Source organism: Salmo trutta, unplaced genomic scaffold (assembly GCF_901001165.1).
Source record: "Salmo trutta unplaced genomic scaffold, fSalTru1.1, whole genome shotgun sequence".
Lineage (NCBI taxonomy): Eukaryota > Metazoa > Chordata > Actinopteri > Salmoniformes > Salmonidae > Salmo > Salmo trutta.
The window spans coordinates 1-227,500 of NW_021823073.1; the positions used below are offsets into that span (position 1 = coordinate 1).

At 45.5% G+C, this 227,500-nt stretch overlaps 13 protein-coding genes, 1 long non-coding RNA gene and 1 pseudogene across 27 annotated transcripts in view; 5 read left to right on the forward strand and 10 right to left on the reverse strand.

Moving 5' to 3' along the window:
* Positions 1–115: 115 nt before the first annotated feature.
* Positions 116–13,865, reverse strand: LOC115188697 (integral membrane protein GPR155-like; annotated as a pseudogene).
* Positions 462–1,075, reverse strand: LOC115188772 (uncharacterized). Its single transcript, XR_003876596.1, has 2 exons — positions 1,002–1,075; positions 462–874 (listed from the first exon to the last, which is right to left on the reverse strand). It is a non-coding gene; the product is annotated as an uncharacterized LOC115188772 (long non-coding RNA).
* Positions 13,866–13,924: 59 nt separating the features above from the next.
* Positions 13,925–54,511, reverse strand: LOC115188771 (WAS/WASL-interacting protein family member 1-like). The gene is given in 9 exon segments (XM_029747612.1): positions 13,925–15,569; positions 15,808–15,921; positions 16,121–16,330; positions 16,593–17,111; positions 17,114–17,377; positions 20,405–20,566; positions 20,750–20,879; positions 21,297–21,393; positions 54,089–54,511. Coding segments are annotated over 8 exon segments (1,506 nt in total). The 5' UTR covers positions 21,351–21,393; positions 54,089–54,511; the 3' UTR covers positions 13,925–15,516.
* A 5,287-nt stretch (positions 54,512–59,798) lies between these two features.
* LOC115188773 (acetylcholine receptor subunit alpha) lies at positions 59,799–73,818 on the reverse strand. 4 transcript variants are annotated; one of them, XR_003876599.1, is made up of 10 exons: positions 73,445–73,818; positions 72,089–72,231; positions 71,946–71,990; positions 71,039–71,148; positions 68,566–68,761; positions 67,679–67,916; positions 65,789–66,012; positions 62,655–62,894; positions 60,241–61,310; positions 59,799–60,095 (listed from the first exon to the last, which is right to left on the reverse strand). XR_003876599.1 is itself a non-coding variant. In XM_029747614.1 (9 exons), the coding sequence occupies exons 1-9, from the start codon at positions 73,497–73,499 to the stop codon at positions 61,179–61,181; spliced, it is 1,383 nt and encodes a 460-aa protein (XP_029603474.1). In that variant the 5' UTR covers positions 73,500–73,818; the 3' UTR covers positions 59,799–61,178. The 4 variants fall into 4 exon arrangements, 1 of the variants encoding a protein (XP_029603474.1); XR_003876598.1 differs by having other exon boundaries at positions 60,183–61,310; XR_003876597.1 differs by having other exon boundaries at positions 60,154–61,310.
* A 3,224-nt stretch (positions 73,819–77,042) lies between these two features.
* On the reverse strand, positions 77,043–86,044 carry LOC115188749 (kelch-like protein 23). Its single transcript, XM_029747562.1, has 5 exons — positions 85,530–86,044; positions 81,755–81,961; positions 80,836–81,577; positions 80,479–80,631; positions 77,043–77,400 (listed from the first exon to the last, which is right to left on the reverse strand). Exons 1-5 carry the CDS (start codon positions 85,917–85,919, stop codon positions 77,090–77,092), a joined length of 1,803 nt encoding a protein of 600 aa, XP_029603422.1. The 5' UTR covers positions 85,920–86,044; the 3' UTR covers positions 77,043–77,089.
* A 791-nt stretch (positions 86,045–86,835) lies between these two features.
* Positions 86,836–90,656, reverse strand: LOC115188756 (pyridoxal phosphate phosphatase PHOSPHO2-like). 2 transcript variants are annotated; one of them, XM_029747574.1, is made up of 2 exons: positions 90,470–90,656; positions 86,836–87,985 (listed from the first exon to the last, which is right to left on the reverse strand). In XM_029747574.1, exons 1-2 carry the CDS (start codon positions 90,614–90,616, stop codon positions 87,239–87,241), a joined length of 894 nt encoding a protein of 297 aa, XP_029603434.1. In that variant the 5' UTR covers positions 90,617–90,656; the 3' UTR covers positions 86,836–87,238. The 2 variants fall into 2 exon arrangements, with proteins under 2 accessions (XP_029603434.1, XP_029603435.1); XM_029747575.1 differs by lacking the exon at positions 90,470–90,656 and adding an exon at positions 89,261–89,764.
* A 128-nt stretch (positions 90,657–90,784) lies between these two features.
* LOC115188757 (synapse-associated protein 1-like) lies at positions 90,785–97,881 on the forward strand. Its single transcript, XM_029747576.1, has 9 exons — positions 90,785–91,030; positions 91,208–91,328; positions 91,491–91,558; positions 95,560–95,633; positions 95,793–95,932; positions 96,192–96,343; positions 96,513–96,574; positions 96,720–96,873; positions 97,281–97,881. Exons 1-9 carry the CDS (start codon positions 90,823–90,825, stop codon positions 97,406–97,408), a joined length of 1,107 nt encoding a protein of 368 aa, XP_029603436.1. The 5' UTR covers positions 90,785–90,822; the 3' UTR covers positions 97,409–97,881.
* A 124-nt stretch (positions 97,882–98,005) lies between these two features.
* Positions 98,006–114,218, forward strand: txlng (taxilin gamma). The gene is made up of 10 exons (XM_029747573.1): positions 98,006–98,083; positions 99,613–99,883; positions 100,047–100,138; positions 100,504–100,674; positions 101,137–101,331; positions 103,376–103,495; positions 103,765–103,839; positions 109,002–109,094; positions 110,695–110,790; positions 110,961–114,218. Exons 2-10 carry the CDS (start codon positions 99,628–99,630, stop codon positions 111,243–111,245), a joined length of 1,383 nt encoding a protein of 460 aa, XP_029603433.1. The 5' UTR covers positions 98,006–98,083; positions 99,613–99,627; the 3' UTR covers positions 111,246–114,218.
* Positions 114,219–114,628: 410 nt separating this feature from the next.
* Positions 114,629–119,817, reverse strand: rbbp7 (RB binding protein 7, chromatin remodeling factor). 2 transcript variants are annotated; one of them, XM_029747626.1, is made up of 12 exons: positions 119,637–119,817; positions 119,115–119,259; positions 118,559–118,707; positions 118,138–118,311; positions 117,801–117,916; positions 117,444–117,604; positions 116,625–116,751; positions 116,329–116,406; positions 116,030–116,109; positions 115,817–115,874; positions 115,407–115,517; positions 114,629–115,211 (listed from the first exon to the last, which is right to left on the reverse strand). In XM_029747626.1, the coding sequence occupies exons 1-12, from the start codon at positions 119,650–119,652 to the stop codon at positions 115,143–115,145; spliced, it is 1,284 nt and encodes a 427-aa protein (XP_029603486.1). In that variant the 5' UTR covers positions 119,653–119,817; the 3' UTR covers positions 114,629–115,142. The 2 variants fall into 2 exon arrangements, with proteins under 2 accessions (XP_029603486.1, XP_029603487.1); XM_029747627.1 differs by having other exon boundaries at positions 116,030–116,106; positions 119,637–119,816.
* A 30-nt stretch (positions 119,818–119,847) lies between these two features.
* zrsr2 (zinc finger (CCCH type), RNA-binding motif and serine/arginine rich 2) lies at positions 119,848–124,896 on the forward strand. 5 transcript variants are annotated; one of them, XM_029747619.1, is made up of 12 exons: positions 119,848–120,127; positions 120,346–120,434; positions 120,586–120,652; positions 121,199–121,307; positions 121,455–121,541; positions 122,038–122,076; positions 122,244–122,356; positions 122,654–122,867; positions 122,982–123,037; positions 123,172–123,281; positions 123,410–124,378; positions 124,409–124,896. In XM_029747619.1, the coding sequence occupies exons 1-12, from the start codon at positions 120,084–120,086 to the stop codon at positions 124,717–124,719; spliced, it is 2,208 nt and encodes a 735-aa protein (XP_029603479.1). In that variant the 5' UTR covers positions 119,848–120,083; the 3' UTR covers positions 124,720–124,896. The 5 variants fall into 5 exon arrangements, with proteins under 5 accessions (XP_029603479.1, XP_029603481.1, XP_029603478.1 ...); XM_029747621.1 differs by having other exon boundaries at positions 123,410–123,929; positions 124,056–124,896; XM_029747618.1 differs by having other exon boundaries at positions 123,410–124,896.
* A 120-nt stretch (positions 124,897–125,016) lies between these two features.
* ap1s2 (adaptor related protein complex 1 subunit sigma 2) lies at positions 125,017–135,292 on the reverse strand. 2 transcript variants are annotated; one of them, XM_029747628.1, is made up of 6 exons: positions 135,207–135,292; positions 134,068–134,246; positions 131,625–131,733; positions 130,673–130,810; positions 127,006–127,014; positions 125,017–126,810 (listed from the first exon to the last, which is right to left on the reverse strand). In XM_029747628.1, exons 2-6 carry the CDS (start codon positions 134,244–134,246, stop codon positions 126,763–126,765), a joined length of 483 nt encoding a protein of 160 aa, XP_029603488.1. In that variant the 5' UTR covers positions 135,207–135,292; the 3' UTR covers positions 125,017–126,762. The 2 variants fall into 2 exon arrangements, with proteins under 2 accessions (XP_029603488.1, XP_029603489.1); XM_029747629.1 differs by lacking the exon at positions 127,006–127,014 and having other exon boundaries at positions 135,207–135,291.
* A 395-nt stretch (positions 135,293–135,687) lies between these two features.
* phka2 (phosphorylase kinase, alpha 2 (liver)) lies at positions 135,688–169,370 on the forward strand. Of its 2 annotated transcripts, XM_029747616.1 has the most exons (31): positions 135,688–135,929; positions 136,091–136,182; positions 138,373–138,531; positions 140,737–140,784; positions 140,957–141,125; positions 141,229–141,311; positions 142,488–142,568; positions 142,745–142,843; positions 143,261–143,407; positions 144,044–144,097; positions 147,008–147,130; positions 147,375–147,470; positions 147,680–147,787; positions 147,906–147,984; positions 148,291–148,425; positions 148,511–148,620; positions 149,756–149,900; positions 150,462–150,540; positions 150,706–150,839; positions 150,986–151,156; positions 152,123–152,259; positions 152,361–152,499; positions 152,863–153,176; positions 153,349–153,478; positions 155,200–155,301; positions 155,585–155,703; positions 160,291–160,317; positions 160,662–160,715; positions 161,637–161,870; positions 166,434–166,634; positions 167,838–169,370. In XM_029747616.1, exons 2-31 carry the CDS (start codon positions 136,105–136,107, stop codon positions 168,009–168,011), a joined length of 3,729 nt encoding a protein of 1,242 aa, XP_029603476.1. In that variant the 5' UTR covers positions 135,688–135,929; positions 136,091–136,104; the 3' UTR covers positions 168,012–169,370. The 2 variants fall into 2 exon arrangements, with proteins under 2 accessions (XP_029603476.1, XP_029603477.1); XM_029747617.1 differs by lacking the exon at positions 160,291–160,317 and having other exon boundaries at positions 135,689–135,929.
* Positions 169,371–169,447: 77 nt separating this feature from the next.
* Positions 169,448–188,998, reverse strand: LOC115188777 (uncharacterized). 2 transcript variants are annotated; one of them, XM_029747625.1, is made up of 8 exons: positions 188,874–188,998; positions 188,551–188,724; positions 181,965–182,129; positions 179,986–181,149; positions 176,301–176,423; positions 172,638–172,844; positions 169,932–170,069; positions 169,448–169,781 (listed from the first exon to the last, which is right to left on the reverse strand). In XM_029747625.1, exons 1-8 carry the CDS (start codon positions 188,932–188,934, stop codon positions 169,627–169,629), a joined length of 2,187 nt encoding a protein of 728 aa, XP_029603485.1. In that variant the 5' UTR covers positions 188,935–188,998; the 3' UTR covers positions 169,448–169,626. The 2 variants fall into 2 exon arrangements, with proteins under 2 accessions (XP_029603485.1, XP_029603484.1); XM_029747624.1 differs by lacking the exon at positions 188,874–188,998 and having other exon boundaries at positions 188,551–188,853.
* Positions 188,999–193,235: 4,237 nt separating this feature from the next.
* Positions 193,236–224,872, reverse strand: ppef1 (protein phosphatase, EF-hand calcium binding domain 1). Its single transcript, XM_029747565.1, is given in 19 exon segments — positions 193,236–193,804; positions 193,940–194,024; positions 194,141–194,304; positions 195,602–195,708; positions 199,041–199,183; positions 199,328–199,513; positions 199,740–199,811; positions 199,883–200,014; positions 202,656–202,772; positions 207,111–207,260; positions 207,979–208,015; positions 209,353–209,519; positions 209,626–209,672; positions 214,090–214,204; positions 215,951–216,120; positions 218,913–218,973; positions 219,103–219,230; positions 222,756–222,939; positions 224,789–224,872. Coding segments are annotated over 18 exon segments (2,154 nt in total). The 5' UTR covers positions 222,811–222,939; positions 224,789–224,872; the 3' UTR covers positions 193,236–193,586.
* Positions 224,873–226,165: 1,293 nt separating this feature from the next.
* Positions 226,166–227,500, forward strand: part of LOC115188750 (retinoschisin) — a 7,574-nt gene continuing 6,239 nt past the window's right edge. The window contains exons 1-2 of one of the 2 annotated variants that reach the window (XM_029747563.1): positions 226,167–226,483; positions 227,263–227,288. In XM_029747563.1, the coding sequence (XP_029603423.1) occupies positions 226,426–226,483; positions 227,263–227,288 (84 nt within the window). In that variant the 5' untranslated portion in view covers positions 226,167–226,425. Of the gene's footprint in view, positions 226,484–227,262; positions 227,289–227,500 lie in introns of both variants that reach the window. The other variant, XM_029747564.1, reaches the window with a different exon arrangement.

A 227,500-nucleotide genomic window follows, 5' to 3' on the forward strand; every position in this document is an offset into this window, starting at 1 on the left:
CAATATGTTTAGGTTGGCATTTAAGGTTTTAAATACTGTTGGTAACAAAATCCCCAGTAAACCAATGCACCCCAAGTTTACAGAACTAGAACAAACAATGTGTGTAGCTAGCTACCACTGTTGTTGCTGGTCTCTGGTGCTGAGGGCTCCAGTGGGGGGGTCTGGTCCTCCTGGTGTCCAGGGGCCTCAGGTCCTCTATAGTACCCGTGTTGGAGGCTCTCTCTAGGGCTTGGTAGTTCTGGTTCTCCTTGTCCCCAGGGGGCCTCAGGTCCTCTATAGTACCCGTGTTGGAGGCTCTCCCAGGGCTTGGTAGTTCTGGTTCTCCTTGGTGCCCTGGCTGAGACCCATCAGAGAGAAACCACCTACCAAGATGCTGCAGGAGACTACTACTGCAGTACTGATGATCTGAGAGAGGGGAAAGAGAGAGCGAGGTAAAGCCTTTAGGACTGGCTCCAGATCTATGTGATGTGTAAAACCTTTAGGACTGGCTCCAGATCTATGTGATGTGTAAAACCTTTAGGACTGGCTCCAGATCTATGTGATGTGTAAAGTGTAAAACCTTTAGGACTGGCTCCAGATCTATGTGATGTGTAAAGTGTAAAACCTTTAGGACTGGCTCCAGATCTATGTGATGTGTAAAGTGTAAAACCTTTAGGACTGGCTCCAGATCCATGTGATGTGTAAAGCGTAAAACCTTTAGGACTGGCTCCAGATCTATGTGATGTGTAAAGTGTAAAACCTTTAGGACTGGCTCCAGATCTATGTGATGTGTAAAGTGTAAAACCTTTAGGACTGGCTCCAGATCTATGTGATGTGTAAAGTGTAAAACCTTTAGGACTGGCTCCAGATCTATGTGATGTGTAAAGTGTAAAACCTTTAGGACTGGCTCCAGATCTATATGATGTGTAAAGTGTAAAACCTTTAGGACTGGCTCCAGATCTATGTGATGTGTAAAGTGTAAACCTTTAGGACTGGCTCCAGATCTATGTGATGTGTAAAACCTTTAGGACTGGCTCCAGATCTATGTGATGTGTAAAGTGTAAAACCTTTAGGACTGGCTCCAGATCTATATGATGTGTAAAGTGTAAAACCTTTAGGACTGGCTCCAGATCTATGTGATGTGTAAAGTGTAAAACCTTTAGGACTGGCTCCAGATCTATGTGATGTGTAAAACCTTTAGGACTGGCTCCAGATCTATGTGATGTGTAAAGTGTAAAACCTTTAGGACTGGCTCCAGATCTATGTGATGTGTAAAGTGTAAACCTTTAGGACTGGCTCCAGATCTATGTGATGTGTAAAACCTTTAGGACTGGCTCCAGATCTATGTGATGTGTAAAGTGTAAAACCTTTAGGACTGGCTCCAGATCTATGTGATGTGTAAAGTGTAAAACCTTTAGGACTGGCTCCAGATCTATGTGATGTGTAAAGTGTAGTCAACTCAGGGAGAACTATACAGTGGATCTGTATTCCAGTAAACTAAAACCACAGGTGGCCCCTCTCCTGAGCCCTGCCATAGAAGAAGGCAGAGTCTATAGGATCAGGCATCGTCTCTCCTGAGCCCTGCCATAGAAGAAGGCAGAGTCTATAGGATCAGGCATCCTCTCTCCTGAGCCCTTCCATAGAAGAAGGCAGAGTCTATAGGATCAGGCATCCTCTCACCTGAGCCCTGCCATAGAAGGCAGAGTCTATAGGATCAGGCATCCTCTCTCCTGAGCCCTGCCATAGAAGGCAGAGTCTATAGTATCAGGCATCCTCTCACCTGAGCCCTGCCATAGAAGGCAGAGTCTATAGTATCAGGCATCCTCTCTCCTGAGCCCTGCCATAGAAGAAGGCAGAGTCTATAGTATCAGGCATCCTCTCTCCTGAGCCCTGCCATAGAAGGCAGAGTCTATAGTATCAGGCATCCTCTCTCCTGAGCCCTGCCATAGAAGAAGGCAGAGTCTATGGGATCAGGCATCCTCTCACCTGAGCCCTGCCATAGAAGAAGGCAGAGTCTATAGTATCAGGCATCCTCTCACCTGAGCCCTGCCATAGAAGAAGGCAGAGTCTATAGTATCAGGCATCCTCTCTCCTGAGCCCTGCCATAGAAGGCAGAGTCTATAGTATCAGGCATCCTCTCACCTGAGCCCTGCCATAGAAGAAGGCAGAGTCTATAGTATCAGGCATCCTCTCTCCTGAGCCATGCCATAGAAGGCAGAGTCTATAGTATCAGGCATCCTCTCTCCTGAGCCCTGCCATAGAAGGCAGAGTCTATAGTATCAGGCATCCTCTCACCTGAGCCCTGCCATAGAGGAAGGCAGAGTCTATAGTATCAGGCATCCTCTCACCTGAGCCCTGCCATAGAAGAAGGCAGAGTCTATAGTATCAGGCATCCTCTCACCTGAGCCATGCCATAGAAGAAGGCAGAGTCTATAGTATCAGGCATCCTCTCACCTGAGCCCTGCCATAGAAGAAGGCAGAGTCTACAGTATCAGGCATCCTCTCTCCTGCCAGGAGCAGACCTCCAAGGATGAGGAACGGTATGCTGTGGAAGAGAACAACACTGTAAGGTTAAGTTTGAGGAACACAAACATACAACACTGTTTCACACACACACACACAGGACGTACCCCCAGCCAAAGACCATGAAGACCCCAGGTGGAATCCTCAGCAAATTGTCCTTCTTGGTCAGAACCAAACAGAGAGGAATGAGACCTATAGTCAGACAGACAGAACCAACTCAGGGTTATTCCACAGATACTGTACAACATACCAGTCCAGACTCACGCGGTACATACCAGTCCAGACTGGCGCGGTACATACCAGTCCAGACTGGCGCGGTACATACCAGTCCAGACTGGCGCGGTACATACCAGTCCAGACTGGCGCGGTACATACCAGTCCAGACTCGCACGGTACATACCAGTCCAGACTCGCACGGTACATACCAGTCCAGACTCGCACGGTACATACCAGTCCAGACTCGCACGGTACATACCAGTCCAGACTCGCACGGTACATACCAGTCCAGACTCGCACGGTACATACCAGTCCAGACTCGCACGGTACATACCAGTCCAGACTCGCACGGTACATACCAGTCCAGACTCACATGGTACATACCAGTCCAGACTCACACGGTACATACCAGTCCAGACTCACACGGTACATACCAGTCCAGACACACGGTACATACCAGTCCAGACACACGGTACATACCAGTCTAGACACACGGTACATACCAGTCCAGACATATGTGCTGTAGAGTGACCCATAGAGCAGTGTGAATGTCAACACCTGTCCCAAGATGTCCTCCTGCTTCAGTACGAAGTTCCACAGGATCATACTGAAACACACTAGGAACTACAGGGACAAGGAGACACATTACTGTACATCACTTATATACATGATATAAAATACATTATGTACAGTGCCTTCGGAAAGTATTCAGACCCCTTGACTTTTTCCACATTTTGTTAAGTTACAGACTTATTCTAAAATTGATTAAATTCAAATATTTCCTTATAAAACCTACACACAATACCCTATAATGACAAAGCGAAAAACAGGTTTTTAGAAATGTTTGCAAATGTATTAAAAATAAAAAAACAAATACCTTATTTACATAAGTGCTCAAACCTTTTGCTATGAGACTGTAAATTGATCTCAGGTGCATCCTGTTTACATTGATCATCCTTGAGATGTTTCTACAACTTGATTGGAGTCCACCTGTGGTAAATTCAATTGATTGGACATGATTTGGAAAGGCACACACCTGTCTATATAAGGTCCCACAGTTGACAGTTCATGTCAGAGCAAAAACCAAGCCATGAGGTCAAAGGAATTGTTCGTAGAGCTCCAAGACAGGATTGTGTTGAGGCACAGATCTGGGGAAGTTAACCAAAACATTTCTGCAGCATTGAAGGTCCCCAAGAACACAGTGGCCTTTATCATTCATTTAATGGAAGAAGTTTGGAACCACCAAGACTATTCCTAGAGCTGGCCGCCCGGCCAAAGTGAGCAATCGGGGGAGAAGGGCCTTGGTCAGGGAGGTGACCAAGAACCCGATGGTCACTCTGACAGAGCTCCAGAGTTCCTCTGTGGAAGTGGGAGAACTTTCCAGAAAGACAACGATCTCTGCAACACTCCACCAATCAGGCCTTTATGGTAGAGCGGCCAGACAGAAGCCACTCCTCAGTAAAAGGCACATGACAGCCCGCTTGGAGTTCGCCAAAAGGTACCTAAAGATTCTCAGACCATGAGAAACAACATTCTCTGGTCTAATGAAACCAGATTGAACTCTTTGGCCTGAATGCTAAGCGTCACATCTGGAGGAAACCTGGCACCATCCCTACGGTGAAGCATGGTGGTGGTAGCGTCATGCTGTGGGGATGCTTTTCAGCGGCAGGGACTGAGAGACTAGTCAGGATCGAAGGAAAGATGAACGGAGTAAAGTACAGAGATCCTGCTTCAGAGCGCTCAGGACCTCAGACTGGGGCGAAGGTTCCCCTTCCAACAGGACAACGACCCTAAGCACAGAGTGAAGACAATGCAGGAGTGGCTTCGGGACAAGTCTCAGATGTCCTTGAGTCCTTGAACCCGATCGAACATCTCTGGGGAATCCTGAAAATAGCTGTGATGCGATGCTCCCCATCCAACCTGACAGAGCTTGAGAGGATCTGCAGAGAAGAATGTGAGAAACTTACCAAATACAGGTGTGCCAAGCTTGTAGAGTTATACCCAAGAAGACTCAAGGCTGTAATTGCTGCCAAAGGTGCTTCAACAAAGTACTGAGTAAAGAGTCGGAATACTTATGGAAATGTGTTTTTTTTTTTTTTATTTTATTCATCATTTTTTGCTTTGTCATTAAGGGGTATTGTGTGTAGATTGATATGAGGCAAAAACGTTGTTTTATCCATTTTAAAATAAGGCTATAACGTATCAAAATGTGGAAAAAGTCAAGGGGTCTGAATACTTTCAGAATGTACTGTATCTGAAGGATATATGTAATAACTCTTTCAGAATGTACTGTATATGAAGGATATATGTAATAACCCTTTCAGAATGTACTGTATCTGAAGGATATATGTAATAACCCTTTCAGAATGTACTGTATCTGAAGGATATATGTAATAACCCTTTCAGAATGTACTGTATCTGAAGGATATATGTAATAACCCTTTCAGAATGTACTGTATATGAAGGATATATGTAATAACTCTTTCAGAATGTACTGTATATGAAGGATATATGTAATAACCCTTATTAGAATGTACTGTATTATGAAGGATATATGTAATAACCCTTTCAGAATGTACTGTATCTGAAGGATATATGTAATAACTCTTTCAGAATGTACTGTATATGAAGGATATATGTAATAACCCTTTCAGAATGTACTGTATCTGAAGGATATATGTAATAACCCTTTCAGAATGTACTGTATATGAAGGATATATGTAATAACTATTTCAGAATGTACTGTATATGAAGGATATATGTAATAACCCTTTCAGAATGTACTGTATATGAAGGATATATGTAATAACCCTTTCAGAATGTACTGTATATGAAGGATATATGTAATAACCCTTTCAGAATGTACTGTATATGAAGGATATATGTAATAACCTGTGCCAGGAAGAGGTTCATAGAAAACATGTGTGGGAGCCTCTTGAACTTCTTACTGAGGAGAATGACAGCGACGGTCCACACCTACAACACAAACACTATGTGTTTCAGTGTATCCAGTGTTTAAACACAGCTTGAACACACTCAAGTTCTCAAAAGTCTTTGCAGAGTAGATTAGAATTTTAAAAAGCCATTGGTATAAATCCTCTTTAATTAAAGCTGCATTCTTCACCAAGGAGTCAGTAAGCCCTGACCAACACCAAGGATTCAGTAAGCCCTGACCAACACCAAGGAGTCAGTAAGCCCTGACCAACAGTAAGCCCGGACCAACACCAAGGAGTCAGTAAGCCCTGAGCAACACCAAGGAGTCAGTAAGCCCTGACCAACACCAAGGAGTCAGTAAGCCCTGACCAACACCAAGGAGTCAGTAAGCCCTGACCAACACCAAGGAGTCAGTAAGCCCTGACCAACACCAAGGATTCAGTAAGCCCTGACCAACACCAAGGAGTCAGTAAGCCCTGATCAACACCAAGGAGTCAGTAAGCCCTGACCAACAGTAAGCCCTGATTAACACCAAGGAGTCAGTAAGCCCTGACCAACACCAAGGAGTCAGTAAGCCCTGACCAACACCAAGGAGTCAGTAAGCCCTGACCAACACCAAGGAGTCAGTAAGCCCTGACCAACACCAAGGAGTCAGTAAGCCCTGATCAACACCAAGGAGTCAGTAAGCCCTGATCAACACCAAGGAGTCAGTAAGCCCTGACCAACACCAAGGAGTCAGTAAGCCCTGACCAACACCAAGGAGTCAGTAAGCCCTGACCAACAGTAAGCCCTGATTAACACCAAGGAGTCAGTAAGCCCTGACCAACACCAAGGAGTCAGTAAGCCCTGACCAACACCAAGGAGTCAGTAAGCCCTGACCAACACCATGGAGTCAGTAAGCCCTGACCAACACCATGGAGTCAGTAAGCCCTGACCAACACCAAGGAGTCAGTAAGCCCTGACCAACACCAAGGAGTCAGTAAGCCCTGACCAACACCAAGGATTCAGTAAGCCCTGACCAACACCATGGAGTCAGTAAGCCCTGACCAACACCAAGGAGTCAGTAAGCCCTGACCAACACCTTGCTTCAATCAGCTGAAGTCAGACAGGACCAACACATGGAGGACGACCACAAAGGCCACAGATAATAAAATGTACTGTGAAGTGAGACCTTTACACTAAATGACAAACCTATTGAAAACAGTATCAAAGTCTGTCTTCTTCATTGGCCTTTCATGTAGAGAGAGAGAGAAACAGAGAGAGAGAGAAACAGAGAGAGAGAGAGAGAAACAGAGAGAGAGAGAGAAACAGAGAGAGAGAGAGAGAAACAGAGAGAGAGAGAGAGAAACAGAGAGAGAGAGAGAGAAACAGAGAGAGAGAGAGAGAAACAAAGAGAGAGAGAAACAGAGAGAGAGAGAGAGAAACAGAGAGAGAGAGAAACAAAGAGAGAGAGAAACAAAGAGAGAGAGAAACAGAGAGAGAGAGAGAAACAGAGAGAGAGAGAAACAGAGAGAGAGAAAACAGAGAGAGAGAGAAAACATAGAGAGAGAGAGAAACAGAGAGAGAAACAAAGAGAGAGAGAAACAGAGAGAAAACAGAGAGAGAGAGAGAAACAAGAGAGAGAGAGAAACAGAAGAGAGAGAGAGAGAGAGAGAGAGAAACAGAGAGAGAGAGAAAACAGAGAGAGAGAGAGAAACAGAGAGAGAGAGAGAAACAACAACAGAGAGAGAGAGAAACAGAGAGAGAGAGAACAGAGATAGAGAGAACAGAGAAGAAACAGAGAGAGAGAGAAACAGAGAGAGAGAGAAACAGAGAGAGAGATGGAACAGAGAGAGAGAGAGAAACAGAGAGAGAGAGAAACAGAGAGAGAGAGAAACAGAGAGAGAGAGATAGAGAAACAGAGAGAGAAACAGAGAGAGAGAGAGAGAGAGAGAAACAGAGAGAGAGAGAGAAACAGAGAGAGAGAAACAGAGAGAGAGAGAGAGAGAAACAGAGAGAGAGAGAGAAACAGAGAGAGAGAAAGAGAGAGAAACAGAGAGAAACAGATAGAGAAACGAAGAGAAACAGAGAGAGATAGAGAGAAACAGAGAGATAGAGAGAGAACATAGAGATATATAGAGAAAACAGAGATAGAGAGAGAGAGAGAGAAGATAACAGATAAAGAACATAATAGGAAGAACTCACCAGTGCGACCAGGCTGACGATGCTGATGTTGAAGCTAACATTCTGCAGCTCAGTGACCAGTGGCTTGGGTCCATCAGGGGATGGTCAGGAGCCAGGCTGACACGTACATGATGGGGCAGACAGGAACGTGCTGATCACCATCCCTGACGTCACCTACAGGAGGACAGACAGAGAGGTAGAGAGAGGGATGTGATGTGGAAATATAAACCTTGGCTGTCTAGAAAGGTGGTTATTAGCTAAGAAATTAAATATGAATTGATAATGTAATACTCACCACTTCCAGCTCCATGTTGTACTGTGATGTGTGTGTGTGTGTGTGTGTGTGTGTGTGTGTGTTGTGTGTGTGTGTGTGTGTGTGTGTTACCAACTCACCACTTCCAGCTCCATGTTGTACTGTGATGTGTGTGTGTGTGTGTGTGTGTGTGTGTGACCAACTCACCACTTCCAGCTCCATGTTGTACTGTGGTGTGTGTGTGTGTTACCAACTCACCACTTCCAGCTCCATGTTGTACTGTGGTGTGTGTGTGTGTGTTACCAACTCACCACTTCCAGCTCCATGTTGTACTGTGGTGTGTGTGTGTGTTACCAACTCACCACTTCCAGCTCCATGTTGTACTGTGTGTGTGTGTATGTGTGTGTGTGTGTGTTACCAACTCACCACTTCCAGCTCCATGTTGTACTGTGGTGTGTGTGTGTGTATGTTACCAACTCACCACTTCCAGCTCCATGTTGTACTGTGTGTGTGTGTGTGTGTGTGTGTGTGTGTGTGTGTGTGTGTGTGTGTGTGTTGTGTGTGTGTGTGTGACCAACTCACCACTTCCAGCTCCATGTTGTACTGTGGTGTGTGTGTGTGTTACCAACTCACCACTTCCAGCTCCATGTTGTACTGTGGTGTGTGTGTGTGTTACCAACTCACCACTTCCAGCTCCATGTTGTACTGTGGTGTGTGTTGTGTGTTACCAACTCACCACTTCCAGCTCCATGTTGTACTGTGTGTGTGTGTGTGTGTGTGTGTGTGTGTGTGTGTGTGTGTGTGTTGTGTGTGTGTGTGTGTGTGTGTGTGTGTGTGTTACCAACTCACCACGTCCAGCTCCATGTTGTACTGTGATGCGTAGATGGCTACACTGGGAGCGGTGGGGAACACCCCGTAGAGAAAGGCATAGTTAGACAGGCTGGAGTGGTTCAGACTGCTGCTGTTGTAACCTGTAGAGTCCAGCAGGTCTACCATGTCCTTACAGATAAGAGGCATCACCAGCCTACATACGAGAGACAAACATAACACTGTGTTAGGACACTAGGACAGTACCACTAGGACAGTACCACTAGGACAGTACCACTAGGACAGTACCACTAGGACAGGACAGTACCACAAGGACAGGACAGTACCACTAGGACAGTACCACTAGGACAGTACCACTAGGACAGGACCACTAGGACAGGACCACTAGGACAGGACCACACCACTAGGACAGGACAGTACCACTAGGACAGGACAGTACCACTAGGACAGTACAGTACCACTAGGACAGGACAGGACCACTAGGACAGTACAGGACCACTAGGACAGTACCACTAGGACAGTACAGTACCACTAGGACAATACCACACCACTAGGACAGTACCACTAGGACAGTACCACTAGGACAGTACAGTACCACTAGGACAGGATAGTACCACTAGGACAGTACCACTAGGACAATACCACACCACTAGGACAGTACCACTAGGACAGTACCACTAGGACAGTACAGTACCACTAGGGCAATACCACACCACTAGGACAGTACCACTAGGACAGTACAGTACCACTAGGACAGGATAGTACCACTAGGACAGTACCACTAGGACAGTACAGTACCACTAGGACAGTACCACTAGGACAGTACAGTACCACTAGGACAATACCACTAGGACAATACCTATGAAGGACAGTACAGTACCACTAGGACAGTACAGTACCACTAGAACAGTACCACTAGGACAGTACAGTACCCTATTTACAACTGCAGTTCTTGACATTTCTGTAACTCACAGTTTGGCAGTGATGAGCAGGATAAGGGCTACTCCAGTAGACCTGGTGAGTTTGTCCACCTGTCCCACCATAGAGAGTCCCAGGTAGAAGAGAGCTGCTCCTCCGAAGGAGTTGGCCAGGCCGTCCACAAACTCCTCCATCACAGCAGGGATCCTCTGGCCCAGGACAAAGTGGGACACGATCCCGACCACCACCATGAACACGATCGGGTTCTTCAGTACCTAGAAAATAGATTTGAATAAAAGTGGGACACGATGACCACCACCGTATAGAACAATACTTTACTGTCCACTTTCCTTACAGTCCACAAAAATGGGTCTTATTGCTGTTAACCCAACCCCCTAAGACACCCCCTGACTCCATGTTTTAACCCAACCCCCTAAGACACACCCTGACTCCATGTTTTAACCCAACCCCCTAAGACACCCCCTGAAGCCATGTTTTAACCCAACCCCCTAAGACACCCCCTGACTCCATGTTTTAACCCAACCCCCTAAGACACCCCCTGACTCCATGTTTTAACCCAACCCCCTAAGACACCCCCTGACTCCATGTTTTAACCCAACCCCCTAAGACACACCCTGACTCCATGTTTTAACCCAACCCCCTAAGACACACCCTGACTCCATGTTTTAACCCAACCCCCTAAGACACACCCTGACTCCATGTTTAACCCAACCCCCTAAGACACCCCCTGACTCCATGTTTAACCCAACCCCCTAAGACACACCCTGACTCCATGTTTTAACCCAACCCCCTAAGACACACCCTGACTCCATGTTTTAACCCAACCCCCTAAGACACACCCTGACTCCATGTTTTAACCCAACCCCCTAAGACACACCCTGACACCATGTTTTAACCCAACCCCCTAAGACCCACCCTGACTCCATGTTAACCCAACCCCCTAAGACCCACCCTGACTCCATGTTTTCTAGCCTTTATTATTCACTGTGATATTAAGATGTTTTTCCATTCTTATCACAGCTAGCTAACAGATACACAGATCCTTTCACTCTAATTTATTTGTTACAAAATCCTACGTATTTACAACTTTTATTGAATGTAAAATATGTTCCTTGTCCAATAAAGAATAAAGTACCATTTCATGTAATTTGCAAAACAAAAAAACTATTGATCACAGAAGAAAGCAAGATGAAATGACCTGCAGCAGCACCACTCTGATGATCTGCAACTTGCCCTGCTGTCTCTCTGGGTGGTCCTTCCACTTCTGGACCTCACAGAAGGCAAATCCTATGGGATTGAGGAGCATCAGGGAGACAGGAGCCACCAGGTAGATGTACTGCAGGTACTCTGGATGTGTGTTCCTGTACAGGGCGTCCACTGCAGGGAGCAGGGACGGGGGGTGGGGGACGGGGAAAAGGCAGATGTTATTGTATGGTTTCCAAACCATTCCTCAGGGACCCCCAGATGTTCCAACAAATACAGTGTATTCGGAAAGTATTCAGACCCCTTCACTTTTTCCACTTTGTTATATTCTACAATAGATTAACATTAAATATTTTCCTCATCAATCTACACACAATAGCCCATAATGACAAAGCGAAAAAAGGTTGAGAAATGTTTGCAAATTTATAAAACAGAAAAAACAGAAATAACTTATTTACATAAGTATTCAGACCCTTTGCTATGAGACTGTAAATTGAGCTCAGGTACATCCTGTTTCCATTGATCATCTTTGAGCTGTTTCTACAACTTGGAAAGGCACACACCTGTCTATATAAAGGTCCCAGTTGACAGTGCATGTCAGAGCAAAAACCAAGCGTCACGTCTGGAGGAAACCTGGTACCATCCCTACGGTGAAGCATGGTGGTGGCAGCATCATGCTGTGGGGATGTTTTCAGCAGCAGGGACTGGGAGATTAGTCAGGATTGAGGGAAAGATGAACGGAACAAAGCACTGAGAGATCCTTGATGAAAACCTGCTCCAGAGCACTCATGACCTCAGACTGGGGCGAAGGTTCCCTTTCCAACAGGATAACAACCCTAACCACACAGCCAAGACAACACAGGTGTGGCTTAGGGACAAGTCTCTGAATGTCCCTAATGTTGTAGTGTCATACCCAAGAAGACTGTAATCACTGCCAAAGGTGCTTCAATAAAGAACTGAGTAAAGAGTCTGAATACTTATGGAAATGTGATATATTTTTTTATATACATTTGCAAAAATGTCTCAACCCGTTTTTGCTTTGTCATTTTGGGGTATTGTGTGTAGATTGATGACGGAAAAAAACTATGTAATCCATTTTAGAATAAGGCTGTAAAGTAACAATGTGGGAAGGGGTCTGAATACTTTCAGAATGCACTGTGTGTGGAACGGCTGCGACTGTTTTGAGAAAGAGGTTGAACTTTCCAAAGGAAAATAAACTAGCCCTATTGTACTACGATCACATTCCAAAACACAACCATCCTCACCAATGGGATACCCCAGGGCGAAGTCGTTGCTCTGCGTAGCGAAGATGGAGTAGAGTCCTGCCTTGCTGTACCTGCTCTCCGGACTGGCCACGGCCAGCGTCAGAACACACACCAGGACGAACACCGACACCTTGGCTATCAGGATACTCCACAGGAACGACCAGATCACATTTTTAAAGTCCAACACAACCATGTTCTTGAAGAGCAGCGCCGGGAGGGCGAACTTAGACACAAAGTTCCCTAATCCTTTAGCTTGACAGGAGGTGATGACGTCTGTCCTACCGGCGATGTATCCACACAGGATGATCCCAAAACACTCCAGGAGAGCCGGGAAGAGCTTGTCGATAGACATGGCTTGGCTGGAGGAGAGGGGGTTGTGGGATATGTTCTTGCCATTGATGGCTACGTAGGTATCCATAGTTGTATGAGGACTAAATTACTTTACGGATGGGAATATCTTTCGATATCGGAGTACAGAACAGTGACGCTGGGCACCAGTTCAGGGTGATACATCCGCAATACCCTTGTTGAAACAATAATAATCAGTGAGTAGTAGGGTAGGCCATACACTTTTATGGTTGTCACAAAACACATGTAATACCAAGGACCAATAGCGTTTCCTGACCAAATGACAGGAAAAACTCCTGGCCCTACCAATACCCTATACAGGAGAGGGAGAATGCGGTGAATCTGTTGTCAAAAATAACCAATACAAAGCTATTTACGAGGAGTGCAGTGCTGACGACATGCACACCACAGATAATATTGCATTTTAGCCTACTCCCAACTGTGCATTGAAACTGCTTTCAAAAATAGTCATGGGGGATTTCAGCATGTGAGGATTGACAGAGTAACCTTTTATACGTGTAACTCGTGATGTCTTGAACGATGCCAATTATTGGATTTGGAGCTAGGTACTGTAGCTAGCTAAAGTTAGCATGCTATTCGGTGCTAGTAACGTTTACATCTAACGTTAGCTAACTCGCGTGCTAAAAACATATTGCGAAAATACAACAAGATAAAAGCGTCATACCTTGCACATCTGGTGACGAGATATTGCATATTTAACACGCGCGTGTCGTTAGACGTTAGTCTAATTCGTCCTATCTATTGCTGTTGACAGCTAGCTAACCGTAGTACAAATGCATGCTGTTCGGAATCCTTGGGAATTTGCCCTGTTGAAGTTGAAATGTAAAATGGTAAGGGTTAAGGTTAGAGTAAAGGTTATGTCCCAAGGATCCCACATAGCAATAACAATTCTCATTTGTGTCCTTTGGTGCAATTGTTCAACAACGCCCTAAATTATGAGTGACAAGCCAGGCATCCAATTGTCGCCAAAGTGTGTTGTTGTGAGGAGCTATACTCGGCTTTGATTGGGTGGGAAAGCGACCGCAAGTTGGTAAGGGTCTCATAAGAGGTCTGTATAATGCGAGTTAAGACCGGTCAATAAATCAATGAATTAGCTAAGACTAGACATCTTTAAAATAGATACAAACCTAGAATACTCCACTAGCTGCATATCCCCCTAAAAATTTGATTAGATTCTAAATAGTGTAGCTTGAGAGTGTTGGTGAAGCAACTCACTTCCTTTTATATTGTACGAGAAGACAAGAAGTCTCAATTCCAACTTTATTTGCTTTATTTAGAAAATCCATTTGGAAATAGTTTTTGTTTTACATTGAAAAGCATCAGGAAGAAAATACACTCAAAAAGGCAGAAACAAAAGCAGTTGAATGCTTCTAAAAAATATATATAAGTTCCCTTGAAGCCAAAGTACATAAAGCACTCTGCAGTACCATTGTAAATGTCATAGGGAACTAATCTCCCGTGGGCAGTTTCTGCATGTAGCTGACCAAACTACGCTATATTTTACTTTTGGGTTAACAGAGATAACTAGGGAACAAGAGACAGAATAAATTCTGAAAGAAGACTGACAGAAAAATGTCCCCATGAGGAACGTCATTCATTATGTCTGTCACCTGAGGAGGAACTAACACAACTTTAATGGTCCTCTTTTTGAAACGTTCCATTTCTGCTGGATGTTTCTGGCTGTTTGGTCCTAGGTAGTCTCGAATGCAAGTTGTATCTGAGACACTGCCTCTGTGGGATGAGACTACGTCCTAGTGCAGCCCATTGTCTTTGGTCAAACACACATGCTCATGCCATTCCCCCCATTCTCTATTGCATATTATGCATATTATCGTCTTTACAGAACAGAGAAAACACTGAGGCCAAACATAGCACTTTCTCTCACACATCAGCATACAGCATATTTTGATCCATATTCATATCCTCCTTGCATACATTAAACACTTGCAAATTCTATGAGAAAAGCTCATTCATATCATAACTTCAGGATCATGTATAACATTTTAATACATTTTAATGGTTTTCTTTCATAGGTCAAATATTGGATTGTCACTCTGCAAGTGGTTCTGAGACAAGCTTGATGTTAATATCAAGTAGCGGAGACATCCCAGAGCAGTAGTACAGAAGCAGAAGATAATACTGTAACTGTATAATAAAAAATTGTCAAAGACATAACTTAGAAAAAAAAAAAAAAATTAGTACTTCCCAACAACTCAAATCATACAAAATTAAACTGTCATGAGTGACGTTTTTCTTTCTTTCAAGGCAAAAAGAAAACATTCAATTTTCACCTAAAGTTCAATCAACGCATACTGTAACACACAAGCGTCCATTTTGTCTCTACCGTGTAAAAAAGTTCACGACATGCTATGAACTGCACACGAATTGTATGTAAAAGTACCCTTTGATGGTTAGAATAATGTAACTGATATGCTATAGTTGGGTTGCCCTTTGGCGAAGACAGGCACAGCATCTGACACGACGGTTTCCCTTAAATCTCAGAAAGATCCTTCATAACAATCCGGAATTGAAAAAAAAGACAGTGAAAAATGATAACAAAAGTATACAGTTTCAACACTACATAGTGGAGTAATACCAAATGCATAGCCTATAAAACAAGCCTCTGTTGAGACTTTGGTTGGTTTGGGGTGCTGTTCGTTAAATGAGAATATTTTGTCAACTCCAGGCAGAAACACATGGTTGTGTGAGTCCCACTGCAAATATGGTCCATCCATGAGGTGCTATAAGCCTCGTAGACAGAGGCAGTGGGAGTGACATACTTACATCCATGTACTCTGAGGGAGGGAGAGAGGGAGGGAGGGAGACATCCCAAAAACGACCCCTTCACCTGGGGATAGGGGGTAGTGGGGGTGCACCCCTGGACTTTTTATCCGAACCTGGACAGGAAAGAAGAGGAAAATAAGTTGGACATGTCAAGCAGGCTGTTAAGGACAGGAAGATACTCTGAAGGCAGGCTGGAAACTTTCAGGAGGAAACAGATTTGGGACAAATCAATACATATATAAAACACTTGATTTAGCTGGGAGTTTGCTATTTTTGAAGCACAGCGCAAGAATTCCGAAGTATTTGAGGTGCATTTGACCCAGGTCTGGGAGGAAAGCCCTTGGTTCCTACCTCTGCCGTCAGTCTTGGACAACTTGCTGGGGTATGTCTTCTGACAGGACACGTAAGGCTCTGGGACAGGGAGGTCTGAGACAGGGTGGAACTGGAACCGGGCCTCCCACTCATCTGACACAGAGAGAAACACAACTCTCAGCTGGGTCAGTTAAAGACCTATATGGGTTCAAACACGGGTCTTCTCTGCACCACAAATCTGTTAGCCCACTGAGCTGAAGCCAAGTCATTAGCAATGGGAGCTAAGGGCACATTAGGGAGTAAGGTCTCAAGCAGGTTTACTCATCTTATGAATTCCTTCCGTTACACTCACCAACGGGTTGGTGATGGGAGTTCTGGAAGCCGTTGCCCATGGGGGGAGGTGGGGGAGGAGGGCCTCCTATTCCCGGTCGGTCTGGGGGGAGCGGGGGCCGGTGTCCCCCACGGGAGGGCTCTGCTCCCGGGCGGTTAGGAGGTGAGGGGACTGGAGATGACCTTATACTGCCTCCACGTGGACCTGAGGAGGGAGGGGGAGGGAGCGGGCCTGGGGGAGAAGAGGTTACACCACAGAGTTCAATACAACACTAGTTCTATATAATAGCATCATGTATATCATTGCTATAGGTCACATCATAGCTACAAACTACATTCCATCCAGTCTCAAAACACCTACACGGTGTACTGATGTCTGACCAAACTGACCACAGAAAGGTTAGCTATGTTTGTAGTTGCTAAGCTAACCCAAAAAGAGACAGTGGTCATCATTATATGACCTGAGGGGAGACTGAAGGAAGCAGCATCCTTACCCGTCCGTCCTGAGGGGTTTTTACCCAGAGGGGGCGGCCTCTCACTGGGAGGGGGTGGCAGTGGCCCTGAACGGCCAGGTGGGGGCGCCGGCGAGTTGAGTGAAAGGTTCCTCTGTGGTAGTCTGGGGGTGTGTTCGTCTCCTCCCGCAGGCGTTGGGGGCAGCAGTGGAGGGCCCGGTCTGCCAGGAGGGAGAGGGGGAGCTCCACCACCGCCGATGGAGGGCCGAGAGGAAGACGCGCTGGGGGGCTTGGAGTTGAAAGATGGTGGCGGTGGGGGTCCATCTCTGGATATGGAGGACCGGTGGCCCCCCAGGGGTGGGGGTGGGGGCCAGGGGTCCTCCGAGGGTCTGCCAGGGTGGGGGGCTGGGGGTAGAGGGGGACGTCCACTACTGGGAACCGGAGGGGCCCCAAAGGAGGGTTTTGGCCCAGACGAGGCCCCTATAGGGCCAGGGGGAGGGGGCAGGCCTTGGTGTCTGCCTGCAATGTTGGGTGGTGGAGGGGCCGGCGCTGAGCTGGGATCCGGGCTCCTCCTGGAACAGGCGGGGTCCCTCGGTTCTGGATGCTCTGGTTTGGCCGTGGGGTGTTGGGGATGGGGGGAGGGGGTCCGCCAGGGGTCTCTGGTCGCGGGGGGCCTGCCCGTCCCCTGGGGAGGTCGGGGGCGCTGCTCCGGGGAAAGGCTGGGGCCCCTGAGAACCGTGGAGGGCCAGAGGAGGGGCCCCCACCACCAAACGGTCTGGGTCCTGAGGAACGGCCTCCTGGAGGTACCATGGGGGGCCTAGGGCCTCCTGTGGAAGCATAAGGGTTTCAAACATCACACACTTTGTCTATCATCATTTTGTCCTACATGGAGCTATGGTTAAAAACAACCAAATAACTAGTGTCCTCTATGCATTACAGAAATACACGTAGCCCGTGTCACATAGTGGCTGGTGTGAATGTGAGACCAGGTGAGAATTGGGGTATAAGTTAGCGAGCCGGAACTCTCGGTTAGCAAGCCAGTGTTCCTGCCATGGACGACACCCATGGGCTATGCTTGCGACAAGTTGTCAAACGTTTGGTCAGCAACTTTTGTTTCTTTTTCTGTAAATGTTTTACCGCTTACTCAACTAAACGACAGCTATGTAAAACAATGATTCGTATTGCAGTAAGGTCTTCAATGCTGTTGGGGGAAAAGCGGCTGGGAAGCCGGTTGTCAGCACAGGAACTATGAAACATATTCGCTTTTAACAATGTAATATGAATTGTGTCTTTTTAATAATGTTGTGTATTTAATAAAGTATTGTAGTTTTAATATTGCTATTTTATAAAGGAGCAAGGGTTATAATTATTGTTTATATTTTTCAAAGAATTGTGTGTCCCTTATTATGTAGTTTTTTGGTTTGTCTAGTCCGCCCGGGAAAATGAGCTGGTATTGCCCTAGCAAGCGGACTAGTTTAATATTCTTTGTTATATGTTTGTTTATATGTTTTGTCACCCTTTCTGCAGAGTCCTCCAGGGCTGGCTGGTTTTAGAAGGGAACTATTTGGTTAGAGAGCAGAGGCAAGTCGTATGAATTTACATGCGTGCTTTCGCATGCTAATATCACCAGTGTGTGATGGTGGCGGTGGGGGTTTCTTCAAAGAGTGTCTAATCTTTCAAAGAGTGTTTAATCACCAGTGTGTTATCATCTTACAAAGAGTGTTTAGTCACCAGTGTTATCTTACAAAGAGTGTTTAATCACCAGTGTGTTATCATCTTACAAAGAGTGTTTAGTCACCAGTGTTATCTTACAAAGAGTGTTTAATCACCAGTGTTATCTTACAAAGAGTGCTTAATCACCAGTGTTACATGCTGACCAGACTGGACACGTCGCGTGCGCCGCAAAATAAATTTTGAAATCCATGTTATTCAATTATTGCACCCACGCTGCTCGTGCGCGCCAACGAGCGTCTGCGATGCCAAGGGCTAAAATTGAACTCCTTTCTATTTCTGATGCAGATCGCGCTGAAAGTACTGCCTCTCCCATCTCCTCATTGGTTTATAGAAGCAGGTACCCACGTGCCGTCTCCTCATTGGTTATACCCACGTGGGGGATTGAAAGACGAACTGTTTTGCCGGTAGTCGTGGTAATACTATGAAAGTTTAGATGCCAATCACCATATAAGTTCAAAGATGAAAAAGCCTGGAAGGAGGAGAGATGACTAGAAACGATTCGGTTGACCGTTTTATGTTTGGATTAATTGGCGGAGTAGAGGAGCTTGTGCATTTCAGGTAAAATAACAACTCAATGTTTATATCCCAGGACAAATTAGCTAGCAAGTGCAAGCTAACTAGCTAAATTGCCATACATGTTTAATGCTTTTCGACCTGTCCCCAAATTAATGTCATTGGCTCAGAGTTTGTTTTGATATTTTAACCTGCGTGTCGTGATCGCGTTTGGTGTAGAGGGACAAAATAAATGTATGCGCGATAGCGCACGATAGCGCACGCGCACAGCCGGTTTAATCACCAGTGTGTTATCATCTTACAAAGAGTGTTTAGTCATCAGTGTGTTATCATCTTACAAAGAGTGTTTAGTCACCAGTGTGTTATCATCTTACAAAGAGTGTTTAGTCATCAGTGTGTTATCATCTTACAAAGAGTGTTTAGTCACCAGTGTGTTATCATCTTACAAAGAGTGTTTAGTCACCAGTGTGTTATCATCTTACAAAGAGTGTTTAGTCATCAGTGTGTTATCATCTTACAAAGAGTGTTTAGTCACCAGTGTGTTATCATCTTACAAAGAGTGTTTAGTCATCAGTGTGTTATCATCTTACAAAGAGTGTTTAGTTACCAGTGTGTTATCATCTTACAAAGAGTGTTTAGTCACCAGTGTGTTATCATCTTACAAAGAGTGTTTAGTCACCAGTGTGTTATCATCTTACAAAGAGTGTTTAGTCACCAGTGTGTTATCATCTTACAAAGAGTGTTTAGTCACCAGTGTGCTATCATCTTACAAAGAGTGTTTAGTCACCAGTGTGTTATCATCTTACAAAGAGTGTTTAGTCACCAGTGTGTTATCATCTTACAAAGAGTGTTTAGTCACCAGTGTTATCTTACAAAGAGTGTTTAGTCACCAGTGTGTTATCATCTTACAAAGAGTGTTTAGTCACCAGTGTGTTATCATCTTACAAAGAGTGTTTAGTCACCAGTGTGTTATCATCTTACAAAGAGTGTTTAGTCACCAGTGTTATCTTACAAAGAGTGTGAATATACTTTATGTAAAGTGTTTTACATGCAAGTCTTGGCATTATTTATTGCCCTGCTGCTCTCCATAATGTATGTCTTCTATACCAGGGGGTCCCAAACTCTTTCACTCGGGGCCCTTCCAGCACTGGGGAACTTCACTCCCTAAGGTCTGCAATACTAAGATGATGAGGGCAACTGATGATGCACTACCCAATTTTGAAATTGTGCCTTGCGCATTCCACGATTACAACTTTCAAGAGTACGTTTAAAGTTGGACTGAGTTACTTTTATTGGGGGGGAGGACCCCTGCCGACCCCCTCCGAGCCAGTGTGTCTCTGGGGTCATGAATTTTATTATTGTTTTGTTATGTAATAAACCTTGGCACTTTGGTCAACTCTGACAGACCTGTAATTGACTTGTCCCGAGGACCTCCCCTCGTGTATAAAAAGGTGGCGCAGTACAGTTTACATATAGCAACACATTACACTTGTTCAAGATAGTTATCATGGCTTATCTCAAACACGGCTACAAACCATATTAATACAACCTCAAGAGGCTGCTGCAGTACATTATAGTTTCTTATTATACACATGATGAATTATTACCGTTGCTGTTCCCTCCTGAGGACCGAAGCTTGGGCATGCCTCCTGCAAAGAGACCTCCTAGTACTGGACCTCCTCCTCCTCCTCCTCCTCCTCCACCTCCACCTCCTCCTCCTCCTCCACCACCACCTCCTCCTCCACCACCTCCTCCGCCACCTTTGGGTTCTGTGAAGAAAGGTATTCAATCTCTTTTCCACCGGCACAAGACCATAACCTTTGAAATCATTATCTGCAGAAGGCCTTTGTAGGTTTCAAGTAGCTTCCATATTTCCTAATTGTTAAACTGAGGATGAGTACATTCTGAGTAAAGCCTTTAGAATACACACCATCAGAGAAATGTTTACTCACTGTCAATGATGGGTTGACTCCTGTCATTGGTGACAGCCTTCTTCAGACGAGCACCTTTGCCGATATCAGACAGTAAGGCGTTTCTTCCTTGCGCTTCATTCTTGCTGAGTGATGGCTTCTGTGTATTTGCCTGCGAATGTTGACAACATAAACACAAACAAAGAAGTTAGTTAAGTAATATAGGAAATTATATAGTATTACCTAGGACTACAACATGCACAATCACATTGCCATGCTGGAAACGCTTCCTTCCACTACCACAAGGTGTCCCTATTGAACAAGGTCAAAACTGTACTGACCTAAGAAATTTCCCTTCAATTACTCATGACAGAAGGTTCAATCACTCATGACAGAAGGTTCAATCACTCATGACAGAAGGTTCAATCACTCATGACAGAAGGTGATGAGAAGTTATGACAGAAGGTGATGCTGTCTTCAGCTAAGATTACATCTAAATTGAATGTTATTATTTAGTCAGAATGTTCCATTGTCATGTTAACTCATATTAGTAGTTTCAATATAACTAGGACGTCTTTGGCGTGCTTACCACAGCGAAGGTTGGGGGTGGGGGAGGGGCAGGGGGTGGTGGGGGAGGAGGCATCTTCTCTCTCTCTCTCTTCAGCTATTCTTCTACAGCTTCACCCCTGATGGAGAGAATACACAAAATCCATTAAATTAAATACTTCCTAAATATCCACACAAACAGTAGGCTTACAGATGCTATACACATAACCAGGCTGGACCGCAACAAACCTTCAGAGACATGGGAAAAAACACACACACACACACACACACACACACATCTCTCCAACTGGGCACAGACGTCTTTTTTCAAATCCAAACAGTTTTCCACTTTGATTCAATGTCATCACAATACTTTTTTCTTTTTTTTTAAATGACGTGGAAACCATGTTGATTCAACCAGTTTTTACCCAGCGGGCTTTCACCACAGTCCTTAGAGCAAGCCGTGTGACTGCAGACACATAATATTGTCCTTGCACAGAAATAACAGGATGTATTGAAATAACTTGCAAAGTACATGAGCTATAAAACCACAAGGGAAACAATCACATTGATCAAGAAACACTTCCTGGTACAGCAGACAGATGACAACCATCATCCAATCTAGGGATGTCCCCGACTAAACAAAATCTTGGTCGACTGAGAGTCGTCTGTACTTTTGATTGGTCAAAAATTTTAAAACGTCTATTTTCCCATATATACAGTTGAAGTCTGAAGTTTACATACACTTAGGTTGGAGTCATTAAAACTTGTTCTTCAACCACTCCACAAATTTCTTGTTAACAAACTATAGTTTTGGCAAGTCGGTTAGGACATCTACTTTGTGCATGGCACAAGTAATTTTTTCAACAATTGTTTACAGACAGATTATTTCACTTATAATTCACTGTATCACAATTCCAGTGGGTCACAATTTTACATACACTAAGTTGACTGTGCCTTTAAACAGCTAGGAAAATTCCAGAAAATGATGTCATGGCTTTAGAAGCTTCTGATTGGCTAATTGACATTATTTGAGTCAATTGGAGGTGTACCTGTGGATGTATGTCAAGGCCTACCTTCAAACTCAGTGCCTCTTTGCTTGACATCATGGGAAAATCTAAAGAAATCAGCCAAGACCTCAGAAAAAAATTGTAGACCTCTGGTTCATCCTTGGGAGCAATTTCCAAACGCCTGAAGGTACCACGTTCATCTGTACAAACAATAGTACGCAAGTATAAACACCATAGGACCACGCAGCCATCATACCGCTCTAGGAAGGAGACGCGTTCTGTCTCCTGAGACGAACGTACTTTGGTGCGAAAAGTGCAAATCAATCCCAGAACAACAGCAAAGGACATTGTGAAGATGCTGGAGGAAACAGGTACAAAAAGTATCTAGTTCCACAGTAAAACGAGTCCCATATTGTCATAACCTGAAAGGCCGCTCAGCAAGGAAGAAGCCACTGCTCCAAAACCACCATAAAAAAGCCAGACTACAGTTTGAAACTGCACATGGGGACAGAGATCGTACTTTTTGGAGAAATGTCCTCTGGTCTGATGAAACAACAATAGAACTGTTTGGCCATAATGATCATCGTTATGTTTGGAGGAAAAAGGGGGAAGCTTGCAAGCCGAAGAACACCATCCCAAATGTGAAGCACGGGGGTGGCAGCATCATGTTGTGGGGGTGCTTTGCTGCAGGTGGGACTGGTGCACTTCACAAAATAGATGGCATCATGAGGAAAGAAAATTATGTGAATATATTGAAGCAACATCAAGACATCAGTCAGGAAGTTAAAGCTTGGTCGCAAATGGGTCTTCCAAATGGACAATGACACAAAGCATACTTCCAAAGTTGTGGAAAAATGGCTTAAGGACAACAAAGTCAAGGTATTGGAGTGGCCATCACAAAGCCCTGACCTCAATCCCATAGAAAATGTGTAGGCAGAACTGAAAAAGCGTGTGCGAGCAAGGAGGCCTACAAACCTGACTCAGTTACACCAGTTCTGTCAGGAGGAATGGGCCAAAATTCACCCAACTTATTGTGAGAAGCTTGTGGAAGGCTACCCGAAACGTTTGACCCAAGTTAAACAATTTCAAGGCAATGCTACCAAATACTAATTGAGTGTATGTACACTTCCGACCCCCTGGGAATGTGATGAAAGAAATGAAAGCTGAAATAAATCACTCTACTATTATTCTGACATTTCACATTCTTAAAATAAAGTGATGATCCTAACTGACCTAAGACAGGGAATTGTTACTAGTATTAAATGTAAGGAATTGTGAAAAACTGAGTTTAAGTGTATTTGGCTAAGGTGTATGTAAACTTCTGACTTCAACTGTAGATACACCCTATGTTTGAATAAAATCAACTATATGTAGGCCACAGAGCTTGTCTGATGCTTTAAGCACTGTGATTAAAAATGAAGTCACACAAATTACTCAAGAGGGAGTTAGAGATCAATATAGCCTAACCAGAAGAAGAAACAAAACTGTTCCTGATCCTCCTCTTCCTGCTGCTGCTGCTGCTGGCCTTCTCAGATTCTGCCGTTAATCTCCTGTAGTTACTGGTTAGAGGCTACACCAGCGGCCGGTAACCTTTTCCATTTGGAGTGCCAAGTTATCGTACCATTTCTACTGATCCGTTCTGATTTTCATATGCACATTTTTCGTGGAACAGTTTCATTTAAATTATAATAAAGTCTTCATATCTCAAAATAAATGCAGTGGTTAATCAAAATGATATCTAAATGAAAATGATACCATTTTAAATGTAACTTCTATTGCCATTGGTAATATGTAAAAACAGGCTACATAAAGCCAACAACCACACTACAGCCTGCAGGTAGAACATATCCTGATGAAAACAGATATCCTATCAATCACATTGGCTCTGCATGGACTGTCTGTAACAAACATTGTATAACTATCAACTGGGTCCAGCCCAAAGCTTGTGCTAGCAAACTTGCAACATTGTATAAAATATTCTGGGCTGTCAGAGTTTCCGCACCAGTGAGCTCCAGACAAACACAGCTGTAGGCTATTTGTGCAAGGGATAAGCAGTAATCAGTTAGGCCTATTTTATGACGTTTCCACTGGATCAGAGCATTACAGTTTTTCCCCTTTTATGCTGAGTGGTTATCGAAAGAGAGCTGGGAATATTTTTCAAACAGGCTAGGTGCATGTCCTTACTCAACATTGACAGGAGCACTCCAAACAAAAGACAATTAATAAATTGACAACTCATAAATGGAATGAAATAAACCAAAACGTTTTTTATCAAAAGTGTAGCCTAGGTTGTTGCTCTGCAAACAACGTGTCCACTCTTACAATGACAATGGTAAGACTGTAATAATAGTATAATGAATGCATTACCGTAACCAAACAAACATTGTAGATTAGAAATGATGGGAATTAACGGTAGGCTAAATGTACTACTGGTGATAGTGGTGTGCCATCCCATCCGCAATGGACTAGTCCACTCAGACAGACTAGTCCACTCAGACAGGCAACGGACTAGTCCACTCAGACAGGCGACGGACTAGTCCACTCAGACAGGCGACGCACTAGTCCACTCAGACAGGCGACAGACTAGTCCACTCAGAGAGACTAGTCCACTCAGACAGGCGACAGACTAGTCCACTCAGACAGGCGACAGACTAGTCCACTCAGACAGACTAGTCCACTCAGGCGTTTATATTTTAGTTCAGTATATATACTGAACTAAAATATAAAACGCAGCATGTAATGTGTTGGTCCCATGTTTCATGAGGTGAAATAATAAAATCCCAGAAATGTTCTTTATGCACAAAAAGCTTATTTCTCTCAAACTTTGTGTGCAAATTTGTTTACATCCCTGTTAGTGAGCATTTATCCTTTACGAAGATAATCCATCCACCTGAAAGGTGTGGCATATCAAGAAGCTGATTAAACAGCATGATGATTACACAGGTGCACCTTGTGCTGGGGACAATAGAAAGTAACTTTAAATTGTGCAGTTTTCGGGTCTGAGGAATATTGCTGTCTGTAATAAAGCTACATTTTTGGGGAAAACTCATTCTGATTGGCTGGGCCTGGCTCCCCAGTGGAGGGGCCTATGCCCTCCAAGGCCCACCCATGGCTGCACCCCTGCCCAGTCATGTGAAATCCATAGATGAGGGCCTAATGAATTAACTTCAATTGACTGTGTCCGAGGGCCTTCAAAAGGGGGGGCCCCGCCAGTTCCCCATCCCTGTTATAGATTAGCCCAGTCCATATGTGATTTACATTAGTTATAGACTAGCCCAGTATGCATGTGATTTACATTAGTTAAAGACTAGCCCAGTCCATATACATGTGATTTACATTAGTTATAGACTAGCCCAGTATGCATGTGATTTACATTAGTAATAGACTAGCCCAGTATGCATGTGATTGGCAATAGTAATAGACTAGCCCAGTCCATATACATGTGATTTGCATTAGTTACCAGTCAACGAGAGAGAGGTGACAGTTTCAGCTGCAGAGGCCTCTATCTTCCTGTCAATGTGGTCAACAGGAAGACCTGACACGTAAGACACCCAACCCACCCTGTCTCTACATCCCCTCTCTCTCCATCTCTCTAAAGCAGCACCCTTCTGTCTCACAAAATCTCTCTACATCCCCTCTCTCTACTAAAGTACATTGCTCTCTTTCTAAGGCAGCACCTCGCAATCGCTCTCTCTAAGGCAGCACCTCGCTATCTCTCTCTAAGACAGCACCTTGCTCTCTTTCTATGGCAGCAGGGCACTTCCACGATAACAGAATTAGCTTTGACTTTAACATTGATTTCGAAGGACTAGTTTGAATAATTAACTAGAGAGAGAGAGAGAGAGAGAGAGAGAGAGAGAGAGAGAGAGAGAGAGAGAGAGAGAGAGAGAGAGAGAGAGAGAGAGAGAGAGAGAGAGAGAGAGAGAGAGAGAGAGAGAGAGAGAGAGAGAGAGAGAGAGAGAGAGAGAGAGAGAGAGAGAGAGAGAGAGAGAGAGAGAGAGAGAGAGAGAGAGAGAGAGAGAGAGAGAGAGAGAGAGAGAGAGAGAGGAGAGAGAGAGAGAGAGAGAGAGAGAGAGAGAGGAGAGAGAGAGAGAGAGAGAGAGAGAGAGAGAGAGGAGAGAGAGAGAGAGATTGCCCAAATTACAATATGACATTAGTTTCCTTGTAAGCGGTCTATATGTACATGGTATGACATGAACATGCTAATATTGGTAACAATGACTTGCATTGGATTTGGGCCAAAGTTAGCATTTCAAACAGCGGCCAACAAAACCAAAGCATAAAATGCTGTCATACCTTGTCAATAGTCTGCTTACAGGGTAAGGAAACCAATGCAATTACTAATCTCTCTGAACAGGGGGAAAAAACATCACCAAATTCCCTGAGAATACATTACATAGGATGAATAAACAAATAGAGCCACAGTCATACTACTTATCAAACGTACTGATATTGTATACTAGTTGTTGGGTTGGGATTGGCATGGGAGGTGTGTGAGTGTGTGTGTGAGTGTGTGTGTGGGGGGGGTGTCTTTGACCATTTCTTTGGATTCCTCATGTCTTACTTATTGTTAGAAAAAAAGGTTTGGTCCAAATCGGATGTTAGGTACTACATTTAAAAAATGGCCAATTTGGATGCAATCAATTAGCTTAATTTCTCAGAGATCAAATTATATTTCAATAATATAATGTTTCTGGAATGCTAGTCTTATCTGTTTCTAACAGATTTCAGAACAATCTGAGATGATGGGGGTTGAAATCCTCTCTCTTGTGCTTTTTGAGGTGGAACGTCCCCCCCTAATCTCTCAGCCCACCTCTTGATGACTTCAACACCCTCTGATAGGAACAGAGAGCAGTAGTGGAGGCCCATCTCTCCTCTCCAGCTCTCTGTAAGCCAGCGGGACACTGCGGTAGCCAGAACAGCTGACCCTGTCCTTGAGATGACAACATGATACCAACACCTGTCCTCTAAACCACTGCATTCCTGTGTTCCATTCCAGTGTTCCATTCCAGTGTTCCATTCCAGTGTTCCATTCCAGTGTTCCATTCCAGTGATGGTTGGGATGCTGAAACTGTCCTGCCCAGAGACACTTGACCCTCAGCTGGATCAGTATGACATTGTTGTTTCAGGGTTGAGGGGAGATTCCATCTATAACAATGTTCAGTCAATAAAGGAAGGATATGAGATGTCTGAAAAGTATTTCATGAACTGAAAATGACCCATATTAGTTTCAGTGCCGATTTTGAAACTGCCGACATGGCTTTATGGAGAAGTGTTCAACAACATCTAAAGGCCTCTGCAGACTTTACATTGGATTCAGTCTTTTACAATGATCACGTGCGATGTTACCGAATTCAAATCTTAATGTCAACCTGGCCAGATTGATTTGCTTCTGTTGTCACATTGTGTGATTGGCTTGAGAGGCGACATCAGCAGACCTCGGCTCCATTAACCACAGCGGTGTGGTTGATCTGACATGTGACAGCACCAGCAGGGTGGTTAATCTGACCTGTCGTCACATTGTGCGATTGGCTTGAGAGGCGACATCAGCAGACCTAGGCTCCATTAACCACAGCGGGGTGGTTAATCTGATCTGTGACAGCACCAGCGGTGTGGTTAATCTGACCTGTGACAGCACCAGCAGTGTGGTTAATCTGACCTGTGACAGCACCAGCGGTGTGGTTAATCTGACCTGTGACAGCACCAGCGGTGTGGTTAATCTGACCTGTGCCAGCACCAGCAGTGTGGTTAATCTGACCTGTCGTCACATTGTGTGATTGGCTTGAGAGGTGACATCAGCAGACCTAGGCTCCATTAACCACAGCGGGGTGGTTAATCTGACCTGTGACAGCACCAGCGGGGTGGTTAATCTGACCTGTGACAGCACCAGCAGTGTGGTTAATCTGACCTGTGCCAGCACCAGCGGTGTGGTTAATCTGACCTGTCGTCACATTGTGCGATTGGCTTGAGAGGCGACATCAGCAGACCTAGGCTCCATTAACCACAGCGGGGTGGTTAATCTGACCTGTGACAGCACCAGCGGTGTGGTTAATCTGACCTGTGACAGCACCAGCAGTGCCAGCCTCTCTCTATGCTTATGAGCAAATAAAGTGAGTTCGGAAAAACTGAAAGTATGCATCTTAAAATAGGTCACATATATATATATATATATTTTATTTAACCTTTATTTAACTAGGCAAGTCAGTTAAGAACACATTCTTATTTACAATGATGGCCTACCGGGGCCTCTCAAGCCAATCTGCCCTGTTCATTTTTACCTTGTCAGCTCGGGGATTCGATCTAGCAACCTTTTGGTTAATGGCACAACGCTCTAACCACTAGGCTACCTGCCGCCCCAAAATATACATATTCAAATATGTATATGCAAATAGGCTTCCCCAAAATAACGTTTATTAGAACGTTTATTTGGACTGGCGATTTTGTGCATTTATCAAAATCCCATCAGGTAGCCTGATTTCAGATGAATGTAGCCTAAACAAGGTTATTAGGGAAATTGTTCTTGCACAGCATGTATGCGTTTAAATAGAACCCATTATATTAATCTGGCTATTCACAATAATGTGCAAACTCATTGCAGCCTGTGTTGCTATTGGTCAATCACCGGGACCGTCTCGTAACACAAGCCGCACTACACGATAAAAGCCCAAAAAATCTGACACAACTTTGTTGGAGCCTACAACTGCACATAGTGGTACTGAACCAGCAGACCTAGACCCTGTTACACTGAACCAGCTAAAACGTAGTGGTACTGAACCAGCAGACCTCGACCCTGTTACACTGAACCAGCAGACCTAGACCCTGTTACACTGAACCAGCAGACCTAGACCCTGTTACACTGAACCAGCAGACCTAGACCCTGTTACACTGAACCAGCAGAACTAGACCCTGTTACACTGAACCAGCAGACCTAGACCCGGTTACACTGAACCAGCCAAGACGTAGTGGTACTGGACCAGCAGACCTAGACCCTGTTACACTGAACCAGCCAAGACGTAGTGGTACTGGACCAGCAGACCTAGACCCGGTTACACTGAACCAGCAGACCTAGACCCTGTTACACTGAACCAGCTGACCTCGACCCTGTTACACTGAACCAGCAGACCTATACCCGGTTACACTGAACCAGCAGACCTAGACCCTGTTACACTGAACCAGCAGACCTAGACCCGGTTACACTGAACCAGCAGACCTAGACCCTGTTACACTGAACCAGCAGACCTAGACCCTGTTACACTGAACCAGCCAAGACGTAGTGGTACTGAACCAGCAGACCTAGACCCTGTTAGACTGAACCAGCAGACCTAGACCCTGTTACACTGAACCAGCCAAGACGTAGTGGTACTGGACCAGCAGACCTAGACCCGGTTACACTGAACCAGCAGACCTAGACCCTGTTACACTGAACCAGCTGACCTCGACCCTGTTACACTGAACCAGCAGACCTATACCCGGTTACACTGAACCAGCAGACCTAGACCCTGTTACACTGAACCAGCAGACCTAGACCCGGTTACACTGAACCAGCAGACCTAGACCCTGTTACACTGAACCAGCAGACCTAGACCCTGTTACACTGAACCAGCCAAGACGTAGTGGTACTGAACCAGCAGACCTAGACCCTGTTAGACTGAACCAGCAGACCTAGACCCTGTTACACTGAACCAGCCAAGACGTAGTGGTACTGGACCAGCAAACCTAGACCCTGTTACACTGAACCAGCAGACCTAGACCCTTTTACACTGAACCAGCAGACCTAGACCCGGTTACACTGAACCAGCAGACCTAGACCCTGTTACACTGAACCAGCAGACCTAGACCCGGTTACACTGAACCAGCAGACCTAGACCCTGTTACACTGAACCAGCAGACCTAGACCCTGTTACACTGAACCAGCAGACCTAGACCCGGTTACACTGAACCAGCAGACCTAGACCCTGTTACACTGAACCGGCAGACCTAGACCCTGTTACACTGAACCAGCCAAGACGTAGTGGTACTGAACCAGCAGACCTAGACCCTGTTACACTGAACCAGCAGACCTAGACCCTGTTACACTGAACCAGCCAAGACGTAGTCGTACTGGACCAGCAGACCTAGACCCTGTTACACTGAACCAGCAGACCTAGACCCGGATACACTGAACCAGCAGACCTAGACCCTGTTACACTGAACCAGCAGACCTAGACCCGGTTACACTGAACCAGCAGACCTAGACCCGGTTACACTGAACCAGCAGACCTAGACCCTGTTACACTGAACCAGCAGACCTAGACCCTGTTACACTGAACCAGCAGACCTAGACCCGGTTACACTGAACCAGCAGACCAAGACCCTGTTACACTGAACCAGCAGACCTAGACCCTGTTACACTGAACCAGCAGACCTAGACCCGGTTACACTGAACCAGCAGACCTCGACCCTGTTACACTGAACCAGCAGACCTCGATCCTGTTACACTGAACCAGCCAAGACGTAGTGGTACTGAACCAGCAGACCTAGACCCTGTTACACTGAACCAGCAGACCTAGACCCTGTTACACTGAACCAGCAGACCTAGACCCGGATACACTGAACCAGCAGACCTAGACCCTGTTACACTGAACCAGCAGACCTAGACCCGGTTACACTGAACCAGCAGACCTAGACCCTGTTACACTGAACCAGCAGACCTAGACCCGGTTACACTGAACCAGCAGACCTAGACCCTATTACACTGAACCAGCAGACCTAGACCCTGTTACACTGAACCAGCCAAGACGTAGTGGTACTGAACCAGCAGACCTAGAACCTGTTACACTGAACCAGCAGACCTAGACCCTGTTACACTGTAGTGGTACTGGACCAGCAAACCTAGACCCTGTTAAACTGAACCAGCAGACCTAGACCCTGTTACACTGAACCAGCAGACCTAGACCCGGTTACACTGAACCAGCAGACCTAGACCCTGTTACACTGAACCAGCAGACCTAGACCCGGTTACACTGAACCAGCAGACCTCGACCCTGTTACACTGAACCAGCAGACCTCGATCCTGTTACACTGAACCAGCCAAGACGTAGTGGTACTGAACCAGCAGACCTAGACCCTGTTACACTGAACCAGCAGACCTAGACCCTGTTACACTGAACCAGCAGACCTAGACCCGGATACACTGAACCAGCAGACGTAGACCCTGTTACACTGAACCAGCAGACCTAGACCCTGTTACACTGAACCAGCCAAGACGTAGTGGTACTGAACCAGCAGACCTAGACCCTGTTACACTGAACCAGCAGACCTAGACCCTGTTACACTGAACCAGCAGACCTAGACCGGTTACACTGAACCAGCAGACCTAGACCCTGTTACACTGAACCAGCAGACCTAGACCCTGTTACACTGAACCAGCAGACCTAGACCCGGTTACACTGAACCAGCAGACCTCGACCCGGTTACACTGAACCAGCAGACCTAGACCCTGTTACACTGAACCAGCAGACCTAGACCCTGTTACACTGAACCAGCCAAGACGTAGTGGTACTGAACCAGCAGACCTAGACCCTGTTACACTGAACCAGCAGACCTAGACCCTGTTACACTGAACCAGCAGACCTCGACCCGGTTACACTGAACCAGCAGACCTTGACCCGGTTACACTGAACCAGCAGACCTAGACCCTGTTACACTGAACCAGCCAAGACGTAGTGGTACTGAACTAGCAGACCTAGACCCTGTTACACTGAACCAGCAGACCTAAACCCGGTTACACTGAACCAGCAGACCACGACCCTGTTACACTAAACCAGCAGACCTAGACCCTGTTACACTGAACCAGCAGACCTAGACCCTGTTACATTGAACCAGCAGACCTCGACCCTGTTACACTGAACCAGCCAAGACGTAGTGGTACTGAACAAGCAGACCTAGACCCGGTTACACTGAACCAGCCAAGACGTAGTGGTACTGGACCAGCAGACCTAGACCCTGTTACACTGAACCACCAGACCTAGACCCTGTTACACTGAACCAGCAGACCTAGACCCGGTTACACTGAACCAGCAGACCTAGACCCTGTTACACTGAACCAGCAGACCTCGACCTTGTTACACTGAACCAGCAGACCTAGACCCGGTTACACTGAACCAGCAGACCTAGACCCTGTTACACTGAACCAGCAGACCTCGACCTTGTTACACTGAACCAGCAGACCTAGACCCTGTTACACTGAACCAGCAGACCTAGACCCTGTTACACTGAACCAGCAGACCTAGACCCTGTTACACTGAACCAGCAGACCTAGACCCTGTTACACTGAACTAGCAGACCTCGACCCTGTTACACTGAACCAGCAGACCTAGACCCTGTTACACTGATCCAGCCAAGACGTAGTGGTACTTGACCAGCAGACCTAGACCCTGTTACACTGAACCAGCAGACCTAGATCCAGTTACACTGAACCAGCAGACCTAGACCCGGTTACACTGAACCAGCAGACCTCGACCCTGTTACACTGAACCAGCCAAGACGTAGTGGTACTGGACCAGCAGACCTAGACCCTGTTACACTGAACCAGCAGACCACGACCCTGTTACACTGAACCAGCAGACCTAGACCCTGTTACACTGAACCAGCAGACCTAGACCCTGTTACACTGAACCAGCAGACCTAGACCCGGTTACACTGAACCAGCAGACCTCGACCCGGTTACACTGAACCAGCAGACCTAGACCCTGTTACACTGAACCAGCAGACCTAGACCCGGTTACACTGAACCAGCAGACCTAGACCCGGTTACACTGAACCAGCCAAGACGTAGTGGTACTGAACCAGCAGACCTAGACCCGGTTACACTGAACCAGCCAAGACGTAGTGGTACTGAACCAGCAGACCTCGACCCTGTTACACTGAACCGGCCAAGACGTAGTGGTACTGAACCAGCAGACCTAGACCCTGTTACACTGAACCAGCAGACCTAGACCCTGTTACAATGAACCGGCCAAGACGTAGTGGTACTGAACCAGCAGACCTCGACCCTGTTACACTGAACCGGCCAAGATGTAGTGGTACTGAACCAGCAGACCTAGACCCGGTTACACTGAACCAGCAGACCTAGACCCTGTTACACTGAACCAGCAGACCTAGACCCTGTTACACTGAACCAGCAGACCTAGACCCGGTTACACTGAACCAGCAGACCAAGACCCTGTTACACTGAACCAGCAGACCTAGACCCTGTTACACTGAACCAGCAGACCTAGACCCGGTTACACTGAACCAGCAGACCTCGACCCTGTTACACTGAACCAGCAGACCTCGATCCTGTTACACTGAACCAGCCAAGACGTAGTGGTACTGAACCAGCAGACCTAGACCCTGTTACACTGAACCAGCAGACCTAGACCCTGTTACACTGAACCAGCAGACCTAGACCCGGATACACTGAACCAGCAGACCTAGACCCTGTTACACTGAACCAGCAGACCTAGACCCGGTTACACTGAACCAGCAGACCTAGACCCTGTTACACTGAACCAGCAGACCTAGACCCGGTTACACTGAACCAGCAGACCTAGACCCTGTTACACTGAACCAGCAGACCTAGACCCTGTTACACTGAACCAGCCAAGACGTAGTGGTACTGAACCAGCAGACCTAGAACCTGTTACACTGAACCAGCAGACCTAGACCCTGTTACACTGAACCAGCCAAGACGTAGTGGTACTGGACCAGCAAACCTAGACCCTGTTAAACTGAACCAGCAGACCTAGACCCTGTTACACTGAACCAGCAGACCTAGACCCGGTTACACTGAACCAGCAGACCTAGACCCTGTTACACTGAACCAGCAGACCTAGACCCGGTTACACTGAACCAGCAGACCTCGACCCTGTTACACTGAACCAGCAGACCTCGATCCTGTTACACTGAACCAGCCAAGACGTAGTGGTACTGAACCAGCAGACCTAGACCCTGTTACACTGAACCAGCAGACCTAGACCCTGTTACACTGAACCAGCAGACCTAGACCCGGATACACTGAACCAGCAGACGTAGACCCTGTTACACTGAACCAGCCAAGACGTAGTGGTACTGAACCAGCAGACCTAGACCCTGTTACACTGAACCAGCAGACCTAGACCCTGTTACACTGAACCAGCAGACCTAGACCGGTTACACTGAACCAGCAGACCTAGACCCTGTTACACTGAACCAGCAGACCTAGACCCTGTTACACTGAACCAGCAGACCTAGACCCGGTTACACTGAACCAGCAGACCTCGACCCGGTTACACTGAACCAGCAGACCTAGACCCTGTTACACTGAACCAGCAGACCTAGACCCTGTTACACTGAACCAGCCAAGACGTAGTGGTACTGAACCAGCAGACCTAGACCCTGTTACACTGAACCAGCAGACCTAGACCCTGTTACACTGAACCAGCAGACCTCGACCCGGTTACACTGAACCAGCAGACCTTGACCCGGTTACACTGAACCAGCAGACCTAGACCCTGTTACACTGAACCAGCCAAGACGTAGTGGTACTGAACTAGCAGACCTAGACCCTGTTACACTGAACCAGCAGACCTAAACCCGGTTACACTGAACCAGCAGACCACGACCCTGTTACACTGAACCAGCAGACCTAGAACCTGTTACATTGAACCAGCAGACCTCGACCCTGTTACACTGAACCAGCCAAGACGTAGTGGTACTGAACAAGCAGACCTAGACCCGGTTACACTGAACCAGCCAAGACGTAGTGGTACTGGACCAGCAGACCTAGACCCTGTTACACTGAACCACCAGACCTAGACCCTGTTACACTGAACCAGCAGACCTAGACCCGGTTACACTGAACCAGCAGACCTAGACCCTGTTACACTGAACCAGCAGACCTCGACCTTGTTACACTGAACCAGCAGACCTAGACCCGGTTACACTGAACCAGCAGACCTAGACCCTGTTACACTGAACCAGCAGACCTCGACCTTGTTACACTGAACCAGCAGACCTAGACCCTGTTACACTGAACCAGCAGACCTAGACCCTGTTACACTGAACCAGCAGACCTAGACCCTGTTACACTGAACCAGCAGACCTAGACCCTGTTACACTGAACCAGCAGACCTAGACCCTGTTACACTGAACTAGCAGACCTCGACCCTGTTACACTGAACCAGCAGACCTAGACCCTGTTACACTGATCCAGCCAAGACGTAGTGGTACTTGACCAGCAGACCTAGACCCTGTTACACTGAACCAGCAGACCTAGATCCAGTTACACTGAACCAGCAGACCTAGACCCGGTTACACTGAACCAGCAGACCTCGACCCTGTTACACTGAACCGGCCAAGACGTAGTGGTACTGGACCAGCAGACCTAGACCCTGTTACACTGAACCAGCAGACCACGACCCTGTTACACTGAACCAGCAGACCTAGACCCTGTTACACTGAACCAGCAGACCTAGACCCTGTTACACTGAACCAGCAGACCTAGACCCGGTTACACTGAACCAGCAGACCTCGACCCGGTTACACTGAACCAGCAGACCTAGACCCTGTTACACTGAACCAGCAGACCTAGACCCGGTTACACTGAACCAGCAGACCTAGACCCGGTTACACTGAACCAGCCAAGACGTAGTGGTACTGAACCAGCAGACCTAGACCCGGTTACACTGAACCAGCCAAGACGTAGTGGTACTGAACCAGCAGACCTCGACCCTGTTACACTGAACCGGCCAAGACGTAGTGGTACTGAACCAGCAGACCTAGACCCTGTTACACTGAACCAGCAGACCTAGACCCTGTTACAATGAACCGGCCAAGACGTAGTGGTACTGAACCAGCAGACCTCGACCCTGTTACACTGAACCAGCCAAGATGTAGTGGTACTGAACCAGCAGACCTCGACCCGGTTACACTGAACCAGCCAAGACGTAGTGGTACTGAACCAAGAGACCTCGACCCTGTTACACTGAACCGGCCAAGACGTAGTGGTACTGAACCAGCAGACCTCGACCCGGTTACACTGAACTAGCCAAGACGTAGTGGTACTGGACCAGCAGACCTAGACCCTGTTACACTGAACCAGCAGACCTCGACCCGGTTACACTGAACCAGCCAAGACGTAGTGGTACTGAACCAACAGACCTAGACCCGGTTACACTGAACCAGCAGACCTCAACCCTGTTACACTGAACCAGCAGACCTAGACCCTGTTACACTGAACCAGCCAAGATTTAGTGGTACTGGACCAGCAGACCTAGACCCTGTTACACTGAACCAGCAGACCTAGACCTTGTTACACTGAACCAGCAGACCTAGACCCTGTTACACTGAACCAGCAGACCTAGACCCGGTTACACTGAACCAGCAGACCTAGACCCTGTTACACTGAACCAGCAGACCTAGACCCTGTTACACTGAACCAGCAGACCTAGACCCTGTTACACTGAACCAGCAGACCTAGAAACTGTTACGCTGAACCAGCAGACCTAGACCCTGTTACACTGAACCAGCAGACCTAGACCCGGTTACACTGAACCAGCCAAGACGTAGTGGTACTGAACCAGCAGACCTAGACCCTGTTACACTGAACCAGCAGACCTCGACCCTGTTACACTGAACCAGCTGACCTAGACCCTGTTACACTGAACCAGCAGACCTAGACCCTGTTACACTGAACCAGCCAAGACGTAGTGGTACTGAACCAGCAGACCTAGACCCTGTTACACTGAACCAGCCAAGACGTAGTGGTACTGAACCAGCAGACCTCGACCCTGTTACACTGAACCAGCAGACCTAGACCCGGTTACACTGAACCAGCCAAGACGTAGTGGTACTGAACCAGCAGACCTAGACCCTGTTACACTGAACCAGCTAAAACGTAGTGGTACTGAACCAGCAGACCTCGACCCTGTTACACTGAACCAGCAGACCTCGACCCTGTTACACTGAACCAGCAGACCTAGACCCTGTTACACTGAACCAGCAGACCTCGACCCGGTTACACTGAACCAGCCAAGACGTAGTGGTACTGAACCAGCAGACCTAGACCATGTTACACTGAACCAGCAGACCTAGACCCTGTTACACTGAACCAGCAGACCTAGACCCTGTTACACTGAACCAGCAGACCTAGACCTTGTTACACTGAACCAGCCAAGACGTAGTGGTACTGAACCAGCAGACCTAGACCCGGTTACACTAAACCAGCAGACCTAGACCCTGTTACACTGAACCAGCAGACCTAGACCCTGTTACACTGAACCAGCAGACCTAGACCCGGTTACACTGAACCAGCAGACATAGAACCGGTTACGCTGAACCAGCAGACCTCGACCCTGTTTCACTGAACCAGCAGACCTAGACCCTGTTACACTGAACCAGCAGACCTAGACCCGGTTACACTGAACCAGCAGACCTAGACCCGGTTACACTGAACCAGCAGACCTAGACCCGGTTACACTGAACCAGCAGACCTAGACCCTGTTACACTGAACCAGCAGACCTAGACCCTGTTACACTGAACCAGCAGACCTAGACCCGGTTACACTGAACCAGCCAAGACGTAGTGGTACTGGACCAGTAGACCTAGACCCTGTTACACTGAACCAGCCAAGACGTAGTGGTTCTGAACCAGCAGACCTAGACCCTGTTACACTGAACCAGCAGACCTCGACCCTGTTACACTGAACCAGCCAAGACGTAGTGGTACTGAACCAGCAGACCTAGACCCTGTTACACTGAACCAGCCAAGACGTAGTGGTACTGGACCAGCAGACCTAGACCCTGTTACACTGAACCAGCAGACTTCGACCCTGTTACACTGAACCAGCCAAGACGTAGTGGTACTGAACCAGCAGACCTAGACCCGGTTACACTGAACCAGCAGACCTAGACCCTGTTACACTGAACCAGCAGACCTCGACCCTGTTACACTGAACCAGCAGACCTAGACCCTGTTACACTGAACCAGCAGACCTAGACCCGGTTACACTGAACCAGCCAAGACGTAGTGGTACTGGACCAGCAGACCTAGACCCTGTTACACAGAACCAGCAGACCTCGACCCTGTTACACTGAACCAGCCAAGACGTAGTGGTACTGAACCAGCAGACCTCGACCCTGTTACACTGAACCAGCCAAGACGTAGTGGTACTGAACCAGCAGACCTAGACCCTGTTACACTGAACCAGCAGACCTAGACCCTGTTACACTGAACCAGCAGACCTCGACCCTGTTACACTGAACCAGCCAAGACGTAGTGGTACTGAACCAGCAGACCTAGACCCTGTTACACTGAACCAGCAGACCTCGACCCTGTTACACTGAACCAGCAGACCTAGACCCTGTTACACTGAACCAGCAGACCTAGACCCGGTTACACTGAACCAGCCAAGACGTAGTGGTACTGGACCAGCAGACCTAGACCCTGTTACACTGAACCAGCCAAGACGTAGTGGTACTGAACCAGCAGACCTCGACCCTGTTACACTGAACCAGCCAAGACGTAGTGGTACTGAACCAGCAGACCTAGACCCTGTTACACTGAACCAGCAGACCTAGACCCTGTTACACTGAACAAGCAGACCTAGACCCTGTTACACTGAACCAGCAGACCTAGACCCTGTTACACTGAACCAGCAGACCTAGACCCTGTTACACTGAACCAGCAGACCTAGACCCTGTTACACTGAACCAGCAGACCTAGACCCTGTTACACTGAACCAGCCAAGACGTAGTGGTACTGGACCAGCAGACCTAGACCCTGTTACACTGAACCAGCCAAGACGTAGTGGTACTGAACCAGCAGACCTCGACCCTGTTACACTGAACCAGCCAAGACGTAGTGGTACTGAACCAGCAGACCTAGACCCTGTTACACTGAACCAGCAGACCTAGACCCTGTTACACTGAACAAGCAGACCTAGACCCGGTTACACTGAACCAGCAGACCTAGACCCTGTTACACTGAACCAGCAGACCTCGACCTTGTTACACTGAACCAGCAGACCTAGACCCTGTTACACTGAACCAGCAGACCTAGACCCTGTTACACTGAACCAGCAGACCTAGACCCTGTTACACTGAACCAGCAGACCTAGACCCTGTTACACTGAACCAGCAGACCTAGACCCTGTTACACTGAACTAGCAGACCTCGACCCTGTTACACTGAACCAGCAGACCTAGACCCTGTTACACTGATCCAGCCAAGACGTAGTGGTACTTGACCAGCAGACCTAGACCCTGTTACACTGAACCAGCAGACCTAGATCCAGTTACACTGAACCAGCAGACCTAGACCCGGTTACACTGAACCAGCAGACCTCGACCCTGTTACACTGAACCGGCCAAGACGTAGTGGTACTGGACCAGCAGACCTAGACCCTGTTACACTGAACCAGCAGACCACGACCCTGTTACACTGAACCAGCAGACCTAGACCCTGTTACACTGAACCAGCAGACCTAGACCCTGTTACACTGAACCAGCAGACCTAGACCCGGTTACACTGAACCAGCAGACCTCGACCCGGTTACACTGAACCAGCAGACCTAGACCCTGTTACACTGAACCAGCAGACCTAGACCCGGTTACACTGAACCAGCAGACCTAGACCCGGTTACACTGAACCAGCCAAGACGTAGTGGTACTGAACCAGCAGACCTAGACCCGGTTACACTGAACCAGCCAAGACGTAGTGGTACTGAACCAGCAGACCTCGACCCTGTTACACTGAACCGGCCAAGACGTAGTGGTACTGAACCAGCAGACCTAGACCCTGTTACACTGAACCAGCAGACCTAGACCCTGTTACAATGAACCGGCCAAGACGTAGTGGTACTGAACCAGCAGACCTCGACCCTGTTACACTGAACCAGCCAAGATGTAGTGGTACTGAACCAGCAGACCTCGACCCGGTTACACTGAACCAGCCAAGACGTAGTGGTACTGAACCAAGAGACCTCGACCCTGTTACACTGAACCGGCCAAGACGTAGTGGTACTGAACCAGCAGACCTCGACCCGGTTACACTGAACTAGCCAAGACGTAGTGGTACTGGACCAGCAGACCTAGACCCTGTTACACTGAACCAGCAGACCTCGACCCGGTTACACTGAACCAGCCAAGACGTAGTGGTACTGAACCAACAGACCTAGACCCGGTTACACTGAACCAGCAGACCTCAACCCTGTTACACTGAACCAGCAGACCTAGACCCTGTTACACTGAACCAGCCAAGATTTAGTGGTACTGGACCAGCAGACCTAGACCCTGTTACACTGAACCAGCAGACCTAGACCTTGTTACACTGAACCAGCAGACCTAGACCCTGTTACACTGAACCAGCAGACCTAGACCCGGTTACACTGAACCAGCAGACCTAGACCCTGTTACACTGAACCAGCAGACCTAGACCCTGTTACACTGAACCAGCAGACCTAGACCCTGTTACACTGAACCAGCAGACCTAGAAACTGTTACGCTGAACCAGCAGACCTAGACCCTGTTACACTGAACCAGCAGACCTAGACCCGGTTACACTGAACCAGCCAAGACGTAGTGGTACTGAACCAGCAGACCTAGACCCTGTTACACTGAACCAGCAGACCTCGACCCTGTTACACTGAACCAGCTGACCTAGACCCTGTTACACTGAACCAGCAGACCTAGACCCTGTTACACTGAACCAGCCAAGACGTAGTGGTACTGAACCAGCAGACCTAGACCCTGTTACACTGAACCAGCCAAGACGTAGTGGTACTGAACCAGCAGACCTCGACCCTGTTACACTGAACCAGCAGACCTAGACCCGGTTACACTGAACCAGCCAAGACGTAGTGGTACTGAACCAGCAGACCTAGACCCTGTTACACTGAACCAGCTAAAACGTAGTGGTACTGAACCAGCAGACCTCGACCCTGTTACACTGAACCAGCAGACCTCGACCCTGTTACACTGAACCAGCAGACCTAGACCCTGTTACACTGAACCAGCAGACCTCGACCCGGTTACACTGAACCAGCCAAGACGTAGTGGTACTGAACCAGCAGACCTAGACCATGTTACACTGAACCAGCAGACCTAGACCCTGTTACACTGAACCAGCAGACCTAGACCCTGTTACACTGAACCAGCAGACCTAGACCTTGTTACACTGAACCAGCCAAGACGTAGTGGTACTGAACCAGCAGACCTAGACCCGGTTACACTAAACCAGCAGACCTAGACCCTGTTACACTGAACCAGCAGACCTAGACCCTGTTACACTGAACCAGCAGACCTAGACCCGGTTACACTGAACCAGCAGACATAGAACCGGTTACGCTGAACCAGCAGACCTCGACCCTGTTTCACTGAACCAGCAGACCTAGACCCTGTTACACTGAACCAGCAGACCTAGACCCGGTTACACTGAACCAGCAGACCTAGACCCGGTTACACTGAACCAGCAGACCTAGACCCGGTTACACTGAACCAGCAGACCTAGACCCTGTTACACTGAACCAGCAGACCTAGACCCTGTTACACTGAACCAGCAGACCTAGACCCGGTTACACTGAACCAGCCAAGACGTAGTGGTACTGGACCAGTAGACCTAGACCCTGTTACACTGAACCAGCCAAGACGTAGTGGTTCTGAACCAGCAGACCTAGACCCTGTTACACTGAACCAGCAGACCTCGACCCTGTTACACTGAACCAGCCAAGACGTAGTGGTACTGAACCAGCAGACCTAGACCCTGTTACACTGAACCAGCCAAGACGTAGTGGTACTGGACCAGCAGACCTAGACCCTGTTACACTGAACCAGCAGACTTCGACCCTGTTACACTGAACCAGCCAAGACGTAGTGGTACTGAACCAGCAGACCTAGACCCGGTTACACTGAACCAGCAGACCTAGACCCTGTTACACTGAACCAGCAGACCTCGACCCTGTTACACTGAACCAGCAGACCTAGACCCTGTTACACTGAACCAGCAGACCTAGACCCGGTTACACTGAACCAGCCAAGACGTAGTGGTACTGGACCAGCAGACCTAGACCCTGTTACACAGAACCAGCAGACCTCGACCCTGTTACACTGAACCAGCCAAGACGTAGTGGTACTGAACCAGCAGACCTCGACCCTGTTACACTGAACCAGCCAAGACGTAGTGGTACTGAACCAGCAGACCTAGACCCTGTTACACTGAACCAGCAGACCTAGACCCTGTTACACTGAACCAGCAGACCTCGACCCTGTTACACTGAACCAGCCAAGACGTAGTGGTACTGAACCAGCAGACCTAGACCCTGTTACACTGAACCAGCAGACCTCGACCCTGTTACACTGAACCAGCAGACCTAGACCCTGTTACACTGAACCAGCAGACCTAGACCCGGTTACACTGAACCAGCCAAGACGTAGTGGTACTGGACCAGCAGACCTAGACCCTGTTACACTGAACCAGCCAAGACGTAGTGGTACTGAACCAGCAGACCTCGACCCTGTTACACTGAACCAGCCAAGACGTAGTGGTACTGAACCAGCAGACCTAGACCCTGTTACACTGAACCAGCAGACCTAGACCCTGTTACACTGAACAAGCAGACCTAGACCCTGTTACACTGAACCAGCAGACCTAGACCCTGTTACACTGAACCAGCAGACCTAGACCCTGTTACACTGAACCAGCAGACCTAGACCCTGTTACACTGAACCAGCAGACCTAGACCCTGTTACACTGAACCAGCCAAGACTTAGTGGTACTGAACCAGCAGACCTCGACCCTGTTACACTGAACCAGCCAAGACGTAGTGGTACTGAACCAGCAGACCTAGACCCTGTTACACTGAACCAGCAGACCTAGACCCTGTTACACTGAACAAGCAGACCTAGACCCTGTTACACTGAACCAGCAGACCTAGACCCTGTTACACTGAACCAGCAGACCTAGACCCTGTTACACTGAACCAGCAGACCTAGACCCTGTTACACTGAACCAGCCAAGACGTAGTGGTACTGAACCAGCAGACCTAGACCCTGTTACACTGAACCAGCCAAGACGTAGTGGTACTGAACCAGCAGACCTAGACCCGGTTACACTGAACCAGCAGACCTCGACCCTGTTACACTGAACCAGCAGACCTCGACCCGGTTACACTGAACCAGCAGACCTCGACCCGGTTACACTGAACCAGAAGACCTAGACCCGGTTACACTGAACCAGCAGACCTAGACCCGGTTACACTGAACCAGCAGACCTAGACCCGGTTACAGTGAAAATAGCTTCCTACAATGGAGACATTGATATCAGTGCCACAAGCAGAGAGCCATGAGACTGGAAGAAGATACGTGGCCTGAGACCATGGATGACGCACCACGTCATCCCTAGTGGGCCTGGCCTGCTCTTAAAAGGGCATCACCAGGCATTTACAGGAATGAAGCAGAGATCACACACACAGAGAGAGAGAGAGAGAGAGAGAGAGAGAGAGAGAGAGAGAGAGAGAGAGAGAGAGAGAGAGAAAAAAACCCAGAGAATCTGCTCCAGGCAAAAGGAAAGGCAGATGATTCAGCTGTACAGAGAACCACATGGCTACTGCTGGCTACTCAGCCGTTCTCACAGTCACAACCCCATGTTTGTTTACATGTTGTTTCTCTGGAACAACTACTGGACCGGACTACTCTGTTTTCATTCTGGTGGACTCTACCCTGCAGCCCTGGTTTCTGCTAGCCTGGAAAACTGCCAACCCCTCTTTATGCTACTGCTACTCTCTGTTCATCATATATGCAGTCACTTTAACCATATCTACATGTGTAAGGTTTCTCCTGCTGAGACATCTTCAGAGGGGATTCCAGGCTAAGGTTTCTCCTGCTGAGACATCTTCAGAGGGAATCCAGGCTAAGATTTCTCCTGCTGAGAGATCGTCAGAGGGAATCCAGGCTAAGATTTCTCCTGCTGAGAGATCGTCAGAGGGAATCCAGGCTAAGGTTTCTCCTGCTGAGAGATCGTCAGAGGGAATCCAGGCTAAGGTTTCTCCTGCTGAAGGGGTTGACCCAGAGAGACATAAACTGTCTGGAGAGTAAACATTGCGTCCAGGGTTGGGGTTGGGCCGGATCCTGGTCAGGGTTGGGGTTGGACTAGAGCCTGGTCAGGGTTGGGTTTGGACTGGAGCCTGGTCAGGGTTGGGTTGGACTGGAGCCTGGTCAGGGTTGGGTTGGGTTGGACTGGAGCCTGGTCAGGGTTGGGTTGGACTGGAGCCTGGTCAGGGTTGGGGTTGGACTGGAGCCTGGTCAGGGTTGGGTTGGGACTGGAGCCTGGTCAGGGTTGGGGTTGGGGTTGGACTGGAGCCTGGTCAGGGTTGGGTTGGGGTTGGACTGGAGCCTGGTCAGGGTTGGGTTGGGGTTGGACTGGAGCCTGGTCAGGGTTGGGTTGGGGTTGGACTGGAGCCTGGTCAGGGTTGGGGTTGGACTGGAGCCTGGTCAGGGTTGGGTTGGGGTTGGACTGGAGCCTGGTCAGGGTTGGGGTTGGACTGGAGCCTGGTCAGGGTTGGGTTGGGGTTGGACTGGAGCCTGGTCAGGGTTGGGGTTGGACTGGAGCCTGGTCAGGGTTGGGTTGGGGTTGGACTGGAGCCTGGTCAGGGTTGGGTTGGGGTTGGACTGGAGCCTGGTCAGGGTTGGGTTGGGGTTGGACTGGAGCCTGGTCAGGGTTGGGGTTGGACTGGAGCCTGGTCAGGGTTGGGTTGGGGTTGGACTGGAGCCTGGTCAGGGTTGGGTTGGGGTTGGACTGGAGCCTGGTCAGGATTGGGTTGGACTGGAGCCTGGTCAGGGTTGGGTTGGACTGGAGCCTGGTCAGGGTTGGGGTTGGACTGGAGCCTGGTCAGGGTTGGGTTGGGGTTGGACTGGAGCCTGGTCAGGGTTGGGTTGGGGTTGGACTGGAGCCTGGTCAGGGTTGGGGTTGGGGTTGGACTGGAGCCTGGTCAGGGTTGGGGTTGGACTGAAGCCTGGTCAGGGTTGGGTTGGGGTTGGACTGGAGCCTGGTCAGGGTTGGGTTGGGGTTGTACTGGAGCCTGGTCAGGGTTGGGTTGGGGTTGGACTGGAGCCTGGTCAGGATTGGGTTGGACTGGAGCCTGGTCAGGATTGGGTTGGACTGGAGCCTGGTCAGGGTTGGGTTGGACTGGAGCCTGGTCAGGGTTGGGTTGGACTGGAGCCTGGTCAGGGTTGGGTTGGACTGGAGCCTGGTCAGGGTTGGGTTGGGGTTGGACTGGAGCCTGGTCAGGGTTGGGTTGGACTGGAGCCTGGTCAGGGTTGGGTTGGGGTTGGGCTGGAGCCTGGTCAGGGTTGGGTTGGACTGGAGCCTGGTCAGGGTTGGGTTGGGGTTGGACTGGAGCCTGGTCAGGGTTGGGTTGGACTGGAGCCTGGTCAGGGTTGGGTTGGACTGGAGCCTGGTCAGGGTTGGGTTGGGTTGGACTGGAGCCTGGTCAGGGTTGGGGTTGGGGTTGGGCTGGAGCCTGGTCAGGGTTGGGGTTGGGGTTGGGCTGGAGCCTGGTCAGGGTTGGGTTGGGGTTGGGCTGGAGCCTGGTCAGGGTTGGGTTGGGGTTGGGCTGGAGCCTGGTCAGGGTTGGGTTGGACTGGAGCCTGGTCAGGGTTGGGTTGGGGTTGGGCTGGAGCCTGGTCAGGGTTGGGTTGGACTGGAGCCTGGTCAGGGTTGGGTTGGGGTTGGACTGGAGCCTGGTCAGGGTTGGGTTGGACTGGAGCCTGGTCAGGGTTGGGTTGGACTGGAGCCTGGTCAGGGTTGGGTTGGACTGGAGCCTGGTCAGGGTTGGGTTGGGTTGGACTGGAGCCTGGTCAGGGTTGGGTTGGGTTGGGCTGGAGCCTGGTCAGGGTTGGGTTGGGGTTGGGCTGGAGCCTGGTCAGGGTTGGGTTGGGGTTGGACTGGAGCCTGGTCAGGGTTGGGGTTGGACTGGAGCCTGGTCAGGGTTGGGTTGGGGTTGGACTGGAGCCTGGTCAGGGTTGGGTTGGGGTTGGACTGGAGCCTGGTCAGGGTTGGGGTTGGACTGAAGCCTGGTCAGGGTTGGGTTGGACTGGAGCCTGGTCAGGGTTGGGGTTGAACTGGAGCCTGGTCAGGGTTGGGTTGGACTGAAGCCTGGTCAGGGTTGGGTTGGACTGGAGCCTGGTCAGGGTTGGGTTGGACTGGAGCCTGGTCAGGGTTGGGTTGGGTTGGACTGGAGCCTGGTCAGGGTTGGGGTTGGGCTGGAGCCTGGTCAGGGTTGGGGTTGGGGTTGGACTGGAGCCTGGTCAGGGTTGGGTTGGACTGGAGCCTGGTCAGGGTTGGGTTGGGGTTGGACTGGAGCCTGGTCAGGGTTGGGTTGGGGTTGGACTGGAGCCTGGTCAGGGTTGGGGTTGGACTGGAGCCTGGTCAGGGTTGGGTTGGGGTTGGACTGGAGCCTGGTCAGGGTTGGGTTGGGGTTGGACTGGAGCCTGGTCAGGGTTGGGTGGGGTTGGACTGGAGCCTGGTCAGGGTTGGGGTTGGACTGGAGCCTGGTCAGGGTTGGGGTTGGACTGAAGCCTGGTCAGGGTTGGGTTGGGGTTGGACTGGAGCCTGGTCAGGGTTGGGTTGGGGTTGGACTGGAGCCTGGTCAGGGTTGGGGTTGGACTGGAGCCTGGTCAGGTTGGGTTGGGGTTGGACTGGAGCCTGGTCAGGGTTGGGGTTGGACTGGAGCCTGGTCAGGGGTTGGGTTGGACTGGAGCCTGGTCAGGGTTGGGGTTGGACTGGAGCCTGGTCAGGGTTGGGTTGGGGTTGGACTGGAGCCTGGTCAGGGTTGGGTTGGGGTTGGACTGGAGCCTGGTCAGGGTTGGGTTGGTTGGACTGGAGCCTGGTCAGGGTTGGGGTTGGACTGGAGCCTGGTCAGGGTTGGGGTTGGACTGAAGCCTGGTCAGGGTTGGGTTGGGGTTGGACTGGAGCCTGGTCAGGGTTGGGTTGGGGTTGGACTGGAGCCTGGTCAGGGTTGGGGTTGGACTGGAGCCTGGTCAGGGTTGGGTTGGGGTTGGACTGGAGCCTGGTCAGGGTTGGGTTGGGGTTGGACTGGAGCCTGGTCAGGGTTGGGGTTGGACTGGAGCCTGGTCAGGGTTGGGTTGGGGTTGGACTGGAGCCTGGTCAGGGTTGGGTTGGGGTTGGACTGGAGCCTGGTCAGGGTTGGGTTGGGGTTGGACTGGAGCCTGGTCAGGGTTGGGGTTGGACTGGAGCCTGGTCAGGGTTGGGTTGGGGTTGGACTGGAGCCTGGTCAGGGTTGGGTTGGGGTTGGACTGGAGCCTGGTCAGGGTTGGGTTGGGGTTGGACTGGAGCCTGGTCAGGGTTGGGGTTGGACTGGAGCCTGGTCAGGGTTGGGTTGGGGTTGGACTGGAGCCTGGTCAGGGTTGGGTTGGGGTTGGACTGGAGCCTGGTCAGGGTTGGGTTGGGGTTGGACTGGAGCCTGGTCAGGGTTGGGTTGGGGTTGGACTGGAGCCTGGTCAGGGTTGGGTTGGGGTTGGACTGGAGCCTGGTCAGGGTTGGGGTTGGACTGAAGCCTGGTCAGGGTTGGGTTGGGGTTGGACTGGAGCCTGGTCAGGGTTGGGTTGGGGTTGGACTGGAGCCTGGTCAGGGTTGGGGTTGGACTGGAGCCTGGTCAGGGTTGGGTTGGGGTTGGACTGGAGCCTGGTCAGGGTTGGGTTGGGGTTGGACTGGAGCCTGGTCAGGGTTGGGGTTGGACTGGAGCCTGGTCAGGGTTGGGTTGGGGTTGGACTGGAGCCTGGTCAGGGTTGGGTTGGGGTTGGGCTGGAGCCTGGTCAGGGTTGGGGTTGGGCTGGAGCCTGGTCAGGGTTGGGTTGGGGTTGGACTGGAGCCTGGTCAGGGTTGGGGTTGGGCTGGAGCCTGGTCAGGGTTGGGGTGGGCTGCTGCTAGCGACACATTACTCCTCCTGTGGGACTGTGGACACTTTGAAGTAGCACAAGTAGGACACACATGCTTCAGTTTAGACACTGTTAAAATGGCTGCTGCTCTTTGATCCTCCCGACAACCCCCCGCGCCGAGGTACCTCATCAGGGTTAGCAGCAGAGACACTTAGTAAAAACACACCACGCTAGCAGTTATAGAGGCAAATAAACTGACTGGAGACAACACCACGCTAGCAGTTATAGAGGCAAATAAACTGACTGGAGACAACACCACGCTAGCAGTTATAGAGGCGAATAAACTGACTGGAGACAACACCACGCTAGCAGTTATAGAGGTGAATAAACTGACTGGAGACAACACCACGCTAGCAGTTATAGAGGCGAATAAACTGACTGGAGACAACACCACGCTAGCAGTTATAGAGGTGAATAAACTGACTGGAGACAACACCACGCTAGCAGTTATAGAGGTGAATAAACTGACTGGAGACAACACCACGCTAGCAGTTATAGAGGTGAATAAACTGACTGGAGACAACACCACGCTAGCAGTTATAGAGGTGAATAAACTGACTGGAGACAACACCACGCTAGCAGTTATAGAGGTGAATAAACTGACTGGAGACAACACCACTGTTCACACATGCCATTATGGTTCTACTTCAATTCAGCAAAAGTATTCTCAAAACTTTTATGACAACAGTTGTTAAAGGAACAGCAATACTTGAGAGAGAGACCATAGTGGCGGTGCAGAGTAGAGGACATCCGGTGGCATTGCCAAAAACATCCCAAACCCCTGACCCCCCCCCACCCCCGGGCCCTGTTGTACCTAAAAGGGATGTGGGTGGGATTAGGTAGAATGCTGGATGCTTCTCTCACAGAACTGGACAGTATAATACAGGAGTGTGTGTGTTCCAGTGTGTGCATGTGTTTCGAGTGTGTGCGTGTGTTCGAGTGTGTGCGTGTGTTCGAGTGTGTGCGTGTGTTCCAGTGTGTGTGTGTGTTCGAGTGTGTGCATGTCTGTGTGCGAGTGTGCGTGTTTGTGCATGCGTGTGTGCATTTGGCATGTGTATGTGTGTGTCTGGGCAGAGAGAAACCGTGCTGAGTAGCTAAGCTAACATCCTGTATGGGACGTTAGCTAGAGTAGAGTTATGTGGCAATACTGACCCACACAGGGGAGACTTTAAATAAAACCCTCCAGTACATTACCAGACGTTCCTAGAATAAGGGAAGAGGAAGTCCACTTCCCACAACTTCCACACTGAGGTAATTAGTCTAAGGTAGAGGTCATCAACCTCAAGATCACTTTGAGTCATAATGCAAGCCGAGATCTACCGCTCAGAGATCTACCGCTCAGGGATCTACCGCTCAGGGATCTACCGCTCAGAGATCTACCGCTCAGGGATCTACCGCTCAGGGATCTACCGCTCAGGGATCTACCGCTCAGAGATCTACCGCTCAGAGATCTACCGCCCAGGGATCTACCGCTCAGAGATCTACCGCTCAGAGATCTACCGCTCAGGGATCTACCGCTCAGAGATCTACCGCTCAGGGATCTACCGCTCAGGGATCTACCGCTCAGGGATCTACCGCTTAGGGATCTACCGCTCAGGGATCTACCGCTCAGGGATCTACCGCTCAGGGATCTACCGCTCAGGGATCTACCGCTCAGGGATCTACCGCTCAGAGATCTACCGCTCAGGGATCTACCGCTCAGGGATCTACCGCTCAGAGATCTACCGCTCAGAGATCTACCGCTCAGGGATCTACCGCTCAGGGATCTACCGCTCAGGGATCTACCGCTGAGAGATCTACCGCTCAGGGATCTACCGCTCAGAGATCTACCGCTCAGAGATCTACCGCTGAGAGATCTACCGCTGAGAGATCTACCGCTCAGGGATCTACCGCTCAGAGATCTACCGCTCAGAGATCTACCGCTCAGAGATCTACCGCTGAGAGATCTACCGCTCAGAGATCTACCGCTGAGAGATCTACCGCTGAGAGATCTACCGCTCAGGGATCTACCGCTCAGAGATCTACCGCTGAGAGATCTACCGCTGAGAGATCTACCGCTCAGAGATCTACCGCTGAGAGATCTACCGCTCAGGGATCTACCGCTCAGAGATCTACCGCTCAGAGATCTACCGCTCAGGGATCTACCGCTCAGGGATCTACCGCTCAGAGATCTACCGCGCAGGGATCTACCGCTCAGGGATCTACCGCTCAGAGATCTACCGCTCAGGGATCTACCGCTCAGGGATCTACCGCTCAGAGATCTACCGCTCAGAGATCTACCGCTCAGGGATCTACCGCTCAGAGATCTACCGCTGAGAGATCTACCGCTGAGAGATCTACCGCTCAGGGATCTACCGCTCAGGGATCTACCGCTCAGAGATCTACCGCTCAGAGATCTACCGCTCAGAGATCTACCGCTCAGGGATCTACCGCTCAGAGATCTACCGCTCAGGGATCTACCGCTCAGGGATCTACCGCGCAGGGATCTACCGCTCAGGGATCTACCGCTCAGAGATCTACCGCTCAGAGATCTACCGCTCAGGGATCTACCGCTCAGAGATCTACCGCTCAGGGATCTACCGCTCAGGGATCTACCGCTCAGGGATCTACCGCTCAGGGATCTACCGCTCAGAGATCTACCGCTCAGAGATCTACCGCTCAGGGATCTACCGCTCAGGGATCTACCGCTCAGGGATCTACCGCTCAGGGATCTACCGCTCAGGGATCTACCGCTCAGAGATCTACCGCTCAGAGATCTACCGCGCAGGGATCTACCGCTCAGGGATCTACCGCTCAGGGATCTACCGCTCAGGGATCTACCGCTCAGGGATCTACCGGTCAGGGATCTACCGCTCAGGGATCTACCGCCCAGGGATCTACCGCTGAGAGATCTACCGCTGAGAGATCTACCGCTCAGAGATCTACCGCGCAGGGATCTACCGCTCAGGGATCTACCGCGCAGGGATCTACCGCTCAGGGATCTACCGCTCTGATTTTTTCTTAAACATAACTTCTAAAACATAAGCCTGTGCAACATGAAGCAGTTAAAAACAGTTCTGTAGCAATGAGGTTTGTTCAGTAGGCTATAGGCCCAATACATTATCACTGCATATTGGCTATGCTTGATTTGCCCTACCAATGTTGTTGTTCCATTTAGAAATTCTATTTCAACATTTGAGGTACTGTATACGACCACACTGGTAATAGATCATGTGTTGTATTACTTGTGAGGCACAGCTGAGTGAGCGTAATCATTTACTTCCTTTTTTTTACTGGACTGATGGCCTGCATCTGATGGTCAGTCTGAGGGAGCTGCAGTAAGGCTGCCTCTCACCTGACTCACCCTCTCTCCTCTGAGAAAAGGCAGGCTTCCTGCGGATGATGAAACTTAAAGATGCACTATGCAGAAATCACGCTGCCATTTCCTGGTTGTTAAAATTCTAATAGTTCTTTCAGTTTGTGACAAAACAAGCAAGTATAGTGTAGAGAATCATTGTACCATCTAAACCGCTGTGAAATATATTTTCAATAAACAAAAATATTGTATTGTCAGCTGTTTGAAGCTGGTGTACAAAACCGAAAGTAAAAGACGCAAAAAAACTAAACTTAAGAATGGGAAGTATAGAAATAGAGCACATAGAATAGATCTACCGCTTCTTAGACTTGCTTTCAATGAGAATTACAGATCTATATAAACACATTTCTATGTGAATTTGGTCAGGTCACCTAAAAGGTGACATATTGCAGCTCTGAGTCTCATTATTTCTGCCTCCTGCACCAGTTCCTGTTGTTACTCCAACGACCAGAGAAAGTAAAATATCCCTTGATATGAAAAGATAGACAAGCCACTAATAATAACGCAGCTTATGGAAACACTTTGCTATACTCATTCATTGCAGCTTCAGTGCTGGTTGTAGCTTGAGTGGAAGTAGGGAGAAGACGCATTTTATGGCTTATAAAAGTGTTGAACAAAGTGTCTATGGCTCGAGGAAACTGTTTAGACACGGTGATCTGAGCTATCTGATTGGCCAGCGGTAGGCCAAAAGGTGCACTTGATTTTCTCTCTGGGCCTGCCAGGTAGGCAGAGTTCTACCTTCAGACACATGAAATGGTTCAAAATGGGGAGGCAATCAAGGTGCACTTGATTCATCATCCTGGTGCTAGGGCTGATGAATCAAGTGCACCTAATGACAACAGCGCAAAACGAATACAAACAAAAATAGGAACGCAGGGCTTCATCGTTGTTGATTGTTTTACAGAAATGTTTGGTGATCAACTAGGAATGCCTTGGAGATCCACCGGCTGGTGACCACTGGTCTAACGATTGAAAACAGGGATAGTTTGGGATTTCTTCCCCAGAGTCAGATGAACTCGTGGATACCATTTTTATGTTTCTGCGTCGAGTATGAAGGAAGTAAAGGTAGTTTCGCGAGCATGATAGCTGTTCCCATTGACTTCCAGTCATTGCACTTCACAGTTCCCAGGTCCAGAACAAATTCAATAAAACATACAGTATTGTACATAGACATGAGTGCCTGGAACCCCCTTCCATCTCACAGAGCAAGTTAACAGCAAACCTGCTTTCAAAAAACAAATAAAGCAACGCCTCTACCCCATGTGACCAAATGTGTGTGTATGTACTGACGTGTAAGTGATAGATCCACATATGCACGCGTGCGCACACACACACACACACACACACACACACACACACACACACACACACACACACACACACACACACACACACACAATTATTCTTTAGTTGTATTGTTTTTTTTTAAAGTATACATTTGTCTTTAGTCGTAGTGAATTTTTCCATATAGAAAACTGTTTTAAATTGTAAAGTATTTTTGTCTGTAATGTCTTTGTCGTTATGTGTCAGACCCCAGGAAGACTAGCTGTCACCATTGGCGTCGGCTAATGGGGATCCTAATAAAATCAGAAGCAATTGCAAGTTAGCAGCTTCCTTCCAACTGAACGCAGAGACATAAAAATGGTCTCCACAAGTTCATCTAGGTATTTATTAGGATGCCCGTTAGCTGTTGCAAAAGCAGCAGCTACTCTTCCTGGGGTCCACATAAAACATGACACATAATACAGAATGACATAATACAGAACATCATTAGACAACAGAACAGCTCAAGGACAGAACTACATACATGAACTGACTCTGGGGAAGGAGATAAAGGACCTCCCTTTAAAGACAGTTCTGCCAACATCAACAGCATTTCTGGCAAAGTGCAGACACTAATGTTCCCCAGGAAGACAGGAAATAAAGTCGCAAGTCAAATTCACACTACAATGGTTCCCTTTTCCTCCATTAAACAGCTGTCAAACAGAACACCAACACCGAGGAGAAATCGGAGGAGAAATCTCAACTGTCAGAAGAGAAAGAGCAGGAGCTGAGCTAGGACTATGGAAACATATATTGTATGAATGTATCAAATGGATTACCACAATATATTAAACAGTTATTACATCTACTCACGGAAGTTGTGCCCAAAAAGGTGACAACAAATTCACTCTCTTAGGTAGCTCTCAAAATCATTCTTCCAAAAAACAGGCAAAGAAATGGTACACAGTTACAGCGATAGGTGGTAGCTTCCTTAATCTGGTTCCCTTCCTAGCACCCTTTACACATTAGAGAAGTCACAGTTCCACATTTAGTCCACCCCCATGTTACTGTATTTCACTTCCTCAACTTGCTGTGTCATGAACTGACGGGGGGGAGAGGGGCAGCAGTGTGAAAGCTACAAAACCTCTCATCTAGGCTCTCTCTCACAGTCACACAGTCTGAGCTGAGTAGCAGTTTCTCTCTCTCTCCCTCTCCCCCCTCTTCAGTTTGTCCTCTCCTGTGAAAGTCAAAACCTCACCTCTCATCTAGGGCTCTCAGTCACACTGTCATGTGAGCATCACAGGGCTTCTTCTTCTTCGCTCCTCTCTCCCACTGAAGTCTGTCCTCTGATGCAGATTGAAGACCCTCCTCTCCTCAGAGAGCTGCTGTCAAGAGAGAGCTCTCCTCTCCTGCTAAAATAGCTTTACTCAGAGTCAGAGCCACTTCCTGTGTTCAGCTTTCAGTCATACTTCCTCTCTTTCAACTCAGTCAGCAGCCTTACACACACACGCTCACGCTCGCTCTGTCACACACACACACACGCGACCCCCCCTCCCTTTGCATTGTGAAGGCTAATGCTTTGACTCAGATGCCAATTTGATACAGTTTGCAGATACAGTCACAGTCCAAACAACTCCTAGACACACAGATACTGTACTCTCTTCAGCTCCAGATACTGTACTCTCTTCAGCTCCAGATACTGTACTCTCTTCAGCTCCAGATACTGTACTCTCTTCAGCTCCAGATACTGTACTCTCTTCAGCTCCAGATACTGTACTCTCTTCAGCTCCAGATACTGTACTCTCTTCAGCTCCAGATACTGTACTCTCTTCAGCTCCAGGTACTGTACTCTCTTCAGCTCCAGATACTGTACTCTCTTCATCTCCAGATACTGTACTCTCTTCAGCTCCAGATACTGTACTCTCTTCAGCTCCAGATACTGTACTCTCTTCATCTCCAGATACTGTACTCTCTTCAGCTCCAGATACTGTACTCTCTTCAGCTCCAGATACTGTACTCTCTTCAGCTCCAGATACTGTACTCTCTTCATCTCCAGATACTGTACTCTCTTCATCTCCAGATACTGTACTCTCTTCAGCTCCAGATACTGTACTCTCTTCAGCTCCAGGTACTGTACTCTCTTCAGCTCCAGATACTGTACTCTCTTCATCTCCAGATACTGTACTCTCTTCAGCTCCAGGTACTGTACTCTCTTCAGCTCCAGATACTGTACTCTCTTCAGCTCCAGGTACTGTACTCTCTTCATCTCCAGATACTGTACTCTCTTCAGCTCCAGGTACTGTACTCTCTTCATCTCCAGATACTGTACTCTCTTCAGCTCCAGATACTGTACTCTCTTCAGCTCCAGATACTGTACTCTCTTCATCTCCAGATACTGTACTCTCTTCATCTCCAGATACTGTACTCTCTTCAGCTCCAGATACTGTACTCTCTTCATCTACTTCTCCATCCAACAATGCGCAAAAGTCTGTACTATACAAGTATGCTGCAAAGACTATAGCAAACATTAGGAAGACCTTACTAATACTGACTATACCAAACATTAAGAACACCTTACTAATACTGACTATACCAAACATTAAAACACCTTACTAATACTGACTATACCAAACATTAAAACACCTTACTAATACTGACTATACCAAACATTAAGAACACCTTACTAATACTGACTATACCAAACATTAAAACACCTTACTAATACTGACTATACCAAACATTAAGAACACCTTACTAATACTGACTATACCAAACATTAAGAACACCTTACTAATACTGACTATACCAAACATTAAGAACACCTTACTAATACTGACTATACCAAACATTAAGAACACCTTACTAATGCTGACTATACCAAACATTAAGAACACCTTACTAATACTGACTATACCAAACATTAAGAACACCTTACTAATAATACTGACTATACCAAACATTAAGAACACCTTACTAATACTGACTATACCAAACATTAAGAACACCTTACTAATACTGACTATACCAAACATTAAGAACACCTTACTAATACTGACTATACCAAACATTAAAACACCTTACTAATACTGACTATACCAAACATTAAAACACCTTACTAATACTGACTATACCAAACATTAAGAACACCTTACTAATACTGACTATACCAAACATTAAAACACCTTACTAATACTGACTATACCAAACATTAAAACACCTTACTAATACTGACTATACCAAACATTAAGAACACCTTACTAATACTGACTATACCAAACATTAAAACACCTTACTAATACTGACTATACCAAACATTAAAACACCTTACTAATACTGACTATACCAAACATTAAGAACACCTTACTAATACTGACTATACCAAACATTAAAACACCTTACTAATACTGACTATACCAAACATTAAGAACACCTTACTAATACTGACTATACCAAACATTAAGAACACCTTACGAATACTGAGTTGCACCCCCCCTTTTGCCCTCAAAACAGGTGTAGAAAGCGTTCCACGGGGAGGCTGAACCATATTGACTCCAATGCTTCCCACAGTTGTGTCAAGTTGGCAGGATGTCCTTTGGGTGGTGGACCATTCTTTATACACACAGGAAACTGTTGAGTGTGAAAACCCCAGCAGCGTTGCAGTTCTTGATACAAACCGGTGCTCCTGGCACCTACTACCATACCCCGTTCAAAGACACAAATCTTTTGCCTTGCCCATTCACCCTCTGAATGGCACACATACACAGTCCATGTCTCAACTGTCTCAAGGCTTTAAAAAAAATCCTTGTTTAACCTGTCTCCTCCCCTTCATCTACACTGATTGGTGGATTTAACAAGTGACATCAATAAGGGGTCATAGCTTGGATTCACTTGGTCAATCTGTCACGTTCTTAACGTTTTGTATGCTCAGTGTACCAGTATGCCTTGTGAGTATTAATGTTACTGCCTCCTTGTTCAGACTATCAGGAAGCTGAAGTGAATACGAACAGCGCCCACAAACATCCTCGCCGCCATGTGCTTGAGCTGAGATGGTCACGTGGGTTGGTTACACAGGAAGTGAAGGAAGCTTCCTCTCTTCTCTGCAGACCTGTCTATTGCAGGATGAGAGGCTTGCTCTCATAGCCAGAGACTACATGAAAACATTTTAAAACTGTGTTATAGCTCTGGAGACAAACATCTTGCCATTTACAGTAGATCTCTGAAACATGCAGTTACCCTCCAGCTATTCATCCACAATGTTCAGACCAGTTTGGCTGCTTACCTCCTGGTCTGAGGAATGGTAGTACTGGAACAGACCAGGGAAGACTCTAGGGAACACATAACTCTGAGCCAGGTTCCTCAGGCAACGAGAGAACACAAGGCCTGGTCAATGTTTTCCACTTTACCACTGTGGAATGTTAATACTAAGACCACACTTCAACAAAATTTGTTTAGGATTCCAGGTTTGAATGATTTGAGTGAGTGAGTGAGTGAGTGAGTGAGTGAGTGAGTGAGTGAGTGAGTGAGTGGAGTGAGTTTACTGTACGTGCATGTGTATTGACATGAGTGAGTGGAGTGAGTGAGTGAGTGAGTGAGTGGAGTGAGTGAGTTTACTGTACGAGCATGTGTATTGACAGATAATGGAGGACCTTAACTAGTCCCATCCCATTCAACACCATAACTACAGTAGCCAGGAGAATGAGCAGTCCCAAATGGAACCCAATTCCCTACATAGTGCACTACTTTTGGCCAAACGCCCATAGTTTGAACTATAGTACGTCGACTACATAGTGCACTACCTTTGATCAGAGCCCTATGGGCCTGGTGAAAGGTAGTGCCCTATGGGCCTGGTGAAAGGTAGTGCCCTATGGGCCTGGTGAAAGGTAGTGCCCTATGGGCCTGGTGAAAGGTAGTGCCCTATGGGCCTGGTGAAAGGTAGTGCCCTATGGGCCTGGTGAAAGGTAGTGCACTATGGGCCTGGTGAAAGGTAGTGCCCTATGGGCCTGGTGAAAGGTAGTGCACTATGGGCCTGGTGAAAGGTAGTGCCCTATGGGCCTGGTGAAAGGTAGTGCCCTATGGGCCTGGTGAAAGGTAGTGCACTATGGGCCTGGTGAAAGGTAGTGCCCTATGGGCCTGGTGAAAGGTAGTGCCCTATGGGCCTGGTGAAAGGTAGTGCCCTATGGGCCTGGTGAAAGGTAGTGCACTATGGGCCTCCCGAGTGGCTCAGTGGTCTAAGGCAGTGCATCACAGTGCTAGCTGTGCCACTAGAGATTCTGGGTTCGAGTCCAGGCTCTATCGCAGTCGGCCGCGCACAATTGGCCCAGCGCCGTCTGGGAGGGTTTGGCCGGCAGGGATGTCCTTGTCCCATTGCGCACTAGCGATTCCTGCGGCGGGCCAGGCGCAGTGCACGCTGACACAGTCGCCAGTCAAGAAGCAGTGCAGCTTGGCTGGGTTGTGTTTCAGAGGACGCACGACTCTCAGCCTTCACCTCTCCTGAGTCTTACAGGAGTTGCAGCGATGAGACAAGACTGTAACTACCAATTGGATACAATGAAATCAGGGAGAAAAAGGGGTAAAATTTCAAAAATGTTACAAAAAAATAAATATTGGGAAAAAAAGGTTTGTGCACTATATTGGGAATAGTGGGCCGTTTGTTTGTACCGCGTACCACGTACGTCTGCCTGCGTACCACGTACGTCTGCCTGCGTACCACGTACGTCTGCCTGCGTACCACGTACGTCTGCCTGCGTACCACGTACGTCTGCGTGTTAATGAGTTAATGCCTCAGATGACATTCAGAGCTGTGGGAAAGTCTACATTCCTTGGCTACAGTGATGAGTGACTCCATAAAAAGCTGTCTGTGATGTGAATCGTAAAGCACTAACCATGCAGGGCCAAAATTTGGTACAGAATAAACAGATATTGGTTTACTGTACTCTACGGTAGTGTGTGTGTGTGTGTGTACATGAGCTTTACTGACTGACTGTGTGAGCTGCATAAAATCCACGAGCACAGGTTACATAATGAAAGCTACTGTATAGCAATGACTCAATGACTTTAAAAACTCAGTTGAGGCTTTTTTACTCATCATGCAAGTATCCATGCCAACGCAGACTACATAACCACCAAGCAGAGAATAACGCATGATGTCATCTGATACAACTCAAAACAAACGGAATACAAAAATAAAAACAGAAATATCGTAACATAACGCTATCATGTTTCCATTTGTCCTCAAAAAATGTTTTAAAAGCAAGGGTGTCGCAACAGATGTGAACACTCAAGGTGCTGCCATCACATCCATTGCAAACATGTTTTGAAATGCAGTTATTTGCGTAATTATAATTGAGAAGCCTAAAACTTTGAAAAATCGATCTAGAACTCAAGTTCAACATAACATAAACATCGACTTACTTCTGGAGACAGTATGAGCCACTCCTTCGCCGTAAACACAACTTTAGCTCAGGATTTCCGCTTCATCGGGATATCCACATTGTACCCGGAACTTTTAAATTATATACATACAATCAAGAGTGCGATTTGACGTTTTATCAATCTGCCATCCCTCAATAACTTATGTTTCTGTCCAAATCTTCGAGCGTTGTATTTGTCATGTCGCTCGAAAGACTGTTTTCGTAAAACCGACTGGGAGAAGTGAACGCTTCTCTCTCTCCAATCCGGGGCCTTCGCAGTGATGCAATATTTCCAGATGTGCAACTTGTCCAAGTTTGAACAGTTGGTGCTGTGAATAAAGACCTTTACTGATGAGAGGAGAACAGAACAGAGACGTGTTGACTACTGGAAAATCTAAAATAATAAGGTCAAATAAGGTAATTTAATCATTTATTCAACAGAAAGAGGACCCAGCACACTGTTTATCTTCTTAATGGAGAAAATGACATGCACAACTATTTTACTAACCAAAGTTGATGCAGTCCCTGTCAATGTAAAACAAATACAAAAAGACAGGCTTATCTGGAAGTAGATGTTATTTTTATTCACCCAATTCTTTCCACATCTAACCAAATCTAAAAATAGAACCATGATGACATTTGGCAGAAGGAGGAGAAAAAACCCTGACATCGGACAAGATAAAACATCATGTAGTTTCCCAGCAGCCCCTGCACTGTCATCTTTATTGAATAAGCAACAGCCCACAAGAATGGACCACTTCTAAATCAACGTTGAGAAACTCATTCAAACTGATCTTCTGATCGTCAATAATGATCATGCAACAACGATGAGATGCAGTACCAGCTGCTTGTGACCTCCCTCATCCACAGTGCCATAATATGTTCTCCCTCATCCACAGTGCCATAATGTGACCTCCCTCATCCACAGTGCCATAATGTGACCTCCCTCATCCACAGTGCCATAATGTGACCTCCCTCATCCACAGTGCCATAATGTGACCTCCCTCATCCACAGTGCCATAATATGTTCTCCCTCATCCACAGTGCCATAATGTGACCTCCCTCATCCACAGTGCCATAATGTGACCTCCCTCATCCACAGTGCCATAATGTGACCTCCCTCATCCAGAGTGCCATAATGTGACCTCCCTCATCCACAGTGCCATAATGTGACCTCCCTCATCCACAGTGCCATAATGTGACCTCCCTCATCCACAGTGCCATAATGTGATCTCCCTCATCCACAGTGCCATAATGTGACCTCCCTCATCCACAGTGCCATAATGTGATCTCCCTCATCCACAGTGCCATAATGTGACCTCCCTCATCCACAGTGCCATAATGTGTTCTCCCTCATCCACAGTGCCATAATGTGATCTCCCTCATCCACAGTGCCATAATGTGACCTCCCTCATCCACAGTGCCATAATGTGACCTCCCTCATCCACAGTGCCATAATGTGACCTCCCTCATCCACAGTGCCATAATGTGTCCTCCCTCATCCACAGTGCCATAAGAGTTCCAGAGTGCTCACAATCAGAGCCATTATGCAGAGTTTGTTAAACCAATATACTCTGCATCCTTCATTCCACATGAGGAACGATGGTTAGAAATAAAGAAATCACCTCGTTAGGTAGGTTAACCATCGTTCGTTAAACACAATCCATCAAGCCACAGACAGCTGACAGCAGGACACCTTATCAACACTGAGTGCCATGAATGTCCATATTTTCAACTGTAATCTCCATGCAGAAAAGAAGCTGACAATAAAAACACCTCACTGGACCAATTACATTCAATCAACAATCCAACCAACCAATCAATCAATTGATTGTCATTTCCAGATGACTCGGGGTAGAGGCATAGCAGACAGGTGTCAGAGCGAGCAGGAGAACCAGGGTGTGGCCAGACCAGGATGACTACAGCTAGGTCTCTCCTTTAGCCCTGCATGCTCAGCTCAATGAGACGTCCAGCGAACACTCCCATGGTGCCGATGATACACACAGCCATGAACACACACAGCAAGATGTGATCCAGGACCATGGCTACAAACTTCCACTCCTCAGCAGCCTGAGAGAGGAGGGAAGAGAGAGGAGGGAAGAGAGAGGAGGGAAGAGAGAGGAGGGTGTGAAAGGTGAGGAGAGAGAAAGAGGGAGAGAGAGGAGAGATGAGAGAGAGAGGGGGTGAGGAGAGAGAGAGAGAGAGAGAGAGAGAAAGAGAGAGAGCGAGAGAGAGGTGATGTGAGGAGAGAGTAGAGAGAGAATTGAGTCAAAACTGAGTCATTAACATTTTCAAGACAATTCGTTTTTGTATTAGCCCCACAACATTAAAACATGAAAGCTCGAAAGATAGACAGACAGACATACTCAGACAGACAGACTCAGACATAAAGACAGACAGACTCACCACAAAGACAGACAGACTCATATACAAAGATAGACAGATAGACTCACCACAAAGACAGACAGACTCAAAGACAGACAGACTCAGATACAAAGACAGACAGACAGACTCAAAGACAGACAGACTCACCACAAAGACAGACAGACTCAAAGACAGACAGACTCAGACACAAAGACAGACAGACTCAGATACAATGACACACAGACTCAGATACACAGACAGACAGACTCAGACTCAAAGACAGATAGACTCACCACAAAGACAGACAGACTCAAAGACAGACAGACTCAGACTCAAAGACAGACAGACTCACCACAGACAGACAGACTCAGACACAAAGACAGACAGACTCAGATACAAAGACAGACAGACAGACTCACCACAAAGACAGACAGACTCAAAGACAGACAGACTCAGACACAAAGACAGACAGACACAAAGACAGACAGACTCAAAGACAGACAGACTCAAAGACAGACAGACTCAGATACAAAGACAGACAGACTCAGTTACAAAGACAGACAGACAGACTCAGATACAAAGACAGACAGACTCAGACTCAAAGACAGACAGACTCACCACAGACAGACTCAGACTCAAAGACAGACAGACTCACCACAGACAGACAGACTCAAAGACAGACAGACTCAGATACAAAGACAGACAGACTCAGATACAAAGACAGACAGACTGACTCACCACAAAGACAGACAGACTCAAAGACAGACAGACTCAGACACAAAGACAGACAGACTCAGACACAAAGACAGACAGACTCAGACACAAAGACAGACAGACTCGGATACAAAGACAGACAGACTGACTCACCACAAAGACAGACAGACTCAAAGACAGACAGACTCAGACACAAAGACAGACAGACTCAGACACAAAGACAGACAGACTCAGACACAAAGACAGACAGACTCAGATACAAAGACAGACAGACTCAGACACAAAGACAGACACAGACATGAGTTCCATAAATTCTTCCTGAGATCTTATTCTTACATTGTTGGACTCTTCATCAGACTTCATGGTCTCTGCGATGTACTTGACCCCCTCGATGGCGCTGCGGACGTCCGGGTTCTTGGTGATGGGGGACTGGAAGGTGACAGAGGCAGGGGCAGGCTTGCCCGAGATGTCGGAGATGTCAAAGTCAGCCGGGTGGATCCTCTTCTCCTGCCTGTCCCTGGATGGACGGTTCATAGTCGAGAAGAACATGAAATTGGGGATGGTGTCGATGAAAATCTGAAATACAGGAAAATACATTGTAATGAGTAACAAGAAGTCATGTAAAGTAAATCAATTACTGTAAAAACATTGTAACGAATAACACAAAGTAATGTACAGTACATAAATTACTGTAAATACATTGTAATGAGTAACACAAAGTACTGTACAGTACATCAATTACTGTAAATACATTGTAATGAGTAACACAAAGTACTGTACAGTACATCAATTACTGTAAGTACATTGTAGTGAGAAACACAAAGTAATGTACAGTAAATAAATTACTGTAAATACATTGAAATGAGTAACACAAGTTATATACAGTACATTAATTACTGTAAATACATTGTAATGAGTAACACAAGTTATATACAGTACATTAATTACTATAAATACATTGTAATGAGTAAGACAAAGTACTGTAAAGCACATAATACTATGTTGGGGGACTAACATATTTTTCATGATAGTCAAGATCACGGACATCAACCATAAAACCATGAGTACTCAATGAATAAACTGACTAACCTGACATGCTATTACTCAAATGACTCAGCTAAAGTCAGCAATAGGACAGACAGACATACAGACAGACTGTTCTTAACTACTTCCTGTCTCTCAAGCAGAGCCCTGCTAGAGAGGCTGCTGAGAGCTGAGGGGTTCTAAATCAGTGGTTCCCAACCAGGGGTACTAGGACCCCTGGGTACTTGGCCTTTCCACATAGGGTTCCTGAGAAGACTTATGAACCCACAGGCTTACTGGTAAAATGCTCATGAGGGGGTACTTCAGGGGTACTCCGGGCAGAGCAGAATTCCGTTGGTGGAACAGTAACCCAAAAAGGTTGGGAACCACTGTTCTAAATGGCCTAAAGCAGAACGTCACTAACGCCTGACAAAATACATGACATACTGCATTAGTACCACCAGGTGGCAGTGCAGCCAAGGGAAAACCCCAAAAGCCCAACGGAATACACAGAGAATTTGGGGGGAAGCCTGACAATCCAACGTCACAGCCATCACACCAAGGGGTCTGAAAACTAGGACACCACTAGATGTTGTACTGACATCGCTAAATTAGGAATGAGATGTGCTGACATTCACTTTGTCCATTGTACCTAGGCTACCTTCTTGATTGATTGATTGATTGACTGACTGACTGATTGATTTATTGAGTGATTGACTTTCTGATTTATTGACTGACTGACTGACTGACTGATTGATTTATTGACTGACTGACTGACTGATTGATTGATTGATTGATTGATTGACTGACTGACTCACTGACTGACTGATTGATTTATTGACTGACTGACTGACTGATTGATTTATTGATTGACTGGCTGACTGAGTGATTGGCTGATTGATTTATTGATTGACTGACTGATTGATTTATTGATTGGCTGACTGACTGACTGATTTATTGATTGACTGACTGACTGATTGACTGACTGATTGATTTATTGATTGACTGACTGACTCACTGACTGACTGATTTATTAATTGACTGGCTGACTGACTGAGTGATTGACTGACTGGCTGATTGATTTACTGATTGACTGACTGATTGATTTATTGACTGGCTGACTGACTAAATGACTGACTGACTGATTTATTGACTGACTGACTGACTGATTTATTGACTGACTGACTGACTGACTGATTTATTGACTGACTGACTGATTTATTGACTGACTGACTGATTTATTGACTGATTGACTGACTGATTTATTTATTGACTGACTGACTGATTGATTGACTGACTGATTTATTGACTGACTGACTGATTTATTTATTGACTGACTGACTGATTGATTGATTTATTGACTGACTGACTGACTGACTGACTGATTTATTTATTTATTGACTGACTGACTGAATCATTTATTGATTTATTGACTGACTGACTGACTGATTGATTTATTGACTGACTGATTTATTTATTTATTGACTGACTGACTGATTGATTTATTGATTTATTGACTGACTGACAAATTGATTTATTGACTGACTGACTGACTGATTGATTGATTTATTGACTGACTGATTTATTTATTTATTTACTGACTGACTGATTTATTTATTTATTGACTGACTGACTGACTGACTGATTTATTCACTGACTGACTGATTGATTTATTGACTGACTGACTGACTGATTTATTGACTGACTGACTTATTGACTGACTGACAGATTTATTGACTGACTGACTGATTTATTGACTGACTGACTTATTGACTGACTGACAGATTTATTGACTGACTGACTGACCGATTGATTTATTTACTTACTGACTGACTGACTGATTTATTGATTTATTGACTGACTGACTGACTGATTGATTTATTGACTGATTGACTGATTTATTGACTGACTGACTGATTTATTGACTGACTGACTGACTGATTGATGTATTTACTGACTGACTGATTGATTCATTGACTAACTGACTGATTGATTTACTGACTGATTGACTTATTGACTGACAGACTGACTGATTGATTAGTCAATAAATAAATCAGTCAGTCAGTCAGTAAATAAATAAATCAGTCAGTCAGTCAGTCAATAAATCAGTCAATCAGTCAGTAAATCAATCAGTCAGTCTGATTTATTGACTGACTGACTGATTGATTGATTTATCGATCGGTTGATCGGTCAGTTGACCTACCTTGATTGACTGACTGATTGAATTATTGATCAATTGGTCGGTCAGTCGGTCGGTCTGCTGACCTACCTTGATTGACTGACTGACTGATTTATTGATCGATCGGTCGGTCAGTCTGCTGACCTACCTTGATTGACTGACTGACTGACTGATTTATTGATCGATCGGTCGGTCGGTCTGCTGACCTACCTTGATTGACTGACTGATTGATTTATTGATCGATTGGTCGGTCGGTCTGTTGACCTACCTTGCGGACCCACTGGGGCATTGTGTGTGTACTGGGAGAGCGGTGGTGTGTGTTGATGACGATGACGGTGATGACGATGGAGGCTATGACGAAGACCATGGTGAAGAGCATGTACTTTCCAATGAGAGGCACCGCACTGGAGGTGGAGGGGATGAGCTCCACGATGACCAGCAGAAACACAGTGAGAGACAGCAGGACAGAGATAGACAGAGTCATCTTCTCACCTGTATGGAACAGAGCCACTGGAGTCAACAACAACAACAACAACATCATCAAGAACATCAACAACAACAACAACAACAACAACATTAACAACAACAAGACCACAGTCGGAGACAGCAGGACAGATAGACATGGTCATCTTCTCACCTGTATGGAACAGAGCCACTGGAGTCAACAACAACAACAACATCATCAAGAACATCAACAACAACATCAACAACAACAACAACAACATTAACAACAACAAGACCACAGTCGGAGACAGCAGGACAGATAGACATGGTCATCTTCTCACCTGTATGGAACAGAGCCACTGGAGTCAACAACAACAACAACATCATCAAGAACATCAACAACAACATCAACAACAACAACAACAACATTAACAACAACAAGACCACAGTCGGAGACAGCAGGACAGATAGACAGGGTCATCCTCTTACATACAGAGACATGGTTAGAGGAGTCAAACACAACAATACACTGCAGCATAACTACTCTAAAACCATTGACATATTTCATCTATTCAAACAGCTGGTAACACTCTCAGGACTATTTATTGAGAAACTGTTATTGCCTTTGTGCAAACGTTCAACAGACCCACGAGCATTTGGTCCACGGCTTGTGGGGATTGTTGTTTTAAATGTATTGTACTGTACGTGAGTGAGCCAAGAAAATACACATTTCCATTATATGTAAATGTGGGGAAATTTGTGAATTTGAATTTTCAGCAGGTCTTCCATAGTCAGTCAGGAGGTAGAAGACCAGTCCAGTCAGGAAGGAGAACAGCAGGCCTACCATAGTCAGTCAGGAGGTAGAAGACCAGTCTAGTCAGGAAGGAGAACAGCAGGTCTACCAGAGTCAGTCAGGAATTAGAAGACCAGTCCAGTCAGGAAGGAGAACAGCAGGCCTACCAGAGTCAGTCAGGAGGTAGAAGACCAGTCCAGTCAGGAAGGAGAACAGCAGGTCTACCAGAGTCAGTCAGGAGGTAGAAGACCAGTCCAGTCAGGAAGGAGAACAGAAGGCCTACCAGAGTCAGTCAGGAATTAGAAGACCAGTCCAGTCAGGAAGGAGAACAGCAGGTCTACCAGAGTCAGTCAGGAATTAGAAGACCAGTCCAGTCAGGAAGGAGAACAGCAGGCCTACCAGAGTCAGTCAGGAGGTAGAAGACCAGTCTAGTCAGGAAGGAGAACAGCAGGCCTACCAGAGTCAGTCAGGAGGTAGAAGACCAGTCTAGTCAGGAAGGAGAACAGCAGGCCTACCAGAGTCAGTGGGGAGATAGAAGACCAGTCCAGTCAGGAAGGAGAACAGCAGGCCGACCAGAGTCAGTCAGGAGGTAGAAGACCAGTCTAGTCAGGAAGGAGAACAGCAGGCCTACCAGAGTCAGTCAGGAATTAGAAGACCAGTCTAGTCAGGAAGGAGAACAGCAGGTCTACCAGAGTCAGTCAGGAATTAGAAGACCAGTCTAGTCAGGAAGGAGAACAGCAGGCCTACCAGAGTCAGTCAGGAATTAGAAGACCAGTCTAGTCAGGAAGGAGAACAGCAGGCCTACCAGAGTCAGTGGGGAGATAGAAGACCAGTCTAGTCAGGAAGGAGAACAGCAGGCCTACCAGAGTCAGTCAGGAGGTAGAAGACCAGTCTAGTCAGGAAGGAGAACAGCAGGCCTACCAGAGTCAGTGGGGAGGTAGAAGACCAGTCCAGTCAGGAAGGAGAACAGCATGCAGGGGATGATGACGTTGACGATAAAGTAGAGAGGCAGCCTCAGCATCAGGAAGTGGTAGGTGATGTCCAGGTAGGGCGTGTCAGGGCAGCAGGCATAGTACACCCAGTGCTTCCAGCTCCGATAGTCCTGCATCACCCACTCACCACTCTCCATGAAGTTACTCAGGTCAGGCCGGTCGTTGTCCTAAAGGGGGGACAGGGGACGGGTACAGGGCTAGGATCAATACTTTACTGGTTAAATTAAGATAAGATATACTTTATTAGTCCATATGGGATGACAATAATTTTTTTACATCCCCTCCAATATACACAAATACATATTATGTTGGAGAGGCTGGTTTAAACTATGTGGGAGCATACAACAGGGTGCGGCTATTTCTGTTCCTTTTCATGGGATTGTTACTATTTTGACTCATTTTCATGGGATTGTTACTATATCTACTCCTTTTTATGGGATTGTTACTATATCTACTCTTTTTCATGGGATTGTTACTATATCTACTCCTTTTCATGGGATTGTTACTATTTCTACTCTTTTTTATGGGATTGTTTCTATTTCTACTCATTTTCATGGGATTGTTACTATTTTGACTCATTTTCATGGGATTGTTACTATATCTACTCCTTTTTATGGGATTGTTACTATATCTACTCCTTTTCATGGGATTGTTTCTATTTCTACTCTTTTTCATGGGATTGCTTCTATTTCTACTCATTTTCATGGGATTGTTACTATTTTACACCTTTTCGTGGGATTGTTTCTATTTTGCACCCTGGACCTGGAACATTTTCAGATGTGCTTTTTGGATATTTGTGCTTTTCAAACTTCTTACCGGGTTGACCACTACCAGGTTGCCGTCGTAGGTCCATGTCCCCAGCTTCATACTGCAGTTCTGCAGGTCGAAGGGGAAGTGAAGCACAATGATCTCACAGTAGCTCTTAAAGATGGCCGGAGGGTTCCAGGTGATCAGACCTGTGTGCTCCAGCAGCACCTTGGTCTCATGGACGATTGCAAAGTCTCCATCTGCACTGCAGGAAGTGGAGAGGATTGACCCGTTAGCATCGGAGTCAATGGATTCCTATGGGCTCTTGCGTTAGCCTGTTAAGCTAACCAAAGTCTCCATCTGCACTACAGGGATAAATTGACAAATGTCGTGGAAATTCAGTACTGAGAGAGACTTGGTCATTTCTTCAAACAATTATCTTTATTTAATATTGATTAATTATTGCAATAATGAAACCATCAGCCCAACAGTCTTGACTGTTGGACTGAGAGCCTTCCATTTACAGACAATGCACAGTTTATATAGCTTATATCCAGAATACTTTGTTCCACGCCTCCCATATAGATTGGGGGCACCATAATCCACTTTTGGGTTCATCCTCTGGTCATCTGCTGTCTCCCAGATGCCAGGATAATTAGAAATACTGAGGCCTTTGTTCTGTTCCTCCAGGCTATCTCAGTTACAACCACCCCACATCATGTCCATGGAATACATCTTCTTCAGTAAAGATGTCTCACCCTCTAGTATAACCCATGTTCTCAGTGCCCAGACTAGCTGCAGGAAGCTAGAGTGGACACCATGAAATCTCAGCTTTAGCAGGCCAGTCTTACTCTTTGTTAAATATATAATCGTTTACTATTAATATCAAACAAATTAGGTAAGTATGTAATTTTTCTATTACACACATTAGCATCAGAATCAATAGATTCCTATGGGGAATTGTGTTAGCCTGATTAGGTAATCAGGGAATGCTGAAAATAACTCAATTATGCCAAAAATTGGTGTTTCATGGGTGATAGACAAAAGTTGAGGTATCTTAAAGACAACCTGTCACAACGTCTACAGAAGGTGGCGCCTCTCCCCGTTCGGGCGGGCGGTCGGCGCTCGTCGTCACCGGCCTACTAGCTGCCACCGATCTCCTTTTCATTTTCATTCGGTGATGTCTGTTTTATGTTAGCACCTGTTTTGAGTTAGTTCGTTAGTGGGGGTATTTAGTCTGTCTGTTTAGGTTTAGGGTTGTGCGGGGTTATTTGTGTCTACTATCGTCGGGTTGGGGGATTGGTTTTCTCTGCCTTTCATTCATTTTGTATACGGGTTTCCTGGGCTGTGTCCTGACTCGGTTTGGGTATTTTTGCCTATTGTTGGATTCCTTGTTCCCTGCCTTGTGTTCGGCATTTTGGACTGGTGTCTATTAAACGTGTTTTCACGTACCTTGGTCTCCTGCGCCTGACTTCACCCCTCCTGCATTTATAGAGTTCCTGACACAACCAGTTAAATGTAACTAAATGTCATCAAAAATGTCATCTACGTAATTCCCAAAATATATTATTTCATGAGAGGCCCATAAACAATAACTAGTAATGCTGCATACTCAAAGGCTAAAATCTCACCTTTCTGGTAGAAATAGTTAGAAATTGCTGAGGTGTAGTCACTTTGGAGGACATAAGTACACAGTACAAATATGATACAAATATTATAAAAAATATGAAATATTTTATATGATGTATTTCCTATTCAACAAAACTGTATGAATAAGGCTTGAAATGACATATGCTTTCTAAACATAGCATAATCAAATGATAAAACCACTAACAATAATATTTCACCTATGACTCTCTCTCTCTACCGCACCTGCTGTCTCTAACTCTGAATGTTCGGCTATTTAAAGCCAACTGACATTTACTCCTGAGGGGCTGACCTGTTGCACCCTCTACAACCACTGTGACCTTGACCCTGCTGGTCATCTAGGAACGTTTGAACATCTTGGCCATGTACTGTTATAATCTCCACCCGGCACAGCCAGAAGAGAACTGGCCACCCCTCAGAGCCTAGTGCCTCTCTAGGTTTCTTCCTAGGTCCCTCCCTTTCTAGGGAGTTTTTCCTAGCCACCGTGCATCTACATCTGCATTGCTTGCTGTTTGGGGTTAAAGGCGCAGCTGTCTAAGTTACTGCATATCAGTGTTAGAGGCGTCGCTACAGACATCCTGGTTCGATTCCTTGCTGTATCACAACTGGCCGTGATTGGGAGTCCCATAGGGCGGCGCACAATGGGCCCAGGGTCGTCCGGGTTTGGGTTTGGCCGGGGTAGGCCGTCATTGTAAATAAGAATTTGTTCTTAACTGACTTGCCCAGTTAAATAAAGGTTAAACAAATAAAACATTTAAATGTAATCCCCTTTGGTCTCTATCACTAACTGCCCTTCAGGAATAGACTAGCTTCTGAAAAGATCTTATCTAATAGGCCTTATCAAGTCAATGAATACTGTATATCGGTCAAGGTAAAAGCATGGACTTGTTCTTACTTGTTATAGAGCACGAGGTCAGGACGCCAGATGTCTGTGGAAGGGATTCTGATCTTCTTAATTCCACTATAATCATCAGGGTTCCACTTCAGATTCACGTCCTCCCATATCTGAATACAACAGAACCTCCCATATCTGAATACAACAGAACCTCCCATATCTGAATACAACACAACCTGACATATCTGAATACAACACAACCTGACATATCTGAATACAACACAACCTCCCATATCTGAATACAACAGAACCTCCCATATCTGAATACAACACAACCTCCCATATCTGAATACAACACAACCTCCCATATCTGAATACAACAGAACCTCCCATATCTGAATACAACAGAACCTCCCATATCTGAATACAACAGAACCTGACATATCTGAATACAACACAACCTCCTATATCTGAATACAACACAACCTCCCATATCTGAATACAACAGAACCTCCCATATCTGAATACAACAGAACCTCCCATATCTGAATACAACAGAACCTCCCATATCTGAATACAACACAACCTGACATATCTGAATACAACAGAACCTCCCATATCTGAATACAACACAACCTCCCATATCTGAATACAACAGAACCTCCCATATCTGAATACAACAGAACCTCCCATATCTGAATACAACAGAACCTCCCATATCTGAATACAACAGAACATCCCATATCTGAATACAACACAACCTGACATATCTGAATACAACAGAACCTCCCATATCTGAATACAACAGAACCTCCCAAATCTGAATACAACAGAACCTCCCATATCTGAATACAACAGAACCTCCCAAATCTGAATACAACACAACCACAAAAAAAGTGTGGTTTAAATTGAAGAACAAAAACTACATTGAGAAGAACGACACACGCAGGTCAGTGAGAAATCATACCTGTTTCAGCCGCACATTACTGGTCACAATTTGATTGACTTCATCCTGACAAAGACAAGGGAAGAGACTTTGTATAAGAAGAAGAAGAAGAAAAAGAAGAAGAAGGAACCATGTCCAGTCCTAAGCAGTCATGTATTCCTCACCACACTAATGAGCTGGATGAGCTGCAAGCCTACGGTCACCACCACCGGATCTCTGAAGTGATTGACAGGCCGGACCACCTTGTTATAGCCGGTGAACAGGGTTTTAACCAGACGTGTCTCATCTTCTGAACACCTGGCTGAACCTACAGGGAACACACACACACACACACACACACACACACACACACACACACACACACACACACACACACACACACACACACACACACACACACACACACACACACACACACCAACGATGAATAGTCAAGGCTAAATCTAATATAGACACACGCACACACTCAAATATATATTTGATATCTGAGAAAGCGCATGGGGAACTCATGAGAACCCAGGTATAGAAGCATTATCTCTTCATTTCATTATCTTAAGTGAATGACCATACTTTATAAGTTCTCTAAAGTAAGTGGGCATACTTTAAGCCTACTTGTTGTAGTGTCGGCTTAGCGCTGATGGGGCTAAAGCAACGATGCAGACAGCAGCTGAGTCAACGTGGACTAGCAGGAATTCATGACACAGACACCAAGCATTTATCAGGCTGGGAAAGAGGATCCACCATGACTATTCCTATTTTTAGAGACCATGCTGTTAGTTAGGACTTGTTCTGAATTATCACAAGATTTATAGACTAGGAAGGTGATATTATCACACATTATATACCTCATTATATACCCCACGTTATATACCTCATCATCCCACATTATATACCTCATTATCACACATCATATACCTCATTATATACCCCACGTTATATAGCTCATTATATACCCCACATTATATACCTCATTATCCCACATTATATACCTCATTATCACACATCATATACCTCATTATCACACATTATATACCTCATTATATACCCCACATTATATACCTCATCATCCCACACTATATACCTCATTATCACACATCATATACCTCATTATCACTAACTGGCTACACTCTCTTCTACCATTGAAAATGATCCTATAGAGATCAGTGCCATACCATATATATCCACACAACTGAATACATTTAAGTAACTTCGTGACTCACTTCAAAACATGCTCTGCATTCTGGTTGCAAAAAACCAGACACGCTGAGATTTACACACAGCTATAAATGGAAGGAGGGACTTTGCACTTGTACCTGTCAATCATGTCCTCTCTGGTTTAACATAAGACTGACTCAAACCTGACTCTGCAACGTTGATATGTTTATCCAGTTTGGGTTGAATAACAAGTGATTCATTTCAAAAGTGTTTCTGATCAATAACAACTACAATCAAACACACATCAGAAAAACTGGTATAGGTAAAAAGGTATAGGTAAAGCATGCCAAAAAGTTACAACTTACCTGCTAAAACAACCAGAATCCCAACAAGAAGAGTGTGTACCTTCAAATAAAACATCTGTTAAGTAATATGACGGTTTATATTCTCTATGACTGTTTCTATCTTTCTAACCTGGGCTGTGTTGTCAACCAAACAGCAGTTGGCTAAACTTTCAGAGTCCTCTAACCGGCTCTGTTCTCTTCTCTGTTTTACTCTGCTCTTCTCTTCTCTACTCTTCTCTAGTCTGTTCTACTCTGTTCTGCTCTACTCTGGGTCTCAGAGGAATCTTGTAACAGAGTAGATCCTATCCCAACATGGTCTCTCTCTGCTTATCTGTGCTCTACCCTGCTCGGCTGTGGTCTCTGGGGCAGTGGGACTGAGCTATTGTTGAACCCCCAGTAGCAGCCAGACAGCATGTGGTACTGGGGGACAGCTGGGAGCGCTCACTGGGAGGTGGTACTGTGGGACAGCTGGGAGCGCTCACTAGGAGGTGGTACTGGGGGACAGCTGGGAGCGCTCACTGGGAGGTGGTACTGGGGGACAGCTGGGAGCGCTCACTAGGAGGTGGTACTGGGGGACAGCTGGGAGCGCTCACTGGGAGGTGGTACTGTGGGACAGCTGGGAGCACTCACTAGGAGGTGGTACTGGGGGACAGCTGGGAGCGCTCACTGGGAGGTGGTACTGGGGGACAGCTGGGAGCGCTCACTAGGAGGTGGTACTGGGGGACAGCTGGGAGCGCTCACTGGGAGGTGGTACTGGCAGACAGCTGAGAGCGCTCACTGGGAGGTGGTACTGGCAGACAGCTGGGAGCGCTCACTGGGAGGTGGTACTGGGGGACAGCTGGGAGCGCTCACTGGGAGGTGGTACTGGCAAACAGCTGGGAGCGCTCACTGGGAGGTGGTACTGGCAGACAGCTGGGAGCGCTCACTAGGAGGTGGTACTGGGGGACAGCTGGGAGCGCTCACTAGGAGGTGGTACTGGGGGACAGCTGGGAGCGCTCGCTGGGAGGTGGTACTGGGGGACAGCTGGGAGCGCTCACTAGGAGGTGGTACTGGCAGACAGCTGGGAGCGCTCACTGGGAGGTGGTACTGGCAGACAGCTGGGAGCGCTCACTAGGAGGTGGTACTGGGGGACAGCTGGGAGCGCTCACTGGGAGGTGGTACTGGGGGACAGCTGGGAGCGCTCACTGGGAGGTGGTACTGGGGGACAGCTGGGAGCGCTCACTGGGAGGTGGTACTGGGGGACAGCTGGGAGCGCTCACTGGGAGGTGGTACTGGCGGACAGCTGGGAGCGCTCACTGGGAGGTGGTACTGGGGGACAGCTGGGAGCGCTCACTGGGAGGTGGTACTGGGGGACAGCTGGGAGCGCTCACTGGGAGGTGGTACTGGGGGACAGCTGGGAGCGCTCACTGGGAGGTGGTACTGGGGGACAGCTGGGAGCGCTCACTAGGAGGTGGTACTGGGGGACAGCTGGGAGCGCTCACTAGGAGGTGGTACTGGGGGACAGCTGGGAGCGCTCACTAAGAGGTGGTACTGGGGGACAGCTGGGAGCGCTCACTGGGAGGTGGTACTGGGGGACAGCTGGGAGCACTCACTAGGAGGTGGTACTGGGGGACAGCTGGGAGCGCTCACTAGGAGGTGGTACTGGGGGACAGCTGGGAGCGCTCACTGGGAGGTGGTACTGGGGACAGCTGGGAGCGCTCACTGGGAGGTGGTACTGGGGGACAGCTGGGAGCGCTCACTGGGAGGTGGTACTGGGGGACAGCTGGGAGCGCTCACTAGGAGGTGGTACTGGGGGACAGCTGGGAGCGCTCACTAGGAGGTGGTACTGGGGGACAGCTGGGAGCGCTCACTGGGAGGTGGTACTGGGGGACAGCTGGGAGCGCTCACTGGGAGGTGGTACTGGGGGACAGCTGGGAGCGCTCACTAGGAGGTGGTACTGGGGGACAGCTGGGAGCGCTCACTGGGAGGTGGTACTGGGGGACAGCTGGGAACGCTCACTGGGACTATGAGAGGTATTTTCACACGTTTCTCCTGTATAGTCAGGATGTAATGGTCTACTCTGTCGGAACTCACCAGAACCACAAATGTCCCACTGGGCACAGACACCAGTTCAACGTCTAGTTTTGATTTACATTTGGTTGAGTTGTCAACTAACGTGATTTCAACGTGAATTCAACAAAAAATGTCACCCTGTCATCGGATTTAGGTTAAAACTTGGGTGAACAAAAGACAAAATTCCCTTACATTGATGACTTTTTGCAAATCCAGTTTTTCACGTTGATTCAACGTCATCACATTCCATTTTTGTTGTGGAAATGACATGGCAACAACGTTGATTCAACCAGTTTTTACCCAGTGGAGTTGGTGTGAACAGCAATTACTTTACAGACACTATGGAAATGATGACTCATTCAATTTAATTATCTTTTCCAAATTTGTTTTAACCTTTTACCTTCCACAGAGTGTTTCTTGACCTGCCTATGTTGTTCTTCTCAATGTAGTTGAGTTTCTGTTCTTCAAAAGTACACACATGGTTATGGGCTTAACATAAGAAGACACCTGTACCATGTCAGATATAGAGTTGAAATGTATTACATTTTGAGGTTTCATCCCAATATTATAATTTATATACATCACAGAAGACTGAAATATAACAAAGTCGTTTGACATAGAAAAACTGATTTTCTGCACCTCCCACCCCACAAAAAGGTTTATTAATTATACAATTATGAAAAACCTTAATAACATTCCACCCATGAGGCCACTAGAGGTCGATTTGGTCGTTTTCCTGCAGGAAAGGCTACTGCCGGTGATTCTTTTAAAATTATATTTAAAAGAAAGAAAACTATGCAAAGTTGTACATTCATTTGTATGGTATCAACTCCTCTTTTTTCCTGTTCAAATAAAGTAAATAAATATTAAGAAATCTTTTAGTATAAATCCCCTAGTGGTGCTTTGCAATGTGTGTCAGCTGCTGCCATTCAAAATGGTTACGTCACAATCTGAAGTTTTACAATACAATGTATAAAACAAACAAATCATTGTAAACAACACCGTTACTTATCTAATTCAGGGGTTCCTAAACCTTTTCACTCAGGCCCCCACTTCCAGCATAGGGGAACATTCCACGCACAAAAATCTCTTCATCGGACACAATAAATATTCCCGTGTCTATAGCAGGATAACAGGATGAGGTAGATCAGATGCCATCAGTTGTCTGAAAAAGTCCTCTGAATGGAGCCGTAACAAAGGACACGTTCCAGGTTGTCTCAAAGGCAGTCACAGGATCTCACAACGCCTGGTTAAGTGTTAAACAACAGTAATACAATATATAGTTTACGAAAACTATTTTCTGAGATGTGCAGTACAACAGCAATAAAGACCCCCCACTCTGCCTCTAAACACTATAAACACACACACACACACACACACACACACACACACACACACACACACACACACACACACACACACATCCACAACTGCATTACTGACAACCTGGAACGCACCCAGTCTCTCTCTCTCTCTCTCTCTCTCTCTCTCTCTCTCTCTCTCTCTCTCTCTCTCTCCGTCTCTCTCTCTCTCTCTCTCTCTCTCTCTCTCTCTCTCTCTCTCTCTCTCTCTCTCTCTCTCTCTCTCTCTCTCTCTCTCTCTCTCTCTCTCTCTCTAAACACCGTAAACACAGACACATCCATGTGACCGTGCCGCTCCAGGTAAATTCCCCACGATCTCCCAGGTGTCCTGTTCGGGGTCGTACCTCTCCACACTCTGCAGGTAGGTACCCTTGGAGTAGGAGTAGCCCCCGGTGACGTACAGGGACCCGTTCATGGCCACGGCGCCACACTCCATCCTCCTCTCCTTGGTCCTGGCCAGCTGGCTCCACTCATCTCTGTCCGGTTCGTAACAGTCTGTGATGGTGGTCTGACCACCCACCAGGTACAGCTTGGGGGGCAGTGACACCAGGCACAGGCCGTACTCTAAGGGACGGTCAAGACAGATTCTTTCATGGATTTTGTTCTGATGCACAGAGGTCAAATAAATGATCTTTGCTCAAATACAGGAAGGATGACTACTACTTATGTGCATCACTTTACATGGTGTTTGCATCCTATGATTTCACTTTTGCTTCAAGAGAGTAGACTTCTCTGCATTCATATTTTTGTCTAGTTTGAATGCTGCACTACAACATAACTATTTGTTTTTCATAATTCCTTCAAGCCTGGGGTAAGTTAGTTATTAACAGAGCTCCTCATGTGGTTGAGCCGCACCAGAACCTTTGGATTTTAATGCACTGTCCCATTTTCTCTCTGTAGCTCTATAGAACCAGGGCTGATATAACAGAGTGTATCTCTCTGTAGCTCTATAGAACCAGGGCTGATATAACAGAGTGTATCTCTCTGTAGCTCTATAGAACCAGGGCTGATATAACAGAGTGTATCTCCCTGTAGCTCTATAGAACCAGAGCTGATATAACAGAGTGTATCTCTCTGTAGCTCTATAGAACCAGGGCTGATATAACAGAGTTTATCTCTCTGTAGCTCTATAGAACCAGGGCTGATATAACAGAGTTTATCTCTCTGTAGCTCTATAGAACCAGGGCTGATATAACAGAGTTTATCTCTCTGTAGCTCTATAGAACCAGGGCTGATATAACAGAGTTGATCTCTCTGTAGCTCTATAGAACCAGGGCTGATATAACAGAGTTGATCTCTCTGTAGCTCTATAGAACCAGGGCTGATATAACAGAGTTTATCTCTCTGTAGCTCTATAGAACCAGGGCTGATATAACAGAGTTGATCTCTCTGTAGCTCTATAGAACCAGGGCTGATATAACAGAGTTTATCTCTCTGTAGCTCTATAGAACCAGGGCTGATATAACAGAGTTTATCTCTCTGTAGCTCTATAGAACCAGGGCTGATATAACAGAGTTTTTCTCTCTGTAGCTCTATAGAACCAGGGCTGATATAACAGAGTGTATCTCTCTGTAGCTCTATAGAACCAGGGCTGATATAACAGAGTGTATCTCTCTGTAGCTCTATAGAACCAGGGCTGATATAACAGAGTGTATCTCCCTGTAGCTCTATAGAACCAGAGCTGATATAACAGAGTGTATCTCTCTGTAGCTCTATAGAACCAGGGCTGATATAACAGAGTTTATCTCTCTGTAGCTCTATAGAACCAGGGCTGATATAACAGAGTTTATCTCTCTGTAGCTCTATAGAACCAGGGCTGATATAACAGAGTTGATCTCTCTGTAGCTCTATAGAACCAGGGCTGATATAACAGAGTTGATCTCTCTGTAGCTCTATAGAACCAGGGCTGATATAACAGAGTTTATCTCTCTGTAGCTCTATAGAACCAGGGCTGATATAACAGAGTTGATCTCTCTGTAGCTCTATAGAACCAGGGCTGATATAACAGAGTTTATCTCTCTGTAGCTCTATAGAACCAGGGCTGATATAACAGAGTTTATCTCTCTGTAGCTCTATAGAACCAGGGCTGATATAACAGAGTTGATCTCTCTGTAGCTCTATAGAACCAGGGCTGATATAACAGAGTTTATCTCTCTGTAGCTCTATAGAACCAGGGCTGATATAACAGAGTTTATCTCTCTGTAGCTCTATAGAACCAGGGCTGATATAACAGAGTTGATCTCTCTGTAGCTCTATAGAACCAGGGCTGATATAACAGAGTGTATCTCACTGTAGCTCTATAGAACCAGGGCTGATATAACAGAGTTTATCTCTCTGTAGCTCTATAGAACCAGGGCTGATATAACAGAGTTGATCTCTCTGTAGCTCTATAGAACCAGGGCTGATATAACAGAGTTGATCTCTCTGTAGCTCTATAGAACCAGGGCAGATAACAGAGTGTATCTCTCTGTAGCTCTATAGAACCAGGGCTGATATAACAGAGTTGATCTCTCTGTAGCTCTATAGAACCAGGGCTGATATAACAGAGTGTATCTCTCTGTAGCTCTATAGAACCAGGGCTGATATAACAGAGTGTATCTCTCTGTAGCTCTATAGAACCAGGGCTGATATAACAGAGTTGATCTCTCTGTAGCTCTATAGAACCAGGGCTGATATAACAGAGTTGATCTCTCTGTAGCTCTATAGAACCAGGGCTGATATAACAGAGTTGATCTCTCTGTAGCTCTATAGAACCAGGGCTGATATAACAGAGTTGATCTCTCTGTAGCTCTATAGAACCAGGGCTGATATAACAGAGTTTATCTCTCTGTAGCTCTATAGAACCAGGGCTGATATAACAGAGTTTATCTCTCTGTAGCTCTATAGAACCAGGGCTGATATAACAGAGTTGATCTCTCTGTAGCTCTATAGAACCAGGGCTGATATAACAGAGTTGATCTCTCTGTAGCTCTATAGAACCAGGGCTGATATAACAGAGTTTATCTCTTTGTAGCTCTATAGAACCAGGGCTGATATAACAGAGTTGATCTCTCTGTAGCTCTATAGAACCAGGGCTGATATAACAGAGTTGATCTCTCTGTAGCTCTATAGAACCAGGGCTGATATAACAGAGTGTATCTCTCTGTAGCTCTATAGAACCAGGGCTGATATAACAGAGTGTATCTCTCTGTAGCTCTATAGAACCAGGGCTGATATAACAGAGTTGATCTCTCTGTAGCTCTATAGAACCAGGGCTGATATAACAGAGTGTATCTCTCTGTAGCTCTATAGAACCAGGGCTGATATAACAGAGTGTATCTCTCTGTAGCTCTATAGAACCAGGGCTGATATAACAGAGTTGATCTCTCTGTAGCTCTATAGAACCAGGGCTGATATAACAGAGTTGATCTCTCTGTAGCTCTATAGAACCAGGGCTGATATAACAGAGTTGATCTCTCTGTAGCTCTATAGAACCAGGGCTGATATAACAGAGTTTATCTCTCTGTAGCTCTATAGAACCAGGGCTGATATAACAGAGTTGATCTCTCTGTAGCTCTATAGAACCAGGGCTGATATAACAGAGTGTATCTCTCTGTAGCTCTATAGAACCAGGGCTGATATAACTGAGGTGTGTTGTGGTACCTGGATGAGGACAGGTCGTTGTTATGCTCCATTCATTGACGTCTGCCCTGTAGGTCTGAATCTTATCATAGGTGCAGCTTCCCTTGTAACCATAGTGACCGCCTGCCACATATATTGTGTCTCTCAGAACACAGGCCGTAGCGTTCCCCACACCTGTGACAAGAGAAGGAAGGAAGGAAGGAAGGAAGGAAGGAAGGAAGGAAGGAAGGAATTGTCACTAAAAGGCTTCCAACCTTAAAACTACCATGAAACTCCCATGAAACAAATACATTTACTATATGACAAAACTTACAACAAAAAATAATCTGTCAAGTTACACAACTGTGTCCTATTCCAAACCTTCATAGACCAACCTACCTTGTACCATATTAACTACGGGAATCCACTTCCTATTCAGGGGGTCATAGAATTCCGTTTCCCCCATGGGCGCCCCTCCTCTGTACCCTCCTATGACGTAGACACACCCATGCAGAGCCACAGAACAGTGGTAGTACCTCGCTGTCAGCATGGGCTGCCCCTGTGTCCACTTATCAGTATCACTGCTGTAAACCCACACTGTATCTAGAGCCTCTGTAGTGTCTGTCCTGTAGCCGCCGCTAATGTAGATGTTGGAGCCCAGGAGGGTAACTCCATAACTCTCCCTGGTGTGGTCTGGCATATCCTCCCCCTGCTGCCACTGGTCCGTGACCGGGTCCCAGGTCTGGACCTCAGACAGAGGGTGCCAGTGGTACCCTCCTATCACAAACATCCTGGAGGTCAGTCTCCTGCTCCTTTTGCAGTGTCCCGAAGGGCTTTTACTGATATTAAAAGCAGTTTTCAGAGCTTGGACAAATAGAGAGTGGATGTCTTCAGCGGCAGTCTCCAGACACTCTCTATGAAGCTCCAAGGCAGTCCTGAGGTACTCTTCCTTCAGGTCTAAGTGGGCGGAGTGAAGAAGCTCCTGGAAGTGTCCCCTGCGGGCAAGAGTATCGTGGGCCAGCCACCTCACCACCCCCTCCACCAGCACCGCCTCTTTCAACACCTCCGCCAGGTTCTCCTCCTGCAGGAGGCTCCTCACCTTCTCCACCCCCAGCTCTTGGAACTCCTCCTCTCTCACAACCTGAGAAAACGACACTCTCAAATCACTAAAGACATTTAATAAACCCATCTATTGATTTAGTAGAATACATATCTGCTGAGTTTTTATATATATATTGAATTACATCATATTTGTTGTGTGTTTCTGTATATGTACCACGATGTAGGAATAATCCAAAACCTGAACCTGAACCTATACCTCGTGGAAGCGGCAGAGCAGCACCCTGCGTGCCTCCTTCTCCAGGGACAGACACACATGGAGCTGGGCGAAACTGAGCATGCCCAGACAGTTGTCGACGTCGAGGAAACGAATCAGGAAGTTCTCACAGGCCGTTTTCACGGCTCCGAACTGCAGCAGGTCTGCAGCCTCCAGCAGAGACTCTACATTCCACTGGGTAATGGAGACCTGGGAGGGAGAGAGTTTAGAGTTGCGTCCCAAAAAGCACCCTATTCTGCACTACATTTGACCAGCGCCAGTAGGGCCCATATTGCACTGTATGGGAATTGGTTGCCATTTGGGACACAGGAAATAACATACACTATACAGTTGAAGTCAGAAGTTTACATACACTGAGGTAGGAGTCGTTAAAACTCGTTTTTCAACCACTCCACAAATTTCTTGTTAACAAACTATAGTTTTGGCAAGTCGGTTACGACATCTACTTTGTGCATGACACAAGTCATTTTCCAACAATTGTTTACAAACAGACTTTTTCACTTATAATTCACTGTATCACAATTCCAGTGGGTCAGAAGTGTACAAACACTATGTTGACTGTGCCTTTGAACAGCTTGGAAAATGGCATAAAATTATGGCATGGCTTTAGAAGCTTCTGATAGGCTAATTGACATAATTTGAGTCAATTGGAGTTGTACCTGTGGATGTATTTCAAGGCCTACCTTCAAACTCAGTGCCTCATTGCTTGACATCATGGGAAAATCAAAAGAAATCAGCCAAGACCTCAGAAAAACATTGGAGACCTCCACATGTCTGGTTCATCTTTGGGAGCAATTTCCAAACGCCTGAAGGTACCACGTTCATCTGTACAAACAATAGTATGCAAGTATAAACACCATGGGACCACACAGCCGTCATACTGCTCAGGAAGGAGACGCGTTCTGTCTCCTAGATGAACGCACTTTGGTGCGAAAAGTGCAAATCAATCCCAGAACAACAGCAAAGGACCTTGTGAAGATGCTGAGGGAAACAGGTGCAAAAGTATCTATATCTACAGTAAAACGAGTCCTATATCGACAACCTGAAAAGCTGCTCAGCAAGGAAGAAGCCACTGCTCCAAAACCTCCATAAAAAAAGCCAGACTACTAACTGCACATGGGGACAAAGATCGTACTTTTTGGAGAAATGTCCTCTGGTCTGATCAAACAAAAATAGAACTGTTTGGCCATAATGACCTTCGTTATGTTTGGAGGAAAAAGGGGGAAGCTTGCAAGCCGAAGAACACCATCCCAACCATGAATCACGGGGGTGGCAGCATCATGTTGTGGGGGTGCTTTGCTGCAGGTGGGACTGGTGCACTTCACAAAATAGATGGCATCATGAGGGAGGAAAATTATGTGAATATATTGAAGCAACATCTCAAGACCTCAGTCAGGAAGTTAAAGTTTGGTCGCAAATGGGTCTTCCAAATGGACAATGACACAAAGCATACTTCCAAAATTGTGGCAAAATGGCTTAAGGACAACAAAGTCAAGGTATTGGGTGGCCATCACAAAGCCCTGACCTCAATTCTATAGAAAATTTGTGGGCAGAACTGAAAAAGTGTGTGCAAGCAAGGAGGCCTACAAACCTGACTCAGTTGCACCAGCTCTGTCAGGAGGAATGGGCCAAAATTCACCCAACTTATTGTGGGAAGTTTGTGGAAGGCTACCCGAAACGTTTGACCCAAGTTAAACAATTTAAAGGCAATGCTACCAAATACTAACTGAGTGTATGTAAACTTCTGACCCACTGGGAATGTGATGAAAGAAATAAAAGCTGAAATAAATCATTCTCTCTACTATTATTCTGACATTTCACATTCTTAAAAGAAAGTGGTGATCCTAACTGACCTAAGACAGGGCATTTTTACAAGGATTAAATGTAAGGAATTGTGAACAACTGAGTTTAAATGTATTTGGCTAAGGTGTATGTAAATTTCTGACTTCAACTGTACATAGAAAGTATGTGGACACCCCTTCAAATTAGTGGATTCGGCTATTTCAGCCACAACCGTTGCTGACGGGTGTAGAAAATCGAGCACACCGCCATGCAATCTCCATAGACAATCATTGGCAGTAGAATGGCCTTACTGAAGCGCTCAGTGACTTTCAACATGGCACCGTCATAGGATGCCACCTTTCCAACAAGTCAGTTTGTCAAATTTCTTCCCCGGTCAACTGTAAGTGCTGTTATTGTGAAGTGTAAACGTCTAGGAGCAACAACGGCTCAGCCGGGAAGTGGTAGGCCATACAAGCTCACAGAATGGGACCGGCGAGTCCTGAACATCGTAAAGATCGTCTGTCCTCGGTTGCAACACTCTGCCTCTGAAACTGCCTCTGAAAGCAACGTCAGCACAAGAACTGTTCGTCAGGAGCTTCATGAAATGGGTTTCCATGGTCGAGCAGCCGTACACAAGCCTAAGATCCCCATGCGCAATGCCAAGCGTCGGCTGGAGTGGCGTAAAGCTCGCCACCATTGGACTCTGGATCATTGGAAACACGTTTTCTGGAGTGATGAATCACACTTCACCACCTGGCAGTCCAATGGACGAATCTGGGTTCGGCGGATGCCAAGAGAACGCCAACTGCCCCAATGCACAGTGCCAGCTGTTTGGTGGAGCAGGAATAATGGTCTGGGGCTGTTTTTCATGGTTCGGGCTAGGCACCTTAGTTCCAGTGACGGGAAATCTTAACGCTACAGCATACAATGACATTCTAGATGATTATGTGCTACCAAGTTTTTTGGCAACAGTTTTGGGGAAGGCCCTTTTCTGTTTCATTATGACAATGCCCAAAATGGGCACAAAGCAAGGTCCATGGGCACAAAGCAAGGTCCATACAGAAATGGTTTGTCGAGGTAAATGTGGAAAAACTTGACTGGCCTGCACAGAGCCCTGACCTCAACCCCATCGAACACCTTTGGGATGAATTGGAACGCCGACTGCAAACCGGGCCTAACCGCCCAACATCCGTGCCCAACCTCACTAATGCAAAGGGGGGACCAACTCCATATTAATGCCCATGATTTAGGAATGAGATGTTGGACGAGCGGGTGTCCACATACTTTTGATCATCTAGGGTATTATGTAGCCCTTTGCTGCAGTCAATGACCAAACGTGTCCTCTTTGGCCTCGTGGGTGGAATGTTATTCATATGTTTCATCATTTCATCATTGATAAAGATTATTCCTTTTTTTTAACAGATGAAAATCTCGTGTTTCTATGTCAAACAGTTTTGTTAAATTTCAGTCTTCTGTAATGTATATAAAGTATAATATTGGGATGCAAAATCAAAATGTAATACATTTCAACTCTATATCTGACATGATACAGGTGTCTTCTTATGTTAAACCCATAACCATGTGTGTGAGGTGGATACTTTTGTTACAAAGTAGATTTGTTTAAGACTACCAAGAAACACTCTGTATGCCCCTGATTTAGCCCACTGCAGTAAGAAGTTATATGTGAACATCTGAATATTAAAGCATGCTACAAAACATGCTATAAAACATGATACAAAGTAAAAACAACACTGAAGATAACTAAATGAGTTTTGAGACACCATAAGCAATCATAGACGATTTTGCCTTTTGGTAGGCCGTCATTATAAATAAGAATTTGTTCTTAACTGACTTGCCTAGCTAAATAAAGGTTAAATAGAAAATTTAAAAAATACATTAAATGTTTTAATATTAGACTACTACATTCATATAATGGACACAGTCACTCATAAATGGTCTCAGAGGTGTAGCCTACCTTGGAGGTGTATACATAGTCCACCAGAGTCGTCAGCACCTCCACATCTACCCCAGGTAGTCTGATGACACTGTGGGACCTCTCTCTCATATCTGCTGTGAACATGGCTCTGAAGTAGGAACTACGGGAGCATAGAGCCACTTTATGGCAGTGGAAGACCTCCCCTGTAGAGCACTGTAGAGCTATGTCAGTGAACAAGCCTTCTGTGTAGTATTCTCTGAGGGCTTCTAGAACCTCCGTGGGATGGGTTAGGTCACAGAAATCATAGGTGTAGAAGGACTCCGGCGTCTCCTGTCCCTTAGATGACATTGTGTTCCTGAAACACGAGACATGAAATATCTTAATGTACCCTTTAAAAATGTATGGCATTGACTTGGCCCATCCATGCATTATACATTAGTAATACAGGACATATGACGTTGGACTTCCCTGTCCCTTTACACATCTGGTTATACTGACGTTAAGACAGGCTATGGTCTGTAGAATGGAAACCGCAATGGGAATTAGTTTCAACATGACATTTCAATGAATGAAGCTTGATAGAATCAACTTGGGTTTATTGCTAAAACATAAACATTGCATAATGAACATTTTGCAATACTGTAAGCAGCAACACCTTGCAAAAAACATTAACTGAGCACAGATAGTAAACATACATGGATTTACAATGGATCCAGGGAGTATCTGATCATGTCATCTATTAGTCTTATTTAAACACAATGTAATGCATTCACATAGGCCTACATACATTTGACAGAACACTATTCAATCTAAATAGTCCCGAGTGAAGATCCTTAACACAGCTCACTGAACAATAGCCACACATTTACCTGCTCGACATGGTTTACTATCCTGTTGTTAAAGCATTCTCTGTGTTTGGAGCGAGTCAAAAGGCATCACACGCCATCTGTTGTAGATCCTTATTCATACGCAATTCCCTTGTTAACCAACCAATCTAATAAACCCCGGACAGTCCTTTAGAAAAAAACGGACATTCCGCTATTTGGTTTCGTTATCTATTTAGGTTGACGCAGCCGGCGCTCAGCTGATGTGACAGAGCGTCTCCGCCGCAGAAAATCTTACCAGCCGCAAATAGCAGCGTTCGACCAATCACATTCACCGCGCCTCGTCCTACTATCAGCGTATTGACAAAACAAGGGACAGACAGAGGGGTATCTTGGGAGGCAGGGAGACGGGGTCACGGTCCACGAAACCGCACTGCTGAAGCAAAAACCGTCAATTTATATAATAACACTCAGAATAGAGCCTAGTAGAGACAACAAATAATTTCACTGGTAATACACTGGACTGTTAATACACTGGACTGGTGATACATTTTTCACATAGATAGTGCCCTAGTAAAAAGTGATGCCAATGTATTTTATTGACTGTACATCCTAGAATATATATTTCATTCTAAACAGTTCTAACATGTAATTTACAGGTGTGATTGGTTTTTTCCTTTTCTGTCTAGTAGGTTCTGTATCTCCTCTACATTTGCTAAAGACAAAAACAAGCACAAAGATGTACATTCATTTGCATCTGAACCTGAGAGAGTGATGTGATACAGTCCCACAGATTTAAAATATGATCTTCAAAAACTTTTCAAACCAGGACAAAGACACAATCCTTCCCTCCCAAGCATTTGGTACAGTTTTTATCGTTGCAAGTACACTTATTTTAGTATGAGACAGAGCTGTACCCTATCCCTACAGGGGAACACATGCTTTCAGTTCCATCAGGATCTCTCTTCCGCTTGTCCATCCTATGACTCTTGGGTTCGATGAACCCTCTCCTTGTTGTGCACTCTGCCTAGAGAGCAGCCTCTCCAAGGTGTAACCCTTTCTAGGGAACACCACATCTCCTTCCCTTAGACTGTTGGAAGGGCAAAGGTCGTTCCCTCCGTCCCCTACATAGAAGGTTCTCTGATAGTCTACCCCTCCCTTCAACTGCCCTGCTAGGAAATCAACCAGCACCTTCCTCTTACACAGATTGACAGGGCACTGGCTACACTGGTGAGAATGGTAGCATTCTATCTCCATGTATCCACGCTTGTCAAACGTAGCCGGGTTGGTGAAGACTTGGTCGACCGCGGCTTGAACCCCAGCCACTTGCAGTATCCAGTCGATGAACACTGTGTTTGAATCTGAGATAATGATGCAGTCAATGTCGTTCTTGTTACTCACAATGAACGTCAACAGTTCAATCATTCCATCTGTAAACGGTATTGTCTCCATCACACTTCGGATTGTATCGGGGGTGATGTCCTGATCTCCTATATAGGACATGACTCTGCCCATGTACTCTGTCCAGCGTCCCTTCTGGTAGGAGTTCTTGACCAGGTCTGGCAGGCATTGGTCCGGGATACACTGAATGACCCAGGTGTCGCTGTTGTCATCCACCAAGGTGTGGTCGAAGTCAAACACCAGCAGAGTCTTCATGATGATTCTCCTCTGCTGCAAAACAGTGGTGGAATAGGTTTGTTAGAAGAGACATGGACAGGCAGCCAGACAGAGAGGAGAGAGAGAGAGAGAGAGAGCGAGGGGTGAGAGGAGAGAGAGATGAGACGAGAGAGAGAGGGGGGAGATGGGAGAGGAGAGGAGAGAGAGAGAGAGAGGAGGAGAGATGAGAGAGAGGGCGTGAGAGGGGGAGAGAGAGATGAGAGAGGGGTGAGGGGACAGAGCTAGGAGAGGACACGGACAGGCGAGCCCGACACAGAGAGAAAGTGAGAGAGAGAGGATGAGAGGGAGATGGGTGTGGAGGGGAAGAGAGACAGAGCTAGGAGAGACAGGGGAGAGTCAGTGGTGTAAAGACTTAGTAAAATAACTTTAATAGTAAGTGAGACTTAAGTCATTTTTGGGGTATTCTTACTTTACTGACATTTTATATTTTTGGAAATTTACATTTATTCCCACATTCCTAAGAAAAGTAATGTACTTTTTTACTCCATACATTTTGCCTGACCCCAAAAGTACTCTCTTACATTTTGACAGGAAATGGTCCAATTCACACACTTATCAAGAGAACATCCCTGGTCATTCCTACTGCCTCTGATCTGGTGGACTCACTAAATAATATATATATATTTTTAACGGTGTTGTCTGCTTTGCTTAGTATTTTTTTTTTACCTTTATTTAACTAGGCAAGTCAGTTAAGAACAAATTCTTATTTTCAATGACGGCCTAGGAACAGTGCCTTGTTCAGGGGCAGAACGACAGATTTGTACCTTGTCAGCTCGGGGATTCGATCTTGCAACCTTTCGGTTATAAGGAATTTGAAATGATTTATACTTTTAATAGTTAAGGATATTTTAGAAATTCCATTTACTTTTGATACTTAAGTATATTTTAAACCAAATAGTTTCAGACCTTTACTCAAGTGGTATTTTACTGGGTGACTTTCACTTTTAATTGAGTCATTTTCTATTAAGGTATCTTTACTTTTACTAAAGTATGACAATTGGGTACTTTTCCCACCACTGGGGAGGGGGCAGGCAGACAGACACTGAACAGGAAGTGAAAAAGGCTAGTGACCAAGCAGTATCTATCTAGCTAGCTACTGAATGACAGAGTGTTCTTTGGACTGACTGCTGACTAGCTAGGAACTGGCTAGCTAACAGTCAATCTATTACACACCAAGTACAGTAGCTAGCTCCTTTTACATCGTTCTAAACAGTACACTGCTTGTCAAATAATCTATTTATTAATGTGTGTATTCACTTAGGATCTTACCTCACACTGTTGTTACACCGTTTACACAAATGTAAATTTAGATGCGCAACATCGCCGGTTGGATCTTAAACACACACTTGAGACATGCCGCGTTCGAAACAACTGGGAACTGGGAACCATTGAGCCACAGAACAATGAGACAGATATTCCTCCGGATGTATAAATGTGAAGCATCCGCTTGGCGTTTCCTCTCACTACTAAATTGGTAGTGAGAGGAAGCCCAGTGGCCAGCAGTGGGAGAAGATGGAACTCCAGGGATTTTGGCCGAGATTCTGCACATTTTCTCATCGACTAAACATTTGATCTCAATACAGTTTTCTGTTCCCAAAACTAGAATCTGTTACGAACAGAGTGGACAAAGTTTTGTAGACTTTACCCTTTGCCAAAGTTTTAAAAATCGCGTTGTTTAGAAGGAGTGCGAAGGCTAATTGAGTTATTGCAGAAGTGCACTTGACAGAGTAGGCGTTCCTTAATGGTAATAATAGAACGTCTATCTCGTGCTTGGCTCTGCCTACCAGCTTGCTTGTTCTGCCCACTAGAGTCATTTGTTCCCGTTTGAAACGACAGGCTGTGGTCTATCTTGGTTTAATTATAAAGACGATTTTATTGAGCCGCTCGTGAGGATATGGAAAAACCGTATGAACGCCCAATGTGTTCGTTGCCCATGCGTCCTCAATGTGCCGCGTGGTGCATTCTGGGTGATTCTGGGACAAGGAGAGTTCTCCTTCAAAGAGTGAATGGGAGTTAATTGGGCGCTAGCTCAAAACCCCAACAGTAGCAGGAATTTCGTCAAAAAGAAGTACAACATGCAACTATTTTCCAAGATGTGAGATAATTAACTTGTTCTCTGTAAAATCATATAGCTTTGGAATCATGATATTACGTACTTTTGAGGAAAATAGGTACGTTTCTCGACTAATACCCTGACGATTAGCCCAGCAACCGTGTGACGCAGTAGGACAACTTGACCGCGATTGGTTGACATTCTATTCATTGACCAATGGAATTCCTATCTCCTCCTTTCTTTAATATCTCTGGTTCAAGACAACCGCGAACTCCAGAACAAATCAAGCCCCGACCTGAAGATCACTGACTTCATGATTTGACATCGTTTTTTCTGAGTTCCACGTTTTGTTGAACGCACCAATACTTCCTAATTTGTTTCGTATCACTGTCTAACTAACCAATAAAAATGGACATCACTGTTACCTGTTGGTGTGGAATGAGAAGTAGTGAATAAAATACAACAACAAAAAACAGTGGGACAGCTTGGATAGTTCTCTGGCAAAGCGGTCCATTTTGTTTCTTCTTAAATAACACACTGTTGTTCGAATCCCACATTTGATCTGATAGCATCTCTCGTTTTGTAACAATATCCCTAACATTTCCCAGATGTAACAGCAGGCGGCAGTAATGCGCTCGTTTTGTATTTATTGTGGAAAAAAGAACAAGAATAGCACTGCTTCCTGGTGACGTAAACACAGAACCATGAAGGTACAATTCTAAGCACTTTGTTTACAATCGATTTTCTATCATAGCTACACCGAAAGACATCGGAGAAAATGTTCAAAGGATGGGGAACGTGGCTGGGTATAGAGAACACCTCGACGACAGAGGAGAGCGAAGTGGCTGACGTTGCTGTGGAGGAGAAAATTGTTCAAGACCAAAATGAAGTAAACAAACAACACGAACCTCCAGCAACAGAAGAACTGGGGCAGGAGGACGGAGACACCGTCCAACTCATCTCTCAGCAAGCTAAAGGATTCGGTGGTAAGGAACATTATAGATGGTTTTCATTTATATTCATGTGGAAGTGGTTAACAGACTAATAATGATTATGTAGGCCTAAGAGACAACAATACATTGTCATTCAAGTTTTGGCAGGCAAACAATGCCATCTGAAGCTGAGAAAGTGATCCAGATTTTATATCCTTGTTACATATACAGGCTTAATATTCAACTTTGCCAGCAATGCCACCAAGAAGATCTCCAACTCTGTGGCAGAGACTGCACACACCATCAAGAAGAGCGTGGAAGAAGGGAACATAGATGGAATTTTTGACAAGGTGCATGGCATGCTCCACTTTCCTGAATTCTGTTTGACAAGGAGGATGTTTTAGTGTAGGTTGCTATACAACACCCTCTCTGGTGTTCGCTCAAAACCGCTGATTTCTGGAAGCTTTGAGGTTTCTGTCTTGTAACATCACATGCCTGTGTTTCTGTTTTCCAGACTATTTTGGGGGGACTTCAAAAAAGAACAGGACAAATTTGTCCAAGAAAAGAAAGCTAAGAAATCAGGTCAGTGTGGAGACATAACATCATACCCACTAGAGATTAGCTTACCTTCCACTCCTTGTACTCTGTGTCCTCAGATCAACATTTGTCACGTGCACAGCAAGGTTATTATTGTTTAGTGTTTTTATATTAGTTTCTATTTCTATTCATTTTCAGATTTTTATTTGACATTCGGTTTAGTTTAAGTTTTCAGATCCACTTGTTTCATTTTTATTAGGTTAATGTTTTATGTTTTCATATTATTTAGTTTTAGTGTTAGGGACAGACAGTAGCCTATGCATGGGAGGCTTGTAGCCTTTTTATGTGTTGTATAGTTGTTTTGATTTTGAGGATGTCACTTCCTGCCACTGGGAGGGCAGTAATAGGTTTAAAGGAGGACTCAGCGAGATGACGTAGATCAGTGGTTCCCAAACTTTGTATAGTCCCGTACCCCTTCAAACATTCAACCTCCAGCTGCGTACCCCCTCTAGCACCAGGGTCAGCACACTCTCAAATGTTGTTTTTTGCCATCATTGTAAGCCTGCCACACACACACTATACATTTATTAAACATAAGAATGGGTGTGAGTGAGTTTGTCACAATCCGACTCGTGGGAAGTGACAAAGAGCTCTTATAGGACCAGGGCACAAATAATAATATAATAATAATAATAATAATAATGTTGCTCTTTATCTAACCATCTCACATATAAAACCTTATTTGTTCATCGAAATTGTGAATAACTCACCACAGGTTAATGAGAAGGATGTGCTTGAAAGGATGCACATAACTCTGCAATGTTGGGTTGTATTGGAGAGAGCCTTAGTTTTTAACCATTTTCAACACAGTCTGTGCCAGTATTTAGTTTTCATGCTAGTGAAGGCCGAGAATCCACTCTCACATAGGTACGTGGTTGCAAAGGGCATAACAGCACAATTTGCCAAGGCAGGATACTCTGAGCGCAGCCCAAACCAGAAATCTGGCAGTGGCTTCTGATTAAATTACATTTTCACAGAACCGCTTGTTCCAATTTCGATGACGTTCTTGTTCAGATATCGGTAAGTGGACTGGAGGCAGGGCATGAAAGGGATAACGAATCCAGTTGTTTGTGTCGTCCGTTTCAGGAAAGTACCTGTGTAATTGCACACCCAACTCAGGTGCTTCGCTATATCACATTTTACATTGTCCCGTAAGCTTGAGTTCATTTGCACACAAAAAAATCATACAATGATGGAAAGACCTGTGTTTTGTCCTTGTTAATGCAGACAGAGAAGAGCTCCAACTTCTTAATCATAGCCTCAATTTTGTCCCGCACATTGAATATAGTTGCAGAGAGTCCCTGTAATCCTAGATTCAGGTGAGAAAAAACATCACCCAGATAGGCCAGTCGTGTGAGAAACTCGTCATCATGCAAGCGGTCAGACAAGTGAAAATTATGGTCAGTAAAGAAAACTTTAAGCTCGTCTCTCTATTAAAATGTGTCAATACTTTGCCCCTTGATAACTAGCGCACTTCTGTATGTTGTAAAAGTGTTACATGGTCGCTGCCCATATCATTGCATATTGCAGAAAATACAAGAGTTCAGGGGCCTGCTTTAACAAAGTTAACCATTTTCACTGTAGTGTCCAAAACATCTTTCACGCTGTCAGGCATTCCCTTGGCAGCAAGAGCCTCTCGGTGGACGTGCGTTACCACTCAACTATGTCTCCCTGACATGGCTTTTGCGCCATCAGTACAGATGACAACACATCTTGACCACCAAAGTCCATTTGATGTCACAAAGCTGTCCAGTACTTTAAAAAATATCCTCTCCTGTTGTCCTGGTTTCCAGTGGTTTGCAGAAGAGGATGTCTTCCTTAATTGACCCCCCATAAACGTAACGGACATATACCAGGAGCTGTGCCAGGCCCGTCACGTCTGTTGACTCATCCAGCTGTAACACATTGAATTCACTGGCTTGTATGCAAAGCAGTAATTGTTTCAAAACATCTCCTGCCATGGCACTGATGCGTGAAACAGTGTTGTTTGATGAAGACATTGTCTGTATAGTTTTTTGGGCCTTTTCACCCAGCATTGTCCCAGACATATCCACGGCAGCAGGAAGAATTAAGTCCTCCACAATAGTAAGGGGCTTGCCTGTCCTAGCCACTCGGTAGCTCACCATATAAGATGCTTCTAGCCCCTTCTTATTAATGGTATCTGTTGCTTTTATACATGTCTTACTACTCGAAAGTCGTCTTAATTCCCGCTCAAAAAAACTCCCGTGGCTTATTTTTCAAATTGGCTTGTTTTGTTTCTAAATGTCCTGCGCAAAGAGTGAAGGTTTCATCGAGTTGTGAGATAGTAACTTTTGCACATATAACACACTTTGGCTGAGGAAAGGCACTACTCCCAATATAAGTAAACCCCAAATCAATGTAGTTATTATCATATTGCGTCTCTTCGATGGTCCAACGTCCCTGTCTGTTCGGTGCTTTCCTGGATAAGGGCAGTAGCTCTTCAGCTGCATCAGATTCACAACTATCAGTGTCCATGCCAGCTGGTCTAACAACATGTAGAATTACTGATGCTAGCATTGGACGTGCTCGTGGAAGCAGAACAACTTGTGTAGTACTGATGGTAGTGTCTCTATGGACGCGGGCATTACCTTTTTTAACCATTTATCCATTTTCGAGCAAACGGAATGAGCAGCAGCTACATACGGAGGTTAGTGGAATTCCTGCGAGAGAGTAACGGTTAATGTGATAGGATGTTAATTATTTGACATTGTTGTTATTTCGCGGAACACTAGATGGTTTAATTTTATTTTGGGCAGTGAAACGAGGCTACTCGGGCGAGAAAAACTTAACCAATATGTTTAGCTCCGTTGGAAAAGATACATTCACTGTTCAAATATGTTCAATTCAACAAAACACTTAAAAAAAAATGTGAACCACGTTTTTATTTGGTGTACCCCGTTTGGGAATGCCTGACGTAGATCATATGTATCCAACTCATCACATGGAGGGCCGAGTGTCTGCGGGTTTTCGCTCTTGTACTTGATTGATGAATTATGGTCACTGATTTAGTAAGAAACTCCCCTCACCTGGTTGTCTAGGTCTTAATTGAAAGGAAAAACCAAAAGCCTGCAGACACTAGACCCTCCATGGAATGAGTTTGACACCCCTGACGTAGATGCACAAAGTAAACAGTAGTAGTGGGTCAATTTCCGCAACAACCAGGAGAGTTGAAGCGAGGTTAAAAGTCTGCTGTTTTGGTCCCGTAGCTACCGTGTTGTAGCGGTGTGAAGCGCAGATACTCTGGGTGACGGTGTGAGACCAGTCTTGCGTCGTGCTCATTTCAGTGGCCGCGTTAGAGCGGATCACTTTTGTTAGTCATTCTGGGGGGGAAATTATCCGACTAGCGCCGACATGCCTTGTTGTTGGAAAACCACATTAGTGTCTGACTTTTGGCTGTCGCAGATGCACCTACCCCGACTTCACTCCTCGACTTTCGTCTACAGTCATTTGCTTTAGCCTTACCACTCAGTATGGCTACAGCCATTTAAAGTATCATTTCACTATAGCTTTAGTTTTTCTAACGGGTTGGCTAATTCCTTTATTTCAGTTTACTAAATAGTTTTCATGATTCGTTTTGTTAAACTATAAGCACAGGACACAACAGGTGTAAACAGTCAAGTGAAATACTTACTTACAAGCTCTTTCTCAACAATGCCTATTCAATATCAAGGTAAATAGAAAAGTGACAAATCCAGAATAGGTTCTTAAAAAAAAAAAAGAGAACAGAACAGATGCTAAGTCAGGTCAGGTAACACAATAAATAAAACCCACAGGAGAATGTACTCTACAGGCCAGTACCAGCACCATATCAATGTGCAGGGATACTGGTGATACATGACAGAGTAGAACGTTAGTCTGGTTGCCAGTCTGTTTAGCTATCTTGAGATGATATACCAGTAAACATGATCATAGTTATCCATCCATCCATGGTGGAATTAAAGTGGTTTGTTCTTGTTCCCTTCCAGACACAGCTGTACCACCATGGGTTGGCTACAGTGAGGAGGAGACCATTCAGCAACAGATCCTGGCTTTGTCCGCTGTTAGTAGCATTTCTAACATTGTCTGTCCACATAGTGCACTTAGAGTTTGTGATTTGATTCCATCCAATTGGATCTCATCACTGTCAGAGTGCATTGTGTTGATTGTACCTTTTTCAATTTGATTTAAATTCAACAACTTTATTGATCTGTTATTCCAGGACAGGAGGAACTTCCTGAGAGATCCACCAGCTGGAGTTCAGTTCCAGTTCGACTCTGAGCAGATGTATCCTATCGCCATGGTGATGCTGCAGGAAGATGAGCTACTGAACAGGATGCGCTTCGACCTGGTCCCCAAACAGTCAGCAGACAGCCATTACAAATCTAATGCATTACAAATCCATTACTGCACTTCAACCCAGAGTTATTTACAGATAGAGATTGCAGGCATAAAGTTGGCCTGTTGGCTGATGTTGGTTGATGCCAGTCCTGTCCATTGAGAAGCCTCTTAGAACCAGCCAGATTGCTGCGTTCAAGTGAAAAAGAATGGTGAGCTATCGCTCAATCAGGCTTAAGTATATGTGTATGTTACTTACATATTCAATGCTCTGTATGTTTAGAGTGAAGGAGGATGTGTTCTGGAGGAACTACTTCTACCGTGTGTCTCTGATAAAGCAGTCGGCCCAGCTCACTGCCCTGGCAGCACAGCAGCAGGCTGTAGACAACAGAGAGGAGCAGAAGACCATCAGCCCGGAGGGTGTCAGCCTCACAGGTACTCTATTCTGTTCTATGGTTGGTCGGAATTCAGTTTGTGTGATCCTGACAAGTCCTTAACTAAAAACATTGCATTGGTGTTATGGGCAAAGCAGAGCAATTGGTGAACTACTGTCAAGCAACAGTTTATAGCCTAACTTCTGTTTCATGTTATTGTTATCATGCAGAAAATACCATCAGACCAAAAACACCTCCAGTATCCATTAGTGACATTCCCAAGAGTGGAGAGGTGAGTCAATGTTTTGTTTTTCTGAAGAAAAGTCAGTCCCTTGAATAATTCTGTACATGTCTATATATAGACCACTGAAATACTGTGTAAATATCAAGTCAAATGTATGAAATGGTCTGGATTCTCTTTTAATGTTGTTAAACAGCAGGAGGAAGAGGAGAATGAGATCTCCACCAGCCCTGGGGTCTCCGAGTTTGTGAGCGATGCCTTTGACTCCTGTAACATCGACCATGAAGACCTGAGGAAGGAGATGGAACAGCTGGTGCTGGACAAGAAGGAGGACGCTGCAACTCCAGAGGGTCAGTTCTAGAACTATTAGATCATATCTAGAGTAACAAACAACCAGCAAGAACTCCAGAGGGTCAGTTCTAGAACTATTAGATCATATCTAGAGTAACAAACAACCAGCAAGAACTCCAGAGGGTCAGTTCTAGAACTATTAGATCATATCTAGAGTAACAAACAACCAGCAAGAACTCCAGGGGGTCAGTTCTAGAACTATTAGATCATATCTAGAGTAACAAACAACCAGCAAGAACTCCAGAGTTCTATTGGTTGATTTCACTGGAACCTGGAAAGGGCTTGGATTTAATATAATGGCTCAGGTGGTAGAGCTGGATGTTGAATTAGAGGAGAGTGAATGACATGTTTAGCTCTTTTCTCTTCAGTCTGTAGCATTGTTCTCATAATGCTGTTATTTGTTCAGAGGAGACAGCGGACTGGGAGAAGGAACTCCAGGCAGAGTTACAGGAGTATGAGGTAGTGACGGAGGCAGACAACAGAGATGACAACTGGGATAAAGAGATCGAGAAGATGCTTCAGTCGGATGAGTAGAGTGATGACCGACCCATCTTGCTTCAGTCTAGTATCTCTGATATGAGAGAGCACCATGAAGGATCAGAAACCATGACAGTGTCTAGTCTAGTCTAGACCATAGAAATAGAATGGTATAGAAATGAAGGGAACCGCTGCATACAAACCATAAACTGTTTGTTTCAGCACACTAGAATGGGTACATCTATGGGGTATATTCTGATCTGGAGGTGGTCAGGTGTTGAAATACTGTATAATATAAATTTTCTGTCTGTACAGTTTAGTGGCTGGCTGACATTTTAGCTGTGAACGTTTATGGGCGAGGAGGCAACTGACATATTGCATATTGTTATTTTTTCTCTTTTCTGCTCTTTTCTTTTTCTGGAATTCCTTCACAGTTGGGATGTGTACATCTATCCAAATAATACTTGTTTCTGTGCTTCTCAAATCCTGTCTTCAGTTTTTCCCTAATAAATATACTTCTTTCCCATTGTCTAAATGTCTTTCCTTGATGAAAAATACAGACAGATTGTAATATCTAAAGGGCTGTATAGGGAAGGGTTTTGTTTTGGTCTTGTTTATGCAACATGACAATAGGGTCAAGCAGCCCCTCCCCGTCATTATATATTGCGTCACATCATAGCGACACACTCCGATGCCAGAGACAGGGTCGATTTAAACAGTAAAAACAAACAGGTACAGTGTGGTACTTTTACGCCCTTTTCTGTGTTTCACTGACCCTACAAAAGTGATGTCTGTATTTCTAAATGATTGTAACATGTTACAGTCAAACAAAAGAGAACGCCAAGTGTTAAAACATGTTTTATTTACTAAGGAAGTCCATAGCATAGTTTGCCAGTGACAGGTTGTTAGCATAGCATAAGTTAGCACAGTGTGGACTCACGCACCTGCCAAACCCAAACAGTTTGCTAATTATTGCTTGGTGGTATTTGCTTTCTATACTACGTTCAATAATCCATACATCAAATCAATACTTGATAGTAACACTTTAGTGCACCATTTTTGTTGAGTTGAATGTCAACGTTGGATTTGTACTCAGCTAACAAGCTAACCTACAGCTAGCTCGTGTCAAAGCTAGCTAGCGTACCAAAGGTTACTGTGACTAACGTTATAGCTATGCTAACTATATTATTTAGATATGTGGCTCGCTAGCTACATCCATTAGCTTTAGCGTAGCCGATACTTGGCGCAATGTTTTACTTTCAGTATAGCTATTATCTAGGTAGTTAAAGTCACTTTAAATTGTTTGGAGGTTATTAGCTAACACATTGGCTAGCTAGTGCCTGCTAATAATATATCAAAACTAGCCAACGTTAGGTAGCTAGTTTTATTGCCACTACTGTGTGGCAAGTTTACTTGTTTGGGTGTCTAAATTGATTGAACTAACGTACGAGTGTAACTGCAACAGCGGTGTTTAAGCTACATCCTTCACCTGTGGACAGTCGGATAATTATTTTATCTTCGGTGTCCGGGTTATCTAGGTAGTTAACTAAATCAAGGGAATTGAGGAGTTTCTGTGCTGATTTATATGGCGAGTCCTTCTGTTGGTGCTGTTAGGTCTAGCACGTGGTAATCCTCAACTATCTTCTGTTGGTGCTGTTAGGTCTAGCACGTGGTAATCCTCAACTATCTTCTGTTGGTGCTGTTAGGTCTAGCACGTGGTAATCCTCAACTATCTTCTGTTGGTGCTGTTAGGTCTAGCACGTGGTAATCCTCAACTATCTTCTGTTGGTGCTGTTAGGTCTAGCACGTGGTAATCCTCAACTATCTTCTTAAAGGATTCCATCCCTTCTTGATTGTTGAGGGAACTGTGGTCCAGTGTTTCATTAATATATTAATAACTATAGTTACCACTACTGCCAATGCTACCTAGTTATTAGAATGATCTGAACTTAGTGACCCTTGGTCAGATCAGAGTTAAAGGTGAGGACCTGTCTTGCCTTGCTAGAGTCCAGACCATAGATGTAAAACGGAGGACAGCATGTGGTTGCTAACTTGCTGTCTCATTACTGTCAATGTTTACAAGTGTTGTTGAGGCTATTGAAATACGTTACACACCACTGACAAGATCAGTGAATGATCAAGTATGAACCGCTTCTGTTAACGAATTGAATCAATGCTTACTCACATGGTCAGGTGTACTCAAATAGTCAGGTGGATACGACCACAGCTATTTCACCGAGTTAACTTTTCCTCTTTTCCAGTTTGGGACCAATATCATGGAGGCCACAGGGTTCTGTGGAATGGAGGTGGCGACTCGGGGGCTAGTGGGGGGATCTGGTAGCAGCTCCCCTCCAGAGCTGGACAGCCCAGGTAGCCAGGAGCACCTGGGGATGTTTGAGCTGGTCAGTAGCTGCTGCAGTGAGGAGGTGAGAGGGGAGACTCCAGGGAGAGAGGACTGCCCCCTGGACCCCAACAATGCTGAGCTGGACCCAGGCGGTGGTGGTGGCAAGATCAAGGACCAAAAGGGATTGGGTAGGTTAACACAAGACTGTCGTTGCCTGTCTAAAGCGTGTGAGGTAATATATGGAAACCACTGCATGCTGTCATGGTGATTTTAGCCAAGTTATTGAGAATGTCCCTTCCTCTTCAACCATGACAAGTGGCTGATCTCTTCACTTGTGTTGTTTTGTAACAGGAAAAGAGGTTCTCCTACTGATGCAAGCCCTGACCACACTAGCCTCCCCAGAGGAGAAGCTGGCCGCTTTGTGCAAGAAGTATGCGGATTCGGTAAGCGCTGGAAGCCTCCACATGTCTATGCTGCTTTAAGGGATTATTTTCATGTAAGACTTAACAGTATTTCATAAATTGCAGTGGGCCACTGCTAGTTGATCAGCTAACATGTTCATCCCTGTTTGTGTTTTGAGTTTGTATGCCCCGGGTTGTATTTATTAGGGCACACCGTAGCAAAACTATTTTGCAACGGAAAGCAAAACGAGAATTTCTAATTACACCAATTCAGTTTTCTTCCATTTCATGCGTAATGAACACTAACCAGGTCTCATTTGAATCCCTGTTCAAATGGTGTTTTGAGTACTACTATGCCTTTGTGTCCTGTGACAGCTTGATTGATTGATTGATTGATTGATTGACAGCTGGAGGAGAGCCGCAGTATGCAGAAGCAGGTGAAGGTGCTGCAGAAGAAGCAGTCCCAGATGGTCAAAGAGAAGATCCACCTGCAGAGTGAACACAGCAAGGCCATCCTGGCACGCAGCAAGCTGGAGAGCCTCTGTAGGGAACTGCAGAGACACAATAAGACCCTCAAGGTAGGTAGTGAGGAGAGTCTGTCACACAGCAAATCAGTTAGTGGCTACTGTAAGCCTGTGTACTCATTGAACTACATATAGAATCATAGGATCTCTATGCTTGTATCAAATCACATTTTATACATCACATGCGCTGAATACAACTGGTGTAGACTTTACAGTGAAATGCTTGCTTACGGACCTTTCCCAACGATGCAGAGTTGCAAAAATAAAATGGTAACTAACACGAGGATATAATAGAATCCACAAGAATGGAGCTACATACAGGGAGTACCAGTACCTTTCAGGGTTGGGTTCGATTTAGGTTTAAATTCAGTCAATTCCGGAAGTGTGAACTCTTCATAGAAAATATTTTTTATTCATGAATTAAATTTCAATAGAATTCATGAATTGAAAACAGAATTGACCTTGTCCCTGTTACCATTTTTTTGCGAATTGAACGTTTTGCGTATCTCATGTCAGGATGACAACACGCAACGGTCCAGAGAGTATGAGGAGCGTCGGAAGGAGGCCACCCTTCACTTCCAGATGACGCTGAACCAGATCGAGGTACAGATGGAGCAGCACAACACCCACAACTCCAAGCTGCGCCAGGAGAACATGGAGCTGGCCCAGAAACTCAAGAAGCTCATCAAACAGTACGAGCTCAGGGAGGAGGTAGGAGGACGAGATGGGTACCTCTTTCTACCCTCTGTCTTTGTCTTCACATGCACACACTCTGTCTATTCTTCCCATTCTCTGTCCCCCCCACCCTCTATCTCTCTCTCTCTCTACCCCCCCACCCTCTATCTCTCTCTCTCTACCCCCCCACCCTCTATCTCTCTCTCTACCCCCCCACCCTCTATCTCTCTCTCTACCCCTGAGGTCTCTTTAGTCAGGTGCCTATGGCAGACGCCAACCTACAACATGTAGGAGCAGTCTGATTGGTACTTTGATTAGACGATTACTGCATGTTTCAACACTTTTAGTGGGATTTAGTTTGGAATTGCCCCGATGGATCTTTTTACTAGGTGTATTTTTCAGCATGTTAAATGCATTTAAGAGCCTCTGGAAATCTGACTGTCGCATAGAAAAAGTTCCATCTAGCTTTATCTCTGGTCTGTCCTCTGCTCTGCCCTGTCTCTGTTCCCAGCACATTGACAAGGTGTTCTGCTCTGCCCTGTCTCTGTTCCCAGCACATTGACAAGGTGTTCTGTCCTGTCTCTGTTCCCAGCACATTGACATGGTGTTCTGCTCTGCCCTGTCTCTGTTCCCAGCACATTGACAAGGTGTTCTGCTCTGCCCTGTCTCTGTTCCCAGCACATTGACAAGGTGTTCTGTCCTGTCTCTGTTCCCAGCACATTGACAAGGTGTTCTGCTCTGTCCTGTCTCTGTTCCCAGCACATTGACAAGGTGTTCTGTCCTGTCTCTGTTCCCAGCACATTGACAAGGTGTTCTGTCCTGTCTCTGTTCCCAGCACATTGACAAGGTGTTCTGTCCTGTCTCTGTTCCCAGCACATTGACAAGGTGTTCTGCTCTGTCCTGTCTCTGTTCCCAGCACATTGACAAGGTGTTCTGTCTTGTCTCTGTTCCCAGCACATTGACAAGGTGTTCTGCTCTGTCCTGTCTCTGTTCCCAGCACATTGACAAGGTGTTCTGCTCTGTCCTGTCTCTGTTCCCAGCACATTGACAAGGTGTTCTGTCCTGTCTCTGTTCCCAGCACATTGGCAAGGTGTTCTGCTCTGTCCTGTCTCTGTTCCCAGCACATTGACAAGGTGTTCTGTCCTGTCTCTGTTCCCAGCACATTGACATGGTGTTCTGTCCTGTCTCTGTTCCCAGCACATTGACAAGGTGTTCTGCTCTGCCCTGTCTCTGTTCCCAGCACATTGACAAGGTGTTCTGTCCTGTCTCTGTTCCCAGCACATTGACAAGGTGTTCTGCTCTGCCCTGTCTCTGTTCCCAGCACATTGACAAGGTGTTCTGCCCTGTCTCTGTTCCCAGCACATTGACAAGGTGTTCTGCTCTGCCCTGTCTCTGTTCCCAGCACATTGACAAGGTGTTCTGCTCTGCCCTGTCTCTGTTCCCAGCACATTGACAAGGTGTTCTGCTCTGCCCTGTCTCTGTTCCCAGCACATTGACAAGGTGTTCTGCTCTGCCCTGTCTCTGTTCCCAGCACATTGACAAGGTGTTCTGCTCTGCCCTGTCTCTGTTCCCAGCACATTGACAAGGTGTTCTGCTCTGCCCTGTCTCTGTTCCCAGCACATTGACAAGGTGTTCTGCTCTGTCCTGTCTCTGTTCCCAGCACATTGACAAGGTGTTCTGCTCTGCCCTGTCTCTGTTCCCAGCACATTGACACGGTGTTCTGCTCTGCCCTGTCTCTGTTCCCAGCACATTGACAAGGTGTTCTGCCCTGTCTCTGTTCCCAGCACATTGACAAGGTGTTCTGCTCTGCCCTGTCTCTGTTCCCAGCACATTGACAAGGTGTTCTGCCCTGTCTCTGTTCCCAGCACATTGACAAGGTGTTCTGCTCTGCCCTGTCTCTGTTCCCAGCACATTGACAAGGTGTTCTGCTCTGCCCTGTCTCTGTTCCCAGCACATTGACAAGGTGTTCTGCTCTGCCCTGTCTCTGTTCCCAGCACATTGACAAGGTGTTCTGCTCTGCCCTGTCTCTGTTCCCAGCACATTGACAAGGTGTTCTGCTCTGTCCTGTCTCTGTTCCCAGCACATTGACAAGGTGTTCAAGCACAAGGAGAAGCAGCAGCAGTTGGTGGATGCCAAGCTCCAGAGGACAGCTGAGCTGATGAGAGAGTTGGAGGGGAAGCAGCAGAGAGAGAGAGACTTTGTGAGTCCCAAGGCCATGGGTTATTATTCTGTTGCTCTAGCTAGCTACAAATAACTGGAGGGCTGTGTTCCATAGGGCACACAACTGAAAACATTTTCCCATTGCAACTTAAAATGAGGTCCAGGTGCCTAATGAACACAACCCAGGACACTATTTGTTTCTCTCTGTAATAACTGGAAGTGAGTGACCGTTGTCTGTTTGCATTGACTCATTGATTGTATTGGTTGTTTGTTTGTCAGAAGTTGTGACCATTTCCGTCTCCTGTTCAGCTCCTGAAAGACGCCACAGAGTGGAGACATGAGTGTGAGCTGTTGAAGGAACAGGAGACTCAGCTCAAACAGCAGGTAACTAGCTGCCTTTTCCTTCCCTGTTCTGGCAGTCAGTTTATATGGAGGGTGACTGTATGTTAATGTGTTTATATGGAGGGTGACTGTATGTGAATGTGTTTATATGGAGGGTGACTGTATGTTAATGTGTTTATATGGAGGGTGACTGTATGTGAATGTGTTTATATGGAGGGTGACTGTATGTTAATGTGTTTATATGGAGGGTGACTGTATGTGAATGTGTTTATATGGAGGGTGAATGTGTTTATATGGAGGGTGACTGTATGTGAATGTGTTTATATGGAGGGTGAATGTGTTTATATGGAGGGTGACTGTATGTGAATGTGTTTATATGGAGGGTGACTGTATGTTAATGTGTTTATATGGAGGGTGACTGTATGTTAATGTGTTTATATGGAGGGTGACTGTATGTGAATGTGTTTATATGGAGGGTGACTGTATGTGAATGTGTTTATATGGAGGGTGAATGTGTTTATATGGAGGGTGAATGTGTTTATATGGAGGGTGACTGTATGTTAATGTGTTTATATGGAGGGTGACTGTATGTGAATGTGTTTATATGGAGGGTGACTGTATGTTAATGTGTTTATATGGAGGGTGACTGTATGTTAATGTGTTTATATGGAGGGTGACTGTATGTTAATGTGTTTATATGGAGGGTGACTGTATGTGAATGTGTTTATATGGAGGGTGACTGTATGTGAATGTGTTTATATGGAGGGTGAATGTGTTTATATGAAGGGTGACTGTATGTGAATGTGTTTATATGGAGGGTGACTGTATGTGAATGTGTTTATATGGAGGGTGACTGTATGTGAATGTGTTTATATGGAGGGTGACTGTATGTTAATGTGTTTATATGGAGGGTGACTGTATGTGAATGTGTTTATATGGAGGGTGACTGTATGTGAATGTGTTTATATGGAGGGTGACTGTATGTGAATGTGTTTATATGGAGGGTGAATGTGTTTATATGGAGGGTGAATGTGTTTATATGGAGGGTGACTGTATGTTAATGTGTTTATATGGAGGGTGACTGTATGTGAATGTGTTTATATGGAGGGTGACTGTATGTTAATGTGTTTATATGGAGGGTGACTGTATGTTAATGTGTTTATATGGAGGGTGACTGTATGTTAATGTGTTTATATGGAGGGTGACTGTATGTGAATGTGTTTATATGGAGGGTGACTGTATGTGAATGTGTTTATATGGAGGGTGAATGTGTTTATATGAAGGGTGACTGTATGTGAATGTGTTTATATGGAGGGTGACTGTATGTGAATGTGTTTATATGGAGGGTGACTGTATGTGAATGTGTTTATATGGAGGGTGACTGTATGTTAATGTGTTTATATGGAGGGTGACTGTATGTGAATGTGTTATATGGAGGGTTGACTGTATGTGAATGTGTTTATATGGAGGGTGACTGTATGTGAATGTGTTTATATGGAGGGTGACTGTATGTGAATGTGTTTATATGGAGGGTGACTGTATGTGAATGTGTTTATATGGAGGGTGACTGTATGTGAATGTGTTTATATGGAGGGTGACTGTATGTGAATGTGTTTATATGGAGGGTGACTGTATGTGAATGTGTTTATATGGAGGGTGACTGTATGTGAATGTGTTTATATGGAGGGTGACTGTATGTGAATGTGTTTATATGGAGGGGTGACTGTATGTGAATGTGTTTATATGTAGGGTGACTGTATGTGAATGTAATGGGTTTATAGTGGAGGTGTGACTAGTATGTGAATGTGTTTATATGGAGGGTGACTGTATGTGAATGTGTTTATATGGAGGGTGACTGTATGTGAATGTGTTTATATGGAGGGTGACTGTATGTGAATGTGTTTATATGGAGGGTGAATGTGTTTATATGGAGGGTGAATGTGTTTATATGGAGGGTGAATGTGTTTATATGGAGGGTGAATGTGTTTATATGGAGGGTGAATGTGTTTATATGGAGGGTGACTGTATGTGAATGTGTTTATATGGAGGGTGACTGTATGTGAATGTGTTTATATGGAGGGTGAATGTGTTTATATGGAGGGTGACTGTATGTGAATGTGTGTTTATATGGAGGGTGAATGTGTGTTTATATGGAGGGGTGAATGTGTGTTTATATGGAGGGGTGACTGTATATGAATGTGTGTTTATATGGAGGGTGACTGTATGTGAATGTGTGTTTATATGGAGGGTGACTGTATGTGAATGTGTGTTTATATGGAGGGTGACTGTATGTTAATGTGTGTTTATATGGAGGGTTAATGTGTGTTTATATGGAGGGTGACTGTATGTGAATGTGTGTTTATATGGAGGGTGACTGTATGTGAATGTGTGTTTATATGGAGGGTGACTGTATGTTAATGTGTGTTTATATGGAGGGTTAATGTGTGTTTATATGGAGGGTGACTGTATGTTAATGTGTGTTTATATGGAGGGTGACTGTATGTTAATGTGTGTTTATATGGAGGGTGACTGTATGTTAATGTGTGTTTATATGGAGGGTGACTGTATGTGAATGTGTGTTTATATGGAGGGTGACTGTATGTGAATGTGTGTTTATATGGAGGGTGACTGTATGTGAATGTGTGTTTATATGGAGGGTGACTGTATGTGAATGTGTGTTTATATGGAGGGTGACTGTATGTGAATGTGTGTTTATATGGAGGGTGACTGTATGTTAATGTGTGTTTATATGGAGGGTGACTGTATGTTAATGTGTGTTTATATGGAGGGTTAATGTGTGTTTATATGGAGGGTGACTGTATGTTAATGTGTGTTTATATGGAGGGTGACTGTATGTTAATGTGTGTTTATATGGAGGGTGACTGTATGTGAATGTGTTTATATGGAGGGTGAATGTGTTTATATGGAGGGTGAATGTGTTTATATGGAGGGTGAATGTGTTTATATGGAGGGTGACTATGTGAATGTGTGTTTATATGGAGGGTGAATGTGTGTTTATATGGAGGGTGACTATGTGAATGTGTTTATATGGAGGGTGACTATGTGAATGTGTTTATATGGAGGGTGACTATGTGAATGTGTTTATATGGAGGGTGACTGTATGGTGAATGTGTATATACAGTTGAAGTTGGAAGATTACATACACCTTAGCCAAATACATTTAAACTCAGTTTTTCACAATTCCTGACAATTAATCCTAGTAAAAATTCCCTGTCTTAGGTCAGTTAGGATCACCACTTTATTTTAAGAATGTGAAATGTCAGAGAGTAGAGAAGGATTTATTTAAGCTTTTATTTCTTTCATCACATTCCCAGTGGGTCAGAAGTTTACATACACTCAATTAGTATTTGGTAGCATTGCTTTTAAATTGTTTAACTTAGGTCAAACGTCCCACAATAAGTTGGGTGAATTTTGGCCCATTCCTCCTGACAGAGCTGTTGTAACTGAGTCAGGTTTGTAGGCCTCCTTGCTCGCACACGCTTTTTCAGTTCTGCCCACAAATTGTCTATGGGATTGAGGTCAGGGCTTTGTGATGGCCACTCTAATACCTTGACTTTGTTGTCCTTAAGCCATTTTGCCACAACTTTGGGAGTATGCTTGGGTCATTGTCTATTTGGTAAACCCATTTGCGACCAAGCTTTAACTTCCTGACTGATGTCTTGAGACGTTGCTTCAATATATATACACACAGTTTTCCCTCCATGATTCCATCTATTTTGTGAAGTGCACCAGTCCCACCTGCAGCAAAGCACCCCCACAACATGATGCTGCCACCCCCGTGCTTCATGGTTGGGATGGTGTTCTTCGGCTTGCAAGCTTCCCCCCTTTTCCTCCAAACGGTTCTATTTTTGTTTCATCAGACCAGGGGACATTTCTCCAAAAAGTACTATCTTTGTCCCTATGTGCAGTTGCAAACCGTAGTCTGGCTTTTTTATGGCGGTTTTGGAGCAGTGGCTTCTTCCTTGCTGAGCGGCCTTTCAGGTTATGTCAATCGATATAGGACTCGTTTTACTGTGGATATAGATACTTTTGTACCTGTGAAGATGCTGGAGAAAACAATGTCCTTTGCTGTTGTTCTGGGATTGATTTGCACTTTTCGCAACAAAGTGCATTCATCTCTAGGAGACAGAACGCGTCTCCTTCCTGAGCGGTATGATGGCTGCGTGGTCCCATGGTGTTTAATCTTGCGTACTATTTTTTTGTACAGCTGAACGTGGTACCTTCAGGCGTTTGGAAATTGCTCCCAAGGATGAACCAGACTTTTGGAGGCCTACAAAAAAAAATTCTGAGGTCTTGGCTGATTTCTTTTGATTTTTCCCATGATGTCATGCAAAGAGGCACTGAGTTTGAAGGTAGGCCTTGAAATACATCCACAGGTACACCTCCAATTGACTCAAATGATGTCAATTAGCCTATCAGAAGCTTCAAAAGCCATGACATCATTTTCTGGAGTTTTCCAAGATGTTTAAAGGCACAGTCAACTTAGTGTATGTAAACTTCTGACCCACTGGAATTGTGATACAGTGAATTATAAGTGAAATAATCTGTCTGTCAACAACTGTTGGAAAATTACTTGTGTCATGCACAAAGTAGATGTCCTAACCGACTTGCCAAAACTATAGTTTGTTAACAAGAAATTTGGGGAGTGGTTGAAAAACGAGTTTTAATGACTCCAACCTAAGTGTATGTAAACTTCTGACTTCAACTGTATATGGATGGTGACTGTATGTGAATGTGTGTGGAGGGTGACTACGTTAATGTGTGTATATGTGAAGGATGAGTGTATATAAACACACAAACATACATTCACCCTCTATATGGAGGGTGAATGTGTGTTTATGTGGAGGGTGACTATGTATGTTAATGTGTATATATATGTTGCGGGTGACTAAGTTAATGTGTGTGTGTGTGTGTGTGTGTATATATATGGAGGGTTAATGTGTATATATGGAGGGTGACTGTATGTTAATGTGTATATATGGAGGGTGACTGTATGTTAATGTGGATATATGGAGGGTGACTGTATGTTAATGTGTGTTTATATATGGAGGGTGACTGTATGTTAATGTGTGTTTATATATGGAGGGTGACTATGTTAATGTGTATATATGGAGGGTGACTGTATGTTAATGTGTGTTTATATATGGAGGGTGACTGTATGTTAATGTGTTTGTGATTTTTAGCTATCTTTGTACATGGACAAGTTTGAGGAGTTTCAGACCACTCTGGCGAAAAGCAACGAGGTGTTCACTACCTTCAGACAGGAGATGGAGAAGGTTTGGAACTGAACATTTAACATGAAACACCCGTGTTTCTTTGGTATATAGCTGGAAGGGTTTAGGTCTGTAGACCTCTCTCTCTCTCTCTCTCTCTCTCTCTCTCTAGCTGGAAGGGTTTAGGTCTGTAGATCTCTCTCTCTCTCTCTCTCTAGCTGGAAGGGTTTAGGTCTGTAGACCTCTCTCTCTCTCTCTCTAGCTGGAAGGGTTTAGGTCTGTAGACCTCTCTCTCTCTAGCTGGAAGGGTTTAGGTCTGTAGACCTCTCTCTCTCTCTAGCTGGAAGGGTTTAGGTCTGTAGACCTCTCTCTCTCTCTCTAGCTGGAAGGGTTTAGGTCTGTAGACCTCTCTCTCTCTAGCTGGAAGGGTTTAGGTCTGTAGACCTCTCTCTCTCTCTAGCTGGAAGGGTTTAGGTCTGTAGACCTCTCTCTCTCTCTAGCTGGAAGGGTTTAGGTCTGTAGACCTCTCTCTCTCTCTCTAGCTGGAAGGGTTTAGGTCTGTAGACCTCTCTCTCTCTCTAGCTGGAAGGGTTTAGGTCTGTAGACCTCTCTCTCTCTCTAGCTGGAAGGGTTTAGGTCTGTAGACCTCTCTCTCTCTCTAGCTGGAAGGGTTTAGGTCTGTAGACCTCTCTCTCTCTCTAGCTGGAAGGGTTTAGGTCTGTAGACCTCTCTCTCTCTAGCTGGAAGGGTTTAGGTCTGTAGACCTCTCTCTCTCTAGCTGGAAGGGTTTAGGTCTGTAGACCTCTCTCTCTCTAGCTGGAAGGGTTTAGGTCTGTAGACCTCTCTCTCTCTCTCTCTCTCTCTAGCTGGAAGGGTTTAGGTCTGTAGACCTCTCTCTCTCTCTCTCTCTCTAGCTGGAAGGGTTTAGGTCTGTAGACCTCTCTCTCTCTCTCTCTCTAGCTGGAAGGGTTTAGGTCTGTAGACCTCTCTCTAGCTGGAAGGGTTTAGGTCTGTAGACCTCCCTCTAGCTGGAAGGGTTTAGGTCTGTAGACCTCCCTCTAGCTGGAAGGGTTTAGGTCTGTAGACCTCTCTCTCTCTCTCTCTCTCTCTCTAGCTGGAAGGGTTTAGGTCTGTAGACCTCTCTCTCTCTCTCTCTAGCTGGAAGGGTTTAGGTCTGTAGACCTCTCTCTCTCTCTCTCTCTCTCTCTAGCTGGAAGGGTTTAGGTCTGTAGACCTCTCTCTCTCTCTCTCTCTCTCTAGCTGGAAGGGTTTAGGTCTGTAGACCTCTCTCTCTCTCTCTCTCTCTCTAGCTGGAAGGGTTTAGGTCTGTAGACCTCTCTCTCTCTCTCTCTCTCTAGCTGGAAGGGTTTAGGTCTGTAGATCTCTCTCTCTCTCTCTCTAGCTGGAAGGGTTTAGGTCTGTAGACCTCTCTCTCTCTCTCTAGCTGGAAGGGTTTAGGTCTGTAGACCTCCCTCTAGCTGGAAGGGTTTAGGTCTGTAGACCTCCCTCTAGCTGGAAGGGTTTAGGTCTGTAGACCTCCCTCTAGCTGGAAGGGTTTAGGTCTGTAGACCTCTCTCTAGCTGGAAGGGTTTAGGTCTGTAGACCTCTCTAGCTGGAAGGGTTTAGGTCTGTAGACCTATAGCTCTGATCTTCTGTTCTCCAGATGACCAAGAAGATCAAGAAGCTGGAGAAGGAGACGTCTCTGTGGAGAACGAAGTGGGAGACCAACAACCAGGCTCTGCTACAGATGGCTGAGGAGGTGAGATGAGAAACTCTTCCAAAGGGCCATCTTACGTTATCATTTACTAATAGTAGCAGAAATGTAAGAATATTTTGTACTGTAAAATTTCACAAAGTATCTCAATGAATGATGTCACTTAATTGTAGAATATCTGATGTTGAATGTCGTTTGCTGTTTGTCCTCTCCAGAAGACACTGCGGGACAAACATTACAAGGGCCTGCATGGGAAGCTGGAGTGCTTGGAGAAGCTGTGCCGGGCTTTGCAGAAGGAGAGGGACGACCTCACCACCAAACTGGGAGACCTACAGTCAACTCCCGAGGAGGAAGAGGGGACGGGACCTCCAGACCCCCAGCCCAGCCAGGAGTCTACCCAGGATGAGATGGCTCCGCCTGGGAGGGGGGAAGAGACGCAGCCCCCTACTACCCCTGAACTGGAGATAGAGTCCTCCACCACAGAGCAACTTGACAACTGAGCCACTAACCCCCTCTGCCTTTTTGGGGGTATATTTGAATACAGTATATCTTTTTTTGTGTTAAAGTTATAATTAAGATTAAAATGACTGCATTATTAACAATGAATATAATACTTTTTGCCCTGACTGTACATTGTAAAAATGGGCTTTGTGTTGAGCACTAGGCTCCCCCCTTTTCTACCACATTTGTATTTTCTTAGATGATTGTCTTCATGCTGTTGGTCAGTCACAGGGCTGTTGGTCAGCAGCTTTCCCGTGGTCAGTCACAGGGCTGTTGGTCAGCAGCTTTCCCGTGGTCAGTCACAGGGCTGTTGGTCAGTCACAGGGCTGTTGGTCAGCAGCTTTCCCGTGGTCAGTCACAGGGCTGTTGGTCAGCAGCTTTCCCGTGGTCAGTCACAGGGCTGTTGGTCAGTCACAGGGCTGTTGGTCAGCAGCTTTCCCGTGGTCAGTCACAGGGCTGTTGGTCAGTCACAGGGCTGTTGGTCAGCAGCTTTCCCGTGGTCAGTCACAGGGCTGTTGGTCAGCAGCTTTCCCGTGGTCAGTCACAGGGCTGTTGGTCAGTCACAGGGCTGTTGGTCAGCAGCTTTCCTGTGGTCAGTCACAGGGCTGTTGGTCAGTCACAGGGCTGTTGGTCAGCAGCTTTCCCGTGGTCAGTCACGGCTGTTGGTCAGTCACAGGGCTGTTGGTCAGCAGCTTTCCTGTGGTCAGTCACAGGGCTGTTGGTCAGTCACAGGGCTGTTGGTCAGCAGCTTTCCCGTGGTCAGTCACAGGGCTGTTGGTCAGTCACAGGGCTGTTGGTCAGTCACAGGGCTGTTGGTCAGCAGCTTTCCCGTGGTCAGTCACAGGGCTGTTGGTCAGCAGCTTTCCAGTTGGACTAAAATTATACTTTTTCTGTCTCCCGTCTCCCAATTTCCTCTACAGTCTGGCACCGTCTCTTTGCTGTTTTCTTCCATTGAAAAATCTATATTTTGGAGCTGTGGAATTGTAGTCAGATTAAATCTCTTTTGGAACTCTTAACAGTGTTCAGATGAAATCTCTTTTGAACTGATATTGTAGTGGGATTTAAATTGTATCATATGCATATTGCTATATTGAAGTAGCCTTGTTGCATCGTTGTGACTAACTGAATCTTGTCTCTGTCTAGGAACAGAACTAGCAGAGCATTGTATAGTAGAAGAGTTGCAGACATACAATGTTTATCTCAGAGCAGGGTCCATAGATTTACTAGAATGGGAATTCCCATTCAAGTCAATGTAACATGATTGGTTGACTTGTATTTCTATGGCTGGGCCATTTCAGTGGTTGGGTTGTCATGATGGAATCTCCTGGCTTTCTAATACCTCAGCACTGGTGTTTAGTTTCAGTCAAGTCTCCTTTTTGAAGCACCTGGGAATTGAAAAGGAACATCCCTGTCCTTTTAACATAAGCGACTAAGTCTAAAGGGTTAAATCCGTTCAGCTTTGACCAAGATGCTATCCAGTCAACAGACGGCACGTTCAGTCATTGTAGGTTCCCAGTTTCTGCAGGAGGACCCCTGGTTCTGATGCTGCTGTACCTACAGGCTTGTAATTCCAGTAGCCTGGCCCTAGATCTGTGTGCTGTCTGGTCCAACTTGACCATAAGAGTTGGCAAACAGCACAATAGACCTGGGACCAGGCTATCAGTCCAATACTCCAAGGGCCAAATGGTTCTCCAGCTCACCTTAAAACTGATACCTCCACATGATGGAGAGAGAGGTCATTCGGTTCAATTTACCCAATGGCTAAGGGCTCACAATGTCATTTTACTTCTGTGTGATCATTTGGTTGGAGAAGTCAGTGAGGCACTTTACTGCAGACACTGTGGGCCTTCAGGAACTGTGTCTGCTTGGTAACTTAGGGTTGTGTTCCAGACCAGTGAACATACATTTATATGGGACATAATGTTCCTTGGGCTCCAAATAGGCTTCTTTCTATTCCTTATGCTGGTGTTTTGTTGACAGACATTGGTTTTATTTCTGGAAGCAAAAAAAATACATGGATTTATAAGGTGCCTTGTCATCTTAAATACTTTATACTGGAAAAACGTGATTTGCTAAATTTTTTTACAAATGGAACGTATGTAATTCAAACATTACAACACGATGCGAACGTTCAATAAGAACTTATTTGGCATCGGAGATACTTGCCGACAATGTGAAAATGTGTGGAGTACTATGAATGTAGATAATGTACCTGAATGTCACCCATGTTGCCAATCTCTTGTAATGAGAATGGTGGTGGTTTTGGGCACCAGGTCAGGGTTGTGTTCATTAGGCATCAAACAAGAAAACAAATTTAAACTGGGTTCAATAACTTAAACCTGCTCCAATAAGAAACTGTTTCCAGCTGCAAAATATTTAATCTGTGATCAGATGCATGCCCTAAAACACTACCCAGGTTCCCCTACTGGCCCGATCACCTATCTAGAAACCTCACATATCACCAGCTCACACTTGTTTTCTTGTGAACTTGGTATGTCATAAGGATTTAATTCAGAGCATAGCCCCTGAAGTTGTAAATGTGAATGTTAAGATGGGGCCAAGCCACAGTTTGGGGGTGGGTTCTGTATCTTAACCCCCTCAAGTCTAAATCAAGTTCAATACTTTACTGTGTAATCTGTGACGCTATAGGATTGATGTGGTCCAGGCCAGTTGGATGTAGCCTGAGTCCATCTGCTTGGGCTATTATGCCAACTCATTGTCATGCTAATGTTTGGCTTGACTGACAGCAATGAAGTAGGCAAAAAGCACAGACTGGCACTCAGGCTATTGTGGATGCCCGTCAGTTAAACTCAGGTTATGTAAAGACATCTACCTCTGCAGGTGAGAACTGTGAAAGCAGAGCTAGTTAATGTTCAGAAAGCTTTGAGCCCACATTCCCCTTTACAAGATTGTGAAATGTTCTTATAGTCCCGTCTCTCTCTTTTCAATAAACTATTTTGTAGAATTTCTAACTTGGTTGTCATTTTACATTTCCTAGTTTGCTATGTTTAAATTGTTCTGTATTGTGAAGTGTTTAAATTAATTTCTAGGCAGTATACACACACAACCTTGCGTGGCTTCCCAGACTCCTCCTTGCTCTGGCCAAACACATTAGTTTTTCTCCACAATGAGTGGCTGAGTAATGCAGACACATTCTAACCGTTCTCATTGGTCCAGCCCATTGGTTCCTGGAACCAGAGCCAGAATACAGTAAAGTGGCGTTTTAAAAAGTCATTGACGATCTAATCGCTAACTTTGACGTCGTCTCAGACTGACGTATGTAGTGAACAGCACAGTGGAATAATTCAGTTGGTCAGGCAAATATACACCGTAAATGGGTTGACATTTTAGGCGATTATAGAAAACAAATTAACGCACTTAATTTAAAAGTTACAAAAGTACTTTATTGCAATTTATGCACAAAACAAAAATCCAAGGTTCAAAATGATTTAGTCACTTGCCTCAATCAAAGCAGAAACAATACCAAAGGAAATCCTTATTTAGACAGGTGGAAAAGATCCCCTGCTTTACCAAGTGCATTTGTTGAAGACTGTCCACCTGCATGGTTCAGTGGCATGTCACTCAGATTATCCTTTTATAAACAACTTCTATACACTTTGGGCCAGTTTCCTGGACAAAGAGTGCCTAGTCTTGGACCAAGAAGCACATCCATTGAACATGTTTTAAGTTCAGGACTACGCTTAATCTGTTCAGGAAACCAGCCCTTTGTACCTGTAAGGGCTGCTTGATCAATATACCAAACCCAGAAGAAAGCTTCTATATGGGAAACAGAATGTCTGTCAGGTAGAGATGGAGGCTACAATGTGAAATACTGTACAAGAGGAGAGACACCAGGTGGTGAGTTGGGCCGGGGTAAGGTGGGGTGGAGTAGGCAGTTACGACCCTTGACCCTCCAGCTCTGAAGCAGGGGTGTCAGGCTCCTCATCATTATAGATGTTCTCAGCCTAGAGAAGGAAATTGTTACATCAGTTCACAGTTAAAGGATTTACAATTACTAACTGATTAATGGGATCAACACAGACTTATTGAATTAGCTTTCAACAAAAAAAGGTAGACAAAAGTTATAAAACCACCAGGGTTAAGTTTTGTTAGTGCTGAAGCAAACGTGGTACTTTATTTCTCGACGACAGCGTACGCACCATTTGCCAAACCTGCATGATGTTATCCTCGGAGACGGAGCAGATGACCCATGGCTCGTTGGGGTTCCATGTGAAATCAGAAATCTTCGCTGTGTGTCCTCCATGGATGAACTGACAAGATAAAACAAGTCCGCAGGATGAGTAATATGCCAAAATATAACCTCCCTACAGGCCACCTGTCCCATTGGCTACTCTCCTATTGCTGTTTATTTAAAAGCTTAGGGGTAGGGTTGCAAAACTCAACTTTCCCAAAAATGTCCCGGGTTTCCCAGAAATCCCAGTTGGAAGATTCCTGGAATTCTGAAAGAATAGGCTGGAAATCCAGGTAATTTTCAGGAAAGTTGACAGATTTTTGCAACTTTACTAAGGACATAAAGGTTATAATTGTGGATGATGTGTCTATCCCTCACCAGGAGTTCTGGAGGTCCGTCCTCTGCATCTTCAGCAGACTGTTCCTCTCCGATTTTACTGGGGACCAACAAGACAAAACCATTTCAACTACAACATTATCATCCTATCAGACTACAGTGTTGAGGAACCCCCCCGGCAATTCGCAATTCAGATGAGCAAACTAACCAAAAAGGCTAGTCCAGTTAACGTGCTCTGCATTCGTCAGTCTTTACCTGAGATCCCATACGTTGAGCCTTCTATCTGTGCCGCTGGAAGCCAGAATGGTTTCGTTGTGAGGGGACCATTGCACCTGCCAAAGAAGTCAGTAAAGCACTGTCAGTGCAATAAACTCCAGCTCAGCACAACGTCTACGAGGGACACCAACACTTGAAAAAGAGATGTAAATCAATGCGACTACCCTGGTTAAATAAAAACAAGTTGAATGGGACACCAACAAAGCCTGGTAACTTATCCAGACTCCCAACTCTTGATTCAGAGGGATTGAGATTGTTTACTATTTATGGAGTATTACCTGGAAGATTTCATCCTTGTGCGATTCGAAAGAGTGGAGCTTCAGTTTGAGGTTACGCAGATCCCAGAGAGCAACAGTCTGAGTTACAAAAGGAGGAAGAAAACATTTAAGCAACGGTAAATAAATGAAAACATTTTTGGACTACTGTCCAGTATGAAATACACTTCTTGGTCATGTGATTTGTGACCTGAGCACTTCGTTTCCACCATTGTGCACGACACTCAAGCACTTGATGTGAGACAGTGGACGGACTGATTTGATTTATTTTTGTTGATAAACACAAAAAAGGTACAGACCTTGTCTGCAGAGCCGGTGGCTAGGATGAACTCGCTGTAGGGGTTGAAGGACAGACAGTTGACCTCTGCAGTGTGGGCATCCACTGCATGGCTGGGCTTGGACGTGTTGTTGGACCGTGTGTCCCAGCTGAGACAGAGATGTTAAAGGTTAATGACAGGGGTTCCCAAACGTTTTCCACTCGCCACCCCCCCCTCCCTTCCAGCATTGGGGAACATCCCGCGCCACGTCTATATCTATTGGCACAAGGACTGTTCATGACACCAACTGTTCATACCCCTCTTGTTGGTGGAGAGAATTTCAGGTTTAAAGCTTATTTAGTCATGGGGTGCAATTAACATTTTGCTGTTTTAAAGCTACTTGTTTTGCAATTCTATACATTTTGCCATGTGTATTCATGTGAAATGACTGACAAATTACAATATCTATGGGCTAAAAAAAAAATCTTTAAAAAGCATTAGCTGACATGGGCTAGTTGATCTGGACCTTTGACAAGTTCTAAATAGCTCTACGGTATGCAATGATGAAGACTGATTTCAAAATTGCACATTTTAGTATTACAACTTTCAAGAGTAAGTTTAAAGCCATTCTGAGTTCCTTATAAATAAAAACTGAATTAAGGGACAGACAGTTAAGAGAATCAGATCCATCCAGTTTAATTGAAGTAACTTTTCCTTTGAGAGATCTTGTGTGGAAAGGTTAAGGCTACACACGGTACATAAAGACACTGGATGTAATGATTAGTTACAGCTTGAAAGTATCACATTTTGTGTGAAAATTCATTGAGAGCAAAAAAAGGATAAAAGAGAAGGCTCACTTACATCATGAGTTTCTGGTCGTCGGCCACAGAGCCAAACAGTGATTCATGGAGCAGGTGCCAGGACACGTCCTCCACCACTGCAGTGTGACCGGTGAAGATTGTCTTAGCATCCACTATCTTCCCCTCCTTAGGACCAGCACCAATGTCCCACAGGCAGATCGTCTGGAGATTAAACATTTCAGTGCACTTCTTATTAACAATATATAGTAGTTCATATAGCATTTGTCTAGATCTAATGAGTTTTCTTAATAACAATGCAAAAACGCTTTCATTTTCAGTGAAAGCCACAATGTAGCTTGAAATTATTAAAATGCACAGGGGAAAATGGTGCGCTGACGGAGTGTAGAGAGACACTTACGTGGTCATCAGAAGCACTGAGCAGGTTGCCACTGAGGTTGGGGTTCCAGGACAGGCCGTAGCCCTCCTTCTGGTGGCCCCGCAGGCGCAGGTCTGGGCTGCACTCACCACTGGGGTCTATGACAGGGAGAGACAAGATGGTAGAAAAATGTTAGAAGACCAGAAAAAGGTAAAATACATATCAAGTTACTACTTTCAGGAACCAGATTTATTTTTTCCTGGTTGGATAGAACCGTTCCAAAAGTGCAGACTCAAACATCTGAATCACTTCCAATAGCATTTTGATTTGTTTTTAAGAGCAGTGATCTATTTACCAGATGTGTATTATATTGTCTTACCTGGTTTGGAAGGGTGCTTGGTGTAGTCAAAGACCAGTACGTCTGAGGTGGGGGTCTTGGTAGCAATGATGCAGGGGTTCTGAGGCATGTACCTGGCCCGGTTCACTTCACCCTCGTGGTTTATCTTGATCTCAATCTCTATCTTTCCACTCACTGATCCAAAACCTCCAAATTCTGAGGAAGAAAAACTGCATGTTCAGCATATTTTCTCAAGAGATAAAATGTTTACTGTGCCGGTAACATCTTGACTTATAATATGCATATAAGGCCAGATTCCCAGACACAAAAAACACCCAATGGAAAATGTCTATTAAAATGATTTTTAAATCCAGGACTAGGCTTAGTCTGTGTCCGGGAGACCATCCTCAAATGTAGATGATTTTTTTTGGAGAGAGAAGAGACCAGACTACGACCAACATACCTGCTCCTTTTTCGCTGTCGTAGTGGGAAGCATCAAACTGGGCGTCATCGTTGGGGACCTGCACGCTGGCGATCACCAGGTGATTCTGCTCATCTGACGTGTGAGTTCCCAGTACCAGTCTGTGAACCGCGTAGTCCTTTCCATCCGGCCTGCACAGGGAGACAGGCACATTAAATACTGCCACTGTGTGTGTGTCTGAAATGGCACACTATTCCCTAGAGTGCACTACTTTTGACAAGAGACCTATAGTCAAAAGAAGTGCACTGCTATTTCAGAAGTAGACACCACATGGCAAAATAACATGCTTTTCTAGACTGCTATTTCAGAAGCAGACACCACATGGCAAAATAACATGCTTTTCTAGACTGCTATTTCAGAAGCAGACACCACATGGCAAAATAACATGCTTTTCTAGACTGAACTAGAATGGCAAGGAAGGACAGGTTGGTAGAGAGAAACAACACGATGTTCAGTATATTAGGTAGGTCAGCACACAGTTTATATGTTGAGAGCAGCAAGAGGAACAGAAATGGTGACGTAGCATTGGCTACTGTACCTGTTGACGTCAGGTAGCCACTGCACAGTGAGACTGGGCCACTCCAGCGCGTGGGTCATCACCAGGTCATAGAGGAAAGGAGTATTCTTCTTCCAGATTTTATATTCTTCATTGATCACCCGCTCCTCAACTGCATCGTCGTACACTAGAACAGTGAAAGAAGCAACACTTCCATAAGACTACAATGGATTTACCGCAGTTACTACCAAGGCTAGCGTAACGTTGGGATTTACTGCATTCCTGTACCCTCGGGCCAGTTGTCCCTCATTTGCATGTTACACAAGCAAGCGGGCAGGCTGTCAATGTTGAACTAGATAACTAACCATTTATTTAGCAGCATAGCTAACTAATAGTTTATCTAAATTCTCAATTTATGGAGCACAGATAGTAAACCCAGGCCGAAAGTATGCAGCCTGTGCTGGTTAGCATAACTAGCTAACAGACCGCACTTTTCATTTGGCTATGCATCCAGCCGCGCACACAAAGCATGCATGAAATGAACCGAGCCCATCAAATCTTTACCTTCTTTATCCGCCATGTTTGGGTTTTGGGTGCTCCCGCAATTGTAGGTCACCCGTGGGTTTGCCCGAAAGCAAGGTAACTAGGTAGCTATTTTATATTATTCGCAAAAGGCCAAAACACAGCGGAATTTGTTGACCACTCAAAATCCCTCTTTCTTTTATGCGCGCATCCGAGGATGGCGAGCACAGCGCATGCGTCCTCACAAACACGTAGTAACGGCGCGTGCGCAGACATGACCAGGAAGTTATTTATCATCGAACAATCTAAAAAATTAAATCGTTCGCGGAACATTTTCGAAGACAAATGTAAACGTTTATGGCGACAGTACAGCGGAACGATTCATACGGTGCAAGTCATATTCGTTTGAAACGATTTTGACAAACATTTCAAACGAAGAGGGAAATGTTCAACTTTGACCCCTGACGAATTGAATGAGTTTTCTGCAAAATGGCAGCATCAATTCCTTCTGCGGTGTCCGTACCGTCATTGGGGTATGTTAAGATAATTGGCGTTAATCTGATGTTGTTATGTCATGTAAACTTAATTGATATGCATGGTGGTGCCAAACAATCCCACCGTAGTGCTGTAAGCTAGTTAGATACGATAGTCAAGTAGATAACTAACGTTAGCAAGCTCGCAGTGACTGTGTTGACAAACACTCAATAGATGGTAACTTAGACAACCCATGCCTTGTTATATTTCCCCACAGTCAAAAACGCAGGGCATCTTTGAAGAAGAAAGAAAGAAGAAAACGAAAACGCCAAGCCCTTGCCAAAGCCCAAATCAGAGAATCTGGTGGTATGTCACAGTGGTTTTATTTGAAAATCCTACATGATATTCTCTCTACTACGAGCCAGCTGTTTATCAGCATAATTCCCGACGGGGACTATGTATTCTGAATGTCTAACCATCCACTGACGAGCTCTAATTCATCTCCCTAAACACTTAGAAAATGGAGATGATTCTCCACCAGAACAAGATGATGATGAAGAGGAAAGGAAGGCTGAGGAAGAAAGGTAGCAAATATTTCTACAGTTATAAGTTGATAAGCAATGGCCATTTTTTTTCACGGTCTGTAATATTGTTTCATGTGTCCTGTATTCAAAAAATTGTCAGTCTCCAGTCACCCAAGTCATAGACTGTTCTCTCTGCTACCACACGGCAAGCTGTACTGGAGCGCCAAGTCTAGGACCAAAAGGCTCCTTAATTAACAGCTTCTACCCCCAAGCCATAAGACTGCTAAACAATGAATCAAATGCCCCCCTTAGTTTTTACACTGCTGCTACTCACTGTTTATTATCCATGCGTAGTCACTTTACAAATTACCTCGACTAACCTGTACCCCCACACATTGACTCGGTACTGGTACCCCCCTGTATATCGCCTCGTTATGTAAATGTGTTGTGTTACTTTTTGATAGATAATTTTTTTAAATCCAGTAAATATTTGTAACTTTTTTTGAACTGCATTGTTGGTTAAGGTCTTGTAAGTAAGCATTTCACGGTAAGGTCTACACTTGTTGTATTCGGCGCATGTGACAAATAAAATGTGATTTGATTCAGACGGCGACTAGACCAGGAGTGGCTGGAGAGGGAGAAGCTGGCCCAGCAGGAATTCAGACTCCGGTGGGAGAGGGAAGACGCTGCAAGGAAGAGACAGGAGGAAGAAGAGGTACAGAACTCACAATGTAGAATGGCACCCTATTCCCTAAGTTTAACCAGAACTCAGGCCAAAAGAAGTGCACTATAAAGGGAATAGGGTGCCCCCCCCCCCATGCTTCACTGAAATAATGTCTGTAACCGCTTTCCATGTCTGCAGGCGAGGATAAAGCAGGAATGGGAGGCCCAGCAGAGGAGAGAAGAAGAGGAGAAGGAGCAGAAGCAACAGGAGAAGAGAGACAGAGAGGTGAACCGTGCGCCAGGAGGATAAACGCACAATGGAAGAGCTACATATCCTCTTCCTTTTGTATTTTGGTCACATAGTGGTTTTAACTTTTTAAGAAATATTACACAGTAATGTGTCTTTTGTGTGTGAAAGAAGTGTTTTGCCTCAGACATCCACTTGTATCCACGTGTTTTTCCTTAACTGTGATACACGCAAAGACCTTAACTAAGATGCACACAAAGAGGGACACTCCTACAGGTCTGTGCTGCCATGGGACAAGGATGTATCTTTTATCTCTGGATTTGTTTCCTTATGTCATCTGGTTATTCTCATACTGCTCAGGGACAAAATACACACACACACCTTTGCAGTTCTTATGTCTAGTGTCTTTGTACAAAGACATATTTTGTGGCTCACTTTCAACCACCGGTAAGAGATTCTTGACTTGCAGTAACAGATATCCAGATATGCCACTGCAGGTTTTCACCAGCCCATCCTATGTTTGCACCATTTATAGGAAGCTGTACAGAAAATGTTGGACCAGGCTGAGAGTCAGGTATGAAAAAACAAACCAAATGCATATTGCATACCAAGTTTATGTTTGGAAAACAGTCTTGACCATCTTTGATGGAACATTTTCTGTAAACCAGTTAGGTGTTACACAAGGATGAGTTTGCAATTATTAAAGAAACTAACCTATTCTACTTCCTGTTTTGAGTGTAGCTGGAGAATGGGGGTCCCTGGAGAAACCCCGAGGCTCCAGATTTTGGTACGGAGCAAGACCGGGCTAACTGCCCCTTCTTCCTCAAAACTGGAGCCTGCCGCTTTGGCGACAGGTTGGTAATGGTTCTAAATAGGAACACATTTAATTTTTTACTGTATTTTTATAATTATAATACATTTTTTTATTATTTGTATTATTTTATAATTTTTTGTTTTTAATATTATTATTATTTTTAGCTAGGATAGTCCACCACCATTTTCCAGGGAGTCCTGGGAAGTGCATTCTTGTTAATTTTCCTCAAATGAGGCTCATCTTTCAGAATACTGCATAGCACACAGTCATTTGTATACCATATCCTCTTTATATTAGCGTTCAACTAATGAACTCTTCTGCTTACCTGATTGGTCAGGTGCTCCCGTAAGCATGTCCACCCCCCGGCCAGCCCTACTCTGATGATCCGGGGGATGTTTGCGACTTTCGGGATGGACCAGAGGTCACGGGACGACTACGACACAGACGCCTGTTTGGAGCACAGCGAGGAGGAGGTGCAACAGCAGTTTGTGGATTTCTATGAGGATGTACTTCCTGAGTTCAGGACTGCTGGCAAGGTTGTGCAGTTTAAGGTGAATGTGATGTTTGTCTTGCTGGACTGGAAGGAGTGATTCAATGGAAATGAGACCTATCCACTCTGAGGGGCAATGAATCAAACTTCTCTCTCGTTTTGTCTCTGTCTTCAGGTCAGCTGCAACTTTGAGCCACATTTGAGAGGAAATGTTTATGTCCAGTTTGACACGTAAGTAAACTAAGCAACTTGTGAAAATGGTCTGATAAGTTTTGTAGGTGAAGAAACAATGGTGTTTCTCAATTTTCAGTAATCAAGTAGTGTATCTTTACGGTCTATTTTCTCTTTGCTGCCTGTGTCTTTAGAGAGGAGCAGTGCAGAGAGGCCTTCATGATGTTCAATGGAAGATGGTACGCTGGTAAACAGCTCCAGTGTGAGTTCTCTCCTGTCACCAGATGGAAGACTGCTATATGTGGTGAGTGAATGGAACACAAAAGTACAACTGAGAACCACAATACACCTACCTACACTGATTTTTACAGAATTATGCTAGTCATAAGTTGTGTATACTAGTATTTGTTTGATTGCCGTGATCCTCCACAGGTTTGTTTGACCGACAGAAGTGTCCGAAAGGAAAGCACTGCAACTTCCTGCACGTGTACCGGAACCCTGGAAATGAGTTCTGGGAGGCGGACAGGGACCTGCACATGTCCCCCGACCGGGGAGGAGGGGGTACAGGGTCTTTCGCTGGGGGCCGGTTCTCTGAGAGGAGTAACCGCTCCTCCTGGACCGAGAGGTCACAGAGCCGACGGGGGGAGAGGAGCAGGAGGAGTAGGAGCAGGGAAAGCAGAATAGCCCAAAGGAGAGCTAGTGTTCAGAGTGACAGGTCCTGGACCAGTCGTACCAGTACAAGACCCAGGTCGAGGAGTAGGGACAGAGATGGGAGAGACAGGAGCAGAGATAGGAGGGACAGAGATGGGGACAGAGGCAGGAGCAGGGACAGAGACAGGCGGGATGGGAGCAGAGACCGAGGTGGGAGCAAGAGAGAGGGGTGGAAGGGTTCACCCACAGAGGCTAGTAGGGGGAGATCCAGATCAGCCAGCCCCGGAGAGTCCTCCAAAAGGAAGAGACAGGGGAGCAGGAGCCCCAGAGAGTCCTCTAAGAAGAAGAGACAGGGGAGCAGGAGCCCCAGAGAGTCCTCTAAGAAGAAGAGACAGGGGAGCAGGAGCCCCGGAGAGTCCTCTAAGAGGAAGAGACAGGGGAGCAGGAGCCCCGGAGAGTCCTCTAAGAGGAAGAGACAGGGGAGCAGGAGCCCCGGGAAAACATCCCAAAAAGACAAGCAGCCAGCCGACGACAGCAGCACCACAGCGCCATCACGCCACAAACACTCCAAAAAAAGCAAAAAGAAGAAGAGCAAGAGGAGGAAACCTAAGAGGGACAAAAAGAGTCAGTCGCCTGGGGGTCAGAGTTCATCTGCAGAGTCAGGGAAGGAGTCTTTGGACGAGGGGGAGGAGAAACCCTCTCCAAACCTTGACAGCAGTACACAGACTCCTCATGATGTAGACAACACTACCCAGAAGACTGTGGATGTAGACAACACTGCCCAGGAGACTGCTAGGGTAAATGCCATACTGTTGTTGTCTGAGTCTCTTGATAATGCCAATGCAGTCTCTTCAGACATACAGACCCAGGTCAAAAAGGAGGCTGAGGATCCCTGTCCACCTATTGTCCCCTCTCCTAGCCCTGGGGATGTGGACATCGCTCAGACTCCTGGGGCCACGGACAACACACTCTCCCCAGACCTCCATAGTATCTTCCTCAAGCAGGAGTATCCCTCTCTACCCAGTGTGCCTGAAGAGGAATGTGAACAGGATCGACCTGAGACGCTGCCTGATTCTCCTGACGAACCATAGTGGAATTAAATGTGTTCTGTATGGACTTCACCGTGACTGCTATGGCCATTTTGAAGGGTACACTGTTTATGCATTGTTTTCATTTCAATGTTCACCAATGTACTGCTCAACCTAGCTTTTACGAATGTTAGTTTGTTCCGGATGTAAGATGTGACAATTAAATGTTTTTATACATTATGTATATTTTTATTGCCAAAGGTAACTCGAGAGCATTTGCTCTTTGACCTCCAATTGAACCTTGTTTCTTCCACACACACTTTATATTTTCTGTGAAAAAAAGGCCAGGCAAAACAACCATTCTGCTAATCCATAGACATTTATTGTTTTAATGATTTACAGTATTTGAGAGAACTGAAGTAGTGACAGTTGTCTGTGTAAAAGAAATGCAATACTTTGAAATGATTCATAATGTACATAGGAGCAAGACATGGTGCCCTATTCCCTATATAGTGCACTTCTTCATAGGGCTCTGGCCAAAAGTAGTGCACTATGTAGGGAATAGGGTGCCATTGGGGATGTCACCACAGTTAAAGAGCAAATACAGTACAAGCTGACATATACAGAGAACATTAAATGTCCTAACAGGACACCATTCTGGTCATTGGTAAAGGAGGAGCAGTCTGTACGGCAGACAGGGAATTGCAACAGGTTTAGGCTTCTTTAACCCATGGTTTTTGTAAACAATTCAATAACTGGTCATGTCCGTGTGCACTAAGCACAGGCAGTGATATAGTGGGAGTACCTCATGATTTGTGCTTCAATTGTCACAACCTTCCTCATAACAAGTAGCCTGTTATGATTCAAACTGAATATTCCAGTTTCACGATCGCTTCATGAACAGAACAATTCAGTTCAGAACCAGGCTACGAAACAAGCCCTAAATGCATTTTCATTGACAGTTAAAACATTGTGTGACGAATAGAAGTTTGATTAGTAACAGAATCCCTTTTTGTTCATTTTCACTGGTGTTACTCTTCCCTTGCCTTTTAAAGCATGCAGAGTGGGCAGAGTCCCCAGTGGTACTCTTCCCTTGCCTTTTAAAGCATGCAGAGTGGGCGGAGTCCCCAGTGGTACTCTTCCCTTGCCTTTTAAAGCATGCAGAGTGGGCGGAGTCCCCAGTGGTACTCTTCCCTTGCCTTTTAAAGCATGCAGAGTGGGCGGAGTCCCCAGTGGTACCCTTCCCTTGCCTTTTAAAGCATGCAGAGTGGGCGGAGTCCCCAGTGGTACTCTTCCCTTGCCTTTTAAAGCATGCAGAATGGGAGGAGTCCCAGGTGTGCTTGTGCTGTCTTCCCAACTGAACGACATAGGAGGTAGCAAGGCAGCACAAAGATCTGGGACTCAGGCTATACAAAGCAAGGCTTGGGTCAATTCCATTTAAATTCAGGAATACACTGATATTCCAATGCACATTTCCTTCAAAGATTTTCAATGAGTAAAAATTGTAAATTGGTATTCTTTCTTAATTGATTGGAATTGAAATAGAATTGACCCCAACCCCGAGAGAGCACATTTTTCCCTAAACACCATTTATCTTCAAAACGATATGATTATAACACAGTGTTCTTTGGTCAAACAATGAAAGAATGAACATGAATACTTTAAACTGTAACACTTCTTAAAAATACTGACATCGTTTTGCTTACTTGTGAACATCCCATTTAAGTAAAATGGGGTTTCTTACTCTTTATGATATACTTTGAATTGTTTTAAGTTCTCGAGACTAGACTGAAGTTAAAATGCCCGTCACAGACATGTCATGTACAACAAAACACTGACTTAAGGAAGGTGGGTGAGATTTCAGTTATTATTGGTGTAGTTTGTGGCTACTGGCTGCATATACCCTAGGGGTTTCAAAAGGTGAGTGTTGACGAGGTACAAAAAAAGGAACAGACAGTTGGCACAAGTAACATTAACATAAGAGTTTTAGTACAAGACAACACTACATCATATTAAAGGAGAGAGAACAAGATGTTTGGGCCCCCGTGAAGAGAGAGAGAGTAAAGAGAGAGGGAGATAGTTGGGTCAGTGATGGAGGGAGGGAGTTTATGTCAGGCCAATCTCCTCCAGGACACTCCGTGGGGCTTCAGCTTCCTAAAGGAGGGAGGAAACAGACAAGAGGATAGGTGAGAAGGATAAGACACTCTAGTCAGTCTGAAGACGGACCAGTTTGATTGGTTTATGGAGTGCACACAAGAAAAAAGGTGTTTAAAGCCTAAATGCAATGACTTGAGTAACTGCTCCAACGCCACTATTAAATAAAGCATATCAGGTAGAGTTAACACTTACTTTGGCATCCTAGCAGGAGGTGAAGCACGGAGAGAGAGAAAAGCACTGTTTGAATACAACTAACCGCTAGAACAGCTGGTCTAAATCAGTGGAGGCTGCTGAGGGGAGGACGGCTCATAATAAAATGGCTGCAATGGAGCGAATGAAATGGTATCAAACCATGTGTTCCGCTCCAGCCATTACCATGAGCCTGTCCTCCCCAATTAAGGTGCCACCAACCTCCTGTGTTCCAAATGAGCAATAAAGGAAAGGCACAAAATGTCCAATCCAGACATTAGTTGTGGCTTCAAAATTGGGCTATTAACAAGGCATTTAATCAATAATAGCTCAGGCACATCGGTAGGATTGTCAAATGTTTTCCTGTTGACAGTACTTAGCACCTCTGAACAGAGTTGTCACACAGCGAAGTCCTCAGTCTCGTTAAAATACTCCAAACCAGAAGATGGCAATAGCGTTGTTTGGCAATGGATGTCCGTGTGTGTTGCTTTATGGTCTAGTCTAGTCAATGTTAGCTAGCTGCACTAACGTTGCTACTGTTGTAGAATGCCCTTTTTGATACTAGCCAGATGGCCACAGCTAGATAACGAGCTAGCAAGATATATATATTTTTAATTCACTCTCCATAATCGCATACAGCCCATACAGACTTTTAGCTAGCTGGCTAACCTTAGCTAAATGGTTATCATGATTCGCTAGCTAGCTAGGTAAAGGGACTCTCGGCAGACAGCTACAGGCTGCTGCTTCATGAAAACTAATCCATAGTGATTTAATTATGTTACTAGCGACAGTGGCCAGATAGCTAGCTTGGTAAAGCATTTACTGTGTAAGGACTTGAATAGCTGAATTCCTTCTAATTCCAAAAGATTCATTGTATTGTGAGCATGGATTATAGGAGAGGATAAGGTATTCATTGTTTAATTATTTTATATAGGTCTAATTACAGTATTGTGTGCATTGTGCTGCACTGACCAGCTCATTCGTTTCATATGATGTGTATGACTGCCAGGCTCAGTAAGCGAACCAATAGATGGTTGTTTAGCAGAGACGTGTTTGTCTGAATTCGCTGGTTAACGCACCAGCCAAGCTTGTTCTGGGAGAGCGCGATCCCTCTTTCATTAGACTGTTCACAACATGGAAACTATATTTCAACGAAAACATCAAATGTGCACTTGTCTCTCAAACACAAAGGGTGTCCATAACGCGCTTTGGTGATTGCATTTCACTTCCTTTGTTATAAAATACATTTTACCAAGACAAATGTGATTCTTCATATTCTCAATCGTTCAGTGGGGTCTTTCTCTAACATATCACTAACACTATATCCAAAAAGTCGGATTTCGTACCCTAATACATCCCATAATAAGCACCGAGCTCTGTTGACAGAACAAGATTGAACTAGTTGAATAGTAAGTAGGTGGCTCGTTTCATTGTTGCCATCTGACCATCCAGAATCACAACACGTCGCCTTCTGTCCCATTGAAGCGCTCGCATCGATTCTGTCACATTGTTAACCAAGCCTTGTTTAAAACTAGTAAACATCAAACCTAAAACAGAAATAATCCTTCTTCGAGCACAAACTCTTTAGCTACACGTAAAAGATAGAAAGACTTGCCCTGGAAAAAAAATATTATGCAGCTTTATTGTTTTGGTTCGAACAATTCTGATGAAAAGGGTGGATTAGACCGGAAAAGTACCCCCCCACACTTTTTTTGTCACTCCTGCCCCCCCCACCCCTGTCTGGCAGTCAGATTCTCCAGTGTTTCATGCTGATGGTAGTCATGAATGAGAGCTGAATAGTGAGTGAAGCCCTCTTTATGAACAGAGGCACTGAGAGCTCAGACAGCCAACCCTGGGGAGGTTCCCACAGCTCAGTCATGTGGCTGTGGATGCAGGCAGTGAGAGCTCAGACAGCCAACCCTGGGGAGGTTCCCACAGCTCAGTCATATGGCTGTGGATGCAGGCAGTGAGAGCTCAGACAGCCAACCCTGGGGAGCTTCCCACAGCTCAGTCATATGGCTGTGGATGCAGACAGTGAGAGCTCAGACAGCCAACCCTGGGGAGGTTCCCATAGCTCAGTCATGTGGCTGTGGATGCTGGCAGTGAGAGCTCAGACAGCCAACCCTGGGGAGGTTCCCACAGCTCAGTCATATGGCTGTGGATGCAGGCAGTGAGAGCTCAGACAGCCAACCCTGGGGAGGTTCCCACAGCTCAGTCATATGGCTGTGGATGCAGGCAGTGAGAGCTCAGACAGCCAACCCTGGGGAGCTTCCCACAGCTCAGTCATATGGCTGTGGATGCAGACAGTGAGAGCTCAGACAGCCAACCCTGGGGAGGTTCCCATAGCTCAGTCATGTGGCTGTGGATGCTGGCAGTGAGAGCTCAGACAGCCAACCCTGGGGAGGTTCCCACAGCTCAGTCATATGGCTGTGGATGCAGGCAGTGAGAGCTCAGACAGCCAACCCTGGGGAGGTTCCCACAGCTCAGTCATATGGCTGTGGATGCAGGCAGTGGAGCTCAGACAGCCAACCCTGGGGAGGTTCCCACAGCTCAGTCATATGGCTGTGGATGCAGGCAGTGTGAGCTCAGACAGCCAACCCTGGGGAGGTTCCCACAGCTCAGTCATATGGCTGTGGATGCAGGCAGTGTGAGCTCAGACAGCCAACCCTGGGGAGGTTCCCACAGCTCAGTCATATGGCTGTGGATGCAGGCAGTGAGAGCTCAGACAGCCAACCCTGGGGAGGTTCCCACAGCTCAGTCATATGGCTGTGGATGCAGGCAGTGAGAGCTCAGACAGCCAACCCTGGGAAGGTTCCCATAGCTCAGTCATGTGGATGCAGGCGGTGGGAGTGCCTGGAATACCAATGCCACCGACAGGCTGCCAGACGAATAACATTAGCCTAAATACAGTAGTACTATAGACAAACACTTTTAACGCAAATCTAAAGTCAAGAATGACATATAGGAATCAGAGAGATGGAGAGAGAAAAAGGCCATACCACCAACTCATCCAGGACATAGCCCAGAGATGTCATCATTACACCAACTCATCCAGGACATAGCCCAGAGATGTCATCATTACACCAACTCATCCAGGACATAGCCCAGAGATGTCATCATACCACCAACTCATCCAGGACATAGCCCAGAGATGTCATCATTACACCAACTCATCCAGGACATAGCCCAGAGATGTCATCATTACACCAACTCATCCAGGACATAGCCCAGAGATGTCATCATTACACCAACTCATCCAGGACATAGCCCAGAGATGCCATCATTACACCAACTCATCCAGGACATAGCCCAGAGATGTCATCATTACACCAACTCATCCAGGACATAGCCCAGAGATGTCATCATTACACCAACTCATCCAGGACATAGCCCAGAGATGTCATCATACCACCAACTCATCCAGGGCATAGCCCAGAGATGTCAGGGCCAGAGCAGATCCCCCTGATGGGAGTCTTACCTCCTGCAGCAGGTCGGCCAGCTCTATAGCCTTCAGTACGTTCTTCTTGGAGGTCAGGGTTAGATGTTAGGGGTCAGTGACGAGTCTTACCTGCTGCAGCAGGTCGGCCTGCTCTATAGTCTTCAGTACGTTCTTCTTGGAGGTCAGGGTTAGTGTTGGGGTCAGATGTTAGGGGTCAGTGAGGAGTCTTACCTCCTGCAGCAGGTCGGCCTGCTCTATAGCCTTCAGTACGTTCTTCTTGGAGGTCTCCTGAGCCTCTCCTCCTAGCAGGAACTCATCCAGGATGAAGTAGGCCTTCTCAAAGTTAAAGATGATGTCCAGCTCACACACCTGACATGGAGACAGACACCAAGAGGGAACACATTGGAAGATTAGTTCTCCTAGTCCAACATATTTATTCCAAATGGTAAAGAGATTTGAACAGCTCCATTAGACACAGGAACACCCAGACCCTGTTCCAATAACAACATGTATACTTCTTCCCCATCTTACAGACCACTGAGAGAACAGTATAGCCACTGTCATAAACACAGATAACAACATGTATACTTCTTCCCCATCTTACAGACCACTGAGAGAACAGTATAGCCACTGTCATAAACACAGATAACAACATGTATACTTCTTCCCCATCTTACAGACCACTGAGAGAACAGTATAGCCACTGTCATAAACACAGATAACAATATGGCCACTGTCATAAACACAGATAACAATATGGCCACTGTCATAAACACAGATAACAATATGGCCACTGTCATAAACACAGAGAACAATATGGCCACTGTCATAAACACAGAGAACAATATGGCCACTGTCATAAACACAGATAACAATATGGCCACTGTCATAAACACAGATAACAATATGGCCACTGTCATAAACACAGAGAACAATATGGCCACTGTCATAAACACAGAGAACAATATGGCCACTGTCATAAACACAGAGAACAATATGGCCACTGTCATGAACACAGAGAACAATATGGCCACTGTCATGAACACAGAGAACAATATGGCCACTGTCATGAACACAGAGAACAATATGGCCACTGTCATGAACACAGAGAACAATATGGCCACTGTCATGAACACCAACAAGAACACAGAGAACAGTAGCAGTGTGAAATATGAAGACTCACACTGCCAAAGTACTTATCCAGCAGCTCTACGTATCTGTGGATGATCTCCAGCGTGATGAGCTCATTGTCCTGATCCTCCACCGCACAGCAGAAATACAGGCTGGCGTATCTGGAAGACAGGATAACACAGGGATAAGCAGCAGAAATACAGGCTGGCGTATCTGGAAGACAGGATAATACAGGGATAAGCAGCAGAAATACAGGCTGGCGTATCTGGAAGACAGGATAATACAGGGATAAGCAGCAGAAATAAAGGCTGGCGTATCTGGAAGACAGGATAATACAGGGATAAGCAGCAGAAATACAGGCTGGCGTATCTGGAAGACAGGATAACACAGGGATAAGCAGCAGAAATACAGGCTGCCGTATCTGGAAGACAGGATAACACAGGGATAAGCAGCAGAAATACAGGCTGGCGTATCTGGAAGACAGGATAATACAGGGGTAAGCAGCAGAAATACAGGCTGGCGTATCTGGAAGACAGGATAATACAGGGATAAGCAGCAGAAATACAGGCTGGCGTATCTGGAAGACAGGATAACACAGGGATAAGCAGCAGAAATACAGGCTGGCGTATCTGGAAGACAGGATAACACAGGGATAAGCAGCAGAAATACAGGCTGGCGTATCTGGAAGACAGGATAACACAGGGATAAGCAGCAGAAATACAGGCTGGCGTATCTGGAAGACAGGATAATACAGGGATAAGCAGCAGAAATACAGGCTGGCGTATCTGGAAGACAGGATAACACAGGGATAAGCAGCAGAAATACAGGCTGGCGTATCTGGAAGACAGGATAACACAGGGATAAGCAGCAGAAATACAGGCTGGCGTATCTGGAAGACAGGATACACAGGGATAAGCAGCAGAAATACAGGCTGGCGTATCTGGAAGACAGGATAACACAGGGATAAGCAGCAGAAATACAGGCTGGCGTATCTGGAAGACAGGATAACACAGGGATAAGCAGCAGAAATACAGGCTGGCGTATCTGGAAGACAGGATAACACAGGGATAAGCAGCAGAAATACAGGCTGGCGTATCTGGAAGACAGGATAATACAGGGATAAGCAGCAGAAATACAGGCTGGCGTATCTGGAAGACAGGATAATACAGGGATAAACAACAGAAATACAGGCTGGCGTATCTGGAAGACAGGAAAATACAGGGATAAGCAGCAGAAATACAGGCTGGCGTATCTGGAAGACAGGATAATACAGGGATAAGCAGCAGAAATACAGGCTGGCGTATCTGGAAGACAGGACAATACAGGGATAAGCAGCAGAAATACAGGCTGGCGTATCTGGAAGACAGGACAATACAGGGATAAGCAGCAGAAATACAGGCTGGCGTATCTGGAAGACAGGATAATACAGGGATAAGCAGCAGAAATACAGGCTGGCGTATCTGGAAGACAGGATAATACAGGGATAAACAACAGAAATACAGGCTGGCGTATCTGGAAGACAGGATAATACAGGGATAAGCAGCAGAAATACAGGCTGGCGTATCTGGAAGACAGGATAACACAGGGATAAGCAGCAGAAATACAGGCTGGCGTATCTGGAAGACAGGATAACACAGGGATAAGCAGCAGAAATACAGGCTGGCGTATCTGGAAGACAGGATAATACAGGGATAAGCAGCAGAAATACAGGCTGGCGTATCTGGAAGACAGGATAATACAGGGATAAGCAGCAGAAATACAGGCTGGCGTATCTGGAAGACAGGACAATACAGGGATAAGCAGCAGAAATACAGGCTGGCGTATCTGGAAGACAGGATAATACAGGGATAAGCAGCAGAAATACAGGCTGGCGTATCTGGAAGACAGGATAATACAGGGATAAACAACAGAAATACAGGCTGGCGTATCTGGAAGACAGGATAATACAGGGATAAGCAGCAGAAATACAGGCTGGCGTATCTGGAAGACAGGATAATACAGGGGTAAACAACAAATGCACTAACCTTGGGCCACATTCTGACAAACATATTTTCGTTCAGCAAGGATAATAACGAATAACAAAAGCATCAGATGGCCTTCACCATTCTGAGAATGAGTGCTGTAACAAAATGGCCCCCTGACTGAAAACAAAACCGTAAGGGTGCCTCCCTAGCAGGAAAGTCTTATTGAAAACCAACCTTCTAAACCTTGGCACAATTGTAGTATAGTGGTTTGAGACTATACTACAATTTACTTTTCAAAACCGGCAATTTCAGGAAGTGAAAACTTTAACAAAGATTGTGAAATTCCCTTCCTGAATTGACCTCAACACTATCAGATGGAGTCCACATTTCCCCCCATTAACCCCGTCTGTCTGTCTTGTAGATGATATTGAGGTCCCTCCACTCCAGGAAGGAGCACATCATTTCCCCCCATTAACCCCCTTGCCTGTCTGTCTGTCTGTCTGTCTGTCTGTCTGTCTTTCTTTCTCTGACCTCTTATAGACGATCTTGAGGTCCCTCCACTCCAGGAAGGAGCACATCTTGGGCTTGCGGGCTAGAATGGTCTGGACCAGGTCCCTGGAGATCTTCTTCCTCTCTTTGTCTGACAGGGGAACATACCACTTCTGCAGCCGCAGCTTACCCTGCCGACTGAACAGCAGCATGAACTGCATCTGGTGGGAGGGAGGAGAAAAGATGAGAGAGGGACAGGGGAGAGGACAGGAGGAGAGAGAGGGAGAATGAGAGGAGGATGGAGGAGAGGACAGAGGGAAGGGCAGAGGAGAGAGAGGGGATGGGAGAGAGGAGGAGAGATGGAGAATGAGAGGAGGATAGAGGAGAGGACAGGGGAAAGGGCAGAGGGAGAGGGGATGGGCGGAGAGGAGGGAGAGGGGATGGGGCGAGGAGAGAAAGGGCGAATGATAGGGGACAGAGGAGTGGGAAGGAGGAAGGTGAGAGGAGGGAGAGGGGATGGGAGGAGGAGGGAGAGGGGATGGGGCGAGGAGAGAAAGGGTGAATGATAGGGGACAGAGGAGTGGGAAGGAGGAAGGTGAGAGGAGATATGAGAGGAGACAAGGATCAATACAAGTGTAACAGAGGTGGTTTGGTGGGCTTTAGCTCATCGGGATGATTCCGTCTTAAGGAGCACAGGAGACTTGAACCCAGTCTGTTCAGCAAAGTGATAAATACAGAGGCAGGGTGAGAGGGTGTATGTTGGAGCAAGGAGGTAAAGTAGCAAAACATAAATGGTAGTTTGCTTACATAGCTAGTGAAAGGTCTTCTCCATAGTCAAGACCTCATATGGTCTTCTCTGTCTAACTATCTAGCCAACTGAGGATTTTCCTATCAAAACAGACATTTTCCCTGTCATATAACTAGTTAGCCTGGTTGTTGTTAGTTAGGTAGCTTATGTCCCTCAGTATATCCATCAAATTTGAGTGTAAAGCTAGCTCAGAGATGGACAGGGGAACAATCTTTGCGTAGCTAGCGCTAGCAGCTAACATGCACAGTAAGGATGTCTAGCTAGCTACTTTTTCAATGGCTTTTTGTGGACATTATCAGAAGCACAGGACGCTTTTTCGTTCAACATGTGCAATTGCAACGACTGGCCAAACAAATAAGGAGGTAAAACGTACCTTTATCTTGATTGTTGATTCAGATCTATTCAATAGAAATGTGCAGTCCACCCCGTGAAGTCGAGCGTTCAGAGGGGATGCAGTTACATCTATTTTGATTGGTTAACACATCTACTGTCCGGATTTTTGATTGGCTTAAAATCCGTTATCCCAGTCCTTGTTTACTATGCGTGCAGAATGTAAATGGACAAGGTGGGGTCGCACTGGCATCAGTCAAAGTATTCTGAAAATATGAAAATATTAGCTTGAACAGAATGATGCCGAGGTGATACAAAGACCACACGAAGTAAAAGAGAAAGCAAAGCCGAAAACAAATCAGGCACTCTTTGTTGGTTTAAATCTAGATCTATGTTATGTTAAAAATAACAGATTCTAACAATACTTCATAAACGTAATAACCAAGCCATCTTCTCTACGTTGGCTGCTCTAGCGCCCCCTTTATGGCAACTGTATACAGGACATTCTGTCCACATCAGGAAGAGGAGAGGCAGATTGAGAGACCGAGAGGAGCACGAATCTGTTACGTGTGAAGGAATGGTGTATGTTGAGCTAAAAACACCTCTGCGACCTGAAGTATTCGGTCATATTTTGACACTGATGCTACTGCGCTGCAGCAACTAGGAGTTTTATGAAATGCGTTGAATGAATGTGGAATTGTTAGCTGCTACTGCAAAGCTGTCAACAGCGATATTTATGCATTGCACAATAACTGATGGGTTCAAGGTAGGTGACTTTCTATGCAAAGTTATGTTATTTGATTACAGCAGACTGCAGTACTTTTACTATTGCGAATGCTTCACATGTAGTCAGGACTCACGACTACTGTACCCCACTATGAATAATCCTGCTCTAACTACCCGTCTGTCATCATTTCATATTGACAGGTAGAGACGGCAACATGCGGAGCCGCAGTAACTCAGGTGTGAAGCTCGATGGATTCGCCAGGCTCGTTCATGAGACTATTCTATGTCACCAGGTATGTTTCATTATATCACGTACCACTGCCAGACACCATACCTGGTGACGAATAACAGTCGTACAGTTGCCATTTGCAATGAAAGTAGTCATGCACAATAGGTGTAATGACATTGATACCTCAGTGAAATCCCCACAGTAGTTTAAATGTCTGTTACTTATCCTTAGAAAGCCAAGAGTCAATAGCTCTGGGCAAACTGTCCCGGCGTGGACTCCCTAAAATAAATAAAAGCTTGGACAAAGGTCAACTTAAAATAGAGAGAGAACATAGAAAGTATTTGTCTTATCTACTCTACTTGAGTTCAGTCAACAGTCTTTCTCTCTCTCTCAATTCAATTTCAATTTAAGGGGCTATATTAGCATGGGAAACATTTGTTTACAATGCCAAAGCAAGTGAAAAAGATGATAAACTAAAGTGAAATAAACAATAAAAAATTAACAGTGAACATTACACTCACAAAAGTTTTAAAAGAATAAAGACATTTCAAATGTCATATTATATCTTTATACAGTGTTGTAACGATGTACAAAAGGGAAAATAAATCAACACACACACACACACACACACACACACACACACACACACACACACACACACACACACACACACACACACACACACACACACACACACACACACATACACATATATATATATATATAAATAAATCTCTAGTGGCCAGCTACAGTGCATTTGGAAACTGTTCAGACCCCTTGACTTATTCCACATTTTGTTATGTTACAGCCTTAATTTAAATATATTTTTCCCCTCATCAATCTACACATCATCTACACATCATACCCCATAATGACATAATGACATACCCCAAAACAAAAATACCTTATTTACATAAGTTTTCAGACACTTTGCTATGAGACTGTAAATTGAGCTCAGGTGCATCCTGTTTCCATTGATCATCCTTGAGCTGCTTCTACAACTTGATTGGAGTTCACCTGTGGTAAATTCAATTGTTTTGACATGATTTGGAAAGGCACACACCTGTCTATATAAGGTCCCACAGTTGACGGTGCATGTCAGAGCAAAAACCAAGCTGTGAGGTCGAAGGAATTGTCCGTAGAGCTCCGAGACAGGATTGTGTCGAGGCACAGATCTGGGGAAGGGTAGAAAAACATTTCTGCAGCATTGAAGGTCCCCAAGAACACAGTGGCCTCCATCATTCTTAAAGGAAAGAAGTAGAGCTGGCTGCCTGGCCAAACTGAGCCATCAGGGGAGAAGGGGCTTGGTCCGGGAGGGAACCAATAACCCAATGGTCACTCTGACAGAGCTTCAGAGTTCCTCTGTGGAGATGGGAGAACCTTCTGCAGCACTCCATCAATCAGGCCTTTATGGTAGAGTGGCCAGACGGAAGTCACTCCTCAGTAAAAGGAACATGACAGCCCGCTTGGAGTTTGCCAAAAGGCACCTAAAGGACTCCCAGACCATGAGAAACAAGATTCTCTGTCTACCCAGACCCCTCTTTTACGCTGCTGCTACTCTCTGTTTATAATCTATGCATAGTCACTTTAACTCTACCTACATGTACATATTATCTCAACTAACCGGTGCCCCCGCACATTAACTCTGTACCGGTACCCCCTGTATATAGCCTAGCCTATTATTTTACTGCTGCTGTTTAATTATTTGTTACTTTTATTTTCTATTTTTTACTTATCTATTTTTTTTTTAAATATCCTTAAAGCATTGTTGTTTAAAGGCTTGTAAGTAAGCATTTCACTGGGAGGTCTACACCTGTTGTATTTGACACATGTGATGTGACATACAATTTCATTTGATGAAACCAAGATTTAACTCTTTGGCCTGAATGCCAAGAGTCACGTCTGGAGGAAACCTGGCACCATCCCTACGGTGAAGCATGGTGGTGGCAGCATCATGCTGTGGGGATGTTTTTCAGCGGCAGGGACTGAGAGACTAGTCCGAATCGAGGGAAAGATGAACAGAGCAATGTACAGAGAGATTCTTGATGAAAACCTGCTCCAAAGCTCTCATGACCTCAGGCTAGGTTGAAGGTTCACCTTCCAACAGGACAAGGACCCTAAGTACACAGCCAAGACAACGTACAGTAGGAGTGACTTCGGGACAAGTCTGTGAATGTCCTTGAGTGGCCCGGCCAGAGCCCAGACTTAGATATCTATCTGCCTGCCTGTCTAACCTGTGTGTGTGTGTCTCCAGAACCCAGTAACAGGCCTGTTGCCCTGCAGTGCCCAGCTGCCAGATGCCTGGGTGCGTGACAATGTCTACAGCATCCTGGCGGTGTGGGGTCTGGGGATGGCCTACAGGAAGAACGCTGACCGGGATGAGGACAAGGCCAAGGCCTACGAACTGGAGCAGGTGACTGGCTGGCTCCCATCTCACAGCAGGCTCTGTCAAAATAGTGTTGTGTCCCCCATACTTACTGTACTGTGTGATCTGTGTTGTGTGTCCCATACTTACTGTACTGTGTGATCTGTGTTGTGTGTCCCATACTTACTGTACTGTGTGATCTGTGTTCTGTCCTTCATACTTACTGTACTGTGTGATCTGTGTTGTGTCCTTCATACTTACTGTACTGTGTGATCTGTGTTCTGTGTGTCCCATACTTACTGTACTGTGTGATCTGTGTTGTGTGTCCCATACTTACTGTACTGTGTGATCTGTGTTCTGTGTGTCCCATACTTACTGTACTGTGTGATCTGTGTTGTGTCCTTCATACTTACTGTACTGTGTGATCTGTGTTGTGTCCCCCATACTTACTGTACTGTGTGATCTGTGTTGTGTCCCCCATACTTACTGTACTGTGTGATCTGTGTTCTGTGTGTCCCCCATACTTACTGTACTGTGTGATCTGTGTTCTGTGTGTCCCCCATACTTACTGTACTGTGTGATCTGTGTTGTGTCCCCCATACTTACTGTACTGTGTGATCTGTGTTGTGTGTCCCATACTTACTGTACTGTGTGATCTGTGTTGTGTGTCCCATACTTACTGTACTGTGTGATCTGTGTTGTGTGTCCCATACTTACTGTACTGTGTGATCTGTGTTCTGTGTGTCCCATACTTACTGTACTGTGTGATCTGTGTTGTGTCCCCCATACTTACTGTACTGTGTGATCTGTGATCTGTGTTGTGTCCCCCATACTTACTGTACTGTGTGATCTGTGTTCTGTGTTGTGTCCCCCATACTTACTGTACTGTGTGATCTGTGTTCTGTGTTGTGTCCCCCATACTTACTGTACTGTGTGATCTGTGTTCTGTGTTGTGTCCCCCATACTTACTGTACTGTGTGATCTGTGTTCTGTGTGTCCCATACTTACTGTACTGTGTGATCTGTGTTCTGTCCCATACTTACTGTACTGTGTGATCTGTGTTGTGTCCCCCATACTTACTGTACTGTGTGATCTGTGTTGTGTGTCCCCCATACTTACTGTACTGTGTGATCTGTGTTGTGTGTCCCATACTTACTGTACTGTGTGATCTGTGTTGTATCCCCCATACTTACTGTACTGTGTGATCTGTGTTGTGTGTCCCATACTTACTGTACTGTGTGATCTGTGTTGTGTGTCCCATACTTACTGTACTGTGTGATCTGTGTTGTGTGTCCCATACTTACTGTACTGTGTGATCTGTGTTGTGTGTCCCATACTTACTGTACTGTGTGATCTGTGTTGTGTGTCCCATACTTACTGTACTGTGTGATCTGTGTTGTGTGTCCCATACTTACTGTACTGTGTGATCTGTGTTGTGTGTCCCATACTTACTGTACTGTGTGATCTGTGTTGTGTCCCCCATACTTACTGTACTGTGTGATCTGTGTTCTGTGTTGTGTCCCCCATACTTACTGTACTGTGTGATCTGTGTTGTGTCCCCCATACTTACTGTACTGTGTGATCTGTGTTCTGTGTTGTGTCCCCCATACTTACTGTACTGTGTGATCTGTGTTCTGTGTGTCCCATACTTACTGTACTGTGTGATCTGTGTTGTGTGTCCCATACTTACTGTACTGTGTGATCTGTGTTCTGTCCCATACTTACTGTACTGTGTGATCTGTGTTGTGTCCCCCATACTTACTGTACTGTGTGATCTGTGTTGTGTGTCCCCCATACTTACTGTACTGTGTGATCTGTGTTGTGTGTCCCATACTTACTGTACTGTGTGATCTGTGTTGTATCCCCCATACTTACTGTACTGTGTGATCTGTGTTGTGTCCCATACTTACTGTACTGTGTGATCTGTGTTGTATCCCCCATACTTACTGTACTGTGTGATCTGTGTTGTGTCCCATACTTACTGTACTGTGTGATCTGTGTTGGAAAGGAGGTCTGAATATTCCTTGACTGCAAGGCCTTGACCTCATGATCACACTGTGTCAAAACAAGACAATCCTTTACAGAAACATGTTAGTGTTTTCCATGCATGTTGTCCTCTGATCTATGTTGTAGGCCACAGGCAGAGATTGGTATATTTCAGTCCTTGGAGTCCTGAATAGATAAACTTGGGAAAGCAGGAGTTACCGATCCATGTAAGGTGTGGTAAATATCTATTTTTGTATTATTCTACAGAGTGTTGTCAAGCTGATGCAAGGGCTGCTCCAGTGTATGATGCGACAGGTGGGTTACCGTGGTTACTGTCCCATTTCTTCTACCATGTAACAACACAGTCACTAGTATATGGCATAAGGGCAACAATGCACTATGCTGTGGGAGCATTTCTGTATGTGTTTCTCCCTTGGTCTGGCTGTGTAATAGCCTTTCCTGAACATGTCAGCGTGTCTGACTACAGGTGGCCAAGGTGGAGAAGTTTAAACACACCCAGAGCCCCAAGGACTGCCTGCACGCCAAGTACCACACCCCAACCTGTGCTACCGTGGTGGGGGACGATCAGTGGGGACACCTGCAGGTTGATGCCACCTCTCTGTACCTGCTGGTCTTGGCTCAGATGACCGCCTCAGGTACCGTAGTGTGTGTGTGTGTGTGTGTGTGTGTGTGTCATTGTGAAATAACTTGACAGTATACCAGTGGCGTTGTTCTTTATCACTCTCTGGTCTTCTCCAGGTCTTCGTATCATATCAACCCTGCATGAAGTGGCTTTTATCCAGAACCTGGTCTTCTACATTGAGGCTGCTTATAAAGTTGCGGTAGGTAATGTTCAAGGTCTGTTTGAGGGAGGCTCTATTCTTCTAACCTCACTAGCATACGACTTAGCAGGAAGTAATAGAAGTGTGAACAGTAATGGAGAGAGAAGCAATACTATTACTGAAGATCACATAGGAATACCTGTAGAGATAGAGGAGACTATAGATGAACACCTTACCAAACAAGACCTTTTACATGGCTTATACAGTATATTGGAAATACCCACACAGTGAACTTTCTGATTGGTTGGTAAAATAACTTTCAATACATTTCATTGGTCAACATGGGAACATCAGCACTTAACCCCAAAAGCATCAACATATTTTTAGCTTAAAAGAGCCAACAGGTCAAAAGTCTGTGTAGTCAGCTACAACTAACAGGTAAAACCTACTTAGCCAAATATAGCATTAACATGATGTCAACAGAGAGCTGACATGGTACTGAAAAATAAACGGTTCAACTGGTCAACAACTGACGTTTCCCATCCAGGAGAATGTGTCTTAGTTAGCGACTTCACTAACCAGAATACATTTCCCATCCAGGAGAATGTGTCTTAGTTAGCAACTTCACTAACCAGAATACATTTCCCATCCAGGAGACTGTCTTAGTTAGCGACTTCACTAACCAGAATACGTTTCCCATTAAGGAGAATATGTCTTGGTTAGCGACTTCACTAACCAGAATACATTTCCCATCCAGGAGAATATGTCTTGGTTAGCGACTTCACTAACCAGAATACGTTTCCCATCCTGGAGAATATGTCTTGGTTAGCGACTTCACTAACCAGAATACATTTCCCATCCAGGAGAATATGTCTTGGTTAGCGACTTCACTAACCAGAATACATTTCCCATCCAGGAGAATGTGTCTTAGTTAGCGACTTCACTAACCAGAATACGTTTCCCATCCAGGAGAATATGTCTTGGTTAGCGACTTCACTAACCAGAATAAGCAGATAGTCCAGAATCTCCCTGTCAGCGTTGTCCTTTTCTGAGAATAGCACAGTTTCTGAACCGACGTGAGGAGTTAAAACAGAGTGCATATGTCCTACTGATTACTATTTGTGTAAATAGAATATACTGTATATATTGGATTAGGTAAAATACATTTATATATAGGTTAAAATTATTTTAAACCTGGTTGTCATGGTAACTCTGTGTGTGTCTCTCTCTATGCAGGATTATGGGATGTGGGAGCGAGGGGACAAGACCAATCAGGGGATCCCAGAACTGAACACCAGCTCTGTGGGAATGGCCAAGGTACTGATGCTTTAGATGTAATACGTGTCCTATATGTAACAATGATAATACATGGTCTCCTTTTATGCCTCCAGTCGTATCTTAACTACCATGTCTAGACTCATAACAGTCCTCTTATCGCAACACAGCTACTATATCTACTCCTAAAACAACAACCTGTTGGGTTTTATGTTCAGGCTGCATTGGAGGCCATTGATGAGCTGGACCTCTTTGGGGCTCATGGAGGACCCAAATCTGTCATTCACGTTTTGCCGGACGAGGTGGAGCACTGCCAGGTACTGTGATAAACATGTCCTATCTTCTCTAGCCTGGTGAGGGCAGTGTCCAGTCTGGTTTAATCTTCTCTAGCCTGGTGAGGGCAGTGTCCAGTCTGGTTTAATCTTCTCTAGCCTGGTGAGGGCAGTGTCCAGTCTGGTTTAATCTTCTCTAGCCTGGTGAGGGCAGTGTCCAGTCTGGTTTAATCTTCTCTAGCCTGGTGAGGGCAGTGTCCAGTCTGGTTTAATCTTCTCTAGCCTGGTGAGGGCAGTGTCCAGTCTGGTTTAAGCAGATTATTTTATAAACCTTAAAATGATATGTATGAAACTGACCATTGTCTTACGTCAGCTAGCATGACTGATGTCTCCTGGCAACACGGTGGTGTCAGAATGACGCCATCTGTCAGAAACTGACCCGTTTCTATTTGACCTCTCCAGGCTATCCTGTGCTCCATGCTGCCACGAGCCTCCACCTCTAAAGAGATTGATGCTGGTCTCCTGTCGATCATCTCCTTCCCTGCCTTCGCTGTGGAGGACGCAGACCTGGTCACCATCACTAAGACTGAGATCATATCCAGGCTACAGGTAGATAGGATCCTGTCTAGACTGGACCACAGATACAGTGAGGTCATATCCAAGATACAGGTAGATAGGAGCCTGTCTAGACTGGACCACAGATACAGTGAGGTCATACCCAATATACAGGTAGATAGGAGCCTGTCTAGACTGGACCACAGATACAGTGAGGTCATACCCAATATACAGGTAGATAGGAGCCTGTCTAGACTGGACCACAGATACAGTGAGGTCATACCCAATATACAGGTAAATAGGAGCCTGTCTAGACTGGACCACAGATACAGTGAGGTCATCTCCAATATACAGGTAGATAGGAGCCTGTCTAGACTGGACCACAGATACAGTGAGATCATCTCCAATATACAGGTAGATAGGAGCCTGTCTAGACTGGACCACAGATACAGTGAGATCATACCCAATATACAGGTAGATAGGAGCCTGTCTAGACTGGACCACAGATACAGTGAGATCATACCCAATATACAGGTAGATAGGAGCCTGTCTAGACTGGACCACAGACACACTTTAGGGGCTAGTTGATTCCCAGACTCAGATTAAGCCTAGCCAATGGGAAACCTCCATTGGCTATGCTTAATGGTGCTCTAGAATGACGTTTCTAAATGACTCCGTTCTCTTCTCCAGGGACGCTATGGCTGCTGCCGTTTCATCAGAGATGGATACAGATGCCCAAGAGAGGTACTGTACAGATTTGTATGTTTTTCTCCTTACTGTGTGAAATAAACTAGATTTCCATCCAATGGTCTTGTGTCTGCGCTCTAGCCAACAGCTGGCAGATACAGTGTGTGTAGGCTCGTCTACATGATTAACAGCTGGCAGATACAGTGTGTGTAGGCTCGTCTACATGATTAACAGCTGACAGATTCAGTGTGTGTAGGCTCGTCTACATGATTAACAGCTGACAGATTCAGTGTGTGTAGGTTCGTCTACATGATTAACAGCTGGCAGATTCAGTGTGTGTAGGCTCGTCTACATGATTAACAGCTGGCAGATACAGTGTGTGTAGGCTCGTCTACATGATTAACAGCTGGCAGATTCAGTGTGTGTAGGCTCGTCTACATGATTAACAGCTGGCAGATTCAGTGTGTGTAGGCTCGTCTACATGATTAACAGCTGGCAGATTCAGTGTGTGTAGGCTCGTCTACATGATTAACAGCTGGCAGATTCAGTGTGTGTAGGCTCGTCTACATGATTAACAGCTGGCAGATACAGTGTGTGTAGGCTCGTCTACATGATTACATTATTATTGATGAGAGTGAAAATATTGTTATTTGTCAAACGGCAACCAAGCATCGTTCATGGTGTCACCAGAATAAGACCCTCGATATTTATTGGAAAGAAGCATCAAGCTCATCACCTTGTACTTTCACCATCCTGTGAAGTTCATCATCATTTATTTCATCTGTAGCCTAATAAACTGCGTGCTGTCCCGAGTCGTAGTGGAGGACAACAGAACATATCATCTGTAGCCTAATAAACTGCGTGCTGTCCCGAGTCGTAGTGGAGGACAACAGAACATATCATCTGTAGCCTAATAAACTGCGTGCTGTCCCGAGTCGTAGTGGAGGACAACAGAACATATCATCTGTAGCCTAATAAACTGCGTGCTGTCCCGAGTCGTAGTGGAGGACAACAGAACATATCATCTGTAGCCTAATAAACTGCGTGCTGTCCCGAGTCGTAGTGGAGGACAACAGAACATATCATCTGTAGCCTAATAAACTGCGTGCTGTCCCGAGTCGTAGTGGAGGACAACAGAACATATCATCTGTAGCCTAATAAACTGCGTGCTGTCCCGAGTCGTACTGGGAGGACAACAGAACATATCATCTGTAGCCTAATAAACTGCGTGCTGTCCCGAGTCGTAGTGGAGGACAACAGAACATATCATCTGTAGCCTAATAAACTGCGTGCTGTCCCGAGTCGTAGTGGAGGACAACAGAACATATCATCTGTAGCCTAATAAACTGCGTGCTGTCCCGAGTCGTAGTGGAGGACAACAGAACATATCATCTGTAGCCTAATAAACTGCGTGCTGTCCCGAGTCGTAGTGGGAGGACCACAGAACATATCATCTGTAGCCTAATAAACTGCGTGCTGTCCCGAGTCGTAGTGGAGGACAACAGAACATATCATCTGTAGCCTAATAAACTGCGTGCTGTCCCGAGTCGTAGTGGAGGACAACAGAACATATCATTTGTAGCCTAATAAACTGCGTGCTGTCCCGAGTCGTAGTGGAGGACAACAGAACATATCATCTGTAGCCTAATAAACTGTGTGCTGTCCCGAGTCGTAGTGGAGGACAACAGAACATATCATCTGTAGCCTAATAAACTGCGTGCTGTCCCGAGTCGTAGTGGAGGACAACAGAACATATCATCTGTAGCCTAATAAACTGCGTGCTGTCCCGAGTCGTAGTGGGAGGACAACAGAACATATCATCGCGTGACACCAAGTTTACTTCGATATGATGGTTATTATATCAATATTTGCGCATAAAGGCGTTCGAACCGCTATTTCCTGCATAATACATTTTACTCACCAAGATCCCACCATGTTGAACGAACAAATTACCTGTTGGCGTTTATAAAATTACAGCAAAACGTCCTGTTTCCATCACAGCTGTCATGATGTACCGTAATTTCCGGACTATTAAGCGCACCTGAATATAAGCCGCACCCACTGAATTTAAAAAAAAATACTATTTTTAACATAAATAAGCCGCACATGTCTATAAGCCGCAGGTGCCTACCGGTACATTGAAACAAATGAACTTTACACAGGCTTTAACGAAACACGGCTTGTAACAAAAATAAATAGGCTTTAACGAAGCACGGCTTGTAACAAAAAATAAAAAATTAGCAGTAAACAGTAGCCTACCAAGAAAGTCATTGGTCACCATCTTCCTCCTCCTGTGCACTGAAACCATCTCCTTTGGTGTCGTAGTTGAATAGCCTCAGAATTGCTTCATCCGATATTGGATCGTTTTCATTGTCGCTCTCGTCACTTTCATCCGGAGGCAAATCCCCCGCTGAGCCCTCTTCAACACGCAGCAGTCCAGCCTTTCGAAACCCATTGATGATAGTGGATTTTTTGACAATGCTCCACGCTGTCAGGACCCACAAATTTGAAAGCGGGAAAAATCCATATATTAGCCACGTCATTGTTTAAGCTGCGAAGTTCAAAGCGTGGGAAAAAAGTTGAGGCTTATAGTCCGGAATTTACGGTAAACGTGGTTACAGATAAAACAGTATAAATTAAAGGAAAAATATACTTCAAATCTGTTGGTATTTTTGTCATTCGTCCACAAAGTGTTACTTGCCACATCATGATGCGTTTTGCATCTTATGATGATGTGGCAAGTGACACTACTTTGCTTCTTGAAAGTCCAATATCTTGAAAACTTGACTGCTGACATGCAAAACATTTTGGTACTGTATCAAGAGTGGACTAATGAAAAAAATACCAAAAGATAGTCTTGTAGTGGGTTTTTCCTTTCATTTAACTCTCGTTTAAAGATTAGCCCTGTTCTTTTTAGATAAGAAATGTGGTGTAATATTTCCGTGTTTGTCTGTATGTCTTTCTCAGGACCCGTCCCGTCTCCACTACGACCCAGCTGAACTCAAACTGTTTGAGAATATAGAATGTGAATGGCCAGTGTTCTGGACCTACCTCATTCTGGACGGCATCTTCAGTGGAGACCTAGTACAGGTGTGTGTGACAGTGTTGGTTCCGTCCCTCTCCTCGTCCCAACCTGGGTTCTATCCTGAGACCCTCTGAATACGCCTGTCACCCATGAAGCATCGTTACCTGTCACTCCACAAAAGCTGTGTCCAATTCAGATCAAGAGAAACAACTACTTCTAGGTCTCAGAGCGGGTGATGTCAGACCGCTAGACCACCCCAGGTCACGTGTCTGCATGTATAACATGTCCTTTCCTGGTTCCTGTCTCCAGGTGCAGGAGTACAGAGATGCTCTGGAAGAAGTCCTGATCAGAGGGAAGCCTGGGATCTGCCTGATGCCTGAGCTCTACGCTGTCCCACCTGAAAAGGTATCGCCATGACCCTTTGAATACAACTTTATTGTCCATGTGTAAATTGGAAATCCGTCTTTCTTTAGGGCACGTCAGCTTTACTCCTTGTGCCAATATGGACTGTGGAGAAGTAACAGTCTACACTTGCTTCCTTTCTGAATCCTGATAAGTAACAATGTCTCTACAACTAAGTGAGGAAGACCGTAAATGTGTGGTGTTTCCCTCAGATGGAGGAAGAGTACGGGAACCCTCACTCCGTGGACAGAGTGGCTATGGGTCAGTTACCTCACATGTGGGGACAGTCTCTCTACATTGTTAGCTCTCTGCTGGCTGAGGTAAAAACATCCTGCTGGCGTCTTCTAATAGAGTGACTCTGTCTCTGTCTACCACAGTGAGGTGTTGGTTGGTGGTTTTCTCGCCTCACTGTTCTCTCTCTCCATCTGTTCCTTCAAGGGATTCCTCGCCCCTGGAGAGATCGACCCTCTCAACAGGCGATTCTCCACCAATTTCAAGCCGGACGTAGTTGTACAAGGTTTGCAGCATGTCTGATTTCCTCTCATGCAGCTGGAAGACATTTTACATCCTTTAACTGTAGAAGTAATATACAGTTCTAGACTTGTTATTGATTTAACTCATTTTGTTAAGATCATTTGCTCTGTGGTCAGGGCTGCCTATCTGAGAGTTTCCTTTCCCTTGTGTGTGTGTGTGTGTGTGTGTGTGTGTGTGTGTGTGTGTGTGTGTGTGTGTGCCTTCATGTATGTGCGTTTACAAACCATTTGTTTCTGTGTACATACCTTAATTTGTTTCTCTGTGTATGTGTGTGTGTGTACGTTGGCAGTGTGTGTGTTAGCAGAGTCGAAGGAGATCCAGGAGCTGCTGAAGAACGATGAAATAGAGGTCCAGACCATCTCTGAGGTCCAGCCCATCAGAGTCATGCCTGCTCGCATCCTCAGCCACGTCTACGTCAAACTGGGTACAGTTACAAGTACTTAGAAAGCCTTCGTAGAGCATTCATAAAGCCTTCATAAGCCCTACAATGCTAATGACTTGTTTCACAGGAAACTGCAAGAAGTTGAATCTGAGCGGGAGGCCATACAGGCACATTGGAGTTCTGGGAACCTCGAAATTCTACGTGATCCGGAACCGCACCTACACATTCACCCCTCAGGTGACTTACTTTGTTAGGACCTCTACTGTCTTAAGGTAATATCTCCCTAAATGCTCCTGTTAAATCCTAATCTAGCACACCTAGGGCTGTATCCACAAAGCAGGAATCTGGTTAAAACCTGTTTTAAGACTTTAAAATAACTCCCAGCTCAGAGTAGGTTTTAGGATGATGTTAAGATACTGCCCAGACAAACTTTGAACCAGGAGGAAAATCATGAAAGTTGATCTCAGCTGGTAATCACAACAGTCAAAAGTTTGGACACACCTACTCATTCAAGGATTTTTCTTTATTTGTACTATTTTCTACATTGTAGAATAATAGTGAAGACATCAAAACTATAAAATATGGAATCATGTAGTAACCAGAAAAGTGTTAAACAAATCAAAATATATTTTATATTTGAGATTCTTCAAAGTAGCCACCCTTTGCCTTAATGACAGCTTTGAACACTCTTGGCATTCTTTCAACTAGCTTCACCTGGAATGCTTTTCCAACAGTCTTGAAGGAGTTGGCTGCTTTTCCTTCATTATGCGGTCCAACTCATCCCAAACCATCTCTATTGGGTTGAGGTCGGGTGACCTCAGTGTATATAAATATTTGGATACGGCCCCTGATTCTACTAATTATCTGCTCATCAAGACCTTGATTAGCTGAATCAGGTGTGTTTGTATAGGGCTGAATCCGGTGTATTTATGTAGGGCTGAATCCGGTGTGTTTGTGTAGGGCTGAATCAGGTGTGTTTGTGTTGGGCTGAATCAGGTGTGTTTGTGTAGGGCTGAATCCGGTGTATTTATGTAGGGCTGAATCAGGTGTGTTTGTGTAGGGCTGAATCAGGTGTGTTTGTGTAGGGCTGAATCAGGTGTGTTTGTGTTGGGCTGAATCAGGTGTGTTTGTGTTGGGCTGAATCAGGTGTGTTTGTGTAGGACTGAATCAGGTGTGTTTGTGTAGGACTGAATCAGGTGTGTTTATGTAGGACTGAATCAGGTGTATTTATGTAGGACTGAATCCGGTGTATTTATGTAGGGCTGAATCAGGTGTGTTTATGTAGGGCTGAATCAGGTATGTTTGTGTAGGACTGAATCAGGTGTGTTTGGGCTGGAGCAGTAGTTTTGGCCATCTCTCTCCTCTCCTTTAGTTCCTGGACCAGCATCACTTCTACCTGGCTCTGGACAACCAGATGATAGTGGAGATGCTAAGGACGGAGCTGTCCTATCTCTCCTCCTCCTGGAGGATGACCGGACGCCCTACCCTGACCTTCCCCATCACACACAGCATGCTGGGTAAATACCCTCCCCTGTCACACACATCATGCTGGGTAAATACCCTTCCTCGTCACGCACAGCATGCTGGGTAAATAACTACACCTTCCCCATCACACACAGCATGCTGGGTAAATACCCTCCCCTATCACTCACATCATGCTGGGTAAATACCCTCCCCTTCCCCATCACACACAGCATGCAGGGTAAATAACTACACCTTCCCCATCACACACAGAATGCTGGGTAAATACCCTCCCCTTCCCCATCACACGCAGCATGCAGGGTAAATACCCTCCCCTTCCCCATCACACACAGCATGCTGGGTAAATAACTACACCTTCCCCATCACACACAGCATGCTGGGTAAATACCCTCCCCTTCCCCATCACACACAGCGTGCTGGGTAATCATTCTGTGTTGTTTGTGTGACTTCTGGACTAAACATTTATTTAAATGGGAATTCAAGGCTTAATCTGTGTCCAGGAAACTGACTCTTGCTGGGAAACTACATTCTGTATGGGACAAACAACGTTTATTGATTGGTTGGTTAATTGATCATGTTTCCCTTGTTGTTCCCAGTGGATGATGGTGAGAGCATCGACCCGTGTATTCTGTCCACTCTGAGGAAGCTGCACGATGGATACTTTGGAGGGGCAAGGTCAGACTGACTCTCTTCCATTTCTAAGGTCACTCATCTTAAGGCAGCTCTCTGGATATTTACAGAAGGAAATGCTAGGCTCCACTATTTATGTCACTACATCCCTGGTTGTGGAAGTTCTAGTGATGTCCTATTTGGTTCCATTCCATCTTGTGTGTTTTGCAGGGTTCAGATGGCAAACATCTCCAGCTTCCAGACTACCTCGTTCCACACAGAGCTCAGCTTCCTCGACGGAGACACTGATGACGACCTGCTGGAGAATGAAGAAGACGATGAAGAAGAAAGTTATGTCCCCTCAGGTACGTCAGCCGTGGTGTGCTGTGTGTGTTTATGTCTGTATAGGTCATTGGTGTGTGTGTGTGTGTGTGTTTGTGTTTGCATGTTTGTGTTTGCGGTATGTAATGTCATATTGCTCAGTCTACATTTAACTCCCGCCCCCCTCCAGGCAGCTCCAAGGACATGTTTGACCACTACCTCAGCCAGCTGATGCAGAGCACAGCCACCAAGTGTCATCTCCCTCCCATCCAGAGGGGGCAGCACCACGTGTTTAGTGCTGAACACACCACCAGAGACATCCTCTCCTTCATGGCCCAGGTCCAAGGCCTCAACATGCCTAGTAAGTTATCATCACATTTACTGTTTGTTTATTCACCAAGTGTTAGGTTTAGGGTAATGTTTAGGTGTATGTATGGGACTCTGTTGGTTTCTACTGTATGGTTGGGACTGTTGGTTTCTACTGTATGGTTGGGACTGTTGGTTTCTACTGTATGGTTGGGACTGTTGGTTTCTACTGTATGGTTGGGACTGTTGGTTTCTACTGTATGGTTGGGACTCTGTTGGTTTCTACTGTATGGTTGGGACTCTGTAGGTTTCTACTGTATGGTTGGGACTCTGTTGGTTTCTACTGTATGGTTGGGACTCTGTAGGTTTCTACTGTATGGTTGGGACTGTTGGTTTCTACTGTATGGTTGGGACTCTGTTGGTTTCTACTGTATGGTTGGGACTCTGTTGGTTTCTACTGTATGGTTGGGACTCTGTTGGTTTCTACTGTATGGTTGGGACTCTGTTGGTTTCTACTGTATGGTTGGGACTGTTGGTTTCTACTGTATGGTTGGGACTGTTGGTTTGTACTGTATGGTTGGGACTCTGTTGGTTTCTACTGTATGGTTGGGACTCTGTTGGTTTGTACTGTATGGTTGGGACTGTTGGTTTCTACTGTATGGTTGGGACTCTGTTGGTTTGTACTGTATGGTTGGGACTCTGTTGGTTTCTACTGTATGGTTGGGACTCTGTAGGTTTCTACTGTATGGTTGGGACTCTGTTGGTTTCTACTGTATGGTTGGGACTCTGTAGGTTCCTACTGTATGGTACTCTGTAGATATGTGGTAGTAGATATGTGGTAGTAGAGTAGGAGCCTGAGGGGACACACTTAATATGTTATGAAATCTGTTGTGAATGTATTGTATTGTTTTAACTGCCTTAATGTTGCTGATACCCTGAAAGAGTAGCTGCTGCCTTAGCAGGAACTAATGTGGATCCATAATAAATACAAATAGTGTATGGTGAGTGTTGTTTCTTACAGAGGCCTCCATGTATCTTCCTATGACTCCCATCATGAACAAGCACCGTAAATCCCTCAACCTACTGCACGTGGCCCAGCTCACACCGCTCCATCCACACCAACCACACCACCACACACCACATCAACAGCAGCCCAAGGTCAGTTAGTCTACACCAACAACAAACTCCAGCACTGTCTTTCTGGTGCATCTGTGTGTTAGGATCCTCTAATGAGTGTGTGTGTGTATCTTTGCTGTCAGGCCCCCAGTATTGCAGACCTCCAGCTGCCGCGGGACTCCCAGGGTAACACAGACTTTGGGTCTCTGGTGAGACAGTTGAAGGAGTGTCCCACACTGCAGGACCAGGCAGACATCCTCTACATCCTGTGTGTAATGAAAGGTACTGATTTAGATCAGAGGTGGGCAAACTGTTAAGGTCCATTATCATTTCTACACACTCTCTGTTTAGTTGTAGGTGTTCAAGTATGGCCTGGAGTTTTTCTTTTTTACACACAAAATAATCATTTCCCCCATTTCTTGTTTAACTCCAACCTCCTGCGGGTCGGATCAAATGGGCCGTATTGTTCCCACCCCTGGATTAGATTGTACACGTGTTGGATTGAATTGAATCTCTGAATTGAACCAAATGTAATTGAATTCTAGGTTGAGTTGAATTGAATTGACTCCTCAGGTTGAGTTGAATTGAACTGACTCCTCAGATTGAATTGAACTGAATGAAATGTAATTCTCTCTATCCTAAAAGGTGCTGATTGGCTGGTGGACGTGGGGGGTCAGGGTGGGGTCAGTGTGAGGTGTCTCCTGGAGGAGCTGTATGCCCAGGCTGGGGCCAACAAGGAGTGGGGTCTGATCAGATACATCTCTGGTATCCTGAGAAAGAGAGTGGAGGTGCTGGCTGAGGCCTGTACAGATCTCATCTCCCACCACAAGCAGCTGACAGTGGGGTTACCACCAGAGCCCAGGGAGAAAGTCATCTCAGCTCCTCTTCCTCCAGAAGAGCTCAACTCTCTGATCTATGAGGCCAGTGGGCAGGACATCAGCATCGCTGTGCTCACTCAGGTACAACAAATTACAACTGTGATTATATAAGATGCTTACAGATGCCCATTTCCATCAAAACTCTCTGCCTGATGCGAGTCTAGCTTGAGATGTTAAAGCAAACTTTGGTCAGTTTTGTAACAAGTCTCTGTGATGAAGGGAAAGTAATGACTGCTGTATTGTGATGATGCAGGAGATCATAGTGTACCTGGCCATGTACGTCCGCTCCCAGCCGGCTCTGTTTGGGGACATGCTGCGTCTCCGAATTGGACTCATCATGCAGGTGATGGCTACAGAGCTGGCCCGCAGTCTACACTGCTCAGGTAGGGTTGTCTGCACTGCTCAGGTAGGGTTCGGTCTACACTGCTCAGGTAGGGTTCGGTCTACACTGCTCAGGTAGGGTTGTCTGCACTGCTCAGGTAGGGTTGTCTGCACTGCTCAGGTAGGGTTCGGTCTACACTGCTCAGGTAGGGTTCGGTCTACACTGCTCAGGTAGGGTTGTCTGCACTGCTCAGGTAGGGTTCGGTCTACACTGCTCAGGTAGGGTTGTGTCTACACTGCTCAGGTAGGGTTCGGTCTACACTGCTCAGGTAGCGTTGGGTCTACACTGCTCAGGTAGCGTTGGGTCTACACTGCTCAGGTAGCGTTGGGTCTACACTGCTCAGGTAGGGTTGTCTGCACTGCTCAGGTAGGGTTCGGTCTGCACTGCTCAGGTAGGGTTCGGTCTACACTGCTCAGGTAGGGTTCGGTCTACACTGCTCAGGTAGGGTTCGGTCTACACTGCTCAGGTAGGGTTCGGTCTACACTGCTCAGGTAGGGTTCGGTCTACACTGCTCAGGTAGGGTTCGGTCTACACTGCTCAGGTAGGGTTGTGTCTACACTGCTCAGGTAGCGTTGGGTCTACACTGCTCAGGTAGGGTTGTCTGCACTGCTCAGGTAGGGTTGTCTGCACTGCTCAGGTAGGGTTTGGTCTGCACTGCTCAGGTAGGGTTCGGTCTACACTGCTCAGGTAGGGTTCGGTCTACACTGCTCAGGTAGGGTTCGGTCTACACTGCTCAGGTAGGGTTCGGTCTACACTGCTCAGGTAGGGTTGTGTCTACACTGCTCAGGTAGGGTTGTGTCTACACTGCTCAGGTAGGGTTGGGTCTACACTGCTCAGGTAGCGTTGGGTCTACACTGCTCAGGTAGCGTTGGGTCTACACTGCTCAGGTAGCGTTGGGTCTACACTGCTCAGGTAGCGTTGGGTCTACACTGCTCAGGTAGCGTTGGGTCTACACTGCTCAGGTAGCGTTGGGTCTACACTGCTCAGGTAGCGTTGGGTCTACACTGCTCAGGTAGCGTTGGGTCTACACTGCTCAGGAAGCGTTGGGTCTACACTGCTCAGGTAGCGTTGGGTCTACACTGCTCAGGTAGCGTTGGGTCTACACTGCTCAGGTAGCGTTGGGTCTACACTGCTCAGGTAGCGTTGGGTCTACACTGCTCAGGTAGCGTTGGGTCTACACTGCTCAGGTAGCGTTGGGTCTACACTGCTCAGGTAGCGTTGGGTCTACACTGCTCAGGTAGCGTTGGGTCTACACTGCTCAGGTAGCGTTGGGTCTACACTGCTCAGGTAGCGTTGGGTCTACACTGCTCAGGTAGCGTTGGGTCTACACTGCTCAGGTAGCGTTGGGTCTACACTGCTCAGGAAGTGTTGTGTCTACACTGCTCAGGTAGGGTTGTGTCTACACTGCTCAGGTAGGGTTCGGTCTACACTGCTCAGGTAGAGTTCGGTCTACACTGCTCAGGTAGGGTTCGGTCTACACTGCTCAGGTAGGGTTCAGTACCATTCTTAGAATGGTAGAATATATCAGCTGTGTTCTAAAGGCCTCAGTAGACTCACCATCTGAATAGGGCTCTGGTAGTTATTTCAGGTAAACCTGGTTAGTAGTAACACTACTGTATCTGGATGTTGAGCTGTATGGCCTTTAGTGTGGAAGTGCCTGGGGAGTTTTTACAGAGTGTCTCTACTCAGCGTTGCAGCCATCTCTCTTTCTGTCCTCTGCAGGGGAGGAGGCCTCTGAGAGCCTGATGAACTTGAGTCCTTCAGACATGAAGAACCTGCTACATCACATCCTCAGTGGGAAGGAGTTTGGGGTGGAGAGGAGCAGTGAGTCTTTCCCAATCCCAAATCAGCCCCTATCCCAACCCCTAGCCCCGACCCCTACATAGACCCCTAGCCCCGACCCCTACATAGACCCCTAGCCCCGACCCCTACATAGACCCCTAGCCCCGACCCCTACATAGCCAGCATTAGTAGTTTCTACAGTATTAATACATTTTCTGATTCTTCTCAAATCTTTACAGGTGTACTGGTATCTTTGCAGGTGTAGTACTATTTTATTGAGTCAAATGAATTGTTGTGTTGTCTGTGTCCCTTTCTCCTGTGTCAGTGCGTCCTATGCAGTCGTCAGCCACCAGCCCGGCTGTCTCCATCCATGAGCTGGGTCACACTGGAGCCACTAAGACTGAGCGCACCGGCATCCGCAAGCTGAAGCGTGAGATCAAACAGGTATGGTCACGTCAGCTGACTATTGCATGTCATGGAGAATATCTACATCAGGGTTCTCCAACAGGTCCATCAGAAGCTACCAGTAACTCACAGTCTACCTGAGTAGCTCACCAAACAATTCTGAAAAAGCATTTATTTTTCACGTGTTCTACCGCAAACTGTCATAAACAAATCTCACTAGTATTAGACAAGTCAAGCTCCCGGCTACTATCCAATCAAATCCACATTGACATTCAACCACCCCTGGTTAGCCACAACTGGCTTAAAGCCAAGCGGAAAACAATATCTGACCATTCATTTCCAGCAATATTGCCCCTTTTGTGTCTGTGTGGTGTGTGCTTTTGTCATTCACTTCGTTTAGCCAGTTAGGGATCATAATAACTATCTTCTGACTAGACAGAATGACATTCCCCCAAGAAAACTGAATTTGGGAAAATACAAAGACTGCCTATTTGAAAGCTCGGAAAAAATGAATGCGTATCTTGTGAAATGTTTCATAATTTAAAAGTAGCTCTCATGCTAGAAAAGGTTGCTCTATAATTTAATCTACAGGTTAGTATAGACCTAATGCTCTATAATTTAATCTACAGGTTAGTATAGACCTAATGCTCTATAATTTAATCTACAGGTTAGTATAGACCTAATGCTCTATAATTTAATCTACAGGTTAGTATAGACCTAATGCTCTATAATTTAATCTACAGGTTAGTATAGACCTAATGCTCTATAATTTAATCTACAGGTTAGTATAGACCTAATGCTCTATAATTTAATCTACAGGTTAGTATAGACCTAATGCTCTATAATTTAATCTACAGGTTAGTATAGACCTAATGCTCTATAATTTAATCTACAGGTTAGTATAGACCTAATGCTCTATAATTTAATCTAATCTACAGGTTAGTATAGACCTAATGCTCTATAATTTAATCTACAGGTTAGTATAGACCTAATGCTCTATAATTTAATCTACAGGTTAGTATAGACCTAATGCTCTATAATTTAATCTACAGGTCAGTATAGACCTAATGCTCTATAATTTAATCTACAGGTCAGTATAGACCTAATGCTCTATAATTTAATCTACAGGTTAGTATAGACCTAATGCTCTATAATTTAATCTACAGGTCAGTATAGACCTAATGCTCTATAATTTAATCTACAGGTTAGTATAGACCTAATGCTCTATAATTTAATCTACAGGTTAGTATAGACCTAATGCTCTATAATTTAATCTACAGGTTAGTATAGACCTAATGCTCTATAATTTAATCTACAGGTCAGTATGGACCTAATGCTCTATAATTTAATCTACAGGTTAGTATAGACCTAATGCTCTATAATTTAATCTACAGGTTAGTATAGACCTAATGCTCTATAATTTAATCTACAGGTTAGTATAGACCTAATGCTCTATAATTTAATCTACAGGTTAGTATAGACCTAATGCTCTATAATTTAATCTACAGGTTAGTATAGACCTAATGCTCTATAATTTAATCTACAGGTCAGTATAGACCTAATGCTCTATAATTTAATCTACAGGTCAGTATAGACCTAATGCTCTATAATTTAATCTACAGGTTAGTATAGACCTAATGCTCTATAATTTAATCTACAGGTTAGTATAGACCTAATGCTCTATAATTTAATCTACAGGTTAGTATAGACCTAATGCTCTATAATTTAATCTACAGGTCAGTATAGACCTAATGCTCTATAATTTAATCTACAGGTTAGTATAGACCTAATGCTCTATAATTTAATCTACAGGTCAGTATAGACCTAATGCTCTATAATTTAATCTACAGGTTAGTATAGACCTAATGCTCTATAATTTAATATACAGGTTAGTATAGACCTAATGCTCTATAATTTAATCTACAGGTTAGTATAGACCTAATGCTCTATAATTTAATCTACAGGTTAGTATAGACCTAATGCTCTATAATTTAATCTACAGGTTAGTATAGACCTAATGCTCTATAATTTAATCTACAGGTCAGTATAGACCTAATGCTCTATAATTTAATCTACAGGTTAGTATAGACCTAATGCTCTATAATTTAATCTACAGGTTAGTATAGACCTAATGCTCTATAATTTAATCTACAGGTTAGTATAGACCTAATGCTCTATAATTTAATCTACAGGTTAGTATAGACCTAATGCTCTATAATTTAATCTACAGGTTAGTATAGACCTAATGCTCTATAATTTAATCTACAGGTTAGTATAGACCTAATGCTCTATAATTTAATCTACAGGTTAGTATAGACCTAATGCTCTATAATTTAATCTACAGGTTAGTATAGACCTAATGCTCTATAATTTAATCTACAGGTTAGTATAGACCTAATGCTCTATAATTTAATCTACAGGTTAGTATAGACCTAATGCTCTATAATTTAATCTACAGGTTAGTATAGACCTAATGCTCTATAATTTAATCTACAGGTCAGTATAGACCTAATGCTCTATAATTTAATCTACAGGTCAGTATAGACCTAATGCTCTATAATTTAATCTACAGGTCAGTATAGACCTAATGCTCTATAATTTAATCTACAGGTTAGTATAGACCTAATGCTCTATAATTTAATCTACAGGTTAGTATAGACCTAATGCTCTATAATTTAATCTACAGGTTAGTATAGACCTAATGCTCTATAATTTAATCTACAGGTTCAGTATAGACCTAATGCTCTATAATTTAATCTACAGGTTAGTATAGACCTAATGCTCTATAATTTAATCTACAGGTTAGTATAGACCTAATGCTCTATAATTTAATCTACAGGTTAGTATAGACCTAATGCTCTGTAGTTTAATCTACAGGTCAGTATAGACCTAATGCTCTATAATTTAATCTACAGGTTAGTATAGACCTAATGCTCTATAATTTAATCTACAGGTCAGTATAGACCTAATGCTCTATAATTTAATCTACAGGTTAGTATAGACCTAATGCTCTATAATTTAATCTACAGGTCAGTATAGACCTAATGCTCTATAATTTAATCTACAGGTCAGTATAGACCTAATGCTCTATAATTTAATCTACAGGTTAGTATAGACCTAATGCTCTATAATTTAATCTACAGGTCAGTATAGACCTAATGCTCTATAATTTAATCTACAGGTCAGTATAGACCTAATGCTCTATAATTTAATCTACAGGTCAGTATAGACCTAATGCTCTATAATTTAATCTACAGGTTAGTATAGACCTAATGCTCTATAATTTAATCTACAGGTCAGTATAGACCTAATGCTCTATAATTTAATCTACAGGTTAGTATAGACCTAATGCTCTATAATTTAATCTACAGGTTAGTATAGACCTAATGCTCTATAATTTAATCTACAGGTCAGTATAGACCTAATGCTCTATAATTTAATCTACAGGTCAGTATAGACCTAATGCTCTATAATTTAATCTACAGGTTAGTATAGACCTAATGCTCTCTAATTTAATCTACAGGTTAGTATAGACCTAATGCTCTATAATTTAATCTACAGGTTAGTATGGACCTAATGCTCTATAATTTAATCTACAGGTCAGTATAGACCTAATGCTCTATAATTTAATCTACAGGTTAGTATAGACCTAATGCTCTATAATTTAATCTACAGGTTAGTATAGACCTAATGCTCTATAATTTAATCTACAGGTTAGTATAGACCTAATGCTCTATAATTTAATCTACAGGTTAGTATAGACCTAATGCTCTATAATTTACTCTACAGGTCAGTATAGACCTAATGCTCTAGAATTTAATCTACAGGTTAGTATAGACCTAATGCTCTATAATTTAATCTACAGGTTAGTATAGACCTAATGCTCTATAATTTAATCTACAGGTCAGTATAGACCTAATGCTCTATAATTTAATCTACAGGTTAGTATAGACCTAATGCTCTATAATTTAATCTACAGGTCAGTATAGACCTAATGCTCTATAATTTAATCTACAGGTTAGTATAGACCAAATGCTCTAGAATTTAATCTACAGGTTAGTATAGACCTAATGCTCTAGAATTTAATCTACAGGTTAGTATAGACCTAATGCTCTATAATTTAATCTACAGGTTAGTATAGACCTAATGCTCTATAATTTAATCTACAGGTCAGTATAGACCTAATGCTCTATAATTTAATCTACAGGTCAGTATAGACCTAATGCTCTATAATTTAATCTACAGGTTAGTATAGACCTAATGCTCTATAATTTAATCTACAGGTCAGTATAGACCTAATGCTCTATAATTTAATCTACAGGTTAGTATAGACCTAATGCTCTATAATTTAATCTACAGGTCAGTATAGACCTAATGCTCTATAATTTAATCTACAGGTTAGTATAGACCTAATGCTCTATAATTTAATCTACAGGTTAGTATAGACCTAATGCTCTAGAATTTAATCTACAGGTTAGTATAGACCTAATGCTCTATAATTTAATCTACAGGTCAGTATAGACCTAATGCTCTTTCTGTATGTTTGATTGTAGTTAGATATGATGACAGAATGCTCTTTGTCTATAGTAGTAATAATGTTGTAATGTTGTATGGTTCTGATTACAGTTGGATGACTCGTTTCGTCCGATCAGCGTGGGTTGAGTTTGTTAGTTAATAGTCATGTTGCCTCATCAGCTCTAATCTCCACAGCTAGACCATAAAGAAACCAACCATTATAACATGACATGAAGCCACCAGCTGAAAGCCCATTCATACCAGCTGTACTAGAACACAGTCAGTAGTGCCTTACCTCATGCTGAGCTGCTGATCATGTCTGCCTGTTTCCTAGCCCACATCTTTAACTGTGTCTAGTGTTTTATCATAATCTAAACTGTATTTCCAAGGTGTGAGTTTGACTTTCCTTCACGCCGTCATCCTCTCCTTCTGTCTCTCCCTCGATGACAACATGACGTCTTCTCCGTGTTGTTCCTTTCCAGATGAGTAACAGTGGTTATTCCATCAGCAGCAATGTCACCTCTCCCCGCTCCACGGTAAACCATGTCTCCCTCATTATCCCATGTTCACTAAACCATGCAGATGAGGTTCACTCTGAACGCTTGTCTTTCTTCGTTACGTTGCCTTATGCTGCTGTACTAACATGTACTGGTGTCGTCATGGTAACATGTACTGTATTTGATTCAAAGTAAAAGGAAAACATAAGACTGTATGGTAGGTGTGTGTGTGTGTGTGTGTGTGTGTGTGTGTGTGTGTGTGTGTGTGTGTGTGTGTGTGTGTGTGTGAACATGAGTGACACATGCATGTCGGTACATGAACAGGGGAGTGTACGCTCTTGTGTGTTTGTACTTGAGTGTGTGTGTATGTATGTGTTTTTGCACTTAAGTGTGTGCATATACACAGTGTACAAAACATTAGGAACACCCCCATGCTCTCAGAACAGCCTCAGTTCGTCAGGGCATGGACTCTACAAGGTGTTGAAAGCGTTCCACAGGGATGCTGGCCCATGTTGACTCCTATCCTTTGGGTGGTGGACCATTCTTTATACACACAGGAAACTGTTGAGTGTGAAAACCCCAGCAGTATTACAGTTCTTGATACAAACCGGTGCTCCTGGCACCTACTACCATACCCCGTTCAAAGACACTAATATTTTGTCTTGCCCATTCACCCTCTGAATGGCACATATACACAACCCATGTCCCAATTGTCTCAAGGCTTAAAAATCCTTTAACCTGTCTCCTCCCCTTCATCTACACTGATTGAAGTGGATTTAACAAGTGACATCAATAAGGGATCATAGCTTTCACCTGAATTCACCTGGTGTGTGTGTGTACTGTGTGTGTGTGTGTGTGTGTGTGTGTGTGTGTGTGTGTGTGTGTGTGTGTGTGTGTGTGTGTGTGTGTGTGTGTGTGTGTGTACTGTGTACGTATATGAACACGTATCTCCCCCTGTAGCGTTGCAGCAGCCCCTCCACCCCCAGTGGTATCCTGTCCCCTGTAGGCCCCGGGGGGTCAGACAGCCACCTGCAGTGGGAGGAGCGGCAGGGCCAGTGGCTGAGGAGGAGACGGCTGGATGGGGCCATCAACAGGGTCCCAATGGGCTTCTACCAGAAGGTGTGGAAGATCCTGCAGAAGTGCCACGGCCTGTCTATAGATGGATACGTGCTTCCTTCCTCCACTACCAGAGAGGTATGTAGTGTCATGGTCTGTCTATAGATGGATACGTGCTTCCTTCCTCCACTACCAGAGAGGTATGTAGTGTCATGGTCTGTCTATAGATGGATACGTGCTTCCTTCCTCCACTACCAGAGAGGTATGTAGTGTCATGGTCTGTCTATAGATGGATACGTGCTTCCTTCCTCCACTACCAGAGAGGTATGTAGTGTCATGGTCTGTCTATAGATGGATACGTGCTTCCTTCCTCCACTACCAGAGAGGTATGTAGTGTCATGGTCTGTCTATAGATGGATACGTGCTTCCTTCCTCCACTACCAGAGAGGTATGTAGTGTCATGGTCTGTCTATAGATGGATACGTGCTTCCTTCCTCCACTACCAGAGAGGTATGTAGTGTCATGGTCTGTCTATAGATGGATACGTGCTTCCTTCCTCCACTACCAGAGAGGTATGTAGTGTCATGGTCTGTCTATAGATGGATACGTGCTTCCTTCCTCCACTACCAGAGAGGTATGTAGTGTCATGGTCTGTCTATAGATGGATACGTGCTTCCTTCCTCCACTACCAGAGAGGTATGTAGTGTCATGGTCTGTCTATAGATGGATACGTGCTTCCTTCCTCCACTACCAGAGAGGTATGTAGTGTCATGGTCTGTCTATAGATGGATACGTGCTGTCTTCCTCCACTACCAGAGAGGTATGTAGTGTCATGGTCTGTCTATAGATGGATACGTGCTTCCTTCCTCCACTACCAGAGAGGTATGTAGTGTCATGGTCTGTCTATAGATGGATACGTGCTTCCTTCCTCCACTACCAGAGAGGTATGTAGTGTCATGGTCTGTCTATAGATGGATACGTGCTTCCTTCCTCCACTACCAGAGAGGTATGTAGTGTCATGGTCTGTCTATAGATGGATACGTGCTTCCTTCCTCCACTACCAGAGAGGTATGTAGTGTCATGGTCTGTCTATAGATGGATACGTGCTTCCTTCCTCCACTACCAGAGAGGTATGTAGTATCATGGTCTGTCTATAGATGGATACGTGCTGTCTTCCTCCACTACCAGAGAGGTATGTAGTGTCATGGTCTGTCTATAGATGGATACGTGCTTCCTTCCTCCACTACCAGAGAGGTATGTAGTGTCATGGTCTGTCTATAGAAGGATACGTGCTTCCTTCCTCCACTACCAGAGAGGTATGTAGTGTCATGGTCTGTCTATAGATGGATACGTGCTGTCTTTCTCCACTACCAGAGAGGTATGTAGTGTCATGGTCTGTCTATAGATGGATACGTGCTGTCTTCCTCCACTACCAGAGAGGTATGTAGTGTCATGGTCTGTCTATAGAAGGATACGTGCTTCCTTCCTCCACTACCAGAGAGGTATGTAGTGTCATGGTCTGTCTATAGATGGATACGTGCTTCCTTCCTCCACTACCAGAGAGGTATGTAGTGTCATGGTCTGTCTATAGATGGATATGTGCTGTCTTCCTCCACTACCAGAGAGGTATGTAGTGTCATGGTCTGTCTATAGATGGATACGTGCTTCCTTCCTCCACTACCAGAGAGGTATGTAGTGTCATGGTCTGTCTATAGATGGATATGTGCTGTCTTCCTCCACTACCAGAGAGGTATGTAGTGTCATGGTCTGTCTATAGATGGATATGTGCTGTCTTCCTCCACTACCAGAGAGGTATGTAGTGTCATGGTCTGTCTATAGATGGATACGTGCTTCCTTCCTCCACTACCAGAGAGGTATGTAGTGTCATGGTCTGTTTATAGATGGATACGTGCTTCCTTCCTCCACTACCAGAGAGGTATGTAGTGTCATGGTCTGTCTATAGATGGATACGTGCTTCCTTCCTCCACTACCAGAGAGGTATGTAGTGTCATGGTCTGTCTATAGATGGATACGTGCTTCCTTCCTCCACTACCAGAGAGGTATGTAGTGTCATGGTCTGTCTATAGATGGATACGTGCTGCCTTCCTCCACTACCAGAGAGGTATGTAGTGTCATGGTCTGTCTATAGATGGATACGTGCTTCCTTCCTCCACTACCAGAGAGGTATGTAGTGTCATGGTCTGTCTATAGATGGATACGTGCTTCCTTCCTCCACTACCAGAGAGGTATGTAGTGTCATGGTCTGTCTATAGATGGATACGTGCTTCCTTCCTCCACTACCAGAGAGGTATGTAGTGTCATGGTCTGTCTATAGATGGATACGTGCTTCCTTCCTCCACTACCAGAGAGGTATGTAGTGTCATGGTCTGTTTATAGATGGATACGTGCTGTCTTCCTCCACTACCAGAGAGGTATGTAGTGTCATGGTCTGTTTATAGATGGATACGTGCTTCCTTCCTCCACTACCAGAGAGGTATGTAGTGTCATGGTCTGTCTATAGATGGATACGTGCTGTCTTCCTCCACTACCAGAGAGGTATGTAGTGTCATGGTCTGTCTATAGATGGATACGTGCTTCCTTCCTCCACTACCAGAGAGGTATGTAGTGTCATGGTCTGTCTATAGAAGGATACGTGCTTCCTTCCTCCACTACCAGAGAGGTATGTAGTGTCATGGTCTGTCTATAGATGGATACGTGCTTCCTTCCTCCACTACCAGAGAGGTATGTAGTGTCACTGTCTGTTTATAGATGGATACGTGCTTCCTTCCTCCACTACCAGAGAGGTATGTAGTGTCATGGTCTGTCTATAGATGGATACGTGCTTCCTTCCTCCACTACCAGAGAGGTATGTAGTGTCACGGTCTGTCTATAGATGGATACGTGCTTCCTTCCTCCACTACCAGAGAGGTATGTAGTGTCACGGTCTGTCTATAGATGGATACGTGCTTCCTTCCTCCACTACCAGAGAGGTATGTAGTGTCATGGTCTGTCTATAGATGGATACGTGCTTCCTTCCTCCACTACCAGAGAGGTATGTAGTGTCATGGTCTGTCTATAGATGGATACGTGCTTCCTTCCTCCACTACCAGAGAGGTATGTAGTGTCATGGTCTGTCTATAGATGGATACGTGCTTCCTTCCTCCACTACCAGAGAGGTATGTAGTGTCATGGTCTGTCTATAGATGGATACGTGCTTCCTTCCTCCACTACCAGAGAGGTATGTAGTGTCATGGTCTGTCTATAGATGGATACGTGCTTCCTTCCTCCACTACCAGAGAGGTATGTAGTGTCACGGTCTGTTTATAGATGGATACGTGCTTCCTTCCTCCACTACCAGAGAGGTATGTAGTGTCATGGTCTGTTTATAGATGGATACGTGCTGTCTTCCTCCACTACCAGAGAGGTATGTAGTGTCATGGTCTGTCTATAGATGGATACGTGCTTCCTTCCTCCACTACCAGAGAGGTATGTAGTGTCACGGTCTGTCTATAGATGGATACGTGCTTCCTTCCTCCACTACCAGAGAGGTATGTAGTGTCATGGTTTGTCTATAGATGGATACGTGCTTCCTTCCTCCACTACCAGAGAGGTATGTAGTGTCATGGTTTGTCTATAGATGGATACGTGCTTCCTTTCTCCACTACCAGAGAGGTATGTAGTGTCACGGTCTGTTTATAGATGGATACGTGCTGTCTTCCTCCACTACCAGAGAGGTATGTAGTGTCATGGTCTGTTTATAGATGGATACTTGCTGTCTTCCTCCACTACCAGAGAGGTATGTAGTGTCATGGTCTGTCTATAGAAGGATACGTGCTGTCTTCCTCCACTACCAGAGAGGTATGTAGTGTCATGGTCTGTCTATAGAAGGATACGTGCTTCCTTCCTCCACTACCAGAGAGGTATGTAGTGTCATGGTCTGTTTATAGATGGATACGTGCTGTCTTCCTCCACTACCAGAGAGGTATGTAGTGTCATGGTCTGTCTATAGATGGATACGTGCTGTCTTCCTCCACTACCAGAGAGGTATGTAGTGTCATGGTCTGTTTATAGATGGATACGTGCTGTCTTCCTCCACTACCAGAGAGGTATGTAGTGTCATGGTCTGTTTATAGATGGATACATGCTGTCTTCCTCCACTACCAGAGAGGTATGTAGTGTCATGGTCTGTCTATAGAAGGATACGTGCTGTCTTCCTCCACTACCAGAGAGGTATGTAGTGTCATGGTCTGTCTATAGAAGGATACGTGCTTCCTTCCTCCACTACCAGAGAGGTATGTAGTGTCATGGTCTGTCTATAGATGGATACGTGCTGTCTTCCTCCACTACCAGAGAGGTATGTAGTGTCATGGTCTGTTTATAGATGGATACGTGCTTCCTTCCTCCACTACCAGAGAGGTATGTAGTCAAATCAATAGATTGATCAGTCAAATGGTATTCATACAGCCCTTTTTACAACAACATTTATAATGTGCAGTAACCCCCCCTAGACCCCCAAACAGCAGCACGGCATCAAGGAACATCTCTCTACCTACAGTGTTTCACCTTTACAACAAATGTTGCTTCCTATAATAGTAGGAAATAAGATTTCATTTCAGACATATGATTGGCACAGATAGATCCCTTGATGGAGATTCAATCTGTGTCTGGGAAACCGTTCTGACGTTGTGTCCCTGCCTACAGATGACAGAGGGTGAGATCAAGTTTGCGGTGCACGTGGAGTCTGTTCTGAACCACGTCCCCCAGCCAGAGTACAGACAGCTGCTGGTGGAGGCTGTGATGGTGCTGACTCTGGTGGCTGACATGGATGTGGACAACATCGGAGGAATCATCCTGATAGACCGCATCGTACACATGGCCAATGACCTCTTCTTACAGGACCAGGTAAGTCTGAGCCAGAACGGCCCATAGGGCAGGAGCCTTTTCCTGTTTCTATAGCGTGATGTACAAGTAAGTACACCCTCTGGAAAATCTGTAAGCAGAGACGCATCGGGTCCCATTTTTAAAGTGTTTGGTATGACTCCACCAGGGATCGAACCCCCAAGCTTCCAATCTCAGGGTGGAAACTATTCCCACAAGGCCACGGAGATGGTCACTAGAAATTAATATCCTATAAAGGGTTAATGTGTGATGGTCACTATAAAGTAATGTCCTATAAAGGTTAATGTGTGATGGTCACTAGAAAGTAATGTCCTATAAAGGTTAATGTGTGATGGTCACTATAGTAATATCCTATAAAGGTTAATGTGTGATGGTCACTATAGTAATATCCTATAAAGGTTAATGTGTGATGGTCACTATAGTAATGTCCTATAAAGGGTTAATGTGTGATGGTCACTATAGTAATGTCCTATAAAGGGTTAATGTGTGATGGTCACTAGAAAGTAATGTCCTATAAAGGTTAATGTGTGATGGTCACTATAGTAATGTCCTATAAAGGGTTAATGTGTGATGGTCACTAGAAAGTAATATCCTATAAAGGTTAATGTGTGATGGTCCCTAGAAAGTAATATCCTATAAAGGTTCATGTGTGATGGTCACTGGAAATTAATATCCTATAAAGGGTTAATGTGTGATGGTCACTAGAAAGTAATATCCTATAAAGGTTAATGTGTGATGGTCACTAGAAAGTAATATCCTATAAAGGTTCATGTGTGATGGTCACTGGAAATTAATGTCCTATAAAGGGTTAATGTGTGATGGTCACTAGAAAGTAATGTCCTATAAAGGGTTAATGTGTGATGGTCACTAGAAAGTAATGTCCTATAAAGGGTTAATGTGTGATGGTCACTAGAAAGTAATGTCCTATAAAGGGTTAATGTGTGATGGTCACTATAGTAATGTCCTATAAAGGGTTAATGTGTGATGGTCCAGTTCAATGACCTGGATGTCTGTCCTGTATCGTTGCCATATTATCATGTTAACTAGAGTCAGGTGTCTCTGCCTGACTCGTCCATATGACTATCATATTGTAACCTGGTGTCAGAAGTGGGATCAGACCCCATGTCTCAGTTTGGAGTAAGACCTATTTTCTACCTAGACAACATGATCTGTATCTACCTATCAGCCTTGTCCTCTATGTTCCAGAGGACCCATGGAGCCAATGAGTACTTCCTGGAGAAGGATCCAGCCACGGGGATATGTCACTTCTTCTATGACAGCGCCCCTAGTGGCAGCTACGGTACCATGACCTACCTCTCCAAGGCTGTGGTCACATACCTACAAGACTTCCTGCCACAGTCTACCTGTCTCATGCAATGAACTATCAGACTGGGTTTGATGTATAGCGCTCTCCCTGGCCTCGCAGGCAGCTATCAAGGGAGACTAGTCGAGTATTATATTATAGTGTGGAAGGAAACACTAGTGCCTAGTTCCGATTCTCCCCAAGTGTACACTCGTTCACTCCCATTCAAGGATGATTTAAAATCATTGGATTGAATTGTTTAAGGGAAGTGAATGAGTGCACACTTCAGAGAGAAGGGGGAGAACTAGACTTAGGTAGGAAGTTGGATGGGGATTGACCTATGACCTATGACTAAGATATACACAACACACTCTACTCAAAGGAGTTTTATTGCAGCTAATTGATTGAATATAATCAATAATATAGCAGGTTTCAAATTAAATATGTTTGTTTTTTATTTTGAGTGTTGGACTACACACTGTACTAAAATTATTTATTATTTTAACATTTAATATATATGTGCAAATCAGATCTAGTTGTTTAAAACAATCTAATATGATATAATGAGTGTATTTTTCCTAACCCTCTATTGTATCAGTCTCACCCTGTGTTGTGAGAATGTGGGGTAATAAACATATCCAGATATTACTATGTTATCCCGTGTTGAAGTACTGCAGCTGACTGTGTACCTTTAATCCCACTGGAAAATGACATTTACCTCTCATGTTATCTGAAGTGTTGCTCACCATCACCACTGTATGTGTCACAAATACTGTACATTTATCCAGCTATGCCTTCATAGCTGCTAATGTGAATGTGTGCTTATCTGTGAAGTAAAATAATGGCAATGTGATTATATATAACATGGTTGAATCAGTCCAACAGCGGTTCATTCCATTTGAGTATGCCATATTTCAGCCTTTTGCCGTAAACATTCTGTACAACACTGTGTTAGACATTAGCATCCCAGCAGGCTTATAGTTGAGACCATAAGGAAAGGGAGAATCTGTTTGCAGTTAAGGACGACTGAGGCTGAAACAGTTCTGTTTTTGTGTCTAATTTTATTTTATATATATATAAAGAGTACATTTCCATAGAGACTATAAATATAGTGGATACATAGAAATAATTTTATTTTTAACAAGTACTATGACTGTTTATATAACAGACTGAAGTACAATTAATACTGTCACTTTTAATCAAAAAATGACATTTGATATTCCTATGGACATGGCCATGTTATAAGTCTGCAGTTGAGGACATTTTGACACGTGGACCAAGTTGAGGACATTTTGAGGGGATCAATTCTACTAATCAATTATAACAGTGTCTGACAACATGTTGTTTTCTCTCATTCATTCACACTACCTTGTAAAACAACATGTAATCATTTGAGGAAATGTATCTAAATGCCATCAATTAAATCCCTAAACTAATAAGGTGTTCTTCTGGTTTCTCTTCAGCTATATGTCTGTATAATGCAGTCCAAGCCTCAATCAATGTTACAGATATGTTCTGATATGACAATAATATTTTAATACGTTTTTTTTTTATACTGTTCTCAATCATCTGACAAAAAAAATCTAACGCCTGACAAAATGTAGATTCAATTGTAGAAGTCATTGTTCAAGGGACGGTAGAAGCAATAGAATAAATGACATTTATATTTAAATGATCTCCACACCATCTCTGCTACACATTACTCTGCAGTTCTTTCCTTGGCTGACACTTCTTCCTACTGTAGGGGGAGAGGCGGTGAGAGGCAGGACAGGAACACTGGTAACTTCCTTTATGGTTCAGGCACCGGTGAGAGCAGCCACCATTCTTACGGCTGCACTCATTGATATCTGTTGATGAAACAGGGTAAGGGCTGGTCAGAAAAACATAATTGGAAGTGATTGGTGATCGTAGATTTGCCAAAGACTTCCGTTTGATCAATTTATGTCTACTGTGTGTGTGTGTGTGTGTGTGTGGGTATGGATGTGTATTTATCTCACCTCTGCAGTGGTGTCTGTCTGAATACAGTTTGTAGCCTCTGGGACAGATACAGCGGTGGGAGCCAGGCAGGTTCACACACTTCCACTGACACCTGTGTCCAGGTACACTGACCTCTGGCTCCTCACATTCATTGATGTCTGTAAAAGGATCAGTGTCATTCCAGCGTTGAAGACAACCTGATCGCCATACACATTTTGTTTGCTGAACGACATTGTTGTATCTATTTTCTTTTGATTCCACTAAGCTACATGGAATTGTTTTAAGAATGTCATTACCAAGGATCATTTAGTTATTTGATTTTTGAATTTTAAGACCCCTTGAAGTCTAAAAATATATACAGTACCAGTCAAAAGTTTGGACACACGTACTCATTCAAGGGTTTTTCTTTATTTTTACTATTTTCTACATTGTAGAATAATAGTGGAGACATCAAAACTATGAAATAACAATGGAATCATGAGGTAACCAAAAAAAGTGTTAAACAAATCAAAATATATTTTATATTTCAGATTCTTCATAGTAGCCACCCTTTGCCTTGATAACAGCTTTGCACACACTTGGCATTCTCTCAACCAGCTTCACCTGGAATGCTTTTCCAACAGTCTTGAAGGAGTTCCCACATATGCTGAGCACTTGTTGGCTGCTTTACCTTCACTATGCAGTCCAACTCATCCCAAACCCTATCTATTGGGTTGAGGTCAGGTGATTGTGGAGGAAAGGTCATCTGATGCAGCACTCCATCACACTCCTTGGTCAAATGGCCCTTACACAGCCTGGAGGTGTGTTTTGGGTCATTGTTCTGTTAGTGATAGTCCCACTAAGCGCAAACCAGATGGGATGGTGTATTGCTGCAGAATGCTGTGGTAGCCATGCTGGTTAAGTGTGCCTTGAATTCTAAATAAATCAATGACAGTGTCACCAGCAAAGCACCATCGCACCTCCTCCTCCATGCTTCACGGTGAGAACCACACATGCGGAGATCATCCATTCACCTACTCTGCGTCTCACAAAGACACGGTGGTTGGAACCAAAAATCTCAAATTTGGACTCATCAGACCAAAGGACAGATTTCCACCAGTCTAATGTCCATTGTTCGTGTTTCTTGACCCAAAACAAGTCTCTTCTTATTATTGGTGTCCTTTAGTAGTGGTTTCTTTGCAGAAATTCAACCATGAAGGCCTGATTCACACAGTCTCCTCTGAACAGTTGATGTTGAGACGTGTCTGTTACTTGAACTCTGTGAAGCATTTATTTGGGCTGCAATTTCTGAGGCTGGTAACTCGAATGAACTTATCCTCTGCAGCAGAAGTAACTCTGGGTCTTCCTTTCCTGTGGCGGTCCTCATGAGAGCCAGTTTTATCATAGCTTATTTGAGCTGTTCTTGTCATAATATGGACTTGGTCTTTTACCAAATAGGCCTATCTTCTGTATACCACCCCTACCTTGTCACAACACAACTGATTGGCTCAAATGCATTTCGAAGGAAATCTGTCCTTTGGTCTGATGAGTCCAAATTTGAGATTTTTGGTTCCAACCGCCGTGTCTTTGTGAAACAGAGTAGTGACACTGTCTGTGATTGATTTAGAATTCAAGGCACACTTTACCAGCATGGATACCACAGCATTCTGCAGCGAAACACCATCCCATCTGGTTTGCGCTTAGTGGGACTTTCATTTGTTTTTCAACAGGACAATGACCTAACACACCTCCAGGCTGTGTAAGGGCCATTTGACTAAGAAGGAGTGATGGAGTGCTGCATCAGATGACCTGGCCTCCACAATCACCCAACCTCAACCCAATTGAGATGGTTTGGGATGAGTTGGACCACATAGTGTAGGAAAAGCAGCCAACAAGTGCTCAGCATATGTGGGAACTCCTTCAAGACTGCTGGAAAAGCATTCCTCATGAAGCTGGTTGAGAGAATGCCAAGAGTGTGCAAAGCTGTCATCAAGTCAAAGGGTGGCTACTTTGAAGAATCTCAAATATAAAATATATTTTGATTTGTTTAACACTTTATTGGTTACTACATGATTCTATATGTGTTATTTCATAGATTTGATGTCTTCACTATTATTCTACAATGTAGAAAATAGTAAAAATAAAGAAAAAACGTTGAATGAGTAAGTGTGTCCAAACTTTTGGCTGGTATTGTATACTTCCATACATTTTTTCAACTGGTACTAGGGACCCTTCAGAAGAGTCTTGTGAGCATTGTAGATCAAAATACGTGTTTGTGAGAGTCTCACCTTTCCACAGAGGGGTCATATTAGTTTGTAGGCCAAACCGTTCGGACGCTACAGACAGAAGTTGCCAGATCGTCTGTACCAACTTCAGAGGAGTCCCAAGATGCTTGTGGGGGTCATAGAGCAAAAGGGAAAACCCCATCATGTTCTTGAGTCTAATCTTTCCATGGAGGTGTTCGGATGCTACAGACGATATTTTGAGAGACCGATTTTCAGGATGCCTCATGGTCTGACAAACCCCGCTCTAGCTCGGCCATATTTCACCGCAGATGCAGATGTGCAACATCGGCTGATGTGGTGGATTGAGACGTCTCTAGCATAAATTGATGGATTTTTATGGGAGGTTTATGCTAATTCGATTTCCGCGAGGGTAATTAAGAGAAAGATATTCCATTAGTCTAATTAAAAGTTGTGGCATTCTATTCATTTCTGCTAAACCTACAGCATCCCAGTGTCTCCTACCTACACACTCCTTTCTGGATGAGTTTCCTCCAGGTATTGGGGTTGAGGGTTGTTTCCTGTACCCTGCTGGACACTCAGCCACACAGGTCCTTCCGTCCCCGGCCAGGACGTGTCCGTAGGGGCAAGAGCAGCGGAACGAGCCAAAGGTGTTGACGCAGGTCTGCTGGCAGCGCTGTTGCTGCTGGCCCTCCACACACTCATCCACATCTGCACCGAGGACACACACAGGTATGGGTTTAAACACACGTTTGTGCGTACGCAGAGGAACACACACACAATTAGGAAAGTGGCCTGTCTGATGCTGATGTCACAAAGGCCCTGACATGAAAGAGTAGAGCAGCTCTCTCTCGCTTTGATTCTCTCTGTCTCTCATTTTCTCTCGCTCTGGCACACCTCATTACCATGGAGACCAGGCATGCACCGTTGGCTTTCATGTACGACAAAGGTGATGTGTGATGATGGCCTTTTGTTTTGATGGTGTCAGTGTTCAGTGTTCTGCTGCGACAACAGTATGTATTAGCTAACATCCACCTCTTCTGTTCCACTGATTTGATCTGCAGCCCTGGTCTCAGTGGTCTGGCCCGTTTCAATATGACAAATACAGAGAGACTAACAGACTGGGAGAAAAACATCTGGTTTATAGAGGAAGCTGCAGTGTGTGGAAAACAACTCAGGAAGATATATCAACTACTGTACCTGCTAGCTGAGCTCCTGCTCTTTCCCAGGAGAGCACCTGTAGCTGTGTGTGTGTGTGTGTGTGTGTGTGTGTGTGTGTGTGTGTGTGTGTGTGTGTGTGTGTGTGTGTGTGTGTGTGTGTGTGTGTGTGTGTGTGTGTGTGTGTGTGTGTGTGTGTGATTGTGTGGTGTGTGTGTGTGGTGTGTGGTGTGTAGTGTGTGTGTGTGTGTGTGTGTGTGTGTGTGTGTTATTGGAATGTGTAAATGAATATTTATCTCTGCTGTATGGTACGCCTGTCTGAGTCAGACAGATTATACCATGTGTTGATATTGTGATAGTCAGCTCTGACTACAGGAGAAAACCACCTGTTTATTCAACCACCTGTCTATAGACAGTGAATCATGGTAGTATTTTATTCTGAGACATAAATGATGGGTTACTACCTGGAAATAAACTGTTGAGGGAAAATAGAAAGAGTGAGAAAGTCATTCTCAACAGTGAAACCCTTTTTTAACAGAAGCCAATTTCAACCTTTTAAAGTGGATCATTTGACCCAAGTTATTTACTCGACACCCGAAACCAAATGTCCAGCTGTCACAAAAGACTAGTTTGTAGGTGCACCGTGGAACAGAGGTCATGAAACATATTAACGGGGTCTTTCCTCATGCTGTAGCTTGTCCCTCTGCAGTGCTGCCTTGTGATCAGTGTGTTAAAGATGTTATGGATCAAGAATGTATAGCTCTAAATGGGGGATTCTCAGGCTGTAAAAACATCATTGAATTTAGGGGGCATCATGATCACATCGCAGACCCTGTTGGTGCAGACACTACAGCTGTTCTTTATACAGAGACTGTGGAGGAAGACATCTTGGGTAGTCAGAGGCTGTGGAGGAAGACATCTTGGCTAGTCAGAGACTGTGGAGGAAGACATCTTGGCTAGTCAGAGGTTATGGAGGAAGACATCTTGGCTAGTCAGAGGTTATGGAGGAAGACATCTTGGCTAGTCAGAGACTGTGGAGGAAGACATCTTGGCTAGTCAGAGGTTATGGAGGAAGACATCTTGGCTAGTCAGAGACTGTGGAGGAAGACATCTTGGCTAGTCAGAGGTTATGGAGGAAGACATCTTGGCTAGTCAGAGGTTATGGAGGAAGACATATTGGCTAGTCAGAGACTGTGGAGGAAGACATCTTGGCTAGTCAGAGACTGTGGAGGAAGACATCTTGGCTAGTCAGAGACTGTGGAGGAAGACATCTTGGCTAGTCAGAGGTTATGGAGGAAGACATCTTGGCTAGTCAGAGGCTGTGGAGGAAGACATCTTGACTAGTCAGAGACTGTGGAGGAAGACATCTTGACTAGTCAGAGACTGTGGAGGAAGACATCTTGACTAGTCAGAGGCTGTGGAGGAAGACATCTTGACTAGTCAGAGACTGTGGAGGAAGACATCTTGACTAGTCAGAGACTGTGGAGGAAGACATCTTGGCTAGTCAGAGACTGTGGAGGAAGACATCTTGACTAGTCAGAGACTGTGGAGGAAGACATCTTGACTAGTCAGAGACTGTGGAGGAAGACATCTTGACTAGTCAGACTGTGGAGGAAGACATCTTGGCTAGTCAGAGGCTGTGGAGGAAGACATCTTGACTAGTCAGAGGTTATGGAGGAAGACATCTTGGCTAGTCAGAGACTGTGGAGGAAGACATCTTGGCTAGTCAGAGGTTATGGAGGAAGACATCTTGGCTAGTCAGAGGTTGTGGAGGAAGACATCTTGGCTAGTCAGAGACTGTGGAGGAAGACATCTTGGCTAGTCAGAGACTGTGGAGGAAGACATCTTGGCTAGTCAGAGACTGTGGAGGAAGACATCTTGGCTAGTCAGAGGTTGTGGAGGAAGACATCTTGGCTAGTCAGAGACTGTGGAGGAAGACATCTTGGCTAGTCAGAGGTTGTGGAGGAAGACATCTTGGCTAGTCAGAGACTGTGGAGGAAGACATTTTGACTAGTCAGAGGTTATGGAGGAAGACATCTTGGCTAGTCAGAGACTGTGGAGGAAGACATCTTGGGTAGTCAGAGGTTATGGAGGAAGACATCTTGGCTAGTCAGAGGCTGTGGAGGAAGACATCTTGGCTAGTCAGAGACTGTGGAGGAAGACATCTTGGCTAGTCAGAGGTTATGGAGGAAGACATCTTGGCTAGTCAGAGGCTGTGGAGGAAGACATCTTGACTAGTCAGAGACTGTGGAGGAAGACATCTTGGCTAGTCAGAGGTTATGGAGGAAGACATCTTGGCTAGTCAGAGACTGTGGAGGAAGACATCTTGGGTAGTCAGAGGTTATGGAGGAAGACATCTTGGCTAGTCAGAGACTGTGGAGGAAGACATCTTGGCTAGTCAGAGGTTGTGGAGGAAGACATCTTGGCTAGTCAGAGACTGTGGAGGAAGACATCTTGGCTAGTCAGAGGTTATGGAGGAAGACATCTTGGCTAGTCAGAGACTGTGGAGGAAGACATCTTGGCTAGTCAGAGGCTGTGGAGGAAGACATCTTGACTAGTCAGAGGTTATGGAGGAAGACATCTTGACTAGTCAGAGACTGTGGAGGAAGACATCTTGACTAGTCAGAGACTGTGGAGGAAGACATCTTGGCTAGTCAGAGACTGTGGAGGAAGACATCTTGACTAGTCAGAGGTTATGGAGGAAGACATCTTGCCTAGTCAAGGCAACAAAAACAAGACATTTGACCTCACCCTAACAAGGAGGAGCACCAACACAACACTGACTAGTGGTTTTGGGCTCATAAAGTTAAATACTTATTTCTACCACAAAGCATGGTGTATGTGTAGTAGCTCTTGCACCAGTTGTTTCAGTGAAACATGTCCCTTGAGTTCTTGCTTTACTTGCTATGGCTTTAGCGCAATGGGTGAACACTGTCTTGTGTCGCACAGGAGACCCTGGGTTCAAACACAGTCACTTCATCTCTCACCTCGATTGATTGTTTTACTGACCTCTACAGGTACGGTGGTCCTCTACCAGGGTGAAGCCTGGTCTGCAGTGACACTGAGCTTGTTCCTGCTTCACACTACACAGCTGGGAACAGCCTCCATTGTTCAGGGCGCAGGGCGTCACCTCTAGGGTCAGAGGTTAGAGATGGGGAAGTCAGTGTCTCATGCCTGTATTACATTTTTTGGTGTATATCCTGTCTGTATATCCTGTCTGCCTGTATGGTCTGTCTGTATATTCTATTTAATGTCTGGTAACATTTCACCAGGTCAAATGTTTGGTACATGTAAATGTGCTTGGTGAATAAAGGTGATTGTGATTCTGTATAGGACTATAGCAGGTGTGCAGGTTGTATGTGTTACGCCAGGGCTGGAATAAAGACCCTGCAGGAGGGTGCCTCTCCAGGAGTAGGGCTGGAATAAAGACCCTGCAGGAGGGTAGTTCTCCAGGAGTAGGGTTGGCCACTCCTGCATTTAGACTTTACCTTAACTGAGCCCCAGCCATTTAAAATAGGACTGTCTTCCAACAACCACAGCTGGTCCTAATTCACTCCTTACCCATCAAAGGGTTAGTTCCAACAGGAAGGGGAAAGAAGTGAATTGGGACCGGCTGCCGCAGTCTACCAAGCACAGCACTGACTTCCTGGTGATTCCACTCAGTCTGCCAGTCAGTCACTCAGTCAGTTACTGAGAGATAATGCGTGAAACAGATCTTGTGATGTCACTGAGGTAAAAATGTAGAAAACAGAGAGAGCTGCACACGTCTCCTTTCATTACCTCTTTCTCTCCTAACACACATCTATACACATCTACACATCATCTATACACATCATCTATACACATATCTACACATCATCTATACACATATCTACACATCATCTATACACATCATCTATACACATCATCTATACACATCTATACACATCTTACACATCTACACATCATCTATACACATCATCTATACACATCATCTATACACATCATCTATACACATCTATACACATCTACACATATCTACACATCATCTACACATCATCTATACACATCATCTATACACATCTACACATATCTACACATCATCTATACACATCATCTATACACATCTTACACATCTACACATCATCTATACACACATCTATACACACATATATACATCTCTACACATCATCTATACACACATCTATACACATATATACACACATCTATACATCTCTACACATCATCTATACACACATCTATACACATCTATACACATATCTACACATCATCTACACATAATCTATACACATCATCTATACACATCATCTATACACATGTCTACACATCATCTATACACATCATCTATACACATCATCTATACACATCTATACACATATCTACACATCATCTATACACACATCTATACACACATCTATACATCTCTACACATCATCTATACACATCTATACACACATCTACACATCTCTACACATCATCTATACACACATCTATACACACATCTATACATCTATACACATCATCTATACACATATCTACACATCATCTACACATCTATACACACATCTATACACACATCTATACACACATCTACACATCTCTACACATCATCTATACACACATCTATACACATCATCTACACATCATCTCTACACATCATCTATACACATCATCTATACACATCTATACACATATCTACACATCTATACACATATCTTCACATCATCTACACATCATCTACACACACATCTATACATCATCTATACACATATCTACACATCATCTCACATCATCTATAAACAAATCTATACATCATCTACACACATCATCTATACACATATCTACACATCATCTCCACATCATATATACACATCATATATAAACATCTCCACACATCATTTCTACACATCATCTCCACACATCATCTCCACACATCATCTATACACATCATATATAAACATCTCCACACCATCTCCACACATCATCTATACACATCATATATAAACATCTCTACACATCATCTCCACACATCATCTCCACACCTCATCTCTGTACTTCATCTCCACACATCATCTATACACATCTATACACATCACATCTTCCTAGGTTTTTGGCCTTTCTCAGGAGTTTTTCCTAGGGAGTTTTTCCCAGCCACCGTGCTTGTTTCACATGCATTGCTTGCTGTTTGGGGTTTTAGGCTGGGTTTCTGTACAGCACTTTGAGATTTCAGCTGATGTATGAAGGGCTATATAAATAAATTTGATTTGATTTGATTTGATATATACACATCATCTCCACACATCATCTATACATCATCTCCACACATAATCTCTACACCTCATCTCTGCACCTCATCTATACACATCTCCACACATCATCTATACACATCATCTCCACACATCATCTCTGCACCTCATCTCTGCACTTCATCTCTACACATCATCTCCACACACATCTATACACATCATCTCTACACCTCATCTCTGCACTTCATCTCTACACATCATCTCCACACATCATCTCTACACATCATCTCTGCACCTCATCTCCACACATCATCTCTACACATCATCTCCACACATCATCTCCACACATCATCTCCACACATCATCTCCACACATCATCTATACACATCATGTCTACACATCATCTCTGCACCTCATCTATACACATCTATACACATCATCTATACACATCATCTATACACATCATCTATACACATCATCTATACACATCTCCACACATCATCTATACACATCATCTCCACACATGATCTCTACACCTCATCTCTGCACCTCATCTATACACATCTATACACATCATCTCCACACATCATCTATACACATCTCCACACATCATCTATACACCTCATCTCTGCACCTCATCTCTGCACTTCATCTCTAAACATCATCTCTACACATCATCTCCACACACATCATCTATACACCTCATCTCTACACATCTCCACACACATCATCTATACACATCATTTATACACATCATCTCTGCACCTCATCTCTACACATAATCTCCACACATAATCTATACACCTCATCTCTGCACCTCATCTCCACACATCATCTCTACACATCTCCACACATCATCTCTACACATCATCTCTACAAATCATCTCCACACATCATCATCTCCACACATCATCTATACACACATCTCTACATATCTCCACACATCATCTCTACACATCATCTACACATCATCTCTACACATCTCCACACATCATCTCCACACATCATCTCTACACATCATTTCTACACATCATCTCTACACATCATCTCTACAAATCATCTCCACACATCATCTATACACACATCTCTACATATCTCCACACATCATCTCTACACATCATCTACACATCATCTCTACACATCATCTACACATCATCTCCACACATCATCTCTACACATCATTTCTACACATCATCTCCACACATCATCTCCACACATCATCTCCACACACATCATCTATATACATCATCTCTACACATCAATTAACAGGGTTTAAGTACAGGGACCCTTTACTTCTCACCTGCCCAAACACAGAGGACACAGTCGCTGAGGTGAACACGGCAACATACGTTCTGAACAAAGCTTCTATGGCCTTCTGTAGCTCTTCAATTTGATACTACAGAATCTGTAGAGGCATCACAATGGGGAATGATAGTGCAGTGACTTACCCAAGCAGACAGGTGTGACACCACTCCACCGTCCACCCTGCAGACAGTAGCTGTGGATATCCCCGTGGGCCAGTGTGTACCCTGCATAGCAGGCGTACTGGATATAGTGTTTGTAGTCCCGGGAACCGGGGTTGTCTACCGTACGGAAGTAGAAGGTGCCATGAGCTGGCAGGGGAGGGTAAGGGCACAGCGGACGCCTGTTTAGGGTCACAGGCCTGGGCAGCTCCTCTGTGTCTGTAGCATCCTTAATAAGATGCTGGTCTGACCTGTTTAAAGCCAGATATGATGAGGTCCCATTGTGTCGAGACGTTTCACCATCATCACCGGACAATGGCGATGAAGATGTCTCGTTCGCCTGACTGTGATGACTGTCACTTGTGTCGGTTTCATTGTCCTGTGAGGACCCGTTTGATGCCAGATCCGGAGAGGTCACGTTGTGTTGATGAGTTTCACCACCATCGTCATCATCATCAGATAATGATGCAGTCTCCTTCACTTGGATGTGATGACCATACATGTCTGTTCCACTGACCCAGTGGCTGGTGGTGTTGCTAGAGTTGATAAAGCTTGTGGAGCTTGTCTCAGTGGGTCTCTGAGGACGGGGCTCCTGTGTGTCTGTGCTGGACTCACTGAGCTCCTTTGTGTCTGTGCTGCTCACATCTGCTGGCTCCGTAACGCCCTGGCCAGGCTCCAACTGGGTGGCCCCTGTCGGCACCCCCTTCCTGGGTAATGAATCCTCCTGCTCAGCCTGGGCTATGGAGGTCCCCTGGTGCCAATACCCTTCAGCGACCGGCAGGCTGGATGTGGAAGTAATGGTCTCGGTAGTAGCAGAGGAGGATGTGGAGGCCTGAGGTCTAGTGGGCTTCTCAGGGGCCCCTGCTCTGTCTGTTAAATCCCTGGTGTCTTTCAAAATCTCCTCCACAAGGTGAGCTTTGGGGCTGCGGTCTATGGAGTGTGGGTCTTTTAGGTGGGTGTGGGGGTCTTTAGGTGGTGCGTTGGCCAGCAACATGGGCTTGAAGAAGACATCCTTGGAGGCGGTGTTAGCGATGGTATTGTAGTGAAGCTGTAGGTGGTTCTTCAGAGCAGACAGCACGTCAAGGTTCTGGCTCTGGATCCTGGGCATCGGCACGGCTGGCTCCTTCCATGAACTCATCATATCAGACTCTAGGAGGGAGAGGCACAGAGGAGGATCAATACCAGGAGACATCATCAGACTCTAGGAGGGAGAGGTACAGAGGAGGATCAATACCAGGAGACATCATCAGACTCTAGGAGGGAGAGGCACAGAGGAGGATCAATACCAGGAGACATCATCAGACTCTAGGAGGGAGAGGTACAGAGGAGGATCAATACCAGGAGACATCATCAGACTCTAGGAGGGAGAGGCACAGAGGAGGACCAGGAGACATCATCAGACTCTAGGAGGGAGAGGCACAGAGGAGGATCAATACCAGGAGACATCATCAGACTCTAGGAGGGAGAGGTACAGAGGAGGATCAGGAGACATCATCAGACTCTAGGAGGGAGAGGTACAGAGGAGGATCAATACCAGGAGACATCATCAGACTCTAGGAGGGAGAGGTACAGAGGAGGATCAGGAGACATCATCAGACTCTAGGTGGGATAGGTACAGAGGAGGATCAGGAGACATCATCAGACTCTAGGAGGGAGAGGTACAGAGGAGGATCAATACCAGGAGACATCATCAGACTCTAGGAGGGAGAGGTACAGAGGAGGATCAATACCAGGAGACATCATCAATCGATGCCTTCGTTTAAGGCAGGATAATAATCAGATTACAGGGTATGTTTTATAATTAGTCCACATGAAGGAGGTAGCCTACTGTAGAATACCATGCTGATAGTAATCCACAGCTGTCTCACGCTCAGGCCTCACACTGAAAAGAGAGAGGTGGAGTGCCATGGTGGAAGCTCACCAAGGGGGCAAAGAGGACTAAGTCAGTAAGTCAAGTCTCTCACCCTTGCAGACAGGCTTGGTGCCGTTCCAGTTCTGGCCCTTGCAGTAGAGCAGTGAGTGTCCATAGAGCCTGTAACCAGCATCACAGCTGAAGAGAACCCAGGACCCGTCCTCTGTCACACTGGTAACCCCCTGCAGGAGATCCCCTGGGCTGAGACACCCAGAGGCTGGATACACACACAGGAGATTCAACACAGATTAGAAGAGAAAGAGAGAAAGAAAGAGAGAGAAATCCAATTTTGATAAACTCCCATATCTACTGGGTGAAATACCACAGTGTTATATCACAGCAGCAAGATATGTGACCTGTTGCCACAAGAAAAGGTCAACCAGTGAAGAACAAACACCATTGTAAATACAACCCATATTTATTTATTTTCTCTTTTGTACTGTAACTATTTGCACATCGTTACAACACTGTATATAAACATATGACATTTGAAATGTCTTTATTCTTTTGGAACTTTTGTGAGTGTAATATTTACAGTTCATTTTTTGTTTATTTCACTTTTGTTAATCCATTTCATTTGCTTTGGCAATGCAAACACATATTTCCCATGCCGATAAAGCCCCTTGAATTGAATTGAGAGAGAGAGTGAAAGAGGGAGATTTAACAGCTCAACTCGTACATTTCCTCAGTGAAAACAATGTACTGAGCAAATGTCAAATTGGCTTTTTACCAAATTACCATACAACAGACCATGTATTTAACCTGCACACCCTAATTAACAAATAAACAAACCAAAACAAAGGCAAAGTCTTCTCATGCATTGTTGATTTCAAAAAAGCTTTTGACTGAATTTGGCATGAGGGTCTGCTATACTAATTGATGGAAAATGGTGTTGGGGGGAAAAACATGCGACATTACAAACAACAAGTGTGCAGTTAAAACTGGCAAAAAAACCGCACATTTCTTTCCACAGGGCCGTGGGGTGAGACAGGGATGCAGCTTAAGCCCCACCCTCTTCAACATATATATCAACAACTTGGCGAGGGCACTAGAACAGTCTGCAGCACCCGGCCTCAACCTACTAGACTCTGAAGTCAAATGTCTACCGTTGGCTGATGATCTGGTGCTTCTGTCCCCAACCAAGGAGGGCCTACATCAGCACCTAGAAATTCTACACTGATTCTGTTAGACCTGGGCCCTGACAGTAAATCTCAGTAAGACCAAAATAATGGTGTTCCAAAAAAGGTCCAGTTGCCAGGAACACAAATACAAATTCCATCTAGACACCGTTTCCCTAGAGCACACAGGAAACTATACATACCCTGGCCTAAACATCAGGACCACAGGAAACTATACATACCCTGGCCTAAACATCAGGACCACAGGAAACTATACATACCCTGGCCTAAACATCAGGACCACAGGAAACTATACATACCCTGGCCTAAACATCAGGACCACAGGAAACTATACATACCCTGGCCTAAACATCAGGACCACAGCAAACTATACATACCCTGGCCTAAACATCAGGACCACAGCAAACTATACATACCCTGGCCTAAACATCAGGACCACAGGAAACTATACATACCCTGGCCTAAACATCAGGACCACAGGAAACTATACATACCCTGGCCTAAACATCAGGACCACAGGAAACTATACATACCCTGGCCTAAACATCAGGACCACAGGAAACTATACATACCCTGGCCTAAACATCAGGACCACAGGAAACTATACATACCCTGGCCTAAACATCAGGACCACAGGAAACTATACATACCCTGGCCTAAACATCAGGACCACAGCAAACTATACATACCCTGGCCTAAACATCAGGACCACAGGAAACTATACATACCCTGGCCTAAACATCAGGACCACAGGAAACTATACATACCCTGGCCTAAACATCAGGACCACAGCAAACTATACATACCCTGGCCTAAACATCAGGACCACAGGAAACTATACATACCCTGGCCTAAACATCAGGACCACAGCAAACTATACATACCCTGGCCTAAACATCAGGACCACAGGAAACTATACATACCCTGGCCTAAACATCAGGACCACAGGAAACTATACATACCCTGGCCTAAACATCAGGACCACAGGAAACTATACATACCTGGCCTAAACATCAGGACCACAGGAAACTATACATACCCTGGCCTAAACATCAGGACCACAGCAAACTATACATACCCTGGCCTAAACATCAGGACCACAGGAAACTATACATACCCTGGCCTAAACATCAGGACCACAGGAAACTATACATACCCTGGCCCTAAACATCAGGACCACAGGAAACTATACATACCCTGGTCTAAACATCAGGACCACAGGAAACTATACATACCCTGGCCTAAACATCAGGACCACAGGAAACTATACATACCCTGGCCTAAACATCAGGACCACAGGAAACTATACATACCCTGGCCTAAACATCAGGACCACAGGAAACTATACATACCCTGGCCTAAACATCAGGACCACAGCAAACTATACATACCCTGGCCTAAACATCAGGACCACAGGAAACTATACAGACCCTGGCCTAAACATCAGGGCCACAGGAAACTATACATACCCTGGCCTAAACATCAGGACCACAGGAAACTATACATACCCTGGCCTAAACATCAGGACCACAGGAAACTATACATACCCTGGCCTAACATCAGGACCACAGGAAACGATACATACCCTGGCCTAAACATCAGGACCACAGGAAACTATACATACCCTGGCCTAAACATCAGGACCACAGGAAACTATACACTACCCTGGCCTAAACATCAGGACCACAGGAAACTATACATACCCTGGCCTAAACATCAGGTCCACAGGAAACTATACATACCCTGGCCTAAACATCAGGACCACAGGAAACTATACATACCCTGGCCTAAACATCAGGACCACAGGAAACTATACATACCCTGGCCTAAACATCAGGACCACAGGAAACTATACATACCCTGGCCTAAACATCAGGACCACAGCAAACTATACATACCCTGGCCTAAACATCAGGACCACAGGAAACTATACATACCCTGGCCTAAACATCAGGACCACAGGAAACTATACATACCCTGGCCTAAACATCAGGACCACAGGAAACTATACATACCCTGGCCTAAACATCAGGACCACAGGAAACTATACATACCCTGGCCTAAACATCAGGACCACAGGAAACTATACATACCCTGGCCTAAACATCAGGACCACAGGAAACTATACATACCCTGGCCTAAACATCAGGACCACAGGAAACTATACATACCCTGGCCTAAACATCAGGACCACAGGAAACTATACATACCCTGGCCTAAACATCAGGACCACAGCAAACTATACATACCCTGGCCTAAACATCAGGACCACAGGAAACTATACATACCCTGGCCTAAACATCAGGACCACAGGAAACTATACATACCCTGGCCTAAACATCAGGACCACAGCAAACTATACATACCCTGGCCTAAACATCAGGACCACAGGAAACTATACACACCCTGGCCTAAACATCAGGACCACAGGAAACTATACATACCCTGGCCTAAACATCAGGACCACAGGAAACTATACATACCCTGGCCTAAACATCAGGACCACAGGAAACTATACATACCCTGGCCTAAACATCAGGACCACAGCAAACTATACATACCCTGGCCTAAACATCAGGACCACAGGAAACTATACATACCCTGGCCTAAACATCAGGACCACAGGAAACTATACATACCCTGGCCTAAACATCAGGACCACAGGAAACTATACATACCCTGGCCTAAACATCAGGACCACAGGCAAACTATACATACCCTGGCCTAAACATCAGGACCACAGGAAACTATACATACCCTGGCCTAAACATCAGGACCACAGGAAACTATACATACCCTGGCCTAAACATCAGGACCACAGGAAACTATACATACCCTGGCCTAAACATCAGGACCACAGGAAACTATACATACCCTGGCCTAAACATCAGGACCACAGGAAACTATACATACCCTGGCCTAAACATCAGGACCACAGGAAACTATACATACCCTGGCCTAAACATCAGGACCACAGGAAACTATACATACCCCGGCCTAAACATCAGGACCACAGGAAACTATACATACCCTGGCCTAAACATCAGGACCACAGGAAACTATACATACCCTGGCCTAAACATCAGGACCACAGCAAACTATACATACCCTGGCCTAAACATCAGGACCACAGGAAACTATACAGACCCTGGCCTAAACATCAGGGCCACAGGAAACTATACATACCCTGGCCTAAACATCAGGACCACAGGAAACTATACATACCCTGGCCTAAACATCAGGACCACAGGAAACTATACATACCCTGGCCTAACATCAGGACCACAGGAAACGATACATACCCTGGCCTAAACATCAGGACCACAGGAAACTATACATACCCTGGCCTAAACATCAGGACCACAGGAAACTATACACTACCCTGGCCTAAACATCAGGACCACAGGAAACTATACATACCCTGGCCTAAACATCAGGTCCACAGGAAACTATACATACCCTGGCCTAAACATCAGGACCACAGGAAACTATACATACCCTGGCCTAAACATCAGGACCACAGGAAACTATACATACCCTGGCCTAAACATCAGGACCACAGGAAACTATACATACCCTGGCCTAAACATCAGGACCACAGCAAACTATACATACCCTGGCCTAAACATCAGGACCACAGGAAACTATACATACCCTGGCCTAAACATCAGGACCACAGGAAACTATACATACCCTGGCCTAAACATCAGGACCACAGGAAACTATACATACCCTGGCCTAAACATCAGGACCACAGGAAACTATACATACCCTGGCCTAAACATCAGGACCACAGGAAACTATACATACCCTGGCCTAAACATCAGGACCACAGGAAACTATACATACCCTGGCCTAAACATCAGGACCACAGGAAACTATACATACCCTGGCCTAAACATCAGGACCACAGGAAACTATACATACCCTGGCCTAAACATCAGGACCACAGGAAACTATACATACCCTGGCCTAAACATCAGGACCACAGCAAACTATACATACCCTGGCCTAAAACATCAGGACCACAGGAAACTATACATACCCTGGCCTAAACATCAGGACCACAGGAAACTATACATACCCTGGCCTAAACATCAGGACCACAGGAAACTATACATACCCTGGCCTAAACATCAGGACCACAGGAAACTATACATACCCTGGCCTAAACATCAGGACCACAGGAAACTATACATACCCTGGCCTAAACATCAGGACCACAGGAAACTATACATACCCTGGCCTAAACATCAGGACCACAGGAAACTATACATACCCTGGCCTAAACATCAGGACCACAGGAAACTATACATACCCTGGCCTAAACATCAGGACCACAGCAAACTATACATACCCTGGCCTAAACATCAGGACCACAGCAAACTATACATACCCTGGCCTAAACATCAGGACCACAGGAAACTATACATACCCTGGCCTAAACATCAGGACCACAGGAAACTATACATACCCTGGCCTAAACATCAGGACCACAGGAAACTATACATACCCTGGCCTAAACATCAGGACCACAGGAAACTATACATACCCTGGCCTAAACATCAGGACCACAGGAAACTATACATACCCTGGCCTAAACATCAGGACCACAGGAAACTATACATACCCTGGCCTAAACATCAGGACCACAGGAAACTATACATACCCTGGCCTAAACATCAGGACCACAGGAAACTTCCACAAAGCTGTGAACGATCTGAGAGACAAGGCCAGAAGGGCCTTCAACGTCATCAAAAGGAACAGAAAATGTGACATACATATTAGGATCTGGCTAAACTTCAGTTATAGAACCCATCGCCCTTCATGGTTGTGAGGTCTGGGGTCCGCTCAAATTGAGACTGCATGCAGAATTCTGCTAAATTATCCTCTGTGTACAATGTAAAACACCAAACAATGCATGCAGAGCAGAATTAGGCCGATACCAGTTAATGATCAAAATCCAGAAAAGAGCCGTTAAATTCTACTACCACCTAAAAGGAAGCGATTCCCAAACCTTCCATAACAAAGCCATCACCTACAGAGAGGGAAAGGGAAAGGGGGATACCTAGTCAGTTGTCCAACTGAATGTATTCAACTGAAATATGTCTTCCGTATTTAACCCAACCCCTCTGAATCAGAGAGGTGCGGGGGGCTTCCTTAATCAACATCCACGTCTTCAGCACCCATGAACCTGGAGAAGAGTCACAGGACTGCAACACAATTAGACCCAACCAAATCATGACAAAACAAAAAGATAACTACTTGACTCATTGGAAAGAATTCACAAAAAAACAGAGCAAACTAGAATGCTATTTGGCACTAAACAGAGAGTACACAGTGGCAGAATACCTGACCACTGTGACTGACCCAAACTTAAGGAAAGCTTTGACTACGTACAGACTCAGTGAGCATAGCCTTGCTATTGAGAAATTGAGAGAGAGAGAGAGATGTGTAACTTGAAATAAATGTATCAAACTCAAGTCTAAAGTCACTTACCAACACACACAGGAGGTTCCCTGGACCATTGTCCAGACACACAGCTGTTGGTTCTATATCCATGGATCTTATAGCCAGGGTTACAGGTGAACGTCACATACAGCCCGCTGTAGCGGCAGCATGTTCTACCGTTCTCCAGATGTCTGAAACTACTGCATTCCTCACCCAATGACCCTGGAGACAGAACAGAGATCAACATAAAGACAGTCTGATGCCATGAGGAGTTCCCATTGATCTCAAAAGTCATTTTACCAACCAAACAGAAACAACAGATCCAATAGATGAAATCCAATCCAGCTGACATGGTAGACAGGCTGACTGACCTGGAGGGAGGGTCCATAGCAGAGCGACTAGCGCAGAGAGAAGCCCTGTCAGAGCCCCCATGGTCTCTCCCTGCAGCAGACTGAGGTGCTCGACTCTTTCTCTCTCTCTCTCCCTCTCTCGTCTCTCTCTCTCCCTTCCTCTCCCTCTCTCTACTCTTCTCTCTCTCCCTCTCTGTACTCTTTTCTCTCTCCTCTCTCTCTCCCTTCCTCTCCCTACTCTTCTCTCTTTCCCTTCCTCTCCCTCTCTCTACTCTTCTCTCTCTCCTCTCTCTCTCCCTTCCTCTCCCTACTCTTCTCTCTTTCCCTTCCTCTCCCTCTTTCTACTCTTCTCTCTCTCCCTCTCTCTATACTCTTATCTCTCTCTCTACTCCTCTCTCTCTCTCCCTCTCTACTCTACTCTTCTCTCTCTCTCCACTCTTCTCTCTCTCTACTCTTATATCTTTCCCTTCCTCTCTCTACTCTTCTCTCTCTCCCTCTCTCTACTCTTCTCTCTCTCCCTCTCTCTCTACTCTTCTCTCTCTCCCTCTCTCTACTCTTCTCTCTCTCCCTCTCTCTACTCTTCTCTCTCTCCCTCTCTGTACTCTTCTCTCTCTCCCTCTCTCTACTCCTCTCTCTCTCCCTTCCTCTCTCTGTACTCTTCTCTCTTTCCCTTCCTCTCCCTCTCTCTACTCTTCTCTCTCTCCCTCTCTCTACTCTTCTCCCTCTCTCTCTGTACTCTTCTCTCTCTCCCTCTCTCTACTCTTCTCTCTCTCCCTTCCTCTCCCTCTCTCCACTCCTCTCTCTCTCTCTCTACCCTTCTCTCTCTCTCTCTACTCTTCTCTCTCTCTCTACTGCTCTCTCTCTCCCTTCCCTCTTCTCTCCCATCCTCCCTCTCTTTCTGTGTATCTGTGATTCTCTGGCACCGTGTAGTTCTGAGTGTGCGTGTTCGCGTGCATGTGTGATCCTGTTTGTGTTGTCCTGTGTGTGTGTTGTCCTGTTTGTGTGTGTGATCCTGAACACCAGACCTGTGGAATGTCTCCTACCCTCCTGAGAGAAGCTGGTCCTGCCATTTGGCCTCCCTCCCTGCCTACCTGTCAGTCAGAAGTACGAGGTGTGTTTAACAGTGCTCACACATTGCTTTGTAATTATGGGTCTTCCAATACACACCCACATCTACATGCATGCACAAACATGTGCACAAACACACACACACACCAAATACAAATGTGAACCAACCGAGTAAGGAAACGGTCAAGGAAACAGCCAGTAAAGAGCATTTAAAGCTACACATCACATGATACAAAATAACAGCAACCTTACTGGTTCACTAGTCGATACAGAATAAGGAAGTCTTAGACAAGGCAGCCTTGTCTGAGATAGAACAGCCAATAGGAGCAGGAGTCTATTTCCTGTTTCTGTAGTGAGGCAGCTTGATGTACAGTACACCCCCTGGACAGGACACTAGTCTATTTCCTGTTTCTGTAGTGAGACAGCTGGATGTACAGTACACCCCCTGGACAGGACACTAGTATATCTCCTGTTTCTATATCACGAGGCAGCTTGATGTACAGTACACCCCCTGGACAGGACACTAGTCTATCTCCTGTTTCTATATCATGAGGCAGCTTGATGTACAGTACACCCCCTGGACAGGACACTAGTCTATCTCCTGTTTCTGTAGTGAGGCAGCTTGATGTACAGTACACCCCCTGGACAGGACACTAGTCTATCTCCTGTTTCTGTATCGTGAGGCTGCTTGATGTACAGTACACCCCCTGGACAGGACACTAGTCTATCTCCTGTTTCTGTATCGTGAGGCTGCTTGATGTACAGTACACCCCCTGGACAGGACACTAGTCTATCTCCTGTTTCTATATCACGAGGCAGCTTGATGTACAGTACACCCCCTGGACAGGACACTAGTCTATCTCCTGTTTCTGTAGTGAGACAGCTTGATGTACAGTACACCCCCTGGACAGGACACTAGTCTATCTCCTGTTTCTATATCACGAGGCAGCTTGATGTACAGTACACCCCCTGGACAGGACACTAGTCTATCTCCTGTTTCTGTAGTGAGACAGCTTGATGTACAGTACACCCCCTGGACAGGACACTAGTCTATCTCCTGTTGCTGTAGTGAGGCAGCTTGATGTACAGTACACCCCCTGGACAGGACACTAGTCTATCTCCTGTTTCTGTAGTGAAACAGCTTGATGTACAGTACACCCCCTGGACAGGACACTAGTCTATCTCCTGTTTCTGTAGTGAGACAGCTTGATGTACAGTACACCCCCTGGACAGGACACTAGTCTATCTCCTGTTTCTGTAGTGAAACAGCTTGATGTACAGTACACCCCCTGGACAGGACACTAGTCTATCTCCTGTTTCTGTAGTGAAACAGCTTGATGTACAGTACACCCCCTGGACAGGACACTAGTCTATCTCCTGTTTCTGTAGTGAGACAGCTTGATGTACCAGTACACCCCCTGGACAGGACACTAGTCTATCTCCTGTTTCTGTAGTGAGACAGCTTGATGTACAGTACACCCCCTGGACAGGACACTAGTCTATCTCCTGTTTCTGTAGTGAAACAGCTGGATGTACAGTACACCCCCTGGACAGGACACTAGTCTATCTCCTGTTTCTGTAGTGAGGCAGCTTGATGTACAGTACACCCCCTGGACAGGACACTAGTCTGTCTCCTGTTTCTGTAGTGAGGCAGCTTGATGTACAGTACACCCCCTGGACAGGACACTAGTCTATATCCTGTTTCTGTAGTGAGACAGCTTGATGTACAGTACACCCCCTGGACAGGACACTAGTCTGTCTCCTGTTTCTGTAGTGAGGCAGCTTGATGTACAGTACACCCCCTGGACAGGACACTAGTCTGTCTCCTGTTTCTGTAGTGAGGCAGCTTGATGTACAGTACACCCCACCCCACTAATGAATTAATACCAGATTCTGTTCATGCTTTTATTGTCATGATATGCCAGGATCGGTCATCAACTGTTTTTATTGAGAAATGGTTCATATTCTTCTATGTCAGCATCATGGACTGTCAGCTCTGGTGGACATTCCTGCAGTCAGCATGCCAATTACACACTCCCTCAAAACCTGTGACATCTGTGTTGTGTGACAAAACTGCACATTTTAAAGTGGCCTTTTATTGTACCCAGCACAAGGGTGCACCTGTGTAATGATCATGCTGTTTAATCAGCTTATTGATATGCCACACCTGTCAGGTGGATGGATTATCTTGGCAAAGGAGAAATGCTCACTAACAGGGATGTAAACAAATGTGTGCACAAAATTGGAGAGAAATAAGCTTGGAACATTTGTGGGATCATTTATTTCAGCTTCATGAAACATGGGACCAACAATTTACATGCTGCTTTTATGAGGTTGGAATAATACTGTCAAATTTAGAAAATGATGATAATGACCTTTTAAGTGTAAGAGGTGTTTAAAATACATTTCAGCCTGTTCTGGTGGGGTGGTTTTGGCCTGCCTAGTGACATCACCAGGAGGTAAATTAGTTAATAGACCAATAAGAAAGACGTCGAAACCTCTCTGCCAATAACAGATCATTTTCAGTTTTCCAGACCACTCCCAGACAGTCATAGCTAAATTCTTGCTTGAGAAATGGCTCTTTGCTAACAAGCTATTTTAGTATCTTTTTGACCATTTTAATTAAAAACAATCACAGTAAGGTACTTAATTGTTACCCAGAAATGATTTAATATTGAGAATTTAAATTAAAAAACTTCTGCATTGGACCTTTAACCCTGAAGAGAGGATGTAGCAGTCTGGTCTCAGAGTTACAGCCCTGTCTCAGACTGAGAAAAGATGGGGCAAAGTGCTGTTCGTCTGCAGAGCAGAGCTAGGACATGCCGTGGGGAGCTCTTGTCTGCTTTGTCTGTAGAAACCTCACATATGTGTGTTGGTCCGTCTCCATATCAGTAGCTGGTGAGAGTAGTGTGTTTGCATCCGGGTCTCTGGCATGCCACAAGACTGTTTTAGCCTGCAGAGTTAAAGCCAAGGCGAGTGTGGCTCCCTCAAGCCTGCTGCTGGTCTTTGTAGTTAACTCTCAGCCTAGCCGCTGGTCTTTGTAGTTCTCGCAGCCTAGCCGCTGGTCTTTGTAGTCCTCTCAGCCTAGCCGCTGGTCTTTGTAATTCTCGCAGCCTAGCCGCTGGTCTTTGTAGTTCTCGCAGCCTAGCCGCTGGTCTTTGTAGTTCTCGCAGCCTAGCCGCTGGTCTTTGTAGTTCTCGCAGCCTAGCCGCTGGTCTTTGTAGTTCTCTCAGCCTAGCCTCTGGTCTTTGTAGTTCTCTCAGCCTAGCCGCTGGCCTTTGTAGCTTTCTCAGCCTAGCCTCTGGTCTTTGTAGCTTTCTCAGCCTAGCCTCTGGTCTTTGTAGTCCTCTCAGCCTAGCCTCTGGTCTTTGTAGTTCTCTCAGCCTAGCCTCTGGTCTTTGTAGTCCTCTCAGCCTAGCCTCTGGTCTTTGTAGTCCTCTCAGCCTAGCCTCTGGTCTTTGTAGTCCTCTCAGCCTAGCCTCTGGTCTTTGTAGTTCTCTCAGCCTAGCCTCTGGTCTTTGTAGTCCTCTCAGCCTAGCCGCTGGTCTTTGTAGTTCTCTCAGCCTAGCCGCTGGTCTTTGTAGTCCTCTCAGCCCTGCTTCCAGTGTTGGCTCACTGAGCTAAAGCCAAGTCATTAGCCCGGGTAGCTAATGTGAGTCTTCAGGTCTACAACAAGGTTTCTCTCAGCCCTGCTGTTTGGTCCTTGACATCCAGTTTGTGCACCACCCTGAAGGCCTCTAGGAACTCGTTGAAGTCGATGCTGCCATCCTTGTTGAAGTCTATACTCTTAGCCAGTTCATCTATGGCCCGGTCATCCACCTCCACACCTAGGTGAGCACTAAACAGACGCCAGGTCTGACGGAACTCCTCGATGGAAATCTGACCTGGATGGGGAAAGACAGTGAGAGAAACTAAGAAATACTAAAAGCTTTTCTTTCTAACAAGCTAATGGTTAATGTAGCATGATGTGAACTAGCAGGCTTAGGAGCTGTAATAGTTATCATTAGAGTAACATGTACCAGAGTGGTCTTTGTCCATGATGTTGAAGATAATCTCAAGGTCTGTTCGATATCTGTAAAGAGTTTCAGCCAAGTTTGGAGTGACCTGAACGAAACACAGAGAGAGAGAGTTTCTGTGAAAGGAGCAGCTTTATTCAACAGCTTTATTGATGACCAAATAACATCAATCAATTGATCGATCAGTCTCTTCCTGGTTCTGACCTGGGCTATGGGTTGTCCCGGGCCCATGTCCTCGAAGCAGGACTGGTAGTCGATTCTGCCATCTGGTGCCAGCTGTGCCAGGCGCGGGCGCAGAGTCCTCCAGGGCAGGTCCAGTCTCAGGACTGACTCCACCACCAGGGCCCACTCACAGATAGAGATACAGCCTGGAACAGACAGTCTAACTCACTGACAGACAGAGATACAGCCTGGAACAGACAGACAGTCTAACTCACTGACAGACAGAGATACAACCTGGAGCAGACAGACAGTCTAACTCACTGACAGACAGAGATACAGCCTGGAACAGACAGACAGTCTAACTCACTGACAGACAGAGATACAGCCTGGAGCAGGCAGACAGTCTAACTCACTGACAGACAGAGATACAGCCTGGAACAGACAGACAGTCTAACTCACTGACAGACAGAGATACAGCCTGGAGCAGGCAGACAGTCTAACTCACTGACAGACAGAGATACAGCCTGGAGCAGGCAGACAGTCTAACTCACTGACAGACAGAGATACAGCCTGGAGCAGGCAGACAGTCTAACTCACTGACAGACAGAGATACAGCCTGGAACAGACAGACAGTCTAACTCACTGACAGACAGAGATACAGCCTGGAACAGACAGACAGTCTAACTCACTGACAGACAGAGATACAGCCTGGAACAGACAGACAGTCTAACTCACTGACAGACAGAGATACAGCCTGGAGCAGGCAGACAGTCTAACTCACTGACAGACAGAGATACAGCCTGGAACAGACAGACAGTCTAACTCACTGACAGACAGAGATACAGCCTGGAACAGACAGACAGTCTAACTCACTGACAGACAGAGATACAACCTGGAGCAGACAGACAGTCTAACTCACTGACAGACAGAGATACAGCCTGGAACAGACAGACAGTCTAACTCACTGACAGACAGAGATACAGCCTGGAGCAGGCAGACAGTCTAACTCACTGACAGACAGAGATACAGCCTGGAACAGACAGACAGTCTAACTCACTGACAGACAGAGATACAGCCTGGAACAGACAGACAGTCTAACTCACTGACAGACAGAGCTACAGCCTGGAGCAGGCAGACAGTCTAACTCACTGACAGACAGAGCTACAGCCTGGAGCAGGCAGACAGTCTAACTCACTGACAGACAGAGCTACAGCCTGGAACAGACAGACAGTCTAACTCACTGACAGACAGAGCTACAGCCTGGAACAGACAGACAGTCTAACTCACTGACAGAGATACAGCCTGGGACAGTCTAACTGACAGAGGTATAGCCTGGAACAGACACAGCACAGAGTCACTAATGATACACAATGATGGGCGCGTTCCAGGTGATCTTTATGGCAGGTGGCTACACATCTCAGAATATGACTATGTCATAGGAGTTTGGGGTGTTCTTTAACAGCTGGTAGGCAGTGTGTGTGTGTTATTGCAAAAATATCTTACCACTGTTACTTGTGTCATACTGCTGAAAGGCAGCCATGAGTTCTGAGCGGTGGGCAAACAGCTTCTCCTGTACAGCCCTTACAGCCGAACCCTCTGCCACATTCACCCTGGGGACGGACACACACACACGATAATCAACTCATTGTCACGCTCTGTATGTAGAGACCAGTAGGAACCATGATCCCCTACCCCAACCTCCACCCTCCACCCCAACCTCCTACCTCCACCCCAACCTCCTACCTCCACCCCAACCTCCTACCTCCACCCCAACCTCCTCCCTCCTACCTCCACCCCAACCTCCTACCTCCACCCCAACCTCCTACCTCCACCCCAACCTCCTACCTCCACCCCTACCTCCACCCCAGCCCCTACCTCCACCTCCAACCCCTACCTCCACCTCCAACCCCTACCTCCACCTCCAACCCCATCTCCTACCTCCTACCCAGCGCCTACCTCGACCTCCAACCCAGCGCCTACCTCCACCTCAACCCCAACCCCTACACATCCAACCCAGCCTCCACCTCCACCCCCACCTCCACCCCAGCCCCTACCTCCACCTCCAACCCAGCGCCTACCTCCACCTCCACCCCAACCCCTACACATCCAACCCAGCCTCCACCTCCACCCCAACCCCCACCCCTACACATCCAACCCAGCCTCCACCTCCACCCCAACCTCCACCTCCACCCCAGCTCCTACACATCCAACCCAGCCTCCACCTCTACCCCAACCCCAACCCCCACCCCTACACATCCAACCCAGCGCCTACCTCCACCTCCAACCTCCACCCCAACCTCCTACCTCCACCCCTACCTCCTACCTCCACCCCTACCTCCTACCTCCACCCCTACCTCCACCCCAGCCCCTACCTCCACCCCAGCCCCTACCTCCACCCCAGCCCCTACCTCCACCCCAGCCCCTACCTCCAACCCCATCTCCTACCTCCACCCCAGCCCCTACCTCCACCCCAGCCCCTACCTCCACCTCCAACCCAGCGCCTACCTCCATCTCCACCCCAACCCCTACACATCCAACCCAGCCTCCACCTCCACCCCAACCCCTACTTCCACCCCAGCCCCTACCTCCACCTCCAACCCAGTGCCTACCTCCACCTCCACCCCAACCCCTACACATCCAACCCAGCCTCCACCCCCACCCCAACCCCCACCTCCACCCCAGCCCCTACACATCCAACCCAGCCTCCACCTCTACCCCAACCCCCACCCCTACACCTCCAACCCAGCCTCCACCTCCACCCCAGCCCCTGCCTCCACCCCAGCCCCTGCCTCCACCTCCAACCCAGCCCCTGCCTCCACCTCCAACCCAGCCCCTGCCTCCACCTCCAACCCAGCCCCTGCCTCCACCTCCAACCCAGCCCCTACCTCCACCTCCAACCCAGCCCCTGCCTCCACCTCCAACCCAGCCCCTACCTCCACCTCCAACCCAGCCCCTACCTCCACCTCCAACCCAGCCCCTACCTCCACCTCTACCCCAACCCCTACACATCCAACCCAGCCTCCACCCCAACCCCCACCTCCACCCCAGCCCCTACCTCCACCTCCACCCCCTACACATCCAACCCAACCTCCACCTCCATCCCCACCTCAGCCCCTACACATCCAACCCAGCCTCCACCTCCAACCCAGCCCCTGCCTCCACCTCCAACCCAGCCTCCACCTCCAACCCAGCCCCTACCTCCACCTCCAACCCAGCCCCTGCCTCCACCTCCAACCCAGCCCCTGCCTCCACCTCCAACCCAGCCTCCACCTCCAACCCAGCCCCTACCTCCACCTCCAACCCAGCCCCTGCCTCCACCTCCAACCGAGCCTCCACATCCAACCCAGCCTCCACCCAGCCCCTGCCTCCACCTCCAACCCAGCCCCTGCCTCCACCTCCAACCCAGCCCCTGCCTCCACCTCCAACCCAGCCCCTGCCTCCACCTCCAACCCAGCCCCTGCCTCCACCTCCAACCCAGCCTCCACCTCCAACCCAGCCTCCACCTCCAACCCAGCCTCCAACCCAGCCCCTGCCTCCACCTCCAACCCAGCCTCCACCTCCAACCCAGCCCCTGCCTCCACCCCAGCCCCTGCCTCCACCCCAGCCCCTGCCTCCACCCCAGCCCCTGCCTCCACCTCCAACCCAGCCCCTGCCTCCACCTCCAACCCAGCCCCTGCCTCCACCTCCAACCCAGCCCCTGCCTCCACCTCCAACCCAGCCCCTACCTCCACCTCCAACCCAGCCCCTGCCTCCACCTCCAACCCAGCCCCTACCTCCACCTCCAACCCAGCCCCTACCTCCACCTCTACCCCAACCCCTACACATCCAACCCAGCCTCCACCCCAACCCCCACCTCCACCCCAGCCCCTACCTCCACCTCCACCCCCCTACACATCCAACCCAACCTCCACCTCCAACCCACCTCAGCCCCTACACATCCAACCCAGCCTCCACCTCCAACCCAGCCCCTGCCTCCACCTCCAACCCAGCCTCCACCTCCAACCCAGCCTCCACCTCCAACCCAGCCCCTGCCTCCACCCCAGCCCCTGCCTCCACCCCAGCCCCTGCCTCCACCCCAGCCCCTGCCTCCACCTCCAACCCAGCCCCTGCCTCCACCTCCAACCCAGCCCCTGCCTCCACCTCCAACCCAGCCCCTGCCACCTCCAACCCAGCCCCTACCTCCACCTCCAACCCAGCCCCTGCCTCCACCTCCAACCCAGCCCCTGCCTCCACCTCCAACCCAGCCCCTACCTCCACCTCCACCCCAGCCCCTACCTCCACCTCTACCCCAACCCCTACACATCCAACCCAGCCTCCACCCCAACCCCCACCTCCACCCCAGCCCCTACCTCCACCTCCACCCCCTACACATCCAACCCAACCTCCACCTCCATCCCCACCTCAGCCCCTACACATCCAACCCAGCCTCCACCTCCAACCCAGCCCCTGCCTCCACCTCCAACCCAGTCTCCACCTCCAACCCAGCCCCTACCTCCACCTCCAACCCAGCCCCTACCTCCACCTCCAACCCAGCCCCTGCCTCCACCTCCAACCCAGCCCCTGCCTCCACCTCCAACCCAGCCTCCACCTCCAACCCAGCCCCTACCTCCACCTCCAACCCAGCCCCTGCCTCCACCTCCAACCGAGCCTCCACATCCAACCCAGCCTCCACCTCCACCCCAGCCCCTGCCTCCACCTCCAACCCAGCCCCTGCCTCCACCTCCAACCCAGCCCCTGCCTCCACCTCCAACCCAGCCCCTGCCTCCACCTCCAACCCAGCCCCTGCCTCCACCTCCAACCCAGCCTCCACCTCCAACCCAGCCTCCACCTCCAACCCAGCCCCTGCCTCCACCTCCAACCCAGCCTCCACCTCCACCTCCAACCCAGCCCCTACCTCCACCTCCAACCCAGCCCCTACCTCCACCTCCAACCCAGCCCCTACCTCTGAGTCAGGGTGAGTTTCCTGGTGTTCCTGCTGACCTGGTACTGGAAGAAGCGAGGGACCAGCTCTCTGCCCAGCTTAATGTAGGCTCCACGGTTACTACCCTCCTCATAGTAGTTAGACGCAGAGAAAATGGTGATCACCTGAAAGAACAAAATACACTTCGATCTTATAGAGCTAGTCCTGTTGTCTACTAGCCATGGGGGGGTCCCAGACATATTAACTATCATATATCTTATAGAGCTAGTCCTGTTCAATAGAGATTAGAAGCAGGCCTAACAGATCACCTGTCCGTCGTGGCAGAGTTCGTAGCCCTCCTGTTTACACTCATGTGATCTGATCAGCAGAGTCATGCCGTGTCTCTCCAGCAGGCGTCTGGTGACGTCTGGCCCGAAGTAACTGCCTCCTCCCCTGAAGGTGTTGGGACTGCAGCCTGGCTGGCTCTTCGGGTCGCTCCACAGCAAATCTACTACCTTCAACATGAGACACAGTCAGAATGGTCACTACTACAGGAATGCAGGATTGGTGCATAGGATAACTTCCTGTTAGACAATGTTTCAACTATATATCAACTTTACTAGGAAGAGAAAAGAGCAGGAAACCAAATTCTGCAAGTCTATTTTGTTATCTTCTTGATCCACCAAACCACCCAACCACCACGGTTTGGCCTCCAGCCTGTAGGTGGCGCTCTGCTCTCACCTGTTTCCACTCCAACTCCTCCCTGGGCGGCTGACGGACGGGGAGGGCAGTGAAGGAGTCCAGGAAGGGCACCTAACAATAACTATATTATTAATATTGTTGTTATTATTATTGGTTATTATTATCATCATTAGGAAGAACACCTGGAGGTTGTTGGTGGGACTGAGCATGCTGGGAGAAAGGCAGCGGCGCAGAGTGAGGCGGGACGACCCCCGGGGGGAGCACAGCGAGGATGAGGAGGAAGAGCTGCCCTGTCTGGTGAGGTGACGTCTCTTCTTGGGGATGTTGCCATGGTCCTGACCCCTGCTCTTACACCGGGGGCTCTCTGGCTGGCCCCTACACCGGGGGCTCTCTGGCTGGCCCCTACACCGGGGGCTCTCTGGCTGGCCATGGTCCTGACCCCTGCTTCTACACCGGGGGCTCTCTGCCTGGCCCCTGCTACTACAACGGGGGCTCTCTGCCTGGCCCTGAGTAGAGTAGAGAATATTTATTATCCCTGAGGGTAAACTTTACAGCTGATAGTCAAAATAAAACAAAATAAAACAAGAACACAATGTAATAATGAACATCCTACTATATCAGGACCTGACTACTGCTCCTAGTCACCTCCATCCTACTGTATCAGGACCTGACCTGACTACTGCTCCTAGTCATCCTACTGTATCAGGACCTGACCTGTCTACTGCTCCTAGTCATCCTACTGTATCAGGACCTGACCTGACTACTGCTCCTAGTCATCCTACTATATCAGGACCTGTCTACTGCTCCTAGTCACCTCCATCCTACTGTATCAGGACCTGACCTGTCTACTGCTCCTAGTCATCCTACTATATCAGGACCTGTCTACTGCTCCTAGTCACCTCCATCCTACTGTATCAGGACCTGACCTGTCTACTGCTCCTAGTCACCTCCATCCTACTGTATCAGGACCTGACCTGTCTACTGCTCCTAGTCACCTCCATCCTACTGTATCAGGACCTGACTACTGCTCCTAGTCATCTCCATCCTACTGTATCAGGACCTGACTACTGCTCCTAGTCACCTCCATCCTACTGTATCAGGACCTGACTACTGCTCCTAGTCACCTCCATCCTACTGTATCAGGACCTGACCTGTCTACTGCTCCTAGTCACCTCCATCCTACTGTATCAGGACCTGACCTGACTACTGCTCCTAGTCATCTCCATCCTACTGTATCAGGACCTGACCTGACTACTGCTCCTAGTCATCCTACTGTATCAGGACCTGACCTGACTACTGCTCCTAGTCACCTCCATCCTACTGTATCAGGACCTGACCTGACTACTGCTCCTAGTCACCTCCATCCTACTGTATCAGGACCTGACTACTGCTCCTAGTCACCTCCATCCTACTGTATCAGGACCTGACCTGACTACTGCTCCTAGTCACCTCCATCCTACTGTATCAGGACCTGACCTGACTACTGCTCCTAGTCACCTCCATCCTACTGTATCAGGACCTGACCTGACTACTGCTCCTAGTCATCCTACTGTATCAGGACCTGACCTGACTACTGCTCCTAGTCACCTCCATCCTACTGTATCAGGACCTGACCTGTCTACTGCTCCTAGTCATCTCCATCCTACTGTATCAGGACCTGACTACTGCTCCTAGTCATCTCCATCCTACTATATCAGGACCTGACCTGACTACTGCTCCTAGTCATCTCCATCCTACTGTATCAGGAACTGACTACTGCTCCTAGTCATCTCCATCCTACTGTATCAGGACCTGACTACTGCTCCTAGTCACCTCCATCCTACTGTATCAGGACCTGACCTGTCTACTGCTCCTAGTCACCTCCATCCTACTGTATCAGGACCTGACTACTGCTCCTAGTCATCTCCATCCTACTGTATCAGGACCTGACCTGTCTACTGCTCCTAGTCTCCTCCATCCTACTGTATCAGGACCTGACCTGACTACTGCTCCTAGTCACCTCCATCCTACTGTATCAGGATCTGACTACTGCTCCTAGTCACCTCCATCCTACTGTATCAGGACCTGACTACTGCTCCTAGTCACCTCCATCCTACTGTATCAGGACCTGACCTGTCTACTGCTCCTAGTCATCTCCATCCTACTGTATCAGGACCAGACCTGACTACTGCTCCTAGTCACCTCCATCCTACTGTATCAGGATCTGACTACTGCTCCTAGTCACCTCCATCCTACTGTATCAGGACCTGACCTGTCTACTGCTCCTAGTCACCTCCATCCTACTGTATCAGGACCTGACCTGTCTACTGCTCCTAGTCATCTCCATCCTACTGTATCAGGACCTGACCTGTCTACTGCTCCTAGTCACCTCCATCCTACTGTATCAGGACCTGACTACTGCTCCTAGTCACCTCCATCCTACTGTATCAGGACCTGACCTGTCTACTGCTCCTAGTCATCTCCATCCTACTGTATCAGGACCTGACCTGTCTACTGCTCCTAGTCATCTCCATCCTACTGTATCAGGACCTGACCTGTCTACTGCTCCTAGTCATCTCCATCCTACTGTATCAGGACCTGACCTGTCTACTGCTCCTAGTCATCTCCATCCTACTGTATCAGGACCTGACCTGTCTACTGCTCCTAGTCATCTCCATCCTACTGTATCAGGAACTGACTACTGCTCCTAGTCATCTCCATCCTACTGTATCAGGACCTGACCTGTCTACTGCTCCTAGTCACCTCCATCCTACTGTATCAGGACCTGACCTGACTACTGCTCCTAGTCATCCTACTGTATCAGGACCTGACCTGACTACTGCTCCTAGTCACCTCCATCCTACTGTATCAGGACCTGACCTGTCTACTGCTCCTAGTCACCTCCATCCTACTGTATCAGGACCTGACCTGTCTACTGCTCCTAGTCATCTCCATCATACTGTATCAGGACCTGACCTGTCTACTGCTCCTAGTCATCTCCATCCTACTGTATCAGGACCTGACCTGTCTACTGCTCCTAGTCACCTCCAGATGGTTCAGACTCCTTCTAGGAAGCCTCAGGGCAGATTTCACCTGCAATGAGTAGACAGAGGAAAGAGAGTACAGTTATCTTGAATCCCCACTGACTGATTGTCACTCTGTTTCACTACAGTCAGGGATGGAAATGAAGCCAGTCTGCTAGCCCGGGGCTAGTACGTTTCAGACCGGGTCAGTATAAAAATGTGTTCAACTAGCCCTGCCACAAAGGATATGTTGTATTTTCAAAGATCTCATGGCACTTATTTCGGACCCGAGCTCGTATAAATTGTGGTCTACTAGCCCGGCTAGCCAGTGGCAACAGTCCTTCAGTTCTATCCCAGCCAGGGTGGATTGCAGGCTAGAGAACAGTAGGATGAATCTTTGTTGTTCCAAATGGCCGACTGTTTGGTAGACAGAAAACAAGGTCACAGGATTCTCTCAATGGAAAAACCACACATTCTGATATCTGGACCATTTCCTCATAGTGTTTTTCTTGCTATACTTTATTTACTTTGCCACCATGGCATTTTTTTGCTTTTACCTCCCTTATCTCACATCATTTGCTCACATTGTATATAGTCTTATTTTTTTTTCTACTGTATTATTGATTGTATGTTTGTTTATTCCATGTGTAACTCTGTGTTGTTGTATGTGTCGAACTGCTTTGCTTTATCTTGGCCAGGTCGCAATTGTAAATGAGAACTTGTTCTCAACTTGCCTACCTGGTTAAATAAAGGTGAAATAAAAATAAAATAAAATAAAATAGGCTACTACTCAGGACCTACAGTACAGGACCTACAGTAACTACAGTACAGGACCTACAGTAACTACAGTACAGGACCTACAGTACAGGACCTACAGTACAGAACCTACTACCCACAACCTACAGTACAGGACCTACAGTACAAGACCTACTACCCGGGACCTACAACCCGGGACCCACAGTACAGGACCTACAGTACAGGACCTACTACCCAGGACCTACAGTACAGAACCTACAGTACAGGACCTACTACCCAAGACCTACAGTACAGAACCTACAGTACAGAACCTACAGTACAGAACCTACTACCCACGACCTACTACCCACGACCTACTACCCACGACCTACAGTACAGGACCTACAGTACAGAACCTACTACCCAGGACCTAAAGTACAGGACCTACAGTACCGGACCTACAGTACAAGACCTACTACCCACGACCTACAGTACAGGACCTACAGTACAGAACCTACTACCCAGGACCTAAAGTACAGGACCTACAGTACAGAACCTACTACCCACGACCTACTACCCACGACCTACTACCCACGACCTACAGTACAGGACCTACAGTACAGAACCTACTACCCAGGACCTAAAGTACAGGACCTACAGTACCGGACCTACAGTACAAGACCTACTACCCACGACCTACAGTACAGGACCTACAGTACAGAACCTACTACCCAGGACCTAAAGTACAGGACCTACAGTACAGAACCTACAGTACAGAACCTACAGTACAAGACCTACTACCCACGACCTACTACCCACGACCTACTACCCAGGACCTACTACCCAGGACCTACTACCCAGGACCTACAGTACAGGACCTACAGTACAGGACCTACAGTACAGAACCTACTACCCACGACCTACTACCCAGGACCTACTACCCACGACCTACTACCCAGGACCTACTACCCAGGACCTACTACCCAGGACCTACTACCCAGGACCTACAGTACAGGACCTACAGTACAGGACCTACAGTACAGGACCTACAGTACAGGACCTACAGTACAGGACCTACTACCCAGGACCTACAGTACAGGACCTACAGTACAGAACCTACTACCCAGAACCTACAGTACAGGACCTACTACCCAGAACCTACAGTACAGGACCTACAGTACAGAACCTACTACCCAGAACCTACAGTACAGGACCTACAGTACAGAACCTACTACCCAGGACCTACTACCCAGGACCTACAGTACAGGACCTACAGTACAGGACCTACAGTACAGGACCTACTACCCAGAACCTACAGTACAGGACCTACTACCCAGGACCTACAGTACAGGACCTACAGTACAGGACCTACAGTACAGGACCTACTACCCAGGACCTACAGTACAGGACCTACAGTACAGAACCTACTACCCAGGACCTACAGTACAGGACCTACTACCCAGGACCTACAGCACAGGACCTACAGTACAGGACCTACTACCCAGGACCTACAGTACAGGACCTACAGTACAGGACCTACTACCCAGGACCTACTACCCAGGACCTACAGTACAGGACCTACAGTACAGGACCTACAGTACAGGACCTACAGTACAGGACCTACAGCACAGAACCTACAGCACAGAACCTACAGCACAGAACCTACAGTACAGAACCTACAGTACAGGACCTACAGTACAGAACCTACTACCCAGGATCTACAGTACAGGACCTACAGCACAGAACCTACAGCACAGAACCTACAGTACAGAACCTACAGTACAGGACCTACAGTACAGAACCTACAGTACAGAACCTACAGTACAGGACCTACTACCCAGGACCTACAGTACAGAACCTACTACCCAGGACCTACTACCCAGGACCTACTACCCAGGACCTACAGTACAGGACCTACAGTACAGAACCTACAGTACAGAACCTACTACCCGGGACCTACTACCCAGGATCTACAGTACAGAACCTACAGCACAGAACCTACAGTACAGAACCTACAGTACAGGACCTACAGTACAGGACCTACAGTACAGAACCTACAGTACAGAACCTACTACCCAGGACCTACAGTACAGGACCTACAGTACAGAACTTACTACCCAGGACCTACTACCCAGGACCTACAGAACCTACAGTACAGAACCTACAGTACAGAACCTACAGTACAGGACCTACTACCCAGGACCTACAGTACAGGATCTACTACCCAGGACCTACAGTACAGGACCTACTACCCAGGAACTACAGTACAGAACCTACTACCCAGGACCTACAGTACAGAACCTACAGTACAGAACCTACTACCCAGGACCTACAGTACAGAACCTACAGTACAGAACCTACAGCACAGAACCTACAGCAAGAGAACCTACAGCACAGAACCTACAGTACAGGACCTACAGTACAGGACCTACAGTACAGAACCTACAGTACAGAACCTACAGTACAGAACCTACTACCCAGGACCTACAGTACAGGACCTACAGTACAGAACTTACTACCCAGGACCTACTACCCAGGACCTACTACCCAGGACCTACTACCCAGGACCTACAGTACAGGACCTACAGAACCTACAGTACAGAACCTACAGTACAGGACCTACTACCCAGGACCTACAGTACAGGACCTACTACCCAGGACCTACTACCCAGGACCTACAGTACAGGACCTACTACCCAGGATCTACAGTACAGGACCTACTACCCAGGACCTACAGTACAGGACCTACAGTACAGGACCTACTACCCAGAACCTACAGTACAGAACCTACAGTACAGGACCTACAGCACAGGACCTACAGCACAGGACCTACAGTACAGAACCTACAGTACAGGACCTACAGTACAGAACCTACAGTACAGGACCTACAGTACAGGACCTACAGTACAGAACCTACAGTACAGGACCTACAGTACAGGACCTACTACCCAGGACCTACAGTACAGAACCTACAGTACAGGACCTACAGTACAGGACCTACTACCCAGGACCTACAGTACAGGACCTACAGTACAGGACCTACTACCCAGGACCTACAGTACAGGACCTACAGTACAGGACCTACTACCCAGGACCTACAGTACAGGACCTACAGTACAGGACCTACTACCCAGGACCTACAGTACAGGACCTACAGTACAGGACCTACTACCCAGGACCTACAGTACAGGACCTACAGTACAGGACCTACAGTACAGGACCTACAGTACAGAACCTACAGTACAGAACCTACTACCCAGGACCTACAGTACAGGACCTACAGTACAGGACCTACAGTACAGGACCTACAGTACAGGACCTACTACCCAGGACCTACAGTACAGGACCTACAGTACAGAACTACAGTACAGGACCTACAGTACAGGACCTACAGTACAGGACCTACTACCCAGGACCTACAGTACAGGACCTACAGTACAGAACTACAGTACAGGACCTACAGTACAGGACCTACAGTACAGGACCTACAGTACAGAACCTACTACCCAGGACCTACAGTACAGAACCTACTACCCAGGACCTATAGTACAGGACCTACAGTACAGGACCTACTACCCAGAATCTACAGTACAGGACCTACAGTACAGAACCTACTACCCAGGACCTACAGTACAGAACCTACAGTACATGTAGGATTACAATCTGTTTTCACCTTGTGTCTCTCTATAGAGCTGAGGAAATCCAGGTCCGTCATGTCTGATATTCCTCCATGGACGATGAGCACTTTGTTATCGATGACTGTTGCTATGGGGAGGAGGCTGAACACATCCTGGACCAGCAGTAGGATGTCCCTGCCATGTGTCTGCAGAGGAGAGAGAGGTGTACATGTCTGCAGAGGACACAGACAGACAGACAGACAGACAGACAGACAGACAGACAGACAGACAGACAGACAGACAGACAGACAGACAGACAGACAGACAGACAGACAGACAGACAGACATGTCTGCAGAGGAGAGAGAGAGAGAGAGAGAAAGGGTGTACATGTCTGCAGAGGAGAGAGAGAGAGAGAGAGAGAGAGAGAGAGAGAGAGAGAAAGGTGTACATGTCTGCAGAGGAGAGAGAGAGAGAGAGAGAGAGAAAGGTGTACATGTCTGCAGAGGAGAGAGAGAGAGAGAGAGAGAGAGAGAGAGAGAGAGAGAGAGAGAGAGAGAGAGAGAGAGAGAGAGAGAGAGAGGTGTACATGTCTGCAGAGAGAGAGAGAGAGAGAGAAAGGTATACATGTCTGCAGAGGAGAGAGAGAGAGAGAGAGAGAGAGAGAGAGAGAGAGAGAGAGAGAGAGAGAGAGAGAGAGAGAGAGAGAGAGAGGTGTACATGTCTGCAGAGGAGAGAGAGAGAGAGAGAGATGAGAGAGAGAGAGAGAGAGAGAGAGAGAGAGAGAGAGAGAGAGAGAGAGAGAGAGAGAGAGAGAGAGAGAGAGAGAGATGTACGTCTGCAGAGTGGTCATGATAAGAAGCTGCCACTAGATGGCGGTGAGAACAACTACATAGGTCCTGTGTGAACAGTGAAGGGGACTTTACCTTGTACTTCTGCATAACTTCTTTAGTGAATCCATATCTGAAAAACAGAAAACAGAGCAGTGTTTATATACTGCAATGTTGTGCTTGTCATGCATGTTCTTATGTGCAACAAAGGACAGTTCCAAGCAACATTTGTTGTCTTGTATATAAAAAAACTGAAATAAAGTTTGGGGATTTTGTATCTGAAGCATTGTACAGGTGTGCTTGTACTAGAATTGAATAGATATGTGAAACAGCTGGGGGTTGTCGAGGACCAATTAGAATGAAAATGCTAACATGTTTCTCTGTCTGGTTCATGATGTGGTCCTCGTGGTCGCCTCTGTTCAGGGTCATGTGGTCTGTGTGTGTAACTACCGGAGGTTCATGATGTGGTCCTCGTGGTCGCCTCTGTTCAGGGTCATGTGGTCTGTGTGTGTAACTACCGGAGGTTCATGATGTGGTCCTCGTGGTCGCCTCTGTTCAGGGTCATGTGGTCTGTGTGTGTAACTACCGGAGGTTCATGATGTGGTCCTCGTGGTCGCCTCTGTTCAGGGTCATGTGGTCTGTGTGTGTAACTACCGGAGGTTCATGATGTGGTCCTCGTGGTCGCCTCTGTTCAGGGTCATGTGGTCTGTGTGTGTAACTACCGGAGGTTCATGATGTGGTCCTCGTGGTCGCCTCTGTTCAGGGTCATGTGGTCTGTGTGTGTAACTACCGGAGGTTCATGATGTGGTCCTCGTGGTCGCCTCTGTTCAGGGTCATGTGGTCTGTGTGTGTAACTACCGGAGGTTCATGATGTGGTCCTCGTGGTCGCCTCTGTTCAGGGTCATGTGGTCTGTGTGTGTAACTACCGGAGGTTCATGATGTGGTCCTCGTGGTCGCCTCTGTTCAGGGTCATGTGGTCTGTGTGTGTAACTACCGGAGGTTCATGATGTGGTCCTCGTGGTCGCCTCTGTTCAGGGTCATGTGGTCTGTGTGTGTAACTACCGGAGGTTCATGATGTGGTCCTCGTGGTCGCCTCTGTTCAGGGTCATGTGGTCTGTGTGTGTAACTACCGGAGGTTCATGATGTGGTCCTCGTGGTCGCCTCTGTTCAGGGTCATGTGGTCTGTGTGTGTAACTACCGGAGGTTCATGATGTGGTCCTCGTGGTCGCCTCTGTTCAGGGTCATGTGGTCTGTGTGTGTAACTACCGGAGGTTCATGATGTGGTCCTCGTGGTCGCCTCTGTTCAGGGTCATGTGGTCTGTGTGTGTAACTACCGGAGGTTCATGATGTGGTCCTCGTGGTCGCCTCTGTTCAGGGTCATGTGGTCTGTGTGTGTAACTACCGGAGGTTCATGATGTGGTCCTCGTGGTCGCCTCTGTTCAGGGTCATGTGGTCTGTGTGTGTAACTACCGGAGGTTCATGATGTGGTCCTCGTGGTTGCCTCTGTTCAGGGTCATGTGGTCAGGGTAGAGGAGCAGGTAGGCAAACAGCAGGATGATGATCTCCACAGACTTCTTCCCTCGGTCCACAAAGTCTCCGTTGAACACGTACGGCGTCTCTGCCGAGGGGAGGCCGTTCTGAAAGACATGGAATAATTATTATGGAAAAAGTAGGCCGTTGTTTCTCTTCATGTAGTGTCACAAGTATACTATGGCATGTACAGTATCATGTCAAGAGCCTAACCTTGTAGAATATGAGCAGCAAGTCATCTAGTCGGCCATGTAAATCTCCTGAAGGAAATGACAAGCATTAGAAGATTTTAAAGGTAGTAGACACATTTCCTCCTAGAAATTAGACCATCCATGGCATATGAAACCAAAATGACTGGGTTCATTGGTTAACTGAGTTAATCAACAGTTAATTAACATTCTCTCCGACATTAATGTTCTGTGTGTGTGTTTAACATTCGTCTCAAGGATTCTTGAGTTTGATGAGATGCGTCTCTGACTACAGGGAAGGACGCCATTGAGGTGAAACAAAGTCTTTTCATTATGTATATAAACAACCGGCAGAAAGAGCTCTATTTTGGGAGCTGAGGGGCTGTTATGTCCTAGATAGTCAGTGTTATGTACTAGATAGTCAGTGTTGTGTCCTAGATAGTCAGTGTTGTGTTATTGTGTCCTAGATAGTCAGTGTTGTGTACTAGATAGTCAGTCTTGTGTTATTGTGTCCTAGATAGTCAGTGTTGTGTCCTAGATAGTCAGTGTTGTGTCCTAGATAGTCAGTGTTGTGTTATTGTGTCCTAGATAGTCAGTGTTGTGTACTAGATAGTCAGTCTTGTGTTATTGTGTCCTAGATAGTCAGTGTTGTGTACTACATAGTCAGTGTTGTGTACTACATAGTAAGTCTTGTTGTGTACTAGATAGTCAGTGTTGTGTTATTGTGTACTAGATAGTCAGTGTTGTGTTATTGTGTACTAGATAGTCAGTGTTGTGTACTAGATAGTCAGTCTTGTGTCCTAGATAGTCAGTGTTGTGTTATTGTGTATTAGACAGTCAGTGTTGTGTACTAGACAGTCAGTGTTGTGTTATTGTGTATTAGACAGTCAGTGTTGTGTACTAGACAGTCAGTGTTGTTATTGTGTCCTAAACTCAGCAACAACAAAAAAGAAACGTCCTCTCACTGTCAACTGTGTTCATTTTCAACTTAACATGTGTAAATATTTGTATGAACATAACAAGGTTCAACAACTGAGACATAAACTGAACAAGTTCCACAGACATGTGATTAACAGAAATTGAATAATGTGTCCCTGAACAAAGGGGGGCTCAAAATCAAAAGTAACAGTCAGTATCTGGTGTGGCCACCAGCTGCATTAAGTACTGCAGTGCATCTCCTCCTCATGGACTGCACCAGATTTGCCAGTTCTTGCTGTGAGATGTTACCCCACTCTTCCACCAGGGCACCTGCAAGTTCCCGGACATTTCTGGGGGGGAATGGCCCTAGCCCTCACCCTCCGATCCAACAGGTCCCAGACGTGCTCAATGGGATTGAGATCCGGGCTCTTCGCTGGCCATGGCAGAACACTGACATTCCTGTCTTGCAGGAAATCACGCACAGAACGAGCAGTATGGCTGGTGGCATTGTCATGCTGGAGGGTCATGTCAGGATGAGCCTGCAGGAAGGGTACCACATGAGGGAGGAGGATGTCTTCCCTGTAACGCACAGTGTTGAGATTGCCTGCAATGACAACAAGCTCAGTCCGATGATGCTGTGACACACCGCCCCAGACCATGACTGACCCTCCACCTCCAAATCGATCCTGCTCCAGAGTACAGGCCTCGGTGTAACGCTCATTTCTTCGACGATAAACACGAATTCGACCATCACCCCTGGTGAGACAAAACCGCGACTCGTCAGGGAAGAGCACTTTTTGCCAGTCCTGTCTGTTCCAGCGACGGTGGGTTTGTGCCCATAGGCGACGTTGTTGCCGGTGATGTCTGGTGAGGACCTGCCTTACAACAGGCCTACAAGCCCTCAGTCCAGCCTCTCTCAGCCTATTGCGGACAGTCTGAGTACTGATGGAGGGATTGCACGTTCCTGGTGTAACTCGGGCAGTTGTTGTTGCCATCCTGTACCTGTCCCGCAGGTGTGATGTTCGGATGTACCGATCCTGTGCAGGTGTTGTTACACATGGTCTGCCACTGCGAGGACAATCAGCTGTCCGTCCTGTCTCCTTGTAGCGCTGTCTTAGGCGTCTCACAGTACGGACATTGCAATTTATTGCCCTGGTCACATCTGTAGTCCTCATGCCTCCTTGCAGCATGCCTAAGGCACATTCATGCAAATGAGCAGGGACCCTGGGCACCTTTCTTTTGGTGTTTTTCAGAGTCAGTAGAAAGGTCTCTTTAGTGTCTTAAGTTTTCATAACTGTGACTTTAATTGCCTACCGCCTGTAAGCTGTTAGTGTCTTAACGACCGTTCCACAGGTGCATGTTCATTAATTGTTTATGGTTCATTGAACAAGCATCGGAAACAGTGTTTAAACCCTTTACAATGAAGATCTGTGAAGTTATTTGGATTTTTATGAATTATTTTTGAAAGACAGGGTCCTGAAAAAGCGACATTTATTTTTTTGCTGAGTTTATATAGTCAGTGTTGTGTTATTGTGTACTAGATAGTCAGTCTAGTGTTATTGTGTACTAGATAGTCAGTGTTGTGTTATTGTGTACTAGATAGTCAGTGTTGTGTTATTGTGTACTAAACTCAGCAACAACAAAAAATAAACGTCCTCTCACTGTCAACTGTGTTCATTTTCAACTTAACATGTGTAAATATTTGTATGAACATAACAAGATTCAACAACTGAGACATAAACTGAACAAGTTCCACAGACATGTGACTAACAGAAATTGAATAATGTGTCCCTGAACAAAAGGGGGGTCAAAATCAAAAGTCAGTATCTGGTGTGGCCACCAGCTGCATTAAGTACTGCAGTGCATCTCCTCCTCATGGACTGCACCAGATTTGCCAGTTCTTGCTGTGAGATGTTACCCCACTCTTCCACCAAGGCACCTGTAAGTTCCCAGACATTTCTGGGGGAAATGGCCCTAGCCCTCACCCTCCGATCCAACAGGTCCCAGACGTGCTCAAAGGGATTGAGATCCGGGCTCTTCGCTGGCAATGGCAGAACACTGACATTCCTGTCTTGCAGGAAATCACGCACAGAACGAGCAGTATGGCTGGTGGCATTGTCATGCTGGAGGGTCATGTCAGGATGAGCCTGCAGGAAGGGTACCACATGAGGGAGGAGGATGTCTTCCCTGTAACGCACAGCGTTGCGATTGCCTGCAATGACAACAAGCTCAGTCCGATGATGCTGTGACACACCGCCCCAGACCATGACGGACCCTCCACCTCCAAATCGATCCCGCTCCAGAGTACAGGCCTCGGTGTAACACTCATTCCTTTGACGATAAATGCGAATTCGACCATCACCCCTGGTGAGACAAAACCGCGACTCGTCAGTGAAGAGCACTTTTTGCCAGTCCTGTCTGTTCCAGCGACGGTGGGTTTGTGCCCATAGGCGACGTTGTTGCCGGTGATGTCTGGTGAGGACCTGCCTTACAACAGGCCTACAAGCCCTCAGTCCAGCATCTCTCAGCCTATTGCGGACAGTCTGAGTACTGATGGAGGGATTGCACGTTCCTGGTGTAACTCGGGCAGTTGTTGTTGCCATCCTGTACCTGTCCCGCAGGTGTGATGTTCGGATGTACCGATCCTGTGCAGGTGTTGTTACACGTGGTCTGCCACTGCGAGGACAATCAGTTGTCCGTCCTGTCTCCCTGTAGCGCTGTCTTAGGCGTCTCACAGTACGGACATTGTAATTTATGGCCCTGGCCACATCTGCAGTCCTCATGCCTCCTTGCAGCATGCCTAAGGCGCATTCACGCAGATGAGCAGGGACCCTATGCATCTTTCTTTTGGTGTTTTTCAGAGTCAGTAGAAAGGCCTCTTTAGTGTCTTAAGTTTTCATAACTGTGACCTTAATTGCCTACCGCCTGTAAGCTGTTAGTGTCTTAACGACCGTTCCACAGGTGCATGTTCATTAATTGTTTATGGTTCATTGAACAAGCATCGGAAACAGTGTTTAAACCCTTTACAATGAAGATCTGTGAAGTTATTTGGATTTTTATGAATTATTTTTGAACGACAGGGTCCTGAAAAAGCGACATTTATTTTTTTGCTGAGTTTATATAGTCAGTGTTGTGTTATTGTGTACTAGATAGTCAGTCTTGTGTCCTAGACAGTCAGTCTTGTGTTATTGTGTACCAGACAGTCAGTCTTGTGTACCAGACAGTCAGTCTTGTGTACCAGACAGTCAGTCTTGTGTTATTGTGTACCAGACAGTCAGCCTTGTGTTATTGTGTACTAGATAGTCAGTCTTGTGTCCTAGATAGTGTTGTGCACTAGATAGTCAACTTGACATCTGGACACTCACGTCTCCCCCCAAAAAACTAAAGGCCTTTAAATGAAATTAACCAACAAGTACAAGACAGTACATGGTCAAATATTGGACAACATAGTTAGCAGTACTGAAAACAATATTGGGGTGGTGGATTAGTTTCCCTCATACAGTGTAAAGTGCTTTGATCATCTGGAAAAGCGCTATATCAATCCAATCAATAAAAATGAACAACAACCTACCACATATTGTGATCTCCTTGGCGTAGGGTGTGGACAGGTGAATGATGTTTGGCATCTGTTTCAGGAGCTTCTTAGTCTGGTGTAACAACTGCAGCATGTATCTGCCATGGAGAGGCTGAAAGAAGAGGAACCATCAGGTAGGACTATAGGTTATTGATCTGTTATTATTCATGAAGCTGTTGTCGTGTCTTTGAGCACCATTAAACTGAAGACATGTTTATCAAAATAACTCCCTGTAATTATTATTACGCGATTAAACTGATTCATCGTTTAACTGTAATTAACTAGGAGATCGGGGCACCAAGGAAAATATTCAGATTACAAAGTTATAATTTTCCTAATATAACTTTCCTATATTATAACATTATATATTATATTATAGTATCTGACCGATTATCTTCTGGTTTAAATGGTGTATTTTACCTTGCGTCAGTCTCATTCCAAACGTCGTAAATTGTTGTATCTGCACGAACCCAGTCTTCACTAAGTCATCCATACATCAACTGTCTTAAAATAATGTATTTACTAAACAAAGTAATTCACAGAAAGCATACAAACAGTAGTTATCGTCAAAGAATTGGTAGAGTAATTTTCCCTAGTGGGCTAAACCGGCATGGCGGCTTGTTTAAACAAACAAGGGGGGGTCAGCTGAGAAGACCCTACAGAGTTGATAAATATTAACAATTGATATGCTAATCCTTTGCACATGAACGCTCACTCATTCGGGAACAATTGCAATCAATATATATTTACGCTCAGTGTGTCGTCAGGATCCTGTTGGAGAGTTTTTGTCCGCGTTCTCTCTCTCTCGGTTAGAATGGATATTTCAAAGCGACATTCATTAATGTCGTTATAGAATGGATGTTTCGTCGGTCTTCGCGTTCGATGACATATTTATGCTGCAGACAATTAATTAATATCAAAGACTTGTTATTATTCTGTCGGTATCGATAGTCTAAAAGTTAACCACGTGGTATGGTTAAACTTTAGTAGACGAATGCATGGTCAAACCTTGGCTCTCTCTTCTGAGGTAAGCTGGTCTAGTGAAAGAACTTCTAGGTGGGGGTTTTATACTTGAACATAGAACAGGCTGTCACATAACGCCTTGTCCTGTCTGTGTCCCTGGGGGCGTGCCGATGACTGAGTTAAGCTTTGAACAGAAATACAATTCTATCACATTAACATCAGTACATAGCCTCTCAACATATTCCAAATAGCTTTAATCTTATTAAATCATTGTATACAACCATTTAGATGCAAGTCCCATAGCTGAGGCTATTATATAAACCTTAGTATGGTAATATGGCAATATTGTCTCTAATGAGTATCACAAAATTGTACCAAGCGGACCAGTTCGTAGCTGGATTCTCCGATCTTTTATACCTTCTCCAGAACATAAATGTCGTTCGGTTCCCTAATTCTGTGAGTTGGAAGAATTCCTTTGTCTCTCTATGAAACCCCTCTCCGTCTCAAAACTGGGCCATGAGGCCGGACATTCTCCTTTGGAATTTTACAACCCCTCTCACCACAGCCTGGGTGGGGGGAGGTAGGTAGGGGGATGGTGCATTGAAAACCCAGAGGGCAAAGGGAGGGGGTTCAACTGTGTTCTCTGTACCCAGAGAGAGGGCAACATCATGACACTGCCATACTGTCCACAACAGCTCCTGTACTCCCTGGGCACATGTTCAGAAAGCAGTCCTGATCTAGGATCAGTTTTTGCCTTTTAGATCATAATGAGTATGATTATATGGACACAGTGAAGTTGATCCTAGACCAGCACTACTACTCTGAAACGCTTTAAGAATACTGGTCCTGTAGCACACAGTGGGAAAAATAAAGTTTGAATTGAATGGTCCGGTACCTGTTGTTCTTTGAATGCAGAGAGCAGGGCGTTGGTGTGAGAGACAGTGAGGGGGAAGGTGAGGTGAGGACCGCTGTAGGACTCAGGAACAGTGATCTGTTCATACATGGTCTGTCTCTCTCTGTCTGACCACGGGTCAACCACTGGGTCCAGCAGGTGGGAGATCAGATCTGACAACATGGAGGATGGAACACACAGGGTTAATAGAATAGAACACACAGGGTTAATAGAATAGAACACACAGGGTTAATAGAATAGAACACACAGGGTTAATAGAATAGAACACACAGGGTTAATAGAATAGAACACACAGGGTTAATAGAATAGAACACACAGGGTAATAGAATAGAACACACAGGGTTAATAGAATAGAACACACAGGGTTGATAGAATAGAACACACAGGGTTGATAGAATAGAACACACAGGGTTAATAGAATAGAACACACAGGGTTAATAGAATAGAACACACAGGGTTAATAGAATAGAACACACAGGGTTAATAGAATAGAACACACAGGGTTAATAGAATAGAACACACAGGGTTAATAGAATAGAACACACAGGGTTGATAGAATAGAACACACAGGGTTGATAGAATAGAACACACAGGGTTGATAGAATAGAACACACAGGGTTAATAGAATAGAACACACAGGGTTAATAGAATAGAACACACAGGGTTATAGAATAGAACACACAGGGTTAATAGAATAGAACACACAGGGTTAATAGAATAGAACACACAGGGTTAATAGAATAGAACACACAGGGTTAATAGAATAGAACACACAGGGTTAATAGAATAGAACACACAGGGTTAATAGAATAGAACACACAGGGTTAATAGAATAGAACACACAGGGTTAATAGAATAGAACACACAGGGTTAATAGAATAGAACACACAGGGTTAATAGATAGAACACACAGGGTTAATAGAATAGAACACACAGGGTTAATAGAATAGAACACACAGGGTTAATAGAATAGAACACACAGGGTTAATAGAATAGAACACACAGGGTTAATAGAATAGAACACACAGGGTTAATAGAATAGAACACACAGGGTTAATAGAATAGAACACACAGGGTTAATAGAATAGAACACACAGGGTTAATAGAATAGAACACACAGGGTTATAGAATAGAACACACAGGGTTAATAGAATAGAACACACAGGGTTAATAGAATAGAACACACAGGGTTAATAGAATAGAACACACAGGGTTAATAGAATAGAACACACAGGGTTAATAGAATAGAACACACAGGGTTAATAGAATAGAACACACAGGGTTGATAGAATAGAACACACAGGGTTAATAGAATAGAACACACAGGGTTAATAGAATAGAACACACAGGGTTGATAGAATAGAACACACAGGGTTAATAGAATAGAACACACAGGGTAATAGAATAGAACACACAGGGTTAATAGAATAGAACACACAGGGTTAATAGAATAGAACACACAGGGTTAATAGAATAGAACACACAGGGTTAATAGAACAGAACACACAGGGTTAATAGAATAGAACACACAGGGTTAATAGAATAGAACACACAGGGTTAATAGAATAGAACACACAGGGTTAATAGATTAGAACACACAGGGTTAATAGAATAGAACACACAGGGTTAATAGAATAGAACACACAGGGTTAATAGAATAGAACACACAGGGTTAATAGAATAGAACACACAGGGTTAATAGAATAGAACACACAGGGTTAATAGAATAGAACACACAGGGTTGATAGAATAGAACACACAGGGTTAATAGAATAGAACACACAGGGTTAATAGAATAGAACACACAGGGTTGATAGAATAGAACACACAGGGTTAATAGAATAGAACACACAGGGTTGATAGAATAGAACACACAGGGTTAATAGAATAGAACACACAGGTTTAATAGAATAGAACACACAGGGTTAATAGAATAGAACACACAGGGTTAATAGAATAGAACACACAGGGTTGATAGAATAGAACACACAGGGTTAATAGAATAGAACACACAGGGTTAATAGAATAGAACACACAGGGTTAATAGAATAGAACACACAGGGTTAATAGAATAGAACACACAGGGTTAATAGAATAGAACACACAGGGTTAATAGAATAGAGTTGTGGGGTTTAAAAATTCCAGTAACTTTCCCCAAATCCCCTGGTATTCCTGCTTACTGCCTCCTGATTCCTGGAATCTTCCAACCGGGATTTCTGGAAAACCTGGGAATTTTAGGTAGGTTACCGGAATTTTACAACTCTAAATAGAGTAGAATCAAACTGAATATAACTTTATTAACACACTAAAACAGGATGTCAAACACATTTGTACATGTTCAGGGCATCTCTGTGGAATAGCCTGCTATAGTAGGTTAATGTCCAGCCATAGACACTCCTTTATGCAGACAAACAGGCAGGACATCATAACCACATGTTGTTATTGAAGAGGACAGCAGCCACACCTCTCTCAGACCCTATCTGGGGAGTGGTCGCTTCCGTCTTCAGAGCACGTCTCTAAACAACCAGTCAGTTTATCATATTACTCTGATCAAAACCACAGAGATCCCCTATACTGTAATTAATATTGTAAAGATAGGCAGATGGTCTGAGCATCGTCTCCTGTTGTCTTCAACAGTAAAGGGCCTGGCTAATTATCTGCAGCAACGTGTTGGTCTGTACGTGTACAGGCAGGCCCCAGCTGTAGCAGCAGCAGTCACAAGAACACAATATCCCACATTACTACAACAGAGAAAAACACAAATGCATGCGGATGCGGTTGCTAAGCAACATCTTCACCATAATATGTTTTAGGCATAGGCTATTAATGGATCGGGACGTTTTTTGTTCAGTCTATAAATAATTATGGGCATTCCATTTTTTTGTGCTAGGAACTGACAGTCCAACAATTTTCCTGAAAACATTTATAAGAAAATGTTAGTTACCTGGGCCATTCCCATTGAGTTGAGTGACGTTGTCCAGCATGAAACTGAAGAAACTGGAGAGCTGAGGAAGATTCAAACATAGTACTTGGTCATATGGAATACAACTGACTAACAGACTGTGTTGGCCTGCTGGGCTAAAGCCGAGGCCTCTACAGGTCTCAGTTAAACCCCCTGGGTTCTTCTCCATTACCTGTAGCTGGTTCTGCTCCCCAGCATACTCTATAGACTGGAAGATGTTCCAGGTGTATCTCTGTCTCATCTCTAACCTGGCCATGTAGCGTCTGTACCAGCGCTGGATCAGGATGGCTGCCTTCATAGCTGAGAGGAGGAGATGGAAGACGGGATAAAATAACACTTTAATAACAGCCCTCTGCAGGTAGTTAGCGGTATAAAATAAAATAACAGTTTAATAACAGCCCTCTGCAGGTAGTTAGCGGTATAAAATAAAATAACAGTTTAATAACAGCCCTCTGCAGGTAGTTAGCCATATTGAATAAAATAACAGTTTAATAACAGCCCTCTGCAGGTAGTTAGCCATATTGAATAAAATAACAGTTTAATAACAGCCCTCTGCAGGTAGTTAGCGGTATAAAATAAAATAACAGTTTAATAACAGCCCTCTGCAGGTAGTTAGCCATATTGAATAAAATAACAGTTTAATAACAGCCCTCTGCAGGTAGTTAGCGGTATTGAATAAAATAACAGTTTAATAACAGCCCTCTGCAGGTAGTTAGCCATATTGAATAAAATAACAGTTTAATAACAGCCCTCTGCAGGTAGTTAGCCATATTGAATAAAATAACAGTTTAATAACAGCCCTCTGCAGGTAGTTAGCCATATTGAATAAAATAACAGTTTAATAACAGCCCTCTGCAGGTAGTTAGCCATATTGAATAAAATAACAGTTTAATAACAGCCCTCTGCAGGTAGTTAGCGGTATAAAATAAAATAACAGTTTAATAACAGCCCTCTGCAGGTAGTTAGCCATATTGAATAAAATAACAGTTTAATAACAGCCCTCTGCAGGTAGTTAGCCATATTGAATAAAATAACAGTTTAATAACAGCCCTCTGCAGGTAGTTAGCAGTATAAAATAAAATAACACTTTAATAACAGCCCTCTGCAGGTAGTTAGCGGTATAAAATAAAATAACAGTTTAATAACAGCCCTCTGCAGGTAGTTAGCCATATTGAATAAAATAACAGTTTAATAACAGCCCTCTGCAGGTAGTTAGCGGTATAAAATAAAATAACAGTTTAATAACAGCCCTCTGCAGGTAGTTAGCCATATTGAATAAAATAACAGTTTAATAACAGCCCTCTGCAGGTAGTTAGCCATATTGAATAAAATAACAGTTTAATAACAGCCCTCTGCAGGTAGTTAGCGGTATAAAATAAAATAACAGTTTAATAACAGCCCTCTGCAGGTAGTTAGCCATATTGAATAAAATAACAGTTTAATAACAGCCCTCTGCAGGTAGTTAGCCATATTGAATAAAATAACAGTTTAATAACAGCCCTCTGCAGGTAGTTAGCCATATTAAATAAAATAACAGTTTAATAACAGCCCTCTGCAGGTAGTTAGCCATATTGAATAAAATAACAGTTTAATAACAGCCCTCTGCAGGTAGTTAGCCATATTGAATAAAATAACAGTTTAATAACAGCCCTCTGCAGGTAGTTAGCCATATTGAATAAAATAACAGTTTAATAACAGCCCTCTGCAGGTAGTTAGCGGTATAAAATAAAATAACAGTTTAATAACAGCCCTCTGCAGGTAGTTAGCCATATTGAATAAAATAACAGTTTAATAACAGCCCTCTGCAGGTAGTTAGCCATATTGAATAAAATAACAGTTTAATAACAGCCCTCTGCAGGTAGTTAGCGGTATAAAATAAAATAACAGTTTAATAACAGCCCTCTGCAGGTAGTTAGCCATATTGAATAAAATAACAGTTTAATAACAGCCCTCTGCAGGTAGTTAGCCATATTGAATAAAATAACAGTTTAATAACAGCCCTCTGCAGGTAGTTAGCCATATTGAATAAAATAACAGTTTAATAACAGCCCTCTGCAGGTAGTTAGCCATATTGAATAAAATAACAGTTTAATAACAGCCCTCTGCAGGTAGTTAGCCATATTGAATAAAATAACAGTTTAATAACAGCCCTCTGCAGGTAGTTAGCCATATTGAATAAAATAACAGTTTAATAACAGCCCTCTGCAGGTAGTTAGCGGTATAAAATAAAATAACAGTTTAATAACAGCCCTCTGCAGGTAGTTAGCCATATTGAATAAAATAACAGTTTAATAACAGCCCTCTGCAGGTAGTTAGCCATATTGAATAAAATAACAGTTTAATAACAGCCCTCTGCAGGTAGTTAGCAGTATAAAATAAAATAACACTTTAATAACAGCCCTCTGCAGGTAGTTAGCGGTATAAAATAAAATAACAGTTTAATAACAGCCCTCTGCAGGTAGTTAGCCATATTGAATAAAATAACAGTTTAATAACAGCCCTCTGCAGGTAGTTAGCGGTATAAAATAAAATAACAGTTTAATAACAGCCCTCTGCAGGTAGTTAGCCATATTGAATAAAATAACAGTTTAATAACAGCCCTCTGCAGGTAGTTAGCCATATTGAATAAAATAACAGTTTAATAACAGCCCTCTGCAGGTAGTTAGCCATATTGAATAAAATAACACTTTAATAACAGCCCTCTGCAGGTAGTTAGCCATATTGAATAAAATAACACTTTAATAACAGCCCTCTGCAGGTAGTTAGCCATATTGAATAAAATAACAGTTTAATAACAGCCCTCTGCAGGTAGTTAGCCATATTGAATAAAATAACAGTTTAATAACAGCCCTCTGCAGGTAGTTAGCCATATTGAATAAAATAACAGTTTAATAACAGCCCTCTGCAGGTAGTTAGCCATATTGAATAAAATAACAGTTTAATAACAGCCCTCTGCAGGTAGTTAGCCATATTGAATAAAATAACACTTTAACTACAGCCCTCTGCAGGTAGTTAGCCATATTGAATAAAATAACAGTTTAATAACAGCCCTCTGCAGGTAGTTAGCCATATTGAATAAAATAACAGTTTAATAACATTGCTGTTTAATAACAGCCCTCTGCAGGTAGTTAGCAGTATTGAAAACTAATGAAGCCATGAGGGAGTCAGAAAACACAAAGATAGAGGCAGAGGCAAAGAGAAAGAGAGACACACAGGATGACCATGGGTATTGACCAATAAGACACTATGATACAGTAAGGTTGACCAATAGGACTCCGCAATAGGGGTGACGTGAGAGGAGGCCTCTTACCCAGTGCAGGGCTGGAAGTGTTCTTGGCCGTCTTGTCTGTAGTGAGGAGTAATTAAATTAAATAATTTATAGTGAGACAGTTCAGAGGGAGAGAGGCAGAATTAACAACACACCAGGGAGGAAAGAGAGAATTAGAAGTAGAAAATCCCTTCAGAGTAAATTAATTTAAACAAGTTCGTCAGCTAAAGGAAGAAGTAAAGAAATAAGGCAAAAAATGTACCAACATCTTGAAAACATTCAACTATAGTAGGAGGGAAAACTACAAGAGTTCTAATTGATCAGCTGCCGGATGATAAACATACTGAATTCTCAAAGATGTCAAAAAGGTGCTCTATGATCAAACTGTATATTCACTGGATTCACAATCTACGAGATGTAGCCTGGTCCCAGATCTGTTTGTATTGTCTTGCCAACTACAGTTTTCTGCTATGCCAACCTTAACAGATCTGGGACCAGGCTACATGAGTCCTGGGGGAAGACAATCAAAACCATCACTTGTCCCCAGTCTGTCTCACCTGTTGTCAGTCTCCTCCCCTTGTTGTTGGTGGTGACGGAGGTGCCACATCCCATAATGCTAGTCACTACAGGCGTCCAGCAGTCACTACAGACATCCAGCAGTCACAGGTGCCAGTGACCCAAGGGTTCTGTATCATGTAATATTATGTCTGTGGCCATTCTGTTAGGGGCAAGGCAGTATGTCTGTGAATGGAAACAGAGAGGGAGAGAGTCAGACAGGCAGACAGAGGGCGAGAGAGAAAGAGAGAAAAGTTGCATACTCCTTGAATCCTCTCTCCTCAAAACCCATTGGATGGGTCCCCAGCGGTCCCTCCCCTCTAACCTTCTCCTTCAATTGGTCCTTAGAAGGAGATGAGAGAAGACGCGAAAAGTACACTACATGACCAAAATCATGGGCATTAATATAGAGTTGGTCCTCGCTTGCTGCTATAACAGCCTCCACTCTTCTGGGAAGGCTTTCCACTAGATGTTGGAACATTGCTGCGGGGACTTGCTTCCATTTAACCACAAGAGCATTAGTGAGGTCGGGCACTGATGTTGGGCTATTAGGCCTGGCTCGCAGTCGGCGCTCCAACTCATCCCAAATGTGTTCGTTGAGGTTGAGGTCAGGGCTCAAGTTCTTCCACACCGATCTCGACAAACCATTTCTATATGGACCTCGCTTTGTGCATGGGGGCATTGTCATGCTGAAACAGGAAAGGGCCTTCCCCAAACTGTAGCCACCAAATTGGAAGCACAGAATCATCTAAAATGTCATTGTATGCTGTATCATTAAGATTTCCCTTCACTGGAACTAAGGGGCCTAGCCTGAACCATGAAAAACAGCCCCAGACCATTATTCCTCCTCCACCAAACTTTACAGTTGGCACTATGCATTGGGGCAGGTAGCGTTCTCCTGGCATCCGCCAAACCCAGCTTTGTCCATCGGAATACCAGATGGTGAAGCGTGATTCATCAACCCAGAGAACTTGTTTCCACTGCTCTAGAGTTCAACGGCGGCGAACTTTACACCGCTCCAGCTGACACTTGGCATTGCGCATGGTGATCTTAGGCTTGTGTGCGGCTGCTCGGCCATGGAAACCCACTTCATGAAGCTCCCGACAAACAGTTATTGTGATGTTGCTTCTAGAGGCAGTTTGAAACAATAGTGAGTGTTGCAACCGAGGACAGACTATTTTTACGTGCTACAACACTTGGCAGTCCCGTTCTGTGAGCTTGTGTGGTCTACCACTTAATGGCTGAGCCGTTTGTTACTCTTAGATGTTTCCACTTCACAATAACAGCACTTAAAGTTGACTGTGGAAGCTCTAGCTGGGCAGAAATGCGACAAACAGACTTGTTGGAAAGGTGGCATCCTATAACAGTGCCACGTTGAAAGTCACTGAGCTCTTCAGTAAGGCCATTATACTGCCCATGTTTGTCTATGGAGATTGCAAGGCAGGGTGCTCGACTTAATACACCCATCAGCAATAGATGTGGCTGAAATAGGCAAATCCAGTCATTTGAAGGGGTGTCCACATACTTTTGTATACATAGTGTATGCAATTGAGATGTAATTGAGGCTGTCCCTGCTGAAAAGCCTCCAGTTGAAGCCTAATTGTTGATGTTCACATGTGAATTGGTTAAAATCAGTAACGGGTTGCCATGGAGGCGCATGTTTGATATAGCATGAAACAAAAAGTCCATTGGGATCAACTATGAATAACCAACATCTCCTCGCTCTCAGCCTCTGTTACAACACCCCAGCAGCATCTCATCTGACAAACGGCTCTTTAGTAGGGAAAAAAACCGTCAAAATACGCACATAATTGTGTTCTATTAAATTAAACATGTCGCATAAACTAATTCATCCTGCAGTTTGCCCGTTGATCTGCATGGAGACAAACACCTGTTGCTGTTCACATGTAAAATCTGCCGAGGTGAATATAGTAATTCAATTCCCTACACAGGATGCAACAGCTGAGTCAGTGACCAACAGCCTGTTGCCAGTAAACGACAAGTCCAAGACCACCCAGCTCATCTAGGACCCTACCTGTTCGTCCTGGACACCGGTTGGGGTGATAAAGATGTCCGGTTGTGCCGCAGCAGAGTCTACGCCAAAATGTGAGTCTTGCACATAGTGTACGCTTCCCTAATCAACACGCGTCACGCACCGCGAGGAACAAAAGCGTCCATTTGATTTCCGCTTTCCCCACGCGTCGGAGTTGGCTATGGTTGACTGAGTTTGGCGCACATCTGCTCGCCTGACAAGACAAGAGCATCAATTATAGTCATGCCTTTCCCCGCCCCTCGAAGTAATTGGACTGCCATTAGAGGCGCGCATACCGCGTTAACATTTCATTATACAACCATCAGGTGCGCTTTTTGTTTTACACATTTAGTGGTGCACTGATTTGTTGGAATGACAACAAAACGAGTAAAAACAAAGACATCTTTATTAAATATACATAAAATTCAAAGTGTTCATAAGACCATTCAGGCGCCCGGTTGCCTGGTGTATTTTCTCCCCTGTCTCAGCCGTGCCATGGCAGTGTGGACCTCTAGTTGGGTGATGACTTTCCTCCTGTTGAGCCGTGACAGGCGGGCGGCCTCGGAGCCGACCAGACGGACCAGCACCCTCCGTGGGCAGGTAGACTCGTTCACCAAAAACCGGTCCATGGTGGGGATGCCGTCACCCTGTAATAAAAAGTGCTTTCTTGTAGGTTTCCGTTCCAAACGTAAATGCAACGCACCCGAATCTAACAGTTAGCTGGTTGATACATTTGATCAGGTTAGTTACGGAGGTTGGATCAAATACCTACAGCAGGGTAGCGCTCCAGGAATAGGGTTGGCGAGCCCTGTGACATTCATTTACACCAAATAACTCATTAATGACAAATGTGGCCCATTATTTCCAACCTCTCTCCGGATCTTGTAGATGAAGGTAGAGTAGGCCTTGTTTTTTCTCTTCTGCGCTCTGAAGGGTTTCTTCGTTGTTCTGCTAACAAAGACCTTCATTGTGTTTTTCCTTTGGATTGTCTTATAAAATGTTCAAATTTACAATTACCTTTTTATAGGCCTATGACACCCACTTTGGTGTTATGAAGATTGAATTCAGCCTTGGGCAATTTATCTATGGCGTGCACCTGTGCTGTTCACGCCTGGCTGGGTCACTTTTAGTTCCAGCATTTTGAAACGTTTTGACACGTTAACTCATCTGACCAATCGGTGAACCTATTTATCTTTAGAAATAAAAATGGTACTTCCTGGTCGGAAAATAATGAAAACCTTATCCAGAAAGTCTGGGGGTTGCTGTTACGTTGAACCCACACACACACACTATTCCCCTTATTCTGCAAAGAAATCATTTCCTAAAATAGATGACCCCAAATGCCTTGAATACACCTTCTGCTCCATGATATGGGTGACAGGGTATAGCAGCTGGGCCCCTTCAGGGCAAATAGCCACTAGGACCACACTCTGGTACATTACACATTGCATTACTGTATCCTCATTGCATTTTCCCAACTGGCCCTCAACAGATGAGGGAGGGACTTTGTGAGGAGATAAAGGGTATTACTGACCATTAGTGTCCTGTGGATTATCATAATCCTTCCCTGGTGCTATCAGAGAGGCTACAGTATAGTGCTTCAGTATAGTGCTTCAGTGTGGTCCTGTCACTGTGTAGGCATGAAGATGGAATCCCATGGACAGTGTATTCTGTTGGCCCTCCTGCTTGTGTCTAACGGTATGTTCATCTCTTCTTTGCCTTTGTCTTCCCTCATTATGTCTTTGTCTCTCTGGATGGTGAGCTTGATCACAGCAGGACCTCAGAGTGTAGGCTTCTACAGTGTTGTGGGTTGAAATGGTAGTACAGGCTTAATATACACTGTCAAATATGTTCACATACTGGTTGATTGGTGGTGGATTGAATACTGAAAGAAACGTATTGGTGGTGGATTGAATACTGAAAGAAACATATATTGGTTGATTGGGCTCCCGAGTGGCGCAGCAGTCTAAGGCACTGCATCTAGAGGCCTCACTACAGACCCTGGTTTGATTCCAGGCTGCATCACAACCGGCTGTGATTGGGAGTCCCATAGGGCGGCGCACAATTGGCCCAGCGTCGTCCGGGTTAGGGTTTGGCCGGGGTAGGCCGTCATTGTAAATAAGAATTTGTTCTTAACTGACTTGCCTAGTTAAATAAAACATTGGAAAAAATTGGGGTTTGATTGAATACTGAAAGAAACAAATGTGATTTTTCTTAGGTATTTCTGTTATAAATAGGTGGATTGTTCTAGTTTTACTGTAGCAGTTATGTGACTAGTTTCCCAACATTCAAATCCCTCACCAGGCTACATGCATCACTGGATAATGTGCTGGATTATTTGTGGTCTAGTAGTCAGACTGTGGAATGGACAGACTGTACATGTATGGAATATGAGAGACTTGTTATGGTTGGAAAGTGTTTCTGTCTTTACATGTAATGTTCTGTCTCTGTGCTGCGCTGGGGGTCTGTCCCAACAGTTCTAATCCGTGTACACGCTCAGGAGGTAGGTGGAATCAAATCTAGTGATTGATCATCAAACATATTGATAATGTAATGTATGTGTGAACTGACTGATGTCCTCCAACCTAAGGCAGAGGTCTTCTCCAGCTCCAGTCCTGCAGAGTCTCTGGGTGGGCCTGCTTTAGTTCACACCCAGCTGCAAGTAGTTCTCCAGGACCTGAGCTAAAGAACCCTGCCCTGGCCTTAGAGACTAAT

Excerpts from the sequence above, each read along its gene's own strand:
- LOC115188773 (XM_029747614.1), bottom strand. The coding sequence starts at position 73,499 with ATGTTTTATTTGAAGGTACACACTCTTCTTGTTGGGATTCTGGTTGTT. Across the intron at positions 68,762-71,038 it reads GACCTCGTGCTCTATAACAA|TGCAGATGGAGACTTTGCAA; the intron begins GTAAGAACAAGT and ends CACTTCCTGCAG. Across the intron at positions 67,917-68,565 it reads ACCTGGTAGTGGTCAACCCG|GACAACGACCGGCCTGACCT; the intron begins GTAAGAAGTTTG and ends TCCCCCCTTTAG.
- LOC115188749 (XM_029747562.1), bottom strand. The coding sequence starts at position 85,919 with ATGCATGGATGGGCCAAGTCAATGCCATACATTTTTAAAGGGTACATT. Across the intron at positions 80,632-80,835 it reads CGTAGTTAATATGGTACAAG|GTGTGGGGAACGCTACGGCC; the intron begins GTAGGTTGGTCT and ends CTCTTGTCACAG. Across the intron at positions 77,401-80,478 it reads AACGACCTGTCCTCATCCAG|AGTACGGCCTGTGCCTGGTG; the intron begins GTACCACAACAC and ends ACCGTCCCTTAG.
- LOC115188756 (XM_029747574.1), bottom strand. The coding sequence starts at position 90,616 with ATGCTATCAGATCAAATGTGGGATTCGAACAACAGTGTGTTATTTAAG. Across the intron at positions 87,986-90,469 it reads TTCTCATTCCACACCAACAG|CAGAGGAGAATCATCATGAA; the intron begins GTAACAGTGATG and ends ACTGTTTTGCAG.
- LOC115188757 (XM_029747576.1), top strand. The coding sequence starts at position 90,823 with ATGTTCAAAGGATGGGGAACGTGGCTGGGTATAGAGAACACCTCGACG. Across the intron at positions 91,031-91,207 it reads GCAAGCTAAAGGATTCGGTG|GCTTAATATTCAACTTTGCC; the intron begins GTAAGGAACATT and ends TTACATATACAG. Across the intron at positions 96,344-96,512 it reads GGAGGGTGTCAGCCTCACAG|AAAATACCATCAGACCAAAA; the intron begins GTACTCTATTCT and ends GTTATCATGCAG.
- txlng (XM_029747573.1), top strand. The coding sequence starts at position 99,628 with ATGGAGGCCACAGGGTTCTGTGGAATGGAGGTGGCGACTCGGGGGCTA. Across the intron at positions 103,496-103,764 it reads AGCAGAGAGAGAGAGACTTT|CTCCTGAAAGACGCCACAGA; the intron begins GTGAGTCCCAAG and ends TCTCCTGTTCAG. Across the intron at positions 103,840-109,001 it reads AGACTCAGCTCAAACAGCAG|CTATCTTTGTACATGGACAA; the intron begins GTAACTAGCTGC and ends TGTGATTTTTAG.
- rbbp7 (XM_029747626.1), bottom strand. Across the intron at positions 116,110-116,328 it reads ACAAGGATGAAATCTTCCAG|CAGGTGCAATGGTCCCCTCA; the intron begins GTAATACTCCAT and ends TGACTTCTTTGG. Across the intron at positions 115,212-115,406 it reads TCATGCAGGTTTGGCAAATG|GCTGAGAACATCTATAATGA; the intron begins GTGCGTACGCTG and ends TTCCTTCTCTAG.
- zrsr2 (XM_029747618.1), top strand. The coding sequence starts at position 120,084 with ATGGCAGCATCAATTCCTTCTGCGGTGTCCGTACCGTCATTGGG. Across the intron at positions 120,653-121,198 it reads AGGAAGGCTGAGGAAGAAAG|ACGGCGACTAGACCAGGAGT; the intron begins GTAGCAAATATT and ends GATTTGATTCAG. Across the intron at positions 121,542-122,037 it reads AGGAGAAGAGAGACAGAGAG|GAAGCTGTACAGAAAATGTT; the intron begins GTGAACCGTGCG and ends CACCATTTATAG.
- ap1s2 (XM_029747628.1), bottom strand. The coding sequence starts at position 134,246 with ATGCAGTTCATGCTGCTGTTCAGTCGGCAGGGTAAGCTGCGGCTGCAG. Across the intron at positions 131,734-134,067 it reads CTCAAGATCGTCTATAAGAG|ATACGCCAGCCTGTATTTCT; the intron begins GTCAGAGAAAGA and ends CCTGTCTTCCAG. Across the intron at positions 130,811-131,624 it reads TGGATAAGTACTTTGGCAGT|GTGTGTGAGCTGGACATCAT; the intron begins GTGAGTCTTCAT and ends TCTCCATGTCAG.
- phka2 (XM_029747616.1), top strand. The coding sequence starts at position 136,105 with ATGCGGAGCCGCAGTAACTCAGGTGTGAAGCTCGATGGATTCGCCAGG. Across the intron at positions 149,901-150,461 it reads CATCACACACAGCATGCTGG|TGGATGATGGTGAGAGCATC; the intron begins GTAAATACCCTC and ends TGTTGTTCCCAG. Across the intron at positions 150,840-150,985 it reads AGAAAGTTATGTCCCCTCAG|GCAGCTCCAAGGACATGTTT; the intron begins GTACGTCAGCCG and ends GCCCCCCTCCAG.
- LOC115188777 (XM_029747624.1), bottom strand. The coding sequence starts at position 188,797 with ATGACTTTTGAGATCAATGGGAACTCCTCATGGCATCAGACTGTCTTT. Across the intron at positions 176,424-179,985 it reads TGTCACACCTGTCTGCTTGG|AGGTGACGCCCTGCGCCCTG; the intron begins GTAAGTCACTGC and ends CTCTGACCCTAG. Across the intron at positions 169,782-169,931 it reads AGACAGACACCACTGCAGAG|ATATCAATGAGTGCAGCCGT; the intron begins GTGAGATAAATA and ends TTTCATCAACAG.